This window comes from Amia ocellicauda, chromosome 4 (assembly GCF_036373705.1).
Source record: "Amia ocellicauda isolate fAmiCal2 chromosome 4, fAmiCal2.hap1, whole genome shotgun sequence".
Lineage (NCBI taxonomy): Eukaryota > Metazoa > Chordata > Actinopteri > Amiiformes > Amiidae > Amia > Amia ocellicauda.
Genome location: NC_089853.1, coordinates 7,909,405 through 8,141,904, shown reverse-complemented (window position 1 = coordinate 8,141,904; position 232,500 = coordinate 7,909,405). Strand labels below are relative to the sequence as shown.

The 232,500-nt window shown below is 42.1% G+C and overlaps 11 protein-coding genes across 18 annotated transcripts in view; 5 read left to right on the top strand and 6 right to left on the bottom strand.

The window, feature by feature from the left end:
* Positions 1-64,996, bottom strand: part of sbf2 (SET binding factor 2) — a 132,914-nt gene extending 67,918 nt beyond the window's left edge. For both annotated transcript variants that reach the window (XM_066700843.1, XM_066700844.1), the window contains exons 1-3: positions 64,828-64,996; positions 40,223-40,308; positions 7,488-7,625 (exon numbers count right to left, since the gene is read on the bottom strand). In XM_066700843.1, coding sequence (XP_066556940.1) covers positions 7,488-7,625; positions 40,223-40,308; positions 64,828-64,882 — 279 coding nt within the window. In that variant the 5' untranslated portion in view covers positions 64,883-64,996. The remainder of the gene's footprint in view (positions 1-7,487; positions 7,626-40,222; positions 40,309-64,827) is intronic.
* Positions 64,997-71,993: 6,997 nt separating this feature from the next.
* On the top strand, positions 71,994-74,936 carry LOC136747718 (pro-adrenomedullin). The gene is made up of 4 exons (XM_066700842.1): positions 71,994-72,100; positions 72,732-72,851; positions 73,061-73,198; positions 73,419-74,936. The coding sequence occupies exons 2-4, from the start codon at positions 72,745-72,747 to the stop codon at positions 73,717-73,719; spliced, it is 546 nt and encodes a 181-aa protein (XP_066556939.1). The 5' UTR covers positions 71,994-72,100; positions 72,732-72,744; the 3' UTR covers positions 73,720-74,936.
* A 10,524-nt stretch (positions 74,937-85,460) lies between these two features.
* Positions 85,461-107,190, top strand: LOC136747716 (AMP deaminase 3). 4 transcript variants are annotated; one of them, XM_066700838.1, is made up of 16 exons: positions 85,461-85,579; positions 87,415-87,490; positions 96,021-96,243; positions 96,770-96,947; positions 98,812-98,977; positions 99,313-99,532; positions 100,076-100,205; positions 100,361-100,555; positions 100,994-101,125; positions 101,645-101,808; positions 102,103-102,229; positions 102,775-102,938; positions 103,280-103,400; positions 104,114-104,287; positions 104,730-104,840; positions 105,041-107,190. In XM_066700838.1, exons 2-16 carry the CDS (start codon positions 87,430-87,432, stop codon positions 105,215-105,217), a joined length of 2,343 nt encoding a protein of 780 aa, XP_066556935.1. In that variant the 5' UTR covers positions 85,461-85,579; positions 87,415-87,429; the 3' UTR covers positions 105,218-107,190. The 4 variants fall into 4 exon arrangements, with proteins under 4 accessions (XP_066556935.1, XP_066556934.1, XP_066556937.1 ...); XM_066700837.1 differs by lacking the exon at positions 85,461-85,579 and adding an exon at positions 86,072-86,215; XM_066700840.1 differs by lacking the exons at positions 85,461-85,579; positions 87,415-87,490 and adding an exon at positions 89,845-90,218.
* A 517-nt stretch (positions 107,191-107,707) lies between these two features.
* Positions 107,708-113,152, bottom strand: rnf141 (ring finger protein 141). Its single transcript, XM_066700841.1, has 6 exons — positions 113,016-113,152; positions 112,020-112,220; positions 111,403-111,511; positions 110,796-110,980; positions 110,442-110,549; positions 107,708-110,276 (listed from the first exon to the last, which is right to left on the bottom strand). The coding sequence occupies exons 2-6, from the start codon at positions 112,154-112,156 to the stop codon at positions 110,126-110,128; spliced, it is 690 nt and encodes a 229-aa protein (XP_066556938.1). The 5' UTR covers positions 112,157-112,220; positions 113,016-113,152; the 3' UTR covers positions 107,708-110,125.
* A 9,978-nt stretch (positions 113,153-123,130) lies between these two features.
* Positions 123,131-154,120, bottom strand: mrvi1 (murine retrovirus integration site 1 homolog). 2 transcript variants are annotated; one of them, XM_066700835.1, is made up of 24 exons: positions 154,047-154,120; positions 146,539-146,650; positions 145,634-145,784; positions 143,258-143,363; positions 139,342-139,557; positions 137,162-137,268; positions 136,528-136,595; positions 136,067-136,240; positions 134,490-134,567; positions 133,848-133,894; positions 133,608-133,664; positions 132,788-133,333; positions 132,478-132,556; positions 131,738-131,864; positions 131,498-131,528; positions 129,507-129,647; positions 128,922-129,077; positions 128,266-128,419; positions 127,782-127,831; positions 127,458-127,562; positions 126,992-127,056; positions 126,044-126,163; positions 125,582-125,728; positions 123,132-124,793 (listed from the first exon to the last, which is right to left on the bottom strand). In XM_066700835.1, exons 5-24 carry the CDS (start codon positions 139,411-139,413, stop codon positions 124,547-124,549), a joined length of 2,571 nt encoding a protein of 856 aa, XP_066556932.1. In that variant the 5' UTR covers positions 139,414-139,557; positions 143,258-143,363; positions 145,634-145,784; positions 146,539-146,650; positions 154,047-154,120; the 3' UTR covers positions 123,132-124,546. The 2 variants fall into 2 exon arrangements, with proteins under 2 accessions (XP_066556933.1, XP_066556932.1); XM_066700836.1 differs by lacking the exons at positions 143,258-143,363; positions 145,634-145,784; positions 146,539-146,650; positions 154,047-154,120 and having other exon boundaries at positions 123,131-124,793; positions 128,922-129,053; positions 139,342-139,545.
* A 1,888-nt stretch (positions 154,121-156,008) lies between these two features.
* Positions 156,009-157,859, bottom strand: LOC136748942 (tropomyosin, muscle-like). Its single transcript, XM_066702950.1, has 3 exons — positions 157,825-157,859; positions 156,805-157,543; positions 156,009-156,167 (listed from the first exon to the last, which is right to left on the bottom strand). Exons 1-3 carry the CDS (start codon positions 157,857-157,859, stop codon positions 156,009-156,011), a joined length of 933 nt encoding a protein of 310 aa, XP_066559047.1.
* Positions 157,860-170,406: 12,547 nt separating this feature from the next.
* On the bottom strand, positions 170,407-180,031 carry tollip (toll interacting protein). The gene is made up of 6 exons (XM_066700833.1): positions 179,819-180,031; positions 176,612-176,761; positions 175,373-175,555; positions 175,007-175,159; positions 174,756-174,846; positions 170,407-173,643 (listed from the first exon to the last, which is right to left on the bottom strand). The coding sequence occupies exons 1-6, from the start codon at positions 179,849-179,851 to the stop codon at positions 173,423-173,425; spliced, it is 831 nt and encodes a 276-aa protein (XP_066556930.1). The 5' UTR covers positions 179,852-180,031; the 3' UTR covers positions 170,407-173,422.
* Positions 179,394-187,906, top strand: gtf2h1 (general transcription factor IIH, polypeptide 1). 3 transcript variants are annotated; one of them, XM_066700830.1, is made up of 15 exons: positions 179,394-179,569; positions 181,656-181,809; positions 182,096-182,285; positions 182,513-182,675; positions 183,010-183,103; positions 183,176-183,325; positions 183,436-183,515; positions 183,824-183,954; positions 184,120-184,207; positions 184,491-184,579; positions 184,978-185,095; positions 186,468-186,558; positions 186,847-186,962; positions 187,052-187,144; positions 187,290-187,906. In XM_066700830.1, exons 1-15 carry the CDS (start codon positions 179,432-179,434, stop codon positions 187,374-187,376), a joined length of 1,782 nt encoding a protein of 593 aa, XP_066556927.1. In that variant the 5' UTR covers positions 179,394-179,431; the 3' UTR covers positions 187,377-187,906. The 3 variants fall into 3 exon arrangements, with proteins under 3 accessions (XP_066556927.1, XP_066556929.1, XP_066556928.1); XM_066700832.1 differs by lacking the exon at positions 179,394-179,569 and adding an exon at positions 180,475-180,712; XM_066700831.1 differs by lacking the exon at positions 179,394-179,569 and adding an exon at positions 180,476-180,644.
* A 2,405-nt stretch (positions 187,907-190,311) lies between these two features.
* Positions 190,312-205,751, top strand: hps5 (HPS5 biogenesis of lysosomal organelles complex 2 subunit 2). Its single transcript, XM_066700829.1, has 23 exons — positions 190,312-190,539; positions 192,894-193,062; positions 193,190-193,300; positions 193,542-193,606; positions 193,891-194,083; positions 194,272-194,402; positions 194,626-194,838; positions 194,997-195,068; positions 195,153-195,241; positions 195,390-195,568; positions 195,800-195,958; positions 196,251-196,410; positions 197,028-197,142; positions 199,355-199,507; positions 199,752-199,823; positions 200,112-200,836; positions 201,122-201,242; positions 202,544-202,693; positions 203,081-203,200; positions 203,495-203,608; positions 203,692-203,798; positions 203,907-204,207; positions 204,671-205,751. Exons 2-23 carry the CDS (start codon positions 192,955-192,957, stop codon positions 204,729-204,731), a joined length of 3,519 nt encoding a protein of 1,172 aa, XP_066556926.1. The 5' UTR covers positions 190,312-190,539; positions 192,894-192,954; the 3' UTR covers positions 204,732-205,751.
* LOC136748941 (octapeptide-repeat protein T2-like) lies at positions 190,583-191,242 on the bottom strand. The gene has a single exon (XM_066702949.1). It carries the CDS (start codon positions 191,240-191,242, stop codon positions 190,583-190,585), a length of 660 nt encoding a protein of 219 aa, XP_066559046.1.
* A 257-nt stretch (positions 205,752-206,008) lies between the features above and the next one.
* On the top strand, positions 206,009-224,589 carry saal1 (serum amyloid A-like 1). Its single transcript, XM_066700828.1, has 13 exons — positions 206,009-206,170; positions 206,723-206,958; positions 220,808-220,912; positions 221,044-221,127; positions 221,321-221,400; positions 221,545-221,604; positions 221,939-222,054; positions 222,316-222,472; positions 222,651-222,733; positions 222,850-223,032; positions 223,408-223,601; positions 223,799-223,891; positions 224,123-224,589. The coding sequence occupies exons 1-13, from the start codon at positions 206,167-206,169 to the stop codon at positions 224,207-224,209; spliced, it is 1,482 nt and encodes a 493-aa protein (XP_066556925.1). The 5' UTR covers positions 206,009-206,166; the 3' UTR covers positions 224,210-224,589.
* Positions 224,590-232,500: the final 7,911 nt, after the last annotated feature.

Genomic DNA, 232,500 nt, shown 5'->3' with positions numbered 1-232,500 from the left:
TTTGCATTGTCATTCCAAAAAGGCAAGACAGCTTCAAGGGGATTACGGTGGATTAGGTATGTGAATTATTGCATTTAGAAAGAATTTTCCTGAAATTGCATATGTTTCATTAGCATGGCTGGACTGAAAATGAGAGGATAATATGATAACATTAAGGTAAACAAAGAAAGAATGCACAAGACAACTGAAATTAACCTTGTCATTGTTTTATTTATTTTCAGCTTTACTCTTGTCAAACTAAATGGTAACAGTGTCTACGAAGCGGACAACTTTCCACTCTTAAAAATTGTGTTATTCCCCAAAAGAACTATGGCGATGACCACAAAGTAGGAATAGATTACACATTAGATAAATAGTAATCTTATGGGTTCAAAGTTGTGCAAACTATTGTACTGACATTTTACTCCCCCCTACACCCCAATATGATACTTAATTACTCAAGTGGGTTTTAAAGGCTGAACAATCTTCAATTTTTTGTGTATGTTGGAATTTATATACATGTTTTCCAATTGTCACTTCAAAATCACAAAAAGCAAACAAAACAACAACAGTTAAACAGCTATGCCAAAAGTGTGCTGCCATCTGCTGGCAAAAGATGCAGAGAAAGATGGGAAAACCAAGCAATTGAGTTCTGTGTCAGGAATGGGATAAGGTTCAGTGCTGCATTACTGCAAATCGCATGTTAATCATCACCATGCTGGGGCTGGAAATAAACCCCATGCAAGGGGCCTTACATGAGAACTTGACAAGTCTGAACATAGCAAGGCTGCCTGGTTTGTCTCCTCTGCCCTGCATCTCCCTGTACATTATGCTTGGAGGAAGCCCAGGCCTGTGAAACTCAGTCATCAGACTTTTACTCCACACTCTGTAATCATGTATATGCATTAATCTCTTCAGTACAACATCCTGCTCCCACACTGCTTTGCCATTAACAACGAGAAGAGTTACAAACCCAAGAAGAACACATCAAGCCAGGAGGTTAGAGGGTGCATGCACGTTGATGTGCCACAGCATGCCTTCTGACATCCTGAATTCCACCCAGAGATGGTTTTATTTTTAGGTCAGTGCCCTTTGCAAAGACGCTGATCACACCACACCACAATCACATAGCCATCAAATGTATCATTTTAACTTACCTGGCAAGAGAATCCTTTAGAAAATCAACTTGAACTTAACTGGGGCTTGGCACGCTGCTTTTTGTTTAAAAATAGAGTGCACAAAATCATTAGAAAATATGTAAAGAAAAAAGATGCATTAAGTGTAATTTGTGTCTATTGGCAGAACCGCAGTCATTGGCCTATCCACACTCAATCAGGATGTTATTATAAACCAGCCTTGGCTTTAATCTGAACCTTAAAGGTATATAAGTGCTTCACATATGTTGATTGATGCTTGACTAGGCTCTCAGTTTTATCAATTGACGCGCTGTCAAAAGACATGCTTGTAATGACTGTAATAATAGAATAGTAAAAAACTAGATTCCCATAAGAGCTCAGAATACCCTGTGATTCCCTAAGTGAATCGGACATACAAGCAGTTCAAACGTGTCTCGTGAGCTTCCATCTTGGAGTGAAAAGTTCTGTGTAAAACGAGCTGAAATAGGATTGCACTTCAGCTAACAGCTCTCTTTTCCAACATTTTATTTAAACTTGCCACCATTTCATGCTTCCCCCTCAATCTAAGAAAATGCATGGGTAATTCAGATCAACAAACACTCTACCACATGAATTAATTAAAAGCTCTTTGGCTAGAATTGGAACACATCTTGAATTTGCATTCTTTCATAGTAAAGTAAGGCTTTGCTGGGGTTTATTTGTGCATGTGTTAATGCTCATTACTAAGGTTTGGTTTGTCCTTGAAGTTATTCGATGGATGTTCAGGAGATTTACACTCTTTTCTCACACAGGGCACTGCTTCTGGCTTTTTCTTTTTTTTCAAGAAGCAAAAACCTGCAATACTACCTTAATATTAAATAATAATATTGTGTCATGGACCCGCTTCCACAAGACCAGCATTCATTTGTAATACAGGTACATTTGAAATTGTGTAATCTATAACAGCGATATTCAGGAATTCAAAACTCAAAGCATTAAGATTATGTGAAATCAATTCTTATACGACTACTCAGCAGTTGTATCTGATTTATTCAGTATCCGTCTTTGTTTTAAATTCTGTTGAAATGAACTTTGGCCATGTGGAATTCTTCAGTTTAATTAATTTCCTGAAAGAGAACACTCTTTAAGTCAGGTTCAAATCAAGTTTAAGCTCTCGAATTTAAGAGTTCAGTCAGTAAAAGGCAATTTCTTAATTCATGTTTTTAATATGAACCCAGCAACTCAAACCTGTAGGAATTTTAATGACATATATAAAAAAAAAGAATGATTGTGTTTGTGGTACACTAAATTGAGATGTATGAAAACAGTCCGAAGTCCAAACAAACATATCGATGAAGAAATTGAAGTGTTGCTACTGTTACACATGCCAATGCTTTGTCCTGCATTTGTGAGTGCATTTAAAACAACAAAACTGCCCAGTAATTTAACTTTCGCTGTCAAAGAGCGAGAGCTGCAGTGAATGACTGAAACAGCAGTAATCAATAATATGAACGCTTGCTCTGCATTTGAGCAATCACTAAACGTAATTAAAGACTGGCATTATAAACTAGTGAGGGCCAGTTTGCTGTGTGATATGGTAGTAAATGGATCCAGCTCCCTGATTGGTACGGCAGTGAGGACAGAGCACTGGTCTCCCCCAGCAGGGCTTTGAACCACTTCAATCTGTTTCTTATTGCTCCGTCTAGGAACTGTCAGTCTTATCAACTTACAGAAACATGCCTCTTTAAAATCCCCCACTAAGCCGACTGTCTGGCAGAATAATTTTTTATGAAAACAATGAAAAAACAACATCTTTACTTTCAGGATTTTGACAATGTCTCATAGCAGGGGATTAAAACACTTTTTTTATTATTTGATACATTTTTTTATGCGTGCACCATTTGTCTGATTCAAGCGATTTCATTTGATGGTGAATTAAAGCTTTTCAAAGCTCAACCAATGCTCTAAATTACCACAAGTAGCAATAATCATATAAATGATTATTTCCACTATTAATTTTGTACTGCTCCTGCTAAAACCTTAAACATGTTTACTTAAAAATGTAGGCTCCAGAATAAGTCATTCTATCCCATAGTGTTCAGTCATCCATACAGCACCAGCCAGGGGAGTCGGCTAAAGAAATGTGTCCCTGAAAAATGTGTTTGTCCTGTATTTTCATTAAAGAATTCCATCAGGCTTACTTTCTGTGTTCCCTCAAGATGATGATAAGTAAAATGGAGCATTTTTTGGCATAGTGGTGGTGTTTGTAGTACAGGTATCCATCTCCAGCCTGTTATGCACCTCCTATGCACAGGAATAAAGGTTCCCATTAAAAGCCACTAACCTCACCTCTATGATCTGCTATGATATTGTAATCTTTCTAAAATTACTCAGTTGGTGTCTTTACATGTAACGTAGATACCAATCAGTGCATTAATGCATTTTATAAGTGAAAAGGCATGAAACGCCAACTCTTTTGGAACAGAGGGAAGGTGACTCGACTCAGTTTGCCTGGTTACTGTGTTTATGTTTGCTAGGTGTGTGACCCGTCATGGTTCCCATCTCTGGGTGAGGTACATTCCTTTATGTTCACACCTTCTCCCTCTCAGATTTTTTTTCTCCTCCTACATTCTTGCCAGAACCGTATTTAAAAGTTAAGGCACATTTAAAAAGTTTGACCACTTCCCCAATATACTGTGCATACAAGCACCCAGCTGGCTCAGAAGGTCAATCCCCCTCTTTGCTGTTCCCATCTAATCTAACACATTCTGAGGTTCCGTTTGGAGATGACGCTGAAAGTGCAACTGCGTACGTCTCAACCGGAGTTTAGCCCGGTAAAAAAAGACAAGGGAGATAAAATAACGATCCCAAAGATAACCCTGCCTTTTCATCCCTCCGGCTATGAAATGCTGACACTAATGCAGTGCACAGTTGGGCTGTCGCAGCTGTATGCTATCATGGCACAGTGCAGGCGCAGAGGTGTTAGAGAATGGGTGAGCTATTGCCTGCACTTCAAAGCATAGTATATTCAGTACAATACAGCATACTTTTTTTCTCTTTTGAACTTGATTTATTCTTTTAGTCTATTCCTCTATTCAAATATATTTGTACTGCATATTGACCGAGGAGGATGTTTAATTTAGGTGATGCGGTTTATACACTGTGAAATGGTAACGTAAACTGATTTAAATTCCAGACTTAAGTAACACCAGCATACATCTGGCACCAAAGGGTGAAAAAATAAAAAAGTGATTCATTGGATCAAAATGTGCACTGTCATTCGTAACGAGCTGTAATCTTTCGAGGCGAGGAGACCACCCAAAGGGGCGGGGGCCTATGTCATTACCATGGGACCTCAGTAAATGCACTTTGCATAACAAAAGCTGCCTATTGGCCACTGTGCGCTGTCACTCATGCAGCCCTCCTCTGCTTGTAGAAAGACTATTACTGCTCATCCTGGCAGATCTTATCTTCAGACGCTTGAGCGAAAGCGCGCATCTTGGGGTCATTCGGCATTCGCCCGCACTCCTACCTGAGGTGCCGAGGCATTCTACCGGCTCCAGGAAGCACAAGAGGCTGGATTGCGGCCTTCCCCCTGGTCGGCTCCACCATCACGGCCATGGCATCCATTACGCCAATCTCTGTGGAATCTCAGGACCTGCCCTGCCCTAATCGGCAGTGTAGCGTCACGGAGAAGCCACTGCGCAGAGTCTACATGGCCAGAGTGTGGTTAGCATCGCTACACTACTCAGAGAGCCTGCTGTGCTCCCAGACCCCGCCTCACCTTTGAGTGAGATTGCGGCAGAGGCAGACATTCCGTTGGGAGTCATTTGGAGCCGCTACTGCAGGGCAGACATGGATCTCTTCGCAACAAGCGCTCACTGCTCATTATGGTTTTCCGTCCGAGACCACTCCTGGGTGATGGGAATTGATGTGCTGGCTCACACCTGGCTTCCATAACAGTGCGCTGCTGGCCTCCATTGCAACAGCTTGGTTATAAGGTAACCGCTCCCCCTTTGGGTGGTATTCTCGACTCGAAGATAAGGTTCGGAATGTAAGCCTGGCTATCTAAGAAAGAGGATACTACCCAAAGGCTGCAAGGTCGCGCAGGACTCTATTGATTTCTGGCACAAAGAGGCTGGGTCACTGCGCGTCATAGTCTATATAGCCAGCAGGGGAGGGCTGCTTGAGTGGCAGGGCACAGTGGCCAATAAGTGACATAGGCCCCTCCCCCTTGGGGTCATGTCCTATTTCTCAGATAACCAGGGTTACATTCACAAACTTTACAGGTTATAGGTGAAATATTTTAATTTATACAATTTCCAAAATGGCATGATTTCCAAAGAGGACATTGTGGAATAATAACAGTTAAATCAAGGAGATTTAATTGCACAAAATATTGCCTAGAGTACAATTACATTTTGATGTTTGGAATACATTTGATAATTTATAAAGGTGTCTTCTATTAAAGCAGCCCTGTAATCATTAAAACATCAAATATATTTCCCACAACCAATAGTATTCAGATTGCATTTCACCAGTAAGATGGAGAATTCAGAACCTTAAAGGTAGAGGGTTTAATGCATATTGAAGCTTCTCTAAACAGATAAGTTAAATGGAATGAAAAATATAAACAAAAACTTGTGTTAAACATGGTGCGGACTATATACTCTCAGTGGCTCCAATTCAACTCCTATTGAAGCCTTTGTATATGATTCAAATAGGGATAACTGTAAAATCAGGCCTCACAAGTGTAGTTGATTATGATAACTCTCGTACACTGAATTCCACACTAACAACTATAGAAGAATGAGTACGGAATTCTTCTCTAATGACGACACTATTGTTATCTTTGGGCTACAGAAAAAACAACAGGAAGTTTAGAGATAAACAATGCAGTCATGGAATGTCTTGAACTGAACCAAAGTCATTTTAAAACTATGCATCCCTTCAGGGTGATAGATTTTATTTGCATTCTGGTTAATTGCCGTCAACATCTAACCACTATTAAACAACAAACAATGAGGCATGTTATCTAGGAAGAAAAAGCCTAACCTGCAAATCTAAATATTTATATTATATATATTATGTCGATCCTGATCCTTATATTTCAGTGAGTTAAGGGGTAAAAGAATAATGTTAAACTGCAGATTGAATAAAAAACAGCTGTCCAGTACTGTTTTCTGTTTTTCTCTACTGGCCTCAAAGCCTCATTATATCTCATGTACGAAGTGTCAGAAACCTTGCAGAAATTAAAATGGTAATTGTCTTGCATTAACGCAGTTTAATGACAAGCATGAGGAAAATTAATTATATATTTCTTCTCTGTGCAGTTAATAATGCCAAATTATACCCCACATACACATCTTTGGAACATCCTGTCTCAGCTGCCTCAGATTCTTTCCCGGAATTTCATAATTTTTCTGCTTTTGCACTTTCAATTCTAAGAAATTCTTCTGGCGGACAAGAAAGCTTAGAAAAGTAAGACATGATGCATAAAGCGGCACAGTGTCAGGGACCAGTGAACACATTCCTTGAAGAACTGCATCTCAAGTGCTTTGGGCACAGTCTGGATCAAATTTCCGCTCGACTCTGGCTTCTCTGATTGGAAGTGTGGGGTGGTTATTGACCTGTAAAAGTAGCAACTTCTCAGATTTCCCTTTACCACCTCGGGATCAGCACCAGTCTTAGATCAATAGGAACCTCATGGCTGACAATTGACTGTTATTAGCCCTCCACATTACACACGGGGAACATTTTCATAATTCCCCCTGTTTTTTTTTTAATTATGTTTTCTAAGCATAACTGACTTCATGTGAAATCCACGATGCCAAGAGAGCTATTACAGTTGAAGTGAAGAAAAAATAATTTAATCCCTAGATGGCATCTCCTTTGCTGTAGTGAAAGTATTGGAATAATCATATTTAGTCAATTAGAGAAAAATATTTCTTCGTAATATACAGTCAAAACTCTTGGTGAAACATTTTTTTTTTGTTATATTTAGATATATATATAAACAACAACTGAATTTTATACAAAAAAACAATACATAATCCTACTCAGCTCAAATATTTGGACTGTGGTTATTAAAAAATAAACTGAAGTCAGTGAGATGCGCCAAGGCTTTGGTTTCAGCTTGGAAGTTGTACAGATGACTGTACTACTGACCCTTTCTTCAAGTTTTCACTTCCGAGTCTCCAGTGAGTAACTGTTCATAAAAACTGTAAACAGGGTTTAAGAAAGGGAGTCGAAAGTTGTGGCGAATGGAAGTTGTTATTTTATGTCATCTAGCTCAGGTGCAGACACTTCCCATGCTGGGGCTCCAAAAGGCAAAACCAAGGCTAACAGTCAGCTCTGCCAGTTTGAGGAAAATCAGGGTCAAATGTGTTTTACCTGAAGATTGATCTCTGCCTCGAAGAAGGTTAGGCACGCGCAGTAGTGTCTGTCTGAGTCGATGTCTGTCAGAACCACCATGAAGAAGGTGGGCTGTTTCCTCTCCCGGGACAGCTTCCATCCCGTGGGTTGGCAGAACTGAAACAATGGAGCAGAGAGAAGCTGGGAAATTAGAATATTTCTGAGATTTTTCCTTTTTTTATGTACGTTTTATTATGCACTGAAAGGTTTTCATTCAAAACCAGTGCCTGTGCCATTCATGAATAATGAATCTGGTCTGAGGCCACTTTCTGCTGTGGGAACCTGTTGTAGCCCCAAAATAACGTTTCTCACCCCCAGCCACTCCAGGATACAACAATTGTGAAAATAGCAGCACAGCCAACAGCAAGCAACTCACAGCCATACTTTCAAGCTGCCAAAAAAGGCAGCTTGGGATGTACTTTCGGGTTTCTGCTAAACTAACAATGTGTCTGCTGAACATATTATCTCGACAGGCGTTCATCCTCAAATTCTATTAATGAATGAGGAATGCCAGAAGGATGGTGGGGGGGGGGGGCAACAAAGCATACTAAATAGATTCAAACCATCAACCCCAGCAAAAATCATAAAGTAGCATATTCGCTTCAGCTAACATACAGCAGGTGCTGAATGCAAATTGACTGGACTACATGTCCCGAAAACAGGTGGATGGAATAAGGAAAATGGATGTTTCAAAGAGGCTAAATGGAAGCCATTGGACAATCTGTTCAGTGACGATGGCCAGTACGCTGATAAATTGCATCACTTTGCTGCTGTTGGTAAGCTATTCACAGCAGAGCACAGTTAATGCATGTGGTCGAAGCCAGCGTCGTGCTGATGAACAGGATGTCCTTGTACACAGCAGCAGAGCACATTACCAGACCTGCAAACCTTCATCTCAGGGTCTTAAGAAGCAGGGACATTTTAAAGTAAATGACCAAATACAAAGATTGAAAGAAAAAATGTAAATCAGAGAATACCTTCCATTATGCTATTACTATTTTAACATGGAGCCTGGTTCTTTTTAAATGTAGAGTATATCTAGCCTATGTATTTTTGTGTATATAAAAAAATGAATATAAATAAACTACTGAAAAAACAAATTCATTCTGAAGTTCATTCGTAAAGTTAAAATGAATTTAATTTCAGACTGACCTCAGGAATTTCTCTACTGGCACAGTGACTGAAAAGTCAGACAACAATGGTTTGAAATCTGTCAAATAAACTTTTTATTTTTGGAAACTGTACTTTCTAGAGGTCTGTCAGCACCAGCAGAATTAACCACATGGCTTCATTTTGAAGACATTTATTACTGGAATACATCCATATTTTCTGCATACGAATCATTATTTTTTAAGTTTTAATCCTATACATAATGTCCTAAAGTAAGAAAGTGGTTGAAAGAAAGAAATATTCATGTGCAAATCCTATTCACATTTATGTAAAGAAAAAATAAATATAAAACATCTCTGTAAGTCATTCCTTAATTAAACATTTGCTTTGGATGATGTAGAACCTTTGTTTCAGACAATTTAACAAACCCATATGAAAACACCATTGTTGTCTGCTTATTTTATAATGTTAAATAAACAATTCCTTTATGTTGACCCTAGTACATATCACATCTATAACACACAAATATCAAGGAATGTATTTCATTAAAAAAATGTGATTCACTGCTTAAAAAGCTTAACAATACACCTGTATCAAAACGGCCAGACAGCATTTATTTAACTCACGAAAGTCGCAAAAAACAGATCCAGTCCATATATACTGCACAAATACCATGCATATTAAATACTGCAAGTCTTGATAGGTAAATATATATTTTTTAAAAGCATCAACACTATGCTAGATGGAAACACCAGTAGGGGGAGAGTGTTTATCTTTCTCATCAGAGATGTTTCAAAGGTAAGAGACATCTGTAGTAATTGATGTAGTAACAACACGCAAGGAGGAATGTTTGTCTTGTAGTACATCTGCAAAAAGGAAAACGGAGCGAGTCCCTGCAGAGAGGGGCGCATGCCTGTAAATCACAGGGGGGTGGAATGCTGACTGCAAACAGACTGACAGTGGAAAGACCAAAGCAAGTGTTGTGCAAGATCCCCCTGGGATCAGGAAAGGATGCCAGCATCCTCAATCAGACACAATACAAGACAGGAAATCTGGAAACCTGCAATGCAGGCAAATCTTTCAGAACTTGGACTAAACAAAGATTCAAGGACAAATATGGAAAGTCCCGGTGCAAATTATATATATATATATATATATATATATATATATATATATATAAAAAGAGTGATACATCACTTTTTTTAAATATGTTTATATTTAATATGGAGCTAGATTATAATAATACAAGAAAAAAATAAGTGGTCACGCCTGGATGTATGCAGAACACTTGTTTGTTGGTTAGTTGAATTTGCCTTTCCATTATACAGCTCCAGTCTCTTCCCAAGAAATCTACTTGGAAGAGACTGCTGGCTAATTGTAAACAAATCTCTTCTTAGATTAGGTTCAATATAAGAGGCACTAATCTCAAATCTGGGATAAACCCATAGATTAAGATAAACGCAGAGAAAGCAGAGAACGATAGAAAAGTTATTCTGTGTGTGTGTGTGTGTGTGTGCGTGTGCGTGTGCGTGTGCATGTGCGTGTGCGTGTGTGTGTCTGTACGTGAGTGCGTGTTTACCAATGTATTTGTTAATTGTTACAGTGGAATTGAAACACCTGTCAATATTAAAATATCTTCTGTAAATCGGAATAATTTTGAGAAGGAAAGAGATCTCATAACAGGCAACTGGTTTTTAACATTTCTTCAAATATTAATTTAAAATAAACCGCCAAATGTACACTGAGAAGTCCGTTCAGAAAAAATAATCACAGCTGGCATTAGTTTGACTCATCGGACCTGCTAACTCCTTACACTCCCTTTGCGGGCAAAAAATGCTGATTTGATAGCTCATCACTACCAGTCTAGTTATATCTTACTAAACCTCTGTGGTGAGACTGTTAAAATACCACCAAAGCCCAGGAGGTTATTTGTTTAATTCCTTAGTTTGTTTAACATGATGACTTTTTGAAATGCATTCCTCTTGAAGAAATGCTCTTAAAATGCAACATCTTTCCTCCAACTTCTCTTCAGCCACAACAAAGGTGTGCAGGCGGCTCCAGGGGAATGCACTGAGAGATACAGTACCACTGTTTTGCTTTAAGTTTCATGAACAAAGCCAGGCAATTTGTTCCAAGCTGCAAGTACATAAGATATACAACAAAGATTCCAGGTTGTGGAGCCCCCTTGTGTTCAATGTACTACACAGTGTTTAATTTCTTAGAAGGCAATTTAGTTTGTTATAAATACACACTGCACAAACTCAAAACATAGTGAATCCTTGGGGTCAAATATACACACTCCTTGAGAAGATCTTCGCAGCTAAATTTTTTGAGGACAAAATAACAGCTTAAGCAGACTGCTCCCTTGAGTATATCAACACCCTTTTCTCAATACTGAAATTGCTGTTTACAGGCTTCTTGGTTCAACCCATTGAAAACACACCATCTTGTACTGAGCTTGTATTTGGTATTGGTGGACTGCCTGGAGATTTAATGTGAGCCTTCACCTGGCTCTGTAAAACATTAAAAAAATAATGAAACATTTAGCATTCATTGGACTGCCTTGTCCACAATTGATGCTACATTTTTTAAATGTAACTCAGGCATGGCAGCGATTAAGCTACACAGTATCTGTGTACAGTGGGCTTGGCATGGGCCAGACATCAGAGCTTCGAAGAACCATCTAACCAGTAAACATATTCAAAATATTCTTCATACGCATGTGCAGCCTGCATCTGAGATTGTCATTAAGAACGGTTCTAAAAACCATAAGGTTTTCATCCAACCAAATAAAATAAAAAAGTTTTATATTGACTATCAACAATATTAACATTATTAAACATTTCATATTTCCAGAGGGATTGAAGCTAAATGGCTTCCCTTCCCATACGATATAGGAAATTAACAAATGTAGTGGAAAGCAATAAAACATTAAAAGCTTTAACAGGTGGCATGGAGCAACAACACATTTCACAATCGCACTTCCACAGGGCGAGATCTATACTTCTGTAGCAATAGGACTCAATTACAGACATTTCATTTTTTTTTTACAAAGCTAGACTTTCCATTGCACACACAGAGAGGTTGCACCCCTTGCATCCCTGCCATACTGTCTTTACATGGGAAAGATGCCAATGCACAAAACAGTGTATTCCTTTACAAATCCCACAATGTGAGAGTGACATCAAACTGCAACAGGTAGCACAGTGATAGTTTTTCTACATCGTTGGTTTTATAGTACCTAAAATAGTACCTTTTATGTGTACCTAAAAAGCAGGACTGATGGAGAGAGAAATTCTCCAGTTTACACAAAATCACTGGGTGTTACCCACAACACAAGAGTACTGGATGAACTTTTATGTCTTGACAATCCACTTTAAATTATCAGACGTCAAACCTGTCCATATAGCGCTACCATGTAAGTGCTGTGCACAATAACAACAGGTTAATGATGATAACACCTACATGAACAAGATTACTTTATGTTTAGATGGGTCAGGGCAAGTATTACAGCTGATAGGAAGGGAGTCCATGGGCCGGATTAAATCAAAACTTTGACCCACCCGCTAATAGCAAACTACAAACCTGTACATCATAGCGGTTACATTTACGATTAGAAGAAAGCGGCATCTTACCAAAAATGAAGCCGCAACTGACTACAGTTCTGTAGTTTTCTATTAGCGGGTGGGTCAAAGTTTTGATTTAAACCGGCCCATGTTTACACTTCACCTATCAATGGGGAAAATAGAACCAGTATTATTTCTGTATTTAAGGCATCCTTTCTGACAACTTTAGATGCAAAACATGCATTCAAAAGCAGCCTTTCTGGAGCAAGTAGGTCATCTCTGTAATACAGTGAGAACAGCATGCTGTAACCAGTCACACGACACACAATGCATCAGCAGCGCACCGTCTGACAGTCCATTTCCACATGGGTATTAGACTTTTTTGTTATCATTATTTTATTTAGGAAGAATTTTTTTAAAGACCTGTCGAGTCACTTTATGCAACACTGGTTTATACAAACTTGCATTCTTTACTCTTTTTCAGAAACGTGACGTAAAACAACCATGCAAATTCCATTTATTTTATTTGTTAATCATTTTAAAATCACTTTCATCTGTTTGCTGTTAATGGGCTGTGAATGAAATGTGCTGGAGACTGACACTAAAGTATTTGCAAAAATATGTTCTTTATATATATAAATGAACAGACAAAATGTCAATAAAGCAGCCTGTATATGGGCTTTACATGCTTGTGAAGTGTCATTTGTTTTAATATCATACAACTTGAGCCAAAACCTCAAAATAAATAATAATTAAATAAAATAGCTAATCATATACTGTACATGAACCTACAAAAGAACACTGATAAGGATTATATTTTAAGTCAAAAAATGCAATACAAATTGAATAGCTCATGGCTTAAGTGGAGTACCTCGAGTGATTTGCTTCATAGAAACTCAAATTATGATTTGTTATTGCATTATGAGATTACAACAGAAAGCCAGTGTATTAAAGAGTTTATCCTCTCCTTCAGATGTAAGGTCTGACAGGAAGTGCCATTACTGTCTGATTGAGAAAGAAATCGGTATGAGAAGCCAAGGACAATTCCAGGCTTCACACCAGGTTGTGCTCCACTGTGCTCAATACCTACTGTACCAGAAGCTAGCAGTGCCAGTAAAGACACAAAACTGCAACTGATTCGTAATTGTGAAACTGGGCAAATAAGTCAACCAGGGGCGGCAGCAGGGTATGGCTTGGTTGGGCTACAGCTCCACCAAGAATTGTTTTATCCCCACCATGGAACAACCAAGAATATCACCGAGCAGAATGCCAGTTCAATCTGCATCACTGCGTCATTGCTGCGTGAAATTGGTGGGCGTTAGCACGCAGGGTAGCCAGAGGCAAATTAGTTAGCGTTAGCTAACGCTAGCTGCTAGCTAAGTAATTTGGGAAATTGTAACATTGCTAACATTATTATAGATCGATCCAACCACAACAACTGCCGGATTGTGCTCTTTTGAAAATGTAAATGGTGAGTTTGAATATAATTTTAAATAATAGGGTTGATTTGGAAACTGTGCTGACTTTGTCGCGTTTTGTGTGGCCTCAGTGGCCACCTGTTGTGCTCCGTTAACTGTAGCTCTCTCTCTCTCACTTTCTCTGTGTGTGTGAGGAGTGTGACGCGTGATGTACAATGCGTTGGGTTTGTAGCGGACAGGTTTGCCCGACAACATGAACGAGTTGAAATAGCACGAATAGTATTGCCTAAACTCTGTAGTAGTGACCGTCTACATCTGTTGCTCTCGATGTAAGAAGTCAGTGCAACATCTAACCCATCAGTTTGCAAACTGTGGTACGCATATCCAAAAATGCAGTCTGGTACTCCAACGAATCACCCCATCTCACCGTATTTCAACATCAACCCCCCCCGCTCTCACACCATTTCACATTGGCAACACTGAAAATATGGCTACACACTGCATAATTCACAGCCTTAGTGCAGGAAACATAACAGATTCTCCATCTTTGCCTGTGAAATGATCAAGTCACTTTGAGAATGATTAAATAGTTTACTTATGTTAAAAGTGGAAACATGTAATGCAGAGAAAAAGGACAAAACGTACCGAAACATGAATTGTGTTCCTCTAGGAACACAAATCACACTGTACTACATACCAACACATACGCAACAATCAAGGGCATTGCATCCTTCACAAACACAACCCACTTTCAAATTAAACCACAGTCAAGTGAGAAAACATGAACAGCCGACCGTTTCACTTTTACAATATGGCTGGTAATCTACACCCATTCGCGCTCTTGCCTTCCAACATTGCTGTGCAGTCACAGCGCCCCACTGCACATGATGGCACGCACTGCTTCAAAGAGCACTACGGACTTTGCTGCCCTGAGAAGAATGACGGTGGGATCTCCAGCTGACCTGCGAAGAATCGAGAGACGAAGGGTGCCGAGAGTGAGAGGCAAGGCCAGGGGAGCAGGCGGCCGACTGATGAGGAAAGCCAATTCCCCCCCAAGGACTGGAAAGTCTGTAGAGAACCAGCTTACAGTAATAATTTGTCATTTAGTGAATGATTTTATTTCTATTGATATATTTTCCAAGTCGACGTACAGAAATCGGGGGTTGAACTTCAACAAAGACTTCAAAAATAAGGCTTCCTAAAAAATGATCTCATTTTTGGAGCGGGTGGGAATATATTCTAAAGTATGAAGTGCTTTCCCAAATGAAAAATCACATGTTGAGAAATGGGTACAAAAAGTCCCATTACAATCATTCAGCCTCGCTCTTTATTTTCAGGCTTCTCAAATGTTACTCAACAACATGATTTCACTTGTGACATTGAGCCAGACTTGAATCCAACCTTTCAGAAACTAAAAAGTCTGAGGTCCAGAAATTCAAACAGCCGTGTCACTGTGCCCCTTACACATCTCCTAGCTGATTGTAATGTTCATTAGGCTTCACAAAAAGCTGATGTAAAATGGCATGCAAGCTTTCGAAAGGCACAGAGCACCGACATAAGCTCTTTACAGCTTAGTGGCTGAACAGACCAGCTTAAATTCCTGAAAGGACTTGGGTAACTACAGTTATTGCTATGATGGCTTTGTTTCTGCAGAAGATTCAAGGATACGGAACACAACCGGCTCTAGAAGTACACCATATAGAATACTAAACACATTCCAAGGTGCTCAATCACAATTGATTAAATGCTTTTTTTCTTTGTTTTTTTCAATGCCGCAAATGAGAATGGCATACTCAGCACTATACACGGGGCCCCTGATTGGAACCGTGTTTATGTTGGATACAAAAAGTAAATGGAAAAAATGAGAAGAATGCTTACAAACCTAAATCAAATACACATCACTGGCAATGTTGGTCTTACCAGAAGGTGATGCCGAGCACAACGGAAATAAACAAAGGAAAGCGTTCCTGACAGCGCAGGGGGCCGACAGGTTTACTCGGGATGGTGGCGTGGATCAACCTGCACACAATGCAGTTGCTGCCATTTTGAAGTTTCCAAACCTGGCCTATGTAGCACGAGGAAGAAGTGTGGTGAGTATAAATCATATATATTATATGTATTTGTGCTGTAAGATAGAGGATAGAGTGAAACAAGCAGCTGTGGCTATTTATATACTTTACGGTCAATGAAATCTAGGGTAAAAGTCACAACATGATGGCTTGAATGACTAAGGCTTCCTTTGTATATCCACATTAGTCAGCATCCCACATGCCTTTCAACCCTGGTTTACACCCTACGTGACAAAATATAATGAGTTGCAGAAATGCATTATACAGGGAAACCAGTTTCTGTGATTTTTTCACATTCACTAACTCACAAGGAACCAAACAATACAATACATGAATGAGTAAACACCAAGATGTAATGCAATGCATACGTGAAAAAACGTGTCTTTCTATGGTTGTGAAACCAAGTGTTACATGCCCTTATGTAAGTGCGTGTACATGTACTTGCGTTGTGCTCTGTGTTCTGTTGTCCTCCCTATCCCTAATGTACGCAGGTGTCCGGCTGCAATTGGTTCTCGTCCCCATCACTCAACTCCGCTGTCCCGTGCCCCTGTGCAATCCGATGTCTCCGACTACAGTTTAAATGCCCCCTTATTTCTCCGTTTCGAGAGAGCCGACAGATCGCAACACCATTTCGTGTTGCTACCCTGTTTGTTTGTGTTAAATTACCTTTGTGATTGATTGTGTTTTCCTTGTGTAATTACCTACTGTTTTCTTCTCTGTTGTGGTTTCATCACATTGTAATCTGTTATTGACTTTTGTTCAGGGGAAAACGGGTAGAAAGGTGAGATACCCATGGGTTTACATGTTTACACTTAGGGATATATCTAGTACATATATCTAGTAGATATTGTCTAGTACATTAGGTATTTAGGTAGGGGCGGTGATCACCCCTTTGTATTAGTTGTCAGGTTTAGATAGTTTAGTTAGTTTAGATAGAAATACAAGTCAGGTAGTGGATTCCCTTCTAGACTAGCTTAGATAGGTCTAGTTTTGTTTCAGTAATAGCCAACATCATCCAGGGAGTTTTCCCCTGTGTATGTTTGTTTATTATTATTATTGTTGTCACGTCTGATTTGACTGTTGTACATAGTTGTATATACTCCCTCCCCTTTGTAAATAAGCCCTTTTTGTATATAGTTGACTTAGTGTTGTTTTTTTTGGGCACTCACCTCACTCTCCCACTACTGCATTTGTGTGTTCTATGTTATGTCCCCCTCATTCCCTTAAATCAGCCACTTGGGGTCGTAACATAATTGGGGGCTTGTCCAGAAGTTATATTCTTTCCTACAGCTGCACGCAAATAGTTGTAGTGGTTGTGTGGGGTTTTTATTTTGGTTCTTGCTGTGTATATTTGTGAGTGTTCTGTCTTTGGATCAGCTTGATGTGTGTCGTATGTCAAGGTATAAATCAGAAATATGCTGAGGAAAATAATGAGATTTAAAATCAACTGGACCCAAAACCCACAGCCTTATAAAACTGAGTGCATTCTGTGAAAGGATTCTTACACGGACCCCATTAAATCAATTACATAAGTCACACACACACTGTGTTTTGGCTAGCCACTTGTTTTTTTTTGTTTTCACCTCTTTTAATAACAGCTAGGTTTCCCACAGAGGTACAGGTCCCAGGCTCTGTCAATAAACACAGTAAAATAATAATGCAAAAATGAAATAACACATTCAAAGATAACTTTCAATTTGAATGTGGCAGGTTTCCGCTTTTCCAAAAGCAAAGTGATAGGAATCTACAATGAACTCACAGCTGTGCAGTCAGGCTAAATTGAATGGGGTGAGCCCTAAACTTAAAACACAAATCACACACACACAAAGATTAACCATTTCATCCATGAACTTGTTAACCTGTATACACTCTTCAAGATTGGAAAAAATCACTATGAAAAATCACCTCTGATGGAAAGAGTTACTTAAACGCATAGCTATGATTTAGGATAATTATACTATATAACAAATAACTATGAACCAAAGAGGGCATGAGTTCATATTGTAAGACACATTCACAGAGTTTCAACCTTTTTAATTCATTTTTGTATCTCTATAATGTTTCACTGGAGTATCTATGTAATGCATTTCAGAGGGATGGTAGTGGGGACATCAAAAAAACATCTGAACAAAGAAAGGATTAACATTATTCAGGACTTTCCTGTAGAAACCAAAGTTGAAAGAAATCTATAAAATCTGTTTTTCTGGAGACTCAGTCGATTAAAAAATTACAAGGTCTATAAATTGTATCACTGAAAAACAAAAACAAATAATGTTTCTTTTTATAACTAGAAGGAAAAAAGATAATGGAAATTCTAAAAAAAATAATGCCAGGATTTGCTTGTTTGACCACTGAATAAATAAAACCATAGTAAATAAATAAATAAACGACAATACTTCGAATTCCAAACACAATCTGATGACTAATGCGAGCTTAAGTGATTTTATTTTTCAGGAAAACAACATCCGGGCAGATGTGTGCGGCACAATCTGTTTTTTCATGAAAATCCGACCAAGACCATTCTAGGTCACTACCTACAGTCGAAGAGAACAGTGGAAGGTTAATCAGATAGAAGGTGAACTTTCCACATCTCTGAACTTCAGCCCTGAATGGCTATTTCTGCACTCAAGGTTACAAAACACATCAAGGAAGTCTTTGCAGAGCAGAAAGTGACTCTCTATTCTTAGCCCGTCTACAGACCAGAAAGGAAATAAATACACTGTAGCAGTAGCATTACTTCCAGCAATATCTCTAGCATTGGCATAGGCTTATGATGTACATGCTTTACATATCATTCATACCCTAACACTGTATACTCACCGTGTAAGAGGAGTATTCAGCTCCCCCAATGGACCACTGCTACACTCATCTTTAAAACATTTCTCCTTTACGGAACAAGACAACTCTCAAAACTGGCTATTACGGATTTCTTAAAAGTCACGATTGACAGGTTTCGAAATTCATTTAAATTCTTTCTGTAATATTTATGTATTTATTTATGCAATCCCTTTATTTTTTCCCAGTCTTGCAAATGTCAGACTTTATTTTTTTATTTCCCATTATGTTTAACAGACATAAATTGCTTCCTCCACACGAAACATACGTGATTTGTGCGCAATGGCTGGTTGTTGACATAGTGAAAAACGAATACCATGTGCGCAAACTGGAAGTGGATTTAGGAAAATATGCGATTGTAACAATGAGCAGAATCAAATAATAAAAAATAAAATAATTTATAGTTCTCATTATTAGATTAAGTAGTGAATTGCACGCTGCCCCCCCCCCCCCCCCACCCAATCCACCCCCCGTTGGGGACAGCATTCATCACCAGGTTCCCCATCCTTCCAGCCAAATTGCATTCATATCAGCTCCATATTTCTCCTAATACTTCCAAGATTTCAATTACTTGTTTGCCGTTACGCAACCCTGAACAGATGGTAGTTTTTATAAACGGATATTTTTAGAGTATCATGAGAGCTGGTATAAATATTACAAGTACTCAAATTGCTGAGTAATCGAGGACATTAATAATGTAAGAAGGATGATTAAAATTTGGGTCGATACGGAACATGTGGGTGTTGTGCCGCGTGTTAAGAAAAAAGAAAAAAAAGAAATCTCGCTCAAATTTTAATTCCATCATGTACAATAACGTGTCAATTACTTAAGCCACACATATTCCAACATGCAGCTCATATGTTCTGCCAGTTTCTTTATTTGTAATGTCCCTTGGGGTATTTTCCCCACTTGGGGCAAATACTTGTGGTTTAAAAAAAACAGATTGAAAACAGAAGGCGAGTTCACCACTTCTGTCTAAGACTTAAATGCTTCAATATGGCATGTATAAAAATATAAATAGAAAAAAAAATCTGCTGAGAGTTGTCTGTTCTTTCTGTTTGTCATCAGTTAATGCGGTACCTTTTTATAAACTAAAAGACAGCACTTGCAGAATGAAACCATCTTCATAATATCCACACAAATAGCTCCTGCTATCCTGGAGAAACTCAGCCCACTTGCCAACTAATAGTTTGGCGTATCAAAAAGTTGCAGTTTCGCCAATACAGACACTCACTGTTTTCTCCAGACACAGACACTCAATTTCTTCTGCAGACACACTACCCCAAGTGATCCTGTCCTGACCAGACTCTTCCTCTGAGCTCTCTGACCGGTGACACTCGCCAACTCGCTCCGATTTCATTTGGGTGCTTTTAAATTTGTGGGCTCGGTGTTATGCTGCCCGTCACTGCTCCAGCTCCTACCAGCCACAACTGAAACCAGGATTATACTGTGTGCTAGGAATGTCTGCAAACACCACATATAAAAAAACAACAACACACACACACAGAATAGTACTGTATTTCAGATACACAAAGTCAGCATACAGGTATTGTGTAAGCACATGACATATAGGTATCCAAATGCATTTTAAAGACTTCACTATGGAGGTCCCCCCTCCTTGGCTGCTAACTGTTTCTACTCACGAAGCCCATTTACACTGCGCATCTTTGTAGACAACGCTTCTTCAGAGGAAATTTGAAGTCCCTCACACAAGTTAACAAGCTAGTCTTCAGGGCAGCACGCTTTAGTAGTAGAATTTAAAGTACTCCCACCACCCTTAGTTTTGGAAAGTCCTGATGTAACCAAATGTTGTAAAGACAGGAATTACCAGCTCTGAGGTCAATCAAATGTGAATTCTGCCTGATGCTTGAGACATCATCACAAGTTTAAGGTTGCATTACCTTCCAGCATTCTGTAGCTGAATTGCTTCATAAGAGGAGGAAAAAGAGTAAAACACATTTCAAATAGAGACATCTGGCGAGATCTCGTCAACACCATTTGCTTGCATTTAAATGTGGAAAATTATGCTACAAAAATATTTATTTTTCACTCAGTTAAAACAGCTTTCTGCCAGTCACACAAAAGAAGCTGTGGAAAGAAAAAAAAAAAGCAGGGGAGTGCATCTCTTCGTTGTTTACCAGCAAGTAATATGATTAACTATATGTTATGATTATTAGCAGTATGAACCAATGACACTGTCTCTTCCACCCTGTGTTTTTATGCATTTTGCTACACTGTACACTGCAAACATCTTCTAGAAGTAAAACAACTTCAATCTTTCCATTGTTTTCTTTTCTTTAATGTTGCATAAAATCCTTCCTGTCCTCTAAGTCCATGTTACAGGGTCTTTAGCATGGATTTGTCTCTATCAAGCACTGGTCTTTTGTTTTAGCCTGTTAATTAATGATAGCCGTGCACGAATCATCACAATCAGCAAATCATCACAAAGCGCACATTTTGATTGCAAGCAGTTCTAGATAATCTCTTACGATCTATTTACAGAATTCTGGAGAATAAAGGTTCACATTTAGTAGTGACTTAGCACATTTTCTTGGACGTAAATTTGAGAAGACAATGTAGGCGAGCAAAACAATGGAAGATAATACTGCCAGGCAGAAAACTAATTACAGAGAATGCCTGCTTGTGAGAAAGAGGAATTACCGAAGTGCTGATATTTGAGTCTGCAGCAGTATACCATATACCGCTTCTCAGAAAATTAATAAAACTACTGCACTCGACTATGCTAGATCCCGAGCCATTATTCAAATATATTTTTTATTGCATGATCTACAAACTTACACTAGACAGAAATGTGAGATTAATTAACCATTAACAATTTGATCAACATAATCTGGAACTACAGGTGTGGCAAAGTTAAGAAGCAATGATTTGAAAGTCTTCTGCAGGAGTATGCCAAATATCTATGAATACTGTTACTATGAAAGGGACAGATGTCTGGATGTGGGAAAGTTCAAGTTTGAAGGAAAAACAAGCCACTTTTTTACAGACTAGAAAGAAAATTAAAATAAATTAAGATTAAAGGAATCTCTGGGAGTTTATTTAATATAGTTGATTTATTTACACATTTAATTATTTTGAATTACAAGAGCACACATGCAAAAGAGGCACTGTGCTTAAAGTAGTACATATCCAGACAACAGTGTAGAAACCTTTGTCCTCCACCAAACCTTCATATTGTTAGCCCAAATGTCAGCCCCCACACACAGCGAGTGGACAGAGGGTGAGGGAGGCTGTAACGTAGCGATAATGAATTTCAGCAGGTGTTTCCTTTGGGTAAAAGTATACTGTTCGGTACTATCAAGGGACAGGGTCAGCGTAAGCTCCCCTGATTACAAACAAGTTAAGAAGAAAAAAAAAAAAAAATTGAACAAAGCAAAGCTGCCAAGAAAAGCAAACCACTGTGGTGACCGAGTACAAAGCGGAGAAGAAAACAAAATCTGACAGAAAATTTGGGAATTAAAATGAAAACAAAAAGCAGTATTGTATCTGCAAAAATGTAATAAAACCAATAATTTGCTTTTTTTTCACTCTTCTAAAGTATTCTCTAGATCCATGGCCACTGGCAATCAACTTCTGAAATGTTCAAATTGTAAAATCAGTCAACAGTGGCTTATAGAAGAGAAGGGCTCTTTTCTACAGGGGCAGGATGGGCCGTTGGTAAACTTTCTTTCTTACAGGGATATGTATTATTTTAGTTTGCTGCAACTGACCTTAATTGTGTTGCTCAGAACAAGTTCCTTTTCACCACCTCTAGAAAATGTGATATTTTAACACTTAGCTCTGAGTAAAGCAGCAGATGCACAAGATGTTTTGCTCAATGCAATTCATTTTTGTGTGGTGACAAGAACTGCACTTATTAGCAGCTCTACAAGGGGGAAGTAGCATTGCTTATGGGGCCTCGGCTAACACTACTTCCATCAATTTACCACACGATCTGTCACGAGGGACCTCCTGACACCAATTTTCAGTGGTCTTGCTAATTACCTAAAAAGGGACCCGCAAACAAGCTGTCCATATCCACTAACAACTATTTTTAAAACGGAAATCATTCTGCTAGAGTGCTTTGCTCTCGCTTCTTCAGCTCAGAAGGAAGTCACTGCTGTACCTACTGTTGAGTATCACGTCTTAAGAGGTAGAGCAGGAGACCATTCGAAGGCCAGTGCTGTATTCGTACAACAAAACTAGAGAGATTGTATACAACTGCTAGTTCATTATATGACATCCCTTAGCTGAGCGGCATGCGTCAGAAAAGCAACATTTTGGTCCATGATACCCATGGATGAAAGGGAAAGACAACCCAGGGAAAAACGTAAACATTCAAACAAACCATGAACCTATTGTCGTAGTCTTCTCAAAACAAGGCGAAAAATTAAACGTTTAAAGGACATCAAGGGTTTAATTTGTGATGGAGAATAGTTCTCTTTAAAAGGAAACGTTAGTAAATGTGTTTTTCTATCCTCTTTCCAGTAGACAAAAGGCAATAAAAGGCATTGCAGACTCTTGACCAGAACCTACAAAACAAACGATAAAAGAGGGACACCACAGGATACGAAGAGGATTCGTTAAATGTCAGTCTCGGCCCATAACATAGTTTTTTCCCCTTGTTATTGTCCATCCTGTACACTCTCTGAAAGGTGTTTATGTCTGGCTTTTCTTCGTATTGTTTTCATTCTGCAATTCTGGCACATCGCCTTCTTGCGAGTCTATTTCCCTTTCGTAGCTGTGACATAAAAACAAGGAAATAACACTGTGGGTTCTCTGTCCAGTTTTCCTATCTTGTTTTGTTTGCTTCCCATCTCCCATGTCTTTCAGTAAAGAAACAGTTTAACAAGCTTGGTCTTTACCATTCAACGTACCATAAACAGAAAGTTATTATTTTTACATATTACTTTTGATATATCTTTAGTGAGCAAAAACGTATTGATAGTATAGCAGCCAGTGTCTTGCGTCTTGTATATCACCCAAAAAAACATGACTTTGATTAGAACAGGTTTATATTTTAATATAGCACAGGCAATTAATTTACTTGCTTGACATTTTTGTCAAGTAGATTCTAAATATGAAGAACATCATGACAAGAGAACTGCTGTATAAACTATATATTTTTTCTTCTTTCTAAGACATATATACCTGTAAAAGCTATAATAGCTCCCAGCTGTTTACTGTAATTCTAAGTCTCTGTACATAACAGTCAGCTAAAAACACTGAAATGCATGTAGGTACAGTGCTAATGTGAATGTCAGTAATCGCACAATCATTTTACAAGGGGCCTAATTTACTTTCAATTGCCACCAAAGATAAGCACATAATTTACAGTATAATTTGCCTTTTAACCTTTATTTAATGCTACACAAAAAGTCATACAAATTGGCTAAGTACCTAAATGCTTCAAAACCAAGGTGCAGAAGTTAAGCTAAGCAGTGGGACATTACAAGGAGTCTTTCCTCAGCACTAATTCACCCTGACAGGGCACATTCTGTACAGTGTTTACTAATAATTAAGACCATTTGTGAATAAATATACACATTTTTGCCTTTTCCAACAGTTGCCAAGTGCTGCGTGTCACATAAATAAAATAGACAGAGACATATTGTTTTAACATTGGAGAAAAGCTGCATCAGTTTAAGATATTTTGCATACTTCTGCTAGCACTCTGGTTTGCAGGAGGTCATTAACCTGGCATTAATCACACAGAAGTGCATGTCTTCTGATAGCGAAGGAAATAACAAAACAAAAAAAAGGATCTTCATATTTGTCAAATGACATTACTACACGCTGATTAAAATTGATGCTGTGAATGTTTGTTTCAAAAAGATGTGGTTAACTAAATATTAGAAAGAGCTAGAAAGAGGAATATCTTGGGATTTTCACTTGAAGGTGAACAAAATGTACTTTTTCCAGCAGCTTTTTGGTGATATCATTTGACAATACACAGATGTCACAATAACTATTCACACTAAATACATTCTAAATTCTAAATAAATAACAAAATAAGAATGCATGGTCTAAGGCAGTTAAATCATCAACTGCACACAAACCAGCCCTACAGACTAACTCTTCATGCCAAATTTTTGCACGCACCTTTTCAAAATGAATGTCATAACTTGGTCGTCTCATCTGTTTATATATACACTCACCTAAAGGATTATTAGGAACACCATACTAATACTGTGTTTGACCCCCTTTCGCCTTCAGAACTGCCTTTATTCTACGTGGCATTGATTCAACAAGGTGCTGAAAGCATTCTTTAGAAATGTTGGCCCATATTGATAGGATAGCATCTTGCAGTTGATGGAGATTTGTGGGATGCACATCCAGGGCACGAAGCTCCCGTTCCACCACATCCCAAAGATGCTCTATTGGGTTGAGATCTGGTGACTGTGGGGGCCAGTTTAGTACAGTGAACTCATTGTCATGTTCAAGAAACCAATTTGAAATGATTCGACCTTTGTGACATGGTGCATTATCCTGCTGGAAGTAGCCATCAGAGGATGGGTACATGGTGGTCATAAAGGGATGGACATGGTCAGAAACAATGCTCAGGTAGGCCGTGGCATTTAAACGATGCCCAATTGGCACTAAGGGGCCTAAAGTGTGCCAAGAAAACATCCCCCACACCATTACACCACCACCACCAGCCTGCACAGTGGTAACAAGGCATGATGGATCCATGTTCTCATTCTGTTTACGCCAAATTCTGACTCGAAATCGAGACTCATCAGACCAGGCAACATTTTTCCAGTCTTCAACTGTCCAATTTTGGTGAGCTTGTGCAAATTGTAGCCTCTTTTTCCTATTTGTAGTGGAGATGAGTGGTACCCGGTGGGGTCTTCTGCTGTTGTTGCCCATCCGCCTCAAGGTTGTACGTGTTGTGGCTTCACAAATGCTTTGCTGCATACCTCGGTTGTAACGAGTGGTTATTTCAGTCAAAGTTGCTCTTCTATCAGCTTGAATCAGTCGGCCCATTCTCCTCTGACCTCTAGCATCAACAAGGCATTTTTGCCCACAGGACTGCCGCATACTGGATGTTTTTCCCTTTTCACACCATTCTTTGTAAACCCTAGAAATGGTTGAGCGTGAAAATCCCAGTAACTGAGCAGATTGTGAAATACTCAGACCGGCCCGTCTGGCACCAACAACCATGCCACGCTCAAAATTGCTTAAATCACCTTTCTTTCCCATTCAGACATTCAGTTTGGAGTTCAGGAGATTGTCTTGACCAGGACCACACCCCTAAATGCATTGAAGCAACTGCCATGTGATTGGTTGGTTAGATAATTGCATTAATGAGAAATTGAACAGGTGTTCCTAATAATCCTTTAGGTGAGTGTATATATATATATATTGCTAAAAATGAACAAACACTTGGGTAAATTTCCATTATTCAAACTGATATCTTTGTCATTGTTAGGAGGAAAATGATGGGGAGACAAGATCAAGTGTCAGGCGTCCGGTTCTGTCCAGTTGAGGACATCATCAAGTTGAATTAAGTCATTGAAAATACTGTAAGAAAAACCAGGAGAAACTGCTTTGAGGACCCCTGTGATCAAACACTACATATCATTAGAGAGAGGTGTCGGTCACACAGGTATGTTGTTTCAAGAAAAGACCCTTTAACCCATTGGTACCGAATCTTTTCACAGGGATACAGTCGCCTACTGTACTCCAACGACACAGAAATCAAATTATTATTTCAAGTATGGAGCTCGCCTGACAACAGGATACGACAAGGCTGTTATCCGGGTGTGTGTCCGACTGGCTTCGTTCCCAGGTCAGGGCTGATGTCAGCCATCACTGATCCACTGGCACAGAGGGCCTGTGTGAAAGACCCCAGTGTGTATTTTACATTATTCCCAATTCATATATCAACTCAGAACATCTTATCAGCGCCACCCACGACAACTACGTTAGCAGTTATTATTGCAGAGACCATCTGTTATTGAAAATAATAATATGTGAATGGTAAAAGCAAACAGATAATGAGACGCATTTTATCGGGTTTTGTTTTCTTTCTGGTAAGAAAATATATAGGACAAACAAAAATGCAGTATGCGAAAAGTCTGGATTAACAGCTGCTTGACACACGCAGGTGATCGATGAGTGTCTTCCTTTATACACCAGCATATAACATTAACCACACATTTTCTGCAGACATATCAAGTTTTTTATACATTTGTTTGTATCTCAGATAGGCGTCCCTTGTGTTATGGTTGCTTGGCAGCCAAGGTGTGGATTACTCAAACAAAGATCTTCCTGAAAAACACATGACACGATTCTTCTCCAGCTGAAAGGTAATTTGGCAACTAGACTAGGTATTTTTGCTAACACAAAAGAAACGTGCTTGGGGACATGTCAGCACTGACTACTACACTGAATGATGTAACTACTATCTTCACAAAGACACCAAAAACCAAGAGAAACAAACACAATCCCCTCTCAGTTCCTGCCGGAGCTCTCTGTTAGCATTCACCTTTCCTGCCACCTCCTCCATCGACTGCTGCCAAGAGTTTGTCTCATCTTATCCTACAGGGAACAGAGTAACCTACAAGATCGTCATGGTCCGCATTGTTCGCTGAAAGGCCGGTTTATACCTATTTACGAATTTTCTGAATAACTCTTGCGTCCTTCCTGGAAGTATGGACCGCATTCCAGATTACAATAGGGACTACGGCTATAACAAAAAGAGAGGTTCAAAAAGTCACAGTGCCAGACAAGAAAAATGACTCAATCGCTAACTATCCGCTGGTCGAGTCAAATTCTTTTTATTTTAGGAAGTTGGCCCCCCAAAGTATTTGACTTCAAATACATAGCATCCTCCAAAAACAAAGCAATTCTATGAAAATGCTGTTCATTTGGCTGTTGGACCCAGGGGGCCAAGACTTCAAAGAATGTGTCACTAAATCCTTTTGTTCAAATGGGGAAAATAATATTAGCTCAGATATTTCCTCGATTTCAGAGTTAGAAATAATCTTTCAACGAAACCTTGTGATCAAGAGACCACTTTTTTTTGTAATTTCAGCCAATTCAAATAATTTACAAATACGTCAGTTAGTTTTCATCTTACTTTTCAAGAAGCCGGTTTTAGTTTCAAACTTCTGACTGACAAGTCAATAGGATTAATCAAATAAAAGACTGACAACTCATAGTATGTAGTCTAAACAAGTCTAACCATCAGCTTCAAGCTAGACCATGACAGTACAAATATCACCTGCTGTTCCAAAGCAAACAGCAAGAATCATGAGAGGTGCCAGAAGACACGCAACGTCTCATTAATGGAGGATCGCAGTTTTTGAAAGTTTTTAAAATACAGGTACATTTGGTTATAAAACATGGATACATATTGTAAAATGTAGCTTCTCATCAGCTTCTCTTTTGTACAACAAAAGGTCAAACATATTTCCTTAGTTAATTTTAGTCATCTATCCGGCTGGTAATCCCTCACATTAGAGTGTTGTGCAGAATGTCACATACTCTGAAATTTGAACAGTACCACACACAGGAAGACACAGGAATTTGCCCCAACCTAAGTTTCATTATTACTATGAAGGCAAGCATTTTTTGGGGGGCGGTAATCAGCCAAGTTTAAGAATTCAGCAACCAGGACTAAAAACAGACAGCTAGCAGGCAGTGATAAATATCCTACATACACACACACACATACAAACATACATACACACACACACATACATACATACATACATAAATACATATATAATTTTTTCAACATTTTAGCTAGTGAGAAAGGTGAACTGTCTGTAACAAGGATGTCATAAATAATATTTATTAACATATGAACTAGAAAGTGAAATTCTCACCTGTTGTACTTTAACTCTTTTTTTTATAGATTTACCAGGTGATAATAGTACTGACTGGTTTAGCAGGAAATAGTGGAAATTGCCCGACAATCCTGTACAATGTAGGGAAATACTGATAGGGGACCAGATGTCCACATATAGCAAAAAAAGTAGTTACACTGCGCTACCATGTAGGCTACGCTATCTTAAAGAAAAGCATCAGTTAACAACAAAAAATATGAACATGGATCAACTTGGATGGCCCTTGAACACCAACAAAATGATCCACAATAGATTTATTTCAAAAACTTCAAAATTAAATGCAAGGTATTATTTAAAGGATTTATGTTATTACGTTGGACATACTACACCAGATGATTAAATATAGATACCTGCAAACTGATGAGCCAGGTATAACGTCTAATAGTTCACAAGACTCTAAACTAATACATTACTACTTATGAAAGCAGTAATTTTATCCAAACCCAGATTCCAGCCAGAAATATGACATACCAAAGTTATATTTTTCACTGAAAACAATTACTATAAAACAACTTAAAATATGTAGTTTTGAAAAGCTCCCAAATGATATGGCTAGTTGATTACGGCCAGTTTTTGCAAAGTACAAGAAAAACTATTATAAAACAATTTCCTGCTAATTACATTGTGTAATGTAATTGCTTATATATTCTAAAGTGATTTTAAAAGAATGTGAAACAATTATTGCAATGGGGGCACTTTCAGATGTTTCACCATGAGTCTCTTATCTAAATTTAATAAAAATAGCAGTTCTTGACCTTTACACCTGACCAAACATTAGTCGTGCTACAAGAGCAATACAATGTTTGTGTGGCAATGAATCCCAGCCAAGAGATAACCATCTCGGCTGAACTTTTTGTTCATACTCAATATCGTTCACATATCAAGCAGTCACAAAACCTCGCAGGAAGCTGCTGTAGGACACGGATTCAAACCGCAAACTGAACAGTAGAATAAAATAACATTTCATAGCGTTTTTCTATTTAAATGATCAAAACAGGCATAGTATGACTGACACCTTTTTCCAGCAGACCAGCGAAAGGGTGAAATGATTAATTTCAACCTCTAACAGTAACTCTTGGTTGAAAAGCATCATCCGTCAAGCATTTACTCTACAGGTTCTCAATATCAAATTCAGAGGAACACTATAATCAAGCAAAACTATAGATCAACAACCGATACCGTTAATATTGGGCTAAATACTGGGCCTGGGAAGAGCTGATCAGCTGCATTCTATATCAAGGCCTACGTAGTGCAGTACAGAACAAATCCCTATTGTCTGATAATGTGGAGTTGTGCATAAAGCCAAAAAAACACAGATCTCTTCAACAGAAGCCTGGGATGCAGGCTGTGATTGACGCAAGGTTTATTAAAAGTGACAACACTGCCAAGGATTCATTTGCTGGTACCTGCTTTCAGAGCTTTATAACTCTCAGTAAGTCATCCTCACTGTTGAAAATGTATACCAACGTCTCACAAAGTTCACTGATGTCTGCATTAGTAACATCCTTAGGAAAAAACACTCTGTGCCACTGGGTCTCTTGTGTTCTGCAGAGGCACCGCAATGTTTTACGACTGGAACTGCGTGAATAAGGGAGTGCGTTACTAACCCTACTTACATTCACAAAGTAAACATCTTGACCTTTTCCAACAATTCTGAAAAAAGGCACAAAAGCCTGAGGACAATTCAAAGCTATAGAAGGATCGTTTTGTCTTGTAATTGCTGAATATTTTTTTCATTCCTTGTGTTAACAGTCTCATAAATTCTAAAGTAAGCAATTTGATTGAGGAAATTGCTTGAACATAAATCGTCTGTAAACACAATGTGAAGCTAAAACTGAGGCATACTACAATTCTGATGATTCATCCTGCTCGACTGCTCACTTTTTTTTTATAACTGATAAAATGCATACTATTGCTAACAACTGAATAGTCAATGTAAGTTGCAAATTACTGTACTAAACGTACTTCTTTTCACTGGGGTCTGTTAGTGCAGTTAATGTAAGTGACCGAAGGCATTCTCCACAGACAGGATATGGTCTGTAGGTACTAGGTAATTGAGTGTGATGCTGATGTTCAACAGTGTACTTTATGTGTTGTGGAATGCGCATAACCCTGACCTGTACAGCATTCCTGTTATTCACAGTACAAGCATAAAGTGGACACGGGTCAAGCAAAAAAGGAAAAACATCAAAAAGAAGAGCAAGTACAAAAGTCCCATTCTCAAATTGAGTACTGAATCAGTATTCAAAAACACATGACAGGACATTGCCTATATTGGATGCGCATTGTAAACATGGTCATCTAGAACTTTCAGACACACAGTTTTTTCATAAATAGCTAATATAATTAAAGCGAAAGACAAAAATATATACTGAACTTTGCTTGTAATGTCACACGCCACAATGATGACATTTTCAAATGTGTTTGATATGGATGTAAATCAAGCATAATAATTATCTTGAGCTTTTACATAGTGGAGAACTGGTTTAAATTAAATTAGCATGCTTGGAGATAGCCTAATGAACATCAAACGCATTCCAAACATTCAGTTTCAATTTATGTAGCGCATGTTTATTTTCCATGTGTTTAACACGGAGATAGTAAATTAAAATAACGAAGAAAGTTGTGGCATAGGGAAGCAGCAGATTCCAAAATAAACACAAAACACATTCATACCCAAAATAGCCGTCACAACATATTGAAATTATTTAAACACATTGTTTCCATTCTCTCCATTTTCTCAAGACAGGAATACATACGGCCCCAGGGGGGGGAAAGCTTCGAACCAGACCTTTTTATCAGAGAATTTCAGATTTGGCCTAATCTTTTCCTTTTGCATTATTACAAAGCTGTTCCTCATACAAGATTTATCTTGGTGCTGGAGTAACAAGAACCTCGAGTAGCTTTACACACTTCACTGTACCATCCTCTCCCGTGGGTCAGTCAAGGCTAATTCTTCACTACAGGTGAGATCCATCAAAACATTATGGAAACGATTAAAGATAACAGATGTTATAATGCATACTGCATAATGCATAATGCATGTCAAGCAAAAGCATTTTGGGGAATAAAGAAGTAAGGTACTAAACCATGTCCAAGACCTTCTATATTTCTTCTTAGTAACTGACCTAGAAATGTGTTTTTGATTATTTATTTTTTCACCCAACAAGGGAAAAATAATTAAAAAAAGAAAAAAGAAAAAAAAAAAGGTCCTATTGGATCTCCTCTCAGGAGCTTGAAGATAGATGGATGGTCTGGGAGAAGTTCCCCATGCTATTCCCCGACACGTGGGTACTCCAGGAAAAGTGTCAAATACTCTGAACTCTGTTCTATAGAGTATTCTTGAAAAACTAGACATTGAAACTAAGCATTGTCAGTATTTCACCCATGATGGTCACAGTGGGAAAGGAAATGTTTTGTTGTTACTATACACATTCATGTAAGAAAGAATTTGTTAGGATTCACTCTATATCTGTAGTCAATATGATACAACAAATGAAAGCGAAATATGTAGATGTCTCCAGTGCTCCTGTTGAAAAGGGTGCATTCAGCATTTTTCTCATTCCTAGCTTATATGAATGCAGTCTATAATTACCCCATCATTACACAGGACTTCAATTTAAATAAACCATGAACATATAAACTGAAGCGCTGGTTGCACCAGAAACTTGCTGCAGATCGTTATGTGGCTCGTATCATCAGGTTTTATAAGTATACTGTATGGCCGCTCTCTTCCCCAGCAAAATGAAAGGCAGTGGGCATGTTTATCATCAAGACACTTCCACAAAACCCACAGCCCTTCTCTGGGTTTCCTCCTACTCATCTCCTTTGGAATTGAGGCTGGCATATTTAAATTTCCATTGTTAATACGAAAACAATACACAAATATGCTTCAGAGATGTTAAAACCACAGGATCGCATTCCTTTGAATCATGTTAATATTCTTTAGAACTGTAAGCTCTTCACAATATCCAGACAGCAATTAAATGAAATCATGGAAGCAGTAAATTCTTAAACTCAAATTAAAATACGACATAAACACTGTGTGTATGTGTGTGTGTGCATGTGTGCATGCATGTGCATATATATATATAAAGTATACACACACACACAACTTACAGTGTAGTTAAAATAACAACAAAACAAAATAAAAAATAAAAAAACAAGACCCCACAGTATTTTTATACGGAAAGCTAAATAACACGTCTGCAAGTTTGTACTTCTAGGTCACTAGTCAGTAACTCTGTCTGTGCAATATGGCAGGAGACGCCCGATGCCAAATAAGCACAGCCACTTCTGTATAGCAAACTACTACTACTACTACTACTACTACTACTACTGTTTCAAAGAGATGAAATGAACAACTCGGAGGATTATTTAAAGTCGCAGCATGATAGAATTTCAACCCTCTGACTCCCCTGACAATTACTCGGATAATGAAAGTGGTCTGCTGTTGTATTTCCTACCCTGAGGAACTTGGGACTGTAAGAGTGAAGTCTGATCCCAACAGAGAAGTTGTTTTCTATTTACTTAAATATAAACTTGTAGCTTAAAGTGCAAAGCATGGTAAAGCTCTGTCAAATCAAATTCCACATACATCACTTTAAACACTTCTATCTTACACTGAGGTCTATGAAGGACAGAAGAACCTCTACAGCCTTTATGGGGATTTAACATGATCGTTTGGCAGCAAAAACAATAGCTCATATATACATACGGTCTTTCTTGACAACTATCCCAACATTATTAACTGATTCCCAAACCATTTCCCAAAAGTGACTAGTTGAAAACCGTATTTATGTAAGATGTCAGTTTCAGAAACGTGTGAGCAAACCTTACCCTGGAGCCACGCCTTTGGATGCTGACCAGTGGACCAAATAACGATCACAGCCATCAGAAAGTTAAACTGATAAGTAATACTATAGAGAGTAAACTTGCTTGCTCATCCAACACATTTGAACTAACCCACAACCTGGGTATAATAATTCACAACACCTTTGCTGCATTGCTGCTTGTCGACAGCCACTGTGATCAGGAGGAACTTTTCATCTATATAACATACGTCCAAGGCATTCCTGCTTGCTTTACTGGCCACAGATGGCTTTGTACTCTGCAACGAATTCCCCAGTGATAGGTGCCGGGGTTTTTTTGTTTTCGTTTTTTTCATTATACAGTGGAAATCTGTAAATAATAACGATTTACATACCAGAAAAAGCAGAACAGGCATACAAATTGCTAGATCAGTATGTTAAACACTATGGTGTATCTTCATTAAACTACAAAGCTGGAATCCCAGTTATTCAGCAATTTACCAGGATGAATACCACCACCCTAGGGACTTAAAAACACCAACCTGTGATGGTTTATTGTTGTTTCATTACTGTTTAAATGGTGACAACTTAATCAGCAAAACTGAACGAACTTGCATAGGTATACGAGTTGGCCTTTTCGAGTTTGATTCTCCCAGAAAAGGTCCACTGACTTCTCTGATAATAACCTTGCGAACACAGTTAATGCTCTACTCCAGCTTTCGATCTGTTTGGCATTTCCGCTCCATTACTCCATTTCTTAAAGGTCTGGACATAGTTGATTGTGCCCTGACATTAAATGTTTTCTCTGGTGAGACTAGCGGTTTTGCAAAGCAAGAGCGTGGTTTCAGATTCTTCTTAAAAGGCAGTGATTGAATGAGGAGAGACTGATTGTTACACCTCGAAGAAGCCATGCTGAGTCCGTTTGCTGCTCTCTCTTAAAGGTCCTCAAGTTCACAGATATTTAAAAAGATGAGGTCTAACTCTGGTCGTCACCGACTACCTTCTGGAAGCCAATCAGGGAGGAATTCTACATCATAACAGACTAAACCGTCAATTGCCATGATTCTAACAAGCAGGACAATGGCCACCAACAGCACGGATGACGAAAGGCCAATGGCACGTGATTTAACCAGAGTTAGTTGCTATTTACCCTGCTCGACAAATAACTAGAGTCTGCTTCCCATGTATCTCATAAAAGCTGGAAGAGAGCTGTTCCCAATTATACTTTCCAGAAGAGCTCGGACAGCCACTGTAATTTTAAAGAAATTCTAAACGGTTTATTTGTGTCATACCCAACTCAATGTCATACTCATAAAATACAACTATTAGGGAACTTGGAGATTCCAACGCTGCTGTAATGCAACAACAGGCAGCAAATAGCACAGTGTAGTTCGCATACCGCTCCTTCGTGTAAAAAAGAAAAAGACATGCCATTTTTCCATGAGCTCTGTTAGAATCCTTTAATGCACAAACCTCGTGTGAAGGGTGAAGGGAAAAGGGCACCTGGGCTTCTGCCAGCAGACACTTTCATGAAAACTATAGATATAGATCACCTTGAATTAGGTCATCGTGCATTCCAGAACGAAGAAGCTCGCTTACGAGACCGTGCCATTCAGACACTCGAGGGGCACACGCACGCATGTAACAAGACGCAGATGGGAAGATCCTACGTGAATAATGGGACAGGTGGTCAGTCTACCTCCGCAGGTTCCAACACCTGCTCTGGAATCTGGTTTGTATCACAGCAAAAAAAAAAAAAAAAAAGGGATTCCATTAAAGATTCCTGAAATATCTCTCGGCAATATTTTTCAGTCCTTTTAGGCACAGCAATACGTAAGGAACACATGAACAGTTTGGAACAAGAACTGGCTGTTCTTTCCATCACAGTTCAGGGCCCTGGAGCATCTCAGTATATCAGGTTCAGTGACATGCCTTGGCAAACTAAGCTCACCTTGATTAAACCATTCAATTATGTAATGTTTAAATGATGAAGATATAATGGTGTCCTTTTTATGGCTGTGCTGTGTGTACCTTCCAATGGCTATGATGCTTCTAAACCTTTCAGGGTGAGGAACTCAATGCTCTGGGAGGGAGACGAGCCATATTTAAGACCAGCCCAACGCTACTACTTTCCCAATGTATCTGTACAGCAGATGAGTTATTTTCTAGGTGGGTGAGACACCATGTCTTGAGTGACACACATCGACTATGGCTATTAGATATATCTACACCAATCCGTTTTCCCTTAGGCCTATGCTGAACTGAAGGTAAACTGCAAACCTGGATTGTCCATTTAAAAACGATTCTTGTTCAGAGCAGGATTCTTACAGTTCCTCTAAAGGAAAAGCTTGATCAGAACTCAATCCTATCAGATAATATGTTAATATGTTTTGCCATTTTATCCACCTGCAATAATTAGGACTATTTTGTAATAGTATACGGAGACAAAATGCGTTTTTATTTTTCTCTTATTTTTGTCTTATTTCACTTCTAAAACAGACTGCACGCCCAAACATAGGAGGCAAAAGTCTGTGAAATGTCAAAGAATCAGCTAAGATTGTTATTCCGATATAAAGAGAGGTTGATAGGGCAACTATAACAAAAGTCATTATTTAATAGATACTGGAATCCATCAGCTAAGACAATATGCAAGAACAGAGCTAAGTCACGTCATCACTTGTTGAAATCACAGTCTTATGGATTACTGGAAAACATGCAAAGGGAACTGGGGGAAAAGGGGCTGGGAAGTAGCATTATCTTATTAAATTGCAACCAAAACAACACTGTGGAAATACACAAATATCTACACGGATATTTCACACATGGCTCTAGTTCTTTCTGACTTGAGATCATCTTGAACTTTCTCTGCAAAAGCATATAGAAATACACTATAGTTTGCCAGAATAAATAAATAAACAAGCTGCAGAATAGTAAACTCACAGGAGGGATGCTATTGAACCTCTGGGTCTGCAGTAATTTAATGCTACTGTTGCTCACAAGATTAACAACAGCAATCAGCCAAAATGATTTGGGAAACTCAGTAATTGGCCCCGTCATGCATCATGGGCTCTTTAAATGACTCTAGGAGACCGAGATCAACAGGCCCCTGCTACAGGCCTGCACACAGTCACAGAAAGCAGCCTGATAATGGCCAAGACAGGGGGCCAAAATACAGGGCATGGCAACCTTTCGACCCAAAAGGATGGGGATTTCTCAATTAAGAAGGGAAGAGGAATGGGTTTGCACAAACTGTCCGATAAACAAAGATATACATTTGTTCACACAGGAAATACCAATATCAACTGCACGCTGCCAATAAAGAATATGTGTTCCCAGTTATACCGGAGGAGATTTGATCAGATATAAAAAAAAATGCATTCTGGATTTGTGAGAATAAATTATAACATGTTTTGTTTGTTATTATTAACAATTTTTAATTGATTGTTTATTATTTGTATTATGTTATTGTTTCTTAATCAACAACAACAACAACATTTTGAGAGACATACATACATCTTTCTACATTGTACAATATGGATGAAAAGCTAAGAAATACAAACAAGGCCCAACCTCCGCTGTGTCCCCAATAACAGCTCTCCAATAACCGGTTTAGCTAACACTGCAGCGGGCTTTGCACTCGCTACAGCACCATCCACATTTCTTCCTGCAGGATTTAAAAAGCCAAAGTTGATGAGTGGTGCATTGACAACCTATTTATATCTCCTACTTCTGTATATGTAATATTTGGAGAGCTGTTAAACAGAAGCTGAAGTCTGTGACCCTGTCAGCAGATGGGAAACAGCAGGGTAATCTGCATTTCATTTTATTTATTTATTATACATGTATGAGTTTATAGATTTAGTGTTATTTGAATATGCTAATGACCGGGTTATTTACAACACCTGTATTCCACTTGTTTTTGTACCTTTTTGCACAATTAAATTGGCAAATGTAGTGATTGAGAGTGAGCAGACGGATCTGTGACTTGTCTGGAAGTCCTTGAGAGGAGCATGAGAACAGGGGCTGGGGGCTGAAGATGATGCCTGTGAGAAACTGAAGCTAATTGAAAGGCAAGGGGCTTTGTCAATACATAATATATACAGATCTCCCACTTAGAACAATTTTCTTTGCCTTCAAAAATTGTGCCGTACTGTACCGTACTATAATAATAGTGTAATTCCCCACCACTTCTATGCGATGATTGCGTTTACTTGGTTCTTATTTTAGTTAACTGAGGGGTGTTCAGCGTAATTGTAAGAATCATCATACGTAACCAATTTAAAATCTTTTGCAACGTTCCTTTTGTTTTGCTTACATAACTGACACAGATCTTGGATGTTTTCCTCTATTATGTGAACTATCCAGATGAGAACATATAGAGCATTAACACATTTTATGAGGGACCAGAGCAAAACATAATGCCATGTCTTACTCAACTATCTACACAACGAAAATATTAACCACATTAACCATGGGGCTAACAGCAAGAAAACTTTCCCTTCATGTGGTTTGTGAAATGTTTCATATTGTACAAATTACATGCAAAGGCTTCATTACAATGAAGCCCAAAATATTAAACTATGCAATGTTTTTCTACAGAACCCATTAGCAACAACTACAGAATTAGTTGCAATGTTTTGTGTCCTTCATTGGCCAAGCAAATTAAACTAACAGTCCTTGTTTTAAGTTGTACATCCACTCCTTGAGTGTGTAGTGGACCTAACATGTCTTTTAGTATACATTTTCAGTAATACTGCAAAAACAGTGTATGCATATGAGTTATAGAAATATGCTAATTGTTAAAATGCAAAAGAATGTAAAATGTACTACAATTGTTCATGTATATGAGTTTTGTTACACATGTTTGATAAGGTTCCAGTATATTACAATTATAATAACATGGTAATTGAGTATAATTTACAACTTCCAACAAAAGGCAGATTTAAAGAGAGCCCCCTCTTTAAACATTCAGCTAGGGCACACCATGAGGCCGATTAGTTCAGAAGACAGCTTTCAAAATTTCTCTGATATGTAAAACATTTATTTAAGAGAGACATACCCAGTTATTATTTGTTTTAATTGGCAAAATGAAGAGCATAAAAGCATTCAATTTCAGTAATTCATCAAACATGCTGGTTAGCACTGATATACTGAATTTTTCACTTAAAGGATATGGGCCTAATTTTATGGATTTGGCAATTACACATTTTTTATTGACATGCATTATAAAAGTTTGCAAATCAGCACTTGCATAATACTACATTCATTGTTTTCAGAAACAAAAGGAAAACAAAAAAGAGAGAGAAAATTAAGATTTGTGCCATCATGGGTAATTTTGGTTCTTTTAATTATAGTCACATTTTATTTGTTTTGGAAGTAGAAATAAAATTGCTTTGAGATGGAGGCTCCCCTGAGAAAAAAAAAAAAAAGACACAAACACACAGATTCACTCCAACGATATTCACCACAAACATGTCCTTGTACCTTATACTAAAGTTCGGGAAAGGACGATATTGTTAACGCTTCTTTCTTCATTCAAAATTCCCACAAGGGCAGAACATTTATCATGTGTTCATCAAAAAGAATATCCAATTACTTCAATTGAAATGAGTGTGAAGTAAATGTTTTGAAAACTCCACGGTGTCTGTAACAGTATATGTACAAAATCCCAAATACAACAGTCAAGACACAGGCAAGCCACAAATAAACAACAACTGTTTCTGCATATTTGATAATTCTAAATCAGACACAGATACAGAAACAAGTCCCCTGGGATGTGCAAAATATGCATCAGAATGCGTCATCGCTTCAATTATTACAGATGTTTACTTTTAGATTTTGCCGTTTGCGTTTCCTGCAAATTTTCTAAGAAAATGTATAGTCAATAATTAATCCGACAGTTAGTAAAACGCACACATATGATGACCTGCTTCCTCCAGTCATGGATCATACAGTAGGTTGTGAACTATGCAGAAGCTGCTTTTCGGAAGGACAACACAACTGTCAGGATGTATTGTTATATTCTGAACAACAGACTACTGCCAGCATTGATGGCATTATATGTCAAGAGCCCATTCATTTGCCAAGACAATATAGTGATGGCACACTCTTGGGACTGTAACACAGAGGTGCAAGGAGATCTGCAGTGAAAGTGCAGTGCTATACACAAAAACACAGTTGTGCACCTTTAGTATTCTGTTATTAATTGAACCACTAATAATAACTACAAGGTGAGCTTTGTATTTTGAACAAATTGGCTTGAATTGAATTTTAAAGTATGAACAATTATTTTGAACATGTGGTTCCATTAAACCCATGTTTGTCCTGTATTTCTAATCAGGAAATAATGAATTACAAATTAAGGTCACTTGTATCAAACTTGAGGCCCTCATTGCATCTCGAAGGCTTGAACACAAACACAGAGCTCCACATTGATGGTATTAATCCATCACTGATCACTGATCCTTTTTTTTGTCTTACGATTGTCTGATTTAGCCTTCAGTTTGCATAGACAAAGCCTTTTATATTAATCAGTTGAGACCTGCTCCAAATCCCCTTTGGGTATTATGACATGTACTTCCATTGATATTATTGTGTTGAGTCCCACAATGGTGAAGGGTGCTGCAAACTATGACATATTTGTAAATCAGTTGATAAATAAACCGATGACCAAGGATATGATAACAAATGAGGAAACTGAGACATAAGTAATGATACAAACACATTTATATAAATATAAATGTAAAAGCCTGGTATGTAATAGTATTTGGATAGCAGCTTTGAACATGTAGAGGAATATTTCAGGACATGTAAGTAAGGAAAGTCGAATAAATATGATCTACGTGCGTCTAAAGTTGTTTTGCTGCAGTTCGGTAATTAAATATAACCATATCATCTGTTGCTCATTCTTCCTCACGCATGCAGATGTGTAAAATAACATCTGTTCTGAGGAAATTCATAAATGCCCTCGAATTCAGCCCATGCTGCTTTTTTAAGACTCCTATCATCGTTTAAAAGAAATAAACGAATAAGTGGTTGATTTACTTACCATTTCAACCCCCTGAGGGAATGGAGTATCATCCCAGTCTTTTTCTGGGAAGCGCTGGATAATTTTTCCACATCCCTCTCCTGATCCTGCATGAGAAAAAGTAAAACATTAGAAATGTACAGTATCTTCTAATTGACACACATTTACATGTAAGTACACACTGTAGCCAAATAACCCAAACATGTCTTGACTAAATTATATTTTGAGTTTATTTATTGAGTCTCTTATTTTAAGTGTTTACATACAAGTCCTTAAGCATGCATGATAAAGAAATGGCTTACATGTTTGTCTGCAGAAATCACTAAACTCACATAAGCTAATTGCTAGCAACAAACCCTTAGGTCGGTTGATGTTTAGAGAGCACTGGGTCACAGGTGTAACAATACACCAGCATTTCAATTTCTGCAGTAAATATACCACAGTAAGTGGAGTACAGTTCAACTGGTCTAGTTGTCTTCTGTTTTCCTCCTTCAGTGCTGTAATCAGCAGTGTAAATGGTAGTATCTGTTATTAAACAACAGATTGGAGCAGGAGGAATGACAATTCATTCCTTTGAAGTTACTAACCGTCAATAAGCCGACTTCAGTACCAAGATACCTGTAATCTGTTTCTACTCAATTCCTTGGCTGTGTCAACTTAAACATTTTAGAAAGTGTATAAATATGGCAGGCTACTCAGCGTGTTCAGCTGTTTGTGGCAACACGCGCTATAAATGATTTCCATTCAGCCTTACGATTCGTTTGACAGGCTTTTCAAAAGCTGTGCCTCCAAGCCATTGAGTGGTTTCTGCCTTGATACCCCGTTTACATATTCATTTTCTCTCTGTAAATAATTTTGAAGCTTGCAGCCACTTGTTGATCTTCAAGACAAGCAAGTGAAGGAATTACCCAGAATGACTGCGGAGAAACAGAAGGCAATAGTGGAATGCAAATTTGAATACACTATAATATCAAGCAGATGCTGTCACTGGTCTTGTTCATAATACTCCACAAACAGGAAATATTTATTTTTCAGACAGACTGATTTATAATTTATATTCATTTATTTCCTTGTTGCATAATAATGCATGCAATATAGGTCTATTTTTTATAAAAATACCAATATCAATCTAAGACAAATGTCTGCACAAAGCTTTCCTTAGGACAGGAAGGAGATAAGGTATGTGAACAACAATCTCAATGCAAATCCTATGAAAACAAACAACAAATGATAACATTCGTCCATCCGATTCAGCACAAATAACTGAAGTATGTTGTTTTCTCCAGGACAGATGTTTTTTTATTTTTATGCACAAGGGGGAAAAGCCTTTTAGTCTAAAAATAAATGTTTCGAGGTGCTTTCTTCTTGACATTCCAGTTTGTTGTTCTTTGACAAAACATAATACGGTACACTGCAAGACAAGGCGCTGAGGGTGTGTGCTTCACAGCTAGCCAGTTGTTGAAGGCACGGGCGTTGCAGTCATGTACTTTATTCTTCTCTCTATCCCTCCAAAGAAAGTAATTATTAAAACAGATGCTGTGGTCAATGAGCAAGAGTGTGCGTTTGGCATAGGGCAGGGGTGTCGTGTTCCCCTCATTGGCCTAGAAGACAGCAAGTGCGCCGTTTTCCCCCCATTTATCAACTAGAGTGCATTGGCAAGCCGCACGGAAGAAGAAGAGAGAACTGATGCGTCTTTAAGGCATGTTAAAATAATGGCTCAATTACGAAGGAAAGGCGAAAAGAGAAAGCGCAGAAAAATGGAAAAACAGAATAATTTAGTAACAAAGTACATGTATTTCTTCTGACAGAAGTACATGATTAGTTGCAGGATACGAATATAGTGTGCTGATTGAACTGCTCTGCACCATGCCAATAACACAAAGTCACTGCACTTTTGATTTTAAGAAGCAAATGGTGGCAGAAATCTCAAAAAAAGTGTTACATTGTTTTCTGATTTTTATTTTTATTTTTTGGAAACAAAATTTTTAATATAAGAGTTTATTGTATGGGTCATAAAAATAGCTTTCATTTTATGATTTCATAAACTGAATAGAGTAAAATAAAATTGTAACCAAATCCACTTAAACCAGGAACAGGCATCTTCCCAGGACTTTCAAAAAATATATATTTCATCCAACAATCCAACAATCCAAAGTGAGCTATAAACGTTGTGACCTACTTTCTAAACTGCATGAAGAGTTCACAAAAATGTGACAGTGATCAATAAGAGAAAGGACACTGGGAAAGGTCTCGGTAGTATAAACTTTCTGTAACTCACAGTTCATCTTTCATAATGCAGAGTCCATACAGAGAGATTATATGATGATCTGTTTTAAAGATGGGCATACGAGAGAGACAAAAGCATCAGTAGTGAAAAAGCAAAAACCCTGACGTTGGTGATACAGGACACACTCACTAGGTTTAAACCATGGAAAAAATTCAAGGATGCGACTGGATGACAAATGCACTTCATTTTCTAACATTGTATGCTGTAAAGTACTAGGGGCTGGATTAAATCAAAACTTTGACCCACACGCTAAAAGCAAACTACAAACCTGTACATCATAGCGGTTACATTTATTATTAGAAGAAAGTGTCATCTTACTAAAAATGCAGACACAACTGAGTACAGTTCTGTAGTTTTCTATTAGCGGGTGGGTCAAAGTTTTGATTTAATCCGGCCCTAGGTATCACTTTGAGGAACATTGGCAGTATTCAGCGTCTCGATGAGGAATCACAGTTGAAAACAAAGTGAAAAGATAAATGTATTAGACAAATGTATACAGTTATAGGAAGACTTGTATCAACAAAAATTCAGCCCTTAACCTTAAAGGGTAAATTGTGGTTAAAATAACCTCTGAAGAAACGAAGCACATTGGAATGGCAAAGTGAATGTTTTACTTGGACAACCAGAAGTGTTAGTTAATGTGAAATTGAACACAAATGTAAAATCTCCCCTGAATCAAATGTATAACCAGGAGGAAGTCTTCTGTGGTATAAAGCCATGGCAAAAACTAATGTTCCAAGGTGCAAGATAAAATGTATTTGCAAGGCCGGAGTCTGTCACAGCCAATAAATAAATTACAACGGTGGATTAAAACAAGATGTTCAGTATGAAGTTAGTCAAATATTAAGTGCTGGAAACAAAATATGGACAAGTAACACAAAGCAGATTACAAGAAAGGACAGCCATTCATTTGCAAATGATCCATTTCTACTCAACATGTAGTATAGGGCTGTTCTTCAACTAGAATAATGAACAAAAGAAGAAACAACAACATTCTTTTACGGCCATACTTCTGTCCCAGGCTAAATAAATCACTCAAGAAAGTCTAATGTGTGGTGGAGGACGACATTGGTTTAAAAAAAAAAAAAAACACCTATCCTTCATTTAATTTGCATCTGAAAGAGTTTTGCAGCACAGACACCGAGAACCAAGATAAACTAAGAGTGAAGTCAGAGCATGAGAGAGATTACTGTGAGGAGACTGAGCTGAAATAAAGTGCTGTAATATGAGTTCAAAATTATGAGCCAGACAGATAAGACAAATAAAGTCGAACAACAATAGACAAATACATCCAACCACAGCAGCAGGGTGTGACTGTTAAAGTCAGTGAATGCACCTACTTAATGGACATTATTCAACAATTGTATTCCACTGAAACACTGGGTGCTTTTGTCCCATTCAGTACAAAATATGGTAATAAATACTCCTGTAAATATTTAAACTGAAATATAAGGTACTGCAGATTTAAAGTGCAGCGCATTCTGTTCTCAGGAAGAAAAAAACAACAGAATTAAATCACATTTGTGCAAACAATTACAAAAATCTGCAACTCTCAGTAAATTAGAGGTATAATTCATACAACCAGTCTTCCAAAAGCTGTGTCAAAACCCTACTTAATCAGCAAACTGGAAGAAAAAAATGGAAACAATTTTAATTATGGAACCATAAAGAATTCCTTTTTCCCAAAGCCAAAAAAAGCAACTAGCAATCTGTTTTTCAACATGCAGTTCGTCACATATCATATAACCTTATGACTTCATGTTTAATTTAAAGCACGTGATCGCAAAATACACATTAATACATGCAAGTTTAGTAATTGTGTTTGGAAACATAATTTTGCCATTGCAACTGTGCTGCACAGACACATATGTACCTGAAAGTTTGCGACCCTATCCAAAGAACAAGTAAGTATACTAAGATTACATACAACGAGGTAAAATATTGGATGCGACAAAGCACTGCTCTTGACAGCAGGTTTGCTCAGGGAAGAATCGTGAAAAAAGCAGTTGCCACTAGTACTGAGTATTGAAATGGTGGTTCAAAGATTTGATTAGGTGCAGGCCTAGGTCAATCAGCAAAGGCAAGGGATTCAGTGGGTGACCTGCTTGGCATTAATGTTGGGATCCACCATTGTTACCCAACTGGATGCTTTTTATTTTGACTAATATTCATCTTTCTAGACATACCCAGGACACTTTTCTGCAGAAGCAGGTCAACTGAGTATAGAAAATGTTACCACTAAAAGCACAGTGATTATAAAGTGCTGATGTCACGATGGCGCTGTAATGTTGATCAATCAGAATCTTCTGAGAAACAGCTTGAAGAGGTTATTGCATCCATAACGGCAATTCTACATAAATAATTCACAGTTCTTGGAGAATAAAGTATTCAATTTAATAAGAAACAAAAAGGGATGGGACTGTTGTTTAAAGGCATACATGAGCTACTATATTTTGTACAACTTCGAATAAACAGACTTGCAGTTCCCCAATACTGAAGGAGACTGTGAAGGGTTGCGACAGAATTCTACCATCATCTTCATCTTGCAGTTGAGCAAATGTTTTAGGATTCTTGCTTCCAGACAACATTCCAGTCAATTAGATTTAGTTTCTTGGCTATTTTCATTGCTATCGCAGCCTAACCTTTATAAGATTACAACTGCTTTCAATTCACTTGATCCGGTACTGGACTGATAAATGGAAAATAATAATAAGATTTTTATTTTTAAAATGAAAACGTTGCTAAGGAGCTGTTGATACAAACTTACTGAATGTGTAGTGGCATGTAAATTACATATACAGTGAGGGAAAAAAGTATTTGATCCCCTGCTGATTTTGTACGTTTGCCCACTTACAAAGAAATGATCAGTCTATAATTTTAATGGTAGGTGTGTTTTAACAGTGAGAGACAGAATAACAACAAAAAAATCCAGAAAAACGCATTTCAACAAAGTTATAAATTGATTTGCATGTTAATGAGGGAAATAAGTATTTGATCCCCTATCAATCAGCAAGATTTCTGGCTCCCAGGTGTCTTTTATACAGGTAACGAGCTGAGATTAGGAGCACTCTCTTAAAGGGATAAACCTGTATAAAAGACACCTGTCCACAGAAGCAATCAATCAATCAGATTCCAAACTCTCCACCATGGCCAAGACCAAAGAGCTGTCCAAGGATGTCAGGGACAAGATTGTAGACCTACACAAGGCTGGAATGGGCTACAAGACCATCGCCAAGCAGCTTGGTGAGAAGGTGACAACAGTTGGTGCGATTATTCGCAAATGTAAGAAACACAAAATAACTGTCAGTCTCCCTCGGTCTGGGTTTCCATGCAAGATCTCACCTCGTGGAGTTTCAATGATCATGAGAACGGTGAGGAATCAGCCCAGAACTACACGGGAGGATCTTGTTAATGATCTCAAGGCAGCTGGGACCATAGTCACCAAGAAAACAATTGGTAACACACTACGCTGTGAAGGACTAAAATCCTGCAGCGCCCGAAAGGCCCCCCTGCTCAAGAAAGCACATGTACAGGCCCGTCTGAAGTTTGCCAATGAACATCTGAATGATTCAGAGGAGAACTGGGTGAAAGTGTTGTGGTCAGATGAGACCAAAATCGAGCTCTTTGGCATCAACTCAACTGGCCGTGTTTGGAGGACGAGGAATGACCCCAAGAACACCATCCCCACCGTCAAACATGGAGGTGGAAACAATATGCTTTGGGGGTGTTTTTCTGCTAAGGGGACAGGACAACTGCACCGCATCAAAGGGACGATGGACGGGGCCATGTACCGTCAAATCTTGGGTGAGAACCTCCTTCCCTCAGCCAGGGCATTGAAAATGGGTCGTGGATGGTATTCCAGCATGACAATAACCCAAAACACACAGCCAAGGCAACAAAGGAGTGGCTCAAGAAGAAGCACATTAAGGTCCTGGAGTGGCCTAGCCAGTCTCCAGACCTTAATCCCATAGAAAATCTGTGGAGGGAGCTGAAGGTTCGAGTTGCCAAACGTCAGCCTCGAAACCTTAATGACTTGGAGAGGATCTGCAAAGAGGAGTGGGACAAAATCCCTCCTGAGATGTGTGCAAACCTGGTGGCCAACTACAAGAAACGTCTGACCTCTGTGATTGCCAACAAGGGTTTTGCCACCAAGTACTAAGTCGAAGGGGTCAAATACTTATTTCCCTCTTTAACATGCAAATCAATTTATAACTTTTTTGAAATGCGTTTTTCTGGATTATTTTGTTGTTATTCTGTCTCTCACTGTTAAAATACACCTACCATTAAAATTATAGACTGATCATTTCTTTGTCAGTGGGCAAACGTACAAAATCAGCAGGGGATCAAATACTTTTTTCCCTCACTGTAACTTGAAAAGGACAACAGCTGGAATCTCATACATTTGGACTGATGATGATTCTCCCCCGTTTTCCAAATTAGTTCTGCTACTTTCCACAAAACTGAGAAGTAGATTACCTCTAGTTTAAGCCAAGTTCAGTATTTTTATTTTTTTTTGTCATTCTTGGAACTGTGTTTTTCCTACGGCTCCCAATGTACATTGAATTGAGCAAATGCTTAAACCAATCATCTCTTCTTTATCACTTAATTAGTCACTTAAATACACACCTAGAGAAGAGTAGCATTACTTCAACCACATTATATATAAAAAATATATAATAATTAATGAGCTCCTTTATCATTTTAGAGGGAGAGAATAAAACAAGCTTAAAACAACACAATTGGTACAAGCCACTATTTACATTTTATGCAAGAAAACTACTTTAAGTTTTCTGGGTGCAGCAAACTTTTGAGCTTCATTACAATATTCCCCGAATCTGAAAAATTCTATAAACAAGGACTAAAGATTGCTGGTGCAGACATTGTGTTTACATGGCACTTAAAATCCTGTGTGAATCCGACTACAAAATCATGGAATCCACACCGTGTAAACTTTCCAACTTTCGGACTTGGAAATCATGGTTTGTCCCTGTAATCCCAATCCAGGTAACAGGATTTGCGGGCGTGGTTTAGCGGATTCAAATCCTATTTCAATCACATCGTGCTGCCTTGTAAACTTCGGGATCATTTCCAATATTATTTCAGCAGTGTGCATGGTGTGCGTATTAAAGTCAGAAACCAGTCCAGCCCATGAGTGGATGTGTGTCATATGGGTTGTGAATATAGTGTCTTGTCAGAAAGAGGTATCGTATGTTATCCCTGAAAGCTTTTTTCAGATAAGAAAATTAAACCAGGGAAATACGATTTTATTGGTATCTAATGAAAGAAAACAAAAAACAAGGTGATCCATCTCTATGTAAACCTCAATCCAGCAATTTATAAGTAGGGAAATCTGATTACATCACAGACAAGATTAACACTGTATTTTCTCAACAACTTTCAGTGTAGGCCTAAACTGTGTATTCCAATGTGTGAGATCTGATTCCATGGCATCTCATCACTTTGTACCATGTGCCAATTTCGCAGTGAAGATTCAAAGCTGTTACTGTATTTTGAACGAATCTGTTAAGTACGTCAGATGCGTTACGTTTTTTCTATTGCAGTTGTTGCCTGTACTGCAGATTTATAACCCCCTTCTTCAGGAGTTTGGCGCTCTGGATGTCCAGCAGTTTGTCGCTTAATGTATGTATGTAGTTTTAACCAGAGCTTATTGTCAGGTAGCTGTCAAAGAGTAGTATAGACTACTGCCTGTCCTCCATAGTTCTGGTGGTGAAGGTCAAGATAACACTTTGGATCAATGAAAGACAGTAGCTGACAATATCTGTAACCTTCCATGGTCCAAATTACCATTGCATACTGATATCCTTTTAGCTTTTGGAGGATCACAAGTGCGTGGGCATGTTCTAATCCTGGCTTGGCGCGTGGGCTGACCGTTCACCAATGCAGTGTGGATGCTTCAGTCAGAAATGGCTCAGTACCAGGGAAAAAACACACTGATAATCCATAAAGATTTAACTAATCTGTGACACACACATACATATGCATACACATACATATATAATAGACTGGATTCTTTTGGTTGTTTTGATATAAGATTTTTAGCCACATGTACTGCTTATATGTATAAACTCTTGCAGCCTTGCAACTCTTGAAACAGTGAAAGGCCATCAGTCCTCCTACTGTAGATCACACGCCTTGCTGCCTAAGTGCCTAAAGTTGGCTGTCAGCAAAACCCTTCAACTGGCAGCCCCTGTCAGGCACTTTGCAACGGCTGGCAATTAATCTCCCAAAACATCTAACCCCCACTGTGGCACTACGGGCAAGTCATTAATACATCCCTGACTTGACAAGGCATCAGGTGTTTGATGCATGCACTAATTGAAATCACATGCTTGGAATGTAAGATGCAGCTCCAGTTTCAGCCAACGATGACAGTAAATGACAGAATTCCTCAAATACCGGCATGCTGGAACCTAAACTATAAATCACAACTAAATCAGTCCTAACTGTCAGTTATTGCCCCCCAAATAACAATAAAGTGCTATAGTAAACACTAGTTTTGAACTCCAGATCAAAGCAGTGGCATGTAATTTTGAAGATAGCCTTACAATAACAAGCCAAGATGAATTCTAAACAACCAGTTAATTCCCATTGGTTTCACATAGGCCTCATTAACCTTTTCACACTGCCAAGAAACAATTATAAAGGAAAAAGATCAAATTAACCTCCAAAAACGCTTAAAAACATTGTATTCTTGTAAGATCCACAAAGTTCTGTGCACATGCCAAGTGATGCTGATAAGTACGCTTTTTCATTGCTTGAGTACTCAGATTGTGCCGCACGTAAACAGTTTTGATGCGTCACATTGCTAGATCACAGACTTCCCATAACACATGAACATAAATCAAGCCATTTAACGTTTCAGGAGTATGCAAGAACTCTTCATTCCTGGGCAATTTCGAGAAGGTTACCAAGGCCCAACGTCAAGACCTAAACACATCTGAATTGTGAAACAAGTTTTTCCAGCAAACTAATGAAAAAAACATCAAGCATTTCTCAATATAAAATGTGTTTTGTTTTGCTGCCTCTGTCAAAATATACACTATATATCAAAAATATATCACTTCCATTTGTATAATACATTTTAATGAGTGTAACTAACAAAGCAAAGAACCTCACACCACCAAATCTCTTAACACAGGGTGCAAGTAAAACATAAAAATGTGTGAATAATTAAAACAAAAAAAGCATTAGATACAGAGATCACTGTACACATTCCTGCATGCCAGAAACACACAGGAAATTACTTAATTACTTAAGCTATATTTTTTCTGCAGAATAACAAAACTCAAAAGCATGATTGAATTTTCTTTAACAGCTTCACACATCTCCTGAACTGTTCTTGCAAGAGATAAGAATCTCTCAGACTACAGCCGTTCAGATCTTAAGCAGACTTCCACATTGCAAGACTGCAGCCAGGTCTCATTCAGGTGACTGCAGAGACCCTTAGATAAAGACAATATTGGTCACAGTTTAAAGTCTCAGATGGTCAAAAGCACAGCAAGATCAATTTATATATTGACTACGGCATTTTTTAGAACCAAAGATCGGGTCCTTTGCTGTGGGGCCGAGTTCAGTCATTTATAACTCTGCTTTCAAAGGGCACCCACTGACATTGCCTGTATGCAACTCAGACACCTCATCTCTTGTACCCCTAGAGCAATTTACACTTAACTCTTTCAATTGATTTCCCTTGAAGTTGAGTCTTCGATCAACCCCACCTCCCCCGTGACGTCAATGCACGTGTACTCCCTGTATCATTTTCCAATGATTGTTTTCATTCCTTTCTGATCTTGGCATCCATTTGATCACAGACACAAGAAATACCCAGTCTCATCCATTAATACAAGGCCTAATCTCAACCAGCAGAATGTGTGAAGGACAACTATGAGATAGACGTTAACCTTAAGGCATCACACAACATAATTATTACCAGAGCCTGTCTCGGGGAAGATGAATCCCATGCACTTGTGGTTTTATTCCTCGCTGTTTCTCGATCCACAAAGTGATGAAACGACACATCCTGAAACCTAAATAAAACACTCCTATACCCTTATTGCAGCTGCCATTTTTGGTGAATGTTCAAACACTGAGGGGTTAAATGCTGCTAAATTAAACATAAATAAAGTTAAACAATAAAACAGATACTTTAAATCACACAATCCTACCAACACATGACGACATACAAAACACATTCTTCTAGTCTGTAATAGTTCTTTAAGACTAATGACTTTTATAGAAAGCCCCAGCCCCCACCCCTGACTAAAGTGATGAGAGAGATAAAAGATTTTGAATAATGAGTAGGACATCTCGTTTCATTTCACACACAAAAAAAAAAAAGAGACAATTTCACGAATAATATCTCATCTCAGCCTTTCGCAAACCCCTATCCTATGGTGACCTCTTAGCCGCAGGTTTTGATTGTTTTAATCTGTACTCTAATGAGGATGCGCTCCAATCAGAAGTGTAATGACCTTGCAGAGATGATATTCACCAGATCCCTGACAGGGGGTCTTAAAGTTGTTTACTATACGTGTCTCTCAATTCTGGACTAGCAAAGAGAACTGGAGACACAAGGAGATGCTGGCTGGGAAATTGTTTTTTTTTTTTCTTTTTCCACCATTCTTGACCTATAGTATAGATGATGAAGTAGCCTATGTAACTCTTCAGCATTCATGTGAAGAATATTCCAGCTAGCCACGAGTCAACATGGAAACAATCTGTTTCCCTCAGAGCCCGGAGAATGACCAGAAACTTGAAGGACTTTTGAACAATGCACATACTATGGCTTACAATAACACTTCTGCAACACGCATTATGAACAACATGTGCAGTTATACAGTGTAAACTAGAACACAATGTATGATTGCTGCAAATTTAAACAAATCAGCAATAATAATATTGTTACCATCATTATTTTACTGCACAGTTTATAATAAATTGTCTGGTCTGTTACTCATTTGTTTAAATTATTAAGTTTTTAATATCAAACAATGTTACAGACTGTCCTCTTGGCTCTTCCCAAAGACACACTGACATTATTAATTTTGTATATACAATCACTGGAGAAGGTGCATTTCTTTCTAATTGTAATGTTATTGAGCATTCAAATACACTATTCTACCAGAAAAAAAAAAAAAAACTACTTGATTAAATTTAATTGCAACAACAATCCTGGGAATAAACTGCTCTGACATACTGTTAAAAATGGTCTACACCAAGTGCTATGTGTCCCTGTCTAGTGAAACTATACGTTTAACTTATTATAGCCCTGTTTCAGATACTGCTAGGAGGTTTCTTACCATACAGACTATTCTTCAGTTAAATGGTAATTTCAGCTTTGTACAGTACAGTTTGCTTGCATGTCTTCAGATGTTTAACTGTATTAAACTGATCCCATTCATATACTCCATGTTTCAAACTAGGAGCTGTACAACATCCATGGTAGGAACTGCAGTTTTTTATAATAATTCTTGTTTGTTCAATAAAATGTACAACACAATTCTAACAATAAGATGTATCAAAATTACACTACCATAAAAATGTTAACTCGATAAATACTGAATGCAATTTAAAAAAATATATCGGTTTTTGGTGTGCTTATAATTGCTATGGTTTCCAAAGCAAACACAGGAGGGTTGACTTTATTTGCAAATATAAAAGCAGATGTTCTATCTCCTTGCAAAGATTTCATTTATCTTCTCAGTGGTTCTCTAAACAGCCAAAAAGCTTTCATAAATCAAGCGTTTACTGGGCCAGCGTTGCTGCCTTTTCAGCATGCCAGAGCTGAAACTGACTGATTTTCGTCAGTGTTACATAACTCCTTCACCTAGCTTGGCACAGGCCATGAGCAGGTGCACTGCCATGGGGATGACCGATATCTTCTACGCTGGCTCTTACGGAAGGTGCTTAAATCTTGGCTAACTGTTTAAGCAGTATCAGCACTTTTATAGTACATTAACCATGCTGCGTCATACTGCACTAACAGATAAACTGACCATAGAAAATTCCATGCAATACTTTTAAAACAGACTGCAAAATAGAAAAGACATGTCAAGTCTGCACTTTCAGATTCATTTTGCATGTACAGTTCCTCAAAACTATATATATTCTGCATTTATACACAGGACATTTAAATTGAATGTGATTTCCCTGAAATTTCTTTCAAACCGTTTCTTCTTCTTCTTCTTGTAAGTGGTTGCCATATCAGGGAAATGCAGAGAGGAAAAAATAAACGTGTGACAGAACGGAAATCATGAAAACCAATAATACCAAAAACAGAGACAGTTATTACACAGTGGATTGCCAGGGGGTTTGGATGAGAAAACACACGGAGATGAAAGGGCAGAGAAGCCACCAACCAGCCTGCAATAAAAAAGAATCCCAAAAAGGCTGTGCTTATAGGTCAAAAATAGTACCAAAAACTGGTAGGCCTATTGCTCACTTCTGCAGGTCTGGTGATAATCTACTGAAACAGTCATTATCTTTTGTTTGCAATCTGACGGGGAGGTATTTCACCTGAGAGGATGACAAACCAACCCCTTTAGTCAGTTCCCCCATCTCAGAGGGCTGAGAGGATTCAGAGTGACTTTCTTACAAGTCGTAAGTGGCTAAACAAACCATCTGAACAAGGATACCTGAGATAAGGGACTAAGCCACTCCTAATGTATGACACGACACCGGGCACACCGCTTCGGCACGACAACGGAGAGTGCGGGTCTCTCTCCCCGTATGCCAGCAAGCAAGCAAATGGGAACCAACCAATTCCGGCTCCCGTATCTCTTACACAGCTTCCAATGAGGATCCAAAACAAACTTCCCCCACTGGTGCATGCGTCCTACCCCGGGAGCCAGAATGCTGACCTTTACCTCAGACACAGCACTCTGACAGTTGGCTCGAGCTGCCTGTGAGGAGAGATGCTACTGACTGATCACATTACCCGTCTGCCTCGCTCCCACACACCGATCCGCTGCAGCCGACGCGATTTATCAAAGCCAGTCCCCGCACTTTATCATCCCCCTTGTAATCAAAATCGCATATTAAGGCTCGGGTGTTTTCTTAATCTGGCTAAGCAAGCAGGTGGTGTTTGGTTTTAATCCAGCACCTAATTGAAAAAAAATTGATCTTGATTGGAAACAGCGAGTCTCCCATTACAAAATCATGACAATTAAAAGCATGATATTGTCAGGATTTCACAAGACAAGGCCAGCTAGGAGTGTGCACCATGTATCCTGTTCACTTACAGAAAGAAGGAACTACACTGCTGTTTCCCGGATGTGTTTTACAAAAAATAACCCTTTTTCCTTGAAACCAAAACCAAAACGAAAAGATGCCTCTTCACTAGCCTGGCAATGACTTGGTGGGTGCTGTAACAAATCTAAACATCAGCAATATTATTTGTAACTCTGTGAAATGTTTTTCTTTTATTTAAGTACAACTGATTTCAATGCATGCATTATGAGAGGAAATGCATCTAGTGCGATTGACAGTGGTACAGCTTACGATATGCAATAGACCTGATACTGTAATACAAAAACCTGCCATTAAAAAGGATCAAGCTCTTTAAATCAAAAACAACCTCTGACACCGAAGACACATCTGTGCAAAAAAACACATTGCAAACCATGCCAAACAAAGTACACACACAAACTAAGAAACTAGAAAACGACCACTGCACTGAGTTAAAGATCATAAAATGTAACTGCTTTGAAGTCCCAAGCCAAACATTTATTTTCCCTGTACTTGGTTAACAGCATGTAAACATTTCCTTTGCACCTTTGAATGTGATCATAAAATGCAACACCCTCAGACAGTAATTTGTACTTCTCACTCTAATCAATATATACCTCCGAGGACTGTTAAAATGCACGCTATCACTCTCACAGCATTGGAGGTGATAAACAGGAAGCCAGAATGAAGCCTTGCTTTCCAGAGATTTTTTTTTCTTTAATGCTTTAGAAACGTCCCTGTTATGAAGCAGACAGCCCTCCTGAAATGTGTTGCAGATTAACGTTAATAACCAAGACCCATATTTTTACAATAAATGCATAACTAAGAGATCAGACTTTAGCATGCCACTGCTGTAGCTCGCTTTACAAAGAACGAAGACATATGTATCACATTCTCTCAACGAAATTCTTGCTCTTAAATAAATAAATAAATAAAAGATGAGTAACTATAATCTTCAGGAGATTATCTTCAGCCCGTACTTTGCAAAACCCCCTTGCCCACACGAAACATTAGGCAATATGGAGGTCAACATCCATGTAATTCATTCTTTATTTACTTCTAGAAGATTTTGGGACTCTGCACAATCTGTCCACACTTTTGCTTTAGACTGATAGCAAATCATTTTTTGACTTGAAAACAGACTCTGAGATAAAAACCACATTCCACACTCTAAAGCCTGATTTGAGGCCAATTCCCTCAATTATAACAGAACCCAAACTCACCGAAGGAGACCCGTCTCCAAAGGGCAAAGCAGGGCAATAATGCTGTACAGCACAAGAAAAATGAACATTTAACACTGAGCTGTGGACTGACAGTGTAAGAACTAGGCTACTACCTTATAGGGATTGAACCCTATTATTGCTCCACTCTTGAACCTTTTATATCTTAGACAACATACTGGTTTAATACAAGGTCTCTAAATTCCCCAGACAAGCACACACCCACCCTCCAATAAAAATCCAACAGCATTAGCTTCCTTGGTATATGTGCTTTTAAGTAGAATAGATCCATCCGGTGACATCACTGTAAAACCAGGAATCAGCAATATTTTCACGTTTCCTCATATTCATAGAACAGAGCAAAACAGTTTCTTTGAAGGAGATAGGAACATGCTGACTCAGCTGGTCCCATTTTGAAGGGACTTTGTCCCAAAGTGTTATTTCCCCTTTTTGTTTTTGAGTACAACAGGCCTTTGATAAAAAAAAAAAAAATCCACATTTATTCCATAAATTGAATGGAAAGTTATTTTTTTCTACCTTTCTGTCTAATCGTTTTGTATTTTGCATTCCAGTTCAACTGTTCTGTAAACGATGCTGAACTAATGAACAACATTTTCATGAGCACTCACTGCCTGCATGCAATAAAATCAGGGATAAATATTACATTTGGAGCAATATGCTGCTACTGCACATTAAACACCAATAATGGATGTAAAGTACTCTCATTATGAGTATTGTTAACAACCTTATCCTTTCAGCTGGTGAACTAATTGCTATGTGGCCGCTTTTTTTATTTTATTTTTTAGATGAGACCACTTATCTCACATTGGAGAGGTCTTGGACAGACAGACTTCAACAGGAACAGTAGCACATGCAACAAGAGCACTTGAGACTCTGCGATACTCTGCAAAGCAGCCGCCACTGCACAGAGATGAGGGCTCTGAGCTCACCTTGGAGTGATGTGAACAACAGACAACTCCTGTGGTGTAGAAGGTAGTGTGAAGACTTCAGGATGGTTGTGTGAAGTTAATGAGGCCCAAAGCAGCGCGCAACAGATTGCTGGCAATCCAAACCCCAGCTATCAAATCTAAATGAATCATCGGCATCTTTAAGTTAATTTAAAAAATCAAAGGTACTCTGATTCTGCCCCATTTACAAAACAATTACAAAACTCAACCACAATTGCAGCCCACAGCAGCCCTCTCAATTAACTGTCTGACTGTGACTGTGACTAAAGTACTACTTCCAATGGACTACAGTATATTTCTGTATTCTGAGAAATCTGTTTGAGTTAAGAAATTAAAAATTCATACCGCCCCCCAAAAAATGAGTCACACTAATTCTTATCAATTCTTATCATTTAAGATTTATAACACAGAGTATTTTTACGGGACACTGAAAAGTTATACTGTTATCACAAGATAACACAGAATAATAACTCATACCTTGTGGTTGCAATTACAGTCAATAGTCATAAAATATGGCTTACACTCTCATGTGGCATTTACTGAATATAATTATTTCAATCAAAACATATCCACTGCTAGTCATACAGATAAACGTGTGCAAGAGTTTGCCATTAAGAAATGACCACCAATTTCAGCTGTAACCTGCATGCATACATTTAGGCATTCTCTGAAGCCCAGATAGGTTCTTCAGTCAGCAGGACATCGTTATGTTTTTAAGCATAATTAGATAGCAATGTTAGGGCAAATTGCTGGAGTCATGCAATCTGTTGACAAAGGAACACACATTTCACTTTTAACGTCTCAAAACTCTGCATTCTTGTTTCCCCAAAGGTATGGGGTAATAAAACACAGGGGGCTTTTAAAAGACAATGTATGTCTGCCTGTCTGTATGTCTGCCGCATGGAAACAGTTTAAGCATGTGGTAGCGTTTGGTCGCCCTGAGAAAGGAATGTAGGTGTTTTTGGTTCAGTGTGAGGAGAGTTACGTAATAGCCTTCCTGTGTTCATGACCTAAAAATGGAGGGAAAGGAATTGTGAGCATTGAATAAAAAAAGTATAAGGATTAAAAAGGTAAAAAGGTAGCTAATGATGCCCTTTATATGTAATGAAAGCAGCAGATGAGCTTTTTGGTTTCAAATTTCAAATTGTAATTTATTGCTTATCCTATAAGCCAAACTTCATTGAAAGATTTTCTCTACCAATTACTGGGAGGAGGAATACCTCACTGAACCAGCAAGAAACAAATTTCTAAGCCAGCTAGCAGAATACCAATTCAATTCGTTACAAATCTAATTGATCATAAAAATATATATTAAAACAAAAAGCATCACTCTCAAAAACACTGTTAAAAAACTTTCAAAAACAAATGTTAGTTTGTTTACAAAAACCAATAAGAGGCTGCAGCATGAAAAACATATTTTTTTATATAATTGAACAAGGGCCTAATCTGTGTCTATTATTAATTTAAGAATATAATTTAGAAATGTGTCTGTAGGCATCTGCATTCCATACTGTGTGCATCAAGTGTAGCATTACACTTGATAAAGTTAAAAATAAAAACATTCAGCATTCTTCCATTACTTTTTTCTTAATACACAATAACACTATTCACATTTTGAAACACCCACTTACAGTGTCAAAATGGAAGAAAAAACAACAACAGGAACACAACTTGCTTTCAATTTGACCCACACCATCTTCCTACAAACCATTACGTTATTTCATAATCATTCCATCCAAGTGAAGTTGGTTCATAATCACGCAATAAATTAAACTGTCTCACACCACTAAAATAAGGACCATGTGCTTGCAAATCCTTCCAATAAATATATTCATTTATCGGAGTTGGCAGCATGGTACTCGATTTTCAGTGAATTAACACACTTCCCATTTTACAGCATTTTGAACCTTAAATTCATGCATGCACTACACCTGTAAACAGTTGGTGACCAGGCAGTATATCCTCAACCACGTATCCCTGAGCTTTGGAAAAGCAACACTGTGAACTGTGGGATGTTTCTTTGGTATTTTTTTTTTTAGTTTTTTGGTGGGTTAAAGCTTGTTGAATACTATCAAGTATTGTTTAAAATGTAGGACTTAAGTGAGAGTTTAGGCAAATTATAAAAAGTGAATTCCTCTGAAATGCAAGCAACATCAGGGACTAGAAGGTAAAGGCGGAAGGGCTGTTCCCATACAAATGTTATGTTAATGTCACTCTGCAGTAAATTAAGTGGTTTCATAGACATGGATATTGTACCCATCAGCCTGGAGACCAATGAGAACATCTCCATTCCACTATTTGGCAATTGTAATGAACATATTTTTCTGCCCAGTGCCAGAACAAGTTTGTATCATATATATTCTGTTGTGAATTAAGCTTTTGTTACATCTGTACCAAATTAATCTTGTCAACAGTTAATATAATGTTTCCTGTGATTTAAAAAAAATATATATTTATTTACAAATATTTGTCTACCGAGAGATGTAATATTTTTACAAATATTTCCAAATTCCCATTTGTCAGAATACTACAACATTTCCCACACATCGATGTTTTGCTTCTACTGGTCAACTTCCAAAGTTTATAGGTCAAAAGTGAAGTTTCATACTAAACATTAAGGAAAACTGAATGGGGGTCAGGGGAGGATATACTTCTCTAAAGATAACATGAATTCTTCTATGACTGGGTCAGTGTGGAGGGTCAGTCAACCACAGGCAGCAATATAAGAAACTTATTTTTGGACTTGACTACAAATGAACCGATTGCATTTATTATATTTTGAACAGTTTAAACTTCCTCAAAGTGACTGCTTAAGAAGTAGCTTGAACCAATGGCATCTCATGCAATGCCAGGAACATTTTGTTCAACCCATGGCTGATGTTTACCTATTCAGAACAGGGCTCTGAACATGCTGCAGGACATTGCACTACCTCCCTGGGCTATTGTACAGAATACAGAAAAGTGCTGGACATCACACTAAAGCAATTATCACCTGTAACACCATTGTTAAAAAAAATATATCACATACTCAAGAGAAAAGTAGCTAGGCTGCTATCATGTCACAAAATGGACAAAAAACAGCAGCATTTTTTAATTCATTTGCAGTCAAACCATGAGAAGATTAGAGGTTTGAGTCTTTAAAAGTAAATTTCTACAATAAACACTATCATTGTTTCACCAAAAGTATTGGTGCAACAGCCCAAGCACTATAGACAGTGTGGCGTATTGCACACATTACACCTATATACACCGATCAGCCATAACATTATGACCACTGACAGGTGAAGTAAATAACACTGATAATCTCGTTATCATGGCACCTGTCAGTGGGTGGGATATATTAGGCAGAAAGTGAACATTTTGTCCTCAAAGTTGATGTGTTAGAAGCAGGAAAAATGGGCAGCGTAAGGATCTGAGCGACTTTGACAAGGGCCAAATTGTGATGGCTAGACGACTGGGTCAGAGCATCTCCAAAACTGCAACTCTTGTGGGGTGTTCCCGGTCTGCAGTGGTCAGTACCTATCAAAAGTGGTCCAAGGAAGGAAAGGCGGTGAACCGGCGACAGGGTCATGGGCGGCCAAGGCTCATTGATGCACGTGGGGAGCGAAGGCTGGCCCGTGTGGTCCGATCCAACAGACGAGCTACTGTAGCTCAAATTGCTGAAAAAGTGAATGCTGGTTCTGATAGAAAGGTGTCAGAACACACAGTGCATCGCAGCTTGTTGCGTATGGGGCTGCGCAGCTGCAGACCAGTCAGGGTGCCCATGCTGACCCCTGTCCACTGCCGAAAGCGCCTACAATGGGCACATTGGACCACGGAGCAATGGAAGAAGGTGGCCTGGTCTGATGAATCACGAGTTCAAGGTGTTGACTTGGCCACCAAATTCCCCAGATCTCAATCCAATCGAGCATCTGTGGGATGTGCTGGACAAACAAGTCCGATCCATGGAGGCCCCACCTCGCACCTTACAGGACTTAAAGGATCTGCTGCTAATGTCTTGGTGCCAGATACCACAGCACACCTTCAGAGGTCTAGTGGAGTCCATGCCTCGACGGGTCAGGGCTGTTTTGGCAGCAAAAGGGAGACCTACACAATATTAGGCAGGTGGTCATAATGTTATGGCTGATCAGTGTAATAGCATGTAGGCCTACTGTGAGCCTGAATAACATCTGCAATCCTTCTGACAGAGGCCTGCAGGAACACCAAGGCATTCCTCCTGTAGAGCAGTTTCGAGTGGAAGGAGGGAACTCTGTCTGTGGGATGTCTTCCTGATGCACTGTTACAGCTTATCCCCAGTGTGCTTGATGGGACTGAAGTCAGGAAATGGATAGGTCCCCAACATTAAACTCAGTCTTGGTAGTACGCATTTGTCCGAAGTGTCACCATACTGATTACAGTGCCTTTTATATCTCTACAGATTACATGGCCAGTCTACTACTACTGAAGGATATCTGGTCCTTCCATGTTTATTAGTATAAGTGGTGAGTTTCAACACATTCAAGATTCCACACTGTTTCACAATGAAGTCCAAATTTTATTCACTGAGGGCTGCCACCTCGAGGGTGGATCTTGGCAGCCAGTTTTGGACCACAGCACACAGCAGCCTGACCACAGGGACAGCCTGACAGCCTGATCAAAGTGCATTGGCTTTCTTTTAAATAAATAAATAAATAAATGTAATATTCACGACATCAATCCACCACTCTTTTATATAGAGAAAAACTACAGAAGTAAAGGTGACATTTTCCTCTCAGTCAGGGGTAGCATGTAGTCCAAAGCCTCACAAAGTGATATTCCAAAAAAGTGAACTTTCATCGAGAGCAGGGTACAGTTCAGTGATTTCAAGGAAGCCAACTTTTAAAGAGTAATGAGCATGTGGAATACTGATCTGTGTAACAATGAAAACTGCTTTCAAGTAACTACTGAGGAAAATGCAAACTTTTGGCAGGATTGTTTAACTTCTACTACTTTATATAAAAATAAAGAGACACATTGATTTTTTTGGATGAGGCAAAGGCAAGAGTTCACAGAAGTAAACCATTTTAAATGGTTGTGGAAACATAGATTGTGCTATAAAATGTGAAATGTATAATTGGATTATTAAATTGATAGACTACTGGGTATTTCCTAGTAGTTCTGTAAAATTACTAGAGCTTGAACTTCTTTAAGGGAAAACAAAACCGTGTGCATTAAAGCTTGTAGAGGGAAAAAAAATGCTTTCCGAATTCCAATCATCCTGCTGAAAACTCTTTCCTGTTGTGGCTCTCTCTGATATGCTTCCTTTTGCCATAAAAAAAAAAACATTTCCTCATTTCAGATTTTAAAAACAAACAAAATCTATAATGGTAAACAGCTGTTTGATCTGCCAGAACAGAGCCCATCAAAATATGTGTTAATTAAAATGTGTTAGATTTCATCCAGTCAATGATTAAGGTAAATACACACTTACACTCACACACACACATACACTACCATTTATAAGTTTGGGGTCACATAGAAATTTCCTTGTTTTCGAAAGAAAAGCAATCTTTTTTTCCATTAAAATAACATAAAATTGATCAGAAATACAGTGTAGACATTGTTAATGTAGTAAATGATTTACTGTAGCTAGTCCTGTGTTCCAATGGCACGTTGTGTTTGCTAATCCAAGTTTATCATTTTAAAAGGCTAATTGATCATTAGAAAACCCTTTTGCATGTATGTTAGCACCGCTGCAAACTGTTGTGCTGATTAAAGAAGCAATAAAAGGCCTTCTTTAGACTAGTTGAGTATCTGGAGCCTCAGCAATCGTGGGTTCGATTACAGGCTCAAAATGGCCAGAAACAAAGAACTTTCTTCTGAAACTCATCAGTCTATTCTTGTTCTGAGAAATGAAGGCTACTCCATACGAGAAATTGCCAAGAAACTGAAGATCTCGTACAGCGGTGTGTACTACTCCCTTCACAGAACAGCACAGACTGGCTCTAACCAGAATAGAAAGAGGAGTGGGAGGCCCCGGTGCACAACTGAGCAAGAGGACAAAAACATTAGAGTCTAGTTTGAGAAACAGACGCTTCACAGGTCCTCAACTGGCAGCTTCATTAAATAGTACCTGCAAAACACCAGTCTCAACGTCAAGAGTGAAGAGGCGACTCCAGGATGCTGTCCTTCTAGGCAGAGGTGCAAAGAAAAAGCCATATCTCAGACTGGCCAATAAAAAGAAAAGATTAAGATGGACAAAAGAACACAGACACTGGACAGAGGAAGACTGGAAAAAAGTGTTATGGACAGACGAATCTAAGTTTGAGGTGTTCGCATCACAAAGAAGAACATTCGTGAGATGCAGACCAAATAAAAAGATGCTGGAGGAGAGCTTGATGCCATCTGTCAAGCATGGTGGAGGCAATGTGATGGTCTGGGGGTGCTTTGATGGTGGTAAAGTGGGAGATTTGTACAGGGTAAAAGGGATCTAGAAGAAGGAAGGCTATCACTCCATTTTGCAACGCCATGCCATACCCTGTGGACGGCACTTGATTGGAGCCAGTTTCCTCCTACAACAGGACAATGACCCAAAGCACAGCTCAAAACTATGCAAGAACTATTTAGAGAAGAAGCAGTCAGCTGGTATTCTGTCTGTAATGGAGTGACCAGCACAGTCACCGGATCTCAACCCTATTGAGCTGTTGTGGGAGCAGCTTCACCGTATGGTATGTAAGAAGTGCCCATCAAGCCAATCCAACTAGTGGGAGGTGCTTCAGGAAGCATGGGGTGAAATCTCTACAGAATTACCTCAACAACTTGACAACTAGAATGCCAAAGGTCTGCAAGGCTGTAATTGCTGCAAATGGAGCATTCTTTGACAAAAGCAAAGTTTGAAGGACACAATTATTATTTCAATTAACAATCATTATTTCTAACCTTGTCAATGTCTATATTTCTTATTCATTTTGCTACATTTCCTATTCAAACTCATTTCATGTATGTTTTCATGGAAAACAAGGATATTTCGAAGTGACCCCAAACTTTTGAACGGTAATGTACATACATGAGTTCTCCCCTGGAAAAACTGTGACCACAGTGAAACCACTAAAAAGGTATTCTATCGAAATCAACAAACACTTACTATGTCACACGGAAACCGCCAAGTTATATAATTTCCTGTTACGCCTTCTTGAAAACCAAAGGAAATGTAAACTAGCAAAGAGCCTTATTACAGGCAGGCAATATCAAATATAGTGAAGGATAGCTTTCTTACTTTCCAGGGTGTTAGATTAAAGATTATTATTATTATAGATAGTAGCCTATATAGATTTGCTCAATATTTAATATCCCTTATTAATATAACCTCTATTGTATGTGTATGTGTGTGTATATATGTAGATTTAACCCCATCATTAGTCATTTAATATAAAGCACAATTCAACAAGAATGGCCATAGAAGCATTTATGTTGTTCCTATTTCCCTCCAGTACTGAGACTGAGTGTGTAAAGTGGGTATTTAGGGCCGGATTGAATCAAAACTTTGACCCACCCGCTAGTAGAAAACTACAGAACTGTACTCAGGTGTGGCTTCACTTTCAGTTAGATGCCACTTTCTTCTAATCAGAAATGTAACCGCTATGATGTACAGGTTTGTAGTTTTCTATTAGCGGGTGGGTCAAAGTTTTGATTCAATCAGTCCCTCAGTAAAACACATTGAAGAAAAGTGGTTAACTCAAATCTTTAGAAAAGTAAATAGTGTTTCAAAAGGTCAAGGTGGGATACAGTTATAAAAGCAAATACAAACTTCCACATGCAGTGCACTTTCAAACTATGACCACAGATTTGACATGAATATTGAGCATGCATTGCACATATCATGACACAGCCAATCCCTCACTAGAGCTGATCCAGCCATGCCCCCTCAGCATCCTCATGTGCTGCTCACACTCCGGCCTGCCATGCAGTCACATCAACACCGGCCATTATGCATTAACAGATGACATCTGTAGTCAAATGTCAGGCCACAGCCTTGATTATAAGATCAGTGGATGCTAAGAAGATTACTGTCCACCGACTGAGCTGCGACTCCTGAGAAAGCCATTCAGCTTTCGTGGAGCATCAAATCAATGAGTCTTTGTTATCATATATATATATTTAACCAATGAGTTTGAAAAGAAAAGGATGTACTTGATCGCAATGTACAATATGCGAGCATCCAGACGATTGCCCGTTTATGGCAGCTGATGCTCCTGTTTGCAGACACCTGTAGGTGTATAAAATGTTGACATATTTCTGACAGGCCAACCCCCTCAGCAATGCATTTCCTAATACAACATGCCAGTGAAACAAAAAGCCCCGTTCAGTCAGCAAAAAACCACTGGAGCACGAAGAGCAACTGAAATGACCCTGACGGTAGACAATGCTGACTACAAATACGTGCACTGGCAAGCACATCAAGATACAACTGGAAGGTGAAACAGTACCAAAGCAAAAACCTCCATGTGCGCCACGTTTTTTGCTTAGGATTGTATGGATTTGCAGAAGCCTTGTCTTCTGCGTCCGTCGCTCGGCAGCCCGCGGCTCAATCAATGGAAGGGAAGCGCCGCGTTCAGAGATCCCGAATGGAGCCGCTGGCCGCTCGCTCACGCAGGATGTGACAGGCGTGCTGTTCCTCTAAAGCTTCATTGCCATAAAACAGAAGAGGATTGTATAATGTGTTTTTTTCTCTTTATTGCTCCTGTGTAGAGTTACTATTGTAAAGCAGGTTGCGTACTAAACCACCACAAAGCAAAACATTTAAAACCTCCCACACAATGAAGTGCAACTGAGTGCCAAGCATCCAGTCTCTGGGCTCAGTCTCCCATTCCCGCACTGGCTGTGTACGGCCTGAGGAAACCCCCACCTTCAACACCAGCAGAAGACGGGTCCCTGGAAACAACTCACCGCTCTTTTCATGATCGTATCCCACGATAATCAAATAATCTGCCAACCTCGCCATGTCTGATTCAAATTACGATCACCACCAAGACAATTCAGCATTTTTCTCTCTCCAAAAGCACAGCCATATTTGACACAAGTGCGGGTAATGCGCCTGCGTGTGGCTGTGAAGTGACCCTGTATGGGCGTGAGCCGCCTGGTTTACAAACATCCAGCCGTGCGGGATCATCACAGCAAGCCTGCTTGGAGCGCAGATTTGTGCAGCTCTGCGCGGCTCTGCGCTGCTCCGCCAATGGGAGCGCTGGAATTCTCAGCACCTGCGCAGAACTGAGGAGCAAGCAGTAGCAGCCGCTCACTCGCCACAGAGGAAATGTAACAGGAGACCTGGCTGCACAGTAACAATGCTTAAGCTACTGATGTCACAAAGTAGCACAAACAAAAGCACGACTAAGGATTGCATTTGAAAAACGGATTTGGAGAAGTTTTCAGTTCTTCATTGGCTTGTTACAACGTTTCCTGTTGGAAGCGCACAGTGTAATTACTGCAGCCAGGCTAATTGCTTCCTTTTTGGGGATATCTGCTAAGGCCGACCATAAAATCTTTTTTTAAACAACTTGGGTTTAAATTGAAGGCTGTCTTAAAAATGGTGGCATGGTTGGTACATGAATACTACACGTTCAATAACAAAAATGAAGAAAAAAAAAAAAATATATATATATATATATATATATATATATATATATTATATATATATATATATATATATATATATATATAAGCGTAGGCGTAATATACAGCCCATATAAAATATTGCATTCAAAGTGAATAAAGTAGTACCTACTCTGTAAGTGCCAATCAACATTAAATCAAAACGACAACATACCCATATTGATGCATCGGGTCTAACTACTCTAAACAATTCAGTCTAATTAGGTCACACACCATACAACAGCAACAGCAATCATAACATTTTAATATTAATTATTTTGGGGAGTGATCTCGCATGTTTTTGGCATAATCCTGACTTGTTTTAATATTGATGAGATCATACGGTTTTATATTAGTGTTGAAACCTTGCAGATTACAATCACATCTCCAGACAATTGCAACAGCCCCTATGTTTCAATGCTGCCACAATCGCATAAAGATGAATTTAATACATTATTATACTGCTAAACAAATGTGATACAGTAATACGTAGGGGGGGAATGGGTGTGTTTAATGATTTACAATACAATTATTAATATGTATTATTATTGGTATAGAAAATATGCATTAATGTTAAAACAAGCTCAGTTTTAAAGTCAGCAGTTACTGTTTTGGTATTCCGAAATAATTGTATGGGTTTGCATTTTCACACAACCTTTAATTGTTAAATAAACAGATATCCCCTATTTTATTTTGTATATAGTTTTCTCATTGGGGTATACTAAAGTAGGGTTTATAATTTCAATAGCACCAGCAATGTCATCTGTAGTTTGTAGTGGGTTTAAAAATATATTTTTAGTATATCTGTAATTCTTCTTTGTATGTATAGATAGACCACATATTATGTTACTTTTGCAGAAAATATAGTTTTAAGATAATTTAAACAGTACACAGACTTGTATCCACATTCCACATTACAAACGAATTACATATTATAGATTATTCTTTGGTTACAATTTCCATATACAAAAGTATTAGAATGACCGAACCTTTTTGAATTATATTTTCAAACTCATGGAGGTTCAGGACAGAGTGATGCGGAAAGGGATTTAGAGTAATTCTTAGAGTTGTTTATTTAATCAAATCATACACATGCAGACACACACACACTTATAATGACATGAACACACATTTTATTGAAATGGTTTATTGTGGTTTGGCAGTCTTTTGTTCTGAATGTTATTATTTTCTGCTGTCTTTTTATTACAGATCTCTATTTATCCACAGTGCTGTTAACTTGGTTATAACTAAACTCATAAAACATTATTGTGTTTTTCCCCTTTTATGTATTCGGTAAATGTTTCTCCCTGTAAAGTCTCACCTTTATAACGATTGTCTTAGGAGAATCAGTTGCTGACATTCATGCTGTTTCAGCACCCTACAGATTGAAGTCTATTTTCCTTGGCCTTTGAATGAGACCATGATTTATTTCCATTAGGGAAATTAGCACCTAATCACATTTTTGGTATAGTAATCAGGAGGTTATTTAGAAAAAAAATACTTACTCCTCAACCCAATGTTTTTCTTATCATCTAGGTATCGCTTACTGCACAGAGTGGAAACACTGATCGTAGCTATAGCAAAACATCTTGGAAACTTGAGTGGGACAAAAAACACAAAATATGCTTATAAAATTATAATAATAACAATATAGTTATTATTGTTGCTTATGTATTTATAAAAAAAGTTAAAAAATAAATAAACAGGCTGAATGCTTCTCATCCATCATAATATTCATGCCAGTCTTAATATATTGTTAACAACTGCAGGTACTCTTAGGTACTCTTGAGGCTCACTCCAGGATTTTGTTTCAACACAACACATTGTTAGAAAACTGTGAAAACAATATATGTTTTGGGAAACTAGATACAAATGCAGGTGATAGAAAAGAACAGATCCTATAGGAAGGACATTGTGAAACTGGGATTTGTCATTCTTCCCCATCTGATGTTTTTTCGATTAAACACGCTCTTCAATTTCCCTTTCAATTAAAAAAACAGACTCCTGTTGCTATGACTAACAGGAGAGCCAGAGGAAGTTTAAAAAAAAAGACCCTTTAATTAATGCCAAGCATTTCTTAAAGGGATTAGCTAATGAAAACACGTTATGGGCCACATCACGTCCACGTTTTTATATCCACTATTGTCTTCATTTCTTCTACATAATAACCTTAATCATTGTATAGGGGGATTTTAGTTCACACAGGGTGGGCCATTTATATCGGACACAGAAATAGAGCTGTTACTATATTGTGTATATTGAATTATACCTGATATAGTGGGAATCAATTTCCTAGGTTTGTACTTCATTTTTATATATATATATATATATATATATATATATATATATATATATATATATATATATATATATATATATATAATATAATGGGCCTGAATGTAAATACTTCTTGTTTGTACTGAACAAGTTGTGGGCTTGTGAACTTGATCCTTGTCTTATTGGGATGCAACCATGTAGTTCTAGCTCTGTGCCTGTTCACTATGCACTATGTATTTTGCACAAGAAAGGAGTGCATTTTATTTTATATTTATATTTTATTTTATATTGAGGTAAAAAGAAAAAAAAAAACACCTCCAATATGATGTTGATCTTTTGCTTCTTGAAGTGCCCACACATCCTTCAGCATTGACCCAGGAGTCCATTACTGTTATCACCATTCATTCAGGCTCCATACAGCATCGAGGTCATGTGCTGGTCTAATAAGACAGTCAGGGACGCCATTTAGCCTTGCAGGTATTCCCACTGTCCTGCATGTCTGCAGTCTTTAATATGTTGTCACATGGTTCGAGGAGCGTTAATATTAGGTGGGCCCTTAAAACTTCTGCCAAGGATAAAAACAAACGTGCCTTGGTATGGAAAAACACTGAAACACTGGGATTCTCCTTTTCTCCTGTTTTTGCCAGGAACAGAATAGCTTTAAAAGACTTACATTTGGTTCAGGTTGAATAATATATTCCTCACAAGAATGAAAGAAGTATGATGTTTGCTTTCATTAAAAAAAAAACATTGTAACCGACTTGATTTAATAGAAAATTGTATTGTCAGCACAAAACCACTTGTATGTACACGTGTAGTGTTAGGTTTACGGTGTGAGGTGTTAGGGTAAGGAGTAGAGCTAGGGTTGGGAGTAAGGATATTAAGGGTTGGAAAATGTATATATGATTAACTGTTGCTGGGACATGAAAGTCTTCAAAGAGGTGTGTATTTGCCCAGTTTAGAGAATCAAGATAAAATTATGAAACTTCAAGGAAACTGTCTGAAATCTATGAGAGGCATTTATTTTAAGCACAACTGATGATTGATAACAATTTGGCATATTGGCTCCTTGTTCCAATAACCACAGAAATTAATTGATCTCATGAAAAATGAATACTGGGTGTTTGAGTATTAAGAATGACTGGGTTTGGGGGTCACCCAAACAGATGTGTGCTTGTTGTATCTGTGTATTAAAACACTATAAAGTTTGCAATTACAATTGTTACATATCATGCTTTTGGCATTTGAACACAAAAAGTATTTTCTTATATAACCCCTGTATGTACCCTTAAATGTTACGCTGAGATATATATATATGGCCCATGAAACTGCGTCAGTACTGTGAATTAGTTCTTTGATTTTTATTTTATTGCACTCATCTATTCTCTTAATTTCTCTTCAGCTTCATTTCATATCCTTGAGTGTAATTAATCACAAACTCCAGTCCTTTTAAGAATCCATAGCCATCTATACCCAGAATGAGGTTTGCTGATTAAATAAAGACCAAATATTAGCTTATGCCATTTATTTTTTGTTCCAATCAAAACTTCCCAGTGATTCACGCAAGTGGTATTATACACTGCTGATAGCATCATGGTTTTAATTCAGTGCATGTAAGCCTGATCTTGTAATGTGGAGTTGATCCTTTGCTAGCTTAGTGTTGCAATACTTTTGCTCCTAGAGAGTTCTTGAAATTCCTATCAGAAATCAATTAAATGACAGATATGGAAGCTTCCAGGACATATTCAGTCACACAAATATTTCCTATATAAGGAGGAAGTTTGAAACAATTGCATGACCTAAAAGATTGTTGCGCAATCTAAACAAATGAACCATATAAGGAGAACATCTGAAATAGGGCACAGAGGGATTTCAGTTTTGCTGGGGGCAATTATCATAACAGATCAGTCATCCGTTAATTGCCAGTACAGTAATCACATACCTTAGAAATTCCCTCCTTTTTTTGTTACATTATGTCATTATGTTCTTAATTTAGCAAGACTTCATTCTGCATTATAACCTCTCTTACAACAATTGTCCAATGTATATCATTTTCAAAGTAAATCAATGAATACAAAACATTTTTTTTACTGGAACAAAGACAGAAAAAAAATGTTTTCAGTTTATTTAATAATTTTGTACTGATAAATCAGTAATATAATTTACTACCATATTAATTAATATTAAGTATATTCAAAATCATGGCATTTTGAGCAGTGATTTTAGGGGTAGGATAAAAAAAACATATTCTATAAACAAATCTTTCAAATCAGCCAGCATAATTTTTAATATTTATTGGCAGATACTATACATATTTACAGGAGGGCAATTGTTTTAACAAAATCCTCTGTCTCAGCTCTGTGACTGGTAGGTAGGATGGAATGTGTTTATGCACAAAGCGGTTTACTAAAGAAGAAATACACTAAATATTTACATAGCAATTGAGTAGGAATTTGTCTATCAATTAAAATGTGCATGTTTTGCAAGTACAAACTTTATCAGTTGTTTTAAAGACATCCAGTATTCTGTTAAAACACTCCACACGTTGTCATAAAAAACATACTTGGGATTCTTATACATCTTCACTGAGGTCTTCAAGCAATCAACTTTAAAGCTGAAGCATTTGTGTACTCCTCTTATTTATTTGTGTGTCTATTTATGGATTTTTGGATTTATTTATTTTAAGTTAATGTCTCTTTCCATTCAGAAAAAAAAAACAAAAAAACTAAAGCTGACATTCTTATTCTTTTCACACGTGTAATTTCGACACATCAAACCCGTGATAGTACACATACAATAACTAAGGCTGGGTCAGCTATTGCTTAAATGTTATGAAAAACAGGATTAATTCAGATAACATCTTGTGCTAAAATCGACCTCAGGGGACATATAATAAACATCTGGATGATGACCTTTCGTGACATATACATTGTTTTGCTTCAGATGTTTTGGTTTTATTACAACATTTATTTACCCCCCCCCTCTCCCGTAATCAGCTTGTTCACTTCACCTGCATATTTATATAGTAATTAATACTGGCAGGCGCAAAGGGGAAATTTATTCTTATTCCCAGGTTAAGCTGTTTATGATCAAATCACTTCTCCTTCATGTTAGTAATTTCACATACCCACAGAAGAAGACTTATATGAGTCTCTTACTTAAAGCAACCATTCAAAAGAAAGGACCCATATTCTCTGCAGGGGTTCATGTCAAACTAGTTTTCAGAATTGTAAAGTTGAGAGATGGATCAGATTGTAGCTGAATATCATAACAGGTCAAAAAGAAAATCTTACAGTAAAGGCTACAATAATATAAATATTCCTTATATCCCTTTAGCCTATTATACTTTCTTTAGACCTTTAAAAATAAATGCATAGGGTAAGCATATCTTCACAGGGCTATTATCCATTATATCAATTGCACTGTAATATTCAATCAGTCTATATTTAGCAAACATATGCACTATAATAGTTCAAATAAAGGAAGATATGCATCCTGGGTTTTAGCATGTGTCATTTCTCAAATCATACTGACACAGCAGCTGTATATACATATATATATATATATATATATATATATATATATATATATATATATATATATATATATATATATATATATATATATCTGCTGACAAAGCTGTCAGAAACAATGCATAAACATTCTTTAAATTATAAAAATGTGTAGAAATGTGTAGGTGGCTGGAATGCCATGGGTAGACAAGTTTCTTATCCGTGCAGGGTCCCAGTTAAGAGTATAGCCTGCAAACTTAGTTTTAAATGATATTGGGGGGAAATAACTTCAGTCAATGCATTCTGAAATCATAACCTCTCCATAGGTTTGCTAAGGAAACCAGAACTTACTGAGTCTTGCCCTCTGAAGACTAATCATATATATATATAGTTATATAATTGGACAGTCATATGTTAAAATAAAGTAGAACATCAGGTAAGGCTCTGAATCTAAAATCAGTTTTCTCACTGTATTAAGCTGCACTTTATGTTTTTTTAGACACACTGAATGCCCCTTTCTTCTAAAATGATATTGCTATGATAATAGGCAAACATGGATTATAGTAGTGGAGCTGCTTACGGAAAGATCTGATGCTGCCTGTCAGTCAGGGAGCCCCTCCCACCATTACTATAAAGGCACACACTTGTGGCTGGGAGAGTCAGAGCATTAGCAGGGTAACTGAGCTACTTCACAGCAGCCTTAACAACCTGAAAGCTTCTGGGATACCGTCTGGCCGCAGGCTCTATCAAGACTTATTTCAGTGGATTATTACCATCTTCAGGTATGTATTCTTCAACTTTGACACAAGTTGTTTTTGCTGTACTTCTCTGCTGTAATTCTCTGTGACTTTGGGACACAAGTGCATCGGTCCTAGCTAGCTATATTTCCTGTTTTATTAGGTGTACAGTAATTTGTCTGATGGGGTCTTCATCTCTGAAGCATGACTGTGGGTGCAAAGACAAATGTAGAATAAGGTCTTTATTTTCTTAAACCCCCACAGTAGAGAACACGTTTTCTGCTGAGGGATAAAAAAGCAATGTGTAATTCTCAGGGAATCTTTGTGGAAAAGTGTTCCTTGGCTTTTTCAAAAGTCGGGTCAATAAATCATGTCCTTTTCCACTCCTGCGCTGCACACAGGCCAGGCAGCTTGTTGGGAGTTTATTTTGTTGAACAAAATGTAACCTCAGCCTGACATTTAAAATAAATGAATGATAACTGCAAATACTTGGCTTTTGGACTCTCTTGTGTAAGCAAGTGGAACAGAGATAGGAATATAGGTTGTGGTAGCTGGAGAGTCTGAGTGTGTGTGTGCTGGCAGGGGGGCTGAGAGGACAGGACTCGGGATTATTACATTGTACTGTATAAAAAAGTAAATTACTAACTTGCCTTCTTCTTTTTTTTATTGTCAACAGGTTTCCAGCCAAAATGAAACTGCTGTTTCAGATTTGCTTTTTCTGCTGGTGTTTATTAACCATCATTGTCCTCAGTGTGGAGAGTGCAAAACTAGACTTGACTTCACAATTGAAAAAGAGGTAAGTTGCCTATTCTTTATTTCAAAATACAGGAATAGCCATGATCAATTTCATTACCTTTTCATTTACTGACTGTGTATAGGTTTTATTTCTTAGTCACAGAGTATGCATCCTCTAAGTTATCTGTATAAGTGTACCTCTTGTTTTACTGACTGTTTCATAGAGAGATGTCTGTCATGTGTCTCATAAAGCTCTTGATTTATTCTCAGGTTGAGCATTTGGGTGCAGAGCAGAACAAAAAGGGATGTAAATAGCCTGTCTGCATCGGAGATGAGTGAAGCAGAGTCTTTTAAAATGGGTTTCGTCAGACCAGATGATGTCAAGGACACTTTGAATCCCCATTCCAGGTAAGAATGAGAAAACAGCTCTTTTTTTTCTGTATGTGTAATTTCAGCACTTTAGTTAGACACAGTGGCAGCCAGGAGTAAATAATTAGAAACATAACAAAACAAAAATGAAGTACTTGGGGAATCTGATCCATTAACGAGCTGTAGATTAATCCTCTTTTCTCTCTCTCTCTCTCTCTCTCTCTCTCTCTCTCTCTCTCTCTCTCCCTCTCTCCTCCAGCAACGATATCAATATCCGTGTGAAGAGATATAAGAGTTCAGTGAGCCAGTCGAAGGGAATGGGCTGCTCCTTAGGAACTTGCTCAGTGCACGACCTGGCACACCGGCTCTTCCAGCTGACTGATAAACATAAAGACGGCAGCGCTCCAATGGACAAAATCAGTCCCCTGGGCTACGGGAGGAGGAGACGATCCCTACCCGAGAACAGAGTCACCTTCCAGCTATTGGGGAGGCGGTTGAGACCCGCCTGGAAGAGCACCAACCGAGGAGAGAAACTCCGAGAGCTGCTGAGGCGGACATGAGCAGGAGGCGGCACAGCCAGTGCTGAAACTTTCTGACGAATTCCACAATTCTGCAGATGCCTTAGACTCCCGCCAAAGACCTTCCAGGCACATTCCTTCCACGGAGCGAAGGCAGGGTGGCTGTGTCTAGGAAGCCCGAAGATACAGTGTCAGAAAACCGACAAACAAGCAAAACAAATTATTAATAAAAGCAATCTTTAAAGGACAGAGACTGGGGTGACTAAGTCTGTGGCAGCACGAGAGGATGAGGTGGGGGGGGGGGGCCTGACAGCACAGCACTGCAGAACTTTCCCCCCCCTTTTTCTTTTTCGTTTTCTGCAGGAGCGCTGATGAAATCTCACACTCAGCGGTAAAGACACAGACTCAACGCTATGCTGCTGCTCTTCCCCAGGGTATGAGCTGTCGAGGAAGTTTTCTAGGAAATAGAGGACACACTAGAAACTTCTCAACCCACACCTTGCACACATTTAGTGGATGATTCAGAAGAGGAGCACGGCTTTCCAACAAACAGAAAAAGGACAAAATGATCTTTTCAACAACAACAGCAAAGAGAGATCAATTATCTTCAGCTCTGATGACTCAAAATCCAGCTTTTATTTGCTCTGACTGATTTTTTATTTTTATTTCTTCTCATTGCCGTTTTCCTTTTTGTACTTTGTTACCTAAGTAAGCTACATAAACCTGGTTTGATCCGTAACATCAACAATCCACATGTCAGATAATGCGGTGGACTTCACAAACAGGGCTTAAAAGCTGGTAATATAAAAACAGAGCGTTTGGACACTGTATGGGGGGGGGATTTCTATTTAGATTGCCTTGACAGGAAATCTAAAAATAAACTTGTCAGTCCATAAAGGATTGCATCATACTTGAACTTGATCTTTATAGAGAAATGTGCAATCTATATATTTTTGTTGCCGGTGTGTGTATATTACATGTTAAAGTATCACTATTTAATTATTTTACATATCTGTTTCTTGTAACTGTACTTATGGAGATAGACTTATTTTTATACGTGATATGAAATGTATAAGGGCATTGTAGCTTTTTTTTTCCTTTTTACCATTTGTTTGTGTTGTGGTTGTTTCAAACTGTGGTAGTAAATCAACTTTCCTTTTTTAATAGCTATGTTATGATGTATTTGTATATGTTGTTTATTTTATTTTTGTCAAATAGCGTAATATGATCAAATAATAAACACTTGCTTATAAATTAAAGGAGCTCAGCTGATTTCTTTGGCCAGCATTGGCTGTTGTAAATAATGCATGGCACACGATTGTCAGTCTGCTTCCTTCTGCACTGGGCAAGACTTGGAGCACATGGTTTCTTTTATATCATTATTCAGTCTCAATAATGTTGCCCTTGGGGGCTCAAAGGTGCCAGCCACATTCCTCTTTTGTGCAACAAAGTCTTGCTTGCTTGCCCAATACATCAACTAACCTCTGAAACTCTTTAAGGCATTGCAACTCAAGATCAGGCTATTCAGAATACATGAGACAAACTTGATCTCGCTTGCTTACTACAGATAATCCTTCTTAGGAATGTCAACTGTCATTTCCCTAGGCATATTATTTAGTTGGATACACTATTTAGGTGAAAAACTGTAGAATTGCTTCACCTTTTAAAGACACAACGGGGTTCTTACTTCTCAACACTTGTAAAAATGAAAAGATCACAAACAACTCCTACAAACAAGACCGGTACATTTACCCTTGTTTTGATCACATTTTATCACTCAAATAGTCATCCAATAAAGAGGCAAAAGTTGGTCCTGTGGTGAAGCCCTGCAGGGTGTCTGCTTGTGCTGCATCTCCCTGACAGCACAGTTTGAATCCAAACCACTTCGTAGCAGGTATCAGCTGCCAAGAGCCAGTTAAAGCAAACCTTTGCCTTGACATGCTGCAAAGAATCTCCCTCTACCTGCAGTGGAGCAAGAAAAACCACAGTACAAAAATAAATCAACACCAGCCCCGCCCCACCGCTGAACTCTTTAATACTGTCTATATCACCTTTAACACACAAATGACTTCTGAGGTCTATGCTCAAGCAGCTGTGAAGATACATTTGAAACCTTACATCGTTTCTTTGAACAGTGATCTTTCCAGGCAAACCCTCCCCACAATATTTGGAAAATAAGGCTGTAAATATGTCATATAAGAAGGTTTACAAATTCAACTATTATTTTTCACGCCACTGTTACTGTTGAATGCTGGGAATCTGTGGAGTGCTGCCCAGTTTCCCCTATAAAGCTAGAGGGCAGAAGCAGAATTACTACACCAGCTACATTTTATTTGTTTTCAGCAGAGATCTCTCTCCAGTGTGCACAATTTTCTTAGACAGTTTATCATGTTGTATAACTTCTTGAAGGACATGCTTGTGGCATAACCTTTACATCTGGTGAGCTTGTTTTCCAGACCTTGTAATTGCTTTCTTTAAAGTAGTTTAATGAAAACAGGTAAACACATTTTTTGATTTTTGTGATACACCGATTGGATTTATTGCTCAACAAGGAGCAATCTGGCTTGCTTTCTTACTTTCCCAAACATGGTCATGGTAGATTCCACTGGACAGGAATGAAGGTTAAGGATTTTCCAGGGTCATCATAAGGGTTAGGGTTAGGCGCCAAAAGGATTGTAGTGCAGCTTAATACCATTTGATTATCTGAAGGGAAAAACCAGTCAGAGACTATGCCAGGAGAATGCCGATTGATATATTAAAGTACTATAGCGCCATCTAGTTTTCTTTGCAATTTCTTACCATTGCACTTTTTATTTATTTATTTTAATATTACAAAACTTTCTGCCTAAGAAACCATCTGCATTTCACTACATGTCTTTTTATCAAACATTTAAAAAGAAAACTATTGAGAAACATATTGACTGCTACATTCTCTCGTCACCTTTTCTGACATTTGGAAAGACCAAGGTTTCAATATATATCTGCATGACTTCTATCTGACATGCATGTCTCATTATCAGGTGATCAGTGCAAGCTTTTTAGCACACAAAAGGGATTTTAAACACCACAGGGACCAGCTTCTAGTTGCAAGAGTAATGGAAACACAATTCTCCGTCTATATACCAAAACGACTGAAGCGGTCATGATAACTATGCATGGGCCTACAGACCTGTTAAATGCAATAAGGTCAGTTGTGTTTTGATATTTGTCCGTCGTTCCAGTACCTTTGATTATAAAGGGTTGGTCAGTGAATTTTGAATATATGTTACTGGAGATGCATCATCAACAGACTGCTTATTTCAGACTTAACAACTTGTGCAAATGGGAACATCCTTAGAGCAACTTCTCATACAGAGGACTGAGATGCAACATGCAGAGAACATTTTCCTTTTGGCGCGGAAAGGCTGCAGAGAATAGCTAGAGAATGATTTATGTGCAACTCCATTAAAGCGAAAAATATTCACTTCAGTGGCCAATATGTTCAGTTCAACTGCACGTCTTTTTCAGTGAAATACCACTGTCTGTTTGGTACAGCAGGTCACTGACAAAAAAGAAATCTCTGTTCTGGGTCAAAATCATAACTCTGCCTTCCCTTAAAGCCTTGATTGGTTCAAACATTTACCATCTTGCATATACTGTACATTGTCTCTTCTTCTCATAGTTAATGTCATTGCTGCTTATTGGTTAAATCACATGATGAGAACTATGCTGGGCCCAGCATTATCTGTCTGTTAATTAGAGTTTGGCTCAGTCAAGACAAATCGTGTGACAAGACTAAAGAACATTGCGAACGTTATTAGTATTTTCTTAGTAATAGTAATTCAGAGAAAGGAAACGGTGCAGATCACATGAATTAAAGTTAGGTTATGGCAAATGTTTATCTGAGATAAAACAGAATAGACATTATTCAAGGCTTTGCCAGAAAGTTTCAGAATAAGTAAAAGAATCGCATTTCAGACTATGCTAAAGGGGTAAAGAGAGTCATCACTTCTTGCAATGAAACCAAACTTTACAGAACACAATTAAAAAACTATTACATATTTTCACACTTATTGTAGTAAGTTAGGCTTTTATGTTTTTAAACCATGTACTGTACACTTACCCTTTGTTCTCTAGGTGTTTGAGTTACATGATGTGCTATTAATGTTTGCGCCACCTGCTGTTAAAAACAAGAATGTTCCATAAATTCAAAACCAGTTTACAACAGGATTCAAAAGTAAAAGTGTAGACAGTGCTAAGAGACAGGGCTAAGAATATATTTTTGGTTCAAATTAATTAATTTTTCTCTCCTGCCAATAAACCGGGAATTTCCGGGACTTTTTTTTTTTTTTTTTTTTTTTTATTGGAATGTTTTTCTGTATGCTTTTGTGAAATGTCCTAAAAATAGTTTTGTTTTGTGGAAACAGAAATAGAAATTAAGGCGAGGAAATTCCAATTAACTAAAATATTGAGATCTGGCGTGGTTTTGTGATAAGCATGTCAATCAGTACTGTTGTAGTGTCTACAAGTGTGATTAGCGTTGGTCACCCAGGAATAAAATTAATTAAAAATAAAATCCAGACAGTGACAACTTGATAAGAATGCACTGATAATTCCTAAACTAGTAAATCATGCTATTTCCAGATCAAATAATTGAATGAGTTAGCAATCAGGCATTTTCTTCCAATTTAAAAGATGGCTGATTCCACTAATTAAATTAAGATATTCGACTTATGTGTACTCATGTTTTGAATGAAAGAAAGTCCTGTGTGAATAACACAGGCGTTACATCAGGTTTGATTCAAGAACTTACAGAAACATGAACGTGTCTCATAAGGAATAATATGTGTGCTCCTTTTCCCGAACCTTTGTCCTTATTGCATCAGTATAAACGCAGGGAGATCACTGCCTAGCGTAATGGATTCTCCTGATGTCTTGCTTTATTCGTTTTATGAGTTTTTTCCACTCTTATCTCTGTAATTGATAAAGGAGTAGGAGCTGAAGACCCATGGAAGGGAAGATTGCAGCCTTCTCCTGGGCACGTGAACAAGGACAGTCAACAACAACAATCTGACACTGACCTCACACTGCCCATAGGTACCTGCTTTTCAAAATGATTGTGGGAGATGGGAGCAGCATTTTCTGTTTGAGAGGGGTCTTCCCTTAAATCAACTGTGTCACACAAACAATCTTCCTTTAAAAAAGTCAAAGCACCCTGAACAAACTTTACTGAGATACAGTTAGGTCCATAAATATTTGGACAGTGACACAATTGTCATCACTTTGGCTCTGTACGCCACCACAATGGATTTGAAAGGAAACAATCAAGATGTGCTTTAAGTGTAAACTTTCATCTTTAATTTGAGGGTAGTTACATCCAAATTGGGTGAACGGTGTAGGAATTACACCGTTAATATAATATTAGATAATATAGCCCTAAACAATTCAGAATTCATCCTGCTGCTTTTGTCAGCAGTCGCATCATCAATAAATACAAGGGAACCATAACATGCTTCACAGATGAGGTGGTTTGCTTCAGATCATGAGCAGTTCCTTCCCTTCTCCATACTCTTCTCTTCCCATAATTCTGGTACAAGTTGATCTTTTTCTCATCTGTCTATAGGATGTTGTTCCAGAACTGTGCAGAGTTCTTCAGATGTTTTGTGGCAAACTCTAATCTGGTCTTCCTGTTTTTGGGGCTTACCAATGGTTTACGTCTTGTGGTAAACCCTCTGTATTTACTCGGGTGAAGTCTTCTCTTGATTGGTGACTTTGACACAGATACGCCTACCTCCTGGAGGGTGTTCTTGATCTGGCCAACTGTTGTGAAGGGGTTTTTCTTCATCAGGGAAAGAATTCTTCTGTCATCCACCACAGTTGTTGTCCGTGGTCTTCTGGGCCTTATGGTGTTCCTGAGTTCACCAGTGCGTTTTTTCTTTTGAAGAATGTACAAAATAGTTGATTTGGCCACCTAATGTTTTTGCTATCTCTCTGATTGGTTTGTTTTGATTTCTAAGGCAAAACTGAAGGCAAAATGCCCCAAGAACAAGCAGGAACTAAAGACAGCTGCAGTACAGACCTGGCAGAGCATCACCAGGGAAGAAACCCAGCTGGTGATGTCTATGGGTTCCAGACTTCAGGCAGTCATTGACTGCAAAGGATTTGCAACTAAGTATTGAAACTCACAATTTAAATCATGATTATGTTAGTTTGTCCAAATGCTTTTGAGCCCCTAAAATTGGGGGGACCACATATAAAAATGGCTCAAATTAAAGATGAAAGTCTACACTTAAAGCACATTGATTGTTTCCTTTCAAATCCATTGTGGTGTACAGAGCCAAAATGATGACCATTGTGTCACTGTCCAAATATTTATGGACCTAACTGTATGTCCACATATTGCATTGCTTTGTATTGACTCCACAATGTGACTTTTTGTCTCACTAATGTATTCCTCTCCAACTGATAATATACCCACAGGGAGCTATACATCACACTACTTTATTATGAATCCCAAATTATAGTTCAAACAAAAATGTCCACTTATTTGCCTACCAAGTCCATTTTCCCCGCATCCAGTTATTCGTAAAGCTTTAAAGGTTTTTCCATCTAAAATAGATACATCACAGACTGCTACATTCATTATATTCTATGTACATCAATTAACCTTGATTTACCCAGTGGCTTGTGGAATCTCAAATAAGTGAAATGAGACAACAGTCTATGAATGCCAGAGGAGTTCACACATGTTACTAGTAAATCGGTATTCTTATTAATTATATGAAAATTTGAATGTATATATAACAAAATGTTCTCAAAATGCTGCTTGGATCATTAGTCAAGAGAGCAATTCATATATCCATTGTATAATGATTGCTGATGCCTTTTGTAGCAGTGTCAGTGTCAGAGACTTGGGTTAATCCAATAATAGTGTGGGCAGACATGAAGCAAGATCTAAGGCTCTCTGCTTGCTATAATGGATGTGGGACGGTGTGCTCTGTTCATTCCTAATGACTTTCTCTGGCTCTGAGGCTAGCCATCTAGATTTGGTAATTACTCAATTATACTATATTATACTTTGAATTGCCTTGTACTTAACTGTATTCTTGCACTTTGTAATGTACATATGTTGTAAGTCGTGGATAAGGGTGTCTGCCCAGAAATAAAAATTATAATAATTACAGATATACATGTTAAAGTCAATATTAATAAAACTGATGTAAAATTGCACAGTTTCTTTCAAGCGCAAACATACAACATGTTCACACAGTACTGTGCAACAGTTTTAGGCAGGTGTGAAAAAATGCTGTAAAGTAAGAATGCTTCCAAAAATATAATAAAAAAATATATAATTAACATATCTATTTATCAGTTAACTAAATGCAAAGAACAGAAGAAAAATCTACATCAAATCCATATTTGGTTTGACCACCCTTTGCCTTCAAAACAGCATCAATTCTTCTAGGTACACTTGCACACAGTTTTTGAAGGAACTTGGCAGGTAGGTTGGCCCAAACATCTTGGAGAACTAACCACAGTTCTTCTGTGGATTTAGGCAGCCTCAGTTGCTTCTCTCTCTTCATGTGATCCCAGACAGACTCCATGATGTTGAGATCAGGTCTCTGTGGGGGCCATACCATCACTTCCAGGACTCCTTGTTCTTCTTTACACTGAAGATAGTTCTTAAATTACTTTTGCTGTATGTTTGGGGTCGTTGTCATGCTGCAGAATAAATTTGGGGCCAATCAGATGCCTCCCTGATGGTATTGCATGATGGATAAGTACCCGTCTGTACTTTTCAGCATTGAGGACACCATTCATTCTGAACAAATCCCCAACTCGATTTGCAAAAATGAAGCCCCAAACTTGCAAGGAACCTCCACCATGCTTCACTGTTGCCTGCAGACACTCATTCGTGTACCGCTCTCCAGCCCTTCAGCGAACAAACTGCCTTCTGCTACAGACAAATATTTTAAATTTTGACTCATCAGTCCAGCGCACCTGCTGCTTTTTTTCTGCACCCCAGTTCCTGTGTTTTCGTGCATAGTTGAGTCGCTCGTCCTTGTTGCCACGTCAGAGGTATGGTTTTTTGTCCACTAGTCTTCCATGAAGGCCACTTCTGACCAGACTTCTCCGGACAGTAGATGGGTGTACCAGGGTCCCACTGTTTTCTGCCAAATCTGAGCTGATGGCACTGCTGGACGTCTTCTGATTGTGAAGGGAAGTCAGCATGATGCGTCTTTCATCTGCTGCAGTAAGTTTCCTTGGCCGACCACTGCGTCTACGGTCCTCAACGCTGCCCGTTTCTTTGTGCTTCTTCAAAAGAGCTTGGACAGCACATCTGGAAACCCCTGTCTGCCTTGAAATGTCTGCCTGGGAGAGACCTTGCTGCTGCAGTATAACTACCTTGTGTCTTGTTGCTGTGCTCAGTCTTGCCATGGTGTATGATTTTTGACCGTAAACTGTCTTCAGCAAACTCACCTTGTTAGCTGAGTTTGGCTGTTCCTCACCCAGTTTTATTCCTCCTACACAGCTGTTTCTGTTTCAATTAATGCTTGTGTTTCAACCTACATATTGAATTGATGATCATTAGCACCTGTTTGGTATAATTGTTTAATCAGACACCTGACTATATGCCTACACAATCCCTGACTGTGTGCAAGTGTACCTAGAAGAATTGATGCTGTTTTGAAAGCAAAGGGTGGTCACAACAAATATGGATTTGATTTAGATTTTTCTTCTGTTCACTCACTTTGCATTTAGTTAATTGATAAATACAATCTATTAACATGTCTATTTTTGAAAGCATTCTTACTGTACAGCATTTTTTCACACCTTTTGCACAGTACTGTGTATATATATAATTTTCTGGTCTCTGCCTAACAAACAGATGGTAGTGTGAGTGAGTTTTGTTAGGCAGTGATTTTCAGTTTATAGTAGCAACCATCTGTGCACAATTTCAGAAAAATAATCCTTTACACTTGTATTCAAATTAGATGCTTCAACTGGGAAGCTGCAACCAGCAGTGACACCATGAATCCAACAGATGGGGCTCTACAACTTCTGAATTGTAATGACAAGGCAGATAATGTGCTCTGAATCGATCGACAGAACTCATAAATATAACAAAATAATGATATATAACTATAGGGTGTCGATTAGAGGAGTCACTTCTAACTGGAGTGAGGTTGTTAGTGGAGTTCCACAGGGATCAGTACTAGGGCCTTTGCTTTTTCTAATCTATATTAATGATCTGGACTCTGGGATAGTAAGCAAACTTGTCAAATTTGCAGATGATACTAAAACAGGTGGCTCAGCAGATACAATCTTGGTGGCACAGGCTATTCAAAGGGACTTAGATAATATTCAGTTGTGGGATGACACCTGGCAGATGAAATTCAATGTGGACAAGTGCAAGGTATTACATGCAGGTAACAGAAATGTCCACTATAATTACACTATGGGAGGAATAGAACTAGATGAAGTAACGCATGAGAAAGACCTAGGAGTCTACATGGACTCCTCAATTTCTCCATCCAAACAATGTGGTGAAGCAATAAAAAAGGCAAACACAATGTTAGGGTATATTGTCAAAAGTGTAGAACTGAGAACAAGGGCAGTGATGTTCAGACTGTACAATGCACTAGTTAGAGCTCATCTGGATACTGTGGACAGTTCTGGGCTCCACATTTCAAGAAAGATATCGCTGCTCTAGAGGCAGTTCAGAGGAGAGCAACCAGACTTATTCCAGGTCTGAAGAGAATGCCCTACTGAGAGACTGAGGAACTGAACCTTTTCACCCTGGAACAGAGGAGACTACGTGGGGACTTGATTCAAGTCTTCAAAATCATGAAAGGCATCGACCACATCAAACCAGAGGAGCTTTTCCAGATCAGCAGGGACACACGCACCCAGGGACACAAATGGAAATTGGGCTTCAAGGCATTCAAGGCAGAAAACAGGAGACACTTCTTCACACAGATAGTTGTCACAATCTGGAACAAACTCCCCAGTGATGTGGTAGATGCTGAAAGTTTGGGAACATTTTAAGATAGACTGGTTAGGATCCTTGGATCACTCAGTTATTAATGTCACCAAACGAGCATGATGGGTCGAATGGCCTCCTCTCATTTGTAAACTTTCTTATGTTCTTATAAGTATACCATTAGTATATTCCCATCTTAAACAACGTATTTACAAAGATATTAAAACATCACCTTCAAGACACACTGGATTTCGCCCAACCAAAAGAACACGCAGGATTCAGAAGTGGATATAACACGATGGATCAGATACAAGAGGTACAAGGAGTTTTGGAAAGATGCAGAGAAAATGAATATATACAAACTCAATCATCAGAGCTCTATATAATTCCTAATAAATATATCTACAGCAATGATACATCAAAAATCTGACTCCACCAAGACACTGACCAGATCAAGATTTATAAAGGAGTATGTCAAAGAGACACAATCTCTCCAAAACTCTTCACGGGAAGACTTTGGTAAACAAAGCGATTTACCAATGACACTGTCATATTTGCAAAAACACCTGAAGACCAACAGCTGCAGAAAACTGGACTGAAAATGAACCTGAGCAAAACAAAATGTATGTTTGCTATATCTAAGAAAAGTACAGCAGATACTGGAAGAAGTCAAAAGTTATGTCTACCTTGGACAACAAATAAGTTCAGGAGGAGATATTATGGAAGAAATCAAAAGAAGAGTAAACATTGGATGGAGTGCATTTGGAAGAAATCTACCCACTTGCCTCAAAAGAAAATTATTTGATCAATGCATACTACCAGAGCTCATTTATGGCTGTGAAACCTGGTCGCTTCAAGCAAAAATGATACAGAAACTGTGGACAGCACAAAGGAGTACAGAAAGATGTATGCCTGGAGTAACAAGAAGAGATTGAAAAAGACATGAATGGATCTGAGAACAAACCAAAATATGTGACAATACTGAAAGAGTGAAAATGCTGAAATGGCAATGGGCCAGACACATTGCAAGAAGAACTGATCAAAGATGGATAATGGAAGCTATTGAATGGATACCAAGAGATGAAAAAATACCTGGAAGACAACCACATAGAAGATGGGAAGATTAATACACTTTGCAGGCGTTATATGGAAAAGAGAAGCTGTATATCAAAGCAAATGGAAACATCTTGGGGAGGCCTTCATCCAGCTGTAAATTGATATAGGCTGATGATGATGGTGATATATATATATGTATAAATTGTCCCTTTCTTACATTCAGGCAGCTAACCCATTCAGTTCCAATGAGAGGAGCATTCTCAAGTTTAAAACAAAATCAAACAAAACAAATAAGGTTTAAAAAGGAGAAACTCCTTTTCTATTGTTTTATGTAAAAGTCTCCATCAACCCCCCCCCCCCACCCTACCCATTTATTCCAGCAGTTTGTCAGTTAAAACATTGTGTGTTTGTAAACAATCATCCTAATAATTATTCCCTCAGTTAACACTTCAATTGATCTTAACCTTGAAAATGATTTCAGATAAATGTATTTTGTCCACAAAAAAGCCTAAGTCTACATTATTATCACCAAAATAAAACCAAGGTTATAATAATCATGCATAAAACTCAAAATACCTGCTCTTCACAACTTATGTTAATTTTCACAGTATTTACAAAATGAACACACTATTTACTGACGAACAAGGTAGAGTTTTGTATTTGACTGAAGTATTTGTCCAGCAGAGAGCAGCAAGGAAACACAACTCGCTCCGTAAAGCATTATCTAAAAGAAATGGTTACACACCCTCAGAAATGTTTGCACATACTGAACATACATTCGAAAGTTACTCTCAGGAGAAGAAAGGCTTTATACTCTTCAGCTGAAATATCTGGTGAGATCCTGTCTGCAATATTTGGAAGGGGCGCAGTCTCAGAAGTCAGGTGTGTGTTATGTACGTTTACTTTCTTTGAATACTGGGAAATGTAATACAATAAATACACATTGCATAGTGCAAAGTGTGTTTACTGGATCACTGAGCAGAAAGTTGTCTAGAAAGCCAGGATTCCCACAGAGATCATTAACACAGACACTGAATTATAAGTAACATTTCAAATGCAATTGTAATTCTTATATTTTGAAAGCTTTTTTAATGGTTTAACATTTACAAATAGATCAGAACTCTCTGTTTATATATATATATATATATATATATATATATATATATATATATATATATATTCATTCATTCATTTTAAGTAAGAGTATTTAGCTTTATGGCAATGCAAAAGTTAATTCTGAGGACTGGTTACTGGGAAGCACTATGCATGATGCTTATCATCACCAGAAACCGCAATAAGAGCAAAGATTTGATAGACTTCTTCTAGTGAGCCATCCACAAGCTACTAATTGCATATCCAGTCTGACAGGAAAGAGCAGTCAGAGCAACACAGAGCTGCAGGGCGGTGAGTACACGGGGAACACGGGTTTAGTATAAACACTACAACTGTGTGACAGACACTGCATGGGATAGAACGAAGTGGAAGCTTCTATTTTCCTCCTCCTCTCAACGACCGCTTGTAAGTACTATTGTGGCCTAGGGATTCATATTAAATGTCACTGATGAATGAGACTAAAGAAACCCAAGTTATAAAATATATATGTGTATGTGTATGAATATATATTTCTTGCTAGTGTGTTTTGTTTCTATTTAAATTACAGCTGAGTTCCATAGTTCTGCCACGTATTGCATGCTCAAGCTTGTATAATGTTCATGTGCAAACAGACATTTCCTGATGCAGCCCTCTCCTTCAAAAGAAGGATGTCACATTGACCACAGTATGCTTCTTCAAGTGCACTGAGCCAGCCCTGCAAAATGTCAAAACCATGTGCTGGCGTTAGACAAGTACAATAGTAAGAAGGCATTAACACAAGCTATACAGAGCTGTAGCCATAGAAAGTAAACATCTTTAAGTGTCATACAGACGATCCACATACAGAACCTAATTTTCATTACTTTCTTTAAAACACTTAGAGGGATTTGCTGCGGAAAGAAGCAAAAAATGTCTTGTTGATTGTGGTTAACGTTTGTGTACAGTGCTATGTTTGCTTCAGTTTATCCTTCCTCTTTCACAGAAGCCCGAAGAGTTGTTATTTTTAAGTCACAGTCACATTGAACTTCATGACATTGAATTAGAAACCTGTCTAATGCACCCATTCTTCATTTTCAATTGGTATCCCATGGGATGAAATTAAAGCAGCTGTACAGCACTGGGGCATCACCCTGAGTAACCACACAGAGGACTAACTGTACAGGGGCAGTGAGCTGGGAACAGATAATACTGCAATATATATGATGTATCATACTGGTTACTGAGCTACTGACTGGTTGGGGCTGGGCTGTTAAAAACACATGCATTGTGAATGTGTAACCTCACCCTAAATGCTGTCTATCTGCTGGGGAGGTGTCGCTAGCTCATACAGACCAGGGAGAGAGTTGTTACTGTATGTCCACAGTGCTGAGTGGCATCATTATAATTGTTAATAACATTAATCATCATCATCATCCGCTTATCTATTTATGTATTCATTAGCAAACACTCTCTACCCGGGTGGCTTACATTTGTGTGGATATGTACCATATATAATTGAATACTAATAATAATCAATAAAAAGACTAAACATGAATTACTCAAGGCATTGTTTATGTAAAAAAACATTATTCCAAGTATCTGTGAATGTTTTGACCCTGTCCCTTTCCGTTTCTTTTCCACAAAAGGATCCCGAGACAAAGATGATGAAAAGAAAAGACTTCCGTCTCTCCAAACAGCAGTCCTCCCCTTCCTTTGGACATGGTATGAAACCTACTCATATACACAGAGGGTTTTCTGCGGAGAAGCATACCTGGATCTAGACTTGACAGGTGTCATTTATGAATACCCGACTAAGAGATGCTGTAGACAGAGAACTAACTTCCCTTAGGACCAGCAGGACAGTAGGTTTGCCAGTCAGGATTGGCTGAATTGATCAAACAATTATTTGTATAGTTGTGCATTTTGAATCATGGTATAGTGGTAGGTCAGTTCACTTGGAGTCAACCTCGTCATTCTCCCAGTCAAAGAGATGATAATGCTCATCGGTTTTGAACTGACTTTGAACACAAACACAGGCTAGTACAAGCAACCGACCAAATGATTTCGTGCTGAGCAGCAATGACCCAAGCCATTCTGCTGGAGTTTTGGGGCAGAGGATGGACGACAACAGTTAAATAACTATATATAAGTTTCAAAATAAATTATACATTTATAGCCTATTTGGATTTATTTATCCTATCCCATTTTGAGTTTGCACCGAAGTTTGCACTGTATACATTTCAAGTTCGCAGAGTAAACAAAACACAGCTGTTATTGTCATACAAATAAATATTTCTACATGTATTATTCTACATACATTTGTTGTTCAAAATATCTGCTATCTGTAGCAATCAAAACAATACCTTTAAATGAAACATCCCTCCAAGTATAAGTATTGGCCAGTCAATTACCAGACCCCAGTGGACTGGAGGGAGGGAATCGTTGATCTTAGGGCTTCATTGTTAGTTTTTTTGTGCAGGATATAGAAAGGTCAGGGTTGACAAAACTGCCACCGCTGCTCTGCCAGCTCTCGAAATCCTGTCATTGTGCAATTAGAGCTGTGTAATGTCAGTTGAGCTCTTATGAGATTACTTTAACAGGAGCTGCTTAAATATAACCAGCAGCGGCTGATCTGGAGCATTGTGCCAGCAGCAACTGTTGTTAGTTTAAATATCAGCAGTGGATCTATAATCAGCAGAAAGCATTGTAGAGATTGTGCGATCATTGTCCGTAAATAAACCCAGAACTGTATGAGACCCAATGTTATGAATCATAAAAGGCTGGATTCACAGACCCACATTAGCTGTAGTCTTCTCCTATACAATGTTTTGGGAAGTCCAGGACTAATCAAGATCTGCAAAACAAGCTGGAAGAGTTTACATTTTTTTATGTATGGTACTTTGAAGAAAACTGAGAATGTTGTGTCTCAGTGTAGAATATGTTGTACTGTTTCCATGTTTCCAATATGAATGTAATGTAACTATTATATAATTATCAGTTACTGAGAAGCACACATGCTAACTAGAAGAAAGGAATGTTTTAACTGTTTCTCACAATCCAGTTCAAATTCAATGTAATATTTGGAAGACTAGAATTTCGTTACCTGCAAGTGCTATAAAATAATAATAATAATAATAATAATAATAATAATAATAATAATAATAATAATAATAATAATAATAATAATAAAGAGTCTGCCTATTAGCAGAAACAATTATTTGGATAAAATAGGTCAGTGTAGCTAATAATTTAGAAATAAAAAAATATTTGTTTTTCTTATGAAAGGATGACCTGAACCTATTTTAAACCATGATACATAATAGCTGACGAGTTGTTACTAGTGAACTTCTGAACTACTCCAGTAGGTTAATGAGATGTGGCCGTGGGTGGGTGTTTGTGGAGTTCAGGGTGTTATCTCGAAAGGGCGTAATCACCTGGTACATTCATGAAGGATGTCAGTCATATCAATAAGTGCCAGGTTTCTCGTGCTCACAGATTGTTTTCTTTTTCTTGTTTAGGAAGTGTTTCAAACCAAGGGGCTCTCTTAAGGGAAAAACACTCCTCCAGTTTCAGAGAGCTGACAGTAGCTGAGACCATTGACACTGGCACAAGAGTTACATTTACTAAACAGTAAATCCTAACTCAAATATATTGGCACTGATCAGCATATATATTTGGGTTTGTGATAACATAAAACTGAAAATCAACCACAGATAGTAAATTGCTACTATTACCAATGTTTCACTCTTTTCTTCTCCCCATTTGACCCAACTGACAAGCATATTTTGAGATGTATGTGGCAGAGAAAAAAGTGCCAGGAAATACCTCAGCTGTCTCTGATGCCATAGCGTTCACTGAGGTGACCAGTACATCAGGCTTATGTGAATTAAACGAGGGTTCATTTGTGTTCACCATTAAAGTGTGTAATAATATCCATGACCGAGGCTCTGAAGCATTCAGTCATCTGATCTGAGTTTCTGGAGCTGCACAGTCAGGATCAATACAAGGGAGCACTAGAGAGGGAGGGACCGCAGCCCTGCCCACGCATTTCCACTTCTGTGACAATAATGTGCGTTTCAGGTCTCTCTCTCAGGAAGTCAAAATAAAACCTAACAAATGTGGTAGATAGAAATGCAGATCTCCTGGTATTCGTATGTCTCTTTAAATCACTATGCAAGTCTATTGGCTGACCTAAGCAAAATAGGCAAATAAGAAAAGGAAGAAGGAGTGTTTGCTCAGTGCACAGTGCAGGACCCTGTCAGACAGGAAGTGGCTATCTGCGCAGGTTGCAGTTACCTATAGAGCCAGACACTGCGTCCTGCGGGCTCCTGCGGCTGCGGCAAGGAAGAGCTGGGATACACCCGCCAGAAACTAGGCATCCCCACGACCGACATCTCCTCTTTGGCGCTTTTAACCAGCAGGCAGAAAACTGAATCCTCATCTAAAAAAGGTAATATTCCTCCGGGATGCATCGTAACTGCGTAACACAGAGGTCGCCTTCACGCAGCGCGTCTTTCCGCAGGTCTGCGCCGAGCCACCAATGGGATCGGTGGCATTCGGCACATCTGCGCAGATCTGCGCAGATCTGCGCTACCGGAGTGGCTGCAGACGCTTTGGTCGCTGTTGTAAGTGTATCGCTACAGTCGGGACAAACGGGAGCAGGGCAGGGCACTGAAACATGTCTCCCTTCTGCTTGCATCGCCTGCAGTTACACTTTTAGAAAAAGCAGGAAGTCGACAGCAGCCAGCAACTCTGGGCATGTCCATGTCATCGCCTTGTTTCCAGTCTTTACTTACTGCATAGCTGGGTCCAGAATAGCTTGTGCTAGTGGAGGGCATAAACAAAATTCTTTGGGCCATGAATGACATGACTTAACGAGATCCAAATAACTTAATATGGATGATGTGTTTGGAGCTGGGAGTCCTGTAACATTATGCGGCTGATCAGTAAGCCAAGGTCAATGAGGCTCTGGACAGATTCCCCCAGGAGGCATAGCTCCCCAGTCCCTGTCTAGGAAAACGCATGGGAGTCCTAGGAACAGAATGCATGTATGTGTCTTGTGTTCAAAACATGTTAGGATCATGCAATGGACAAGGCATCAGCAGTTTATTATCCTGGCTGGAAATTGTTCTGCCTTCATGAGATTGATACCAATTGCAAACCTGTGCATTGTTCTTCATATATGAAATGTATCACATAGGATCCAGTAGGCTGCTGTAGTCCCTCTATTTCACGGCGGGGGTCAAAACAGGTTTGTTTACTTGTAGTGACATACTGTGAGGATTATTACCTCTGTCTGCCTGATGCAGTCAACTTCTTAAAATAGATTGCCACACTGAAGAAAATAGCAACTCCACCTAGGACAGTAGGAGCCTTAAAGTAGGGCAGGGCTTGATACTTGTCACAGTGTGAGAGAGCTGCCGACTGAAGAATAACACCTCAGTTAGTGAACCTGAGGGAAAGTTAAACAGAGATGGCACTGACCACTCCTGAAGGTAAGGTAAGCAGTCTGTTTGGTGTGAAAAGGTGCACGTGGCAGGTCATTGTAATAGAGAGGAATTGACATGTTTTGTCCCTGGGATGGGGGTGGGGGGTTGTGTTTTTAAAATGCCTTGGAAGGAAGTAAAAACCATTTCGAATTGGGAACATGGATATCAAGGGAAGCAGACTGCATTCTCTCTTTTTTAATTCAACTATGCTACTCTTCTTTAAAGTCATAAATATTGTGTATTGACAATGTTAACACTGTGAGTCAGCATTTTGTCTGTTTGAGTGATTATTCCTGTAGGCCAGCAGAGGAGTGTGCTTTTTTTATCTTCCATGTGAAGGAAGTGGATATTTATTATTCATGAGAATCCATTACTGAATCAATCCCTGTATTTAAATGTGTACCCAGTTCTTCACGCTACCACAGAATAGTCAGCCGGGAAAGAAAATGACAGAACACGAGAAGGGACGCTTTGTTGTTTTTTGGTTTCTGGCAGTTTCCACTAGTTAAAATAATAAGCCCCTTTTACAACTTACTGTTTTTCACAGCTGCTTTTACCAAAATCAGTAACAACTAGAAAAAAATAAATCATAATGTTGCTAATATTAATTTAACTGAATATCAAATGCCACCTCCTGTTTAATCTGATTTAAAATTAGTTTCCATACAGTATTTTTCTAGTACATTCAATACTTCTAGTAGGGGTTTGTTTTTAGGAGACTTGGGAAGATAAATCTTTCAATTCCTATTTGAAGTAACATCATCCATCCACAAGGAGTTGACATGATTTACAATGCTTGGTCATCTCACCTACATGTACACAGATCAAAGTAAACTGTTGACCCAATTACTGCTTGGACACTTGATGCTGCTCTCAAATTAGAGCTGCACACTTCAGCAGTGAGCTTGCGTAAGTTTGTTATCTTGTGGGTGCAACCAGACCCGTCACAAACTCTTAAAACATAATAAAAATAATAATCCTAACAAGATGTAAATTGGCATTGCACAAAGGATTGAGACACAATACAAAAGCCAATATCTCATGAACCTCACATGTCCAGTGTCCTATATATTGTTTCCCACACTGCACCCTGTATCTAAAACGTACAGACATTTAAAATAATTTCACATAGTTACTCACTGCCATCATCACCCACAAACACCCACAAATAAAATCACTTCATGCGGTGCAAATACGCATGCTACCAAAGCCAGTATCTTGTAGAAACATGGAAAATGTCTTAACCTCTACAGGACAGGATCGTGGGAATCTGGGAGAACCGTTCCTTACAGACTTAGGGAAAAGAAAGAAGGAACTAAATATGTTTGTACAAGTTATTTCACCCTTCAGCAAATCATAACAATAAAGCAATTTCAGTTACACACAATCTTTTGATATCCATATTGGTAAGCCAACTGTTATTCTCAAAGCCGTAACATTTAAATATTTAATTTTACATATCATTTCCTTTAATATTTAGATTTGCTCTAATTATGAACTTAGTTTCTCAAATGCTGTTACAGTTCAATAATTTGCGCAATAGGTGCAACAACTATCTTTATTTCCATGGTCAGTAATGTCTACTCTTTCATACTTTGGAGGATCTACAGCTTAGTTAATTTACAGTAAAGCTTTCAGTAAAATGAGTTTCATAATACTGCAACATTTTTAGTCACTGTATCATATTTGGTGTGATACTGCAATGTTGGGACAAAATCTCTTCACATCTTTCACCAACACAACCTCCCCAAAGTATAGCTTTTACCCTGGATTTTTACATTTATGAATCTGTTTGTCATGTATAGATGTAGTATATTCTTGAAGAGGTGACTGTTTGCATCAATGCCAAGATACCACAATAGAGATTATAATGAATAAGAAAAGGAATGTGGTTTTCAGAAATATTTGCTTCATGCATCACCCATGCATTTTTCCATCCAAGGTAATTCCTGTTTTTCCTAAAGTGTAACTGTGCACACCATGTATGTTGACATACAAAACTCTGAGAGGACCCTCGTGTTTATGGTCACAACCACACTATGCCCCGGCTGATCGGACTGGACATTGCCTGGGTTGAACATACGTGGGGTATTCTTGAATGATTCCTGATTCCTAGGACTCCTTATGACAGGCTGCGTGCCAAGAAAAGTCTGCAGTCCCACAGACACACATTGCTGATCTCATCCACCCAATGTGAAAGGGTGTTGCTCAAACTGGATCTCATATTTCAAGTGCTATATATGGACCCAGATTAAACTATGAGTGTAGTTATGTATATCTAGTTCCTATTGTTTATTTTTATTATTAAGTCATCCCGGAAGCTGTGCCTGTTGGTTGAAACATGATACTTTTAACCTCCTTCTGGGCTTTGTTTTACTTCTGATGTGTGTTTCTCCAGTCTTGGTCTGTGCTGAATGTTGTTATTGACAAGCTTTTGGATTTGGTTTGACAGTTAAGATGATTTGCAATGATAAGAAGTAGCACCTTCTGTAAAACATTGGATGGAATTAAACTAGTTCCTGTATCTGACACACAGGAGGCCAGACACATGTTATACAAAATACTTTTACTAAAAAACAAAAATAGAACTATAAAACCACAGGAACCTGAAACAACATAACAGCCTGCCAAATAAAATGAAGCTGAAATGGAAAACAACATTAGTTTTCTTTGTCATCAAGATATATTTTACCAGAACACCCTGCACTGTGTGAGAATCCAGAGGCTGTGGCTTGAACTGACTCAAAGCTTTAACCCTACACTGAATTAAGTCTGGAACATTCTGGAGCATAATGTGAAAAACACATCAGTTCCCTTCCGATTTCCTAGAATAAATGACTTATTGTTTAAGCAAACATGCTTTTAGGGTGTTGTCTCCTTAGATGCAAGTTGGGGAAGCAGATATAATTATGATGAAGGTTCTGTTACTGTTTGGAAAGTGCATTACTGCAATACCCTTCCCATAATCCTCCATGTTATTTGTAGTAAATGCTGGTGCACCAAAATGGAGCAGATACTTTAGCCTGAGACAAAATGTGTTGATAAAGAATAGTGACATTAAACCACCCATTTAAAATCTTAAAACCATAGCTGTTTGGATAGATTATGCTCACATCAAAATATCAGAACCCCTACTTGAAATCACTGTTTGATCATTTCCATACACATCTACTGAACAAAAGACTGTAATATTTGACACAGTAATTTGAGTAACCTCAATAATTTGAGGTTATTGCAAGTCTAGAGTGTTTAAAAGAAATATGGTAAGAATTTTCAAATGTGATTTCTTGCATGGTATCGCTGGAAGCATGATGCTGCATGATTAGAGAGGTATACAAAAATCTATGGCATGTAAATACACTCACCTAAAGAATTATTAGGAACACCTGTTCAATTTCTCATTAATGTAATTATCTAACCAACCAATCACATGGCAGTTGCTTCAGTGCATTTAGGGGTGTGGTCCTGGTCATGACAATCTCCTGAACTCCAAACTGAATGTCTGAATGGGAAAGAAAGGTGATTTAAGCAATTTTGAGCGTGGCATGGTTGTTGGTGCCAGACGGGCCGGTCTGAGTATTTCACAATCTGCTCAGTTACTGGGATTTTCACGCACAACCATTTCTAGGGTTTACAAAGAATGGTGTGAAAAGGGAAAAACATCCAGTATGCGGCAGTCCTGTGGGCGAAAATGCCTTGTTGATGCTAGAGGTCAGAGGAGAATGGGCCGACTGATTCAAGGTGATAGAAGAGCAACTTTGACTGAAATAACCACTCGTTACAACCGAGGTATGCAGCAAAGCATTTGTGAAGCCACAACACGTACAACCTTGAGGCGGATGGGCTACAACAGCAGAAGACCCCACCGGGTACCACTCATCTCCACTACAAATAGGAAAAAGAGGCTACAATTTGCACAAGCTCACCAAAATTGGACAGTTGAAGACTGGAAAAATGTTGCCTGGTCTGATGAGTCTCGATTTCTGTTGAGACATTCAGATGGTAGAGTCAGAATTTGGCGTAAACAGAATGAGAACATGGATCCATCATGCCTTGTTACCACTGTGCAGGCTGGTGGTGGTGGTGTAATGGTGTGGGGGATGTTTTCTTGGCACACTTTAGGCCCCTTAGTGCCAATTGGGCATCGTTTAAATGCCACGGCCTACCTGAGCATTGTTTCTGACCATGTCCATCCCTTTATGACCACCATGTACCCATCCTCTGATGGCTACTTCCAGCAGAATAATGCACCATGTCACAAAGGTCGAATCATTTCACATTGGTTTCTTGAACATGACAATGAGTTCACTGTACTAAACTGGCCCCCACAGTCACCAGATCTCAACCCAATAGAGCATCTTTGGGATGTGGTGGAACGGGAGCTTCGTGCCCTGGATGTGCATCCCACAAATCTCCATCAACTGCAAGATGCTATCCTATCAATATGGGCCAACATTTCTAAAGAATGCTTTCAGCACCTTGTTGAATCAATGCCACGTAGAATTAAGGCAGTTCTGAAGGCGAAAGGGGGTCAAACACAGTATTAGTATGGTGTTCCTAATAATCCTTTAGGTGAGTGTATATTCAGGCTAAATCTGGTCTGTGAAACCCATCTTTAAATTTGTAAAGCAAACAAATGGGGGAAGCAGTCTGCCGTTGGAGAGGCTCTGTTTCAGGCAGTTATGTGTGGCTGGTGATTGGTCCAGTTACAGACGATGAAGACCACTGCAACTCTGTGACTTTACTGTGATCTGTGCTTACAGACATGCCCAGGCAGTTCCCCAAGCTCTCGCTGAGCGAGGTGGACGAGAATGTACGCCGGCTGGCGGAGAAGGTTTACGCCTCGGCGATACGGGAGGAGGACACCAAGGATGCCCTGTCCCTGTTCACCGTGGCCGAGGACTGTCCCATCGGAGTGCAGGAGGCCAAGGAGCGAGAGCTGCAGAGGGAGATGGCTGAGCTGCACTCGGAGGAGACGGCCAAGAGGTGAGCTAGGCCCTCCACACACCTCTGCAGGGTCACATGGTGAACTGGGTGGCCAAATCACTAACTGTGTTTAAGGGGCTGTTGCAAGAGTGGTAGTTAATTCATTTATTGTAGAAATAGTGTGTTTGAAGTTAGGGTTTCAAAAGGATAACATTAGGCTTAAGTCTGTGTTACTATTAATTAGTAGTATACAGTGCATGCAAACGCACCATACCGCAGAGACTAAACAATAAGTGGAGATTTCAGTTGGAATTCAAATCCAAGGTGAACAATAGCTAAAAGGTACAGTACAGTGCTAAATTGTTTTGAGGAACCATATAACTACTAGATAATTATTTACTCAGAACATTGTGTTTTTTTTAATGGCTAAAACAAATATTTTAAATAAACTGGATCTAAGACATGAACTCTCTGGTACAGATGTTGAGAAATACTTTACCATTGGTAAAATCCATAGACAGCTAGGTCTGCTCTGCACTGAAAGTCTGTGTGTGACTCTTATGTATGTCTTTTTGTGTTTTTCCAGGAAGAAAAGTTTTAAGTTGATCCGCTCCCAGTCCATGTCCTTACAGATTCCAGTCAATCCAGACTGGGCCATGTCAGTCATCTCCCCTATCCTCTCACCAGCCTCTACCTCGGCCTCCATACCCGATAATGCCCCTGAATACCAGAGGGTGACCATCAGTGGAGACCACTGCGCTGGGGTAACAATACCATCTCACTAAATTAGACTGACGGGAATGGCAGCCAATGCAGTCATTTAGAGAGTATTCATATTTCCTGCATTCGGCTGACAATAGACAAGTGCTAGAAACATACCCTGATTGAAGATATTAAGAAATGAATGTATAAAACATTAAGGACTGTGTGTACCTACCTGGAATGTAGTATGACATATTGCCAAAAGCCAAGGATTAGTAATTATCTTTACACTACACCTTAAACTAATCTATCTTCTATTTTGTTTAGCAGTCGAAATAACTCTGTTATGAATGAAAATGTTGTCTAAAAGCACCTACTTTTCTCATGTTTCCTCAAGTCAAAACATTGTTTATATAGATACATACATACACACACAGCATAGAATTTAACAGATCAATTTCAGATTGTTCAGGATTACATACCTACATCAAGCCACTCAGATGAAAAAATAGAGGATTTTAATGAGGATATAGGACAGTTACCTGAAAAGTGCAGGGCAAATAATCATCGTGGGAGATCTCAATGCAAAAACTGTAAAACAACTACATGATGAGACATCAGTAGATCAATATGGATGTGGAGACAGGAGTGAAAGATGAGTGAAATTTGCAGATTACACAAACCTTTTTATCATAGATTCTTTCTTCAAGAAGCCAGCAAGAAAATGTACCTGGAACAGTTCCAATGGAAGAAAGAGTGACATAGACTACATCTGAACAGAAAACATATTACAGAAGACTGCACTGCTGAACAGATTCAATACTGGAAGGAACCACAGAATGGTTCATCGCAGAGTTAGTCTCAATACGAATCACAACAAAATCAATCTCTCAGTAAATGAAGAAAAGGAGAGACATAAAATAGTCAAGACCCAAAATCAAAAGTCTGTTACATAGAGCTGTGCAAAACAGTTAGGAAACGTATTAATGAAGATCAATACTTAAAGAAACCATTAATAATAGGAACATAAAAAATTGCCTGAAGAAAGCATTTGGTTCAGTATATTGAAACTCAGTCATTGTGGCTCTAAGAAATCAAAACATTGAGGAAATGTACATGAATCTTATTAAATGCATCTACAAGGCAACATCAGCAATCCAACTCCAACACACTGACGATATTTATCTGCAAAGGAGTAGAAGACATAATCTCTCTATCACTCTCCATGGCAAAACTTCAGATCAAAAGGTCAAACGTTATGCATACATTGACATCAGATATAACCAGTATAAATGGGACAGAGTACTATTGGAAGAAACAGCATGCTATTGAATGGAAATCTACCCATTTCCCTGAAGAGAGGAGTATTTGGTCAATGCATACTCCCAGTGCTCACTAATGGCTTTGAAACCTGGTCACCAAAATGATAGAGAAACTGGAAACAACACAAAGAAGCATGGTAATATGTATACATGGAATAACAACAACAGAAAAATACATGGATTAGAGAACAAGCAAAAGTATATGATATAATTGAAAGAGTGAACTTGAGAAATGGGCCAGACACATTGTTAGAAGAACAGACCAAACATTAGAAGGTATAGAATGGATCCCAAGTGATGTAAAAAGACCACATAAAAATGGGAAGATAAAATAATACGTTTTGCTGCCAAGACCTGGAAAAGAGACTTTACATTGAGGCCTTCACCCTGCAGTGGATCGATAAAAGCTGAAGATGATGATGATATGATCTAGGGATCTCAAAGCACTCTAAAGTACTCCCTGCTTAAATAATATTCTTACACAGAAGTAAAGTGATTTTTAAATGCCATAAAATACATAACATGATTGATAACGTAATGAGAAAACATATATACACTTCTATCTTAAAGGGAGTACTATAACCTTCCTATACCTTTATTTCAGATCACTGTTGAAGACTATGAACAGGCTGCCAAAAGCCTTCTGAAAGCTCTGTACATTCGAGAGAAATACTCAAAGCTGGCCTACCACCGCTTTCCCCGGACAACAGCCCAGTACTTGCGGGGAGCTGAAAACGAAAAGTGGAGTGAGGAAGAAGAGGTTCTGCCAGGTACTGTAGGGGAAAGCCCTTTCAATTGCAACCCTCAGCAAAATTGTATCAGTGCTCCATTTTGTATTTTCCCAACTGTAGAAATAACATAGGAGGCATAAGGATGCGTTCCAGGACTGGGGAGTGGGGGTTCAGTAGAAAAATACCAGTTCAAAACAAAAAGAAATCCGTGTCCAATGAAAACATGGAATATGCTATAGCAGTAGGGTAGCTTTTTTCGGTCATTCATAACATAATTACAGTGAAAACAATAGTTTCATGTTACAGGTTGGAAATATTTAATGGTTAATTTCCACTGCTAGTAAAATGTTAATACGATTTTGGCACTCTCTTAGACATTATTCCCTGCCCACGAAATGGAGAGGATCCTTACAGTATGAAGGACATACCCGAAAACCTGAATTATGAACTGCAGATGAAGGATGGGATCATAAACGTGTATGACAATGCTGAGGCGATGAGACTGCACCAGCCCCGGAGCCTCCCTTACCCGGACCTGGAGACGTTCGCCATTGATCTCAGCCACGTCCTGGCCATGATTGCTGATGGGCCTACGTGAGTGCATCTGTTTTGGCTTCTTCCTCAGTGCAAGCAAAGGACCTTTTACCTCTAAGCTCAGTTATACAAAGCACAGAAAATCCCATTGGTGTAACTGAGAGAAATATTTCTGCTTCTGCATAATGCCACAGTCAAGAGCCTATATTTAAACCATGAGGCAGGGCTTCAATAATTCACTGGCTAGTGAAAAAATGGATCTGTAACACTTAAGCAATACAAAGCAAGATCAAATGTTTTCTTGTTATTGTTTTTTTTGTATTCATTATATTTCAGGGCAATTCATATTTGTATATCTTATTCCTACACTCAAAGATAAAACATGAAATGCTCATTCAACCAAAAATATACACATTAAAATGTATTTTGTGAACTGATACAGTTACAAAATGTAAACAAAAATAATAATTTTCAGACACATTTGCATTGAGAGAACGCAGCAGCAGAGCAGATCGTTATCATGGACTCGTTTTTTTTTATGTGATAACCTAAGAGACCACTGTCCCTTGTGGCTGATTTGTATTTTTCCTGGTGTAATTATAGTAAAACCTACTGCCACAGACGGCTGAACTTCCTGGCATCTAAATTCAACCTGCATGAAATGCTGAACGAAATGGCCGAGCTGAAAGAACTGAAGAGCGTCTCTCACAGAGACTTCTACAATGTCAGGAAGGTATGTGTTTGCTTTCTGAGACAAGATGAAGAGTACAGTCTCTAGTTGAAAATGCAGAATCAAATGCACAGAGCGCCTTTGGGGTTATTTTCAACTCTCGTAATCTGTTCCTGCGGGACTGACAGTCATTTTGTTTCCTGATTCTGAACTTTCAGGTAGATACCCACATTCACGCTGCAGCCTGCATGAACCAGAAGCACTTGCTGAAGTTCATACAGAGCACATACAAGAATGAATCGGACAGGGTCGTGGTGGAGAAGGGGGGAAGGAAGATGACCTTGAAGGAGGTGTTTGACGAAATTCACATGGACCCCTATGACCTGACTGTGGACTCCCTGGATGTTCACGCAGTAAGAACCTTATAAACAACCTGGACTCAGAGCTGGCCTAGAAGAAAACATTATGTTCTAGTCAATTAATCAAAACGGAGATTGATAGTACATAGTAGCATCCTGAATAAAATCAGAGATGCATATGTTATAAGTAAGGTTATGGGAGCAGGGCCTATCCAGACACTTTCTGTCTGTTTGCCAAAGATTGACAGATTACTCAATTTGATTGTCTTTTCATTTTTTGTCACTGGCTATTCATTTTTCAATCTATTCTCCCAACTCCATGAAATTTCTAACACCTTATTTAGTATTTCTAAAGTGATGTACATGAGCCTTTCAGTCTTTGACATGAATTCTACATTGAGGGCATAAACAATTAGAATGGATCCTAAATGACTGCTTCTCTAGGGGGCTGAACCTGATTTGTGGTTGAACCTGTCTATTTCAATTTGGCAGGGGAGACAAACTTTTCATCGCTTTGACAAATTTAATTCCAAATACAACCCAGTTGGTGCCAGTGAGCTCAGAGAAATCTACCTGAAAACGGACAACTACATCAATGGGGAATATTTTGCCCGTCTCGTCAAGGTACCATATTATGAAAACAAATGTTTACACAGACAAGACAATGTGACCATTGCTGAGGTGTGTTAAAATAAGAACTGGTCCTTTCTTGTGAAATGTATTTCTCTTTCGCTATGCCAGTGAAACGAAAGACAGCCCATTTCTATGATGAGGTCTGCTTATCATACACAAGCACACAACATGTTCTAGCCCTTATCTCAAATTAGTGTGACACTTTCACCACACAACTTATCTGCAAGGATGTTGGGCAGATGAGAAGACAGGCTGGAGCAGAATTGCAAAGGGAAATGTATAATAATGGTAAAATATACCAAATGTAAGAATACTTATTTAAAGGTTGAACTAAATTAAAGTAAACAAACAATGTTTTCACCAAATCTTGTTTGTTGGAAAGTATACACATTGTTTCGTAATATTCACCGACATATATTAGGTTTTATACACTTTTTTTAAGAGTTGTTGTAAGCAAGTCTGTGGCTAGTATTATAGTATGATGCAATAAAATGGTGTGTCTTCTTGCAGGAAGTTGCTCATGAGTTGGAGGAGAGTAAATACCAGCATGCAGAACCTCGCCTGTCTATCTATGGGAGATCCCAGGATGAGTGGCATAATCTGGCAAAGTGGTTCATCAAGCAAAAAGTGTATTCCCCCAACATGCGCTGGATCATCCAGGTCCCTCGGATATAGTAAGTGCGATTCCAAAGTGTGGAGGAACGTGCGAGGATGCCTTTGCATCAATGCCAAAATGTCTTCTCTCCACTATTTGTGGTATTTCATCCATTCACTTGATCATCAGTCCTAAAGCTTTATGAACTCTGCTCTACATAAATACTTTCTATTAATCTAAAGGTAAGTATTACAGAGTGTTTTAGATCAAACTAAAAGTTATTTTGCTTCAGAGTAAATGCAGTGTTCACCAGCTCACTGGATGTTTTGGGTATACAGCTGTTCTGATTGTCTTTCTTTCTTCTTTTTTTCAGTGACATTTTTAAAAGCAGAAACATTGTACAGAACTTCGCGAAAATGTTGGAGAACATTTTCCTTCCACTCTTTGAGGCGACAGTTAATCCACAAAAGCATAAGGATCTGCACCTCTTCTTGAAATACGTTAGTAACAAAATCTACTGAGCATAAACACTGTTTTAAATGGGAGTCTTTGTTGATTGAATTTCTGGATGCTGCAGTTGTAACATTGATACCAATGAAATCATGATAAACATATCAGACGGAATATAGCTGTTGGCATAATGTGGATAGAGTTATGAATGTGTAATTTAGTTAATATATTTGAAACAAAATTAATCAGGAACAAGCAAACGTGCATTATGGAAATATGCCCCTGGTAAAAGGGAAGTACAATTTCCCTACTGTACTTAAAAGGGAAGTCTAAGGCATACAGTCTTTTATTTGTGTGAGGGAAGTTTCTGCAGAATTTGATTAACAAATTCCAAATAAAAGATTACCGTGTACCTCGGCATACTTTTCTCTTCTGGAACCAAGTCAACTGACATAAAAGTTCTGCACATCTAATCTTAACATTTACATTTTTCCCCTCAGGCCCTTGAGAACGTTTCTATAAAAGGGGATTGCTTTAGATGAGGCAAGCTGCACTTAATGGTTTGTGTAGCTGACTGTGTGTTGATGTGCCACAGGTGACTGGTTTTGACAGTGTGGATGACGAATCCAAGCACAGTGACCACATGTTTTCCTACAAGAGCCCCAAACCAGAGGATTGGATCCTGGACATAAACCCGCCTTACAGCTACTACCTCTTCTATATGTACGCCAACATCATGGTGCTCAACAACCTCAGGAAGTAAGTGACCGGAGCTCCCTGCCTGGGATTCGAATTGCGCACCACCGGTGCCCCTCCGAGCGCTCCGCACCGCAGCGGCTCCAGCGCAGTACAGTTTTACTTTTACTGAGGAGTTGCATCACTTTGTATCATGCTCATTATATAACGAATGAGCCCCGTTACTCCGATCCCCTCGGCGGCCTTGTAAAGCAACTGCATTATTACTGATTGCTAAGTGTTACCACTCCACTGCAGAGCACAGGGCCTTTCAATACTAGGCAGTCCCAAACATGTAAATGATTTGTTTGCACTACGGTTTATCAAGCTGTTTCCAGTGAATGCCTGGCACATTGTCTTTGCAGGGAGAGAGGACTCAATACCTTCATGTTTCGGCCACACTGTGGGGAGGCCGGCTCCATCACTCACCTGGTGTCTGCCTTCCTGACGGCAGACAACATCTCCCACGGTCTGAACCTCAAGAAGGTACGGTACAGCATGCCCAGTCCCCTAAACTACATACTCCTCCAGCGTTTACCGGCAGCTTCACACAGCCATCAGAAGAGTCACACTTATGGAGGCTTCGTTGTGTTTATAACCCTACCTAGGCACACAATTGTTCTTTAAAAGCAACAATTATCCATCCATTTTAATGTGAGAATTAACTGTGACCGATTTTGTTTATAGTTTATATTCTGCAACAGACAACACAGCATGTCAAAGGTTAGCAATGTCAATATTTTCTCTGTACACATATGGCACATGTCAATGTTTAAAAAACAAGTGCATAGTTTAAGATTGTGTAGTCACAGGTGTGTCATATACTGACAAACCAACAGAGCTGGCCTGTAATGATAGTTCAGGGAATACTAGATCTGTCATGATAAATGTTGATTGAAACCGAGATTCCTGCAAACCGGACAGGCTTATGGCAAGTATGTCAAAGTGGAGTTTCCCCTTTGGCCAAAGCAAACTGTGTCTCACTGGACAAGGGCTTCTGCTAAGAAATGAATAAAAAATAATAAAATAAAATAATTAGGATAGGAACTGTCCTATTCACAAGTACACCATTACCTAATTTGCACTCTGCATCTACAAATGTAAGTGAAGTGTATTGTATGGCACAAAGCTGACACTAGTTTTGTCCACATGAGTCTAACGGATGAGCTTCTGTATCTGGTCTACTCCCTCCTGTACAGAGCCCAGTCCTCCAGTATCTCTACTACCTGGCCCAGATCCCGATTGCCATGTCACCCCTGAGCAATAACAGCCTGTTCCTGGAGTACTCCAAGAATCCATTACGCGAATTCCTGCACAAAGGGCTCTGTGTCTCCCTCTCCACCGACGACCCCTTGCAGTTCCACTACACCAAGGTAAGCAAGGCCAAACGATCAGCTCTACACAAGATCCATATTCTGATCGACAGAGAATCCAAGAAAAACGAGCTCCTTGTTCTGTTCTGCCTTATATATAACGTAGTTCACTAACCTAACTAGCATTATTCAGACTAATGTGTATTGGCATCTCCTCACTCCTGAATGTTTCTGTGATCTATTTTGCAGTTTAGCAACTTAACCATTAACAGCACAGTGTAAAGAGTATTGACCAGCATGGTTTCCAAGTGAGGTAACACGAAGCAAAACGTACATAATGTTCTGGACTTTATAAGGACAAAACTGCAATGGAAGGTGCAAAATTTTGTCATTTAATGAAGGGTTATTCAGGAGTTTTAGCTTCCTCTTGAAGGATGCCAGCGAACGTCTTTACACACAAGGTAGCACAGTGTTTCTGAAGCCAGGCTGTTGTGTGCTGTAGGAAGCCCTGATGGAAGAGTATGCCATCGCAGCGCAGCTGTGGAAACTCAGCACCTGTGACGTCTGTGAAATCGCCAGGAACAGCGTATTGCAGAGCGGGCTGTCTCACCAGGTACAACCCACCCCCCGCTCCGCTCGTTTCATTTCGCGTTCATTCAGAATGTAGAATGGTCTTTCTGAAAACCTCTGCCATTAGAGGTCAGATTAATCTTATGTTGCCTTCGTCACAGTATATGTCTAAAATAACAACAGGTTTTTAACATTTTCTCATTGCTAATTTAAAACCGACACATTCTGGTTTTCTCTTCACAGGAAAAGAAACATTTCATAGGGGCGAACTACTTGAAGGAAGGTCCAGAAGGCAACGACATTCGGAGAACCAACGTCGCACAGATACGCATGGCCTACAGATATGAGACCCTGTGTAACGAACTCAGCTTTCTGGTAGATGCTGTCAAATCAGAGGCCATAGTATCACAGGCAGAGTAATGCAAGGGGGGAAGGAAATTTAAAACCAAGGCTAGCTTAAATATTTTATTGTATATGTTGTTTAAACTTCTGATAAAAGTCACAAAATATTTAGTGCCTTTTCATGGTTACTATCTAAAAATACTTTTCCAAAATCCGATTCGTGACAAATATTTCTAAAATCCTATTCAGAGGAAGCTTATTGGGACTGGAAATTAAATTTGAAAAGTCTAGTATTAAGAAAAGAGTGAACACTGGTTAATCTAGGTGCATTGAGGTTAATATTTCAAAGGCTGTCCTTCTGTGAAATTGGGATCAAATCACGTCAGCACAACAGTTGTGGGTACCATCATGTTTCAAGGCCATGGCAGTATTACCTTTCAATACACAATCTCTGTAACCCATCTGTTCATAGACTTGTATAGGTGCTTTATCCCTATGATGGAGCCAATCATTCTCAGAGTGAGAAAAAAAAATTGAACTACAGAAAACAAATTATATTTCTTTTTCCCCCCTCCCCATGACTAGGGAGTGAGTGCATGCAGATCAATAGTAAAATCAGGCTAATTGCGAATACCAGAATCAAGCTGTACTTGAAAGGTATCTATGCCATAAAAAATTGAATAGAACATTGAACATTTATATTGGTAATGGTTCAGGGGTGATGAAAATGCATGCATGTATACGTATTTCAGGGGGATGGAAAGTTGTATTAATTAGCACAGGTTGTACTATATATATGTGACTGGTGACAAGGCACAAAAATATGTAAAATATTTCTGTAGTTTTCTTGTATATTGAAACGGAAAAGCAATATTCTGCAAATTCCCAGGGGGCATTACTGCCATGGGAAATGAAGATGCAGATAAGCACATTTTTGAGACAATCTTGTGATAACGTGGTTAGTGGGCGAAAGAGTTTGACGGCCAAAATTTGAAATCCACATCCATTTTCACACGGAAACCCCCTTTTTCACATGACAATGTTAATTATAGCATTATAGTTTCTTATACAGCAGTATGATCAAGGTTGTAGTGAAACAGGTCAGTTACAGCTACAACTTGATGATATGTGAAAAACATGGGTTCCTGAGGAAAACCATACTCCAGCTTCATCAAAGAAGCAGGAGGAGGCCTAGAAGTATTGCTGAAACCAGTAAAAATAGACCACATGAAACGTATTCGTTGTCTGCTTTGACATTTTCAGGGGATACCACCCCCTTGAGACCACTGTGTGCCTCTTACCTAGTAAAGAGGGGTGACTGGTTGTGCACACATTGGAAACTTGACAAAAGACCATTGTTGTAAAAGTAGAGGGTGCACGGTTTAAAATAGAACTATGCATTTCCAATGTGCTCCACTTTAGGAATATCTGAACAAAGAATTTCACTATGAAAACACACAGCAGCCTTAAAAAAGGGAAGTGAGGAACAGGATAGGGAAACAAATGAAGCCATCTAAAACCTTAGTTACTGTAACTCTAGACACTAACTTTGGACTGACCCAAGGTATCATTCTGTACCACACGAGGAAGAAACGGTTGAACAAAACCTCACATTTTTAGAGCACAGTTTATTAAGTTTTGGCACAGTGCACAATACACTTGCAAATAAGGTACAAGGGTAATTAAAATGGGAAGGATTTCAGTTCTTTTGTTTTACAAAGGTATTATATATGTATTTTGGGGATACATTTTTTATTTTTTATTGAAAGTATGAGGAGAAAACATGTTTAATTTTAAGGTGAAACTCTGGGGGGGAAGTTTCACGTTGGAAATGTTATGATGAACAGTAACCTGCAGTGCAGAAGTAGCCCTGCTGAATATCATTCTTTTAATATGAGGTTTACATGTAGAATTGTTTCTCTCTTTACCATGACCAGAGGAAAACTAAGCCTTTATGTAATAACTAGTATTACCGGTTTTGTTCAGCAATGCCTTTGAACCCTCTCCATGGTATTTCTTGTGTTTAAATAAAAAGTCTTTGGGTTTCTTTATATATTGAACTGTCTTTCATTAAACACAGCTTAACTGGATATATCAAGTCACAAGTGGCATGTGAATACACGCTTCATATTGTCTGACCACAGTAGACTGCAGGTAGGTGTGGCATTTGAATAACAACACAACACTCCTTTGAACGAACAAATCTGATACGTTTCTGAAACGTAAAAGACAAACATTACATACTATAAAAAGCAACATATTCCCCTTTCAACACGACTTAACATGGCATAGTCGAACAACACCACCTACAACTACACTTGAGTGCATTTTCAAACGCACCGTAGGCTGCAGTGGGCAGGGCTCAGGTCGTGGGTCCAATCCCAGGTGGGGGACACTTCTGTTGTGCAAGGTACTGTATCTAGATTACTCCAATAAAAACTCAGCTGAATAAATGGTTAACTGCATGGGGAAATAATGGGATATATTGTAACAATGGTAAGTTGCCCTGATTAAAGGGCATCTGCTAAGAAATGTAATTATACACTGTATTAAATAATACACAGTAAACATGTTAAGATATTTTATTGTGTTCAGTTCAACATGGCAAACTTTTTATATAATAAATTCTTCTATTTTTTTGTTCGGGGGTGCTCGACTCCAGCTCCAGGAGGGCCACAGTGCACAGGGTTTCACTCGGTCCCAGTTCACACCGCACGGACGATGCAGACCTATCTAACCTGGTGAACTGCAGCCTCCAGGACTGGGGCAGTGGACCCCCCACTTTACTGTAACATGTTATAAAATATTTTAGTGGCATGGTTAATATTGTTTCTATTATAGATTTCCAATTGACAGGGGGTTTCCAGGTTTTATTTGATGCATTTTGTTCCGGTCATATTAAGCATGCTGGTGACAAACCCAATCACTTCCCTCTGAAATATTCTTCAGTTTACTAACCAGCCTCATGACTTGGCAGTTGCACATTTAGAATTTCTTAACAAGACAACTGCACCACCTAGAGGGCCCACATTTCCAATACACAGAGAGAAAGTAAAACTTAAATGACCAGCCATTACATGTGATTGCATAAAACCACTGGAAGTTATAAGCTTGGACAGTACAGTATTTTGTTGTGAAATGCACCTCAACTTTGACTTTGTATTGTGCCTTGCCTGAATTTCCAATTACTTAAAAATAATGTTATCTAAATAAACTGAAATACAGTGCAGGGATCAGTAAAGATATTTTCCATGGTATGTACATATTGTATGCATTCAAGGAATTTCAATTTATGAAAGTTAGTCTTTATAAGTGCAGTTATACAGAAACACAGTCAACATTGACAAATAGTGAAATTATAAATATTACATTAAAAACAAAAAAGACAAAACTAATCCATTACAAAATGAAAAGTCAGTAGTAAATCAAACCCTTTAATAAAGTGCAAAACTTAAAAACGGAAGAAAACTAAAACTGAAGACTCAAACCCCACATCATGAAAGGAAGCCCTCGACGAATCCCCAAAGCAGGAATAAATTAGCACAATTAATATTCTAATTCACACAAACGCCACCCGTCACCTGCGCCCGAGGCACTCGATGAATGTATCTGCACCAAAAAGTAACTGAACTGGAAGGGAAATCATTTAAAACAGGATTAGCATTTTTCTACTATTAAGTTCAATGCAATGATCCCAATGCTTCTTGATGCTTTAAAAAAAGAAGAATGTTTTGAGGACTGAATTATAAGGCTAGAGGGAAATTCATATTTTAATCTGCACTTAAAATCACAATTAAATCAGAACTGACATATATCCACTCTGCAGAAAGCTTTCGGTAATTCACAGAAATCAATCTTTATTGAATCTGTGTTGACAAAGTAATCAACATGGTAGTTGCAGTGAAATGATCAATGCTGCTTTTGTCAAGGTAATCGATTGGTGACCTATATGTAACATTCTTTGTATTTTCCCTTAAAATAGCAGATTCCACCGAAACCACCACAATAGCTGAAATGCTCCATAAAAATGGAAAATTCTATTTAAATCAATTTTAAAAATAAACAATTTATATACATATAAATTAATTAGTTCAAAAATACTTCAAATTGCAGAATTTATTAAGATTAGTTTAAACTTTAAAGCTCTCTCTCTCTGAAAAAGGCTTTGATTTAATCTGTCACTGAAATAGAGATTATTTGATTTTCTGATTACCTGGTGTAAGAGCACATTACCATTACAATATTAGCTTTAAAAATGTATATACTAAACTTGTGTAATGAATTTGAAATCAATTTGCATTCAGTTTCTCAATCCCAGAGTTTGACTAGTTCAGAGCGTCTCTAACAAATGTGGAGCAGAAGGGTCAAACCACCCTGCATTTCGAACTTTAAAAGCTCCCTGGAGACTCCGATAGATGCTAAATCTTTATAACCAGGAAAAAATATATATTTGTATTGTTATTTTTTTATTATTATTATTATTTTTAAGTATTGTCAGGCTTGAGTTTGAAGATGGAACTTCTTTGCAAATTCATGCTACATCACAAAAACTATTTACTAGCGTGTGGTAAAACCATCTCCATATGAAGCATTAGCGTTTTCCAAACTGGTATAAAAATAAACAAAATATCTCATCTTAATTCATTTTACTGGTCAATAATATAACGGAGTGCAACCCTTTCATACAGATTTTCTATCCGGCACAACTTAATTTCACATTTAAAAAATAAATTAAATCAAAGGAAAATTAATTTAAGAGTATCAGGAAATGGGATAACCTAGCACAGGATGGTGTTTAACCTACATCACAAAATCATTTTCCCAAGCTTATATAGAGAATGTATCTCGGGGCACTGGCCAACACAGGAATTGAGCACGCCCAATTATTTTAATCTCCAACCAGGAAGTCCTCAAGCTAAAATAGTTTTGAGTCGATTTAAAGGTTTTGGTGACTGGTTGTAAAAGCCAAAAGGTGCCTCGTTACATTTAAGGTCTATGTGGGTGCCCTGCCTCGTCAGCGAGGTTCAGAATGTAGCTCGCCACATCGTCGTCTGTTGGGGCTTCAGACATGACCCAGGATTCGTTGGCCGCAGTGACCTGCAGGCGGCAAATTGGGCAGTTTCGATTGCGATCACTCCTGTTGAAATAAACACGTACGTTTGTGGTTTTACATACAAAATCCTGCACGAGAACAAACAGACTATGGATATATAATATCCCAGGTGTTTTATGGTCAAGGAATAAATACTAATAAATGTGAAGGAGGACGTTATGCCTTGTGCTGTACATGAAGGACACTTACCATTTATCAATGCATTTCTGGCAAAAACTGTGCGCGCACGGCAGTATGAGGTCAGCCCTCCCATCCATACAGATACAGCACTCCTCCTCGTCGGTCAGCTGCTTCACCCTGCAGTGGGTCATTAAATACCATTAGCACTGCTGTGCAAGACATACTTCTAATGAATTTCCATTTCCACTCAATCCAATACATGTCAATCATTACCATCAGATTCTCTTGGTGCGATTGCAGAACTGCCACAGCCCAGATGTTACACGTCAACAATATACTTTTCAGTGTCAGTAAACTGAACAAAAAAAATGCTGAACCCTTCCTCCAAAAATGTGAAACTGGTTTTGTGGCATTATGAATTACCTGCCCATCCACATACTAGCTTGGCATGATGCTACGAAGGACATATCTCCAGAGGTCCCTTCACTGGCACCTTCTGCTGTGGACAGGACCTCTGCAGCCTGGCTAGTGATATCCTTGTACAGCTGAATGAACTGGTACAAGTTCATTATCCGGGAGGCCTCCACAATCCCAGTGCCTTTATTGATCTAGTCAGATAAATGGACACGTATGTGTACAACCAACATCTCTGAAATACTATGTAACCACATATGACAAATATACTTTGAACTAGAACATGATAAACATTGTTTGGCACTGTTTAACAATAAAACAATAGCTTTCTAACAAGAAAAGCTATTCTTTGCAAGGTTAAAAAGACAACAGGCTGAAACACAACCACAGTGAACCAATACCAAGTTATCAAACATCCTCTTCAGCTCCAATGTAATACTGAAAGAACGTATTGCAGTAGCTTTGTGGTTTAAATCTGTAATTGTCTATAAAGCTCTCTCCTATGCCAGTCAAAATTATACTGCCGAGTGCGCAAAGATGGAGAAACACAAACACCATCATGATCACAATTTTCATATGGTCACAGGTTCTTTGAATTTTCTGAAAATTAACCCACCTTAGTGCAAACTACCCTCACGGCAACCTTCCAAAGTGCAGATGTGTCCGATCCAGGTTGAACTTCAAATAATAAATGCTTTTCTTGGCCAGCACCAAGTTTTGCAGTTCTAAACAATTCAGATAAAAATAAAAAGAAATACGTCAACACAAAACTATAGGTCAATAAGTCAGTTTCACTGCACTACTGCATTCTCAAGATGCAAAGCTTGGTGTAAATAAAAAAGGACTATTTCAATTTTCAACTACAACCCATTTTTTCTCTCTACTTAACCTGTCAATTATTATAGGTTCTGTGGTCGATACTGAGGTTTTCAGACTATAATAATAGTCTAGTCTCACAGACCTGAATTAGCACTATCCTACAGGACTACTCCACCAACAATAGCATTGTGATGTCTCGTGACTAGTACCGATCTGAGTCGGTGAAACCAGCCCTGTAAGAAGCAAAACAGATACCCTTGCTCAGGAGTTTCACCACATGTTTCAGCTCTAAAATAAAACACACGAGCATTACATTGGTATTACCATATCCCATTACGGAACAGGAACAATTACAGCAGTAAACCCTTTTTTCTTTTCTTAAATGAGATACTTAAATGGGGAATTTAACCTTACACTTCATTAAGTTCAGCAACCCTGCCCAAGAACTCTTCATAGGTGAGAAAGCCACTGTCCCGCACCAGTGTCGCATGCTTCACCACCTTCTCGGGCAGCTTGTTGATCATGGTCTGGCTGGAGATCTGCTGGCCCATGGTTTTATTGATTCAGTGCTTTCCACTACCAATGGAGCTTAGGTCTCATTCATCAGTGACATTCCTGTGCAGAGCAACAAGAAGACTTTCAATAAAGTTGGCAATACACAACACACATCTACAGGAGATTGAGTGATCCAAGCAATGAGTCTCATCATGTTAGTGCTGCCAATAACAGCTTGCATGTAGGTTTCGCATATAAACAGCCGACACTGATGTCTAATTAGCCATTGCATGGACGGTGAATATGAAAAATATACAAGTTTCATAGGCAGTGTGAAAAATGGCATCAACAGTTATCAGAACACCTGTGATGACGTGTCATCGTCCCGACTTGCGCCGAGACCGAGGCACCCCCGCCGTGTGTGCGGGGCAAAGGTCACAAGCCACAGACCGAGGCGCTACTCAAGTTACCTTTTTACGACACGTTGTACACATGTGTACCTTCACATATGTGTAAAGCAGTATGGTCAATCCAAACGATGATACGATTGTGTCGTTTTCCCTACACCCACAAGCACAGGCATTTAATCACGAAAACACAATAGTACCCGAGAAGTTCATGCATAACCAGTTACGCGAATAAAATGCACACACAGTTGTAACAATGCAGATGTGTTTGTTTTAATAATAAAAACAAATCGCAAAAAACACACATCGTACACGCATTACATTTTAAATCATATCGTTATACCGTCTGCTTAAGATCAGACTAAATTTTGTTGAATACAGCAACAGAAAACCCATAAAAAGCTATTATTGTAAATATACGCAAGCACAAAACTAGCAGTACTTGAGGAGGGCCTATTCCCGGGATAAAGATACGCAGTAATCCATATAGTCTTAAACGCTGTCTTACCTGTTTCACTTTTCATCTTTAAGTTTCTTTTAACATAGCTTCTTTGCTGTTAAATGTTAAAACTATTGGTTACACCGTCCCAAGCGGTCGCAGTCAATTTTGTTTGAACACTATATTGTCGCTCTTTGATGACGTAAGACAGAGAGCCCACCGGAGCCAGATAAATTGTTATACAGCTGTTATTTCTGCTTTATATATATATATATATATATATATATATATATATATATATATATATATATATATATATATATATATATATATATTGCTCCAGCCACAGGGCTGTTTTTATTTGCCTCTAAACTGAGAGTATCAAATTAAGTATCACATGAATTGTTAGTGTTCATTACGAGGCATTATGACAATTGGCAATACAATCATATTCACTTAGATTTAAAAGAAAGAAAGAAAGAAAAATGTTTGAATATATATATATATATATATATATATATATATATATATATATATATATATATATATATATATATATACACACACTCACCTAAAGGATTATTAGGAACACCATACTAATACTGTGTTTGACCCCCTTTCGCCTTCAGAACTGCCTTAATTCCACGTGGCATTGATTCAACAAGGTGCTGAAAGCATTCTTTAGAAATGTTGGCCCATATTGATAGGATAGCATCTTGCAGTTGATGGAGATTTGTGGGATGCACATCCAGGGCACGAAGCTCCCGTTCCACCACATCCCAAAGATGCTCTATTGGGTTGAGATCTGGTGACTGTGGGGGCCAGTTTAGTACAGTGAACTCATTGTCATGTTCAAGAAACCAATTTGAAATGATTCCACCTTTGTGACATGGTGCATTATCCTGCTGGAAGTAGCCATCAGAGGATGGGTACATGGTGGTCATAAAGGGATGGACATGGTCAGAAACAATGCTCAGGTAGGCCGTGGCATTTAAATGATGCCCAATTGGCACTAAGGGGCCTAAAGTGTGCCAAGAAAACATCCCCCACACCATTACACCACCACCACCAGCCTGCACAGTGGTAACAAGGCATGATGGATCCATGTTCTCATTCTGTTTACGCCAAATTCTGACTCGACCATCTGAATGTCTCAACAGAAATCGAGACTCATCAGACCAGGCAACTTTTTTTCCAGTCTTCAACTGTCCAATTTTGGTGAGCTTGTGCAAATTGTAGCCTCTTTTTCCTATTTGTAGTGGAGATGATTGGTACCCGGTGGGGTCTTCTGCTGTTGTAGCCCATCCGCCTCAAGGTTGTACGTGTTGTGGCTTCACAAATGCTTTGCTGCATACCTCGGTTGTAACGAGTGGTTATTTCAGTCAAAGTTGCTCTTCTATCAGCTTGAATCAGTCGGCCCATTCTCCTCTGACCTCTAGCATCAACAAGGCATTTTCGCCCACAGGACTGCCACATACTGGATGTTTTTCCCTTTTCACACCATTCTTTGTAAACCCTAGAAATGGTTGTGCGTGAAAATCCCAGTAACTGAGCAGATTGTGAAATACTCAGACCGGCCCGTCTGGCACCAACAACCATGCCACGCTCAAAATTGCTTAAGTCACCTTTCTTTCCCATTCAGACATTCAGTTTGGAGTTCAGGAGATTGTCTTGACCAGGACCACACCCCTAAATGCATTGAAGCAACTGCCATGTGATTGGTTGGTTAGATAATTGCATTAATGAGAAATTGAACAGGTGTTCCTAATAATCCTTTAGGTGAGTGTATATATATATATATATAGTTTTCCAGTTACTCAAATTTCTTCTAATTCATTATCAGCCTTATCTGACGAAGTATAAATTATTAAATGAATAAATGTTGAAATAAGTATATAAATACATGGATATTTATCTATTTATTTATTGATTTCAACATTTATTTATTTATTGATTTCAACATTTATTTATTCGTGTATTTCAACATTTATGTATTTATTTATTCATTTCTCTGTGTATTATTTTAACATTTGGCATGGATAGTCCACCATACTTAATGGACACACAACTAATCATCAGTAGGGATAGTGAACAGTATTATGCAACTAGAATTCAATGTATGAAGGATGTTGTAGCCTCTGTTTAGTGTGTGTGTGTGTGTATGTGCTTAAAACAATAATCAAAGGTAGAATTTAAAGTATCTGAAAATACTTTGTTAGAATGCGACAGTACTTTCTGAAGGGTATACTACTGGATATGTATTAGTTTTATGATACTATGCAGGTTCATATCAGTGATGTAAGTTAATAATCATCATAGAAATAGTACAATTTAGGTTATATAAAAGTAAGTAGTAATATCTGTAGTATAATAGGAGGTATGTTCACAATAGTATATAAGTTACTGTATGTCAAATATTATTATTATTATTATTATTATTATTATTATTATTATTATTATTATTATTATTATTATTGATCTTACAATGGAAATAGCCATATGGAAATAGATAATTTTTTTGTTCTTGTTGCTTTTTCCCACCACCCTCTCTCAATTTTAATTGGCAATATCTCCAGTAAACAAACAATAAACCAAGTCCATACATTAATATTCAAAAACAGTATGAAAGTAAAACATTTATTAGGTTTTTAAAATGTATGGAGTCTTTTGTTTAATCAGCAACTTCCTTATTACAGATGCCCAAACCTGGGTGGCAAAGACATTTATTTACAGTTCAGGAAACTGATATGGCATATTACTGTAATATATACTTTTTAAATAATAACACTTATACTAATACTATTACTACTACTACAACAACAACTAATAATAATAATAATAATAATAATAATAATAATAAAGAAAATGCAATATGATTCAATATAATGTATTTTTTTTTTAATTATTGCAAACTGCTTTAAATATCTAAACAATATGAAACAAAATAAACTGTTTTGGCAGATTATGATTTAATTATGGATAATTTATAGACTAGCAAAACATATACATATTTCCTCACTGTATTGTGATTAATACAACTACAATATGATGTTCCTGCTTTGTTTTCAATGACCTCCTTGGTGATTTTGATGCTTTGCTTTCTGCTTACTGTTGTTTTGTTTCAGGACCAGGAAGCAAATTTGTGTCTTTGGAATTGTTTCTGCTCCCGTCTATGTCAGTCTCAGGTTGGTGTTCCTTACACTCGGCTTCACAGTTATTCTGTTTCCAGATCTCTGTTTCGATGTTTTCTTTGGGATGATCCTTATTTGAAAGTGGATGAGTTTTCCTGTGCCTAAACAAAGCAAACACACTGATTAAGGTACCCATACATTTGCCAACACTTGACTTAAAAAGAAAAACAGATTAACACATCAATATACAGTAATAATGAATACCTCTGCTTACAGGATTCAAAAATAATTGAATATGGATTGATAATTTTAAATATACATCCTGAGGGGCAATTCAGACATGTTATGGATGTTAACATGCACCTGTCATTTGAAACTTGCTTATTTTGAAATTACCAATAGTGCACTCTTAACAATGGTTCAGATTAGCATACCTTTATTATCTTCAACTTCCTTAATAATAATTGTAATAATAATAATATTCCAAATATATGGATGTATAATTAGAGTGATCGTGTCTGAGATTAAAAGCTTAATTTCTATGATTTTACCACCCTTTGACTTTGGTGGGGGGAAAAATCACTGAAAATTATAATTATTTTATAATTACTTTAAAAAAACTTACAAAATATTTCTGGGCGAGAGCATAGCCTACATTGCCTGAGATTAATCTGCCAGAGAGTGGGGATTTCAAGAGTACTCACATTTTAAAATACCAAAAAGCAGCAGAAACCGTTAATAGGATCAGTAACACGGCCACGATGCCCAGTGCGAATGGTAGTGCTGGAAGACAAGAAAGTAGAAGATTACCTATCCTTCTATCACGTTGGATAATAGAATAGAACCAAGATGGGGTCTGAAAAAATAATCTATAACATATCAAAAATGTAAGTACGTTAAATAATTACAAGCATTAGAGATATAATAATACAACTTCTTAAAGTCACAAAAGCAAATAAGTTAGTACACACATAACAAGACATAGTTTCACAAAGTCAGACCTCCGAATGCTGGCTGTGGTTGGTCCTGAGGCTGATGCTGGGTATCGTGGGTGGTGCTGGGAATGGATGCCGTCCTAGTTAGGCTGGCTGGGCTGGTCTGAGCTTTAGGAGGTGCTCTGGTGTCTGTTGTGGAGGTTGAATCGACTAAGGGAGACTCAGTGTTCTGGGGTGATGTTCCTCCAACAGTCGCTTCAGTTGTCATAGTATCCTGGATTGTAGGATTTGTTGGATATGTCACTATATCTGTAAAAAAATATATACTGTACTACAATGGTCAAACACAACCAGTTATTTTCTTTTGAGTCCATTGTCTTTTATTTCCTATTCCTTCCTTTCAATTTCATTCGTATTAATCATTCTGACCACAGAACTGCAACTTAATTTAGTTTTTCCATGTGCTGGTACAGACAGAATGAATTACAGTATTATTTTCCTTTCTGGGAGATAATGTTCCATCTCAGTATTGTTTTCCATTCAAAAGATTTCTCTTAATTATTTCACAATACACCTGCCACCTTTTTCTTGTGTGAGGTTATTACAACTTTTCCAAATATCCCGAGGGAGACTTAAGGAAGTCAATGCAGGATGTTTTGATGGTTATATTTTCCTTTCACAGCTTTAAAACTGTTGAAATCAATCCAATTCATACGCAAGGACACTGATAAATTTTTTTACACTGTTCCAAGGACCATTCATTGTGTCACAATTTGACCACCCTGTCAGCTTGTAAAAGATGATACATGACTCAAACCTTAATGAATGTAAGAACAAGGGGTCAGGCTTTGACCCACCTGTCAGTCACGAATTCCAATCCCAATGCTTGATGTCAGCTCTCTGCCAGGATGGAAGTTCTCCATCAAATGTTGCATTTAAAATTTGTAATTGGCAATGTGGGACAAAATTTAACTGAATGAAGGACAAAGTTAAACCTAAATGTTAATACCTGATGCATTGAAGCAGAAGACATCAAAAAGTTTATCAAGGGATGCACGCCACGTGATAATGCCAGTATTGTTTTGACCGCATTTTGCATTCGGTGTTATTCGAATAATAACAGCGATTCGTTCATCCAACCATCCATACCTGTAAATGCATTTGTACAAAAACTTTAGAAAGAAAGTACTGCACTGGCATAGAGTTTAAATAGAAAGTACAGGACAAATGTGTACTCTAAGAAATTGTAGTTTGTTATGTTCTTTCATGCTAAACCTTCACAGTTGTCTCCATTTGCTTTATAGACTGAAAGTAAGATAAATGCAATATGCAGTAAGACGGGGTTTGTTGTAGACTTATATTATTTAAACAAACACTGTATGTTTAGACACAGGCAGCTGAACCTGATTTGTCAAACAACCACCCTGACCCACCCCTCACAATACTAATCCAGATGCATGACACACCTGCATGTTTCTAATCCATGTTCGTGAGCGCTAATCAGCTGAGATTTTGTTGCGATGGTTAGTCCTAAAGATTCACAAGCTGTTCTTGCAGAAGATGCATTGAAAGCATAAGGTCCCCGTGAGAAAAGAAACACACCAGCAACAGTGGGAAATGTAGGAGAGATATCTGCAAAACAATGCAACATACAATAAACAGACACAGGATACCATTACATCTTTCACTTCACTGGTATTTTATACTCTCACTATTTTGAGTGTGGATATGTGTGCTTGTATTCAGCCTATGGAGCTAGCTACATATTAATGTAAATTCTCATTTATTTTAAGTAAGAACATATACAGCTCTGGAAACAATTAAGCATTGATTTCTGAACTCGGAGTGGTCTCTTAATTTTTCCAGAGCTGTATAAGTTTAATTATCTTTTTGTCATGGGATTTTGCAGAATTACAGATTTTACATGCATTTGGTTTTGCATGATTTATTGATTTGAAAACATTTGAAAATGTAGATTTTGAAACCTATTTTATTGAAAAATAATTATATTCACAACAGGTATACTATAGAGCTTCACCTTTATGATACTTTTCTGTGTTGAAAATGTGAAACTTAAGAAAATTGTGGAAAATTAGTGGAAGTTTTGTCATTTTCATTTAAATTCAGATATTATTTAAGGAAACGTGCTAGATATCCTTTCAATGTAAAGTGTTGCACATTATTAATAAATACTTGGATATATTAAATAAAATACCATTTTCCAAGGGTTTAAAGTAAATGACAAAACAAAAAATAACCGCATATTCTCAATACTACTTAATTAACCATTTCAGTCAGTGTGGTATTTACTGAAATACACAAATCCATGGATTTTTTTCATTATTAACCATGAAGTCATGAAAATCTATTGCTAGTACTTTCTCTGGAGCTTAATAGGGAGTTGATCAGTGTGTGCAGAAATAACTTGATAGATGAAAAACATTAACTTCATGTGCTACTTAATGCAATCAGAATAGAAGCACTGCAAAACTTAAATTAAGCACACCTCCAAAGCTTTTTTATGTTTTATAAATACCTGTGTTGGTATTGATATATTTAACATAAGCGTACACTTATTGAATGTATGTAACATCAATAATTAATAAGGAATTTAACAAAGCCAACCTCCAACAACGCAGACCAAAATTATACTTTTTTTTTTACCTTTAACTAGTACAATTATGAGTTGAGTGTTTCATTTACAGAAATATTAATATGAAGATCAACTAACCAAACCATGTAAGTGGCTGCTGTGCAAGAATAGAGAGAAGTCTTACCTGCCACCGGTTTTGGAAGTGTAGCTGAGATCAAAATCAAGGAGAGACACAAGACGAACCAAACTTTTGCCATGGCTGTTCACCCTTAAGAATGCAGTGTTTCAGATTAGTGGAGTTCAGAAGTGCATTGGGAGCAAAACAGGGGACAACTTAGAAAGGTTTCAGAGGGATGCCTATTGCGCAAATTAGGACCCATATCAAGGGTGATGACAAGGACATTGGACTCGGAAATAGGAAACAGGAAAAACATGTGAAACTGTTGAGGCACTGATAAAACAAAACATGCACTTCTATGGGCTTGCTCACATCATCAACCCCACCCACCCTGGCCCGCTATCTCCCCTCAACACCCGCCCCCCCACCACCTACACACACACACACTCACAGCCAGACAGAAGCTTCATTATATCATCAGCTAGTTTTTTATTTAATCATCTCCAAGCCTCTAAGACCAGCACGATCCTGGCCCCTTCACTGAACTGCTTGACCCATGCTATGTTATATTTCTACAGTTCATGTAACATATACCACAAAACAGTAGAACAGATTACAGATAGATTAATTATTAAAGAATATTAGTCCAAATTGAAACTTTGACCTTGCAGTGATTACAAAATTACAAACGTGTGCCCGTTTTGATTTGCTCTAGGTCAATGTTTGTCAGAAGGCTACTTTGACAAATATCTAATTGTGATCTGTTCCATAAAACAATGCTATCTGAGATGAGATGAAAGTGGTTCACTCTGCGAACAAATAATTCTTATCTTGTCAATCAGAAACTAATTTGCTACCACATGTTCCTTAATTTCCTTTAGCTATGTATTGGACAGGGTGCTTTGTGCCCCTTTGTTATGTCTCAAAACAAAACATGTCCAGAAAGGATGTGACAGAGTCAGGACTTCAAAGGAAATGATCCCATAAAAACCCTGCGGAAAGCCAAAATCCACTCAACAGGTCATCAGATCAATGCCAATTAGGAGAATGCAGGATACGTTTCATTTAAAATGAATTAGAGTTCTGACTGAAATGGTTTTGAGACATTATTTAAAGAGTAATTTACTACCTCTCTAGATTAATCTGGAGAAAATCAGGTCAATGCCTTATTAGCTCCACCGAGAGGATTTATCCTGCCTGGCAGCCCTTTGTAACTTATTTTGATGAACTGCAGCTCAAATGCACTGTTTCATGTACATTGAGGACTCCCATGATGCTCTCTTTCTGTCTTTTACTCTCGTCTCCACTGCCTCCTTCTGGTCCCTGCTTTGTCTATATAAGAGGTATATGATGTAATGTATTCAATTGAATTGTATAGTGTATCGTGACAGGTCAGCCCTGTCCTAGCACGGCTGTTGGTGGGGGCTGGATTGCCTCTCATCAGCGTCGGCAGCTGTGTTTCATTTAGGTGCTTCACCTGCTGAACTGATGCAGACGGCAATTTATTTTATTTTCCATCACTCTCCCCCCTCTGTATGTCCCCTTCTTAATAAAAATGCTACAGTGCTGTGCAAAAGTTTTAGGCAGGTGTGAAAAAATGCTGTAAAGTAAGAATGCTTTCAAAAATAGACACGTTAATAGATTATATTTATCAATTAACTAAATGCAAAGTGAGTGAACAGAAGAAAAATCTACATCAAATCCATATTTGGTGTGACCACCCTTTGCCTTCAAAACAGCATCAATTCTTCTAGGTACACTTGCACACAGTGTTTGAAGGAACTCGGCAGGTAGGTTGGCCCAAACATCTTGGAGAACTAACCACAGTTCTTCTGTGGATTTAGGCAGCCTCAGTTGCTTCTCTCTCTTCATGGAATCCCAGACAGACTCGATGATGTTGAGATCAGGGCTCTGTGGGGGCCATACCATCACTTCCAGGACTCTTTGTACTTCTTTACGCTGTAGTTCTTAAATGGACTTTCACTGTTTGGGGTTGTTGCCATGCTGCAGAATAAATTTGGGGCCAATCAGATGCCTCCCTGATGGTATTGCATGATGGATAAGTATCTGTCTGTGCTTCTCAGCATTGAGGAGACCATTCATTCTGACCATTTGCAGAAATGCAGCCCCAAACTTGCAAGGAACCTCCACCATGCTTCACTGTTGCCTGCAGACACTCATTCGTGTACCGCTCTCCAGCCCTTCAGTGAACAAACTGCCTTCTGCTACAGACAAATATTTCAGATTCATGCATAGTTGAGTCGCTCGGCCTTGTTGCCACGTTGAAGGTATGGCTTTTTGGCCGCAAGTCTTCCATGAAGGCCACTTCTGACCAGACTTCTCCGGACAGTAGATGGGTGTACCAGGGTCCCACTGTTTTCTTCCAGTTCTGAGCTGATGGCACTGCTGGACGTCTTCTGATTGTGAAGGGAAGTCAGCATGATGTGTCTTTCATCTGCTGCAGTAAGTTTCCTTGGCCGACCACTACGTCTATGGTCCTCAACGCTGCCCGTTTCTTTGTGCTTCTTCAAAAGAGCTTGGACAGCACATCTGGAAACCCCTGTCTGCCTTGAAATGTCTGCCTGGGAGAGACCTTGCTGATGCAGTAGAACTACCTTGTGTCTTGTTGCTGTGCTCAGTCTTGCCATGGTGTATGACTTTTGACCATAAACTGTCTTCATCAACCTCACCTTGTTAGCTGAGTTTGGCTGTTCCTCACCCAGTTTTATTCCTCCTACACAGCTGTTTCTGTTTCAATTAATGCAGTTGTTTCAACCTACATATTGAATTGATGATCATTAGCACCTGTTTGGTATAATTGTTTAATCAGACACCTGACTATATGCCTACAAAATCCCTGACTGTGTGCAAGTGTACCTAGAAGAATTGATGCTGTTTTGAAAGCAAAGTGTGGTCACACCAAATATTGATTTGATTTAGATTTTTCTTCTGTTCACTCACTTTGCATTTAGTTAATTGATAAAATAATCTATTAACATGTCTGCATTTTTACTTTACAGCATTTTTTCACACCTGCCTAAAACTTTTGCACAGTACTGTATGTATTTTGCTTCATAAATATCCTGTCTTTCTACTACAATAAACAAATTAAAACTAAAAATATGTTTTTAAATATATATAAAAAAATATCTATATATTTCAGCCTGACCTCAGTAATGATTTTGTTTAACCCAATTCAGCTGGATTTAATGGAGATTAACTTGGAAGGGAAATCCTAGCTCTTCCCAAATGAGTAGTTCATTTTCAGAATCTAAAATTTGATGGCAATTAAGCAATTCATTGTATACAGAATAAACCAAACAAAAAAACAACAAGAAAATTAAAACACAATGTGAAACAAGAGTATACCATTAATCTAATCACAAACATATAAATACATTTTTAAAGCCATGCCTTTATCATAGCCCAGAGAGTTGGTTCATAAAAAAACATTTATTGCATGATTGCTAAGTTCTTCACTCCAGAAAGACTGGGATAGCACAACCTATATAGCCAGCTTTGAGGAATCACCTTCAGCCTGTTTAACAACTTGACACTGAGTATTAAAAGTTACCTGACCTGGAATTCCTTTAATGTAAGGATATGACTCAGCAATGAATGTCACAGTGCAGAATTCTGACTCACCTGAATTGCTTGAGCCTATAGATATTAAAGAAAAATAGCCCAACTTCCAGATAATGTCCTTTTTATATCACAGAAGCTGTGTTTTAGCTTTCTTTAGTGATTTATTGAATACAATAAATAAAATAAAAACATGGAAGGATGTTGTAACAGTTTGGAAATATATGTGCAAATAAATCTTTCTTTGCACTTATGCATCATTTTAGAAAAAGCAGAATCTTTTTTTTTCACTGCAGGAAGTCACAAAAAAGGAATCCAGAAATGCAGGACTTCCTGGCCACAGAAACACCCAAGTGAATCCGGTTGCAAGAGATGTGATAAGGCAGGTTTATTTCAAGAATCAAGTATGGTGGCACTATACAGTACAAGGCTAGCACACATGTGCAGATGTTTACAATGATAAATAAAATAATGCTCTCATGCGGTTCAAAAATAGTGCTCCTTTATATCTGGAGACCCGTCTTACCGACGGTGCTCAGTGCCGTGAAAGTAAAAACCAAATGGACAAAACCTATTTGTGGACATCTGCTACAAAAATATTGCACTTTATAAACTACATTGCAGTTATCTTCAATCTAGGTCTCTTTTTAAATACACAATATAGAATATTTTACCTAACAAAATTAAAAACTAACCTCTTTGATTGTTTTTTGAATACTTCAATACATTGCTGTGTGGGACCAGCATTGCTTTATCTAACCTGAGAAGACAGATGTGTGGTTCCTCCCTGTCAAGCATTACATTACTTCCATCAAAGTCTGTCACGCAATCGCCTATACAGTTAACCACAGACCATGATAGCACAGCCCATCGTTTTCATGGACTAAAATAAGGCTGCAGATTTACCTGAAAAAAGAGCAGAGATTTACACATTCATTTGAACCAAAGATCTCGAGCGATTAATCGACATGTCAATAGTATTATCTTCATGACATTATTTTTGTAGTCCCTTTGGCTACCTTGGCGGTGTTTCTATTTTTTAGTTGACATAATAATCTGGGTGTATAATTAAAGCTTGCAAAGTGATTGTCCACAGCCCCTGAATGTTTCTTCTCCTTTGCCATAAATTGTTCATATTCAGGTGGTCTTTGTGTTGTGATGGTCGAGACAGTCCTTCACAGCAGGCTGTCATTGGAGGACAAGTCTGTTTTATGCCAGCGTGTGAGAGGAAATGCTCTGTTTTACTCCGCTGTGGGTTTCTTAGGCTGCAGCCCGACATTCCAGCCAAAGTTCTGCTTTTTGCCTGAGTATGCACTCTTGCTTGACGATCCTTCCCCCAGTTCGCTGTAAGAATTACTCAAGGATGAAAAGACACTGACGATGAAAGCCAAAAACACAGCAGAGGCTGCGATAATCCAGAACAGGCGATTCTGTCGTAAAATCTTTGGACACAGCCTGCTCACGACGTTCAGAGCTTCCTCGTACTTGCTGCAAACATAGACAAACAACATCAGAGAAGAGATAATTAGTTTCACAGAGGTGAAGCTGCAAATGTGCAGACTGCAGTGTTTGATGAAACATTGCAGGAAAGCTCTTGAAGTGGGTTTTATTGGCAGGCTTTTGTCTTTCTGGGGCCCTTAAAAGCAGACTGATACATATACACATACAAATCTGTTAGAAATTATTTATTAAGGGTAATTCTAACTCTCCACTTCTTACTTTGGCCAAAACAAATAAAACACATGTATTCATTGCATACAAATACCTTGATTCCAGACTTCAGCTGTGTGCCAACTGCCTACATGATTAAATCTATCATGCAGTGGTCAGATTGCACACAGTGCAAAATAAGGATGATATTTTGAATTTGCATTGGCGTAGAGACCTCAGTTCCCCACCCTGGAAAATCCACCTACAATGAGCGGCTAAAGCAGTGGTTCCCAAACCGGTCCTGGGGGACCCCCTACCCTGCTGGTTTTTGTTCCAACCGAGCTCTCAATTACTTAATTGAACCCATAATTTACCTAATAATTTCCTAAATCATAGACTTTTAATTATTTTAAACAATAGGGGGTTTAAGTTAAGTATACAATTATATTAAAAAACGTATTGAAGAAACAACTATTTTCTTACACAATTTAAAAAGTAAAATCTAAGCAGATTGTTACTTCAATTAAGGTTCAATTAAGTAATTGAGAGCTGGGTTGGAACAAAAACCAGCTGGGTAGGGGGTCCTCCAGGACCAGTTTGGGAACCACTGGGCTAAAGGAAGTCACCTGCTGTTCTTTTTTTCATTTTCAACTTCCTTTTCCTTTTCGTCTGGCTCTTCTTGGCTCTCGTCAGTTTTCTCCTCCTCTTCCTTCAGTTCTTGAAGTTCTTGAAGTTCTTGAAGCTCTTTACTTCTCTTAAGACCTTCCTGATACCTGAATTACAGCAAACTAGTTAGACTGAGTTACTACAAAATACACATATTTAGCTGCACTTAATACCCATGTCTTCTGATGAAAGCATCAAAACCAACGGATTACAAAATTAGAAAGAAACCATTCCTAGACTTTGAATTTTAAATCCTACAAAATCTGAAAAAAACACTTAATAAATTGGGAGATCTGTTGCTTCTAATAAATTCTAAACCTTTACGTTTAGCTTCACTTTAAGCTTTGGCTCTTGTCTTGGGAAAAAATAGTCCCTCTCTGTGTATGGTGTCTTAGTATGAAGTTCCAGCAGAAAGGTCTCACCCTTTATTGTATGCATCCTCCTCGATTTTGGCCTTAATCTCAGATCTGATCTCATCTAGGTTGCCGGGAGGCGGGGCTGGGGACGATGTCTCATTTTCCTGGTCTGCACTCGCTTTTCCACTGCATTGTTTCAGAGAGGAAAAGACCATTAAAAGTTAAATCAATTAGCAGTTACTTTGCTTTTATTATCAGTATTGTGCTCTGGATCGCACTGATGCACTTCAGATTGTTACGTCAATGCGATTTCACAACACCATATATCCGAGAGCTGGTTTGGTTTATAAAGGGGAAAACAAATGTGCAAGAGCTTCCAGTACCTGTTGCCAAAAAGGCAGCTCTTTTCCAGAATAAGCCCAGTATTCTTCACAGCCAATACTCTCACCTTGTTCATGACAAGAACCATCTTGCTTTCCTCTTACTGTCAAGCCTGGATACTGTCACCTATTGCAGCTCTAATATTTAGATTGAATCTGGGGAATGTTATATAAATCTACCGCAGCTGAGCTTTTATAGAACAGTTTATGAGCTTTTTTTAAGCTGACTGATAATCTCCAAGTTACAGGAGCAAAACAATGTATACGTACTGTACTAGTGTCTCCTGTGCCAAGTAATTAATCTTGTTGGACCTTTAAGTGAACTTCCTGGAGGTCATGTAAACAAGCAAAAGATGCTGATGCAGCACAAGATGTCTTTAGCAAAGACAAATTACATGTTTTTTCCATCACCTATTGTTCAGGCACTGACCAGGCTATGTTAGACATGACAAATACACATATTTATATATTTTATAATTCAGATATCGACTGCAGTGGTTGGCTTAGTGAATAAACTGCAACAGAAAAGTATATTTTATTTGTACTTGGAATGTATTTTTTTTTCTTTTCGAACTACATTTTCTTACTAACTTTATTATTTGGAAAAATGTAAAGATGAAGCTACGATACTCACTTCTCCATTATTGGTGCTGGTGGAGATTCTGTGGGGGAACTGCATTTTCCACTGTTTGCCTCACACTGGAAAATATTAGAAAAAACTTAAAGCGAAGTGGAAATACCGGAGATAGGATCTAAAGCATATAAAGCACATTGTCGGTGCTGAAAAACAGTAACAGAAAGTAACCCCTAAAGCCTGATTAGGTATATTTCTTATTTATAAACATGAGAAAATATAAAATCACGTGACAGTGGTTTGAAATGGAGAATGATCCTTTTAACATTTTTAACAGGATCTACCCAGTCAACGGGTAGACGTTGATCAGTCAACGTCTGTTGAGTGATTTGCAGTTCTGTTTTCTGCACCCTATGTTTGTGCCAAGCTGTAATGCTGCTTTCATGTATAAGAATGGGTTGATGTATTATTAGAGGCTAAACGCACACTGTAGCTAAACATGGCTATTGTTAAGAAGTTAACATACCAGCACAGGTAGTCCAGGGCCTATAGAGGTGGGGGATTGACCTGGGATGTTTAACAAGTTGAATTTGGGAACCACCGCCACACTGACCCTTCGTCGAGGCAGAGCCTGGGACAAAGACACAGACCTTACTTTGCAGTTCACAGCATGGACACCATGCTGTGTGCAACATCTCGTGAATCAACATTCCTCCACAAAAATCAGATGGTGCCATCAATGGTCCATCCATTGCCTTTTCCCTTCCCATAAAACAAGGGACAATCAGTCCAGTCTCTTGGTTAACAAAGTACTTGATACTAAAGTAAGAGTAGATGGAGGATGACTTACCTTTCCTAGGGTTAGAGACATAGATCTCGATGCACGGGGGATACCATCATCTGAAGTAAACAAGTACAGAAAAGTAACTTGACAGATAAAGACCGCGAGACTGTTCTTAGTAGTGCACAAAAATATTTGCTGTGCTGAACATATTATCCTCAAAGCATCCTGACATAATGAAGCAAGCAAGAGCTACTGATACTTATCACTATCTCTGAATTATGTTCATGTCAGAAGATGTAAGCCCTTGTTTTTAATCCTTGGAAACACAATTTGGATTGAATTACTTCCAGCAAACTATCGAAAATAATACAGAGGAAGTTGAAGACATCAGCAGAATCTAAGAACGACACCCTGTGTTGTAATGTATGTTCTGTGCCTCACTGAAGAACATAATTACAATATGCAACATGTTCCAATGTTTCAGATGGTCATCTTTAGTACACTTTAACTGAACTTAATTTGAAAGAGTGCAGCAGTTTCACGTTCTTACCTCCAGCATCGATGGAGCCACCGTAACAGCGATTGGAGTTCTGGTTGGCAAGCTTTTTGAACTCGACGAGCTCGGCGTGGTCCTTCTCGTAAGTCCTCTTCAAATTCTCTACATACTGCATCATCACTTCAGTGGCTTTGTTCATACGCTTTTCCTGTCACGCATGGTGCAGAACAATGTTGTTACCAAACTATCTCACCTTCTCTATTCATCAAACATCAAATAAAGGCTATCAAATCCATGTTTAGGACAGTGATGGACAACTCGGTTACTGGAGAGCCATAAATCTGCAGGTTTTCCAGGGTTTCTAAATCATCAATTTTTTACCCATTATGTTCCATAATACTGTAATACTGCCCTAAATTAGGAAGTATTCATACAGCATTATGAAAGCTAACTCACAAGCATAGGGTCTCAAAATCAAGAGCGCTTGCTTAAGTCTGTCAGAGGTTTTGTAAACATTAGTGAAGTATTGATTTATTTATTTTTTTACATGAGAAATCAATCATCTATTTCTTCAGGCAATAATATCCTCAGATCTGGTAACAGCCTCTGCAGCCCAATGTTGTCTTCTCCATTGAAGAAATTCAAACTGTAGGATGAAGGCCCTCCTCTTTCTTTCCTGCAGAGCTGCAATCCTATCAGACACAGCGTACCTGCCGCACAGCTCCCACCATTTCTGCTCGGCTGGAGAGACGCACTGCCAGGCGATGCAGTACCGCCACTGTCTCCAGGAGGCGCTGGTACGCCTCCCTCTGCTCATAGTTCTGCCACAGCAGAGCAGAGCCCTGCCGAACAGCCGCATTTTCAGCCTTTCATTTCAACAAGCAAGGAAAAAGGTCAAACGTCTTCACACTTCGGAGTTAAAACTAGATACAGTTCTTGTTTCAGACACCGCTGCAGTGAGATGTATGTTAAACAGGCAGTTAATATGAGGTCCTTTAGTGTAATGGAGCTCTTTCGGTTCATATCCTATTGTCAATGATTTTTGTTATTCTCGGTTGTGTCGGATGAGAGCAGACCATTAAAGTTCTCCGTTCTCCACACCAAATCTACTGCCTTGATATTAGATTTACACAAGATTATCTTATGTTAATTTTATTTACATATAATCAAAAAATACACATTGATGTGTATTGAAAAATGATGATGATGTTACAATACAAAAATGATGTGTAGCGCACACAGTATAAGTAAAAAAAACTGTAATTTGAGTCTAAGTTTTTACTTCCAAATGTTACCTTCATAAACCCTTTAAAATCATCCAGTTCTTTCTCTGTGTTCTCTTCAGTCATGTTTCTCTCTCTCTCGGCTTGACGCAGCCTCGTCTCCAGAGTATAACTGTCATTGCGGAAGGCCAAGGAAAGCTGGATGAATGCAGTCTGTGGGGGGAAATGGCATTCATTGCAGACAATCAACCTGGCCAAGTGATTTCTAGTGCACTACAGAGGGATGCTTATTATTAAATGAAAGGAAGAAACAAATGCAACTAAACAGTAAGCAGATCCTCATTGAATTAATTTGAGCCTTGAGTTCTGTTCTTTCTTACTTTTGTCTAAACAGAAAAGACCCTACAAATAGTCACGTAAAAGGCATGACACTGAAAGAGCGTTCTTCTGTGCGGCTGTATGTTATTCATTTTAATCGTCACGTGTCAAATACTTCTAGAAATGTTCTTTTTTCCTGGTAATTCAGTTGTTCGTTGGATGTGTTTAGAGAGTATCGCTTTATTGCTTCTGGTTAACATGGTTTGCAATTTTGCAAGCTAACTGCCTTCCTCTTGCCTAATTCTGTCAGTGTGCAGGAGAAGTGAAACATTGTTGCCCAGAGGTAGTTGTTTATGCTGAAATAGCGATAAGGTCTCTGCAGGATACATAATGATTTAAGCTTAAAAAAAAAACAGAAATTCAATCCAAACAGAAATTCAGTCCAAACAGAAATGTAAAATTAACTAATAGAGATATTAAGATGTCAAACTAGTCATTAAATGCACCACACAAAGTCCTGATCAGTTTCCCCAAAGCCCAACACTCACTGTTAGGTACAATAATGTGTAATTACCGGAGAGGAGTCCAAGCCTTGTCCAATATTCATCTGGCAGCCAATATTCCTTATTTAAAATATGGGGATGCAATACAAAACGATACCCAGGGCACTAAAGCAAAAGCTATCAGAGTTAATGACGGTTTGTCCACAGCTTTGGTGTATTCCTTTTAATATATTTTATATTGAATCCAATGAGACGCTGGCAGGCAAACTGGATCTGAGAAGAAAATGTTGCTGTTTCTCTCTGTCATTACATGAATTTCATTTTTAGGAAATATTAGATAGACGTCCACAGATTTATTGAATTTTGGATGCTGGGCATCTCAAATGCCTTCTAACAGACTGAAATATGCTCATAAAAACTGCAATGGAAATGGAAATCTGAGTTTATACAGATTGACAACCATGCCCAGGGGAAATAAATGTTATAGGCTTTTCCATGTTATTATGATACCACATTTTGAAAATATACAGAAAAGTTCTGGTTGAACTGAACAGAATTACACCACAAAATGTTCATAGAGCCCTTTTAGAAGATCATGTGTCCTGCAGCCCTCGCACGGACATCTTACACTTCTTCCTGGGAGAAGGAGGCAGCCGTTCGCCCTGTGTTTATCACATTCAGGGACCCACTGTTCACTGGTCACATCATGAACAGGACGTTTGAAAAATCTCTTACACGGTCACTTTTCCTCAGGGAACTTAATTCTCTGCTGTGTGACAGACAGCCAAACTTATGAAATTATATACACGCCATCAATTTTAGCAAGATGTTCATTTATTTTTTTTCAAAGTGTGATAACCTAGAAAAAAATACTTTTGCTGCCAAATAATAGTTTGAATTATACTATAAAGTATAATATGTAAAGTAATAATATAATTTAATATGTATATTTAAGTAAAGCTTTTTTGTGGCAGAGGGTTTCTTTCTTCTATTGATCTTTGATCCTTACAAAATCAGCAAAGTTTGCCTTTGGGAAGATTTGATGAGGTGGAGCCCAAAGTGTTATACTGTCCAGTGGGTCCGGGTCAGATTTGCACAGCCAGGAATCATACTTATTATAGTCAACTCCGACCAACTCATTTAATAAGAAATTACAAAACTAAAGTACTGAAATTGTGCATCAGATACACTTCTAAACTAACCCATTTTAATTGTCTGCAGTGCTTAAAAGATAATACTAACCTCAACTTCTTTTTCTGTGAGGGGAGGTGCACTGAAATGAAGCACAACAAAATATTACTTTCCCTTAAACTTCAAAGGATACATTTTTGTCCAACAAGTGTAAAATATTTTCTACATAAGTATGGACATCAGTATTTACAACTTAATTAATCACAAAAATACATTTAAACCAGTGCATGGTTGATAAGCACTGCAGTTTCAGATATTATAACGTGTCTGTCATTTTGTGATGTATTGTACCTGCCAGGCAGAGAGCGGTGCAGTTTGAGTTTGCGCAGCATGATGTCTGAAATGTTAGGCATTACATCCGAGGTGCCTTTGGTCTCCTCCTCTGTAGCTAATGCTGGAGTGGTATTGGAAGAGGTCCCTGGAAGTTTAAATACAGCACATTTAACAGCACTTAACAGCCGGGAGCAACTACTGCTGACCACAATCACTTTCTGTATATCACATGTTTTATGCTCTTCCAACAGCTTCGATGAAAATAGGAGTGATGATGGTTGCTTCTGATTTCTTAAAGAATGGCATATTTAAAAATACTGTAAATATGCACCCAAAATATGATAATTGACCTTACTGCAATTTATTTCCCAGTGATGGCACAAATTAACTGAAAAGACATCCAATTAGCCAGCTCCACATAAGAACCATTATATTTGATCTTTAAATGATAGCTCTTTATATCACATACACGCCCTCTGCTGTCAAGCAACTGTAACTGCACTGAAACCCTGGCTGTCTGAGCACAGGAGAACACTCTGAACTTCCAAGTTGAGTACATTTTTATTTTGTTTGTTTTTTTAGGTTTTAAAAGTTCTGTTCGGAAATAAAATCATATTTTTTTCAGAACAAATAAGAGCATCTGGAAGTTCTCATCCTATGGCATAGCTTTTGAGCTTTTGTGATGCTGTAATATAAAACAGTCTGATAAAGACAGGAAATGTCCTTCTGTCCTGTATTGTTCAATACAAAGGTCGTACCTTTTTCCTGTTCAGCTGTTTCACTGAGATCCGGCAGCTTTGATCCAACGATGCTCTGGTTCCGCATCAGCTTGTTTTCCTGGACAGAGAAAGGAGAGTTCGTGGAGAGCTCAACAGCTTGTTTGTCACACAGAATGACACTTAAATGGGCATCAACAGCAATCAGACATATTTGTTATGTCAATTCTGAAGAAATCGTACTTCTGTTTTTTATTAGGTAGATGTTAAGCAGCTGAGTGAACAACACTGGATGATATTCAATTAAATGTAGTGAGCAGGACAACGCCCTCACAGCCTCCTTCATGCTTACCTCACGCAGTTTGCTCAGTTTCTGCACTTTGACTGGCTGAACGGGAAAATCCTTGTAACCAGTAGACTTCAGGAGCGCGCTATTGGATTTGTCATAAAATGAAAAGGATTCGTCATTCTTGCCTGGAAAGCTCTGTGCCCCATTTCGGACAGTGGCGGGCCCCACAGCATCCCATGACACTGCCCTCATGAGGGGAGGGCCACAGCCAAAGGACTTCAGTTCGGCCGTGCAGGCCCCAGGGGGGAGAGCCTGAGCAGCTGCCTTGGAGATGGACACCCCGCCACTGGGAGAGGAACCCCCCCTGGCAGAGTGATCTCCCTCCAGGGTTTTCCTCACAGAGCCCTCCTCAGGGCCCTCGTCCACCCTTCTGCCCACAGGCGACGGGGCCTTCTTCCTCATATCGCCACCAAGCCGTGCGTCACAGTTTTCTTTCTGCTCCAGAGACGCTTCCCTGGCACTCCCGTAGGCGCTGTGGCGAGGAGACAGCGTTCCCTGCGACACCTTGCGCTTCTCGTTGTTCTTTCGATCGCCCTGTCTTCTGGGGCTCTGCTGAACAAAAGAGCAATTTAAACCATAGCAAGCAGGAACAAAATATGTTAGATTTGTATCCCAACAGATTTGTAAACAATGCTTCCATATGTCTGTCTACCTATATGTAAAAAAACCTCAACTATATATACTCTGTTATATATTATTGATTGTGTTGACCACAACATTCAGCAATATTTTTCAAAATAGACTTTGCACATGAAAAACAAACAAACGGACACAAAACAGACACTGAATGAATTGTCGAGAGTGAGACAGCAGCAGCACTGACCTCCGGCTCCTGTCCCATCACGTCTGCTGGCTCTCTGACACTGGGCACCTCCAGATGCTGACAAGAACAGCGGTAAACACACACACAATGAATGATGGGGACAGACAGCAAAGGACTACAGCTACACAAAGCCTTGACATGCTGAAGTCGGGCATGACTTATAGAAACATCTGCAAACACAAAACTATTCCTTGCCATCTGATTTCCCAGGAGAAGAAACAGTAATGAAGTATCCTGTACCTGAGTTGTGGTTGGAGTGATATAATTAACCTCGCTTCCATCCGGAGCTGGAAAAACAACCAGAGCAAAAAACAAGTGTGTAACTTCATATTGAATACAGCCAGCATGGCCATGTTGCTTAACCATGCACTTTTTGAATAACATATTTGTACATTTGAATACAACTGGCTTGTTTTAGCATAATATTCAGTGTTATAAATCAGGGGTTCCCAGCCCTGGTCCTGGAGGATTTTGTTCCAACAGAGCTCTCAATTACTTAATTGAGCTAATATTGTCCTTTACATTATTTTAAACAGCAGGGCTGGAATTTATCTTATTAAGGAACCAACTTTGTTATCAGTTATACAATTTAAATGTAAGCAAATAAGTTCAATTAAGGGTTCAATTAAGTAACTGAGAGCTCAGTTGCAAAAGCAGCAGCAAGGCAGGGGGTCCCCAGGACCAGGGCTGGGAACGCCTGTTATAAATGACAACTAGTTGCAACTTGGATTAAAAATCCAAACTCAAGCTGTGTAGGGCCCACAAGGTTTTAATTATTGCGTGTGTATAATGTAAATGATTTAACATGAAATTAGAAGAATAATACATCCATTGTCCTGTGACGAATATCTAAAAAATATAGCTACGGGCTGCAGAACATACCGATCTGAGGGGGCACAGTAATGGAGCTGCTTCTTGATGGTACAGGAGAAGACCGAGGAGTGGGATTTGGTGAAAGAGCTGCAATCACAAACACTTTCTCGTTAAAATAGTTCCTTATTATTGATGCTTAAAAAAAAAGTAGAATAGTACAATATCAACTCACTGAATATATTTCAGAATATGTTTTAGGCTCAGTCTTCAAGTGTTTTATAACAACCTGCCAATTCAGAATGGGCTTCATTTCCATTTTATAATGCTACACGGAATGCAATGTCTTTTTTTTGTTTTCACTTTTTGAGGAGCAAGGGTTTGTTTGGCTTCAATGTCTTTCACAGAGAAACAGAGTCGCAGGTTGGGGTCAATCCCACTTTTTCAATTCCGATTCCCTTTGGTCAGACCTCATTCCAAATTGCAATTCCAATTATTTTTTGCCATTGATATAACAGGCTCTACTGGAACTCGATTGAAAAAGGAATTACAAACAAAAGTGGAATGGAAAAACTGGAATTGACCCCAGAGTTCTGCAGAGTTTGGGGAATCTGGCACAAGCCCAGGCATTAGTGCAGGACTCCAACGAAACATCAACTAGATGTTAAGGTTTGATAAGACAGGAAGCGAGCAGAAATAAAACCAACAGTAATCAAAATGAATGAGATGATGGTCTGCATCTCAGTGATATATGCTTCAGTGGAGAGTGAGAGGGCACTTCCTGGGGAGAGGTCATTTACAGCAACTCACAGCACATAAAACAGTACAGACACAATATAATACACACACTCTCGCTAAATAATTCACTGGACGCTTTCTAAAACCAAACCTCAGTAAAAGTAATGTCTTCGAAGACATGTTAATAATGTAGAGAGGGGAGAACATGGCATTTATCTAGCTTTCAAATGGACAAGAGAGTGGGTGTGTGCTGAACGGCTGCTATCAAAGACATTTATTTTTCACTTTTTATTCACCAACGTCATTCAATACATAAATGGCAACTGTGCAATTAAATTAAGTTAAGGTTATCTTATTGTCTCCCTTAACATAAATTCGAACAGCAGTGATGGAGATCTTGCACTTTTGAATCCATGCAACATGAATTTAAATAATTGTGTGACTGCACGACAGCAATTTAATTTTGCTATTAAATCACTAGGAATAACAGTGTATGTTTTTTATGCTCCATCTGAAAGAATAAAGGGTGTCTTTACACGATGACTAATGTCTTGTTCTTGTTTAATATTTTAATAGCTTCGTGAAGAACGTACGATTCGGGTTGTGCTTGAATGATAAACAGCATTTCGGAGATTACAGAGCATTTTCTGGTCTGTGTTCTGATAATACACATTTTCCATTGAATGATTTGCACAATTGTTGTTGTTTTCTTCTCAGATGAACATCAAATACACAAATGGCATGGTTTGCTCAAAGTATTATCCAGGATTTTAACAACAAATTCCTCCAGGTGGAGTTCAGAGAAAACTTTACACATATAACAATAACTACCCACTCCGTCTTCTGACAACTGAAGATATATTTCTCCCAGTGACTGAAAGTATGTGTACAAGACACATATCCAGGTATACCTGTCGGGGAGTCTGACAGGCTGCAAGTTGACCTTCGACCCCTTCGAGTCAGGAAGCGCTCACTGACTTTCTTTGCTTCCTCCAGCAGCTCCAGATTCTTCTTCTTATCGTCATCAGATATCTCGACATCTGGCAGCTGGTCTTTTACCAGGTCAATCACATGGCCTGTGTAGTCTAGAGGGATATACGAATGAGGGAGTATTATTAAATGAGTTGTCACACTCCAACCACAGAGAGTACACGACAAAAAGAACATGGAGTGTCAAAAATCAACAGCTGAATGTATAAAGAAGCCGTGTTCAAAGTGTCCGCACCAGGTTTCCCTTGAGTTGTCCGTCCGTGTTTCAAGGATCAGACACCAGCGTTCACCACAGACGCATCCAGCAGGAGCAAGAAACAAAATCTGAACACAAACATTTCCTATCAACACTGAGGTCAAGAAAACTGTTCACCGATCCTACCGACTGTGGTGATTGGGTTCCCTGAAGAGAACGAGCTCCGTGAGAGTCGAGGCCTGGGGCTGTGCGGTCTGTGGAAATCAATTGAAACACAGCATCTTCACAATCTGCCCGCAAGTATCTTTTTATTCTTTCTAGCACTGCAGATGGAGCCGCAGGTGAACAGAAACCATTCAGCACAGCAAATAAGTGTAATCTTGAGGATTACTCACATAAGTTACTTTTGTTCCCAGTGTGCTGAGCAGCAAACATGGATGCACGCCACTACTTATGACTCAGAGCTACTGTACATTAGCTAATAATATGTTCGACAGTTCAAGACAAACTGTTCATGAAAGCATCTGTCTCCGGTTATAATTTTCAGATCATTATAGTCATTATAGTTAATCTAAAACCTAATGGGAGTTTACAGCAAGTTTCTTTCAAACTCAGGATTTTGTTTCCCGATTTTTTGTTTAAGTAGTTCACTCGTCTTTTCAGTGGATTGCTGAAGATACATAAAACACAGAAGTGCTACCAAGTCCAGTATTACAGTGGATTCTGAAATATTGAGCTGTGGTAGTTTTTATATATGATTTGGAAAACTCTCTCCAAAGTGAAATAACTACATACAATAAAAAGAATACCCTCAGAATACCTGGTCTGTTCGAGCGGTTTGCTGTCTTGGTCCATTTGGTCGGCTTGTCTTGGGAAAATGATGGAGGGTGCAGTTACATTCACCAGTCTGTTGTCAACAGGAGTACACTACAGATAGGGAAACATTGTACACATTAGCTCAAATAAATTGCCACTAGGGAAACACACAGGCACTATATTGTGATATTACGGAAGAAGCTTTAAAACGTGGGGGTTGGTTAACATATGCAGAGACTTTTCAGACTGTTTGGAAGACCTTCTCGTGTGATAACACAACAGGAAAACCAGGAACAAAGGGTTAAAACTCTTGGTTACTATTTTGTATTTATTTTGGCCATTACATTAGAGAGAAAGACATATTTTGAATGCTGCCATCTTTCATGTTTTTGTCTTTCAGTTTCTGTTAAAAGAAAGTTCAAAGCTCAACTGTAATTTGACATATGGCTTCTGTCAGAGCAAAAGCACACAAACAAGTGAAATTCCAAGGGATTAAATGAATGTTCATAGAATTAGTGGAAAACCTAAACTCTTTAAAAGCTAATATACACATATGTTCCAAGGGACCAAAAAAGGGGTCTGAGGTAGAAAAGTAAACACGGTGCAGATTTCATAAAAGTAGTTTCCACTGTAATTATGAATGCTATTTTCAAGGACCTACATTACTTAAATAACCTGAAAGCATTTTTTTTTTTAGATGTCACCCACAGAATTCAACAATCACAACACAAAGCATTATTTAAAAGAGCACTTATGGGAAAAGAACCACACTTTAATCTTCTATGAGTTATTTAAGGAAACGGTATGATTTCACTGACTAGCAGGTGGTCCAAAACCAGCAAGAAAAATTCCAGCTGAAACATTTTTAGATTACCATAGTGTTAACTTTTGAACCCCTTTCCTCATAAGCCTAAATAGTTTCCCTTGAGATAAACCGGAGCTCATAACAGACACTGAGTCATCGCTGCTTTATTCATAAGATTTATATAACGGAGATAAAACTGTGATTTTGACCTTTTTCGCTTTCAGTGAACAGAATCAGTAAATTATCTGGCATAGTATGCAGAGCTTATTGAAATCAGCTAACGACTGTATTTCTGGAATATGATATTCAGTTCACGAGCCATTTTCAGGGCTGGTGGTATATCCAGACCCTAATGTGTGGAATGTTTAATTTGAAAAATGTATCTCTTATCCATAAATTGAAATGATTGTAGGGCATTTTCTTCCAGGGAACCAAGCCACAAACCAGAACCGCAGCATATTTTAACGGCTGACTTTTTTGTACAGAAGCTTATTAGATAGGTCGTGCTTCTCTAACTTTTAAGACTGCAGTCAGAAATAAGCAGGACTATAAAATACATGTGATGGCTGTAGATTTATTGGGTAGAGTCTGTATACACACTCAGAAGTATGTACACACACGCCCTAAACTCCTAGATTAGATCACAGTCTTGTTATGGTCTTAGGCAGTGTTTCTTAATTTTGTTTACAACTGTCTGACTGCACTGTAAAAGACTGACTCAGCTGTATTAATGCAACCAAAATATTGTGAGGTCCCACAACTGCATAGCTCTTTCCAGAAAGGCTCCGCAGTGCTGCTGGAAATGTTTTAGCAGGTCTCAGAGCAATATACACTTGCTCTGTGATTATAAAAACTCCATTAGCAGTGTTTCTGGGACGTGTACAAGCACGGCAAAGTGACATTAAAAGACATATAAAACATGCTTTACGAAGAAATTAAACTAAAAATTGAGAGTCTGCGTGGGTCGGGTTACAGTGGAAAAATCAGAGTGTAAGATGCAAAACTTTACAGCAAAACCCAGATCCCTGACAGTTTAATGTGAAGCATTTTCCAAAGCAATCATCTCTGCACCAGTACGGTATCATATTCACACAGTAAAAGAATGCAAAATAAACAAGAACTAAAAATGAAAAAGAACACTGAGCACATTGCCGAAGAGGATTCATGAGACAGAGATAAGCAGTTACCTTTATCTTAGAAAACAATTGTAACAAGATATTTCAATCCCTTCTTCTAGAGAGAGCAGACAATCTACATGTGTGTTTTAGTGAGTGGAATGCACTCTGAGGGCGATGAGATGGCAATAAACTTGGGAGTAATTCCAGCAGGACTGAACAGACATTAAAAGGTCCGAGGAAAGAGCGAGGCCGTGTCCTTACAGAGACTGGAGAGCTGGAGGAGCTGTCTAACTCCTCTGGGGAGTCCTCCTCTTCCTCGGGGAGGGTGGGCATGGCTGGGGGCTGGCAGGGCCTGGGCTTGGGTCTGGGGTGAAGGCAGGGGCTCCGAGCTGGGCTGGAGACGACCGGAAAGGGTGGGTCACGGGGGCTGTCACTCTCTCCCTGGGCAGAGCTCGGCCCGTCCTCTTCTTCGACTGACTGAAACAACAGCGCAGACAAAACAGTCCCATCACCCACTCACGAATCACACAACGACGCAGAGGTCAACATGATTCAAACCGAGCGTATCCCCAAATATAAATGCTCTCATATTATAGGGTGTGCCTGATTATTTCCTGTTACAGTACACAGAAATCGGTCCCGAGTTCAGACTCTGAACAGGAAATACACACTGCAGTGACTCTTTGCTGAAACCAATGCACATCCATTGACTTCATAAACCATTTTGATTTTATTGAGAAATAAAAGAGAGAGAGTGGTTTGGAGCTCTAATAAAACACTTCTCTTAATAGTCGGTTCAGTTGCCTCTATTCATTTAGGTTTTATATTCCTTGGCTTTTGTTTAATGTGATAGCCAAAGAAAAATGAATAAAAACCCCATGCTAACAAATGTTAACATTTAGTGACCTATACTCTGTGTAGTCGCTTAAGTAGCACAGGGCTTTTCTGTATCGTTGGGATTCATGACATTTTGCTGTCAATACTATAAAATTGTAGCCACACCGAGAGAAAACATTCCCCATTAATGTTTTCGACTTCCACTTAAACCCTTATACACTCAATAGTGTAAGAACAATTATATGAAATGCAAAACACAAGCCCTGAAAATATCATCTGCTCTGTTAGCGGTATTAACTTTCATGATCTCTGGCTCATTGTAATGTCAGGAAAATGTAGCCTTGCAACAGGGCTTAAATTACAGGCGTTCTCTGAAACAGTCTATTCAGCTACTACAGAAATATATTCAAATGTGATTTAATAAAGATTAAAAAAAAAGATCTTCTCAGCAATAATCTTATTCACCAATCATTCAAAATGGCTCCTGACTCCCTCACTCCCTGTAACTATAGACATACTAAGCCAAGAAAATAAACACAAACAAAACAACCACAACAGTTCCACAGCAATGATCTTCCTGCTTTGTCTAACAACATATATATATATAACCACATACGTTTCCAAAGCAGCAGATCACATTGTATATGAAAACAGACTGTAGCAGTCTCAGCCCACTGCATGTTTTGCACTGATTTCAATTAAATACACGCCTTTCACGTCTGCACGTTTAAATTTGTGTTCTCCCTCTCCAGTCCCCGTGCAGTGCATGTGTTAATTAATTGATTGGAGTACTTAAAGCCCCTGTGTCGCCAGTTACGGGGTGGCCACTCCCGGGACAGTGCAGGTGAGAGGACGGTCGGAGCAGAGGCACTGGGGAGCGAGAGCAGACAATGGAAGAAAAGCTTTGGTTTTATAATCCCCACTGCTGATCCTCTCGCCTGCACTGCTCACTGGTTGTTTGTGTTTGTGTTTTGTGTCTTTTAAATTAATTTACCCTAAAACTGCACAGTTTTCAGAGGGAGAACAAATGCAAAGGGTAATCAGATGCTCCCATTGGGGCAAAGGTATAGGCGTCCTAGGTTTAAAACAAATGGGTCTTTCTTTAAAACTCCAAATGGCATCTCTGTGAAAAGGCTGGGATGAGCCGAAGGTGGCTGGATTAAATCTGGGTCTTGAAGATCTGATACATCCTACTTAGCCATAGGGGCAACTTCATGGGCTAGTGAGGCAAACTAACAAGGTTCAGATGTGAGACCACCTCTGCCTGGCTTCACAGGGTGCAGAGGAGAGAAGTGAGGATAACAGTGCTAGCTGTTTTCGTAGTTGAGGTGGCCAAAATGTTAGATAATCCAGTGCAGAGCTGACATTCAAATGAGTCACTTAAAACTCATATGAACTCAAGCACTCAAATAAATAAATCGCTCTTCCCAACTTGTCACTTATCCGGCTTCTTGAGAAATGCATGACCGTTCTGCGAATGAAGTTAGTATAAACTAATAATAACTCTATTACGTAAGTTCTGCTAATTGCTGAAAACACAATGGTGATTTAATATGTCTCTCACAAAACTAACACATTTGATTATGTCATTTCTGCTTCTTCTTTACTTGTGCTAAACATGGATTGTAACATTTATTTTCTAGATTATATTTGAAAGACTAATGTTCCCTAGAACATTGTGATCAAGCATCACCTTTTATTAGACGGCTTTAGAAGGGTATTAGATAATATGGCAGTTTTTTGTTTAATGTGTGGAGTACAAAATCCTCACAAGATTGATTTTCTGAATGAAGCCCATTATTTTTCTTACAAAACAACCCTGGCCTTTTACATGAAGTATAGTTAAAGGTACCATTTCATGAGCGTCTCATTGCAATGTATTATTCCTTAAACTAAACATAGCTATATTTCATAAGACGGTATCCTACAGGAGAACCTACTGGTACATGGCAATGTATATGGTACATTAAGCAATTGGCAGTTGGGGTTAACTGATATAATACTGAAAATCTTCCATTAGATTCCAGTTAACGTTCAAAATAGGTTTCATTAACTGAGTCACTAGAAATAGCATGAAAGAGTAGGCTATTACATTAAATTCAACAGATAGTTCATTCTTTTATACATTTTGTTAACCTTCTATCTTCAGTTCTTCAATTATATACAGACGGGTGACAAATTGAAGGAAAAACCAACATACAGAGTCTCAGTAAGGTGTTGGGCCCCACGAGCCCCAAAACAGCTTCAATGCTCTTGGCACAGATTCTATGAGTCTCTGACTCTACTGGAGGGATGAACTGCATTCTTCCAAAAGATATTCCCTCATTTGGGGTTTTGATGTTGGTGGTGGAGAGCGCTGTCTAACACGTCGGTCCACAATCTCCCATAGGTGTTCAACTGGGTTGAGATCTGGTGACTGTGAAGGCCGTAGCATATGATTCACATCATTTTCATACTCATCACATTGCATTAAAAAAATAAATAAATAAATAAATAAAGAGCAGAGTGGTCTCTATTTGTTGTTTTTTTATCGTATATCATACAAGTGTGTTTATATTACAATGCAGTTCAGAGCCCAGCGGCCCCAGAGAGCGCCGGGGGCAAGACCCATCAAGACAGTGCATTGTCATCCTGGAAGAGACCACTCCCATCAAGAGAGAAATGTGTCACCATAGGATAAAGGTGATCACTCAGAATAACTCTGTCATGATTTGCAGTGACCCTTCACTCTAAGGGGACAAGTGGACCCAAACCATGCCAGGAAAATGCCCCCCACAGCATAACAGAGCCTCCGGACCCCCTCACTGTAGGGGTCCAGCAGTCAGGCCTGTCCCGTTCTCTTGGTGTCTCACACATGCACTCGCCCACTTGTCCAGAACACGAGCCAGTTGAGCGACTGAAGCTCCTGCCATTCGTGCCCCAATAATGACCCCTCTTTCACAGTCACTTACATCCTTTCCTCTTGCCATCTTGATCCAAAATCGAGGTCAACTGGGCCTGCTCAGCATTTGTATACATGCACAGAGCATGATGGGATGTTAATTGCTTAATTGTATCATGTAGTACACCTGTTTGGAGGCATCTGCATTCGTTATGTTCCTCCACTCATTTATTCAGGTTTTTCCTTTTATTTGTCACCTGTCTGAATATTGTACAATATAGTACTGTTTTGAAAATATTCATAATATCTAGAAATAACATGTTTCATGTTTTGGGAGACTCTTTAGGTCTTTTTACATTTTAATACTTGTTTGATGGTAAAGTCTGTATTTAGTTTGGGGTTTTAATAGAAAGATTATTCTCCAGCATCACAGAGAGGCCAGCTGCCCTAGTGACTTACCCTCTCTGTGTGAACAGAAGAAGTTTGCTGTGTCACTAAGGCCTGGCTTTTTCCATAGTCCTCTGGCTCTGTCTGGCAGTGCTCACTGCTGGTGAAATTCTTTGAACTAAAATAAATCACATAAACATACAGTTTAGGCACATGTGTTTATGAAGAAACTTAAAAAAGCAGAGAGTACTGTAACAATAAACAACCAACAGAAAAAATAAAAATCAGATGCTTTTCCGGTTAATTAAATAAGTTAAATATTGTTTTGTGAATTAATGCATGTGTATATAAATTTGACTCCTGCAATGAGGGAAAAAAGTATTTGATCCCCTGCTGATTTTGTACGTTTGCCCACTGACAAAGAAATGATCAGTCTATAATTTTAATGGTAGGTGTATTTTAACAGTGAGAGACAGAATAACAACAAAAAAATCCAGAAAAACGCATTTCAAAAAAGTTATAAATTGATTTGTATGTTAATGAGGGAAATAAGTATTTGATCCCCTATCAATCAGCAAGATTTCTGGCTCCCAGGTGTCTTTTATACAGGTAACGAGCTGAGATTAGGAGGACTCTCTTAAAGGGAGTGCTCCTAATCTCAGCTCGTTACCTGTATAAGAGACACCTGTCCACAGCAGCAATCAATCAATCAGATTCCAAACTCTCCACCATGGCCAAGACCAAAGAGCTGTCCAAGGATGTCAGGGACAAGATTGTAGACCTACACAAGGCTGGAATGGGCTACAAGACCATCGCCAAGCAGCTTGGTGAGATGGTGACAACAGTTGGTGCGATTATTCGCAAATGGAAGAAACACAAAATAACTGTCAGTCTCCCTCGGTCTGGGGCTCCATGCAAGATCTCACCTCGTGGAGTTTCAATGATCATGAGAACGGTGAGGAATCAGCCCAGAACTACACGGGAGGATCTTGTTAATGATCTCAAGGCAGCTGGGACCACAGTCACCAAGAAAACAATTGGTAACACACTACACCGTGAAGGACTGAAATCCTTCAGCGCCCGCAAGGTCCCCCTGCTCAAGAAAGCACATGTACAGGCCCGTCTGAAGTTTGTCAATGAACATCTGAATGATTCAGAGGAGAACTGGGTGAAAGTGTTGTGGTCAGATGAGATCAAAATCGAGCTCTTTGGCATCAACTCAACTCGCCGTGTTTGGAGGAGGAGGAATGACCCCAAGAACACCATCCCCACCGTCAAACATGGAGGTGGAAACATTATGCTTTGGGGGTGTTTTTCTGCTAAGGGGACAGGACAACTGCACCGCATCAAAGGGACGATGGACGGGGCCATGTACCGTCAAATCTTGGGTGAGAACCTCCTTCCCTCAGCCAGGGCATTGAAAATGGGTCGTGGATGGGTATTCCAGCATGACAATGACCCAAAACACACAGCCAAGGCAACAAAGGAGTGGCTCAAGAAGAAGCACATTAAGGTCCTGGAGTGGCCTAGCCAGTCTCCAGACCTTAATCCCATAGAAAATCTGTGGAGGGAGCTGAAGGTTCGAGTTGCCAAACGTCAGCCTCGAAACCTTAATGACTTGGAGAGGATCTGCAAAGAGGAGTGGGACAAAATCCCTCCTGAGATGTGTGCAAACCTGGTGGCCAACTGCAAGAAACGTCTTACCTCTGTGATTGCCAACAAGGGTTTTGCCACCAAGTACTAAGTCGAAGGGGTCAAATACTTATTTCCCTCATTAACATGCAAATCAATTTATAACTTTTTTGAAATGCGTTTTTCTGGATTTTTTTGTTGTTATTCTGTCTCTCACTGTTAAAATACACCAACCATTAAAATTATAGACTGATCATTTCTTTGTCAGTGGGCAAACGTACAAAATCAGCAGGGGATCAAATACTTTTTTCCCTCACTGTACTTTCTTTCACACACTGTTTGGGTTTAATTTGTATGTAGGTAAACATTTAAGATTGCAGATGTTACATGGGCTATATTGATATTCATGCCATGTTTCTTAATGTAACACTCTGATACTTTTCTCCAGTCTGGCCTGGTTTAAATAGTAATGTATGACACACGTGCCAGTTAAATGATAAACCCAAAACATCATTACCAGGTTTTAAACCTTTGATTAGTAGTTCAGTTGAAGTTACAAAATGTTCTGGGCCTTGGCGTATGAACACACAAATAACAAAATCAAAGCCCTCAAAGATAATTTCTTATAGTTTAGCTGTAAAGCAAATAATTATGTGTGAGAGCTTGGAATGATCAGATTCATAATTTTTTTTAACCCAATATAAAGTATGATTTTATTTTTCTTACTGTGTTTCCAACAAATACAACAAAAAACAATGCAGAGCAATAAGACCTTGACTTTACGTATAAATCTCTTTTTAAGAATAAAAAACCTACCTTTCTACATTTTCTTCAGTCGCTTTACATTCACATCTATGTTCAGATAAGCAGTTGTGACATCTTCCCTGACTGTGACTAGGCAATAGTGGTTTGACACAACAGTCTCGTGGCCGTGGCCGGGTTTTCAGAAGCTCCAAAGCCAATGCATCTGTTGGAAAGAAGAACCAACAGTAATAAACCGTAAGAGATCCCAGCAAAACAGGAAATAACTGTGGCAGATGTAGAACAGCGCCACATGTCAGACATTACTGACATAAAATACAAAAACACTTAAAACATCAAAAATTTTACTGTGACTGAAAAGTGAAGGGGGGGGTTCTGAGTCAGAGTCAGAACCACAGGTAACAAAAACAAGACTTTTATTCACAAAACAAGCAGGCACAACCAAAGATACATAAAACACAAACCGAAATACACACAGGATGGACCGAGTCTTCATCGTGGAACAACAAAAACATCAACCAGCAGATAGGCACAACCACACCTTGCTTACGCTCCACCGAACTCTCCCAATGTGAGGCTGAGACCTCCTTATAGCAGGTGGCTGGGGTTGATTGACACTAACTGATCAATCAACCCCAATCACTTGCAGTCTATGCACAGGCAGGAAGGGATCATCAACCCCCTTCCTGCCACAGGGGTAAACTAAAAAAAGTGCATTAATTTGATGAATTTGGGTAGAAAACATATTCTCTTAATTAATCTGTGTCAACTATCTACCTTAGTCACCATGATTGCTTATGTGAAGCACCAATTCAGTGTAAATATGGAAGAACATAATAACAAAATACTACAAATGGTCTTACGAACTTTCCCTCCTCATGTATAGGAATCACACTCTTAAAAAGCAAGTTATTGGAAAACCAAGACACACAGCAAAACAAGGAAAACAAATCTGATACCTAGAAGAGAAGTGTGAAGTTGCAATTGATCATTGCTGACACAATGCTGCCGTGAACAAAGGGTGAAGAAAAGATGATGGACTTTCAGATTCGTAGATGAACCCTCTTTCACCTGATAACGACAAATTGATACAGTAAGCTTTCACATTATATAAATGACCAAGTAGAACTTACGAAGACCTTAAACATAGGCAGACCGACGGATCATCAGACAGCTACACAGAAAGACAGACAGACTGCCATGTTGATAGACAGGACAAATCAAATGCAGATTACAACACCAGTTGATTCTGGTGTGTTTAATTTCTTTCTCACTCCATGCGTGGCTCTTCTGTATGTGATCTGTGCTGTTTACAGTTGATGTTTCTGCTTAGATTGCCGTTTCCCATGCTTACTGACTTGGAAGGAATTCCCAGGACCAAATTAAGCAGGATGAAACATGGACAGTCAATCAGTTTTGCTTAATTTTTTACAAATGGATAAAAAAACTGCATGGTGCCAAGCTGGTTCAATTCCCCTGTAAATGTCTTGGTTATGACCCTTTTCCCAGGACGGCATTGTTAATTATTCTTGGAACATAACTAATGCAGGAAGAATAAGAATAAATCACACACAAGTTCAACGTGTAACTAATTTAGATTATACTGTATATGACACACGATGAACTCCTTTTAAATGATTGCGAAAAATGTATGTTTAAAAAAGGTACCTACTTTTAATTTTATTTTTATTAATATTGCTTATCAATTTATTTTTAGTAAACATTTATTTTGCTTCCAATTAAAATTCTAGGAAATAATATTGTATTATAATGTCTGAACTTCTTTAAATGGCCGTCAAATGAAATGCAGTTGTTGATTTCCACTCTCAAACATGCCAATGTGGAATAACGTTGCTGGTTTCATTTAAATTCTGGTCAATTTCACATCGCTGACAACTTGCTTAGTATCCAAATTTTAATCTAGACCATATAAGGAATGAACATGGATATATATTTAGAATTACGAACTTATTTTACATGTGAAACAAGTGAACCACGGAAATAACTGTAGCTATCAATCAATGGTCCTTGTGTTGCACTCCAGAGATAATTCAGTTTCAGCCAGATGAAATTTGCATCATGTTTTGAATTCCAGTTAGATTTCTGTTTTGTAATTTTCTCAGCATATGTGTACAATGGTTATAATGTCTTTACAAGAAAGCTTATCTTAATCAGTTTTGACAAGCAAGAATGATTTAGGAGGAATCAGAGTGAATTATGCATTTCAACAGATCTTTGTTATATAGGCTTCGGGTATAATTGTATATAGTTTTGACTAGTTGCATGTTTCTATTATCTGTCAGCATTACTGCTATACTTAAAAAAAAAAATTAATCGTTGTCTATGTCTCTGAATATTTCTTTGTTTTGTACAGGTACGTTTTTGTTTTTATTACCGTAACTCTAACATGAATAACTGCCAAAAATGCTGACATAGGATCTGGTTACTATTTCCTGTATGACACCCTGCACACTGAACCTTAAAATAATCCTACAAAGAATGCTTCTACTAGACACATTGCCTGTTATCATGCACCCTTCTGTCTTTAGTCTACATACAGTGGAGTCCATTTGTTTACGTTCTAATGTAGACCGTACATGCACAAAATAGCATACGTGCTTTATTCGTAAAATAAAGTTTATCTCTAATAACATTATTAATTAGGCAAGAACATTCGCCTAAATATTATACTTGTCTAGCTGGGAAAACCCGCTGACTGCAAGGTATTTAAAAAGCAATCACTTCCACGTTCCATTTGTCATTGTGTGCAATCTATTTTAAAAATAGCTGAAGCCTAAGGCTATTCCAAAAACTGGGCAGAGAAATTGCATGGTTACCAACAGCATACCCAAATAAAAAGCTGTAACATAAATAATAGTCTCCTGACATCTGTATGTTAAATCTAGGGATGATACATTTTGTTTAATTTGGAAAACGTTTAAACATAAAAAATTAATAAAAGAACACCAATGACCAATGGCTTTTGGGAAACTGGCCAAAAATATTGTCCCGATTAGTCATTCTAAACATTCAGTTCAATGGAAAAACATGAGGGAGCAAGTATTAGGTAAATAAGTAAAATCCATCAATAAATCATAAGAGATAAATATGTGTTTAGATAAGTTTGCAGCTGGCAGCTAGAACAGGATGAGTGCCTTGACTCATTGCTGGAAGCTGCCTCATAAGTGATCAATATACCACAGAAAGAGACATTTCAACTGGTGGGGAGAACAGAAATGTCTTAAATTCTACTCAAATTCTTGTTTATCTTTCCATAGTTTCCCTCTAACTTCTGCTATTGTATTAAATCCCCCAGGGACTGTGGCCCAAGCTTGAGAACATAAGTTGTGTGCAGAACGGTACACAACCCATACTGTAATCCCAGGAGTTGATTGCAATCATGGGATCTGATGCAATCTCATTAAAAGTAGGCCCATGCAATCAACTATGCAAAGTCGGGTTATTTGTCAGTGGAAGTTCTCTCCTTTTCACAACAAAAGGTTTCCATAATTCAAAAAAGAAATCCCAAAAGAAACTATAGGGTCAAAAATGGTAATAACAACCATATAAGCACTCTAACCTCTTTCTCAGACATAGTATGTGGCAAGAGAGACATACGATCAGATGAAGTAGCCTTCCAGTTCACCACTGACTTGAATTGAGAAGAAGTGCTCTTGGAGAGAGAAATGGCTTATATATAAGTGTATTTAAAATAACAAGATGATTTAGTAGTGGTTGTCTGTATATATAGATTCAGTATACAGAACACAGAGATGGATGTTTAATTTTCTTTATTTTTCTCTTAAGAAAAACATGTACTGCATTTCAGCTTTATTGAACAGTAAATAATAAGTATGGAGGTAGAAATTATAATCTAGCTATGAATTGTATAATCTCCTGATTACATTGATGATTGTTTTTATTGGTAATAGGCTATGGATTTAAATCGCCTGTGTGAGAAAGGTGGTCATACATGTCTGTTAAGAGACAACATGTTCCCTGCTATCGTGTTTCTTTAGTATGTTTCTTTTTTTAAATGTTTAATCAGAATATAATATATTGTGAGTGTGGACGTATTCTTTGTTTTGGTTTGTTACAGAACATTGCACACTATCATGAATCCTGTTCTCCTGCACTCATTTCAGGCTAGGAAAGCGATTGTGAACACTGCTAATGGCCTGTGTGGCTTTGCCCAGGAAATGTCAGCACTCTCTGCCATTCCTTTCCTTTCCCTATCAACACTGCGCACCAGTTCACATAACCTGTGGCACAACTGGACTTTTCCTTCAATACCACAAATAATTACATTCCCACAACACAGCAATTTGTTCAATTTATTTTTTAAATAAGGGATTGCTATTGCAGGCTGACAGCTATAGACGTGATTTCCTGGAGAGAAACCATCTCCAACACAATGTAATATGTAATAGGGTTTCCAACACAAAACAAGGCCTACAGCCTGCATCTGATGTATCTTCTGCAGCTCTGAATATAGTTCATTAGTTTCTTTCTGTTTTTTTGTCAGCTTGCCCAAGGTGCTAAAAATAACTCACACACTATAATCCTGCCCTTCAGAAACATTATACATATTTGTGACGAATACAATATTCAATATCTGTGTAAATAAACACTAGGAAGCACTGCCCATATAAAAGTTTACTGTTTTATACCACGGTAAAGCCTGTTTAAAGTCCAGAAAGTCATTACTGGTAAAGATATAAACCATGATACAAACCACAGAAACCAATGTCAAACAAAACAAAGCAGATGCATGGTATAAGCATGGGAAAACTGCAAAATTACTGTGCAGAATTACTGTGGTTTCCTTTCATAAGGGTGAACTAAGTATGTATACTAAAACGCTTACATACATACACAATTAAACTACAAAATAAGACACCCCAGGACATAGTTTACTATAAGAAACACTGCAGGTCACCATAATAAATGACACTGTTTAAGTGTTGCTTGTTTCCCACCACGTGACAAAGCAAGCTTAAAGACTAATGTGAGAAAACTGTACAAACAGATACATTTTATTCCTGCACACACACAACTGAACCCTACAGAGCTACAGTAAGTATTACTTCCTGTTTGGGGCACAAATAATCTTGTCTTATATTTTTCTGCTAAGTGAACAGCAGCCTGGGGGATTCTTAGTTGTCTATATTTATTTAAAGCAGCGCATGTCTGCAACACAGAGAGTCAATTCTCTAAAGAAAACAAACTTGGAAAGGACTCAGAGCTTTTACCGGCTTTTAGGTCTCGGGGGTCAAATGTCACCTTAAGGCAATGCATTCATTACTTTTCATGAGAAACTGAATGATTCAAACCCCCCAACCCCCCCTTATTATATAAGAAAGCAACAGCTTGCCAAATTTGCTTAAAAAGTTGTGTACAATACAGAGCCAGGATGTGGAAGTAATATTACTGGCACATGAGATAATAGGATGGAAGGCGTGAGAGAGACAGAGATAGATGGAAAAGACACAGTGTTACAGAACCCCTCCTGCTATCTAAAGCATAAATACAATATATTATTAATAATATATAAAGTATAAATAATAGTATTATAACAAATTAATTGTATTGCACATTAAGGAACTGTTGCTTTTTCATAAAAACAGATTAATCATGAGAACTATCTTCCAGTTACACTGTATTATGATACATTTCCTTTATATACATTGCAATCTAAACTTGGTGGTTATCTTGTCCCTTCATTCAATAAAATAAATATCCCCATCTTCACTACAGCATTCAAACCTGGAACAAAATGCAGTGCTATACTTCCACAAATGCCTCAAAGCCAACAGCGCGTTCTAGTGCAAATAAACACCCGGCATTAAAAGAAATCAGTGTAACAATTTCAGGCACACATATCTCATCCATGCTTACAGGCTAAAATGTGTTGCTGCCTCTTGAGAAAACAATGCAGACAGCCCTCTCCTGCAAAACATACCCCATCGGATTATTACTGTACCTTACTCTCAGCTGAAGGTCCCAGATGTGCTTAAAAGCAGAACATAACAATCAACAGACGCTATCCAGATTCCTTGGATTTTGAGATTTTACCTAAAGCTGAACAATTCCTTGTCTTTTTTTTTTTTCAAGCCAGCCTCTCTTTCACTCCTGGGAGCTTTTACCATTTAAGGGCAATGTTTCATCTGACTCTTTTGCTTGCAGTGAGGCTGCTCAAAAAGCCTCAGCAACAGAATGATGGCATCCAGGGGAAAAGTCTGCTCGTTCGCAATAACTGCCTTTTTCTAAAACTGTGTTTCCATCTATTAGTCAGGGTGACACCGCTATCATTACAAACTTAGAGTGAGGAGGAAAAAAAAAAGCTGGGGGGTTATGCAAACTTGAGCTTGCTATGCAGCCATGAATCTCCAAATAGAGGGATAATCTGCATCCTCATCTTCAGCTCACTGTGTAAACATTTCATGACAAGAAGCCCTCAGAGGAGAACAAGAGGCCTGATTATATTATACAAGGATTCAGAACCAAAGTGCAAATAGCACCGTAATTAATAAATGTTAAAACAAACTGTCTATTGCACATCCTAAACCTATTTAAAACCTTGAGTAGAGAGCTTACATTCTCAAAAGGGAGTCTAACTTGAAATCTAGCAATTTGTCTGGCTAAGGAAACTTAGACACATCACTACTATTACTGTTAGCACTATAAGTCCTACTTGTCTTGCACTAACTAAAATATAATTGGATAGTCCAATACTAGTGCCAATTTGGGTCTGTGAAACCAACCCTTCATGTACTAACACCCTAATACATCTGTGTCTATCATGTAGAAAATGCATTTATAACAATTTTATTTGAGGACTGGGTAATCAGCGCGAATAACATATTCACCTTCTAAAATATCTTAATACCAAGTGACTTTGTTTGTATAGAATTATTATTATTATTTTGACTGGGGTCATTATTGTGAAATATTATATTTACTAAATTTATTAGTTAAATAGATGCATCTTTAACTCCAAGGCCACAATACACTCTGAATGTAACATTTATTCAGATCACTTGGCCTGTGAAGCTAGAAATGGCCAGATCTCAGGTTAGCCATTAATCCACATGTGAAATGCTATATGAATATGAAACTAACAGAAATAGTGCCCACGACTGCATTCATGAAGATTTGTTTCGTGCTTTCTTTCTTTAATTAACTCAGTTGCATACTCTCTAGAAGAAGAAAAAGGCAAATCTTTCTCTAGGTTTTAATTTGTATTTTTAAAAATGAACATTTAGCTATACAATTCACAGAATATAACTATTATATAACTATAATTAATGGCAATATTCTATTCACAATTTTCCCTGTCAAAGTGTAATTATTCATTTAAGCCCTCTCTCCTGCAGTAACTGTGTTTATATCCCACCGGGATGTACTGGAAAAGCTCCAATGTAATATATATGATAATTAAAGCCATCATACATAAGAAATACAATCTATGAGCTCAAGTCAGAGATGGATACATGCCCAACACAGAATTAATTATAACAAAGATATTGTGTCATTCCACTTTAGCTTGGAGATGGTTCTCTTAATTGTGTGTAAAAACAATAAAGCATAGATTTTTTTAAACAATATTTCATCATAAATGAACCAATTAAAATAAATGATATCAATTCACCAAAGATCCTGAGGTTTCAGGTTAGACACAGTAGCTATGTCATCAAAGGGTGTTGTTTTTCATTCTTCAAAGCCTTTTAAGGTTCAAAGCCTAATGTGCATTTTCTTCTGCACAAAAAAGGTATTCCTGTCTTGAATTTACAGAGTGGTAAAACTGAATGCGCTCAGTAAGGATAAGTCAAGTCACATCCAGCTTATCCTCAGCTTAATGTCCCAGAGCATTAATCATTACCCACAGCCTGGAATCTGCTCACAGGGTGAGATATTCAGAGTGTCGGACACTGCAAATTGAATGATGCCACACTGAGAACACCATCTCTCACTTGTTCAATACAGCAATAAAAGTACCTGTTTGTCTCTGCAGCCCTGCCATGGCAGAATGGAGAATCACAGGCTTTTTCGTAGCTTCAGCATTCTTAACGTAATCTTAGTGTTCAGTTCTGGATTTAAAGTAATGAGGAACGGCCATGCAAAAACATTCTAACAATTCCTGCAGAATTTATTTACATTTGATCAAAAGAGGATTCTGTCTTTTTGCAACATTTTACTCATTTACAAGAAAACAATCCACATCTGAAGAGTAAAGCAGTAAAGACTGACAGATTATTAAACCAGAGATTTATAAAAAGTTATCTTTGAAACGGTTGAAGCAAGACATATCTTGAAGCCTAACAAGTCTGTGGATTAATAAATAACAGTTGCAAACCAGTTGCACGCTCACTATCCTTCAAAATAACCAATTTAAGTTGTATAATTCCATCATTTATTTTATTTTATATATATATATGTGTTTTTCTGAAATGTTTTCTTATCTTACCTTTGTTCTTGGTCTTTCAGTGTCCAGGGAAATGACTTTGTCTGCTAAAATAAAATCAGATGCAAAATGAAGAAGAGAAAAAATTATTTGCATTTGGCCCATTGTCCATGCAAATTAAAACAGTTTTCGCAACACAGTTTTCTTCAGAGGATGACGCATCGAAAGAAGCGCGTAGCCCCATTGGAAGGCTTGGCTTGCACGTATATTTAAGCGAGAAGAGAGCATCTCGCTCACCTTTTCATATCTAAGGGCAACAATATCCTGGCAACCATTTGCATGCTGGCTGATCCTTTGGTTCAAAACATGGGGCGCATAACAACGCCTATGTCTCACTTTGATCGTAAAAAAAGGTTAAAATTTTACAACATGCACTGAAACACTTCATGTCTTTGGGTCAAGTATTGTATATATTTTGGTCTGTTATTTAAAAATGGATACTACAATTTAAAACGCATATTCCTTTACTTGATTCTATAACTTTCTGTAATCTAAACTGCATACTGTTATGCAGAAAAAAAAGCCCAAAGACACCAAGAGGCATTTAGAAGACACTTGCTTTTTAGAAGAGTAAATAAGAGTATTGATATGACACCTAGTTTCCTAAAAGAGAGACTAAATATTACATGATCAGATTTCAGGTGTCCAACTGAGGTAGTTTGTCTCAGCACAACCTTGCAAAATGATTTACACAACTAACACAGTAAACATGGTATGTTTTATGGTAAGGTAACGATTCAAAGTAAGAAGCATGGTCAAACTTAAAACGGAAAAGAACAGGAAATAACAGCTTAACTGTTAAAATATAGTGAGAGAAAATGTGTCTGTGGCTTTACAACATTCAAGTATCACTATCGTATGGATGTCCACACTGATAAATAACCAAGCAAGATAAATATTCTTCATTATTTTTTCTTCTATTTAGAGGTAAAATTTAATAAAGGGACAACAAGTATGATTTCTTGTAGCTTGAAGTGAAGACATTTCTGCAGTGGGAAACCTTTACTTACAAAAATATGTGTTTGCAATACACTCATTAAATACTAAATTTTGGAACCTGTTTTCAATTTTCTTATGCCTTGTCAAAAACAAATTTGGAACAGATACTGGATTAAAAAGTAAAACTACAAACACCGTAACTTGACTGACAATTTGTTAACCAAATATACGCCTTGGCATGGATTCAGTGAACTCATTGAAACAACTATAAGTGATAACGTGGCGTAGGACACAAAGATAGAAAATAGAAGATTTACATGAAAAGAAAGTACCAAAGTAAGCTAACAGATCACATCAGGGGACCAGGATAATTACTGGCAAAATTATTTTAATCTCCTCTCAGCTAATTAACTATGTAGTTCTTCACTTTTTCTGAAATAAAAATACTTTTTATTACCATCATATTTGAACATAAGTGTCCATATCATGTCAAATCCTCAGCAAAATAGGAATATGAATCAAAAATACATTTAAAATACATGGAAATGCTCTTAAAATACATGAGACTGAGGCTCTTTGCACCAGATCATTGTGTGATCTCTTCAGCAGCATTACCTCCTGTGCTGTTTTCACATACTGAGAAGACACGACTCAATGGCAAACCTGCAGGACAATTGCTGACCTACGGGCTGACAGTCTCACTGAACTAATAACCAGAGGCGGAGTCTGACTATGACGTACTGGAATGTGAGTTTTATTATCATTTTCTAAAGCAAAACTTCCATGTGAAGAAAACATTTGCAATCTATGAATATAAACCACTCCACATGTGCTTTGTATATTACCTTCCGTTTATTTTTCCTAAAGGCTTTTTGTTCCCAGCTAAACTGAATTAGGCCCTGAGAGAAAATGGGATTGGCAGGAAGCCATGTTCTACAAATGACAGTATTCTCAATGGGGGAAAGAACACAGGAAAGAGAAGGCCGACTAACAGGGCCTTTTGCACCCCGTAAAATCTGATTTAAATCATTTCACTTTACCCTTCATTCCATGATATGAAGAGGCCGGGCAGATGTTGGTCCATGTCCCCTCTTTTGTCAAGCGAGTGGAACTCTCTGTCCTGACTGGTTCAGAAAGGGCAACACGATGGAGGCTGGAAGCTGCCAATGACCCAGAATCTGCAGGCTAAAGAACAGCACCAATGAACGAGGGGACGTCTTATTCCTCAATCCGAGAATGGTGGCCTAAGACCATATGACAAAGCTCACACTCCAGAGGGTGAGGAAAAAGGGGAGTTTATGTTAAACTAATAAAGACACTGTTTATTTATTTTCATGCAGATAAACACAGACTTACAAGATCATTACTAAAATCCAAACCAAACATCTTAAAATAGTGCAAGAACAAAAGCATAAAAATAAACAGATGGTAAAGAAGTGAGGCAAAGTGAGATAGCATCTCAGTTAGCAAAGCAGTGTACCAAGCTCATCTCCAAGCCGTCAGGGTTGTAACCAAACTGGAATTCTCTCTGCTTTCCACAGCCTGGGTACCAGGACATGTCTATGATTAAATATGGGATATCACCCATTCATGAATAAGAACTACACTGGACTTTGGATTGTAATGATAGGTAAAGACCCTCCAAGACATCTAAAAGCGCCTTTCAATGCCTGGGGTGGGTGAAAAAACACATCTTCATGATGTAATGGGAATGTTGATACTTTGAGAAGATGTGGCAATAAACACTTCCCACTTCTTACACGGTTCTCCTGTGAAACACACTACAACTCTGAATGCGTATCTTAACAAAATATACCGTTACCTCCTTCATCAGCGAGATCCCTGCCTCCACTAGGCTCAGCCGTGCCTCTGCAGTCTCAGCCCTCTCCAACGCAGCCCTGATCCTCTCAGCCGCCGCGTCCATCCTGTCCTTGGCGGCTGTGAGCCTGTGTCCGCTCAGGGTGACGAGCTCCGCTGCCCTCGACGCCTGGCTGGCCGTGGCCTCCATCGCCTTCAAAGACCGCAGCACACTTTGCAAAGCGGACTCTCTGGATTCTCTGGCTTCCATCTCGAATGTATCTGCTTCCTCTAAAGGCTGCCCAACTTCAGCCGGGACCTTCACCTTCCTCTCTTCTCCTTCCTCCGCTTCTGGTAAGGCTGCGTTTTGTCCTGACACCTCAAGCTTCTCCCCGGTGGTTTTCAAGATGGCAGCCCCCGGCCCCTCTGGTGTCTTGCCTGTTGACTCCGCCTGGATGGCTTTTTGCTGAGCTTCCATTAACGATGCTTCCAGGCAGCATAATTGGCTCTGCATCTCTTCAATCCTTGCCTGAGCCTGCTTGAGCTTCCCCTCAGTTTCCACACACACCTGAGTCACCTGAGCAGTCTCTTCTTTGGCTTTGACTTTATCCTCCTCCGCTTTCAGAGCTCTCCACCAGTTCACGGCTGCTGACTTTTTAGCCTCTTTGGCTTCTTTCTCTGCCTCGGCCAGCCTTGCCTCCTGCTCAGCCAGATTCTCCTCGGCATCGTCCCTCAACACTGTCTGCAGCTCGAGCTCTCGTACTCTAAGATGACAATAAGAAGCTAATCATCTGAGACCACCGTTTGGTATTACAGATGCATTTATTTTAGGTGGACAGAGCATCAATATTACCCACCAGTAAAACGAAACATCATCCTCCTAAGAAAATCAAGTGCTACCTCGTAACCTTAAGGTTGGAGTGCTACAAGTAGAATACTCTTCCAGCGTTTATTTAATTGTAATTTTAAAAAATTAATTACTGAATTATTAAGACTCTTTCAATAGAAATGTCCAAAGTATTGTAACACTTGAAGTAAAACTCACATACACATTGGCCAGATGTTGCTTGGTGTCGGCATGTTGCTGCTGGCACTGGCAGTAGGCTCTTTCTAATCTTTCAATAACTTGATTCCTGCTCCCTTTAACTGTATCCTGAGAAGCAAATGTGAATAAGGTTACCATGAAGATATGTCATCACTAATCGGCCATCGGTATTTGTTTAGCATTTCCCCACAAAGCTTGGGATGCTGCCTTTACTGTATGCAAAAAAAGGTACAAGATATTCAAGATTATTTTCAAATGGAAATATGAAAAGGGGAACCAATGAGGAGTATGCCCCTTGTTTTATATTTTAATGTGATATAGTTTAGAGAGACTGAGAACAGATTGTGAGACACAAAACTGAGGTTGCTGAAAGGCTGCAGGGGATTGTGGCATAGCCAACCACTGGAATCAGTTCTTCTCAACAAGAGCTGCACTTCCTGACAGAAAGGGGTTAACCATGTAGTAACCTACATTCTAAATAAAGTTTCAAAGTGCACACATTAATATTACTTAAGAGTCACCCTTAGGCTTAATGTACAATTACGTACATTAAATGCATACCAACTATGAGAATCATCAGCAAAAAAAACTCTTCAGATATTACAGAATCAAATCCCGTACTGATGTATCTGTATACTAAATGACCAGCTATAATCAAAGACAGTTTAAGAGCCAAATTATTTTTTGGAGGAAATGTGGTGTTGACTAGAACATCTCCAGTATCTCCAGTAAATAGAGGCTCTCTCTTTCCCCAAAAGCAGAGCAGTGCTTTAATTTGATGGAGCATACATGTCTGACAACAGCATCAATACAAAATTGCTGATTACTGGAGAGTTATCCTGTCTTGTTTAGTTTTTTTATTGTTGGCAATGATGAGCACTGATTAAAGTAATATTACATGCTGCTGATAGACAGACTAGACAGACAGTCCCAGATAGACAGAGAGAGAGTCAGCACTGAAGGGTTTTACATTAAAGCCATACCATTCCCCAGTTAATTTTCCACCATATATCTAAACCATAAATCTCTACTTATAAAATTTAGTAACTCTTAATATGACTTCTGTGGCGTTTGTGTACACCTTACCATCTCTCCAGGCTCCATGTGAAACATTTTGCTGTGTTCCTGTGATTTGATCTTTAGAAAACCATCCCTCTGCATTGGTGAAGTCAACAGACCACATATAGGACTGTTCATGTCTTCAGTGCTCCCTACCTGGGGATAAACCGTCACAGCAGTACAATAAGAAAATCTAAATAAAAAAAAACAACTGTAAAAAGACCTTCATCGAGTCGAACAGGCTATGAATTAATGACAGGCTGTGACAGATGATATATGATATATGAAATATATGATGTTAAATATATGAATAATAATGTCTTATGTTATCCCACAAATTAGACATGCATTACACATGCAGCTGGTTTCACAGACCTTGATTCCTTGATAATTCTACCTAATATAACATTGGGTAGTCCAAGACTGGTGCTAATCTGGGTCTGTGAGATCAGCCCTTAGTGTAGATAATAGCGAGTGAGACAATAGCACGGGTGTAGCGTTGGAAGCATGGTCATATTTTGCGTGCACACACACTACCTGCTGGAGCTCCTGAATTTCTGACTGTAGGGAATGGCAGTGCAGGAGAGCGTCATATCTTCTCACAGGGACGGGACTCTGAAGGCTAACTGTGCATCTGTCAATGCAAACACCATGTTTATCTGCGCTGCAGTTTCACTCACACAAGCCCCGCCAGTACACTAAGAAAATAACAATATGTCACACTGTTACAGTGCAATACACTGAGCAAATAACACAATGTCTGCTAGGCATTACTGCAAAATAAAATATTAATATTTTATTATCCAAATGTGTGCATAATTTACTGCTGTTCATTTCCCCAAACCCACAGCTTTGCATTAGGGCATTCATATTGATGATATATATGGTGGGAGATTTACATATGGACAAAATGCCTACCTCAAAAGCTCCTGGCGTGCATTTTCTTGCAACCGCTTTAGTTCTGAATGCATCCCCTAAAGCATGCATCAAAGTGTATTATTATACAAAACAATCACTGCCATTATAAAAATACATGTACTAACATATATCAGATTATCTATATGAGCTCTAAAGTACTACAAACGTTGTCCACTACAAACAACTACATACTCAAAAACCACAATGACAAACCACACCTTGAAAAGACAAAAATGGGTCACATTTAATGTAATGAATGAACAATAATACCTCAATTATTTTATGGTTCTCCAGTCGGGAGACCTTTAGCTCTTGTATGAATACAGTTATCTGAAACAGAGAACAAGAAAACGGTACATTATGCAGCCTTCCCCATTTTCCTAATGAAGAAACAAGCCCATCTGTGCCCGTATATTCTCTTTCTGTACATGTGCACTGACCTCTGTGATTTCCCTATCCTTTTCCGCCAATAGGAGTTGTGTTTCATCGAGTTCCTTCTGTGAAATAATTGAAAATGCAGTGTTAATGTTGTGCTGTCCTGATTGCTTCATTTCCACTATAACATTGATACTTGTACACGCTTCAAGGCCATTGGCTCTCACCATCAATTCAGCTTTCATTTTCATCACTTTGCCAAGATGTGCTTCTCGACACACCTTCTCCTGAGTGAGTTTTTCATTCTGAAAACAGCGTACAACAACAATCCATGGCAATGTCCTTATTTTCACACCACATAACATCCTAGCTATATTTGATCATGTGCAATCTAATTATTCTGTACAATACTGAGTCATTAACAGCTAATTCCAAACAACACTAACAGACAAACTGCAATAGGAAATAAAAAGTAAGAAAGGTAAAAGTAAAATAAAAAGTTAAGGAAGGGCATTAATTTACAAACACAAGCATACCTCCTCTTCCAGTACTCGAATTTGGGCTTTTAAGCATTCATTTTCTTTCTTCTACATTGAAAAGAAATAGGTGATATAATCAGCAAATTGTCTTCTTACAGGTAGCAAAGACACACAGGGTCATTCTGTGCAAACTGTTTACAAATTATACTAAGCAAGTTCAAATAGTATAATGTGACGATACTGAAGAAGACAAACAACATGAAAGGAACACTGTGTATTTGTATGTAGACTTTAATTTAATGTCCTATTTTGCAGTCCTGTGAGCTGCAGGGGAAAATAAAAAGATTGTTTGCTTTCTCTGTACAAAACAACAGCCAACATTGCACATTTTCCACTTCTTAAAAAACTAAATAAGCAAAAAACAGTAAAGAATGTTATCTTGACTTGATATCTTTGACTATGTAAATGTATTTGTCCTGATGATAATGATATGGTGCCATCCCCTGGCCTAATACTATAACAACTTTGTTAAAACACAGATCATTAACATCTGATTTGAAGATGGACACAGAGACATATTTCAGCTCGTACCAGTTTGTTGCTATAACTCTGTAACCTGCAGTTTCGTTCCTGGCAGTCTTGTGCTGCTCTCCTGGCGTCGTCCAGCTCCTCTGACAGGGACTCTGCACTCAAAGCAGTGCGCTGAGCACTAACAACAGTGTAACATGTCACTCACTGCCACGTGTGTACACACCTTTCACATATATTATCCATATCTATATCTGTTTAGACATAGAATTATGTGGCTATGTTTCTGCCGTCTTCTGTATTATTTGTTTCCTCCACATTCTGTGCATTTCAGATATGCATGATATTGTATGGTAAATCTGTCATCCAAATCTTTTCTTATTGAGGGTTTTCTCAATTGCGCATTCATGCATTAATCATACAACTGGAAACCCCCCCTTTTTAGCCATACCTGGCTAGTTTGCTCTTCAGTCTGATGACTTCCTCTGTGAGCAGGAGGTTTGCGTCTTCACCCGCTTCCACGGCCTTCAGCAGGCTGCTGTTCTGTTCGCTCAGCTTGTGGTTTGCATGCTGCCAGTTTGCCACGGTGTTGACGAAGTCCCGTGACTCACTGGGAGAGAACAAGAAAGAAACATTCAATAACATTGACAATTAAATCCTTGAAAAATCTTAGGATTTAGATCCCTTGAAAATACCAGCGTCTGTCGTGGAGGACGTGTTAATATTGCACCCTTTCTTGGTTATACTCTCAAAGTGAATGTAAATGAACAATACAAAATGCAGTACTTACTAATAAAAGCCATGTTTCCCTTCTTGATATTCCGTTTCAAGTTCAGAAACAGAAAACTCATTCCCTAAAGGCAAGATTTTAGGTTAAAAAACAACTAAAGCAATAATTTAAAAACATCCATGTTCACTGTAGGAAAAGACATAAACAACCAAAACATCCACCACTTACCATTTGAAGACAGTTTGCGCTGGTTGTCTCCCAAATTCTGATAATCTTCAACCTCCATGCTAAGAAAATGGTACATATGTTAACTTGCTAGAAATAAAACTGAATGTTTTTCTAACGGTGTAAAACAAAAGTCTGAACCTTGGGGAGGAAAATGAAGAGAAATTAACAGAAAACAAATCTTGTTTAGGTCATTTTGAGGTTGGCCAGTTAGTTTACAGTCTGATTCCACTAATGGCTGAAGGCTGTTATTACAAACAGGTGCCATTTACAACTTTGAATCCCCATCGTAGAACAACTTTACAATTTCAAGACAGCAAAGGGTTAACACGGTGATTTGGCAGCGGGTTCTGGAACGGTGGAACGAGATTCTTACTGATCCTGGCTGCACTGGGAAATCCACCTCCTCATCGTCACGTGAAAAGTGTTCCTGCTCACAGAGACGCCCAGTCTGTCGGGGTCGAGCATGTCGTACAGTTTCGACAGTCTCCCTCGCTCTGGGCTTTGGGCTGTCATGTTCTGCAAGTACTGCATAACAGTTGATGCTAGCACTTCTCCTATGGAAAATAAGAAGGGATCACGCTCGAGCTACAGATTTGCAACTGTCGTGTTAACCCTTTCAAACGACAAAAGCAGAGTCGATTTCACAATTACCTTTGCCCATGGTGTCGCATGCCTCAAAAGTTATATTTAATAAGTAATCTTCAGATAAGGCATGGGTGTCTTTTGCCTCTTCACCGAAATCCTCTGAGGCACAGCCGGTCGAGCTGCAAACTAGGGGAGCATAACAATTGTACAGGTTTGCTTTTGAATGCAATCTGGTTTCACAACAGAAATGAAACTGCGCTTGATGGTACACTTCATGAAAATAAAATGGAAGTGTTGGGAGTGGAGTAACTGGATTTGAAACTGATTTGTGTGCAACCACTGAATTAAACAGATTTAAAAATAACTATTTGTATAATTGCTAAGGCGTAAACTGAATTTTGAAACATCAGTGAGGGTTTGACTTACTTCCACTGCTGTCTACCTGGTGGTTATGTTCAGGTGGATTGAAAGTGGATTCTTCAGTAGATGCTGCAGTGGGACACTCTGACACAGGGGCAGTCCCAGGCCAATTACTGTCAGCAGGCATGGATCTGGGGCTAGTTAACGGGCTGTAGGCCATACAGTCTAAAGCCTGGCATTCCTGTAGGCCGAACGGAGACTTGTCTGGAGGACGGCCGCTACCTCCGTTCAGTCTGTTCTGTGAAGCCATGACCTTTCCGAGTCTCTTTCAAATAGAAAAACAGTTATCTGTTATGAGTTCAAACCTTGCTTTATCCACTTGTGCACCATTTAAGCAGACACACCAACATAATCAGACAGAGGATAAAACCAGTCTACATGTCTAACAAAAATAAATCCACCTGACAACAATAACTCTTATCAGCTAAAAATGTATTTATGAATAAAAGGAGCAATACTTTCCCGACAAAGAATGCTACTGTTCCAGATCCCTACCTTTACTGTATACTTACATCCATGGGAGATTTGTTTTTAAGGTCAGAGTGCCTTCGAGCTGCAGTGTGGCTTCCTGCTTTTCATATTGCTCTTTCTTCCCATTCACCAAAGTGAAACTCATCTATCTAGTGGACTGTCATATGTTATGAAGAAACTCTACCCTGCCCCAGGACCATATCTGAGGCTGTGTAAAAAGCAACTGTAAAAACTTATCATCAGTGAGCACAAAGCAGTGTACAAAGGTTTTTTAAGTAATTAAAGGGTAACCATGTCCACATGATCAGCAACGTTTTTCGCATAAGGATGCACCACCACAAGATGAAATGTACAGTAATGAATTAAAGATAACATTGTTAATGAAAGGTTAAAAATAATTAGTCTTACCTGCTTTACTCTGTTTTATGCTGACAGATCTTGAAGACAGACAAAACCCAACTACTGCATTTCAAGTCACTTTCAGAGAAGGATATCTGCCCTATTTTTAGATCGTACTATCAGCCTAACACATTGAGGTTTAATGGCTGTAACAGTGCTGTTTTCAGAAACCGTGAAGAAGCTGTTGATTCCACTGATCTTGTCAGAATATAGCTTTTCCCTGTTTTGTTTACTCACTTGCACTTCAAAACCAGATGACATGAACAGCCCCCTTTGCTACGAGCTGTCATGAATTGCACTATTCTCCTCGAAGGAATTAGCATGCAATTTATGCACAGACCATGGAACAATATTCCTGTAATATATGATTGTAATTAACTTCATTCTGCAGTTTAGCACATCAAATGTTTCAGGTTTTTCAGTAATCAGACTTCCTCTTTTTTCCTCTCTCTCTCTTACAAATTGTCAACTCTGAAACAAACACCTAAAATGGTGGCTTCCGACATTTTTAAAATCTGTGGAGTATATTATGCTATTCTTTAGGTCTCCTGATATTTAAAATAAAAAGTGAAGGGTTCTAACAATTGCCCTTTGTTATGAGATAACAAACCAGGTGGCTCATTCACAGGTTGCACACTATGACAACTATCACCTACTAGCCCTTACCTGTTCTGAAAAAGAAGACAACAAATATCTGGGACACAGTCTCTGTCTCACACACACACAAATGATTATGTCAAAGCCTTTGAATGTTTATGATAAGAAAAACATATCATCCTATTATTAAATGGGTTGAAGTTGATGTGAAAATTATTTAAAACATTGATACAAGAAGACATTTTAAAACAATTATGAATGACATGCCTTCATGGCTTGAAAGTAAAATCGAGTTTTTAATATCACTTTTAAGAAAATAGCCAAACGGGACAAAATGACGTAAAATTGCATCCGGGCTTAATTACCAGACTAAAATAATGCATAAAGGTAGGGATCGCAATGGTTTTAAAAAATACAATAAAATTAACCTTGTTTTGTTTATTATTAAGATGTTTACGTAACTTAATTTTCTACATTTATTTTATTATTATTTTTATTTATTTATTTATTTATTCAAAAATTGCGTCTCATCCCTACAAAGATGGCGGTCAAAACACGTGTTTCGCTGTTCTTCCGGGCAGCGCCAGTGGACCAATGGGAAGAGGCGGCACCGGAGGGGTGTGTCTGCAGGTCCGCAGTTCTGCGCAGATCTGCGCTTCTCCACCAATGGGTGGTAGTGATGGCAGATTCTTTTCAGAGACTCGGTTCGTTTGATTCATTTCGCTCGCTGATCCAGTCCACAGTGCAGCCGGATCAGGACGGGTTATATAGACTTGAACCGGAAAGAACGAGTTTTCACTGCACAGCACAAAAGCCAGGAAAAGTCTATATTTGACTGGATTAAGTTCAATACAGTTGTGTCAAATATATATTTAAAATCCTGTAGATAACAATTTGAAGCATTAACATTTTTATCCAACACGATTAATCGAAATGTAATATATTGTTTTATGAATATCGTTAAATGTCTTACGCATAGATGTATCTCAATTATTATTATTATCAATAATAATAATACTAATTTGGTCATTTTGTTGATTTAACTCAAGATGACGTATTAATAACAATTTGTGCAGCATGTTTTATGTGTATACAACATTACAAAAACAGACCTCATAGTGATTTATTGTATTAGTTTATTTGTTTGGCAGACGCACATTATGTACAGTATATATTATTGCATAAACGTCTAATCTCATTTTCTGACAGTAGCACTCTATACTCGCTCTGGCTGATGTAACTGACGCCATTTTGGCTCATACAGAGTTATTTCTTATGCACTAAGCAAGAGGGAATTTGGCACCAGCATGGCACATACGGTCTACAGTTTCATAACTCAACGACTCGCCAGGGTGACGGAACCGCCGGACTGAGTCAGAGTCACTGAAGGAGATGCGATGGCGCCGCTGCCGCTCACAGCGAGTCAACAGAGCCGAGTCCCGCGTCACAGAGCCGAGTCCCCTCGGCCACCAGAACGAGTCGCTCAAACAGAACGACTCGTTCGCGAACTGCACGTCACAGAAGAAAGATCCGCCCGGAGCAGCGCTGTGCGATCTGCCACGTGGTTTGTGTAGATCGGAGATCAGAGACGCTTGTCTGAGTTGCTCTGCATGTGGACGGTTGGCCGATTTACAAATTTGCATTTAATAAGTTTAGATTTATGCAAAATCATTTAATTTGAACTATCTCCATTTTAATCGAAAAATGTTTGTAAGTGGGTTTAAAACAAACTAAAAACCCATATAAACCCCTCGCATGAGTGTCTGCCGGCTCTGCGCTGTGAGCCCCGGCTGCTGGAGTCACTAACAGACTGAGAAACGGGCAAAAGGGCTCAAAATGGACGGGCGCGCCTCCTATTTTCACTTATAGCAAACATATCTCAGAGGTTTGGCCAAAAACAACTGTCAACATGTAATATAGACAAACACGCGAATCTGTCATATAAGTGTCTGCTTGGTGCTGATTGATTTACCTTTTGAAAACATGAGGTAAAGGGAATTAATGTGATTTATTTGTATTTCTACTGAACCATTTATCTAGCACCAACACACCCATTTTGGTGAAACTCTGTACTTTACATTGAGTGGCAGTGTATGGGTCCAATCACAGGGGTTCACGGAGACTTTTGCCTTAAAGAAGCGGAGCGACCGAAATCTTCGGTGCCGCCTGGCGGAACAAAGGGCTCCTGCATCAGGACGGGGTTTGTAAGTTGCCGGTGGAAGTGGCATAAAACCAAAGCAGAACAAGATCACGTTTGCAATGAGGGTTTAGTGAAGCTCAGAGCTGAAGGAAACTGGGCTGTCGGTTCAGTTGAACCCGGGCAGCTGCTCGCCTGCAGCAGCTGTCAGACACGGGGGTCCTTTTCTAGAGCCGGTTGATACTGAAGCACAAATCTCATCTAAACTCATCGAAGAAGAATTCCACAGAATTGCAGGTATCAGTCTAAGCAATAATTAATGTATTAAGTGTGAAGCTTTGAGACTTGAAGCACTAATCAGTTAATTTGATGTATTTTAGGGTTTCCAGGTGTGATTGGCTGCATAGATGCACTCATATTCCTATCACAGCTCCTTCAGTAAATGAAGGAGATTATGTGAATAGGAAGTCTTTCCACAGCATTAATGCACAGGTAGGCCTAAATAGTAGCCTTTAGCTTTCCAAGTGAAAGTTACTTCTCAATACACCTCCTGCAGCTGATTACTGCTCTTCACTGTGAAGATCATACGTGATGCAGCCACATCAGCAGCAACGTGGAAGCAAAGTGGCCTGGCTCTGTGCTTGACTCGCGAATTTGTACACTGAGAGCTGGATTTGCCTGTGGTGAGTTTATATAGCTATATCCTATTATACTCAATATTTTGTTTCCTCCTATTGCATCTGAAAATGTAAACTGTATCCTTGTATTATCATAGGAGAGTTCTATGCAGAGGCGTACGATACGCCCCCGCTGTGATGTAGGGGCCTCACCCCCCCTAAAAAAAAAAAAAAGATAAATCAAGAAAATTTGGAAAGTAATCGCACTCCGTTCCTGGCGCTCTCACCAGAGAAAACACTGTCAGCACCCCCCCCAGCTCTTATCAGATCGCCACTGGTTGTTTTGCAATCGAGCTCCTATATCATTTGGGTGGACCCGCGCACCGATCAAGGGGGTGGAAGAGTGCTCCGGCCTTGCAGGGGGGCCACCAAAATTTCCCCTACGCCACTGGTTCGATGGTACACAGGGTACCCCTGCCAGCCCTATTTGCTGACCCCTTCCCCTGATCCTGAGCCCGGCCCGCAGCAACGCTATAACTTGGCTCACTGCAGGACACGAGCCAGGGTAGAGATGAGCATCGGGATGCTCAAGGCCTGGTTCCAGTGCCTTCGTAGGCTCAGGGTCACCCCAGAAAGGGCATGTGACATGATTGTGGCATGTATGAGAACAATGTCCTACTCAGCCAGTGACCGATCCTGATAACGACCCTGGCCACCCCGCTGACGCACGAGACGGAAGAGCAGTCAGAGATGCAATATGCTACCTTCATTTCTGATTGACCCATCACCTCCCCAGTGTCAAATAAAGACAATATGCCTTTCTTTTCAGGAAGTCTTCTTTATTTCCTTCAAGTACAAATGTAGTAAAGTAGGTAATATTTTTTATGTTGTTCAAACAAGTAAAATCACCCACCTGTGTGCACCTCACCAACCTTTAACTGATGTTCCAGCAGCTGTATTTCTATTTCTGTCTTTTGCATCTGCAGCCTTATGTGGTCCATTTCTAAACTACATTTAGACTACTACAGTTTGCTTCTCTAAGTACACCTTGTACAGCTGTTCCACAGGGAGCTATAGGAACACAAAAAAATGACTGAATTTCACAGTGCCAGGTCTACTTAGTTTCATTGTAAGTCATGGGCCAATGCTGAACAACATCTTACTGAGGTAAGTTGTGCTGTGGAGGTGGATGGACCCTCTTCCTCACTGTAATTTCCAGCATTGTCTGTTAAGAGAAAAAGAAGGTGCAAGTTTTAGTATGGTACAACACTATCATCAACTGTTAATGTTATTTGTAAGGTTTGAACCTCAATAGGCCTCTCTGTGGCAGCTGCCAAGGTGTCTTCCTCATCCTCCTGTAATGAAAATTATAAATTTTAACCCATTATGAAAACTCTGTGGAGTATTAAGAGAACATACAACTGCATGGAGGTCTGTAATGGCAGAAGGCTCCACCGGACAGATTACTCCATCAGTAACTGGTAGAAGATTAAGATTAGACAGTTAAATTATAACTTTACCCAGAAAAGTGCCACTCCTAATTTGAATTTTGTTTTTACAACAGTGTGCAGGCCCCATCACAATTTTTCAAGTATATAACTCTGAGTCACCATAAAATAGATGTGTGAAGGACAACTAAGAATCAAAAAGTAACAGCAGTCAATTACAAATAATTGTACCACTACAAGATCAGTGTGCCAAGTTGTGTCTGAGATGGATGGGGAGGCGTCACTGAGCTAACATTGGCAAAAGGGTGAATGTATCATTAATTTGAATAACTAACCTCTTATGTAGGCCCTTGTGTGCTGGGGGGTGGTTGGGTCAGATGAGCTCCTACAGAGATGCCTTCAGCAATAGGTTACCACTGTTTTGACTGAGGGCCATCTCTTCAGCCTCTGTGAGTGGTGGTGGTGGTGGTGGTGGACCCCCACCTGTTTTTCGGCCCTCAGCCTTTTTTCTATTGGCTATAATGGAGGTCAAATTTGAACATGTCCAGTAAGCACACATTTGGAGACTTGTCTGTATAAAGGCATTTAGGTGTTACTTTCAAATAGACAATATAAAATACTGTCAGTGTTGGGATGACTGAAAAGTGTCCTTTTTTTTGCTTAGAAAATTACTACTTAAATATGTCACATGTTGAATGTAGCCACTGAATGCTGTTTAATTAGGTAGGGTAAGCTAAACAAAATCACAATTGCTTGTATTGAAATTATACCTTACCTGTTTGAAGTATATTTTTATATTTCATCTTCAGTTGCTGCCAAGTATGTTTTGTGCCCATTGGGTTGCACCTGCATAAATATTAACCGAGCGCACACATGCATATATAAATTATATAAATGTTGAACACTTGAGATAAAACTTTTTTTTCCCCAATTAATACTCATGCATTGACTCGTCAGCAGTTCCCTGCCATGCCAGTTCCTGTTCTTTTGCTGCTGCTACTGTATTACTTTTTTTCTTAAATATATACTCATATTCTGCATACGCATTCATTAATATGTCTATCTCCACTGGGGAGAAGTAGGAGGTTCGAGACCTTTTTTCTCCTGTTGCCATAATGAATCATGCTCTCTGCGTTCCATTGATGAGGGCTTTTGATCTCCTCATGCACGCGCTTTACTCAGAGTTGATTAAACTACTTGTTATCAACTATTCTGAAACCGAAAACTCTGAGTTTGTCAGCTCAGAGTTAGTCAACACAGAGTTCAGGTTTAAACTCAGAGTTTGTTAAACCTGCTTTCTGAAACAGGGCAGAGGTCTTAAATACTTGTATTTTTACATACATTAGGGATATTGATATTACAGCTGCAGCTCAGTCTCCCATTGAGGACGAACAGAAGAAGAATAAAGATCTTGCATGAGGACATGACTCTGGCCTCACACCGGGGGATTGAAGACCTCCTGGCCCACAGGCCCTCTGCTGAACCGGGCCGTAGCGGGAGCCCTGGTACCGTGTGCAGAGCAGTGATGACCCACAGACACGGACATGCATATTCATTAGTAGCATTAAAAAAAGAGCAAAACGTTTTGAAATACTTTAAAGCTTGTTATTTAATTTCAGGTGCATAAAATAACATTTCACTTGTCTTAGACAGGGAAAACAACAACAACAACAACAAGACAAACACAAAAAACACACAAGATACTTTATTTGATACAAAAACTAAACCTTGAGAAAGTTTCAAGTAGCCATGTACCACAATATCTCAGAAGAACGACACGGATCACAAGACAGAATCTCAGAGCCTAAATGCATCACGTTCACAGGATCGTTCCCTTGGTACAGCATCATCTGCCCAGTAGTATTGTGTCCTGGAAAGATGCCTCCTAATCTTTTTGGTCAATCCCCCCACATTTGGCCATACCCCTCTCTCTCAAAAAGGGTACCTTACCAGTCTTGTACCTGTTCATCCACGAAGCCAACCAGGGGACTTGCAGACACAGGATCCAGCACGCAGCCCCATTGCTAGCACCCGAGCATGCCAGGAGACACACACCACATGTCCGCACCCTTTTGTCAGGGACACACACAAACACTGTGCTGTTGTGTCTCAGGGCTGCCCCTCTGTGAGAACACACCACTGGTGCATCTCATTTTATTTATCCCATGTGGTTGAGCTGTTTGTTTGTTCATAGATTGTCAATCATTTCCATCCCTGTTGGGTTCAGGCCTAGTTTACTAGTTTTCCCCACTTTAGAAACCAGCTTCTAATACAGCTTTCTGCCCATAGGCCAGAACGATCAACATATATATCATACTCTTTTTCATGTTTGTTTGATGTAATTTATTAATTTTATGATTCAATAAAGAAGTGAAGGGGAATAATATTTTAAAATAATTTCAAGAACAACCACACAAGGCTCCCAGAATGCGTAAGAGACTGGTGAGAAGCATGGTTTCTGAAAACGACACACTGGACCCGGTCTGGACGGTGAGAATACTGACCGACTACGGCTGTAGAGGCCCAGCAGTTGTTGGAGGTCTTTGCACCAGAATGCAACAGACACCTTACCGAGCAAACATCATGCAAGCGTCTCTGCTGTGGCCCTGCAACTGGAACGGCAACACTGGACTAAGAGGGCAGGCTGGCCGCACACACACAGTCGGGCGGCCGACGACATCGGTGCGCTCACCTCCACTAGGAGAGATTTTTTGGAGGTGCAGGGGGGTCTGGGAAAGTCTGGGATCAGTGAGCTGCTCAAAAGGGGACGCGTGTATTCAACACACGGAGCTGGGTCTGAACAGACAATACTGAAAATACAGTGAAGGACACATTATGTGTGTGTGTGTGTAGCAAGCAAAACTGTGATGAATCAAACCGCTTAACACAACAGTGTTCATGGGCGCCCATCTGGCTGGGAGCGGGGGAGGGCAGAGCAGACACACGGAGACACACGGGCAGGGTGTAAAGAACGTCAGTGCACCAGAGACCATCTGTATACAGGCCCAGTCGCTCTATTTATTTATTTATTGGTTACATTTTTGGCCTTTCATATAAAGCATGTGGACACGCATACACAGACACAGACGTTTTGTACACTCCATGATATTCGGACAGAGGTGCTTGTTATACGAAGAAAAAAAAAAAAAAACTCAAACACTATAATGGCAATCTCTCTTAAAGTGAACGTGGGCTGCCTGGAAATGTGATGACAATTTCAGGAACAGGTCGCGGGAGGGGAAGGAGGTAGGAGAGAAAAGACCTTGGGTTCAGCTCAGTCCTGCAGAACGTAAGACAGTCAGCAGCACCAGCTGAGAATAACAAGAGCACAGACCGGACCCAAACCTTGACCCACCTGTGAGTGTCACTGGACGGATCTGCGGAGCCATTTATAAGCATTTGAAAAGTGGCTCCTGACAACAAACGAAGAGGCCACCAGGTGTCGTGTTTGTGCCACGTCACTCCTGGGCAGGCAACAGTTTGGCCTGGTCTACAGCTCATAAGTGCTGTTCTGTGCAGTGCATTCTGGACTAGCTCTGCAGGTGCCAAGGCTGGGAGGGCAGGACAGCGTGGTGTGTCAGGAGACACTCGTTCACAGAGAGTGGTCTACAGCGTTGTGACAATGGAATTAGGAATAGCAATAATAATAATACTCAAAATAATTATAAAAACATGGTCAATTAATACAACTTGGTGTGGATTATTTCAATATGGGCAGGGACATGACAGAACATTATGTATATGTGTGTGTAATTTAATATATATATATACACACACATATGCACAACTATTCATATATGTAGCATGCTCAAGCTACAAGTCAGAAGTGAAGGTTGTTATTTTGTGCATTTTCAATTCCTGCAACATCCCAGTGCGCGACTCCGTCAGCCTGGCAGATGCCACACAACCCGGCTGCACACAGACGGACAGACACGGACCGACAGGGACAGCAGTAACACAGCTGGGCACCGACATGCAACCACGCTGGCACTGAGCACTCTGCCCACCGCAGGCTTGTTAATGTACACACTGAGCTATGGAGAGAATGTCCATTTGGATTTAGTTTTTAATCTGGGTGTTGCATCAAGTAAGGAGGCCTCCCTGACAAAACACTCTCAGGTTCGCGTCATAAAAATAGTTCGAGCACAATCGTAAAAATATAAAATAAAACCAAAGCATATATATTAAGTGACATAGTATTATATCATCAAAGACAGGCTTTTCAGTGAACGGCCTAGTTTCCGCTCTACGACAGACGGCTGCTGCTCGTACCCTCGATATTGATCCTCCGGAATCAGAGCTTCCTCTCCTATTGCGTAACCATCATATATATATATCTTTATTTAGTTTTAAATCAATTAAAACCCTCAATACAATATATATGTATGTAATTAACTATTTATACAGATATAATATTATGATCTATATCAGACACACACACACACACACACACACATACATACAGTATAAATATATACAGGATTCTTCCACTTCGCTCTCTCCGTGTGTTTGTGTTTGTCAGCAGTACAGTCCTCGTGTTTGTTCTCTCTCTCTCTCTCAGGCATGCCCCCCTCTCCTCTCCTCCGTCTCTTTATGGCACAACACCATTACAGCTCCTCAGTCATCTGCAGTAGTGAGTTAATGGCGGTGTCTTTGTTACCGTCCTGCGCCTCGATGACGGAGCGAATGACCTCCGCGTCTATGTTGGGGAACATGTCCTGTAGAGACTTGAGGTCCTCCTCGCTGTAGGGGGGCTGGGGGGGCGTGGCGGCCGGGGGGGCGGGCATCCCCACGGGAACCATACCTGGGTTGTACACGGCTGGTACTCCTGCCATGCAGAGACAACAACCAAGGGGAAATTATCCGGGGGGGAAACAAAACAGATGAGAGATGGGTCTTTGTTATTTAAAATGGCCAGCTGGAATTTTTGTATGTGAGTGCATCCTTGTACACGTGTGTCCGTCTCTGCGTGTCTATGCCAGGCTGTGACTGCGTGTCCGCGGCTGTGACTGCGTGTCCGCACAGAACGAAGACCGGAGGAATGGAGGGGAAATAAATGACGGAAGGGACAGATGAATGAATATGTAGTTAAACAATTCACTTGGAAATAGATAAATGGCAGTCTCCACGAGCGAAGGTTTGCTGACAGCAGGAGAGTTTAAATGAGTAAGGGAGGAAGTAGTTCTCGGTTTTCAGGCCGAACTGCCGACAATACAGAGAACCACACTGCCAGACTCCAGCCAGAGTCAACGCACACACACGCACAATCATACACTTTCATTCACACACACAACAGCCATTCAGCACACACTCTGACACACACACACAGGCACAGTGCAGCCAAGTAGAGACATGCAGGTGGGGGCAGCAAGGAGTGCACGCACGCACGCACGCACACGCACACACACGCACGCACGCACACACACGCACACACACGCACACACACGCACGCACACACACGCACACGTCATGCTGTGACTGAAGCTCAGGAGGGGGGAATGCGAGGTTGGAGAAGCTGACAGGAGAGATTGATAGACTTACCCAGAACAAAGTACTCAAACCCTGGGAGACAGGGGAGTGGGGCACAATGACAGAACAGCGAGAAGAAACACACTGGTTATTTACACTGGGCTGGTGGGGGGGGGTGGGTTGGTGATATGAGACCTTACACACACTCTCACACACACACACTCACACACTATACATGTAGGAGCAGTAAGTGAGTACACTCTGCAATGACAGACAGGGCAGTGAGCAACACATTTCACTCAAGGACATTCATTTTAGGTGCAGGTGGTTATGCGAGTGCATGTGTGTGTGTGTGTGAGTGTGTCAGAGTACATGAGTGTGTGTGTCAGAGTGTGTGTGGGATTGTAACAGATTGTTATAATACTACATATAATGCTAATAAATGCAACAATAGTAGAAATGGTGCCGGACCTGTGATGGGGACGTATCCCACGCCCTGCTGATACACTGTGGGCATCAGGACCACGGGCTGCGGCTGCATCATCATACTGGCTGGAACAGACTGAGAGGGAGGGCCAGAGAGAGAGAGAAGAATGAGAGGGGGGAATGAGAGAGAGATGAAAAGAGCAAGAGGGAGAGAGAGATGCACAATTATTTAGGACAAAACTGTTTAGGACATTTCCTTTCCCACTGTTGGTCCTGCCATTACCCCCCACACTCACAGAGAATGACATGATCAGGTTGATCATGCCCTCCTTGTCATCGCCCTGCCGGCCGCTCAGGGTGTACCACTCGTCCACCACCCGGCCCTCGCCCAGGCCATCCGGGACCGTGATGTGGGTCCAGGCGATCCGGTCGTCCATGGAGAACGCTCTCTGAGGTGAGCATCAGATGGGACACGCAGAGACATGCAGACCAGGAGACAGGAGACGGGACAGGACAGAAAATGAAATGACAACTCAGCACAACTCAAAGGTCCCAAAGAAACACAAGAGAAAGACTCCCCCACACACACACAAACTCTGCACTGCCAACCTGCCCCCACCCCCCTCCAAACACTTCCACCTGAAAAAGCCCTGCCCCCCCACCTCATCAAAGATCTCCAGGTAGAAGGAGTCCACCCCGGGGGGGACGGTGCACTGGATGACCTTGTTCCAGCGAGGGTTCTTGGCGCCGTTGTGCGCGGTGGGCGTCTCGTACACGGCGTAGCCCAGCCGCACGCGGCAGTACGGGTCCATACGCGTCATGCCGTAGTTCTTCGCCAGCTTGGCCTGTGGAGCAGAGCAATACTAATCAATAACTAATAACCACTAAATACTGAAATGGGCACAACATAGAAGAGAGAAACTTCATTTTTATTTGTTAATTAATATTGCTCAGCAGACGCCCCCAGCCGGAACACACTCTCACGCTCTCAGCATTTTGGCACGACTGATATATACAGACGGGTGACAAATTAAAGGAAAAAACTGAATAAATGATTGGAGGAACATAACGAAAGCAGATGCCTCCAAACAGGTGTACTGCATGACACAATTAAGCAATTAACATCCTGTCATGCTCTGTGGCATGTATACAAATGCTGAGCAGGCCCAGTTGACCTCGATTTTGGATGAAGATGGCAAGAGGAAAGGATCTAAGTGACTCTGAAAGAGGCGTCATTATTGGGGCACGAATGGCAGGAGCTTCAGTCACAAAGATGCTCAACTGGCTCATGTTTCAATAGGAACAGTGACTAAAGTTACATCTGTACTTAGATCTATGGGAAAGACATCAGTAAATAGGGTTGGACATGTGGTGACATTTCTATCCTGATGGGAGTGGTCTCTTCCAGGATGACAATGCACATCCACAGGGCACGAGGGCCACTGAATGGTATGATGAGTATGACAATGATGTGAATCATATGCTATGGCCTTCGCAGTCACCACATCTCAACCCAGCTGAACACCTATGGGAGATTTTGGACCGACATGTTAGACAGCGCTCTCCACCACCATCATCAAAACCCCAAATGAGGGAATATCTTTTGGAAGAATGGTGTTCATGCCTCCAGTAGAGTCCAGAGATTCGTAGAATCTGTGCCAAGAGCATTGAAGCTGTTCTGGCGGCTCGTGGTGCCAACAGCTTACGGAGACACTTTTTGTGGGTTTTCCTTTAATTTGTCACCTGTCTGTAAATATATATGTGACAATTATAGAGAAACTGCTTTTTTATTATTATTTTACGTATTTATGTATTATTTCTGGCAGACACCCTCTCCCAGTCCATACTGTCACACAGCTTTTCTGGTTTCTCATATTTGACCCCTGACCCCCAGGTGGTACCTGCACCACAGTGATGCTGAGGCGGCCCACAGTGCCCAGTGCCCCCCCATACTGCAGCTGCTGGGCTGCCTGCGCATCCAACTGGATCTGCTGCTGCTGCTGTGTGGGGGTGATGCGCAGAAAGTCCTGGGGCAGATCGCCGATGTACACCTGGACAGAGAGAGAGAGAGGGGTGGGTAGTGGGAGAGAAAAGGGTAAGAGAAGGGAGAGAGAAAGAGGAGAAGAATTCACGTTCACCCCAGCTCACCACAGACTAAATCAACCTGCCCTTAGAGCACTACTGGGGGTCCGAGCCCTGCAGCACAGACGCTCAGAGGAATGCAGCCGGAATGGTTTCCGCAAGACTGATTTTCCATTGCGTGCCGTTGTGTAAATAAGTGGCTCGGTGAAGGAGGCCAGGCCTAATCTGCTGTAAAGGACAAAACTAAAAAGCATAACTCTACACACTGTGCAGGCTGGGGAAAAAACCCTACAATGTTCAACAATGGGCTTGAACTGCCAGCGCAGGAGAGAGATCAGCACTGAGCCCGACACGCTGCCACACTTGTCAGAGCTGCGCAGCAGCGGGGTCCCTGGACGAGCAGAGGCCTGGGCCACAGGCGGCCCCAGCTATATTCTCAAGTTTACAGCAGCAGCAGGACTTTCAGCAGCTGTACAGTCATTTGTAGGACACTCTTAGCACAACAATTTCCACAGAAGCTTGTTGACACAGCTAGCACAGGAGCAACTGGGCTACAGCATCTCTGCTTGAGGTTACAGCACCTCACACATGTATGCACACTCACACACTCTAACACAAGCACATATGTACACTCACAAACGCACACTCCAACACACGTGTGGCAGTACACTCACACACTCTGACATGTGCACGTGCGCACACACACACTCCGACGCACAGACACACGCATGTACACTCATGCACGGGTTCGCTGCCACACACGCATGTGAAGCTGCCTGATCCTGTGGTTTATGCAGATGAGACAGAGCTCCATTACACAGCCAACGTTTCCTACACAAACCTTTACAGTGCCATATTCCAAGCATTTTTCACCCACATCTCATGCTGAATTATGTGTTTATTCATTCATTAGCACCAGTGAGATCAATATGTCTATGAATAATGCTTGTGCAGGCCCCCCACAGTGAACAGGCATGCATGCAGGGCTAGATGACATTTTGAAGTGATTGGTGATTTTCCTTCCATTCACACTGCTGCATTCTCTTGTCATTCAGTGGTGACATCAAACAGGAAGTGTTGAGCATCAAAAACCAAACGTTAACGGGACTGATGTATTTTTCGGTCGCGTCACACAAAACAGGCCACGCACAGACCACGTGTCACCTGGAGCCGTGGAGCACTCGCAGTGCAGGAGAGACTTCAGACTGGGCTGGCTGGGTGTAATGTAAACAGAAACACGAACACTACATTGATTCTGTGTCAGTCTGGTAGCAATCGTCTCAGTCAGTGCAAATAACCCACTGCAGACGCAGAGTTTTTCCCACAACACTGACTGGCTGAGGAGGAACTAGCTGAGGGGAACGACCAAGCTGGGTCAAGCCCACAGCTACAAATCACAGTCCAGCAGTCTCTATCTACCCTGCACTTGGCGATATCATCTAGTCTGCCTGCAGCATTCGGCTTCAGCCCAGCTCTAAATGACTTCCCCTTATAGCTTAATTACACTATAATTGATTCATTGGACTTGAAATTGAGTTTTTTTCAAGTACTGTCGTAGCCATTATGTGATGGGAGCTGGTTCCCATAATGGATTAATAAAGAGCTTAGTTGGTAAATATATCTATTAATTGATCAATAAATATACATTCAGTAGACAGGGTGGGTCAATTACAATGAATTGTTAGTAGCACCTAGTGGTCTAACTTGAGAACAGCCTGGGCCTCCCGATCTTGAGACTCACCCCCAGCAGCAGTTAAACCTGTCCCAACTGTAACTACCTTGAGAGTTAGAGATCAGGTGGTCACTATCAACCTGCTGCTTTAGTCCACAGTGGGGGATTAAAGTCACTGTTTCCTCCTGGTATAGAGGCGCCAAATACATTCATGTTCAATGGGAAATGGAAAACATGTTACGGTAAGCCATCAGTAGCCTAAATATGTGGAATAAAACTGCTCTTTTGTTATATATAATAAAGTCTTCAATACTATTCACACAGAACAGGCCTGTAATGATCACAAATGTTATGAAAACTTGTCTCTTTTAAAGGGTTGTTTGTTTATTAAGTTAAAACATTAACTTCTGATATAATGGCATTACATTTGTATTAAATGTGTGATTGCTGAACATTGCTTACTGGTGCGACTACATTTCATAAACGTACTCCTGTGATCAGACGTTGTAAAGCAGTGTTGCAATACCTGTCATCGCCACATAACTGCAGCTACTGATTGGAGGGCTTACTGTAGTCTGCACCTGTAGGGGGCAGCAGTGAGCAGTACAGATGGGAGTGCGGGTCTGATCTATCTGCTTATTACAGACCTGGGGGAGTAACTAGTAGCTCATCAGCTTCTGCTGTTCGTTGCATTTGACCTGGTGGCTGCAGGACCTGAGCTGAAGAATCCTGCATTTTAACACACAGCACGACCCGACACAGTATAGCACAGCTCACCGGCCAACCCGCCTGATGCTCAGCCTTTCTGTGCTGATGCAGCTATGGGCAGATGTCCGCCACCCAAATAATGAAAGGACAGCGGCAAACACGCAAAAACACCACATCGCCGTATCTGGGACGCAGGCGAGACGTCCGCCAGACAGGAGCTGTGATTTGAGACTGTGGACCTGGCGCCTCCTAACTGACAATGATTTCGTACATAACACGGGACATTGTACATAAACGTGACCACAGGTGTAACTCGGCAATCACTGTGTCACCTACAATGGACTTGCGCTGTGCTACAGTATTACCACATCCAATCCAGGCAGCCCTTACTCCTGTAGTAAGTTCCCACCGACTCATTCTCCAACCCAGCCAGAGTCCTCGCAGTTTACACGCCCGAGACGCGCTGCTGCGGTTTGTTTCGATGTGATTTATGTAAGACGCCGAGACACGGTGGGATCTGCAGCCGCCCTCCGCCCCCCACAGCCCCGGTGACACATCCCAGACACAAGACACGGACTCGGGCAGTGGTGCTGGTCAAGCGCCGGGTAAATAAACACAGAGAGAGACGTGTCCTTGGTTTGTTTACCTGTCCCCGTTGCGTGCTAATGGTGGTCGCCATGTCTGCACTCCTGCACCACAGGAGCGATTGCGGTTCGGCTGAAGGAGGGAAGCAATGGAAGTGCTCTGTATGGATCAAGGAATTAGGCAGAATTTGCGACTGAAATATCGCCAGCAGCACGGCACTGCCCGAGCAGCCTCTCCTTCCTCGTCAGCTGACCGTGTGTTGCTCGTCCAGTGACGTCACCCCCGCACAGGCACCAGGAAATTGCGTCCTGCTGCGGGCGCCATCTTGGCTCGACTGTTACCGTCCTGTCGGGTCTGACTCATGAAACGCAGTAGAAGTGGACATGTCTGCAAATTGCGACATCGGAGATTACCACACAGCGTCCCCTAGCCAGCCGTGTCTAATTGACCCGGGTGGTGATTGCACAATTATATCTGTATTATTATGTTGTGGAAAACACAAAACAGTACAAGTTAGTAATATAATTGATTACTTGAAATAATACTACTACTGATAATAATAATAATGATATAGCGGTAAATCCTTGCTGAAAGTGTGGGGTATCAGTGCAGGCTACGTGGGGCCGTATTTCCATCGGCCTTCAGTTGCACCCGTCCGCTGTTTCCCGGTCGGAGCGGTTTGCGTGTGACACCCCGCCCGCTGTTTCCCGGTCGGAGCGGTTTGCGTGTGACACCCCGCTCGGTGCCGATGGAGGAGCTGGGCTTGGTAGCGCCTGGGAAGTTGCAGTTTTGTTCTCACAGAAAATAACAGTGAGAGGGGGGATCTGCCGGTTCTCCAGAGCCCAGAGAGCCACGGAACCGGGCAGCGATTACTATATTACCTAAAGGTACCGGCCGCTGGCCTGGATTACTCTGTGTTTGTGTGCAGCAGCAGGAGAGGGGGGTTACTTTTAAGGTACACTGTTTTGGAAACACACTGTCAAAATCAGAACTGTGTATGATTGCTTTGTGTATGTATAAAGTAGTTTTAATGTGCGTGGTGTATATAGGCAGACACACGATCACACACACGGGTCTTCCTCGCATGGCTGTGTCCTCCTGGCAGTTTGGTGTTACCTGCAGGAACTTGCCAAAACCCCGAGCTGCACCCACATACCATATCAGCCACCCACCCTTGTCAATATATACCTCAAGGCACATACCGATAGTAATAATACATAGCAGTGCATATTTCTGATAATCTTGCAATGATAAACTGCAACAATAGATATGTCTATATGATTGCATACTGCCATGAAGAGATGCAATGTTTTCTATACGTGTCCATGCACCTTTGTATTGATCTAGATTCATTATTATTATTGTTGTTGTTTAAAACCAAAACACACACACATCAAACCCACAACTGCCAATTCTGCCATTATCACACAATTGTGCTATAGCCCCGAGTCCTGTATTGAGGTCAGTGCAGGCCTGGGCAGGTGTGCTGCATTCGGTTTGATGTACTTGTTTAATTCTTCCTTGGACAGTGTGATTCGGCTCTGACACGTTGTGCTGTAGGCTCGGTGTGGCCGGCGTGGCGCTGCTATACCCCTCCGCCTAATACATTAGCAGTGTATGAGCACACAGGAGGGAGTGGGTTAAGGAATAAATGACCTGGGCGTAAATTCTACATGGTCTTGAGGTTGTTGTTTCCTGGCACCATCGTACATGTTCCCCGTTTGCCTCTTTGGTATACGTGTGCTTAGTTATTATAAATCGTTCTTTAGCTTAAGGAAGCCTGTCTGCCGCCCGCGCCTCCTGCAGGGTCAGTCTCCTGAGTTGCGCTTCTGAAGGGTCATTTATAACCGAGTCCTGAAGCTGCCTGTGTGAATGATTTGATTATTCACTCTCTCCAGGGGATGGCGTCCTCAGAGGAGGTGCTGCTGGTGGTGAAGCGCGTGCGGCAGAAGAAGCAGGACGGGACTCTGTACCTGATGGCGGAGAGGGTCGCCTGGGGGCCGGAGGGCAAGGACCGCTTCTCCGTCAGCCACCCCTACTCCGACATCCGCTGTGAGCCCTCCCTCCTTTCCTCCCTCTCTCTTTCTTCCTTCTTCACCTCTCCTTCTCTCCATCCTTTTTGCTCTCCCTCTCTTTCTTTCCCTACCTCCATCCATCTCTCTCTCTCTCCTTCCCTCCCTATTTTTTTTCTTTTTCTAATTGTATAATGAATAATAACAAGTTGAAAAACGATTATGCTAATTAATAGTAGTAATAATTAATATTAATAATAGCCAGGACAACAGTGATGATCATGGTCTGCTTTCGCCTCCCTCCTCTGGCCTTCGGTCGGCCGCAGGTCAGAAGATTAGCCCCGACGGGAAGGCGAAGGTGCAGCTGCAGCTGGTGCTACACACGGGCGACTCCACCACCTTCCACTTTGCCAGCGAGGGGGCACAGCGCGACCGCGACGCCGCCAAGGACCTGCTGCAGCAGCTGCTGCCCCGCTTCAAGAGGAGGGCCAACAAGGAGCTGGAGGAGAAGAACAGGTCCGAGTGCCTCTCTGTGCCCCTCAGTCTTGGGCTGTATCCCTCTTTCTCTCTCTCAGTCTGTTTTTGTTAAAGATCACCAAATTACCAAACCAAACAACAATACAAAAGGTTAAAACAGAATCAATAAAACTTCTATAAAACAAGGAGAAGAACAGGTCTGTGTCCCTCTCTCTCACTTTATATTCATATTTTTATTTCAATATATATTCTCCTTTTCTTCCCAGAATGCTGCAGGAGGACCCAGTGCTGTTCCAGCTGTACAAGGACCTGGTGGTCAGTCAGGTGATCAGCGCAGAGGAGTTCTGGGCCAATCGGCTCAGCCTGAACGCGGCTGACCATGCCCCCTCCAACAGCAAGCAGGAAGTGGGCATCTCTGCAGCGTTCCTGGTGAGCGAGCCGTCGTGGCCCACTGCGTAGGGACAACGCAGTTCAGCTTGCCCTCAACACGTCCCCTGAGCTCAAGGCTGATGCACAGAGCCCCTCGACATACTTGAGGGAGTGCTGTACCAAGCAGTGCAGTACAACACAGTGTAATTATCACCAAACAATACAGTCAAGTACAGTACAATAAATAACACAATCCAGTATAGTACAGTGCAGTAAACACCAGTCAAGAGAAGAGCAGCTGTATTTTAGTTACTCAATACATGTCTTTGCAAATCTGTGTGTTTTGTGTGTCTGTTATGTGTGTGTGTGTGTTTTTTGTCTGTGTTTTTTCCAGGCGGACGTTCGCCCGCAGACGGACGGCTGCAATGGCCTGCGCTATAACCTCACCTCTGACCTCATCGAGTCCATATTCCGCACCTACCCAGCAGGTGTGTCTCGCGGCCTTTATTCAGCTTGTATATTATTCTGTTGGGTATTTAATAACATTGTTCTCGTCCCAGTCAAGCAGAAGTACGCCGAGAACGTCCCGCACAACCTCACAGAGAAGGACTTCTGGACCCGGTTCTTCCAGTCCCACTATTTCCACCGGGACCGGATCAGCACCGGCTCGCAGGACCTGTTCTCCGAATGTGCCAAGCAGGACGAGAGAGGTGAGGCCGGGTCAGGGACGGGGAGCCAGAACCGGGCTGTGTATCTATAGGATGCATGTGTTCCAGGCATGTTGACTCTACAGACTGAAGCTGCCTTTCTATTCCTGCAGGGTTAAAGTCCCTGGTTGTGCAGGGAGTCAAAAATCCACTGGTGGACTTACAGTCAATGGAGGACAAGACACTGGACGAGGTGAGAAACACATTATCATCATCATCATCATCATCATCATCATCCCTGTGTGTCTGTGTCCCTGTCTCTCTCTTTCTCTTTGTCCCTGTGTGTCTCTGTCTCTCTCTCACTCTGTGTCCCTGTGTGACTGTCTCTCTGTGTCCCTGTCTCTCGCTCACTCTGTGTGTCCCTGTGTGACTGTCTCTCTGTGTCTCTCTCACTCTCTGTGTCCCTGTCTCTCTCTCTCTCTCTCTCTCTCTCTCTGTGTCCCTGTGTGACTGTCTGTCTCTGTGTCTCTCTGACTCTGTGTGTCCCTGTGTTGTCCCCAGGGCTATGGCGTGTCCAGCGGCCCGTCCACCTCCCAGGGCAGCCGCTCCGTGAAGGAGAGCAGCAACGCCGCCATCATCAAGCGCTTCAACCACCACAGTGCCATGGTGCTGGCCGCCGGGCTGAGACGCCAGTGAGAGCGAGAGGGTCTGGGGCTGGGGAGGGAGGGAGAAACAGTGTTATTGTTAGACACCCGAGTGAAGAGAGGTCCGTGTTGTTTATTTTTATATGAAAAATGTATGTGCCATATACTTAAAGCACACTCTCTCTGTCCGTCCGTCCATCCGTCCGTGTCCAGTGACGTGCTGAATGACCAGGCCAGTGAGACCAGCAGCACTGATGGGAACTCCAGAGACTCAGACTTCTTCCAGCCGCCAGTCAAGAAGGTACAGCATTCAGGGTCTGCACTGACACTGTGAGGGTCTGTATACACACACAAGCACATGCGCACACACACACACACACACACACACACAACACACACGCGCGCACACTCTTTAGTTTTACAGATGTATACCAGAATGACAACAGTTTCCCGGCTCTCGCTGGCTGGCTGTGTGGGAGTGTAAGCCTGTGTGTCTCACTGTGTGTGTGTGTCTCACTCTGTGTGTGTGTGTGTGTGTGTGTGTGTCTCTCTCTCTCTCTCTCTCTCTCTCTCTGCCGGAGCAGGTGAAGCTACAGGAAGCCATAGACTACGAGGACCTGCAGAGGGATAACGGAAAAAAGACCGTCGCGCTCAAACTGAAAAAATCAGACAGGTAAGACTGACACAGCTGGCACATCTGGGCACACCCGTTAAGGGGATACTGTCACATATTGGCGGGTCTCTGAGCCGCAGCTCTTCTCTGGTCTGAGCCGGCGGTCAGCCGGGCCTGCAATGAGGGCTGGAGGAGCAGTGTGCCAGGCCGGGGCGGAGCCAGGCAGCTAGGAACTGTGCGACTGTCCGACTCCTTAGGCTGTCCCATCGCTGCATTGTTCTCCCTCCTCTACCGCTCTCTCTCTCCTCCCCTCCCCATCTGTCTCTCACTGGAGGGGTTTCAGGGGACAAACCTGCAATACTTCAGTACGAATGTTAGCTCAATCTCTCTCTCTCTCTCTCTCTCTCTCTCTCTCTCTCTCTCTTTCTCTCTCTTTCTCTCCCTCACCCCCCCCGCAGGTATTCCCACGGTCCGATCCCAGTGCAGTCCCAGCAGTACGCCACCAGCCAGGACATCATTAATTCTCTCAACTGCATCCGGCATGAAATGGCCGCCTACAAGCCAAGTCTCACTCAGGTACAGCTGCAGCTCAGTGCCTGTGTGCGTGTGCGTGTGTTATACACTCACCTAAAGGATTATTAGGAACACCTGTTCAATTTCTCATTAATGCAATTATCTAACCAACCAATCACATGGCAGTTGCTTCAGTGCATTTAGGGGTGTGGTCCTGGTCAAGACAATCTCCTGAACTCCAAACTGAATGTCTGAATGGGAAAGAAAGGTGATTTAAGCAATTTTGAGCGTGGCATGGTTGTTGGTGCCAGACGGGCCGGTCTGAGTATTTCACAATCTGCTCAGTTACTGGGATTTTCACGCACAACCATTTCTAGGGTTTACAAAGAATGGTGTGAAAAGGGAAAAACATCCAGTATGCGGCAGTCCTGTGGGCGAAAATGTCTTGTTGATGCTAGAGGTCAGAGGAGAATGGGCCGACTGATTCAAGCTGATAGAAGAGCAACTTTGACTGAAATAACCACTCGTTACAACCGAGGTATGCAGCAAAGCATTTGTGAAGCCACAACATGTACAACCTTGAGGCGGATGGGCTACAACAGCAGAAGACCCCACCGGGTACCACTCATCTCCACTACAAATAGGAAAAAGAGGCTAAAATTTGCACAAGCTCACCAAAATTGGACAGTTGAAGACTGGAAAAAAGTTGCCTGGTCTGATGAGTCTCGATTTCTGTTGAGACATTCAGATGGTAGAGTCAGAATTTGGCGTAAACAGAATGAGAACATGGATCCATCATGCCTTGTTACCACTGTGCAGGCTGGTGGTGGTGGTGTAATGGTGTGGGGGATGTTTTCTTGGCACACTTTAGGCCCCTTGGTGCCAATTGGGCATCGTTTAAATGCCACGGCCTACCTGAGCATTGTTTCTGACCATGTCCATCCCTTTATGACCACCATGTACCCATCCTCTGATGGCTACTTCCAGCAGGATAATGCACCATGTCACAAAGGTCGAATCATTTCACATTGGTTTCTTGAACATGACAATGAGTTCACTGTACTAAACTGGCCCCCACAGTCACCAGATCTCAACCCAATAGAGCATCTTTGGGATGTGGTGGAAAGGGAGCTTCGTGCCCTGGATGTGCATCCCACAAATCTCCATCAACTGCAAGATGCTGTCCTATCAATATGGGCCAACATTTCTAAAGAATGCTTTCAGCACCTTGTTGAATCAATGCCACGTAGAATTAAGGCAGTTCTGAAGGCGAAAGGGGGTCAAACACAGTATTAGTATGGTGTTCCTAATAATCCTTTAGGTGAGTGTATATGTGTTTAGTATTGTTGCTCTCTGTTGTTGTACTTGGTAGTTCACTTGTTTTCCAGAGCCCTCCTCCGCAGGCCTGAGCCTCTCCCCTCTCCCCTCTCTCCAGGTCCTGTCCAGCAGCACAGCCAGCACTGCCATCGCTGCCCTGTCCCCTGGGGGGGTGCTGATGCAGGGGGGCACACAACAAGCCATAAACCGTGAGCCTCTCCCACCCATCAGCAGTGAACAGCGACACAGTGATAATGAAACAGTTTGTGTTCGTGTTCATACAGAATATCATCAGCACACGAGTGCGTGTGTGTGCGTGTGCGTGCGCATGCGTGAGTGAGTGCATGCGTCTGTGTGTACACAAGCTAACGCACACACACACACACACTCTCTCATTCACACACACACACACACACACACACTCTCTCTCTCTCCCTCTCTCTCTCTCTCTCTCTGTCTCTCTCACCCTGCGGTGTCTGACCCCGTGTCTGTTGCAGAGCTGGTGCCCGGCGAGCTGCAGGCCGAGCTCAAGCACCTGTACACTGCGGCCGGGGAGCTGCTGCGCCACTTCTGGACCTGCTTCCCCGTCAACACGCCCTTCCTGGAGGACAAGGTGAGGGCTGCCCTGCGCAGACACACACACACACACACACACACACACAGGCAACATTGCACATGTACATTCTCTTGTCTGGCACACAGGTGGTGAAGATGAGGAGCAACCTGGAGAGGTTCCAGGGGACCAAGCTGCGCCCGTTTCAGGACAAAGTGCACCGGCAGTACTTCAGTACGAATGTGAGTGCCCTCTCTCGCTCCCTCGCTCCCTCTCTCCCTATACCTCTGGACAATTTCACTGAACTACACAACCCCCCACAGCCCAGCTCTCAAGCTCACTGTCTGTGTGTGAGTTGTTGTTATTGATGTTTGTTTCCTATACCAGCTGACCGCTCACCTGGAGGAGATGCTGCAGACGGCGTACAACAAGTTTCACGGCTGGCAGACTCGCCGCATGATGAGGAAGACCTGAGAGAGGAGGAGGAGGAGGAGAGAGAGAGAGGAGAGACGGACTACAGGAGGAAGAGGAGGGACATGGAGACGCAACTCCTGACGCGTGGGAAGGAAGGAAGATTTTGCCACAGCTGCTGTGTCAGGAAAAACAGACCCTCTCGGTTTTAAATTCCTGGGAACAAGAGATTTTTAGGAGTGTCGGGATGGAGAGATGGAGGGATGAAGAGATGATGGGTGTCACAAGTCGACACAGATCTGCAGAGGTGGACAGGAAACCCGCCAGCGTTTATTTGTTGTTTGTTTTTCTTTTCTTTTTAATTTATATTCTCTTCAGTTCTGATGTTTTCTCTTCCCTGAGGTTTGCACACAAATATAGACACTGAGAGTGAGAAGGAGGGAGGGAAGGAGAGAGAGGGAAGGAAGGAGGGAGGTTTTTTTCTGTCTCTCCTAGAGATTACAAAAGTTATAATTATACAAAACACAATTATAAATGTTTCTTTGTTTTGTTTCATTTTTGTTTTTTAAATAAATAAATAAATAAATAAAGAACGTGCTGTAAAGGACATTGACCATACTCGGGGTTTGGGACGTGTCTGTGTGTGTCTCTGTGCACGTATGAGTCTGTGTGCGTGTGTCTGTGGAAGGCTGTGGTGGCCCCTGCGCTGGGATCTTAGACCTGCAGGGCACAGAAAGACATACACGACAAACTGAAATGGCAGATTCCCCTGACAGACGAGGTGCTCACAGCCCTGCCACAGAGACGCTGAGGGGCATTCGCCGCTGTAGAGAGGGACAGGGAGGGAGGGACTGAAGCACTGAGACCATCAGCAGCACTGTAGAAGTTTTCCAGAGAGCTGCACATCAGCCCTGCAGCACTGTGGGTCTGAGGCAGGGAGGACATAAGCACTACGCATCCTTTGGCTCTCTCTGATCTTCGAGGGGAGGGGTGTTGTGGACTGTGAGCCCCTCTCTCTCTCCCTCTCTCCACTGCACACCCTCTCAGTCTGGCCTGTATTCATAAAACTATGGTCAAGTTCAAGAGACAACCCCCCCACCCTATGTTACAATAATTAATCTGTATGAATCTGTATATACTTTTGTTAGCTCAGTTTTACACATGGCACTCGGTGTCAGCGCACATCCCTGCTCCTCAGGACAGATTTACCTCAGTGTTTATTCTTGTCGGTTTCTGTTTTCCTTGGTATCTTTTGCTGAATGTAGGAAAAACGTTTAATCAAACATTAAAAACACAATTAGGAAGCAGCCTAGAAATCTACCAATCCGGGTTTATTAGAACCACAGTTTGAGGTTTAATCTCGGACGCTGGTAGTAGTATTCAGATTGAGTCCTGTTTCCCGGACTGCGCGCCTGCTGTCGGTGCTGGTGTTGGGGGGGTAAAGAGTACAGGGTTCAACGCTTCTTTTCTTGTGATATTTGTTCCGCATTTTGTTGCTTTTCACTTTATATACTTCCCTTTTCGAGAAAACCGAGCAGAGGGCGCGCATTTTTTTCACAAAATAGCAGGGAAAGAGGTTGAGAAACGTGCGTGCGGACCGACGGAGAGGCAGAGGTGCGCGCAATTGCGTTTCTTCACGCTGAAGGCTGGAGGCGGGGGGTGAACAGTGACACCTGTATTACAGTGAAGACACGCTTAAACATAATGCAGAGGTGTATTTTTAATAACCCGAGATATTAAAAACAACAACTGTTCACTTGTTTGATATATATGATTTATTCGCTCAGTTAAAGTGCGCCGCTGGTCGGTTGTATTGATCGTGTGGGAGGTGGAGGAGTTCATGGTTGCCCAGTTGTGCTGCTCTCATCCCGGCAGCCCTGTCTGTCCCCAGTGCGCCCAGTGCAGCGTCGGGCGGCACTGCGCTAAAAACACCGCAAAGCAGTCGGACGCACCGAGGCCAAACTGCCCGACCTCGCAGCTTCACCCCGTATTACGTCAACCTTGCAGATGCGCTTTGATCGCCAGGGCTCGCCGACTATCCGGTTTCAATCGATATCTCTATCCGGGCAGGACAGCAGCGCAGCCGGCGAAGCTATCAGGGATTCATGTGAAGGATAAAGACGCTCAGCGTACATCAGTAGGTAAGACAGCCAATCAATCAATCAATCAATCAATCTAGCAACACGAAACGAACACGAACAGCAACTTTGACGCGTCTTAGTCACGTTGCAGATGCGCACGGACTGTAGCGGCAGCTCGTTACAGTTGCGACACACCGCAGTCCTGCGCAGTCTGTAGCTGCAGTTACACAGTTGCAATCAACCCCCTCCCCCCGTGAGGCGCCGTGAGGGACATTATCACTATCATTGCGCTCTCTACACTGAGATCGAGAAACCAGATAGGAGAAGTACGTTTTAGTTAGTTGGGAAAACAAGAATGGAGGAAACAAGTCGAGCTGCCGCTGTAATTTTAATAGAAAAACTACTATCACCACAAATAATACATGCAGTCTGCAAAACTGTGGAGAGGAGAGCAACACAAAGCCTGACCCACAGCAGTGTACATGGGGAACTCGTAGTTTATTTCCATCAGATGGTGGTTGGCCCTCAAACGAGTTTAGCAATTCAACAAGTACGTCACCAATGTATCAGACAAGAGAAAACTGGTCACTGGAAGGTCAAGGAAAAGGTATTGCATATTAAGTCAAAGTGGTACGTAACTAACCTGTGTAATACAGATTAAGCATGCATTTGCTTGCTATACATATGTATGGCTATGTACTGTAGCCTATGTATGTACAATTCATATAGATGTATAAATGTGCTGTTAAAGCCGGCTGAAGCACAAGCCAGGCACCCCTAGTCCCGCACTGTGCGCACATTGGCCCCGGGGCCGCACTGACACACACACGCCAGTTGGAGGCTGGAGAGGAGTGTATCCCTCCGCCCCGGGCACAGGCATGTGAGCGGAGTGAAGGCTGACATGAGCAAGTAGTCCCGGCCGGGGCCAGTGAGTAGGAAACGCCGATAGAGGCAGACAGGCGGGCGGGCGGAGAGACACGCCGGCGCCGCAGGACCGCAGCACCGCAGGGGAATTCCTCTATCCGGGTTTCCTCTGGCCGGACTGGGAGCCTCCCTGTAGCCTGCAGACCCAGGTGCGTCTACACACACAGCCACAGCACAGGACCTCCACCATGACAGCCAGCGGAAGGGGCTTGTAATGTAAGGTAGGTGGGGGAGCCGTTTTTGCTGTTGTTGCAAAAATATAGCTCAAGTTTCCGGAGCTGTCAGCCGGGTACAGTGATTTGTTTGAGCGGCGCAGCAGCCTCTGTCCGGGAGCCCGGGGCCGTAAGAGAGGGTCCCTGCGCCCCTGCCTGCGCCCCTGCCTGCGCCCCTGCCCTGCGCCCCTGCCTGCGCCCCTGCCCTGCGCCCCTCTCTGCGCCCCTGCCTGCGCCCCTGCCTGCGCCCCTCTCTGCGCCCCTCTCTGCGCCCCTGCCTGCGCCGCTGCCCTGCGCCCCTGCCTGCGCCCCTGCCCTGCGCCCCTCTCTGCGCCGCTGCCTGCGCCCCTGCCTGCGCCCCTCTCTGCGCCCCTGCCTGCGCCGCTGCCCTGCGCCCCTGCCTGCGCCCCTGCCTGCGCCCCTCTCTGCGCCCCTCTCTGCGCCCCTGCCTGCGCCGCTGCCCTGCGCCCCTGCCTGCGCCCCTGCCCTGCGCCCCTCTCTGCGCCGCTGCCTGCGCCCCTGCCTGCGCCCCTCTCTGCGCCCCTGCCTGCGCCGCTGCCCTGCGCCCCTGCCTGCGCCCCTGCCTGCGCCCCTCTCTGCGCCCCTGCCTGCGCCGCTGCCCTGCGCCCCTGCCCTGCGCCCCTCTCTGCGCCGCTGCCTGCGCCCCTGCCTGCGCCCCTCTCTGCGCCGCTGCCAGGGTGAGCGGATACATTGTGACTGTGATTGTTACCCCATTGCTGGTGCTATTGAAGTCCGAGCGAGCCAGTGTGATTCACCGCTCCGGACCCGACCGGACCGGGCTGCTGTGCGCTGGGCTGCCGGGGGTTTGTCTGTTTTATTGGACTGAGGAGTTTGCTGGTTTTTCGTTCATTAACACCTGGATGGCTTCCCTCAAGAGATGCAGACAGACGGGACTAATTCAACTGATACAAGTTGCATTTGTATTAATTTAGTGTCAAACCTACTACTACTGCTATCACCACCACCACCACCACCGCCAAGCATAATACAGTACAGACAGCTCCAGAAAGGTGAGCAGTTGCTGTGGGTGCTTCTACGTCACCCTCACCCTGCCTGTCCCGTGATGTGAAATTCCAGCGCGTCTGTCCCTCCCTGCCCGCCCTCCTTCACTCCCGGGTTACTGCGCAGTCACCGCAGTTGCGTGTTGCGATGTGTTAGACTCTCTACAAAACTGCACCTGGTCTCTATATTGCTGCTTGCTGTAGCTGTATGTATGGTGATGATGAGGCAGGGCCGATGCCAGTGCCAGCGCTCCCCGGGAATGTGCGCTGCGCGGTGGGGTTGTCACTGCGGTGGGAATGGCAGCAGGAATGTGTCAGACTGCACAGGAATGACACCCACCATATACGTTATGTGTTTTAGTTAACTTTTAAAAGCAACTGTGCACTAACATGGATGCTATTATTATTATTATTATTATTATTATTGTTGTTGTTGTTGTTGTTGCAGTTGTTTAGTCTTGTTTTTTTAATGTACTATATTAGAAGCCAAATGTAATGAACATTCAGACGTGTCCCATACCACATCTTTGTTCTGTATTTCCTTATAGAGCCAGTGTTTGCACGGTAAAGCCGGAATGGTCGTTTTAAAACGGTTTTGTTAGTCTTGGCCATAAAGTGATTACATTGCTAAAGCAGAGCACGTGCATTTTAATGGTTCACAGGACCCCCCCCCCCCACACACACACACACACACACACACACCCACACACACACACAGTCTGACTGGATTTTTGTACTTTTTGCTTTGGAATGTCCAGAGCATCTGACTCTAATGCGGGGAATCAGAGTCATGCAAACTCAATCTTACAGGGAATGTGATGGAGGCATGTGATTCCTGCTGAGAGGAGGGGGGGGCATAGAGAGAGAGAGAGAGGGGGGGGTTGTTACTACATGTGAATGGTGCACTGTGTTGCCTTGGCTGTGCTGCTCCTGTCAGATGTGCCAATAGCTTTGAATTGAGTTGAATAGAGAGAGGGAGACAGAACCATACATGCAGTTAGACAAAAAGCGAGAGACACACACAAACTGTCTATCTCTCTCTCCCTCACACAGATACACACACACACTTAAGCTTAAAGAGAAAGAGAGAGCTGTGAGGGCTACACACACTATTACACAGAAAGCAGAGGGAGACCAAGGATGGGGGGAGGGGAGTGGGAGGTTGTGTTCCGAGAAGGGGAGAGAGAGAGAGAGAGAGAGCTCTGCATACACAAAACCCCTTTCTCCTTTTAAAGAGAGAGAGAGAGATGGGGGCTTCTGGGTTTCTCTGTGTCCCGCAGTAACCATCTCACCCTGTCCCTCTACCTCTGCCTGCCCCCCCCCCCCCCCCCCGTGTCTCAGGAGAAACTCTCTGCGGCCTTGTGGAGGAGAGAGAGAGAGAGAGAGAGAGAGGCGGGCGGCCATGGCCCGGGTGCCCGTTGTGCCCGAGTCCTGCACCCATGCGCTGGCGGAAGGAGACGCCCTCGATGGCCTGCTGTCTGCGCTGCGGCTCGACTCCAGCAGGTTGAAGGTATGACCCCTGAGCCCTGACTCCGACACATGGCACACACTGTTCCAGTTTAGATGATTCTGTTTGTGTTTTTGCCAATGTTTTTAAGGCTTCCTTTTGTGTGCATGCGTGACTGTATGTGCTGCAGTGTAGCTGTGTGGGCGTGTCCAGGCGCTGGCTGGCTCTGGGGACGTCGGCGGGGGGGCTGCACCTGATCCAGAGAGACGGCTGGAAACCCAGGCTCATACTGACACACAAGGTACGCACTCTCGGGCACACTGGTATGCAAGGTACGCACTAACACTCTTGCACACTCAAACTCCACTGCACACTTACATACAAGGTCCACACTCTTGCACAGGCTCACGTTCTCTCTGTCTCGGTGAATGCCTCCATTTCTGTCCATCTGTTTCTCTCTGTTAGTTTCTGCCTGTGGAACTTTCTCAGCGTATGTCCCTGATTCTGTCTCTCTCTCTCTCTTTCTCTCTCTCTCTCTCTAGGAAGGGGCCATTACTCGGGTAGCCTGTTGTCCTCACGATGAAGATTTTGTTGCTGTGGCGACAAGGTAGTGCCTCTCTGGGACTGGCACTGAATCCCTCTCTCTTTCTCTCCATCCTGTCTTTCTTTGTCCCCTTCACTCTTCTCCCCTGTGCTTCACTTTGTCTCCATATGCGTCTCTCTGTCTTTCATACCCCCTGTCTCTTTCTGTCTCTCCCTCAGCCAGAGTTTGATAGTTTAGTCTCTCCCCAACCCTCTCTCCCTCTATCCTTTTTCCCAATCTTCTCTCCCTTTCTCTCTTCCTCTCCCTCCTACTCTCCCTTTTCCCAAACCTCTCTCCCTCTCTCCCAGTCAGGGCCTGGTGGTAGTGTGGGAGTTGCATTGGGAGCGGAGGGGGCGGCCGGAGCGGGCCTGTGTTTCCTGGGAGCACCGAGGGCGGAGTGTGAGCGCGCTGTGCTGGGACACTGCCGTCCTGCGCGTCTTTGCAGGGGACAGTGCTGGCAGGGTCTCCTGTCTCCGCATCGCCTCCCCCAGACTGGGCAAGGTACCCTCCCCAGAATGTGTGTGTCTGTCTGTGCGACTGCGGTCCAGTAGTGTCTGTGTCTTTTGTCTTTAGCGCTGTTTCACTCTGCATGTGTGTCCCTCCCTCTTAGTCCCTCTCTCCCTCTCCTGGGGTCTGTGTCTCTTTCTTTGACCCTGTGCGTCCCTTGTTGTCCCTGTGTTTTCCTGCAGGGAGCAGCGTTCGTGATGTTCCCAGTGCAGACCATCACCACAGTGGACTCGCACGTCGTCCAGCTGGGCTTCCTGGACGGCCGACTGCTGGTGTCCTCGCTGTCTCGCTGCTACCTGTGCGATACGGAAAGGTGAGCAACGCCCCTTATACGTGCCACGCCCCCCCACTCTGACTTGCCCCCTGCCATGCCCATGTGAGAGCGTCTGTTGAACATTAGTGTGTATTGGGATTTGGTAGTGTGTTGTGCGTTTGAGTGTGAGAGGGTGAGAGTGAGTGTGCGAGTCTGTGTGTATGTCGTTGTGCATGTCTGTCCCAGCCCCGCGTGTCCCAGCTCTGTGCTTCTTGTCCCACAGGGAGAGGTTCTGGCGGATTGGGAACAAAGAGCGGGAAGGGGAGTTCGGAGCCTGCTTCTTCCCGCCAGGCCGGGGGGGGGGGCAGGCGGCGCTGGTGTACTGCGCTCGGCCCGGGTCGCGGTTCTGGGAGGCGTCGTTCAACGGGGAGGTGCTGAGCACACAGCAGTTCAAACAGCTGCTCTCAACCCCTGCCCTGCCCCTCGTCTCACACAGGTACCTCACTGCTCACAGCACACTGCAGCACAGTAACACACTGCAGCACAGCACACTGTACCACACTGCAGCACAGTGAAGGCTGTGCACATGCAAATTGATGGTGCCAATTGCTAATTGCTAATTACACATTAATGACACACATCTGCTCTGTGCAGATGTGAGCCCCAGTACAGCCCGGCCCCTGGTCCCCCGCAGTCCATCGCCTTCCCCCGGCTGCACTTCCTCAGGTATGGTCAGCCCATGTGTCCCTTGTATCCCTGGTCAGTGTCTCAGTGTCTCAGTGGTCAGTTTGTCTCTCTGTCTCTTCGCAGTGACCAGTACCTCCTGAGCTGGACGGATTCAGGGATCTACATCTTCGTTCCGCACAGTGCCCAGCTCCTGCTGTGGACAGAGGTCAAAGGTCAGAGTCCAACCCGTGCCAGTCTTTTTCTTTCTGTCCCTCGCTGTCTGTTTTCACCCCTCTCTGTCTCCTCACTCACATGTTTCTCATCAAATTTTCATCTGTCTATCCCGATCCCTCACCCTCATCTGCCCCCCCTTCTCCACAGACATTCTGGACGTCGCAGTGTTCCGGAACGAGCTGTACTGTCTGCATGGGGACGGGCGGGTGTCGCAGCTGTGCCTGCTGCCGGTGGAGCGCTGTGTGGAGCGGCTGCTGCGCCGGGAGGCCTGGGCCTCGGCCGCCACGCTCTGCTGCCTCTTCCAGCATGCCATCGCCCCCTGCAGGGTGAGTGCCGAACTGCGGTCACAAACACCCCAGAGCGCCACTGTCACATGTGTGTGATTCAGAGACAGTATTGCTGTGCATGTTCATTATGGGGGGTCCGCTAACAAGACCTGCACGGTTCTGTAGAAAATGAGCCGAAGTCATGAACTGTTTAAGCCACACAATCGACTCCAGCTCAGTAGTGACATCAACAAGCGCCAGGAAGTAACCGTCTCCCTCCCCCTCTCTCAGGCCCGGAAGTCCCTCCCCATTGACAGACTGGAGCACCTGAAGGCGCAGCTGGATGGCTCCACCCACCGCGAGCTGATTGGTCAGCTGGAGGAAGTGATATCGAGGCTGGAGCCCTTTGACTCCGCCTCCAGCAGCAGGAGGAGCAGCATCTCGTCACATGTGAGTGGTGGGCGGAGTTTCAGTGCCTTCACACATTCTTATTGGCCAATTGTAATCACTGTACAGTGCAATATACTACACTGCTGTATCTACATGTACATTCATGTTTATTGTACTTTTTTGTTATTGAGTTGTCAACATTTTTAATATTCAGCCCCTCAAGTTCTCTTAATTGAACAAGTAGGGTGGACTGGAGTGGACTGGACTCTCTGGGCCCGGGCTGCATGCTCCCTGGCTGTGGAAAGTGTCTGTCATTGCAATTGACCATTTGCCTGCCTGTCTTCCCCCCCAGGAGAGCTTCAACGTGCTGGACTGCGGGATCTATCGTGTGATCAGCAGGCGGGGCAGCCAATCGGATGAGGAGACCAGCTCCCTGGTCAGCCAATCGCTGTCGGAGGAGGAGAGGCTCAGAGAGTTTAGCTCCGTCCAGGAGGAGGAGCCGGCCGAGCAGGGTAAGGGGTAGCCATGGAATCGGCGCACTGGGCAGGGCTAGGGACACCCCCCCGCCCCCGCCACCCCTGGAGCAGCGAATTCTGAAGAGCGGTTCTGGACGCGGCCCGGCGGCATTCATTCCGAGACCTGGAATTTTGTCTTCCATGTTTTAATTTTTATATTAAATTTTTAAATTTTAGTGTCACTTAAGTGTCATTTTTTTGTTATTTTAACATTATTGTTCATTTAAGTTTTCATGCTACTTGGCAATTAGCCTCCTGAGGGCTGGCCCGTCTGTATTAAACCCACGATGCCTGACCACAACAGCTGAAAATAAAGCAGTGGAAAGAGCTCCCTGTCTGTCCCCTGCCCCGCTCTCCGGCCCTCATGGGAGGTGTCGGGGACGCATCGCTGCTTCGCCCTCAGTTGAGCTCCTTCACGGCCTGTTTGCCGAGTATCTGTGAAGTTATTTGATTTTTCGTTTTTTATCCATAAATGTTTTTTTCCCATGTTTTTCCCATCTGTGCTGTACTTTGGTTTAATTTGCCTGCTCCTCTCACTTTCACTCCGCTCACTTTTCTTTGTCCATCCCTCCATCTCTCCATCCCTCCGTCCCACCGTCCGCCCGTCCCCTCAGAGCCCCAGCCCAGCGACCGTGTGGAGGCAGACAGATCGGATGCCACCCCGCCGTTCCTCCCCCTCCCATTCCGCCCCAAACCCCCCCGTGCCGCGCTGCAGGCTGTCCGTGACAGGTAAGGACACCCCTGACCCCTCGGGATCCCCTCTGACGCACAGCAAGGGCTCCCCTGAGGCTTGGCTGTCCCGGGGGGTGGGTGGGACTAAACTGTAAACTAACAGCTGATTTCCCCCTTGGGATGACCAGGCTGCCCCTACAGAGCGGGCCTGTCCAGGCCTGGGGCAGCCCCTGGGGGAGCCCCATCTCTTCGGGTTTGCATTCAAGCTGTGCACTGAGCTGAATTACAAAGATGGTCTGGTTCCGGCCCGGTCGGTCGATCAGTTCTCGGCTGTGGGGCGGAGCGGGAGGGTCAGTGGGTGATGACAGCCGGGGGGCACAGCCAGCCAACACGGGGAGACCTGCGGGACCAGGGCTGGACACCCCTGTTGTGCAGTGTGCAGTGCAGTGCTATTTAGCCCTGGTCCCGGCAGCCACAGTCCAATCAGGATAATTTCAAACGGCTGTAGGTTTCAAAATAAAATCATGTCGGGCACCTGCCTGACACAGTTGAGAGAACCAGTGAAGGTATAACTGCAGTGAGTCAGTTGTTTCAATATTGGTTCAGTCGGGGCCCCGGGTAGGGAACCGCAGCTTTAGAGAGGCAGAGCTGCCCAGACTGAGGGGTGGGGGGCCAGGAGAGGCCATCTTTACTTTGTGGCATTTTTGTTTCTCCTCTTCATGGTGGTGAAAAAAGAGCCCCTGTCACATGGTTTCCGGGGTTCTCTCTCTCTCCCTGTTCCCTTCTGTCTGGGGTGGGGTGGAAGGGCTCTACAGGTAGAGTGAATGAAACTTAAAAAATAAAATTATCCTCAAATTGATTAATAATAATCCATCAGTGACCAGGCCGGTGTAACCCTCAGGAGATGGCCGGTGTGTGATCTCTCTCAGGTGTCCTCGATCGGAGACGCGCCTCTCTCTCCGGTGCCCTTGACCCTTGGAACATACCATCTCCAGGTCTAATCCCAACTGGAATAAAATCCAAAACACAGCACGTGATGCTGCTTGTTGTGGCAGCATGAACAGAATTGTTGGGATTTTCGAGCAGGAGGAAAGCAATCTAACTAAACAAATTTAACTAACTATCGAAAATAATATTGATGAATGTATTGTGATTTTGTTGTAAAATAGGGAAGTGAGAAAGGTGTAGGTTTACGTCGGTTCGCCCCCTGCTGACAAACCAACCCAACCTGAAAGCCCCTGAAAGCCCCTAAACTAAGAGGAACACAGGAGATAGTATGATTATAAAGGGGAACTGAAATTGGCCTTGGCCTTGTCTTAATAAAGTGGAAACTTATTTATTTTTGTTTCTCTGGGGGGCTGAGATTAGGGAAGTGAGAGTCTGTAGATAAAAACAATTGTCCATGTGATCTGATGAGCAGCTCTCTGCAGGTGGGGGGGAAGATAGAGAGAGAGAGAGAGAGAGCAGCAGACTAGAACTGAATTGAGAAGCAGATACAATGTGGAGGGGGTTAAAGAGAGGGTGAGAGTGAGATGAATAGAGAGCCAGGGGGAGAGGGTGAGAGACGGGAAGACTGACTGAAAGAGATCGACAGAGAGACACAGTGAGGGAGGGAGAGGCAGAGACAGAGAGGACCTGAGAGACCCAATGTGAGAGATATCTTTTTCACTTCTTCTTTTATGACAAAAACAAAAACGAAACAAGGTAAGATTGTCCTTCCGTCCCTCCGTCTCTCCGCCTCTCTGTCCCTCCGCCTCTCCTGGCTTAGTGCAGCTCAGGGTCTCGTCCACGCTGGGAGTCTGTGTCCTTCGTGTCTTTTATAAATGCTGTTTGCACGGTGATCTTGGCTGGATCGCAGTCGGCGGTGCAGGGCTGAGCTCAGGTAAGAGGGGCTGATGCTCGAAGGTGGGGGGGGGCACAGTGCAGAGGGACAGCAGGACTGGGTGTTTTTTGTGTGCTGTGTTTGAGGGGAAGCAGACAGGATGTGTGTGTGATGCTGTAGGCTTTCCTCCATCTTCCAGAGTGGCATTCAGTCAGTGTGTCTGTCAGTCAGTCATTTGAAGTTTCTGTTCTGGTCTGTTACCATACTGTTAAATAGTGTGCAGTTCAGTAGTCACGCTGTAGCCGCCTATTGTAACAGCACTGTTTAACTCCTCTGTGCTGTTACTGCAGTATTGCCCCTGACTCTACTGCACTGTTAGTATTTCTCTCTCCTTCTCCCTTTCCTGGCAGTCTTTCATTCCTCCTTTCTCTTGTTCCCTCTCTCCAGTGTGTCCAGCTTCATGAAGAAGACCACGGAAAAGATCACCACACTCCAGATGAACTCTGACCTCTGGCCTCGACCTGACCTTAGGGAGGGGGGTTCACAGGGGGCAGAAGTCACTGTCACCATGACCACGTACCCCGAGGAGCAGGAAGATGAGTGAGTCCTGGACTGAACAATCATAATAATATTAATAATAGTAATAATTATATTTCCTTCTTTAAAACTCGGTGTTGTGCTGTACCTCAATGGGAGTGTGTGGAGTAAGAGTGTGAGAGAGTGTGTGTTTCTGTGTGTCAGTGTCAGTCAGTGCTGTGTGTGTCAGTGTGTCAGTCAATCAGTCAGTCAGTCAGTCAGTGCTGTGTGTGTTAGTGTGTCAGTCAGTGCTGTGTGTGTCCTGCAGGGGCTGTGTGGACAGCCGGCCCAGCACTGAGATGGAGCTGCAGGAGCTGAAGGAGGCCACTGAGTACGCTCTGTGAGTGTCGCACCCGCAGCCAAACACACGCACACGCTCTCACACACTGACACACGTACACGTACACACACACACACACACACACACACAAACAAACACAACACTGACTTTCTCTCTCTTACACACACACACTCATGTACGTACACACGCACATGCATACACATTCACACACAACACTGACTGACACTCTCTCTCTTACTCACTCCCCTCCTGGTCCTGGTCCCTTACACTAACTGTAAGCCTCTCTCTCTCTCTCTCTCTCTCTCTCTCTCTCTCTCTGTCCCTCAGCTCTCAGATTCAGGATGTGCTGGTTCTGTTGGACCCAGCCTGTCTGGGGGGGGTTCTGGGGGAGTGGCTGCCGGTGCTGGAGAGAGTCCTGGGTCCTGACCCAGCTGACGCCAGTGACCCCTTGCGACCCCCGCCTCCTGCCACAGGAGGACAAGGACTCCCTAAACAGACAGAGGAGGAGGAGGAGGGGGAGGAAGACGGCACACAGTCTGCAGAGAGAGAGGGGACCCGAGGGAGAGGGGGTGTGAACAACATCACAGAGGAGGAGGAAGAGGACAGAGTCTTAGAGGAGGAGGAGGGAGACAGGCCAGGAGCGAAAGAGGGAGTGAGAGAGGGAGAGCGACCCGGAGGCAGGGACACAGAGAGAGGGGGAGGTGGCAGCGAGAGGCAGACTGACAGGGAGGCCGACTCCGCAGCCCCAGGCTCTCCCCCCCGTCCCCAGCGCCTTCCGCTGGAGCCGGTCCGGGCCTGCCCCCCCTGCACCCTGCCCCCCCTGCTGGACGCTGACCTGGCCCAGCTCGCCTCGCTCTGCCTGGAGCTGGGCCACTTCCCTGGCCACGGCACAGACGACAGAGATGTCACGGACACCGAGCCGGGGTCCCGGGCCGCTGGGTTCCTGCAGCGGTTCTTCTTCCTGCTGGACCCTGAGCGAGCCCACCAGGCCTGCCTGCTGCGGTACCAGAACCAGCCCAGGGTCTGGGCCTCCTTCCTGGCGGGGGTGAGGGGTGAGTTTGACCGTCGGTCCCAGGTTCTCTCCAGCCCTCACACGGACTTGGGTTCAAAGTCAGTCATATGCATTTCCGGTCCAGGGTGGTCCCCTCGACATGCTGACTGTGGCCCTGACCCTGACCCTGACCCTGACCATGTTCAATGTACATGTATATACCGTATGCCTACACACACACTGTGGTGCACACGCAACACACTCTGACCTCAAGTCCCACAGAACGCCTCTAATTACAGCCTCAGTCCAGCAGTGTGTTTCTTATGGTTTCGTCTCTTGTGTTCAGAGTTGACCCGATCCAGCCCAGTAGTCCCGGTTCTGGAGAAGGGGGACCTGCTGAGGTCTCTGCGCCACCTGAGGGAGCTAAAGCCCTGGGCCGCCCCCCCGCTGCTTTCTCACCTGCACAGGTAACCACTCACCTGACACACATCTGGAGTACCTTAAACACACACACCTGCCACCCCACTCCCGGCATTGTGTGACTGAGTGTGTGACAGCGCTGGGTGTGTGACTCTGTGTCTGTCATGACTGTGACAGTGTGTAGTGTGTGTGTGTTTTTGTGGTGTATGACAGTGTGTTCTGTAGTTGTGTTGTGTATGTGTGCTATGATGTATGACAGTATGTTGTGTGTGTGTTGTAGTGTTGTGTGTGTGTGTGTGTGTGTACACCGATCAGCCATAACATTATGACCACTGACGGGTGAAGTGAATAACACTGATAATCTCGATATCATGGCACCTGTCAGTGGGTGGGATATATTAGGCAGCAAGTGAACATTTTGTCCTCAAAGTTGATGTGTTAGAAGCAGGAAAAATGGGCAAGCGTAAGGACCTGAGCGACTTTGACAAGGGCCAAATTGTGATGGCTAGACGACTGGGTCAGAGCATCTCAAAACTGCAGCTTTTGTGGGGTGTTCCCGGTCTGCAGTGGTCAGTACCTATCAAAAGTGGTCCAAGGAAGGAAAGGCGGTGAACCGGCGACAGGGTCATGGGCGGCCAAGGCTCATTGATGCACGTGGGGAGCGAAGGCTGGCCCGTGTGGTCCTTTCCAACAGACGAGCTACTGCAGCTCAAATTGCTGAAAAAGTGAATGCTGGTTCTGATAGAAAGGTGTCAGAACACACAGTGCATCGCAGTTTGTTGCGTATGCAGCTGCGTAGCCGCAGACCAGTCTGGGTGCCCATGCTGACCCCTGTCCACTGCCGAAAGCGCCTACAATGGGCACGTGAGCATCAGAACTGGACCACGGAGCAATGGAAGAAGGTGGCCTGGTCTGATGAATCACGAGTTCAAGGTGTTGACTTGGCCTCCAAATTCCCCAGATCTCAATCCAATCGAGCATCTGTGGGATGTGCTGGACAAACAAGTCCGATCCATGGAGGCCCCACCTCGCAACTTACAGGACTTAAAGGATCTGCTGCTAACGTCTTGGTGCCAGATACCACAGCACACCTTCAGAGGTCTAGTGGAGTCCATGCCTCGACGGGTCAGGGCTGTTTTGGCGGCAAAAGGGGGACCTACACAATATTAGGCAGGTGGTCATAATGTTACGGCTGATCGGTGTATATTGTTGTGGCATACGACTGTGTGTGTGTATTGTGTGATGGTGTATTCTGTAGTGTTCTGTAGTTGTGTTGTGTGTGTGTGTGTGTGCTGTGATGTATGACAGTGTGTTGTTGTGTGACTGTGTATGTTGGGTTGTGTTCCAGGCTGTACGAGAGACATGGAGAGCTTGCTCTGCGATCCTTTGGACAATTCTATCCCACAATCATCCCTGCTGATGTCATGGCCATGGCCAAGAGGAGCCACTTCCTGGCTTACCTGGACAACCTCGTCCAATCACAGCCCGAGGACCAGAGGTACAGTCAGGGGTCAAGGGTTAGGAGTCAGGGGTCAGACCATAGTCTTTACAAATGAGGTACTTCTCAGGTGTATAACGCAGCTCTGAGATCTGATGTGTCTCTGAGCTGCGCTGTATCTCCTGCTGATTGTAGAGTTTGAAATAAGTGTTGTACATTATCACACTGTCATATGTCATTGTGTGAAAAGTATCTGTTGTGACTGCTGTAGTAACTTGGGTGAGGGCGTGTGCTGGGTGCTATTACTATTATTATTATCATCATTATTATTATTGATATTGGTCTCAGTAGAAACTGTTAGCCAGTTTGCGTTGTGTTGGTCTGCACTGGGCTGTCAGTCTGTACTCGGGCACTGAGTCTGATTGTGTCGTGTCTGTGTGCCGTCAGACCCACCCTCCTCGCCTCGCTGCTGCAGCCTGAGTCCCTGCGTCACGACTGGCTGGAGCTGGCGCTATCCCACGATGCACCTCAGCAGGCTGACACCATGACCCCTGACGGCCTCCCCAGGTAACCTTTGACCCTCCAGGGCGGGAGATGGGATAGTTCTTTACTGGGATTAAAAACAAATCTGTTGGTTGTGATTATTTTCTTAATTGGTTATGGGTTAAATTGTTTGTTCTTTTATTGTGTCTATCTGAACTGACTCTTCACACAGACGCACACACTCTCCCACACTACAAAACCAATCACATGACAGAAAGCACTTCCTCCTGGTGTGTGATTGGCTGCAGTGTTGGCCCCGGGTGCAGCCTGGCTGTGTGCGTGTCCGGGTGCGTTGCTGTAACTCCTCCTCTTCTGCAGGTGGCGCTCTCACCTGTTCAGATGGGGCTACGGGCGCCTGCTGGCCCTGTTGATCCAGCTGCCGGCTGACCTGCAGGCCAAGCAGAGAATGGCGGAGTCCTGCAGGTCCCACGGGTGAGTGCAGTGGCTTGTAACCCTTTGTGAAACGGTGTGGGTGTGTGACAGTGTGTGTGACCATGTGTGTGTGTGTGTTGCAGGTTCTGGCAGGGCTATGTGCGTCTGTGTTGTGAGCTGGAGAGGAGGACTGAGGTGTTTTCCACCATCGTTAGCCTGGATGACATAACTCTGTTGGACGGGCCCTGGGGTGAGTCTGTGACCTTTGACCCGCTAGACAGGAAGGGCCATCCTCTAACAGGACCAAACCTAAACACGCCTGCACCCTCTCCCGCGCTCTCTCCCCCTTCCCTCTCAGATGTGACGCCCGAAACCCTGGACGAATGGAAGCTCCTGCTCCGGCTCTCCCGGCACCACGGCGAGCAGCCCGGCTCCACCCATCCACCAGCTCGCTGTGGCAACGGACACGGCCTCGCCGACGGGGCCCCCGATTGGCCGAGCTGCGTCAGCCCGGAGAACGTGGTGCTGCGCCTGGCCCGGGCGGTGGGGCCGGACCGGGCCCTGGCGGCGCTGGGGGAGAGTGGCGAGCCGGCGGGGCAGCTCAGTGCTCAGGCGGCGCTGGTGTGCGAGACACTGAGGGTGGCAGAGACCCGGCAGAGGTGAGAGCAGGGTCCCCCCAACCCTAATTCGATAACTTTAATCTCATCTGGACACCTCCCTCCCTGTGTGATTGTGTCTGTGTGTGTGTGTGTGTGTGTGTATGTATGTGTATGTGTGTGTGTGTGTGTGTGTGTGTGTCTGTGTTTGTCCGTTTGCTTGTGTGAGAGTATGTTTGTATGAGTGAGTGAGTGTGTCTGTGTCTGTGTATGAGAGAGAGAGTGCGTGTCGGTGTGAGTAAGTGCGTGCGTGTGTGTGTGTAATGTCTGTGTGTGAGAGTGAGTGTCTGTAAGTGTGTGTGTGTGTGTGTCTGTGTCTGTATATGAGAGAGAGTGCGTGTTGGTGCGAGTAAGTGTGTGTGTTGGGTGTCTGTGTTTGTGTGTGTGTGTGTGTGTGTGTGTGTGAATGCGTCTGTATGTGTTTTTGTGTTGCTTAATGTCTCACTGCTGTGTCTCTGTCCTGCAGGGCTGTGATCCAGGCCATGCTAGAGAGGTGTGACCGGTTCCTGTGGTCTCAGCAGGCATGAGGGGATCGGCCATGAAGCTGACGCACTGACCCGATGACAAATACGCAAACAATCCCACACTGACACACACACTCCCACTCTCACCCAGGCACCAACCGGACACCCGCCACCAAGAGAGAGCACGAGGTGAAGCGCAGGAGGCCCCCGGCACGGGATTTTTCAGTCATGTATTTCTTTGTTTTGCAGCATTTTCCTGTTATTGTGCTTTTTTTGTAATGGGTATTTCTTTTAAACCTGCATCTCTCTCGGGAGCCCAGTGTAGGTGCGGTGGGGCTGGAGGCGTGATAACATCGACACTTAAAGCACAATTCACAGTGTTGTTATTTATTTATTTATTGGAGAGCAGTGACTGCACTGGGAGCATTTATTTTTAACTTGTGGGCGAGTTTGTTGTATGGGGACAGGAGGGCTGTGCTGGACCCGCTCTGCACTGGACTGGATTGTGCTGTACTGTCCTGGATGCCTGTTCCTGGAGCGAGTCGCACCCCTGCAGGTTTTACAGCTGGAGACACGGAGATTGGCGGTACTTGTACTATGATGTACTATATATATATATATATATATATATATATATATATATATATATGTGCAGTGGTACAAGAATAAAAATGTCAAAAATGTAAAGTGCTCTTAGTGAAAATGCATCCAAAAGTGCAATTCCCCCCCTTCCGAGAATACAGTTTTTTTTGTATCATCTGTTTTTAAATTTAAATTAATAAAGTGTTGCGCAGTCTGTGTGAGGTGGAGGTGGAGGTGGAGGGTGTGGGCTGTAGGTCCTGCTGGACTGGGCCTCTGGGACTGGGCCGGACAGCATCGGGACCGGCAGGCTTTGTCTGCTGATACAGTGGAGGTAGAATGACTGTCCGAAGGAAAGACTGACAGGCTGTGCTGTCTCCTGTGTGTGCCTTCTGTAATTGTGTTGTGTCTTGTGTTGTATGAATATGTACCGCTGCTGTATTACACGCTGAATTGTAAATAATGTTGAGGAAGCTGGGAAATAAATTAACACTATGGATCAAACATGGGACTCGTTTTCATTTGATTTTATTCTTCCTATGTGGTTCGAACTGTTTTGGGTTTCTCTGTGAGGGGGCCTGAAGCCCCAGTGTGTGTGTGCGTTTCTCTCTCTCTCATTACACCTCCACTGAGTCCCTCTCTCCGGGCCCACACTGAGCGCCGTGCAGTGCCATGTGCGACATACTGTACCCGCGGCGGCCACTAGGCGGCAGAGCCTCTGCGTCCACCCAGGCTGTGCTTTTTGTCCACCGTGGGCACCCGTAGGACTCATAAGCATGCGTGTTCGGCGGCACGGTTGAGTTTAGGGGAAGTAAAGCGACTGGTGAGTATAAACAAACACGGAGACGTGGATTACACACGACTGACTGTCGGACAGACGGACAGACGGCCTGCACCGCGTCCTTCACTGGGTTGAGTTATGGGTAAGTTAACACGCTCTTCCAAGTCGCTGCGGTTCCGGACTGTCCCGGGACCGGCAGCCCCAGAGACACAGCCTGAGCCCCGGGTCGGGCAGCGGGGGGGAACAGCCGTCCGCGGGGGTCTGCAGAGAGTGTGGTCATTTCATTTCTTGAAAGCTCACATATGAGAAATGAAATGTTGAATAAGCTGTTAAGTAAATATGGTCAAACTTCTCGCGTGTTTCAATGAAAGGTGTGAGTTCAGTAACTACGCAGTCTCAGTAAACGGAGATAAGGCAGTTATTTAGTCTGACAGCTAATCATATTCAGGGTCTTTACTCTGCGTTGTGGGGCTGAGAGGAGGGACGGTCACTGTTGCCCACTGTGTGACGTCATCTGCCCCACTGCCACCTTTAGGGACTCGAACCCCAGCCCAGGCTGTGACCCCAATTAATGAGCTAAATTGAAAGTTAGTGCAAAAGACACAATAATCTCTCTGCACAACCTAAACAAAACACTCCTCCCTTCATCTGTGTCCCTCTTTCAATCCTTCTGTCACCCTCTCCGCCCCCCCAGAGCGCAGCAGTGAGGGTGGGGGGGACAGGGACAGCGACAGCGGCAGTGCCAGCACCCCCCCCTCCCCGGACATGGACCGCAACCCCTCCCCGCCCCCGCGCACGAGCCTGAAGGAGGAGGAAGAGGAGGAGGAGGAGAGGGACCGGGCAGAGGGGCCGGGGGCCGGGGGGGACGCCATTGGGGACACAGTCTACAGCAAACACTGGCTCTTCAGCACCCTGTCCAGGCTCATCGAGGTACTGCTTCTCCGGCTCTCCGGGGCCAAAGGGCTTCCTGGTTTTCATTCGCTCTCGCTTTATTTGAAGTGCGTGTGAGTGCGTGACGCCTGTGATTGTGTGTGAGTGTGTGATGCCTGTGATTGTGTGTGAGTGCGTGACACTGTGATTGTGTGTGAGTGCGTGACGCCTGTGATTGTGTGTGAGTGCGTGACACTGTGATTGTGTGTGAGTGCGTGACGCCTGTGATTGTGTGTGAGTGCTTGACGCCTGTGATTGTGTGTGAGTGCTTGACGCCTGTGATTGTGTGTGAGTGCGTGACGCCTGTGATTGTGTGTGAGTGCGTGACGCTGTGATTGTGTGTGAGTGCGTGACGCTGTGATTGTGTGTGAGTGCGTGACGCTGTGATTGTGTGAGTGCGTGACGCTGTGATTGTATGTGAGTGCGTGACACCTGTGTGAGTGTGTGACGCTGTGATTGTGTGTGACACCTGTGATTGTGTGTGAGTGCTTGACGCCTGTGATTGTGTGTGAGTGCTTGACGCCTGTGATTGTGTGTGAGTGCGTGACGCCTGTGATTGTGTGAGTGCATGACACCTGTGATTGTGTGAGTGCGTGACGCTGTGATTGTGTGTGACACCTGTGATTGTGTGTGAGTGCGTGACGCTGTGATTGTGTGTGACACCTGTGATTGTGTGTGAGTGCATGACGCCTGTGATTGTGTGAGTGCATGACACCTGTGATTGTGTGAGTGCGTGACGCTGTGATTGTGTGTGACACCTGTGATTGTGTGTGAGTGCATGACGCCTGTGATTGTGTGAGTGTGTGACGCTGTGATTGTGTGTGACACCTGTGATTGTGTGTGAGTGCTTGACGCCTGTGATTGTGTGAGTGCATGACACCTGTGATTGTGTGAGTGCGTGACGCTGTGATTGTGTGTGACACCTGTGATTGTGTGTGAGTGCATGACGCCTGTGATTGTGTGAGTGCATGACACCTGTGATTGTGTGAGTGCGTGACGCTGTGATTGTGTGTGACACCTGTGATTGTGTGTGAGTGCATGACGCCTGTGATTGTGTGAGTGCGTGACACCTGTGTGAGTGTGTGACGCTGTGATTGTGTGTGACACCTGTGATTGTGTGTGAGTGCTTGACGCCTGTGATTGTGTGTGACACCTGTGATTGTGTGTGAGTGCTTGACGCCTGTGATTGTGTGTGAGTGCGTGACGCCTGTGATTGTGTGTGAGTGCGTGACGCTGTGATTGTGTGTGAGTGCGTGACACCTGTGTGAGTGTGTGACGCTGTGATTGTGTGTGACGCCTGTGATTGTGTGTGAGTGCTTGACGCCTGTGATTGTGTGTGAGTGCGTGACGCTGTGATTGTGTGTGAGTGTGTGACGCTGTGATTGTGTGTGACACCTGTGATTGTGTGTGAGTGCATGACGCCTGTGATTGTGTGAGTGCGTGACGCCTGTGATTGTGTGTGAGTGCGTGACGCTGTGATTGTGTGTGACACCTGTGATTGTGTGTGAGTGCATGACGCCTGTGATTGTGTGAGTGCATGACACCTGTGATTGTGTGAGTGCGTGACGCTGTGATTGTGTGTGACACCTGTGATTGTGTGTGAGTGCATGACGCCTGTGATTGTGTGTGAGTGCGTGACACCTGTGTGAGTGTGTGACGCTGTGATTGTGTGTGACACCTGTGATTGTGTGTGAGTGCTTGACGCCTGTGATTGTGTGTGAGTGCGTGACGCCTGTGATTGTGTGTGAGTGCGTGACGCCTGTGATTGTGTGTGAGTGCGTGACGCTGTGATTGTGTGTGAGTGCGTGACGCTGTGATTGTGTGTGACACCTGTGATTGTGTGTGAGTGCGTGACGCCTGTGATTGTGTGAGTGCGTGACGCCTGTGATTGTGTGTGAGTGCGTGACGCTGTGATTGTGTGTGACACCTGTGATTGTGTGTGAGTGCATGACGCCTGTGATTGTGTGTGAGTGCGTGACTCTGTGATTGTGTGTGACACCTGTGATTGTGTGTGAGTGCATGACGCCTGTGATTGTGTGTGAGTGCATGACGCCTGTGATTGTGTGTGAGTGCATGACGCTGTGATTGTGTGTGACGCCTGTGATTGTGTGTGAGTGCGTGACGCCTGTGATTGTGTGAGTGCGTGACGCTGTGATTGTGTGTGACACCTGTGATTGTGTGTGAGTGCATGACGCCTGTGATTGTGTGTGACACCTGTGATTGTGTGTGAGTGCGTGACGCCTGTGATTGTGTGAGTGCGTGACGCTGTGATTGTGTGTGACACCTGTGATTGTGTGTGAGTGCATGACGCCTGTGATTGTGTGTGAGTGCGTGACGCCTGTGTGAGTGTGTGACGTCTGTGATTGTGTGTGAGTGCGTGACACCTGTGTGAGTGCGTGACGCTGTGATTGTGTGTGAGTGCGTGACGCCTGTGATTGTGTGTGAGTGCGTGACGCTGTGATTGTGTGTGAGTGCGTGACGCTGTGATTGTGTGTGACGCCTGTGATTGTGTGTGAGTGCGTGACGCTGTGATTGTGTGTGAGTGCGTGACGCCTGTGATTGTGTGTGAGTGCGTGACGCCTGTGATTGTGTGTGAGTGCGTGACGCCTGTGATTGTGTGTGAGTGCGTGACGCCTGTGATTGTGTGTGACACCTGTGATTGTGTGTGAGTGCGTGACGCCTGTGATTGTGAGTGCATGACGCCTGTGATTGTGTGTGAGTGCGTGACGCTGTGATTGTGTGTGAGTGCGTGACACCTGTGATTGTGTGTGAGTGCGTGACGCCTGTGATTGTGTGTGACGCCTGTGATTGTGTGTGAGTGCGTGACGCCTGTGATTGTGTGAGTGCGTGACGCTGTGATTGTGTGTGACACCTGTGATTGTGTGTGAGTGCATGACGCCTGTGATTGTGTGTGACACCTGTGATTGTGTGTGAGTGCGTGACGCCTGTGATTGTGTGAGTGCGTGACGCTGTGATTGTGTGTGACACCTGTGATTGTGTGTGAGTGCTTGACGCCTGTGATTGTGTGTGACGCCTGTGATTGTGTGTGAGTGCTTGACGCCTGTGATTGTGTGTGAGTGCGTGACGCTGTGATTGTGTGTGAGTGCTTGACGCCTGTGATTGTGTGAGTGCGTGACGCCTGTGATTGTGTGTGAGTGCGTGACGCCTGTGATTGTGTGTGACACCTGTGATTGTGTGTGAGTGCGTGACGCCTGTGATTGTGAGTGCGTGACGCTGTGATTGTGTGTGAGTGCGTGACACCTGTGATTGTGTGTGAGTGCGTGACGCTGTGATTGTGTGTGAGTGCGTGACACCTGTGATTGTGTGTGAGTGCGTGACGCTGTGATTGTATGTGAGTGCTTGACACCTGTGTGAGTGCGTGACACCTGTGTGAGTGTGTGACGCTTGTGATTGTGTGAGTGTGTGACACCTGTGATTGTGTGTGAGTGCTTGACACCTGTGATTGTGTGTGAGTGCGTGACGCCTGTGTGTGTGTGTGATGCCTGGGATTGTGTGTGAGTGCGTGACGCCTGTGATTGTGTGTGAGTGCTTGACGCCTGTGATTGTGTGTGAGTGCGTGACGCCTGTGATTGTGTGTGAGTGCGTGACGCCTGTGATTGTGTGTGAGTGCTTGACACCTGTGATTGTGTGTGAGTGCGTGACGCCTGTGTGTGTGTGTGACGCCTGTGATTGTGTGTGAGTGCTTGACGCCTGTGATTGTGTGAGTGCGTGACGCTGTGATTGTGTGAGTGCATGACGCCTGTGATTGTGTGAGTGCATGACGCCTGTGATTGTGTGTGAGTGCGTGATGCTGTGATTGTGTGTGACACCTGTGATTGTGTGTGAGTGCATGACGCCTGTGATTGTGTGTGAGTGCGTGACGCTTGTGTGAGTGTGTGACGTCTGTGATTGTGTGTGAGTGCGTGACACCTGTGTGAGTGCGTGACGCTGTGATTGTGTGTGAGTGCGTGACGCCTGTGATTGTGTGTGAGTGCTTGACGCCTGTGATTGTGTGTGAGTGCATGACGCCTGTGATTGTGTGAGTGCGTGACGCCTGTGATTGTGTGTGAGTGCGTGACGCCTGTGTGAGTGTGTGATGCCTGGGATTGTGTGTGAGTGCGTGACGCCTGGGATTGTGTGTGAGTGCGTGACGCCTGTGATTGTGTGTGAGTGCGTGACGCCTGTGATTGTGTGTGAGTGCGTGACGCCTGTGATTGTGTGTGAGTGCGTGACGCTGTGATTGTGTGTGAGTGCGTGACGCCTGTGATTGTGAGTGCGTGATGCCTGTGATTGTGTGTGACACCTGTGATTGTGTGAGTGCATGACGCCTGTGATTGTGTGTGAGTGCGTGACGCTGTGATTGTGTGTGACACCTGTGATTGTGTGTGAGTGCTTGACGCCTGTGATTGTGTGAGTGCGTGACGCTGTGATTGTGTGAGTGCGTGACGCCTGTGTGAGTGTGTGATGCCTGTGATTGTGTGTGAGTGCGTGACGCTGTGATTGTGTGAGTGCGTGACGCTGTGATTGTATGTGAGTGCGTGACACCTGTGTGAGTGTGTGACGCTGTGATTGTGTGTGACACCTGTGATTGTGTGTGAGTGCTTGACGCCTGTGATTGTGTGTGAGTGCGTGACGCTGTGATTGTGTGTGACACCTGTGATTGTGTGTGAGTGCATGACGCCTGTGATTGTGTGAGTGCATGACACCTGTGATTGTGTGTGAGTGCGTGACGCTGTGATTGTGTGTGACGCCTGTGATTGTGTGTGAGTGCGTGACGCCTGTGATTGTGTGTGAGTGCGTGACGCTGTGATTGTGTGTGACACCTGTGATTGTGTGTGAGTGCATGACGCCTGTGATTGTGTGTGACACCTGTGATTGTGTGTGAGTGCGTGACGCTGTGATTGTGTGTGACGCCTGTGATTGTGTGTGAGTGCCTGGCGCCTGTGATTGTGTGTGAGTGCGTGACGCTGTAATTGTGTGTGACACCTGTGATTGTGTGTGAGTGCTTGACGCCTGTGATTGTGTGTGAGTGCGTGATGCTGTGATTGTGTGTGACACCTGTGATTGTGTGTGAGTGCATGACGCCTGTGATTGTGTGTGAGTGCGTGACGCCTGTGTGAGTGTGTGACGTCTGTGATTGTGTGTGAGTGCGTGACACCTGTGTGAGTGCGTGACGCTGTGATTGTGTGTGAGTGCGTGACGCCTGTGATTGTGTGTGAGTGCGTGACGCTGTGATTGTGTGTGAGTGCGTGACGCTGTGATTGTGTGTGACGCCTGTGATTGTGTGTGAGTGCGTGACGCCTGTGATTGTGTGTGAGTGCGTGACGCCTGTGATTGTGTGTGAGTGCGTGACGCCTGTGATTGTGTGTGAGTGCGTGACGCCTGTGATTGTGTGTGACACCTGTGATTGTGTGTGAGTGCGTGACGCCTGTGATTGTGAGTGCATGACGCCTGTGATTGTGTGTGAGTGCGTGACGCTGTGATTGTGTGTGAGTGCGTGACACCTGTGATTGTGTGTGAGTGCGTGACGCTGTGATTGTGTGTGAGTGCGTGACGCTGTTATTGTGTGTGAGTGCGTGACACCTGTGTGAGTGCGTGACACCTGTGTGAGTGTGTGACGCTTGTGATTGTGTGAGTGTGTGACACCTGTGATTGTGTGTGAGTGCTTGACGCCTGTGATTGTGTGTGAGTGCTTGACACCTGTGATTGTGTGTGAGTGCGTGACGCGTGTGTGATGCCTGGGATTGTGTGTGAGTGCGTGACGCCTGGGATTGTGTGTGAGTGCTTGACGCCTGTGATTGTGTGTGAGTGCATGACGCCTGTGATTGTGTGTGAGTGCGTGACGCCTGTGATTGTGTGTGAGTGCGTGACGCCTGTGATTGTGAGTGCGTGATGCCTGTGATTGTGTGTGACACCTGTGATTGTGTGAGTGCATGACGCCTGTGATTGTGTGTGAGTGCGTGACGCTGTGATTGTGTGTGACACCTGTGATTGTGTGTGAGTGCTTGACGCCTGTGATTGTGTGAGTGCGTGACGCTGTGATTGTGTGTGAGTGCGTGACGCCTGTGTGAGTGTGTGATGCCTGTGATTGTGTGTGAGTGCGTGACGCTGTGATTGTGTGTGAGTGCGTGACGCTGTGATTGTGTGTGACGCCTGTGATTGTGTGTGAGTGCTTGACGCCTGTGATTGTGTGTGACGCCTGTGATTGTGTGTGAGTGCTTGACGCCTGTGATTGTGTGTGAGTGCGTGACGCTGTGATTGTGTGTGAGTGCTTGACGCCTGTGATTGTGTGAGTGCGTGACGCCTGTGATTGTGTGTGAGTGCGTGACGCCTGTGATTGTGTGTGACACCTGTGATTGTGTGTGAGTGCGTGACGCCTGTGATTGTGAGTGCGTGACGCTGTGATTGTGTGTGAGTGCGTGACACCTGTGATTGTGTGTGAGTGCGTGACGCTGTGATTGTGTGTGAGTGCGTGACACCTGTGATTGTGTGTGAGTGCGTGACGCTGTGATTGTATGTGAGTGCTTGACACCTGTGTGAGTGCGTGACACCTGTGTGAGTGTGTGACGCTTGTGATTGTGTGAGTGTGTGACACCTGTGATTGTGTGTGAGTGCTTGACACCTGTGATTGTGTGTGAGTGCGTGACGCCTGTGTGTGTGTGTGATGCCTGGGATTGTGTGTGAGTGCGTGACGCCTGTGATTGTGTGTGAGTGCTTGACGCCTGTGATTGTGTGTGAGTGCATGACGCCTGTGATTGTGTGTGAGTGCGTGACGCCTGTGATTGTGTGTGAGTGCGTGACGCCTGTGATTGTGTGTGAGTGCTTGACACCTGTGATTGTGTGTGAGTGCGTGACGCCTGTGTGTGTGTGTGACGCCTGTGATTGTGTGTGAGTGCTTGACGCCTGTGATTGTGTGAGTGCGTGACGCTGTGATTGTGTGAGTGCATGACGCCTGTGATTGTGTGAGTGCATGACGCCTGTGATTGTGTGTGAGTGCGTGATGCTGTGATTGTGTGTGACACCTGTGATTGTGTGTGAGTGCATGACGCCTGTGATTGTGTGTGAGTGCGTGACGCTTGTGTGAGTGTGTGACGTCTGTGATTGTGTGTGAGTGCGTGACACCTGTGTGAGTGCGTGACGCTGTGATTGTGTGTGAGTGCGTGACGCCTGTGATTGTGTGTGAGTGCTTGACGCCTGTGATTGTGTGTGAGTGCATGACGCCTGTGATTGTGTGAGTGCGTGACGCCTGTGATTGTGAGTGCATGACGCCTGTGATTGTGTGTGAGTGCGTGACACCTGTGATTGTGTGAGTGCGTGACACCTGTGATTGTGTGTGAGTGCGTTACACCTGTGATTGTGTGTGAGTGCGTGATGCTGTGATTGTATGTGAGTGCGTGACACCTGTGTGAGTGTGTGACGCTTGTGATTGTGTGAGTGTGTGACACCTGTGATTGTGTGTGAGTGCTTGACGCCTGTGATTGTGTGTGAGTGCTTGACACCTGTGATTGTGTGTGAGTGCGTGACGCCTGTGTGAGTGTGTGATGCCTGGGATTGTGTGTGAGTGCGTGACGCCTGGGATTGTGTGTGAGTGCTTGACGCCTGTGATTGTGTGTGAGTGCGTGACGCCTGTGATTGTGTGTGAGTGCGTGACGCCTGTGATTGTGTGTGAGTGCGTGACGCTGTGATTGTGTGTGAGTGCGTGACGCCTGTGATTGTGAGTGCGTGATGCCTGTGATTGTGTGTGACACCTGTGATTGTGTGAGTGCATGACGCCTGTGATTGTGTGTGAGTGCGTGACGCTGTGATTGTGTGTGACACCTGTGATTGTGTGTGAGTGCTTGACGCCTGTGATTGTGTGAGTGCGTGACGCTGTGATTGTGTGTGAGTGCGTGACGCCTGTGTGAGTGTGTGATGCCTGTGATTGTGTGTGAGTGCGTGACGCTGTGATTGTGTGAGTGCGTGACGCTGTGATTGTATGTGAGTGCGTGACACCTGTGTGAGTGTGTGACGCTGTGATTGTGTGTGACACCTGTGATTGTGTGTGAGTGCTTGACGCCTGTGATTGTGTGTGAGTGCGTGACGCTGTGATTGTGTGTGACACCTGTGATTGTGTGTGAGTGCATGACGCCTGTGATTGTGTGAGTGCATGACACCTGTGATTGTGTGTGAGTGCGTGACGCTGTGATTGTGTGTGACGCCTGTGATTGTGTGTGAGTGCGTGACGCCTGTGATTGTGTGTGAGTGCGTGACGCTGTGATTGTGTGTGACACCTGTGATTGTGTGTGAGTGCATGACGCCTGTGATTGTGTGTGACACCTGTGATTGTGTGTGAGTGCGTGACGCTGTGATTGTGTGTGACGCCTGTGATTGTGTGTGAGTGCCTGGCGCCTGTGATTGTGTGTGAGTGCGTGACGCTGTAATTGTGTGTGACACCTGTGATTGTGTGTGAGTGCTTGACGCCTGTGATTGTGTGTGAGTGCGTGACGCTGTGATTGTGTGTGACGCCTGTGATTGTGTGTGAGTGCTTGACGCCTGTGATTGTGTGTGAGTGCTTGACGCCTGTGATTGTGTGAGTGCGTGACGCTGTGATTGTGTGTGACACCTGTGATTGTGTGTGAGTGCATGACGCCTGTGATTGTGTGAGTGCATGACGCCTGTGATTGTGTGTGAGTGCGTGATGCTGTGATTGTGTGTGACACCTGTGATTGTGTGTGAGTGCGTGACGCTGTGATTGTGTGTGACGCCTGTGATTGTGTGTGAGTGCTTGACGCCTGTGATTGTGTGTGAGTGCGTGATGCTGTGATTGTGTGTGAGTGCGTGACGCCTGTGATTGTGTGTGAGTGCGTGACGCCTGTGATTGTGTGTGAGTGCGTGACGCCTGTGATTGTGAGTGCATGACGCCTGTGATTGTGTGTGAGTGCGTGATGCTGTGATTGTGTGTGAGTGCGTGACACCTGTGATTGTGTGTGAGTGCGTGACGCTGTGATTGTATGTGAGTGCTTGACACCTGTGTGAGTGCGTGACACCTGTGTGAGTTTGTGACGCTTGTGATTGTGTGAGTGTGTGACACCTGTGATTGTGTGTGAGTGCGTGACGCAGTGATTGTGTGTGAGTGCGTGACGCCTGTGATTGTGAGTGCGTGATGCCTGTGATTGTGTGTGACACCTGTGATTGTGTGTGAGTGCGTGACGCTGTGATTGTGTGTGACACCTGTGATTGTGTGTGAGTGCTTGACGCCTGTGATTGTGTGTGAGTGCGTGACGCTGTGATTGTGTGTGAGTGCGTGACGCCTGTGTGAGTGTGTGATGCCTGTGATTGTGTGTGAGTGCGTGATGCCTGTGATTGTGTGTGAGTGCGTGACGCCTGTGATTGTGTGTGAGTGCATGACGCCTGTGATTGTGTGTGACACCTGTGATTGTGTGTGAGTGCATGACGCCTGTGATTGTGTGTGAGTGCGTGACGCTGTGATTGTGTGTGACACCTGTGATTGTGTGTGAGTGCATGACGCCTGTGATTGTGTGTGAGTGTGTGACGCCTGTGTGAGTGCGTGACGCCTGTGTGAGTGCGTGACGCTGTGAGTGTGTGAGTGCGTGACGCCTGTGATTGTGTGTGAGTGCGTGACACCTGTGTGAGTGCGTGACGCTGTGATTGTGTGTGAGTGCGTGACGCTGTGATTGTGTGAGTGCGTGACGCTGTAATTGTGTGTGACACCTGTGATTGTGTGTGAGTGCTTGACGCCTGTGATTGTGTGTGAGTGCGTGACGTCTGTGATTGTGTGTGAGTGCGTGACGTCTGTGATTGTGTGTGAGTGCGTGACGCTGTGATTGTATGTGAGTGCGTGACACCTGTGTGAGTGTGTGACGCTTGTGATTGTGTGAGTGTGTGACGCTGTGATTGTGTGACACCTGTGATTGTGTGTGAGTGCTTGACGCCTGTGATTGTGTGTGAGTGCGTGACGCTGTGATTGTGTGTGAGTGCGTGACGCCTGTGTGAGTGTGTGATGCCTGTGATTGTGTGTGAGTGTGTGATGCCTGTGATTGTGTGAGTGCGTGACACCTGTGTGAGTGTGTGATGCCTGTGATTGTGTGTGAGTGCGTGACGCCTGTGATTGTGTGAGTGCGTGACGCCTGTGATTGTGTGTGAGTGCTTGACGCCTGTGATTGTGTGTGACACCAGTGATTGTGTGTGAGTGCGTGATGCCTGTGATTGTGTGTGACACCTGTGATTGTGTGTGAGTGCGTGACGCCTGTGATTGTGTGTGAGTGCGTGACGCTGTGATTGTGTGTGAGTGCGTGACACCTGTGATTGTGTGTGAGTGCGTGACACCTGTGATTGTGTGTGAGTGCGTGACGCTGTGATTGTGTGTGAGTGCGTGACACCTATGATTGTGTGTGAGTGCGTGACGCTGTGATTGTATGTGAGTGCTTGACACCTGTGTGAGTGCGTGACACCTGTGTGAGTGTGTGACGCTTGTGATTGTGTGAGTGTGTGACACCTGTGATTGTGTGTGAGTGCTTGACGCCTGTGATTGTGTGTGAGTGCTTGACACCTGTGATTGTGTGTGAGTGCGTGACGCCTGTGTGAGTGTGTGATGCCTGTGATTGTGTGTGAGTGCTTGACGCCTGTGATTGTGTGTGAGTGCATGACGCCTGTGATTGTGTGTGAGTGCGTGACGCCTGTGATTGTGTGTGAGTGCGTGACGCCTGTGATTGTGTGTGAGTGCGTGACGCCTGTGATTGTGTGTGAGTGCGTGACGCTGTGATTGTGTGTGAGTGCGTGACGCCTGTGATTGTGAGTGCGTGATGCCTGTGATTGTGTGTGACACCTGTGATTGTGTGAGTGCATGACGCCTGTGATTGTGTGTGAGTGCGTGACGCTGTGATTGTGTGTGAGTGCTTGACGCCTGTGATTGTGTGTGAGTGCGTGACGCTGTGATTGTGTGTGAGTGCGTGACGCCTGTGTGAGTGTGTGATGCCTGTGATTGTGTGTGAGTGCGTGATGCCTGTGATTGTGTGTGAGTGCGTGACGCCTGTGATTGTGTGTGAGTGCGTGACGCCTGTGATTGTGTGAGTGCGTGACGCCTGTGATTGTGTGAGTGCGTGACGCCTGTGATTGTGTGTGAGTGCGTGACGCTGTGATTGTGTGTGACACCTGTGATTGTGTGTGAGTGCATGACGCCTGTGATTGTGTGTGAGTGCGTGACGCCTGTGTGAGTGCGTGACGCTGTGAGTGTGTGAGTGCGTGACGCCTGTGATTGTGTGTGAGTGCGTGACGCTGTGATTGTGTGTGAGTGCTTGACGCTGTGATTGTGTGTGAGTGCGTGACGCCTGTGTGAGTGCGTGACGCTGTGAGTGTGTGAGTGCGTGACGCCTGTGATTGTGTGTGAGTGCGTGACGCCTGTGATTGTGTGTGAGTGCGTGACGTCTGTGATTGTGTGTGAGTGCGTGACGCTGTGATTGTATGTGAGTGCGTGACACCTGTGTGAGTGTGTGACGCTTGTGATTGTGTGAGTGTGTGACGCTGTGATTGTGTGACACCTGTGATTGTGTGTGAGTGCTTGACGCCTGTGATTGTGTGTGAGTGTGTGACGCCTGTGTGAGTGTGTGATGCCTGTGATTGTGTGTGAGTGTGTGATGCCTGTGATTGTGTGTGAGTGTGTGATGCCTGTGATTGTGTGTGATGCCTGTGATTGTGTGTGAGTGCGTGACGCCTGTGATTGTGTGTGAGTGCTTGACGCCTGTGATTGTGTGTGACACCAGTGATTGTGTGTGAGTGCGTGACGCCTGTGATTGTGAGTGCGTGACGCCTGTGATTGTGTGTGAGTGCGTGATGCCTGTGATTGTGTGTGAGTTCTTGACGCCTGTGATTGTGTGAGTGCGTGATGCCTGTGAGTGCGTGACGCCTGTGATTGTGAGTGCGTGATGCCTGTGATTGTGTGTGACACCTGTGATTGTGAGTGTGTGATGCCTGTGATTGTGTGTGAGTGTGTGATGCCTGTGATTGTGTGTGAGTGCGTGACACCTGTGAATGTGTGAGTGCGTGACGCTTGTGATTGTGTGAGTGTGTGACACCTGTGTGAGTGCGTGACGCTGTGATTGTGTGAGTGCGTGACGCTGTGATTGTGTGTGAGTGCGTGACGCCTGTGATTGTGTGTGAGTGCGTGACGCTGTGATTGTATGTGAGTGCGTGACACCTGTGTGAGTGTGTGACGCTGTGATTGTGTGAGTGCGTGACACCTGTGTGAGTGTGTGATGCCTGTGATTGTGTGTGAGTGCGTGACACCTGTGTGAGTGCGTGGTGCCTGTGATTGTGTGTGAGTGCGTGGCACCTGTGATTGTGTGTGAGTGCGTGACGCTGTGATTGTGTGAGTGCGTGACACCTGTGTGAGTGTGTGACGCCTGTGATTGTGTGTGAGTGCGTGACGCCTGTGATTTTGTGTGTGTGACGCCTGTGATTGTGTGAGTGCGTGACGCCTGTGATTGTGTGTGAGTGCGTGGCGCCTGTGATTGTGTGTGAGTTTGTGACGCCTGTGATTGTGTGTGAGTGCGTGACGCTGTGATTTTGTGTGTGTGACGCCTGTGATTGTGTGTGAGTGCGTGGCGCCTGTGATTGTGTGTGAGTGTGTGGCGCCTGTGATTGTGTGTGAGTGTGTGGCGCCTGTGATTGTGTGTGAGTGCGTGGCGCCTGTGATTGTGTGTGGGTGTGTGTGTGTGGCGCCTGTGAGTGCGTGACACCTGTGTGAGTGCGTGACGCTGTGATTGTGTGTGAGTGCGTGACGCTGTGATTGTGTGTGACATCTGTGATTGTGTGTGAGTGCATGACACCTGTGTGAGTGTGTGATGCCTGTGATTGTGTGTGAGTGCGTGACACCTGTGTGAGTGTGACGCTGTGATTGTGTGTGACGCCTGTGATTGTGTGTGAGTGCGTGACGCTGTGATTGTGTGAGTGCATGACACCTGTGTGAGTGTGTGATGCCTGTGATTGTGTGTGAGTGCATGACACCTTTGTGAGTGTGTGATGCCTGTGATTGTGTGTGAGTGCGTGACACCTGTGTGAGTGCGTGACGCCTATGATTGTGTGAGTGCGTGACGCCTGTGAGTGCGTGACGCCTATGATTGTGTGAGTGTGTGATGCCTGTGATTGTGTGTGAGTGCGTGACGCCTTTGTGAGTGCGTGACGCCTATGATTGTGTGTGAGTGCGTGACGCTGTGATTGTGTGTGAGTGCGTGACGCTGTGATTGTGTGTGTGACGCCTGTGATTGTGTGTGAGTGCGTGACACCTGTGTGAGTGTGACGCTGTGATTGTGTGTGTGACGCCTGTGATTGTGTGTGAGTGCGTGACACCTGTGTGAGTGTGATGCTGTGATTGTGTGTGTGACGCCTGTGATTGTGTGTGAGTGCGTGACGCTGTGATTGTGTGTGAGTGCATGACACCTGTGTGAGTGTGTGATGCCTGTGATTGTGTGTGAGTGCGTGACACCTATGATTGTGTGTGTGACGCCTGTGATTGTGTGTGAGTGCGTGACGCCTGTGTGCGTGACGCTGTGATTGTGTGTGAGTGCGTGAAGCTGTGATTGTGTGAGTGCGTGGCGCCTGTGATTGTGTGTGAGTGCGTGGCGCCTGTGTGAGTGCGTGACGCTGTGATTGTGTGTGAGTGCGTGACACCTGTGTGAGTGTGTGACGCCTGTGATTGTGTGTGAGTGTGTGACGCCTGTGATTGTGTGTGAGTGCGTGACGCTGTGATTGTGTGTGAGTGCGTGACGCCTGTGATTGTGTGTGAGTTTGTGGCGTCTGTGATTGTGTGTGAGTGCGTGACGCCTGTGATTGTGTGACGCTGTGCGTCTGATAGGTGGTGCGGGAGCAGGACTCTGCGGACCCTGAGGCAGGGGGCGGAGAGCTGGGAGAGAAGGAGGAAGAGGAGCTGTGCAGGGTGTGGGACATGGCCATGGACCAGGTGAGGCAGGGTGTGGTGTGGGGGGGGGGGTGCACTAGTGTTACTTGTGGAGTTTCACTTTTTAACCTCTTTTGTCCCTCTGGCTCTCGTCGTCTGGCTCACCCTCCCTCCTTCCCTCTCTCTCTCTGCAGGATGTAGCTGGTTTCCTACAGGAGTTCAGAGCTGCTGAGATCCTGCTGGGAGTCATTGCCAAGTCCAGGAGTGCCCGGCTCACCGTGAGTCACCCCTCACTCTCTCTCACACATACACTTTCTCTCTCACACACACACATACACTCACTCTCTCTCACACACATACACTCATTCACTCACTCAGAGACAGAGGGAGAGATAGACACAGAGGCAGCTGGTTACATTCACAATGTCCTGACTTCTCTTGTTCTCTCTCTCTCTCTCTCCCTCTCTGCAGGAGATCTGTGTGGGGATACTGGGGAACATGGCTTGCTTTCCTGAGCCCTGTCTCTCCATCAGCAAGAACAAAGACCTGGGGTAGGAGAGAGGGAGGGATGGTGAGGCAGAGGGGGCGATAGACAGAATCTGGCGAGCGAGAGTGAGGGAGGGACAGTGCAGAGGAGAAACCCCTCTCCTCTCCCCGTCTGTTTCTCTCACCTGCTGTCCTCCTGTTGTCCACAGGGCAGTGCTGCTGCTGCTGCTGGAAGACTCCGATCCCCCTACGCTGTTAGAGACCTGCAGGTATCCCTCTATCCCTCGCTCTCTCAATAGTCACAGTAATAACAGACCGTTCGATCCAGTGTGCATTACTGCCATGCCGTATCTCATGTGAGGCCAAAGCCAACAGAGATCCAATCCATGAACATAAACGTGAATAACGACGATGCAGGAGGATGAACACGGCTTGTTCACGCGTGTAAATATTGAACTATTGAACAGTGTTGGCCTCGGACTGCAGCCCCACCTGACGCCACCCCCCACTTACTGTAGTAATGACCTTGTTCACGTCCCTCTGTCCGTCTCTCTTGAGTCACTGTAGGGATGACCTCAGTCACGTCTCTGTCTCTGTCTGCAGGTTACTGCTGACCTGTGTGTCTCAGGCCTCCGTCGCCCCCTGCTGGTTGGCCAGGATCCGGCAGCAGGCCTCCGTGTGTCAGAGCTTGTGCTTCATCATGAGCAGCTCCACCAGTGGTACACCCTCCCTCCCTCCCTCTCTCTCCTTCGCTCTCAAACTTTCTAGCTCTAATTCCTTCTCATTTTTTCTATCTCTCTGTTCCATCCCACTGTCCACATTTCTCCCATGTATACCGGTGTATCTGTCCTTACCTGTGCTCACCTGTGTGTGTATGTCCTCATCTGTGTGAGTCTGTCCTTACCTATGCTCACCTGTGTGTTTGTCTGTCCTTACCTGTGTTTGTCTGTCCTTACCTGTGCTCACCTATATGCTCACAGTGGAGCTGCTGGTGAAGGTGGGGGAGCTGGTGCACAAGCTGTTTGATCTAGACGAGGACCTCATGAGGGAGTGGGTGTCCCTGCCTGCCCCGTCCGCGGAGCCCCAGAGCGCCCTGCTGGTCGCCCCCTGCCTGCTGGAGGCTGCAAAACAGCTCAGGTGACAACTGGGGTTCCACCTCTCCGCATTATTGACCCTCTGTCTCAGGGGAAATCACATTGTAGATTAAAATGGCTTCTCTTCAGTTAACTCAATTTGTTTAGAGGGATTTTAAAATTAATTTAAATTATTTTTTGTTTTGGTTGTTTTTGTGTGTGTGTGTCCGTCTCCCGGGCAGGTCGGAGAGCCCTGAGGGTCTGGAGGTGTATGTTCATACCCTGCAGCTCCTGACCACTGTGGAAGAGGGCGTCCAGGCGCTGGGTGAGAGGACGGGGACACAGACTAGTGGAAACCAATAGACAGACTTGCACACCTTTCCTGCCTGTACCGCATCCCTCTCTCTCAATCTCTCTCTCTCACTCTCTCACCCTGTGCAGTGGAGCAGGCGGGGGAGGGGGTGTGGTCTCTGCTCAGTGGGGTCGTGACCTCTGACCTGTGCCAGCCAGACGACCCCGCCCTGGTTCTGTTGGAGCAGCGGTCTCTGCTGACCCCGGCCCTGGCTGTGCTGGGAGTGCTGTTCTGCTGTCCGGACCGACCCGCATACTGCAGCCCACACAGCAGTGAGGAGGGAGGGAGGGATGGAGAGAGGAGGGGGGGGAGCGCAGGGAAGAGAGGAAAGGTCTCGGGGGGGGGGGGGGGGGGGGGTGAGAGGGACAGACAGACAGACAAAGGGAATAAGGACTGCAGGAGGTACAGTGTTCATATGGAGTCTGAGTCTGAGTGTGACCCTGCCGCTGTGTTGAGTGTGAGGTATTGAGTCCCGTGTTGCAGCCTTGCCACTGTCTTGAATGTGAGGTGTTGAGTGTGACCCTACCGCTGTGTTGAGTGTGAGGTGTTGAGTGTGACCCTGCCGCTGTGTTGAGTGTGAGGTGTTGAGGTCTATGTCGCAGCCCTGCCACTGTGTTGAGTGTGAGGTGTTGAGTCCTGTGTTGCAGCCCTGCCGCTGGTGGCCAGTCTGCTCAGGCTGCTGCAGTACCTGAAGGAGTGCCAACAGAAGGCAACAGAGAGCAGGGAGGAGGGTGAGGGGGCGGGACAGCCGGCTGTCAGTCAGGCGGAGGACCAATCCCTGCAGTTCCTGAGCGAGACAGCGACAGACTTCCTGTCCAGCATCCTCTCTGAGCTGAGCCAGGCAAGGGGGGGAGCGCAGTCTCTGTGTTGTACCTGTGTGTGTCTCTCACTGTCCCTGTGTGTCTCTCTCACTGTGTCCCTGTGTCTCTCTCACTGTGTCCCTGTGTCTTTCTCACTGTCCCTGTGTGTCTCACTCAGTGTCCCTCTGTGTGTCCCTCTGACTGTCTCTGTCCCTCTGACTGTGTCTCTGTGCTGCAGGAGTCCGTGTTGGAGCTGGTGCGGTCCGGCGCTCTGACGGAGGACAGCGGTGTGTGTGCGGCCCAGAGCCTGCAGCCCCAGCACAGCGCCACGGTTAGCCCCCCCGTCCCTCTCTCCCTCTCCTGCGCTCCTTCCCTTCCTCTGACCCTCCTCCTCCTTTCACTCTTCTCCTTTCTTCTCCCTCCCTCCTCTCTCATCTGTTCACTCACTGTCCCTCTCCCTTGTCTCTCTCTCTCTCTCATTACTAACATTTACACCAGTACTAATATAACTCAAATAAGTATATAACGCCACCCTGTCTGTCTCTCTCCTCCTCTCTCCCAGGTGCAGCACCTCTCAGCCCTGCTGTCCTGTGTGGATCCCCAGCTCTTTGCCTCCCTGGCGCCCCACTGCCCCAGACCACGGCCCTGAGCCCAGAGACTGGGCCGGGCCAGAGCCACAGCCAGCGCTGGGTCAAAGGTCAGGCCACCCCAGCGGCGCTGGTACCGGGAGGGTCCGAGTCTCAGAGACAGGACAGGCCAGGCCAGTCCAGGGTTGAGCTCCTGCAGCTCTCTTGGACTCCCGTGTGTCAGACTGTGCAGCCAGAGCAGCCTGACTGACACAATGACTGACTGACACAATGACTGACTGACACACTGACTGACTGACTGACTGACTGACTGACTGACTGACACACTGACTGACCGACTGACTGACACACTGACTGCTTGATTTTTTTGAAACTTGAAACCTTGTACTTTTTCTACTATATATGAATCTTCATTTGTATAATAAAATATTTCTCAGTGAAATCTATAGTTGCTGTGCCCTCAGTGTGCCACTAGGTGTCACTGCTGTTGATCGGGTCAGCTGCGGCCCGTGACCGGTGACAGCGGTTGTGTGTGAGAGTGTGTTATTGTCAGTGTTTGAGAGAGAGAAGCTCATTCAGCTGTCACTCGGTGTTGCCTGTAGGGAATGTAAAACCTCTCCCCTGTGTGTGTGTTCGTGTTTCCCATGAATATTTTATTCTCCCGTTGTCTCACTGTCGCCTGTGTCAGGTGCACAGATCCAGAATGTTGCTCCCCTGGAGGGGGTAGGGGGCAGGTAGTCCGTGTCATTGGGTGTCACCTGTGCGCGTGTGTGTGATGATGAGGAACACGCGTGTCATTCACTCCAGCCAGGAATCTGAGAGACCCCGGGAGTAGAACCACAGATTCACAACTCTCTCTTTAACCACAATGAACAGCTACCCACCCACCCTGCCTCTACACACTCTCTCACTCACTCTGACATGCTCTGACCCTCTCTCTCATGCACTCTCACGCACTCTCACACTATCGTTCACTCTCACGCTCTCTCACACTCACGCTCTCTAACTTTCGCATTCTCTCACTCTCGCACTCTCACATGCTCACAGTCGCATTCTTTCTCACGCTCTCACTCTCACGCTTTTGCACTCTCACGCTCTCAGGGAGGGAGATGGTTGGACATGCAGCGAGAGGGGAAAGAAAGAAGAGAGGCAGCCATACACAAGGTGAGATAAGAGAGAGCGATTGAGGTGTGGAGGGAAATAGAGGAGTGTGTGTGTGTGGTGTTTTCTAGGTAGCAGCGAAGTTGTCTGTTGTTGTTTAGTTGTGCAGTCAGGACTACAGTGACCCGAGGGTGGGATATCTACACTGATGCACAGAGAGAGAGAGGGATTGAGAGATGACAGGGAAACGAGAGAGAGAGCAGAAGATGGATGGATAGAGATGTAGGGAACTGTGAGGCGTAATGGAGGGGGGATGGAGGGATTTGAAGGAAGGGGACGTGGGTGTGTATCAGCTCTGAAGGGTCGGGGGGGCTCGATGCGCACTGTTTTATGTTGAATGTTTTAATTCTTGCAGAACAAAAGCTGGTTTTTAATTAAAGAGTGCATTGATATTCTGAGCCCTCTTTCTAATGGAAATAAGACTGTAGGAGGAGAGAGAGAGCAAGAGAGAGAGGGGGGGGGTTGCTATGGGAGGCTTGTCTTCTGTCCATCCGCCGTGGGGTTGTGCGGACTGGACTGTGTCTCTCGGGACCAGCCCCCCCAGCCCTGTCAGGTCGGAGCAGGACTCTGTCAGCCGTGCAGGAGGCTGATGGGAAGTGGCGCTGATTCTGCTCAATAAAGGCGGGGGGGAGGATTGTTCACATGAAACCGTTCTTCTCAGCCGGCAGAAAACCGAGATAAATGAGCTGAACGAGTGACTGAAGAGAGCAGCCTCTGACAGCTGTCAATCATAGCCCCTTCCCTCTCTCTCTCTCTCTCTCTCTCTCTCTCTCTCTCTCTCTCTCTCTCTTTCTAACCCGTATCCCTTTCCATCTCACTGTCCCTCTGCGGTCTGTGTTTCTCCCCCAGCAGGGTGGACAGTCTGTTGTGAGCTGAGGTCAGGGGTCAGTGCAGGCCTGACTGCTGTGCAGGTGAGTGTGTGTGTGTGTGTGTGTGGGGAGACGTGAGTCACTCACACTCGGCTGCTCTCTCTGCGCAGGTCTCTGTGTACCCAGTGATCCTATTATCCTCGGCTCCGCTCTCTGTTGCACTTCACTCCATCCTCACAGAGGCATTCTTAATTAAAACGTCCCCTCCCTCCCTCTCGTCCTCCCTCCTCCCTCGTTATGAGCCGTGTGTCCCGGACTGATCTGCACTGTGGACACGCCGGGATGGGGGGGTGGGTCCAAACCTCAAACACTACCTGATCCTGCAGGCCTTGGGCAACACAAACCAAGAGTGTGAGTGTGTATGTGAGTGAGTGAGGGTGTGTCTGTGTTCACAGGATGACAAATACATTTGACAGAACAGATTGAAATCAAACAAAATTAAAGATAAAGTCCTTAAACAGAATTACAGTGTGTTGTAGAATCTGCCTCTTACAGCTTTACCTTGGGTTGGCCTGTGCGCCACTTCTGGAGACTTTTATCACTTTTGCTCATAGATATTAGATAACTGCACGCACTCACACACACACACTCACATGTGCACAAACACACACACACACGCACACACACACACTGACGTCAGGGAGCTGAGCTCTTTGGGAAGAGCCCTGATTGCCTAACAGGATATTAGTGTTTTGCTATCTGCTATACAGTACAGTATCAAGAGTAAACAGGGGGGGTGCACTGACGTGATGCTCCTCATTAAGCCGCGCTTCGTTAGGAACAGACCCGGCGCTGGTCACCTCGGTGGACACCGGCTGAGTTTAAGTGACGGATTTAAACGAGAGATTGTTTTGTTTAAGTCCTTTGGCAGCAAGTTTTTTGTGTAGCCGCAATGCAGCAGGGTGATGGCAGGGGCGGCCCCCAGCTGTCACACTCACCACACGGCGGGGAAATGGTTTATTGTGAAAAAAAATTATATATTAAAAATACAAAACTGAAATATCCTAATTGGATACATCTCCCTCCACTGAGTTAATACCCGGTGAAGCACCTTTGGCTGTGAGTCTGGACCTTTACCTCTGTGTCTTATCCACCCCAGTGTAGTTCTGGCTGTGTGCTTCGGGTCATTGTCCTGCTGAAAGGTGAGCTTCAGTCCTAGTTTCATCTTCCTTGCACAGGGCAGCAGGTTTTCCTCAAGGACTTTTCTGTTCTTTGCTCCATTTGGCGCCCTTTTCTCCTGACAAGAGCCCCAGTCCTGCCCATGAGAAACAGCCCTATATCAGGATGCTGCCCCCCCAGGCTTCACAGGAGGGGCGGGGCTCTCTTGGTGATGCGCTGTGTTGGGTTTGAGCCAAACGTAACGCTGTGCATTTAGGACAAAGAGTTCCACTGTAGTTTCATCAGACCACAAACCGTTTTGCCTCATGGCTACAGAGTGTTGTTTTGCAAACTTCGGACGGGACTCTAGGTGGGCTGTCTTGAGTTCCATACAGGCCAGATGTGTGCAGTGCTGGGATATTGCTGTTCCAGAAGACTGTCACCTGTCTGGGCCATAGAAGCCCACAGCTCTTACACACTTTCCCTGCACAGTAGGATTGCTATTACAGGGGGTGTACACTTATCCAACCAAGCTATTTCAGTGTTTATTTTTAATACATTTTAGAATTTTATTTTAACTTGAAAGTTGTGGGGTAGGAAGATAAATGGAAAATAAGCTATTATTTAGTTTATTATTTATTTAGATCTATATCTCTAGTGTATATCTCTGGCATTCATTGCCATGTAAAGTTGTGTTCCTGTGTATATTGTTCTGGCCCTGCACTGAGACGTGTGCTCTGAATGTAGGGTCTTTATTCCTGTAATGAGATGGGTGAGTAAGACCTGGGATCGCACTGCTGTGTGTGTGGGCAGCAGGTGAGAGCTCTTCACAAGCCCTCGATGAACTCTCAATGAAACAGGCATACACACACACATCTGATGCACACAATGACACAGAGACGCACTCATGCACACACACATAAATGTTTGTCTCTGTGTGTGTGTGCTCTGGTTTCCTTTGTGAATGGCATTTTGGTTATAAATCAATAATGTTCCACAATACCAGGTATGAAAAGCTCAAACAACCTTCAGTGTGTGAAACAGAATCAGTGTTTGATTTCCATCTGTCCAGCGCAGAACCTGTGCAGGAGTAAGTGATTGGCTGAATGAATTAATAATAAAAAATATTATAGTAATAATAATGCTGATTAATAAACACAAGCTCAAAGAAACAAACATTCCAGTTCTGGAATATTTCCTTCTGAAAGACTCGGTCACCGTGTCCCAGCATCTGACATCTGCTCACGAAACTTCAGCGCTCTCTCTCTCTCTCTCTCTCTCTCTCTCTCTCTCAATTTTCTATTCAATTTCAATTTAAGGAGCTTTATTGGCATGAAAAATAAATTTGTGTTGCCAAAGCATACATGTATGGAAAATAAATAATAATAAATCACAATGCTTTATAAAATGTATTAAAATACAGAAAACAAATTATAACAAGAGCATACATCAGAAACTAGTATTTACAATTCCTCTGCCAGACAGTGCCCATGTGCAGAGTGTCACGTCTCTCTCTCTCTACAACTAGTTTTTGCTTCACATTTCTGTCAGAAATGATCTGAGGTTATCTGTTGATGCACATGATGCACATGATGCCCATGTGCTGTGTGGCAGCCCCTCTCTATCTCTCTCTCTCAAATTCAGTTTAAGGTGCTTTATTGGCATGACAAACAAATTTGTATTGCCAAAGCAATTGGACATACATGTATGGAAAATAAATAAATAATACATAATATAATAATAAATCACACAAAAAAAATATTTACTATTTACAGATTAATTTGTGTTTTGTTTTTCAAACAGAAATACAAGGACATGTATCAAAATACTTTAGTGTTTTGTATTTTGTAGTTTAAAAATACTTTGTGAGAAGTCTACATGATGACATTATAAAAGTGCTGATTGGTGCTACTCAGTAATTTGCCCAGACTTGTTGAGAAGAAGAAGGTCAAGGTGAGAAAAAGAGACATCTGCAATGTAGGCAACAGGCCACAGGGAGAATACTCTGTTGTAGTATTCTCTATTGGAGTTTAAGTAAATTACTACACTATTAATGTGTATGTGTCCTCTGGTGGTTGGAGTTGGGTTAATACTCCTTGACAGGTTCTGTTGCTACTTTCTGATTACGTTTCTGGCTACATTTAAAATCGAAACATATTGATCATTTAATAATTGTTGACAAAGTGCTAAAATGTTTGTTTTCAACTTACAAATAGGTGTCCAATGATTGATAAATAAATAATTGATTGCTAAATGATTGTACCCTAATTGAAGTAGCTGTTTAGTAGGATCATAATTTTGCATACCATTGCATGAATGACTGCCTGACACATAATGTATTATATTTATGATTAACAATCAAATGATTAATTACTTAGAAACTAGTTGCTTGTTTGTCATTGAGTCAGTGTTGCTGATGAAAAGTAGGCCCTTCACTACCAAACACCAAGTAACTAAATTAGGATACAATTCTGAGTCATTAGTAAACTTAGTTAAACATTAAACTGTTGGTTACTTTCAACTAACCTTCATCTGGGTGATCACAGGGATATGTGAATATTTGATCTGTTAACTGGTTGCATATGTCAGATTTATCACACGACTCGTTAGGCAGAGGAAAGCTGTTGCTATCAAACATTATCTACTTAATCAACTGAGTCAATGTACTGGTGAAGGGGTAGATCAAACAGGCCGATAGATGGAAGGTTTGCAAAGTGATTTCATGCTCCCTTGTAAAAGTATGTTAGTATTTTTAAAATACAAAAATACAGTAGTTTATTTTGATACATGGTGTGGCTGCTGTATTTTGGAGTTTATTTTGATACACTTCAAATTAAGGTATTTGGTATCTTATTTTAAAATACATTTTGATGTATCTTTGCCCATCCTTGTCTGTGACACATTGGGCATCCAGAGGGGCTGTGTGTCCTGACTGACCGTTTTTCTTTTATATCAGTTTTGTCAAAGGTTGTGTGGGCATTTCTTACTTTATGAAAGAATGTGTCCCTTATTTGGGCTTATTTACTGCAGTGCAGGAGGAAGTGCATCTCTGTCTTGACCTCTCCTGTCTCTCAGTGAACCGCAGCGCCGGTCCTCTCTGTGTCCACCTCTCCTGTCTCTCAGTGTCTACACTGTCCTCTCTGTGTCCACCTCTCCTGTCTCTCAGTGTCTACACTGTCCTCTCTGTGTCCACCTCTCCTGTCTCTCAGTGACCGCAGCGCTGCTCCTCTCTGTGTCCACCTCTCCTGTCTCTCAGTGACCGCAGCGCTGCTCCTCTCTGTGTCCACCTCTCCTGTCTCTCAGTGTCTACACTGTCGTCTCTGTGTCCACCTCTCCTGTCTCTCAGTGTCTACACTGTCCTCTCTGTGTCCACCTCTCCTGTCTCTCAGTGTCTACACTGTCCTCTCTGTATCCACCTCTCCTGTCTCTGTGTCTACACTGTCCTCTCTGTGTCCACCTCTCCTGTCTCTCAGTGTCTACACTGTCCTCTCTGTGTCCACCTCTCCTGTCTCTCAGTGTCTACACTGTCGTCTCTGTGTCCACCTCTCCTGTCTCTCAGTGTCTACACTGTCCTCTCTGTGTCCACCTCTCCTGTCTCTTAGTGTCTACACTGTCCTCTCTGTGTCCACCTCTCCTGTCTCTCAGTGTCTACACTGTCCTCTCTGTGTCCACCTCTCCTGTCTCTCAGTGACCGCAGCGCTGCTCCTCTCTGTGTCCACCTCTCCTGTCTCTCAGTGACCGCAGTGCCTCTGACAGTGAAGAGAGACTCTGCCAGGGTGTTTTCTCTGTTTAGGGCCTGACAGCAATCCAGTTTACTCTGGGGTTTAGTTTCATTGTTCCAATATTCCAGAGAGGAGGTTTTGGTTATCTTTATAATGTGGTTGACTCTGATTAGGGACAGGTACGCAGTGCTGACCTGAAGCTGGTCTCTGTTCGCAGTATTAGCGGGGGTCAGTGTTGTGAGTTTCAGGGCCAGCTGACTCAGGGACTCTTTTCAGAGCTGAGCTCTTGGTTTGGAGGGCCTTGTACTGGAGTGAGTCTGCCTCACTTTTCTTTAGGTGCATCCAGAATTTCAGTGCTCTTTTCTTTATATTAATGAGAGTTGGGTAACGGCCTAATCTGCCCTGCAGGCGTGGTTTGTGTGTTCCTGTGCACCTGCAGTGTGTTTATAGAGTTCAGTATGCAGGGTCTCGATTGGGTGTTTGTCCCACCTAGTGTAGTCCTGTTGACTGAGTGGACCCCATACCTCCCTACCACACTGTCAATTAGTTTGAGCCAGATTTTTACTGGAATATTAATTTTATAGAATCTTCTGATTGCGTAGAAAGCTCTTCTTGCTTTGTCTTTGAGTGCCTTCACTGCCAGGTTAAAGCCCCCTGACGCACTAATAGTCAGGCCCAGGTGAGTGTAGTCTGAGGTGTAGCTCTCTGTGTGAGAGTGTCCAGACCAGGGGCCGGGCTCCTGAAGTCTCTCACTTCTGCTGGCCCCTGGCCCAGACTCCTCCAGTGTTTCTTTCAGCTGCAGTCAGTACGTTAGCAAAAGGGAGAGGTGCTGCCTTTCACATGGTGATGTCATTGATAAATGAATGATAATTGATTGTTGTCGAGGGTGTGGGTGTGGGGTGGGTGGGTAGTGGTGGTCTGTGAACACAAACGAGTCTTCAGTGGCTGCTGCCTGGCTTTTAATTTGATTTTCTCTCGCTCCCTCCCCCCCTTTTAAAATGCTGTATTAAAGCAAACAGGCTCCCGCTTTGAAGTACACGTCCCGGGAATCTTGTAAATGAAATAAGCCGATCGAAACCATCTGCCAAGAGATACACTAAAGTCAAATTACAGATGATGCTGAGAGAGAGAGAGAGAGAGAGAGAGAGAGGGGGGGGGGAGATCAAAGCAATAGAATGTAAACATCTGCAAAACAGGTATAACTGTGAAGAATCAGATTAGTAGCCAGGACTGTGATCTCTGCCTTTATACGTTCCCTTCAGACCAATCCCAATGTGTTGAGCAGTGCTGCATTACAGGAGAGAGGAGAGAGGAGAGAGCAGGGGAGAGGAGAGGAGGGGAGAGGAGAGGAGGGGAGAGGAGCACAGAACGAGAGAGCTGTCAGACACTCTGTTTTCTGCACCCAGTGGTTTCTCTATCGCTGCCTGAATCTGAGCAGCGTGTCAGCAGGAAGTGAAATGGCTCATTCGATAATAATCTTGACACCATAAACAGTTTCTCAGC

Excerpts from the sequence above, each read along its gene's own strand:
- LOC136747718 (XM_066700842.1), top strand. The coding sequence starts at position 72,745 with ATGAAACTGCTGTTTCAGATTTGCTTTTTCTGCTGGTGTTTATTAACC. Across the intron at positions 72,852-73,060 it reads ACTTCACAATTGAAAAAGAG|GTTGAGCATTTGGGTGCAGA; the intron begins GTAAGTTGCCTA and ends ATTTATTCTCAG. Across the intron at positions 73,199-73,418 it reads ACTTTGAATCCCCATTCCAG|CAACGATATCAATATCCGTG; the intron begins GTAAGAATGAGA and ends TCTCTCCTCCAG.
- LOC136747716 (XM_066700838.1), top strand. The coding sequence starts at position 87,430 with ATGATGAAAAGAAAAGACTTCCGTCTCTCCAAACAGCAGTCCTCCCCT. Across the intron at positions 87,491-96,020 it reads CTCCCCTTCCTTTGGACATG|ACATGCCCAGGCAGTTCCCC; the intron begins GTATGAAACCTA and ends CTGTGCTTACAG. Across the intron at positions 102,939-103,279 it reads GTGCTCAACAACCTCAGGAA|GGAGAGAGGACTCAATACCT; the intron begins GTAAGTGACCGG and ends TTGTCTTTGCAG.
- rnf141 (XM_066700841.1), bottom strand. The coding sequence starts at position 112,156 with ATGGGCCAGCAGATCTCCAGCCAGACCATGATCAACAAGCTGCCCGAG. Across the intron at positions 110,981-111,402 it reads TGAGGGTAGTTTGCACTAAG|ATCAATAAAGGCACTGGGAT; the intron begins GTGGGTTAATTT and ends TTATCTGACTAG. Across the intron at positions 110,550-110,795 it reads GCTAGTATGTGGATGGGCAG|GGTGAAGCAGCTGACCGACG; the intron begins GTAATTCATAAT and ends GACCCACTGCAG.
- mrvi1 (XM_066700835.1), bottom strand. The coding sequence starts at position 139,413 with ATGCCCACCCTCCCCGAGGAAGAGGAGGACTCCCCAGAGGAGTTAGAC. Across the intron at positions 136,241-136,527 it reads GAACCCAATCACCACAGTCG|ACTACACAGGCCATGTGATT; the intron begins GTAGGATCGGTG and ends ATATCCCTCTAG. Across the intron at positions 127,057-127,457 it reads GCCCTGGACTACCTGTGCTG|TGTGAGGCAAACAGTGGAAA; the intron begins GTATGTTAACTT and ends AATATTTTCCAG.
- LOC136748942 (XM_066702950.1), bottom strand. The coding sequence starts at position 157,859 with ATGCCGACACCAAGCAACATCTGGCCAATGTGTAT. Across the intron at positions 157,544-157,824 it reads AACATCTGGCCAATGTGTAT|AGTACGAGAGCTCGAGCTGC; the intron begins GTGAGTTTTACT and ends TTGTCATCTTAG. Across the intron at positions 156,168-156,804 it reads GGATCTCGCTGATGAAGGAG|CCTGCAGATTCTGGGTCATT; the intron begins GTAACGGTATAT and ends GCTGTTCTTTAG.
- gtf2h1 (XM_066700830.1), top strand. The coding sequence starts at position 179,432 with ATGATTTCGTACATAACACGGGACATTGTACATAAACGTGACCACAGG. Across the intron at positions 179,570-181,655 it reads AGGCAGCCCTTACTCCTGTA|GGGATGGCGTCCTCAGAGGA; the intron begins GTAAGTTCCCAC and ends CACTCTCTCCAG. Across the intron at positions 182,286-182,512 it reads GAGCTGGAGGAGAAGAACAG|AATGCTGCAGGAGGACCCAG; the intron begins GTCCGAGTGCCT and ends TTTTCTTCCCAG.
- tollip (XM_066700833.1), bottom strand. The coding sequence starts at position 179,851 with ATGGCGACCACCATTAGCACGCAACGGGGACAG. Across the intron at positions 175,556-176,611 it reads TCAGCATCACTGTGGTGCAG|GCCAAGCTGGCGAAGAACTA; the intron begins GTACCACCTGGG and ends TCTGCTCCACAG. Across the intron at positions 174,847-175,006 it reads ACCTGATCATGTCATTCTCT|TCTGTTCCAGCCAGTATGAT; the intron begins GTGAGTGTGGGG and ends CCTCCCTCTCAG.
- LOC136748941 (XM_066702949.1), bottom strand. The coding sequence starts at position 191,242 with ATGTATCCGCTCACCCTGGCAGCGGCGCAGAGAGGGGCGCAGGCAGGG.
- hps5 (XM_066700829.1), top strand. The coding sequence starts at position 192,955 with ATGGCCCGGGTGCCCGTTGTGCCCGAGTCCTGCACCCATGCGCTGGCG. Across the intron at positions 195,242-195,389 it reads GCTGTGGACAGAGGTCAAAG|ACATTCTGGACGTCGCAGTG; the intron begins GTCAGAGTCCAA and ends CCTTCTCCACAG. Across the intron at positions 201,243-202,543 it reads CTGCTTTCTCACCTGCACAG|GCTGTACGAGAGACATGGAG; the intron begins GTAACCACTCAC and ends GTTGTGTTCCAG.
- saal1 (XM_066700828.1), top strand. Across the intron at positions 221,128-221,320 it reads CCAGGAGTGCCCGGCTCACC|GAGATCTGTGTGGGGATACT; the intron begins GTGAGTCACCCC and ends CCCTCTCTGCAG. Across the intron at positions 222,055-222,315 it reads CATGAGCAGCTCCACCAGTG|TGGAGCTGCTGGTGAAGGTG; the intron begins GTACACCCTCCC and ends ATATGCTCACAG.